We start from the raw sequence: 288,358 nt of genomic DNA, 5'->3' as shown, positions 1-288,358 counted from the left end.
AGTTCGTGACTCCTTACCTTGATGAAGGGATCAGGCCCAAAATGTCGATTATATATCTTTGCTTCTTATGGACGCTGCATGACCTGCTGAGTTTCTCCAACATTTGTGTGCATTAAACAGGAGTTCCTTAACCTTCTTCTGCCATTTATTTTCTGTGATGATACCCACTTTCCCCATATGTCTCCTGATATCTTCCATTAATCAAAAATCATTTAACCTTATACTGAAGTTGAATATATCTCCATTTATAGCAGAGTCTTCCAAACTTTTATAATCCTTTTTACACTTAGAAATATTTCTTAATTTGTGTATTTTAATGTAGTATTCTAATTTTTATTAACTTATTTTTTATTATTTCTTTAAATGTAATTTTTATTTTATTCATGTCATAAAATTTTAAATAAAGTTAAAAAAAAATTTCTTAATGTCTGACAGTCCTGACACCAGATTTTAGATAACATTATATTATTACTTCAACCTAAATTCAATGCTTGGGCTTAGGCCTCCAGACTATTCCTGACTTTTGCACTACATAACTCAGATATGAGTGTGCTAATGTATTAGAGCTAGCCAGCAGTTGTGTTCTTACCACCATCAAGAGGCAAGAACACTTCAGTCCAATGATCTCAGTCAATTTGTAACTCCACTTTTTGTTGGCAGAATCACAAATGACAATGAGGAAGTGTACAGGAGGGAGATAGATCAACTCGTTGAGTGGTGTAATGATAACAACTTTGCACTCAACATCAGCAAAACCAAGGAGACTTCAGGAGGAAGTCAGAGGAACATGACCCAGTCCTCAGTGAGAGCTCAGTAGTGGAGAACTTCAAATTCCTGAGTGTCAACATCTCCAAGGATTTGTCCTAGAGTCTCCACATTGATACAGTCACAAAGGAGATTTGTGTGTGGCTATTCTTTGTGAGGAGTCTAAGGAATATCACCAAAGACTCTCGTAAACTTCTACAGGTGTACCATGGAAAGCATTCTAGCTGGTTGCATCACTACCTGATATGGAGGTATCAACTCTCACGACAAGAATAAAGTCCGGAGGGTTTTTAACTCTGTGACATCACAGGCACCAGACTTCACTCCATTGTGGACATCTACATAAGGCAATGTCTTAAATCCTGATTTTGATTCTGATTCTAACCTCATAATTTAGAAATTTGGGGGAAAATATTGTAATCAAAAAGAACAAGTTTACCAGTCAGGTCAGGCAGATACAAGGTAAATTGAAAGGAAAGACTGATCATTTAAATTACATCTATTTAAATGCAAGAGGCATAACAGGAACAGCAGATGAACTCAGATCATTAATTAGCTTTAGGGACTGGGACATTGTAGCCAGAATAGAGACATGACTGAGGAAAGAGGAAAACTTGGAGTTCATTGTTCCAGGGTACAAATGGTGTGATGGAGGTGCAGGTAAAAGAGGAAGGGGTTGCCTTTATGATGAGGGAAGACATTTCACCGTGCTTGGAGAAATATTGTTTTGGGAATTGCCCAGTGAAGCTATACGTAAAACCTAGAAACAAGAAAGGAGTGCTCACTTTGATGAGGATATATCATAGGGCCCCAATAGTGAACAGTGTTTGGAGGAGCAGCTGTGCAGGGAAATTGAAGAGAGCTGAATGAAGAATAGGGTAGTATTGCTGGGAGATTTTAACTTCCCTAAAATTGACTGGGGCACCCATAATGCAAAGAGATAAAATGCAGTGGAATTTGCTAAGTTTGTCCAACAAAGCTTCCTCAATTAATATATTGTGAGAACCATGAGAGAAGGGACAACATTTCCTCGGGAACAAAATTGGGCAAGTGACTCAGTTGTGGTGGAGCACTTTCGGACCAGTGACCTTGTTAGTTTTCAAACAGTTATGGAAAAGGATAAGACTGATCTACAAGTTAAAGTATTGAATTGGAGTAAGACTAATTTTAGAGGCATTGTGTGGGAACTTGCAGAGGTTGATTGGGAGAGGTTGTTTGCATATTAGGGGTTGGCTTGCCAATGGAAAGCTTTTAAAAGTGAGATAACATGAGTTCAGGGACAGCATGTTCATGTTATTATGACCGGCAAGTTCAGGGAATCCTGGTTGATGAGGGATATTGAGGTTCTGGTCCAGAAAACAAAACAGACATCCATCAGGTTTCAGCAGCCTGAATCAAATAAATCTTTCAGTGAGTATAAGAGATGTAGAAGTATACTTTAGAGGGAAATCAGAAAGGCAAAAACAGATGTGAGATGCTTCTAGTAGGCAGGATAAAAGAAAATCTCAATTTTATTGGTATATTAAAAGGGTGGATTGAGAACAAACTATCTCATCAAAGATCAACATGGCTAAATTTGTGCAGCCAGAGGTGATGAGTGAGATTTTAAGTGAATAATTTTTACAGTCAAGATCATGGAAGCTTTGGAATTGAAGCAAAAGCTAAACAATAACCAGTTTACTGTCATGTATTGTACATTGTACAATGTATCTATGCACCAAAATTCTAACGCTGCAGCTGAACGTGTACTTCATTTAAAAAACAAGTCTATGAAAATGACGGTCAGGTCTCTGGCACAGAGTCTAGCCTTGTGGCTCAGAAGAGAAGGAAGGAGAAGAGGTGAGCTGTAGGATAAGGTATTCCATTATTATTTGGGATAGGATTTATGAGCATTTAGAGAAGAGTCTTCCCAGGGATAGTCAACATGGCTTTGTGAGGGGTAGATCATGTTTCATGAGCCTAAATTAGTTTTTGAGGAAGTGATAAAGCATTGGTAGGGTGGTCAATGTGTATATGAATTTTAGTAAGGCATTTGACAAAGTTCCCCATGGAAGACTCTTTCAGAAAATATTGAGTTATGGGAACCATGGAGCCTTGGCTATGTGGATTCAGTATTGGCTTGTCTACAGAAAGCAGAGGGTATTAGTAGTTGGACTGTATTCTGCCTGGAGGCCAGTGAATTGCGGAGTTCCACAGGGATCCTTCCACTTTGTAATTTTTATAAATTATCTGGACAAAGAAGCAAAAGAATGGGTTTACCAGTTCACAGATGATACAAGTTGGAGACATTGTAGATAATGTAGAAGGTTGTCACAGTTACAACAGGATGCATACCGGATACAGATTTGGGTAGAAAAGTGGCAGATGGTGTTCAATCCAGATCAGTGTAAGGTTATGCATTTTGGAAGGTCACATTTGAAGGCAGAATACATGGTTAATGGCAGGACTCTTAACAGTGTGGGAGAACAGAGGGTCATTGTAGTTCTAATCCATAGTTCTCCGAAGGTTGCTGCATGGGTTGAAAAGGTAGTTAAGGCTTATGCTATGCAGACCTTCATTAGTAAGAGGATTGATTTCAAGAACCATGAGGTAATGTGGCAGCTCTATAAAACTCTGGTTAGACCAAACTTGGAATATTGTGTTCAGCTCTGGTTGCCTCATTACAGGAAGAATGTGGAAGCTATGGAGAAGGTGCAGAGGAGATGTACTATGATGATGCCTGGATTGGAGAATGTGTATTATGAAATAAAGCTAATAGAACTAGGGCTTTTCTCTTTGGTGTGAAGAAGGATGAGAGGTGACTTAATGAAGGTCCACAAGGTGGACAGCAAACATCTTTTTCTGTGGTGATATTGGCAAATACCAGAGGACATCTGTGCAAGGTGAGGGAAGGAAAGTTTAGGGGAGACATCAAGGGATAGGTTTTTCACACAGACAGTCGTGAGCAGTTGAAATTCTTTGCCAGGGTAGTGATAGAGACTGGTACAATGGGGACCTTTAAAAGACACTTATTCAGGCACATGGAATCAATAAAAATAGAGGGTTATGGGTGTATGGCAAGGAACATTTCGTTTGTTGAGTACAACATCTTGGGCTTGTACTGTGGTGTAATGTTACATGTTCTTTGTTCTAGTATATATAAATTGAATTAAAAATATGGTCTACGAGTTTATTTGATTTCTATTTTGACAAACAATTAAGACTACTGGACTACAGTTCTTGTGCATTTTTATATTCATCATACTAATTGTTAATTAAAAGGGGAATACTGTACATTTGATGGAACTACAGGCATCCTTATAAAGTTAAGCTGAGGAGTGTGGTCTATAAATAATAGTACATCTAAATGAGCAAGGGACCTTACTAAAAATTTCAGTAGTGCCAAGAGTTTCAGGTGCTACTGAATGGACATTGTGTATTTTTATAATTTAAAATATATATCTCAGGGTGAAAGCTGTATTTAGAATGAAGGGAGTGGTGTAAAAAGACCTCTAAATTTCTGTTACCACATTTGGCTCAAGGAAAACTTGATTTTAATTCACATTGATGAGATATATTTGAAATTCTAGCCCAGTATATTTCATCTGGGTTTTTTTTTTCTCAGATATTTCTGTGAATAGAGTAAGTATACCCACACTCTGAATAAGCTGCAGCCTTATAGACATTCTGAGTTTTACCTATTCATCCTGTTAAATGTGTTATTGAATCATAGAAGACAAGAGGGAATAATGATATTGACTATAATGGATACATATAGAACTGCTTTAATCTGAGCTGCAAATCTATTCATACATTTGAACTCTTCTCAAACTGTTGAAAGATGGCTCTTTATGCCAAGATACTTTTATATGACAGTAATCTTCTTTTAATTTTAATCCTGCAATAAAGAAATTAATATTTTGGCCATGTGTCTTGATTAACAAGGAATCAGTTCATTGGTTCAATTAAATATGACCATCCTTAAATTACGTCACCTTAACCATGTGTTTCATGTTTAGATTTTACTGCAAGCAGAAACAATGATGGCATCAAGTGCTGGGTACACAGCTGAAAGGGGATACTGGATCCTGGTTGCTATTTCAAGTTCTCATTTCTTTATTCAGTGGCAGATCTCAGTCCATTCTTTTTAGATTATTTTTTTTGACGCCAGCTTCATACTTACTGTATCATAACAGAATTAGAAAATTATCACGGCATGGAAATCTTCAGCCCATCAAATTGGCACTGGCTCTTTTTATGACATAGTCTGGTCAAACCCACTCTCATGGTGAAACACAAAAGCTTGCAGACATTGTGATTGTAGTAAAAACACAGAAATGCTGGAGGAACCCAGCAGGTCTCGCAGTGTCCATAGAAGGTAAAGATACATTACCGATATTTCAGGCCTGAGCCCTTCTTCAAGGTATAAGCAAAAAATAGAAAGGATCTGAATCATGACTGAAGAATGGTAGGGGAGGAGTCCAGACCAACAACCAAAAGGTTAATTGGATATGATAAGACAAAAAGTGAGAATTGATTTTTGTTCGGTGAAAGGAGACAGAGGGAAAAAGGAACTCTCATCTTCTTTTACCGTAGCTCTGCAATCTTTTTTTTAAACCTTTAAATATGTTTCCAATTCCATTTGGCATCAATTGAATCGCATCCAACACATTTTCAGGAAATGCATTCTTGATCATAAATAATTAATTGCTGTGTTAAGAAAGGGCAGGTTTTCATGTGTTCTTTTGCCAGTCACTTTAAATCTAGGTCCACTGGGTTCTTGATTCACTCTACAATTGGGGACAATTTATTTTTATTTACTCAACAAAATTTAGCGGTATTTTCTACACCTCAATAAATTACCTCTTAACTTTCCCTGTTCCAAGGCAAATAACCCCCATACTTTTCAGTTAGTATCTGCAATCAATCTTCCCTTGAATCATCCAGCAAACCATCCCTATGCCCACTCTTTGGTGCATATGTCCTTTCTAAAGCGGGGAGATTAGATTTGTACCCTATGCTCAAATTGAGCGCTAACCAGATTAAAGCTAACATCATATCTTTTTTCTATTCTCTGACTCTATTTCTGAAGCCCAGAATCCCATATACTTTTGTGGTGAATCTCTGTATAACTGTGTATTTCTGCTAATAAAAAGCCATGATTATTGTTTGACCACATTGTCTTTGTCTACTTCATCAACTGGCTCTTCAATTTTATTAGCAGAAACTTATGGTACAATAATGAAAGACAATGGGTGCAAACACAGTTCAACCCAAGGGGAGTGTCTTTAACGGGAGAGATAATGCAGAGCCAATGTTAGTACAGCAACGCTCGCCAGAGGGGAGACAGGCAGCTTAGCAGACATTCACCACAACTTTACCATCCACTTTCTCAACTCGCACATACACATTCAGATCTCAATGTTTCTAAATCCATTTTAGAATTGCCCTGGTTGGTCTATTTTATCTCTCCTTACTCCCTCTGCCAACATGATGAACTTTGCTTTACTAAATTACTGGCCATATTTCTGGCATTTCACCAACCTCCAAGTCTTGAAACCCTTTTCACCATGAACCATGCTTTCAAGTTTAATATCATCTGCAGATTTTTCAATTTCACCCTGCTCAGCAATGTCAATGGCCCCTATTTGGTTAAATGTTGCCTGTTGCCCACACTTGCCATAGAAATGCTTTGAGATTTTGCACTTGTCTGAGTTATCCTAGAGTCCAGTGGTTCACATGGGTGTGTTGGAAGTGAGACCTACCAACGAAACTCCTCTCAGAAACTTTGGCAAATTGAAAAGTTGTGTTCACTAGTTTTTCACCCTTTCAAAAGTGTACAGGCTTTTCATACTTCTGAATAGCTTTGGTATAAAGAGGAGTTCATAAAAGATTTAAAAATGAAATTATTATAGATTTATCATGATTGAAACCAAATTTAAAAACAACTAAAATGTTTAAAAACTTCTAAGTGATTAAAGTTTACTGCAAACACAACTAATGAAATAACATATTTCTTGCCTTTCTTTCTTTATTGTTATAAATTCTCTATGAAAATGAATGGGCTTGTGAACTTGCACCAAGTGTAACCAAGCCTCCTAGTGTAAATGCTGGGGAATTTGAGCAAGTTCCTGTCCCACCACTTAATTTGCAAGGAATTTTATGTGCTTTTGTGTACTGCCCTTGAACTTGACAGCACTTCTGATGAAATATGTTTGCTGTTCAATATTGGTCTGAACAATGCAAAATATCAAGCCTGTCAATAGAAATTTTAAAAAAAGCAAGCAATGTTCTCACCAATAATCCTTGAGAAACATCACAACTCACCACCTTCCAGTCTCAAAAAAGTTGTTTCATGATTTTGCTTTTTGTTTCTAAGCCAATTTCTAATTCATGCTATCATCGACTATTTTATTCCATGGACATTGAGTTTGTTACTTATCATTTCTTGTGCAACTTTATGGCAGGTTTCCTGTAAATCAGCATTTTCACCAACCTTTACTGCTACCTTAATTTAAAAGCTTAATCATAATTTCTCTTTAATAAATTTGTTCTACTGATTTCTATTAACTCAAATCCTAATATATGGCTATTAATGTTATCCTGGGTGATAATTTCCTAAATCTTTCCCATAACTGATCTTAAACCATCTTGCATAGAATTTCAATATTTATCCTTGCATCCCTAGTTTAGAACAAAGACACCTGCTCTTGTGGAATTTCCACCTGTGTTTTTCTCAGCAAACAAGGATGTTTCCCATCTGGGTGTGGAAGCTCCATTTAACACACAGGTAGCTCTTCTAATACCTCATCCTTTTCACCTCATGCATAATCTCTTCTATCATTCCTAACACTGAAACATTTGCAACATTCCCTTCCTTGCAAAATAACAATAAAAGCATTCATCGAGTATTTCAGCTATGCCCATTGTCACCATGCATAGAGCATATTTTTTCATCCTGAAGTGTCATCATGCTTTCTCTTATTATCTATTTACAATTTAGATGTATAAAGAATTAATTTATTTTCCTTTATTAGTTCACACTTTTGTTCTTTTTATCCCCATTTTCTCATTTCCTTTACATTTCAGCAAGTTTACTCTTGCTGCTTAGAGATTAACCCATTTGAATTTTCAACTACCTGCTGTTGAATGGATTCTAAGTAGCTGCATATGGTTCAGAGGTCCAACAGAAAATATATGCATGTAATGTTTAAAAGTTAGTGTGGAAACAACCTGAATCTTAATAACAGTGATCTTGAGGGAAAGGGGATTATTAAGTATTGAATAGACTCTTTGAAGGAGAGGGCAATTATGAATTGCAAACCATTGAAGATTACAAACTTGAGTTTCAGCCACTTTGTAGCAGGGTGATTCTTTTCATGGACCATAATGAAACAGGGTTCTGAATTGTCCTGTATGTTGAGAACTACAATTGTGAGAAGATTTCACAAGCACACTAGAAGCAGCAAAGGAAAATTACATGAAGGAGGTGATGCTTTGGTAGGGTTGAGAGGAGGAGTATGTTTGAGAAAAGCCATTAACTAAACATGTGACGGTACTGCAATTGAAGAGTGCCAGTTTGGACTGCTATTGTTTTGTCTTTCTGAAAAAGATAGGTTTAGTTTCCTGAAAATGAGATGTCATTGGGGTATTGATCAACATTGTATAATTTACAAGGTGAAGTCGATAAGCCTCAGTAATGCAAGTATGTTATGAAGAATTAATGATCTCGGTCCAGTAAGGATAAAAATAAGTTCTCTAAACACCACTATGAGTAATGCTGAACAGCTAATAGACTGCAGGGGTCAGAAAATATGCATTTATGTCATATTTGAATCATATAATGAAGCATTTTTATCATGTGGTAGAAACTGAATGGGTCTCAATTACTCAGTACTTGTCGGATGACTGACATTTAAGTTTTCTTATGTTATTGAGAGAACATTTGACAGAGTAAACTATTTCTGAATTTTAATGGGATTATTTGGAGAGCTCAAACACTTGATGATTTATTTTCCTTTAGGAAGTTGAGGTGGGCTGCTGTCTTGAACCCCTGTTATCCACTCTGTAGTGTTGTTAGGTCTCAAATTCCCATTAATCCCCAGTCAATGTTATGTAGAAGTCAACCTAAATTTGTCCAGGCTTTTTAAGATAATACACCATAATACAGATAACATCTTGATGAATCTCTTCTACACCTTCTCCAAAACCTCCACGCCTCCCTTGATATGCTGGCTGGAAGATTTGCTCATGCTATTCAAAAGGGTTTAAACTAGTCTGGCAGTGGGATGAGACCTAAAGCAGAGGGATGGCAGATGAGAAAATTGCAGCAGATATAGAAATTAAAATGAATAATTTCAGTAGACAGGAGCAGCACTGAGAGCAAGGAAGATCTGATTGACTAAACTGCATTTATTTTAATCCAAGAAGTCTGATATATTCAGGGTATGGATAAGTACATGGGTCTTTGATATTATTCCTATTACAGAAATGTGGTTGAGAGCTAAATGTTCCGGGCAACACATGCTACAGGTGATATAGAGACGTAAGTAAGAGAGGAGGGGGAATTGCATTTCTTTTTAAAATTTTTTTTATTTAATACGTCACAAAATACCAAATCAGTAAAGATATATACATAGACTTGGTACTTATATGTACACAGTGATATTTTGCATTTTCTCCCCAGCCCCCCTCCCTCTCCATCCCCCAATTAACTATAGAAAAAGGAAACAGAACAGAAAGAAAAAGAAAAAGCGTGTCATTTAAATATTGCATGTTTCATTATTTCCATATGTATAACATGTCTCATTAAGAGTTGAAGGTTTGAAATTGGCGGTTACTAATAAACTTTATATATGGGTCCCAAACTTATTCAAGTTGAGCGTAATCGTCCCTTAAGTTATAGGTAATTTTTTTCTAATTCACCTATTTTCAAAGGTGTTTCCATTTTCCAAGTTATTATACATTTTTTTTTTGCTGCCACTATTGCAATCATAATAAATCATTTTTGAGATCTATCTAATTTTAATTGTAACTCTTTATCCTTTATACTGCTTAACAGAAAGATTTTTGGGTCTCTCAGTATTTTATTTACAAATTACAAATAATTTGATTTAATATTGAATTTAAATCCTCCCAAAAGGGTTTTTACATTTTGCATATGTTCAAATTGTACCAATTTCTTGTTTCCAGTGGAAACATTTATCAGATAATGTAGGATTCCATTCTTTTAATTTTTGAGGTGTAACATATAGAAAAATTTGAAGTACCATTGAATTCTTTGTTTGCATATTTTCAAGTATGTGCTTTGGTAGTGAAAATTTTTGGGTGGGAATTGAAGATGCCTAAGTTAACTAAATTTGAAAATTTAATTGTAATTGGGGCAAAAAAGGGATTTATTTTAGAAATGTATTCTTTGTTGCAAGAGAAAATGGCTAAACCAGATTTAGATGAATCAAAGATTAAATGGGAGTAAGATTTATCTTTAGAATTAATCCAAGAAGAATGTGTGAAGATAGTGTGACTAAATTGATTAATGTGACATACAATCTGGTGAATTATAATTTTCTACATCAGTTGTATTTAACACCGGAAAAGTTAAAAAGATATGGATTTAGTTATTCAAATTTGTGTTTTCATGGTGGGACTCAAATTGGTACTTTTTTTCATTCTGTCTGGTTGTGTGATAAAGTTAAGCCTTTTTGGATAAAAATTAAAGAGTTTCTGGAGGATTTATTTGAAACTACTTTAATATTAGATCCACTGCTTTTTTTAATGGGTTATATTACAACTTTTGGTCCAACTGCGCTGGGTAGGTCACGTCTCCAGAATGGAGGACCATCGCCTTCCCAAGATCGTGTTATATGGCGAGCTCTCCACTGGCCACTGAGACAGAGGTGCACCAAAGAAGAGGTACAAGGACTGCCTAAAGAAATCTCTTGGTGCCTGCCACATTGACCACCCCCAGTGGGCTGATCTCGCCTCAAACCGTGCATCTTGGCGCCTCACAGTTCGGCGGGCAGCAACCTCCTTTGAAGAAGATCGCAGAGCCCACCTCACTGACAAAAGACAAAGCAGGAAAAACCCAACACCCAACCCCAACCAACCAATTTTCCCCTGCAACCGCTGCACCCATGTCTGCCTGTCCCGCATCGGAGTTGTCAGCCACAAACGAGCCTGCAGCTGACGTGGACATTACCCCTCCATAAATCTTCGTCTGCGAAGCCAAGCCAAAGAAGAACAATGGGTTTAAGAATGGATTAATCTCAAATTGAGTTTATTCGGTTAACATTAGCAGTGGCCAGGAAATGTATTGCGATTACGTGGAAAAATGATGTGGATTTAAATATGAATAATTGGCAAAATGAATTGAAAGCTTGTACTTGTTTGGAAAAGATAACATATAATCTACATAATAATTATTCTTTTTATATGAAGATGTGGCCTCCTTATCTGAAATACATGGGTTTGGAAGTATAATAGTTATTCATTTTAGTGTTTTGTGGGTTTTTTTTAATGTAAAAGTTTGGCACCCTCTGCAGCAATGAATAAATAATTGATATATGGTTTTTTTTCTCTCTCCCTCAGTAGAGGGAGTTTTTTGGGATGGGAGTAGGGGTATATAGTTCTTTTTTTTATTTTGGGGGGTTGGTTTGTTTTCTATGTATTTTATCTATATTCATAAATAAAGTTTTAAAAAAATAGGATACATCAATCCCTGCAGAACACACAGGTCATGGGCCTCCAGCCAGGGTAACATTCTTCCTATGTTGTCCAAAGACCTCTTTTCTCGCCTGGTAAAAAAAATTGTTTGACAGTTTCCTACAAAATTAATAAATACAAATTTTTGTTCTCGATTACAAACTTGTAAACATGACTGTGATTGATAAATATCATCACGGGCAGGATTTTCAAGAACGACAAGTTGGAATACAGAGAGAGAGAGAGACAGAGGGACTTGTAGTTCAATGCCAGAACAACAACCTTTCCCTCAATATCAGCAAAGTTAAAGAGCTAGTGAGAGGGGCTGAACACATCCAGAGGAGGGGCAGAGCTCATTCCCTTGTGTTGATGTAGGGATAGTAAATTTCTTGGGGTAAACATTTCCAGTGACTTGTTCTGGTCCACTCATTGATTCACACTCACTCAAGAAAGTGTACCAGAGCCTCTTTTTTCTTGGCAGTCTGAGGACATTTGGCAAGCCACCAAGATTCCTTAACACATTCTGCAGCTGCACCATTGAAAGTGCCCTGTCAGGGGGCATCACTGCTGATATGGGAACTGCTCCACCTGAGATCACAAGCAACTACAGAGGGTTGTGAACATGGTTCAAGCCATCACATATACACCCCTCTCCTACATCAACCCAATTAAATACCTCCCTTGGCCTTGGAAAGGCAGCTAATATGTTTAAACACTCATCTCACCTTGGCCACACTCTCTTCAAGCCCCTTCAGTCAGGAAAAAAATTGCCAATACGAGTTTACGCACCACCAGATTCAAGGACAAGTTCTTTCCTGCTTTATCAAACTCCTGAATTCACCACAAAGGAGTGAAATTATGTGGCCTTTGCTGCATAACAACTGATCTCTCTCTCTATAATTCTGCACATTTGTACTGTGTGGCAAAACCACCTCTATCACAGCATCTTGGTATACGTGGCAGTAAATTTGAACTCAAATACATTTATTTTTGGTATGGAGAAATAAGATAAAATACCTCATTTCTTATTTTGCTTCTATTATTTAAAATTTTAATGTAAAAGATTAAGAAATGTGAATGTTTTTGGTAATTCTTCTCACTTTCCAAATGATGAGCTTCTACAGCTGATGTTACATGCAGCTCAGAGAATGGCTCCTCCCCTCTTTGAGCCATGATTATCTCTATGTTTCACCTTACAGGGTAGATTATAAGAGGAGGAAGGATTGTCTCTTTGAAAGCATTTCATGACCCTGGCTCTCTAATCTGTCAAGATGTTGGCAGCAGGAAGTGGATCATCGAGAAACAAACTTGATGAAATTTCAAAGTTGAGAAAATATTCTGTTAATTCTTTGAATAAGGAGAAGTGCAAAATTTCCCAGAATATTCAAAATACTGCAACATTTCAAATACAACAGAGAGTACAAAGATTAGCAATTGTACGTGAATTGGAATTGAACCTGTACATGAGAGAATATGATATATCGCACAAAGATACTGTAGCCTATCAAACTAGGATGCCATACAGGTGAGAATGATTTTCATTAGTTAGATAATTACTGACAACAGCATATAATAAGAATGCTTTATTTGAAATTTGAAATCTCAATGCATGTTCTCTGTAATGAATGTAACAATGTTTGGAAGAGAGTGTGAGTCAGATTAAGTGTGTGTGTGTGTGTGTGTGTGTGTGTGTGTGTGTGTGTGTGTGTGTGTGTGTGTGTGTGTGTGTGTGTGTGTGTGTGTGTGTGTGTGTGTAAAAGCTCTTGTAGAGAAACTAAAGTCTTCTAGTTTACATTTTTAATTGCAAATGAAATGATTGTAACAAATTCTTGCATGAAGACATGATCAGCCAAATGCACAACCACTTTTCCTTCCTTTGGTGTGATTGCTGTTGGCCTATTATTACATTTCCTGGCCCCATCTATCATTAACTGTGCTGTTGATTGGCTGCCTACATCAGCAGTGAAAGATTGGTGGGAGAACAAATGAATATGTTCCTGCTTCATTTAGATCAAGTCAGAGGTAGTTCAAGCTAATGAGAGGTACTCTTGACTGGAATTGATATTGGCCGTCCTTTGCAAATTGCAACAGCCCAAGGAGGCAGAGAAGGAGGAAGAAAACACTTTTCTGATGATGCACCTGGAGGTGAAGAGGAGAGACTGCTGTAACCACAGAGGCCAGGAGGACATCCAGATAATGAGAAAAGATACTGCCAATGTCAGAAAAGCAACAGTGCTGCTTGCAGTGGTATGAGTAGGTTGTAAGTGGTAGACAAGGGCCCCAAAAGTAAATGGGATTACATTAAAAAAAATCCATTGGACATTCTTGAGAGAAAGAATTACAGGAATTCCAAATGAAACTTTTTCTACTGCACACAGTGACTGGAAATATATTGATTAACAGACGCCTCCACTCTTACTTGATTGTGTACACTATATTTATATTCAATAGAATTTGAAATATTTCATGTTAGAGGTAGAACTAGCTGATAACACTTATTTTTAGCTAGAGATCGAAGAGTAAGACAAGAAAAATACCGCAATATATTTCTCTCATTACTATTTTACTTGAATTTTGCAAGAGATTTAGCTGAGGGTGATATAAAATCATTGTTAATGTCATTGATTTTGGTTTTTGGCCTCATATATTAGATAAAGAAACACAGAGCCCAGAATATACGTTGTTAGAATGGTTAAAAAAGGCCCCCACAGGGTGCCTGTGGCATAGATAAACCAGTTAAACATAACAAAGTGGCAGATAGTATTTCAGCACAAATTTTTGCTGAGAAATTCAAATTGCAGGGACACCGATTTTGGATTTCAGAGTTATGTGCTGGAACAGATATATTTGCATTGAGTAACTTGCAGTTATATCCAAAATCTTTAATCTCTCCTACAAAGAAACAATCAAATCAAAACTGTACCTAAATCCCACCAGCCCACTTCTTGATGGGCCATTTGCCAGTGTAAAACCCAGGAAATGAAAACCTTGAACTTCAACTGCATGCAAAATCAATGCAAAATACAGACAAAGATGTTTTACAGGTACATTCTTGGGTTAAATCCATTATAACAAACAATTTGGTCTAAACTGGACATTGTATCGCAGTTTTGTGAATTTATTAAATATTTTGTATGTAACCTGTCCCGCATCGGACTTGTCAGCCACAAACGAGCCTGCAGCTGACGTGGACTTTTTACCCCCTCCATAAATCTTCGTCCGCGAAGCCAAGCCAAAGAAAAAAATTCAGCACTATTTTTATCTCACAGATTAAATGATAAATGCATAAGGATTAAAAGTTTTAAGAATAAAATTGATAGCTTATTTGTAGATATGTCAACTACTCAGTGCTTTTTTATGCATAATTATTGACCCATTCTTTAAAATACCAATTTTTACTCCCAATTTGATTTTACAATGTGTGCTTTGAGTAGAATTTGTCATTAGATTTATCTGATAATTGTTCAATCTGATCATAAACAAATGAAATTTCTCTTTTGGTAGAGATTATTTTCTAGTTCTGCCTTTGATTCCAAGCAATGCCGCTTTATTTGGTAATTTCCAGCATTTTTTGCCGAATATCAAAGGTCCCAATGACCTGGAGGTAATGCTCAAAACTGTCATATCCATTTATCCTGGAAAAATTCAATTTCATGGCTGAGGTGAGGAAAACACTGTCAAAATGAATTGGTCTAAAACTGCATTTTTTGTATTAAGGCCCTTTCTTATCAGTATAATGGATCCACTTCACTGAATAGCTCAATTCCCAACACAACTTTAGAAGTCCGTGCATTTGCATTAATTTTGCTGAGATGCAGATTTTTCTTTAGGTGTAAATGTTTGCAAAGACCTATCCTGGTCCAACCACATCAAAGCAATGGTCACGAAAGCATGCCAAGACTTCTACTTCTTCAGAAGCCTGAAGAAATTTGGCATGTGCCCTGCATCCATCAATAACTTTTACCTATATTCTTTCGAAAGTATCCTGTGCATCACTGCATGGTACAGGAACAGCTCTGCCCAAGACTAAAAGAAACAGACATCACACAAACTTCCCTTTCCTCTATTGACTTCATCTATGCTTCCCACTGTCTTGGAAAAGCAACTCACACATTAAAGGATTTATCCCACCCCAGTCACTCTTCTGCCTCCTCCTGTTGAAGATTCACAAGTGTGGAATCATGTACCACCAAATTCAAGAGCAATTTCCTACCCATTGTACTCAGACCTGAATGAGCCACACCTTGGTAAAATAATGCTGCCCTTGTTCTGTTCTAACTGATCTCCCTCTGTAACTCTGCAACCTGAGCTGTTTTATTTGTTGTAATAATGTGTAGATTGACTTGCTTAATAGTATTCAAGCAAGAATTTCACTGTACCTGGGTACACGAACAATAAATTTGAACTTGATTTCTACCACTCTTCAAAAATCAGTTCAATGTAGATCATTTCCATTATGCTTCAAATAGAGTCCATTACACATAATTTTACCAGCATGAAGTTAATTTATATTGATTAATTTGAACTGACTCCAAATGAGTTTGAACTTACCGACTGATTATATGTTTAATTTTAGTTTTTACAGTAATACATAATTTAAATAGATTAATCAATGGTGAAAAATGATTGTGGTCATTTCCAGATCACATCGTGTCGTTCTGGTATTTAATTTTGTACCCTTATTGAAATTTGCTCTTGTGCATTTAATATTTTTGAACACGTATCTGAGGATTGCAATCCTTGTGATAAATTTTTTTGAAGTGTTGTCTTGTAGATGATCTTGGTCAAATTGGTCTCCAGAAAGCTGATTTCCTAACAACAATTTCATTTGATTGTCTGAAATTTTGGAGATGCTGCAGTATTCTCTAGAAGCCGTTCACAGATTGTTGGATAATCCAAGCGCTACAAACTCTATATGACCTCAACTGACATATTGGCATTTGGAAACTGCTTATTAAAGATGTTTCTATAGTGTTTCCACTGATTTCACTTGCGTTTATTGGGTCAGAAGTCACCGCCACATAGACAAGGATATGGACTTAGAGGAAATAAAATTGTCAAAATGGAATAACCTATTTCCACTATTTACGAGGCTATACCTGCCTATCAAACCTTCTCTAAAGACAAATAGCTTGTATGTAATTAGTATTGATGTGCTCGGCAAAGAAGTGACTCCTGCTTCTTCTCATTCAGTGATGAGATATATCTTGAGAGAAGCATGTGGATTTGCCACCATTGCTAATTTCCTCATTTTAGCTGTGAAAGGTTGCAATCTTTATGCTTTGGGGTCTCCCTCTGGATCTCTCCATGAATTGATGGGACTTCAAATCACTCACTGCAAAAGTTGACCATTGATCATGTTCTCATGGCCTAAGACAAGTATCCAAGAATCTCATGTGATTCATTAATTCCATGTGAGTCTACTTTGGAGACTTTTTTTGCAGACATCATTGCCCTGAAGATGGGATCTTGCACACTAAGGCCTTCAAGGCTTCTGACACTGCTAGGTGAAACGATCTCTTGTTGAGGACCACAATGATGAAAGACAGAGTAGCTCCAGTACTTCAGAGGAGAACATTGGCCTTCTCAAGATGAAATCCTGTTGATGGATGCAGGGCACATGCCAAATTTCCTGTCTCTTTTTTTGGCAGTTAGTACATATGTTGCTACTGATGAGGAATGTCCCTTTAAGAGCTGAAGCCCATCTGTGATTGATATGCAGGTAATTTCCAGCAGCATCTTGAATTTCATGGAGCAAACATGTGGCTGTTGTTGCCTTCCATTAATAGAAGCATTGCTTCAAAAAAGAGTACTTGTACATTTGCAATTCAAGCAAGACTGTGATTATTTCAATCTGTGTGAAGGCATTACTTGGTTACTCTACAGTGTAATGCTCCAAAGTGAGCTATTGAATTTCCAGTTACAGTAATTATGTCTTTATTTGTAAAGGTAAGTTTCTAAAAGCAGTGGGTACAATTCAAGTGCAAACCAAATATTTGATGAATATATTTTAAAAACTGAGACAAATACTTATATTTGTTTAATACTTATATTTATTTAATTTTTCATAAAGTGGAATATTAAAACAACTCTAGAATTGTGTAGACAAGGAGACTATAATATTTTACAAAGTAATGTCTTTCAGTGTACTTATCTAAAATTAATTACTGCTATAAAATAACATTTGTGTTTGATGCTTTTACGAATTCAGTGTGGAAATCAAATTAATTTTTCATGAAGGTTGGTTCATTAAATACTCATAAAATGTCTTGCATAATGAGGTACTGTAATTAATCTACTTTCTCTGTGTGATACCCTTGTTCCACACTTTGTTTCAATACAAGGTGTTCCACTTTGACAAATAATTGCTTTTATAATGTACACAGTTACACAACTAAAATCTGATTTGCTCAAGTTATTCATAATTAGTTGTAATAATACCATTTGAATATCATTTTAGATAATTTCACTTTGGTCATCTTTTAAACAAGCCTAGATGATCTTTTATACAAAGAGCAAAGAAAAGACTTAAAATCCTTATTTTTGTTAGAAATATGATCAGAACTTGGGAAATATATCAACTGAATGTCTTTCAATTGAGATATACATGGTACTTGATCTTAAATTTTATTGGGGAACGTTGTTTTTGCCTGGGAAGGAATGCTGCAAACTGGCATCAGTTCCTCAGTCTATTGATCTTTTAATTTCATTCATATCAAAGTGGGACTTTACCAAAAATAGGATGTATTTGAAAGTTATAGCATATGTTGATTGAATAGAAGAGTGGGGTGTGGGCTGAATGGCCTCTTTCATTGCTCAATGCATTTAAAATACACACACACACCCTCTTGCTGGTATATGGTATCTATGGGGATTGGTAGATGCCGGATAAGTGAATTTTCTGGTTGCTTGAGACTGCATGTTGCGTGACTGCTGAACTAAAAGCAAGGTGTGCCATTTCTAAACCTGTATTTTTTACCTATTTATTTTCTGCAATTTTTTTTGCCACTTGCTTGAGGCTGCTGGTTGCTTGAATTCCAGATAACAGGGTTTTTTTTTTAACTGTAATCCTATTGGAGAATATTTAGGTAAAGTTAGATTATGGTGAAGGAAACACATTTACCCAAGATAACGTTTATATTTTAAAAAAAATATTTTGCATCATATCCTTGTACCACATCAGAAAAGCTCTTTCTATTGGAAATTTCCTCTTTTCTGTTTATGTGCATGATTCATTCACCAGAGGATCAAATTCATCAAAGTACATGTATACAATTCACAGTGTGGATTTTTCAATAAAACATTTCCTTCAAGATATTCATGACTTGATAAACTTTGCTTGTTTGCACCGAAGTGCAAATTGGGTTCTACACCCTCTGCTCCACCCTGCCATTCAAATAAGGTGGCACCCCTGCTGCTCATTGTACCTGTGGCCTTCCTGGAATGAAGTTCATTCATGCCTGAAATCTGTTCCAGTGAGGTCGCAGGTTCGTGAGTAGCAAGGCTGACTAAGTCCCATCTCTGCCCTCATCTAACTTCCAGTTGATTTTCAAAACCAGTTAGTTCTGTGCATCCAAATCACTTTTGCATCCCGCATCCCCACTCCAGCTGTATTTAAGACATGACGAATGTTGAATGAATGAATCCTGCTGTTTTGGAGTGCCCTTCATATATATGTTTTTGAATATTTTATTTTTGTCTTTCAAAGACCCATATGAATTCAGACAACAGTACACTTTCTTTGAAGAGTTACGTATAACATTCAGAGTCTGATTTTCCCCACCATGCCCAAATATAGCCAATAAAGTTATGTAAATCATACAAGTACCAAAGCAAAAACACAAATCCCAGTGAGGTCAATGACCCTTGTGAAAAACTAAAGGGAAAAAAAACAGAAATAAAACCCCAGCATAACAAAAAAGGGGGATAAGGGACAAAAAAACCAAGAGTGTGTCATCTATGCCATGTCCCACTTCTTTGATCCCAATTGTTTCCCTGGTGGGACGGGTTCCTTCATTTCCTTTTTTCTGAAAGGGTGTACCTATGTGTTTCAGATAAGGCTGCCATACCTTAACAAATGTGTCATATTTCCTCCTTAAATGCAACTCTGTATTTCCATGTTCCATTGTGTAATATTTAGTTGGGAGTCAGACTTCCACGTGACCGCCATATATTTACTGGCTACTGCCAAGGTGTCCTTCACAAACTGAATTTGGGACTTGGACAGTTTAAAACTCACATCCATAATGTTCCCCAGACTGTACAATTCCAAATCTTGTGGAAAATCCACCTTTGTAACTTTTTTCAGAATGTTCCCCAGGTCCTCCCAGAAAGATCTCACCTTGGTACATAGCCAAGTTGAATTATCACAAATCTCCCAGCCTGCACTTTTCCCCCAGTCCCCAGACCACCACCAAAACATTCTTCCCTATCAGGATTGCCACTACCCTGGCTCTGGAACTAAAAGAGGATGATATCACCTGGCCCACCCACCTCCTCTTCAACTTTATATGTTCTTGATTTGTAAGGTGGGTTTCCTGTAAAAAATACTATATCTGCCTGCATTTTTTAAGCTGTGCCAAAACTCTTTCTCTTTATCATTCTATTCATCCCATTCACGTTGAAACTTACAAAAGTAATTGTCTTATCCATTATCCCAAAACCCCTCCATCATTTTCCACCCTTCCTTCTTTTCCCTGATACTTATCTCCATCCTTCTTATCTGCCGCAGATCTCTGGCGCAGATAGCCATGCTCCAAACAAAATCTAAACAAGCTTAAAAAAACTAAAACCTACAATTCATAAAAAGCCAAAATATCCCCAAATAACTCCTGCCCAGCACCAACCCACAGAACCTTGTTGCCATCTCCCTTCATATCCTGGAGCTTGCTCATTGCACCCATCTACCACTTCATAGCCTCCCTAAGTGGCCCAGAACTTCCAACAAATTCTTGTTTCATTTCTACTTTAATAACAAACAAAGTACAATTATCATTTTTTTTGTTATATCTACAGTATTTACAGATAGATCATTCTTTATCCTTAATTTTCTCCCTGGTGGCTTTCTTCAGGGATTGACCTGGGCAGCAATTAAGGTATTTATATACTTCAGTGGCTCCTCTGCCTCTATATAAAAAAAACTTCTCCCTCACCCCCAGGGAAACATCACTTTCAGGGTTGCTGGATGGATCAGTGTAAAATTAATTTTCTTTTGCTTCAGGAGCTTCTTGACTGGGTTAAATACTTTGTACCTTTTTAGTAGCGCTGTACTGATATCAGGTTAAAAAAGGACTATAGCCCCTTTAAACTCCACTGGACCTCCTCTTTCCCTCACGCACATGAAGCTGGTGCACGAAGAATCTGCTCCGTATCCTCATAACCTCAGGAGTCTAATCAGGACTGAGTGAGGTCTCTGATCCCGACCCGACGATGGGAAGAAGGATCAGTGGGCCCTTTCTATTTGGAGATCCACCCCTTACTCTTTCCTGCCCCAACATCTGAGGGATCCATTCCCTGAAGAAAGCCACTGGGTCCCTCCCCTCAACTCAACCCCTACAATCTATATTATTTCTCCAGATTAAATTTTACAGCATGTCCAACTTTTTCCACATCTTTTCTCTCTCTTTTACCCAGGCATCTCTATCATTTTCTATTCTCCCTACCTAATCTTCCACCTCCTTGACCTTCTCCTCCACCTCTGCCATTCTCCCAATAGCCCTCTTAATCTCTCCTATCCTCATTGACAGTTCTTTTAATATTTTTTTAGGCCTCCACCACATCCTCCATCAAGTCTCTTGTGGAGGGCTCTGAGCCCTCCCTCACCCCTTGATGTATCTTCTTTCTCCTCTCTCCCCAAAACATTGGGCCGCCATGCCTGTTGACCTCCTCCTTGTTGTCTGTGCTGCTCCCTGATGCCTCCGACACAGGACTGACTCACCCACACTGCCTACACTTTGCTCCCTTCACCCATGGGGCTCACCCCGCTCTGCAGGTGGTGGCGCTCCCGTGGCTCTGTCCACACCACTCCCCCAAATCCTCCGACACGCGACTAGACTCACCCGTAACGCCAGTGCACCATCCCTGCGGCTCGTGGGTCTCCCTCTGTGATGCAGGCAGCGTTGCCCTCATGGCACTTTTCCCCCAGTCCCCAGACTTGGGGTCGGGATTGCCCGTGCCTCTTTTAATGTCAGAGTTTCTGCCAGCACCCTGCTCCCACCACTCATGGGGCTGTCCTTGCACTGCAGGTAGTGTTGCTCCTGTGGGCCTATCTACATTCTTCTCTGGACCCGCCAACGAGCGGGCCCTGCCACCACCACCATCACAGCCATCCCTCACTGATCTTGGTGAGTTGTCTACCCTTGAGCAGGGCCCACCATCTTTTTCACCACGAGACCACCTCTCCTGGTCTTTGTGGGACTTTAGGGTCATCAAGGTGGATTTTTTCTTTCCTCCCCATTTTTTTCTTGCCTATTACCCTTTCTGTTACTGTTTGTTTTTGCTTTTATTACTTTCTTAGCTTTCCCGGCTGTATTTATCTGCTTTTACTGTTACCTTTCCTGCATCTCTAGTTTCTGCGCCTACTCTCTCCTTCGCATCACATGACCACTTGAGTGTCCTTCATGCTTCAAACAAATCCACTTTGGAAGCATTTCTTGTTCAGGCATTAACTCATATTAATTAGTTGAAAGGCTTTATCCAAAGGGCAGAATTTGGCATCAAAGCTTTTCTGGCTTTGACAAACGTAGCATGGAAAAAATATTCTTATTAGTTTTAAATTGCATAAGTTGTAATGTCCTGGTTGTACCAAGTTTTGGTAATAAATTGGATAATAGATATTGGGCAGTGAGTTACAAGGCTGTAATGCAACAAATAGATTGAGAGACCTGTTAAAGTTATCTGAACTCTTACATTCAATTACAACTTTCATTTTTGTGGGAGTAATGTTTGCCAACACAGTTCAGCATTGCTTAGTGCCCAGAACCTTCCCAGGGATTACTTTTAAAAATGTACCATCCATCTAATAACATTTAAAGATCAGAAATTTACACCATAGAAGAGTTAAATATGATGCATGTTTAAGTGTAATTTAATATTCTGTGTGGTATTGAGAATATTTGCAATGATGGAACCAATGAAGTTAATCCTAAAACAGTCACAGAGAAATAACAAAAAGGCTTAAAAGAATGTCAAGACAAAAATCAGCTTGATTTGAAATGAGTTAACATTTTCCATTCTACCCAGTCCAAAATTTGAAAGAGTATTTTTGATATAAATTACTGCTTGGTTTTAACCTATTTTGAAATATTTCTTTTTGCAGTAGATCTGAACATTCTGGCAAATCAAAGCAGTTCTGTGTGAGTTAGGCAAATGCAATGTTATTTTACTGGAGAAATTCATTTTGTTGGACATTCTAAACAAAGGGTAACTTGAGAAAACACTTTAAACTTTTAAAGATTGCTCAAATAGACTCTTGAGTTTGGAATGAAACTGCAGTAATTTATAAGTAATTTTTTTTTTACAAAGTATTCCATAAAATATCAAATTGTAATTCCTCTATGTTTTCACTTTCCATTACATTATTTCAAACTGATATTCTGTATTGTGGAATGAGGTTAGTGCAGCCTCCTTCAAATCAACGTTTGTGCCATGCGAAATTGCACTTACTGCTTTTTACTAAATTATGAATGGCCATTACCATTGACAGGTTATCCCTTGCAGCATAGGTTTTAATGGTGATATTCAGGGAAAGAAAACCATAGACTAGTTGATAAAATTCAATTTAAAAAAATTGGATACATTACGGTATCATGCACCCAGCATAGACACTCATTTTAATAGGATTATAGGCTGGAGAATATATTGCGAAAGCTATCAATTTTCCAATAATTAATTTTAAGGTCAAAATCATTGTTTTGCATATCCTTTGCTAATTAATACTTTGCACATCAGAATTCTGAAGCTTTTCAAGATCTGCCTTGAACCACGTCAGGAAAGTGAGAGCCTTGACTCATTAAATTAAATTTCCTTTTGTAAAATTTCTAATCAATTTGTTTAATTTCATGTAAGCTATCCACAATATTCATTCCCTTTAATTCTTCCATATATTATGTAATGTGTGTCTGCTTGTAACTTGAAATGGAGAATGAGCCTGAATATGGTAAAAGTAATTTTAAGTTCAACGTTTCATCTATTTTTGAATTCTCTTAAATATTTACAAAATATCTTGATTTTTTTCACTCAGCAATTACGACATTAACTTTCCCAAAAGAGCAAATTTTGATTCTCCTGAATTCTAAAATTCTTTTGACAACACACGCTTTTAATTGAGAACATACAATGTTTCAATACGTCATAAATTTTCAATGTCTTGCTTGAACTGGTTTTAATTAATGTAATGTTAACAGAGAGAAATCCAGGAGCTACCAGAGGAGATCTGTAGGAGGAGCCATTCATCAACAATACAACCCCAAAACAGAAAATGTTACAATCAAATTCAATGGAACTTGTAAAAATCTAGTTATCTAGTACTTGGGTAACCAGATTTAGGATTTCTCTAATAATTCACTGACACAAGCAAAAATAACCATTTGTGTGGTGCACTCTGAGAATCCTGGATTATTTTTTTAACCATAAAGGGCTTTTGAAGCTATGATGCTAATTATTTGTTGTGGGGAGAGAGTAGGGGGAGAGAGTAGGAAAAATAGTTGTGATAAAACATTAGCCATGACCATATAAAATTACATAGGAGACTTGAAGATTTACTCCTGTTTCTATTTTTCTGTGCATTGCATTGCCTCTTCTTGCCGAACATAGGAAAGGAGCAGAAGGAGGTCACCTGAGCTTCCAGCCGGCCCAGCCATTCAATATGGTAATGACTAATCCAACTCAGACCTTGGCTCCTCCTCTGAGCCCTCAAATAAAGGTATTTATATACCTCCACTTTAAATACAATGAAACCTCGTTAGAACGTGATTCGTTAATCCGCGGAATCGCTTATAGCGCAGGTGTCTGTGGACCCCAAACATTGATTTTAGGATGCCAGGCGAACAGTGGCTAAAAGCCATAAACTCAAAAATGAACTCCTATGATGGGTGAGGGGGTGGGGGGGAGACCGGCGGCACGAGTCGGGCGGGCGAGGGGGGTGGGGGGGAGACCGGCAGGGTGAGTCAGGCGGGCGAGAGACCGGCAGTGTGAGTCAGGCAGGGGAAGAGGGGGAGATGGCAGCGCATCTGGAAGGGGGTGGGGGTGGATATGGCAGCACAATTTGGATGGGCTTAAATCTGGATTTTTGAAATCTGGAAAAATCTAAAATTTGGAACACACTGTCTCCCAAGGGTTCCGGATAAAGGATTGTGTACCTGTATGTGGAGTTTAAAGGTCTTATTATAGGGTTTGAGTCACAGTATTCTGTTTCCTGCTTCCTGAATCTCATGACATATATGAATCTGTTGCTCGACTCAGCTGTAACGCGGTATGAAATCTTGGACCCCAACTACCGCGTTCTAATGAGGTTTTACTGTATTTTATATGATCTAGCCTCCATAATTATCTGGGGTGAAGAATTTGAGATTGAAAAAACAATTCTATGTGCCTTGGTTTTAAATGACAAACTCTTTATTTTTAAATCATGTCCCCCCTCATTCAGAAATCTCCCATGAGTGAAATCATTTCTCCAGTCATTCCCCTGCATTTTTTTTATGCTCGAATTAAATCACCCCTCATTCTCTGAAGTTGTGAAGAATATGGACACAATTTGTTTCATTTTTCCTGATATGAGACAAGCTCTCTCATTACAAGAGTGATTGACTTACTTCTGAGATTCAGATAAAAGTAACCCCACAATACTGTTTGGAGGTGAGCTTTTGGATTTAGACCTACCTGCTCGGGTACTGAAGGACTGCAGACTAACTGATGGAGGTCCATATGAACATCTTTAACACTTCCTGGCAGCAGTCCATTGTCCTCATGGGTTTCAAGGCAGCCACCAGTATCCCTGTACCAAAGAGAGTGGCAATAACAGGTCTCAATGATTACTGCCCACTGGCACCTACCTCCAACTATATGAAATGCTTTGAATGTTTGATGATAGTACGCATTATAGCACACCTCCCAGAGACACTGGATCCATTTCAATTTGTCTACAGACAGAACCATTCCACTGATAATGCTATAACTTGGTTTTCCACCTGCAGAATGACTTCTCAAACACCAGGCTACTGTTCATTGACTTCAGCTCAGAGTTTAATACAATCACACCCCAGAGGCTGGTGGAGAAGTTGTCATCACTGGGACTCAACACCCTCTCTGTAACTGGATTCTGGACTTCCTAAGAGAAAGCCCATAGGCTGTCTGATTGGCAGCAGAACGTCGAGTACCATCACGCTAAGCGTTGAGGCACCTCAGGGCTGTGTGCTCAGCACATTTTCATTCATGCTACTGACCCATGACTGCAACACCAGATCCAGCTCCAACAGAGTCATCAAGTTTGCAGATGACATGAATGTTGTTGGCCTCATTAACAACATTGATAAGTTGCAATGCAGTAAAGAGGTAGAAAATCTCATGATATGGTGCAAGAATAACAACCTAAGTTTCAACGTAAACAAGTTGAAGGAGATGATTGTGGACTTCATGAGGACCAGGGACAACCACCCTCCATGATACATTAATAGCTGAGTAGTGGAGAGAGTAGAGAGCACAAGCCCCTCAGAATTCAATAAGAAGTGACCTATCCTTTTCACACACATCTCCTCACTTGCTGGGAGGGCACAACAGTGACTACACTTCCTGAAATGGCTGAGGCAGGCAAGGCTAACAGCCACCATCTTGGCAACTTTGTATAAGAACTCTATTGAGAGTGCCCTCGCTGGCTGCATCACTGTGGTACAGTTGCTGTAGAGCAGTGGTTTTCAAACTGCCCCCCTAAACTCACATTCCACCTTAAGCAATCCCTATGTCATAAGTGTTCTGTGATTAGTAAGGGATTGCTTAAGATGGTATGGGAGTGGAAAGAAAATGTTTGAAAACCACTGTTTTAATCATACCTAATTGACTTGTTATGTATATGGTTTCATAACTCAAAAGGAAATGGGCCAATGACAATTTTTCTCAAGCAAAATATTTCTGTAACAATTGGGTCTAGAAAGGTGATTCTCAATCTTCCCTTCCCACTCACTTACCACCTTAAGCAGAATCCCTTACTAATCACAGAGCACTGATGGCATAGGGAATACTTAAAGTGAAATGTGAATTTAGGGGGAAGTTTGAAAACCACTGCTGAGGAGCACCAGATCATAGGTCAATCCACAGACCATATGAGCAGCTAAGAAGATCACTGGGGTCTCCTTTATCCTTCATTGACGCGATTTACCAGGATCATTGTCTGAAGACAATTGCAAAATTGTTGAGAACTCCTTCCACCTCGCACACAGCATTTTCCAGCTACTCCTGTCGGGAAAGAGATGCAGGGGTATCAGAGCCTGAACCACCACAGGCTGGGAACAGCTTCTTCCCATGGGCAGTGAGAATGCTGAATGACTGCCAGTGGGGAAAGGAATTAATTTTATATGCAACACTTAGGAGATTGTGCTTCAGTTATGCAGGGTATTGGTCAGAATACTTCTGATGTACTGTACAATATCAATCTTATTTAAGAAAGGATATTAAAACATTGATCATTTCAAGAATATTTACAAGAAAAGAGCTTTTAATGGATGTATTGTCTTATGCAAAAAGGTTGGACAGGCAAGACTTTTGTTGGTGTTTAGAAGAGCAAGATGGATTTTGATTGAAACGTACTAGATCCTGAAGAGATTTGATAGCGTCAAGAAGATATTTCCATCTTTAGGAGAATGTAAAATTCAGTGACTTTTTAAATAAGAGGCTCAATACATTTTCTCAATATATTGTGAGTCTTTGATGCAATTTTCTCTGTGAAATTGGTCTTTGAACATTTTAAAGGTTGATGGATGCTTGATAAGCCATGGGTGATAAGCTTTGGTGGACAAAAATATAGTCAGATCACCAATTATTTGAATAAAGTGAAGGGTGGGTCAGGGGCCAAGTGGAAAGTTCTTACTTCTGATGTGCATGTTTGTAAATATAGGGCAGGGATGGCCAAACTGCGGCATGTGGGACACGTATGGTTCTTTGACGCCTGATGTGCGGCTTGCGGAAATATGCGGGCTGAGACAGGAAGTATACAAGCCAGACATTGTATGCCAAAGAGCTACATGTGACCACGGACTCTCGCCGTGATGGGCTGCCTACCCATCAGAACTCCTGACGCCTTGACTGCAGACTCAGGCCTAGTCCCTGACTTAGGCCATCCAAGCTCCTGAAGCATCGAACTCAGACTTGCCACCCAATCCCAGCTGCCCATCCTAGCTCCCAATACCCTTACCGCAGACTTCCGCCTAGGCCCAGTAGCCTGCCCGTCAAGCTCCCGATGTCCCAAACACAAATTTTCCTCCTGGACCTGGCCACCCACCTGCCTATAAGGACTCCCAACACCCCAAATGACGCAGGTACTTAGTGTGCATGTTTCAATCAACACCCTAAATTTTACCTTCAAAATTGGTCCACTAAATTCTACTATAACATGCTTAGATATGGTATTTGTACTTTTTGATTACTAAAACTAATATCAAGTTGCAGTTTAAAAACTACATACATGAATAAATATTATTATCTACATGTATTTCTTAATATTTGAACTTAATTTTTTGTAACAAAATGTGCATGTAAGAGTAAAAATATGTATGTAATATCTTTTCATATCTTGCAGCTCTAAAACATCTGAACTTTATTGTATTGTGGCTTTTATTGAAGTTTGGTCACCCCTGATAAAGGGTGATGGATGGTGTGCCAATCAAGTGAAGTGCTTTGACTTGGACATGTTGAGAATTACAGACAATGTAATTATCCAGGCAAATGGGAAGTAATGGAGTGCTCTCCTGATATGGGACTTGCAAATGGTCAAATAGCTTTGGGGTTTTAGGAAGGGAGTCATTAACCATTGATGGAGTTGACTGTTGAAGATATGGGAAGCAGGGTTGGAATATAAGGAACTTAATCTCGTTTGCTTTTGAACACTTGCAAGATTGTAGCAGAAGAGCAAAGAAGACATATTTTTCTGGAATGAAATAAATATTGTGTCATTTATTAAGCATTGCAAGTCTAACGTTTTTGAATCCTGCACCACCAGCAAGCAAAACTCCGTTATATTTTATGAAAAAAATCTTTAGACATATAGCACGGTAAGAGGCCCTTTCAGCTCATGAGCCCATGCTGCCCAATTACACCCACTTAACTTACAATCCCCAGTATGTTGTGATAGTGGGAGGGAACCAGAGGCCCTGGGTAAAACTCATGAAGACACGGGGAGAACACACAAAGTCCTTACATACCATGCGGGATTCGAACCCCGGTCCCAATCACTGGTGCTTCAACAGCGTTGAGCTAACTTCTACGATAACCATGCCATCTGGTACTTTATTATTTTAATTGGCATTGCAATGACAGGTCATGTGTTGTGTTCACTAACTTTAGATGAAGTGCAACTCTTGTGAGCTCCAGTCCCATTGAAGTTGATTTTCAGTAGCACTTTGCTCGGTTTTAAACTCGTAAATGCAAAATTTTCATTTTTTTCCATCTGTACTGACATTTTTGGCAGTGATTGTTTATGTTCCAAGCACTTTAAATATATTTCCCCTTGTGTATATCTCATTCTTTGCTAAAACCTTCAGTTCCTGAGGCAGCACCTTCATATGAATCAGTAATGCAGTTTTCAGTTCACAAATCTGAAGGGTAATGATCATTTTAGTTATGTCATAGAGTTGCCTGATTTGGACTGAAAAGAATAATTTCACAAGGAAATTAAATCTTTTAGTTCCATAACACCTCAAGCAATATGTTGAATAAAGGATCCTTCTACTCTAGACTGTCTCCTGGGCATATCTGAGAAGATTACAAGTAAATGAATGATGAGAGGAGGTGTCATGGAAAGAGATTTTCATGAGGTTTAGAAGTTTCTGAGAGATCAGAACTATTAGGGAAAAGTTATTTGGAATGCAGCAGACAATGTGAGTTAACTTGTATGAGATACCTTGCTTGGCTTTCTATTGTAGCTCAGTTATTTCTAAACAAATTCAAGAACAATTTTACAGCATGGATCAGAACTCAACAATCTTTTGCTTTGGTAGTATTCTTATCTTTGCACTGGAAGGTTGTTGGTTCAAGATGTACTCCATCGAATGGATACCTCAAAATGGTGCTGAAAATTGTACTGCCAGACTGAGATCACCCACAAATTGGAGGAATAGCACCTCATCTTCTGTCTGGGCACCCTCCAACCGGATGGCATTAACAGTGACTTTTCTGGCTTTGGTTAACCCCCACCTTTTTCTTTCTTTTCCCCCTCAACCCGGTAACAATTCACACCTTTTTTTGGTCTCGACTCCTTCCCCAGCTAGTGTTATCTTTATTCTGAGCCTTCTTGTTCTCTACTTATTCTTTGCTTATTCCTTGAAGAAGACCTTAGGCCCGAAACATTGATAATATATCTTTACCTCCTATGGATGCTGCAAGACTGACTGTGTTCTTCCAGCATTTCTATGTGTTTTTACTGAAGAAATGCTACCCTGTCAATGATCCCATCTTTCAGGTGAGAGGTTATAGTTCACACTCATGTGTAAGTGGCCCTTAAACATATTCAGTTACTATTTCAAAGAAAATGGCAGTTTTTTCAGTGTCCTGGAGTAATAATTATCCATACAGCTGATAGGCAGTTAAATTAGTTTTTGGTACCATGTGTTGATTTTCTTCTGGTTTTAACTTGTGAATTTTGAATGGATATATCCAGCGTTCTTTGCCAATTGTATGGCATGATAGTTTGTGTATTGTAGAATACACAAGATGAGTAGATAGTTGATTACTCGCTAACCTTGGGCATGAGGTACGGAACAGCCAAATAAACTCAATATATCAACACAGTGTGAAATCATTTAAAATGGGCTTAAAAGCAGCAGTAATATTCTAACTTCTTCCACAGTGGCAATGATGAAATCTCACTGGAAATTTGCTTGGACTAGTGGCATAATAACTGACTGTGTCAGGACACACCTGATGCTGGGTTTTCTATGAGAAATGGCTCTACACCAACTCTGCAAAACTTTCCAATATCTGCCAGCCCCATATCTGGAGTGTGATGAGTTCAGCTCAAAGAGCTTTAAAACAGCTCAAAATCATCAGAATTGCCTGATTGATTGACGTTCTGTCCACCCTTTGAAATGTTTACTGCCTTTAATATCTACCCATGCTTGCAACATGCAAAATTTCTTCAATGGTACCTGGTAAACTTGTAAGCTCATGTGGGAAGAACAAGTGTAGCAATTACAAGTGACAGCATGATTGAAAGTTGTCCATATACACTTTGTAGGTTCCTGGGGGCTTTGCAGCTTAATTTAACCCCAAGATTTGAACTGTGACACATTACACTCACTGAAGGCTTTAGTATCAAATGCAAATAAACAAAATCCCAGTATTCATTCCTGTGGCATCCATCTAATAGAATCAGAATTGATTGTTGTGAACACTTCACAATATTCATTGTTTTGTGGCTGCACTACAAATCCAAATATTGCTATAAATTACATTAAAAAAATTAATTGGTGTAAAACAAGAGAATGAGGTCAGGTTCTGTTGTTCATTGTCTATTCAGAAATCTGGCAAAGGGGAAGAAGCTGTTATTTATATCATTGGACAATAATTTTCAAACTCCTATACCTCCTTCATGATGTTGGAAGTTGTGAAGAAGGCTTGGCCTGTGTGGTGAGGATCTTTGAGGATAGAGACTGCTTTCTTGAGATATTGCCTCTTGTAGATGTCCTCAATGGAGTGAAGACTGCTACCCATGATGGCACTGGCTGAGTTCACAATTTTGTAGTCTTTTTCTATCCTACACATTGGCACCTCCATACCAAACAGTGATGCAACCAACAGTGTGCTAACCTCAAAATGAATGTTCATTTCCGCTTTCTGTTTTGGTCCACTAAATTTTTATTTCCCTGATGATGTATCACATTATCCAGGGAGCTGAGTTTTGTGTAATAAATGTGTGCAGTACCAGATCAAATAGGAAATTTGTATATTTACTGATTTCCCCATAATACTCTTTTATGGCTATTTTTCTAAAAAAAAATGCATATCTTTCTCTTTCCTTAAATTATGCATTACATTTACTATTTTTCAGTTTACTGGTTAGTTTCATAATTTAGACAATAAAAATATATAGCAAAAAACAAACTACTGAAGGAAATCAGCAGGTCATGCAGCATCTGTAGAGACAGAGCATTGATTGACATTTTGACTTGAGATTGCATCAGTTCTGCTGCAAGGTCCTGACCCAAAATGCCAACTACCCCTTGTGCCTCTATAAAACATATCTAGTTGTGTCAGTAATTTTTTAAATATTTCAGTGGTTCCATTTTTTTCCCCCTTTATTCTTGAAGAAAGGTGGACACAAGTTTCTGCTTGGTTTTGTTTTTTTTTCTCCAAACCATCATTATTTGGTTCCTGATCTGCAGACAATTACGTTTTCTACTCTACCTCGGCCTTGTTAATTTTACCTCCCATACAGTTAATCTGAATTCTCTGTTAAATTCATTCAATTATAAATTTGGTGGAGCACAACTTGTATCTGCCCAATGGCTGCTTCATATATTCTAGGATACACCTTAACTAATATTCCCACTGAGGTACATAAATTGCACTGTATATACAAAAGGAAAATGGAGATGCTAGGCCAACTGATTTGGTGTTAATACTTCCTAGCCACTTCTCCTAACCCTTCCAACACTTTGTGTTTTCGTTTGCTCTTGTGTGTTCCACCAGTTTACCAGAGGTCTAGATTCACGTTTACTGCAATCACTCTGCACATTAAGATGTTCCACAGTTTAATAACTTTCTGGGTGAAGAAGTTTCTCCCCAATTTCCTAATGTATTTATTAGTAACTATCTTAAACCAATGGTAGAAAAAAAATCCTCTCATTTGGAAACTCAGTACTTTTGTTTCAGGTACTAACATGCAGCTGCAGAATTCAAATGACTAACAGCAAGATTGTTAAACTTTGCTACAGTAAGTGGATGAGTAGCAACAGAAATGAACAGGCAGTGTGTATTTGGGTTATTGTTTTGTAAGTTATTTCTGTAATAATAACTTGTGTGGGTTATTACTGCTGTGACTTATTGTCATCTGTTTCTGTATGTTTGTTGCCCACTTTCTACAGCTGATTCCAATCGACCTCTACTATTTTGGTACATTAAATCAGTTTAATTGGAGACAAGAGTGTCAGGGAGATCTTTATGTGAAGCTGGGAGCTCGGATGAAGCGGGGTCTTGCAGGGAGAAGGAGGTTAATAGCTCTGCTTCAGATGCCTACTCAAAGGAGAATCTGTTATTCTTTATTTTTTTTGTGTAGGATCAATATTTTTGGCAGCTTTTCAAGGAGGCCACTTGCTAATGTTGCCTCAAACTGCTCTTGGCCATCAGATCACTCTGACCTGCAGCATTTACCATATTATTTCTTTGGAATGTTTATTTTTTTTCTGGGTGTGGTGCACTGTTAGCCAGAATCAGACACACACAAAAATAAAGACTGTACAATAGGCTTTAATCCACAAAGACTTCCACAGAGCCGGGCTGGCAGTGGCTGCAACAACTCTGAGTGAGTCCTCGGGAGGCCTGCGCAGGCTTATATCCCGGAGGATAATTGACACCCATCTGGGTGGGGCTTGATCCATTCAGGCCAACTGATTGACAGCCGGCCAGGTGTTGTCCTGTCCCCTTACACTCCTGCAGTAGGCCGGTGGTGTACCACCTCACTGGGATGGAACAATGGTGTTGATACTGTCAGCACTAGAAAGAAAAAATGTCAAGGCTTGAGGGTAGAGAGGGTCAGTGGCTATGGAAAGCAAAGTGCTGTTATCTTGCAGCATCTGAACTTCTGTTTTTCGATAAATGAGTGTAGTAAATAGTCTGGTTAAACAGTCAATAAGTTGTATGGTTGGTATCAGCTGTTTGTCTGATTCATCACTATTGTTAAGCAAGGAATTCTAGACTCATAAAAATCAATACAAAATACTTATAAACCAATGGTTGGGCTTGAGTTGAAAGTTGTCCCCAAATAGCAGACTCTACATTTTAAGAAGAATATCAAGGACAGATTTACTGGGGTAGCAAGAGCAGTAAAGGTTTCAGTAATGTGGGGGAAAAAAGAATCTGGTTTGTCACTTTGAGAATATAGAGTTAAAGCAGGAATTAAAAGAAATATTCAAAAATGTATTATTGTTTTGAAATGAGTGAATAGAAAAACATGTAGGTATCAGAAGATAGAAATATCAAATAATAGGCATAACAAACCAGAGGGAGGATTTTCTGCAATGATCTAGGAGGTACTGTTTTAAAGAATGATGTAACCTTTTCAAGTAGGATGCAACTATTCATCTCCGAAGACCACCTATCCATGAGTAGATGGGAGTCAGGCTTCCGTGTTACTGCTATGGGCACAAATAAGGTAATTTCCTGTGAATTTAATTTGAGGATTAGTGAGTAAACTACCAACTGTGGTAAACTTCTTTCCTCTTTAACAAAAATTATTTTCAATGCTATGTATCAACTTTTTTTGATAAGGATGCCAACAGATTCTGAATTAGTTCTCTATCATATGACAAGGTCTTTATGTTTGATTAATTAAATGGAAAATAACTTTTATTTTAAACTCCCTTCTTATTTTACTTTGAAAAATTAACTACCTTACAGGACAAACAAGTCAAAAAGTCTAAACTGAAAATTAGAGTTTGCTCATTGGGCCAGCAGATTTCAGATAGAGCAGGATTGATTTCATTACAGAAATGGGGTCACAGTGCAGTTTTATATTTAGAATACATTTTTGTGTTGGCAAAAAGGTCTTGTGATTTTTTTTGGCATTATAGTTTTTTCTAATACAGCATTCTATTCAAAAATAGACGGCATTGATAAATTATGCTGCTATTGTTTTTCAAATGAAATCATTTGGGGACTGAGCAGAAAGGAATGACGAAAAAATAATACTTGAAATTTAAAATAAAAGTGGAAATGTTAGAAATACTCAGAAGGTCAGGCTGCATCAGTGGGAAGAGAAACAGATTTAATGTTTCAGGCTGAAGACCCTTTGTCAGAACTATATGGAAAGAATAACAGTGCTATTATATCAGAGTTTAGAATTGAATTCAACCTCGTGTGACTCACTGGTTGAAGCATAGTTCTCATTATTTGTTTCAGGTTGCATATTGTTAGCTTGTAGTTTTGGCCATGACTTGCAGTGGTGATCATTTAAAATTAAAATTTCTGTCCACATTTGTGTATAGTCTTGGTTCCCCTAACTCCATCGTTAGGGGAACGGACAGAAGATTCTGCGAACCTGACAAGTGTTCCCGTATGGTGTGTTGCCTCCCAGGAGCCAGGGTACGTGACGTCTCGGATAGGGTTCAGAGTATCCTGGAGGGGGAAGGAGACCGGCCAGAGGTCCTGATACACGTGGGCACAAATGACGTAGATAGATTGAAGGAGGAGATCCTGAAGAGAGACTACCATGAGCTCGGAAGGAGGTTGAGAAGCAGGACCTCCAAGATTGTAATCTTGGGGCTGCTTCCTGTACTGTGCGAGGGTGGGGGCAAGAATAATAAAATCAAGAGGTTAAACGTGTGGTTGAGGGAATGGTGCAGAGTGCAGGGATTCAGGTTCATTGACCATTGGGATCTCTTCTGGGGAAGACGGGACCTATACAGGAGGGATGGTTTACACCTGAATGCGAAGGGGGCCAATATACTGGCAGTCAGGTTTAATAAAGCTGTCGGAGCTGATTTAAACTAATTTGGCAGGGGGAAGGGAACAGGACTGATAGGGAAGTAGATAGGAGAGAGAATATAGGGGTGGTTCCGATAGACGGTGAAACAATAAGGAATAAGGGAGCTAAAAGTGATAGGAGAATAAGAACGAATGCACCAAGAACCAAGGTGGAGGGAGAAAGGACGTATGGCATCAAGGTATTGTGTATGAATGCAAGGAGTGTAAGGAATAAAATGGATGAGCTTGAGGCGCAAATGGCGATGGGAGGTTATGACATTGTCGGAATAACGGAGACATGGCTGCGGGAAGGGCAGGATTGGGAAATAAATGTTCCAGGGTACACGTCCTTTAGAAAGGACAGAAAGTTAAGAAGAGGAGGTGGGGTAGCTCTGTTGGTAAGAAATGAGATTCAGGCGTTTGAAAGGAAGGACATTGAAACAGGTGAGGAAGAGTCTGTTTGGATTGAATTAAGAAATTGCAAGGGCAAGAGGAATATAATGGGGGTCATTTACAGGCCTCCAAAAAGTAGCTCAGATATTGGTAGTAGTATAAATCAGGAATTAAGAGTGGCATGTCAAAGTGGTAGCAATACGGTAGTTATGGGGGACTTCAACATGAAGGTGGACTGGGATAATCAGACGGGGGCAGGAACACAAGAGAGCGAGTTTATAGAATGTCTACGAGATACTTTCTTGGAACAGCTAGTGGAGGAACCTACCAGGGGGAAGTCAATTCTGGACTGGGTGCTGTGCAGCGACGCAGACTTAATAAGTGACCTTGATGTAGGGGAGACATTAGGGAATAGTGACCATGGTATGGTTACTTTTAAGCTGCAATTAGAAAGGGAAATGGAAAGGAAGTCGGAAGCATCTGTACTTCAGTTAAATAAAGGGAATTTTGCAGCTATGAGGGAGGAGCTATCCAAAATAAAATGGGAAGATACACTAGCTGGGAGGAGAACTGGGGAAAAATGGCAGGTTTTTATGGACATTTTTCACAGGATTTAGGACAAATTTATTCCAAAGTGGAGGAAAGGCTCTAGGAGATGCAAATGCCAGCCCTGGCTAACTAAGGAAATCAAGTGCATTATCAAGTCCAAAGGGAGTAATTATAAGATAGCGAAGCGGAGTGGGAAATTAGAGGATTGGGAAACCTTCAAAGAACATCAGAGGGTAACTAAGAAAGCCATAAGAGACGGGAAAATGAAGTACGAGAGGAAATTAGCAGATAATATTGCGGAGGATAGCAAAAGCTTTTTTAAGTATGTGAAGAGGAAGAAATTGGTTCGGTCTAAAATTGGCCCTTTGAAAATGGGCAAGGGTGAAATTATTACCGGAAACAAGGAGATGGCAGAGGAATTTAACAAATACTTTGCAACTGTCTTCACCAAGGAGGATATAGGTTATAGTCAGTTAGGGGGTAGTGGTCATGCGGTACCAAGAGACTTGGGGAACTTTACTGGGGAGGTAGGGGATCTAATGGATATCCGGATCCAGAAGCAGGAGGTTATGAGTAAATTGTTGGGACTGAGGGCTGATAAATCCCCAGGGCCTGATGGGCTGCATCCTAGGGTGCTTAAAGAGGTGGCAATGGAAATTGTGGAGGCACTGGTCGACATTTTCCAAAGTTCCATAGATTCCAGGGAGGTCCCTGAGGATTGGAGAGTGGCTGATGTGGTGCCGCTTTTTAAGAAAGGAGGGAGGGAGAAAACGGGAAATTATAGACCGGTTAGCCTGACATCAGTGGTGGGGAAGATATTGGAGTCCATCATAAAAGGAGAAATAGCAGAACACTTAGTCAGTAATAATAGTATAAGGGCTAGTCAGCACGGATTCCTTAAAGGTAAGTCATGCTTGACTAACCTTCTGGAATTTTTTGAGGATGTGACAAAGAGGGTGGACTTGGGAGAGCCAGTGGATGTGGTGTATTTGGACTTCCAGAAGGCCTTTGATAAGGTACCGCACGGGAGTCTAGTGGGCAAGATCAGGGAGCATGGTATTGGAGGTAAGGTGCTGACATGGAGAGGAAATTGGTTAAGAGATAGGAAACAAAGGGTTGGAGTAAATGGGTCTTTTTCAGAATGGCAGGATGTGACAAGTGGAGTGCCTCAGGGATCGGTGTTGGGTCCTCAGTTGTTTGTAATTTATGTTAATGATTTGGATGAGGGGATTATAAATAACATGAGCAAATTTGCAGATGACACTAAACTGGGTGGCGGTGTGGGGTGTGAGGAGGATGTAAGGAAAATGGAGAGGGACTTGGACAGGCTGGAGGAGTGGGCTGCTAAATGGAAGATGAATTTCAATGTGAACAAATGTGAGGTTATTCACTTTGGGGAAAGTAATAGGAAAGCTGAGTATTATTTAAATGGAGACAAGCTAGGGAGTGGGGAAGTGCAAATGGATCTGGGTGTACTTGTTCACCGGTCACTGAAGGCTAGCATGCAGGTTCAGAAAGCTGTGAAGAAGGCAAATGGAATGTTGGCTTTCATAAAGAGGGGATTGGAGTATAGGAACAGAGACGCCCTTCTGCAGTTATACAGGGCCCTGGTGAGACCCCACCTGGAGTATTGCGTCCAGTTCTGGTCTCCAAACTTGAGGAAGGACATACTAGCTATAGAGGGTGTGCAGCGCAGATTTACAAGGTTAGTTCCAGGGATGGCAGGGTTGTCATATGCAGCAAGGCTAGAAAAACTGGACTTGTATCCATTGGAGTTTAGAAGGATGAGGGGGGACATGATTGAGATATACAAAATCATCAGGGGGATAGACAAGGTGAAGTCTGATTACTTGTTCCCAATGATGGGGGAGACGAGGACTAGAGGGCATAGTTTAAGAATACAGGGTAGGTCCTTTAGGACGGAGATGAGAAAGCATTTTTTTACCCAGAGAAGTGTGAATCTGTGGAATGCTCTGCCACAGAGGGTGGTAGAGGCAGATTCGCTGACTATGTTCAAAAGAGAGTTAGATATGACTCTTGTGGGTAACGGAGTTAAGGGTTATGGGGATAAGGCTGGAAAGGGGTACTGATGGTAATGATCAGCCATGATCTAAAATGGCGGTGCTGGCCCAACGGGCCAAATGGCCTACTCCAGCTCCTATTGTCTATTGTCTATTGTCTATTGTTAAAGATTAGTGCTTATAGATTCTAAGTAATCAAAAAGTTAAAAGGCATTTATTTGATAATTTTTCCATTGTCCATTAATTCCCTGAAATTCAAGGAGACATCAATGCTTTCCTATTGATGTCAATGTTACTGTTGCCTAGCAAAGACTGAAGAGGCTGCAGGCAAAGGGCTAACATTGACTGGAACCCACCTCCTTGTTATTGTGCTTTAGACAATGTTCCAATGTTAGTAGGACTGAATACAGAAGTTGACCAATTATATCTGTGAGGAGGAAAGAGTGCATTGTTGCAAGAGGTGGCCAGAATACCCCAATATAAAGCCGCCTAAAATACCTGAATGCGGCTGTTGGGAGGCCACCTGAAAGCGGAGAACCCTGACCTGAGGAATACTTACCCAACCCTCCTTGGGTAGGTGTATTCTCTGCTTCCGAGCTCTCCCCCTAAGCGGGAGGGACTACGGCCACAGTCAACAGGAGCCGGCGTTTGCTCCATGGCAGAACAGCGCCTTCAGCACTGCCACCTGAATGTCGCTTCGCATACAACCACAGCTGGCTCTGGAGCCACATTCTCCCAGCTATTCCACCTGAAAGTGGCTAATGATTCTGATTCTCTCCCTCAAGATTATTCTTACTATAAAAAGTGTGTCAAAGACCATCTCAGCTACATTGTATGCTTTGGATTCCAGAGTCTGTCCTCAACATGATGCTATCTGAAAATCTGAGATTGTCTTTAAAGGTGTCTCTGGTATATGTTAAATAACAATAGCTCCACAGCTTGGAAAATTGATTGGCAAAAATATCACTTTGTTTTGCCAGAACATGAATGCCAAATTTTCCATTTCATATCTATGAACTATTATCAATTGATATAATGAAATACATTTCTCAGTTATTTTATCCATTAAATCTGAAATCAAAATAGCACCAGAATGCCCATTATTTATGTAGCTGGTCCTTATCTCTATGTATTTCTTTTTAGCAATGACTGGTTTTGCAATCAGTCACCACAAATTTATCAATAATATTCAAAGTGTACACCTGTAGGATGGTGTCTGCTATAATTAAGGAGCTGAGATGAGACCAGGGACATTAAAAATGGCCTTTTCTTTCCTTGCTTCTATCTTTTCTGGATAAATGGTGAAATAATGAGCATATTTGTTTTGCTGTGCATTATGATGAACTGACGTTAAATGCTTGTCAATAAAGCTTACACTTGACCTGATGAAATTTAGAATTATTTTCATAGGCTAGGGTATGCAATTGTCTGAGTGTGGAACCAAAAAAAAAAATCAGTCCTCTCTAAAAGCTTGGGTATTGCTTAGAATTATACAGCTACAGCCCACTGGTCGGGTTCAGATGGCTCAACCTTAACTCAGATCGACTTCATCTTTGTGTCGAAGGCTGTCACAGTCAGAACCACCGACGCCATGCTGGTGTTCTTCTCTGACCACTGCCTCCTATCTATAAAGACTTTGTATGTTCTCCCGATGTCTGTGTGGATTTTCATTTGGGTGCTCCGGTTTGCTCCCACCCTTCAAAATGTACATGGGTTGTAGTTCAATTGAATGTAATTGGGTGGCATGGGCTCATGGGCCAGAAGGGCCTGTTACCATACTGTCTATCTAAATTTAAATCTGCAAAAGGACTAGAGGCAGGCAGGGAATCATAGAAGCTGAATGTGGATTCTGAACCCAGAGATCATATAGGAACCAAAGAAGGAGTACGTTGATCTGAGAACCATGAAGCCCTTCTTTGACTCTCCAGTGACAAGGTGGGAAGCATCAAGGAGAACATGAAGGGGTTCTTGGTCCTCAAAGGTGTTCTGAGAGCAAGGCAGAGCCAGCGGGAACTGAGTCAACTCCAGAATGATGCAGTAACTTCTCCTTTTGCAGTCAAGATGTGAGAGAAGAACTCCGAGAAGTGATGAGCCGGCAAGCCATGTTATTCACCTCTGAGATCATGTTCCAATCCAGAGTCGGCACAGTGGAGTGGGATGAAATGTGCTCATGCTTTTTCTTCTGAAAGATTCACAGAGTGAGCTCTATGATCCACAGCCTTAAGGAAGAGGATGGCTCAGTCACATCCTCACAGATGGGCATACAGAGAATTTGCAGATCCTTCTATGCCAAACTGTGAGACAAAGCCGACAATCAGAATGGCCTCATAAAACTTCCTGCCCTGTATTACTAAGGTCTTAGATGACAGCAAATGGGAGAGTTGGGACCATCCAATTACCCAGGGGAAGCTGATGGATTCCATCCATTTCCTTTGGGTGAGAAAGACTCCCGGAAGTGACTGCTTAATACCTGAGTTGTACATGGCACTGTGGATTTGGGTATGCCTAGACCTGAAGAACGTATTCACCGCTATGCTCCGGGCATGTTAAAATCCACGTGGACGGGAATCCTCACACTAATTTTTAAACAGAAGAGGGAGAAGGAGGATATCAAGAATCCGAGATGTATATCATTGTTGAACATTGACTACAAAATCCTGTTCTGAGGCCATCACAAACTGAATCAGATCTGCACTAAGGCAGGTTATCCATCCAGACCAAATGCTTCCAGGCAGGAAACTCTGACAGCCTCATGCTGCTCAGAGTTATTTTATCCATTTGGTTCAGAGTTATCATCGCCTGTGTATAGGACTGGAGGGTGTATAGGACTGCATGCCAGCTTAGACAAGGAGAAGGCTTTCAACCGGATATTGCACACGTACATCAAAAATAAATTGATCAGATACTATTTATTGTCGAGTAATAAAACAGATATAAAATTTTATACAAAATTGCCTTTAGTCTTCCAGAAGGTAGACAAAGATTTGCTATTGGCATTGCCTAGCACTCCCTACCATTAGAGAAACAAAGGAAGCCCATTCAGAATCACTGAGTGCCTGTGGATTTTCCTCCAGTGCTTTTGCAGCCGCACAAGACTCCAGTTCAGTTCAAACCATTGGCAACCCTGGCCCAAATCCAAAACTCTGACATAATGAGAAAGCCGTCTGTACCCAGTGTCCTTTGGGAGCCTTTCTTGCTCTCAGCACTGTCTTGAATCCTGGTTCCAATACCTGGTTCTCATGAGCCAGTCTCCAGCAGCCCACAGCCTGGTGTGAGTCCTTTGACCTCAAGTCACTAGCAGCCCACCACGTGTGTGTCCTTCAGCAACAGATCCCCTTGCTGGTCTGCTGCCATGGTCACTGAGGTAGTCTCCTCAGCTTCACAATGGTGGGTGTTCTCACCTGCACCAGTCTGCTGCTCTCCCAGAGTCTGCAATCCCTTGTGGCTGCTGCCAAATCACAGGTGGTGCCATCTTGGGACCAGACCCCACGCCCGCACGATTTTAAATAAAACACTGTCGGCTCCTTTAATAATCCATTTAAAGCCTGTACAGAGCCGACAGCAGTGAGACTAGGCAGTAGGACTACGCCAGAGAGTGCTGAGTCTCCACTCCTTGATCTCCCTGGGTCCATAGAAACACTGCTATTACAGTAACTCCAGCAGCGCTGCCACTTGATGAATGTGCTCTGCAAAATGGGCTTTGGGGAAAGAATCTGAAATTGGATTAAACTGGTCTGCATGGACATCTGTAGTGCAGTCCAAACTGATGGATGGGAAACAGACAGCTTCCCCATCAAGGTTGGAGTCAGGCAGGGTTGACCACTCTCTCCATCTTGTGTATATGCTGTACAGAGCTATTTGCTGAATCCATCCATCAAGAAGAGGGCATTGGAGTGATGTTGTCAGGTGGTGGAGGCAATTATACAGGGAGGCCTTGAACTGTGAATGATGTCATCCTCTTCTGTTTGGATAGATTGATCAGGGTAAACCAGAAGAAGAGCGAAGCTATGCTCTTCAGTAGCTGGCTGACCATCTGACTACCTGAAGGTGATGGGGATCTAGTTTGAAGGGGCCAAGGCATGCAACTAAAATCGGTAGGAGTGAATCATAAAAGTCCACCAGAAATTGTGTCTGTTGGCATGGTGCTCCCTATCAATAATCAGGTAGAATCTGGTCAACGTGGTACTGCTCTACATAACACAGCTATGGTCCATCCCCACATCCCTGCCCTGGTGGTCATCAGAGTAGTTCCTGTTCATATGGTGGTCTAAGATGGAAAGGGTCTGTATTGCCATGTACAAGTCACCAGACAATGGGGGCAAGGGCCTCATCCTGATGACCGCCTTTATGTGTGGCTGTATCAGGCTGTATGTGGAACCAAACACTTGTCAAAGATGGTGTGAATGATGGACCTGGCTCATTGTTGCACAATGTCCCTTCCATCTGGACTTTGCAATCCCACCAATCCTTCATGGAAATATTTTTGCAGTCCAACACTTTGGACCACAAGGCCAGCAGGCAGTGGTGAGCATGGAATATCCTGCAGTCACTGGAAGATGAGGACTGGATGGACATGGTGGAGTGGTTTCCTGAGCAGACTCTTCAAGCCATCTGGTGGAATCCCTCAACACCAGTGCTCACAAACAAGCACCAGAACTTGCCTGGCAGCAGTAAGAGGAGCCATCTCAGCCAGATCCTTTCTGTACAACTAGAACATCACCCACGATGCAGGTTGTCCCTGAGGTTACTGCAGTGGAGAGAAGCTGGATGCCCATCTCTGCAGAATACAGATGAAAAGGATGCAGGCACTCTTGTCACGGTTCATCCCCAGCTGCAATGTGACAAAACAAGGATTGATTCTGGGAATGCACACAGAATCAAACATCCAGAACTGCTGGAAGACCATCCATTTGGGGAAAGATGCACTTTGGTCTGCCCGAAACCTGTTGGTCTTGCAGGACACAGAAATAGAGGTGCAGGAAAGCTGTTGACTGGCACATTCCAGACTGTAGGAGTACATGCTGAGGGACACAGAGGCTTGACGCTGTGGGGAAGAATCACACTCTGGAATCCTTCTGTTACTAGCCATTGAGGGTTTGACCAGACCGAAGGAAAGCCCTTCAAATAACGAAGTGGAAGTAACGACAAGGTGCCACAGTGTTGGTAATGAGGTAAATATAAATGAATATAACAATGTAACAGTGATGAGAATGTATGGATATGAAACAAAGGGAGGGAAGAGAAGTTGAAAGGTGTGTTTTTTTGTAAATTGTGATAAAATCTCTTTTTGGTTAAACACATCTGGACATATAAAGAATAAGTAGCTTTGTTTTAAAATGCAAGTAAGGCTACACGAAAGTACAATTTAGAATGTAAAATATCTGTTGAGGTTGGAGTGCTATAAAATATGCCCTATTTATACCAATCTATAAATGGTTTGATTCTAAGTGTGGCTTGTACAACTGTGCTCTGAAAAAATGGGCACAAATGCTCATTGAGCAGGACAATTGTTTGCCAATGGTTGATACAGCCCCTCTGCTCTTGCTGTCCAATCTATTCCAGAAGATGCACATTTTGCAATACAGAGATCCTTTGATTCATCATTAACAGAGTGTTTTTGTACTGATGTCATTCTGTCTCTTCCAGATGACAGAAACTAGAGATTCATATCAAAACTTAATGCTTCAAGAATTCTTTCAGTCTGTTTAATATCACAATATGTCATGTGCTGCAGAAGTCAAGCCTATGTTCATGACTGAGCAGGGAAACAGGAGAACAACCAAGCTGTTACTCATCCCAGGTTGCTGACGCCTAGACCCCACCTGATGCTCTGTCTTTAAAATATGCTGGTTGCTTCTCATTCAATTTTTAAGTGCAAATTTAAAAAAAAAACTTGATTTCCTTTACAAATTTAAGTAATGCAAATTAAACATAGAAAACCATAGAAAACCATCACAACATTAGTTTGGTGACTCTAAACAATGGAATGACCCTGATGTGAAGATCAGGATCCAAGTATGAAGTGCTTAGGCCTTTCAGCTTGGCACATTTGTCTGCATGCAGTATACAAGGTGTACCACCACTTTATCTCTGAATTCCAAGCTGAAATGTGCAGATGTGGGAGTGAGAGGAGAACTGATCTACCAAATGTGCCTTGCTGATGGCTCTCCAGGGAAACCACTGATCACAGTGAAGTACATTTCGGACCAGGAAAGCACAAATGAGACTTGCTTTAATCAGTTTCAGGAAATGCTCTGTGAACTGACCATGAACAGATCAGAAAACTGGTCTTTGCAAGTAATATTTATGCAGCCTAACAAATTGAATTTGCATTTAGAGGGCAACGAGGGAGGCCCCTTTAAAGAAATCCAAACCAGCCATGTCCATAGGAGACTATTGAATACGTAATATTGAAGGAAAAAGGCCAGATCAGGAGAAGGATGAGACACTATAAATTTATAGTTAAATTTATATCTTTCCTTTAAGAAGAGCACATTGCACATCATGGGGAAAATGGTTTTTAAGAGAGCAGGAAGATGAAGTTGGAGCTTTTCCAAGTTTGGAATGAGTAACAGCTTGGTCATGTTTTCCTACTCAGTCACTAACACGCAGGCATGCACTTGTCTTCAGCAACACATGACATATTGTGATGTGTGACAGACTGAAAGTACCCTTCAAGTGACAGCTTTGACGAGCGATTCTCTTCAGTTTTTGTCAGCTAGTAGTGACAGAATGGCATCATAGAAGAAAACTACCTGGGATGAATATTAATTATGAATCATTTAATGTTTCTTTCAGACATTGCACATACAGGGTTTAAAATTAGGTTCACTAATACATTATAGCTGGACTGGAACACAAAACCTTAGCATATTACTAGCGATAAACCTACAATAAAAAAACCAGGTATCATAAATGATGCAGTGGAAGTCAAAACCAAAGAGGTAATTCTGAACCAATGTGCATCACTAGTTAGGCTATACTTGGAATGTGGGTGAGAATTTTTCAAATATCTACTGACAGCAAAATGCCATGCCTGCTTTGTGAAATCTACACTTATCTGCACCGACTGGAAGCTGAATCCAGATTCCTCAGAAGTGTCCAGAATTCGAACAGAGGACACAAGTGACCTGGGACACCAGATGAATCAGTTATGCAGCAGGTTTGTCCTCTTTATTTCCCATTTATGATTTGAGATTCACCTTCACATTTGTCAGACCTAGAGATGGAAAATATCTGTACGTGTACTGTTCACATCCTGCTCGTTTCTTTTCAATTTTTCAGAAAGTGGAGAGGTACTGGTAAAGTGCCAACCACATCCCCAGAGGCTCCTGAGATTTAGTGCACACATTGAATTGCCTATAACATGGAAGTCAACCAGCTTTTTGAATCATTGGGCTTCCTTCTTAGTGGTGGATATGTAAATATTGGGAGCTGTTTCAATGTAGCCTGGGGAAGTAACTGGAAACCTATGCATCCTTCCACATAAAAGTCCCCAAATGACTCGGTCACATTTAACAAGCAAATTGCAATGACTACCACATCTAAGACTTCATGGCACCTTGGTTTAAATCCCGATGTTAGCAGGCTCACTTTGTACTTCAGACCTGTTGACTGTGGAGGTAAATTTCATCCTCCAGTCCAATTGCAATGAGGATTGTGGTGGACTGAGGTAGCAGCAAGCAATCACAAACTCAGAAAAGACCGGCTTTATTCCAGTAAATGTCTGAACATCAGTTCATGCCTTGGACGTTCCCCGTGTGACTGGCTCAGGAGGGGCTGGCTCAGGTTTATATTCAGGTCAGCTCATTGACAGCCGGCCAGGTGGAGTCAGCCCCTTAGGTGGTCTTCCTGCAGGTACAGAGATTGCCCCCTGTAGTAGGCTGGTGGTCGTAGCACCCCAAGAATAATCACTCACGTTGTTCATTATAGCCATTTACAAAACAGCTAGCAGCATAGCCATGTCACTCAACCATCACCTCTCATTTCTTCATCCTAATGCTGTTAGACATGGGGAAAATGAAGCAATTTGCAACATATTATCAATGCAGAACCTCAGACAATTCAAGATCTATGATGGCGTACAATGTTCTTCTGAATACACGATTCTCAAGCTATAAATAAGAAGCCACAGCTTCTTATTGATTTTTCTTTTTAGACTTGGACCCTGCAAGTACAGGGAGCCAAAAATCACCAAGGCATTCCATACTCAGGTAAACCAGCTTTTATGAACCCTAATTGTGCATGCCTAGTGTATTTGCCCAAGTGGAATTTCAGGGTATGCATTTTTTTCAATTCTGAAATTATTTTTCCTTTTTTGTGAAAGGAAGTGGATTGAGTTACTGTTGGACATCAATGCTCAAATTTTGAGGTTAAATGTGCCTCAATATTTTTTTTTGAATTATGAACCAGAAAAAGAAATGTAATTGAGTTAAATCCTGTTGGCCTTTAACAAATTCATGGAAGCATAGAAAACACAAGTGGGCCATTTAGCCCTTTGAGTCTGCTCTATCATTCCATACTATCATGGCTGATCATACGACTTCAGTATCCTATTCCTAAAACAAAGAGATTTGGAGGTATGGGCACATAGTTCTGTGAAAGTGGTGACACAGGAAGACACGGTAGGAAAGATTATGTTTGGCATGCTAGAATTGATCCATAACCATATAACCATATAACCATTTACGGAGTGGAAACAGGCCATGTCCGCACCGGTTCACTGATTTTGTGCGCCCTCTTCAGGCATTGGTCCCGGTAGATCTTCATTCAATAACGATGGGCGAATTACCTTTAACTCCAGGGGCCACATTCAACATCCTTTGGAATGTATCAACTGAACTGGCATCAGCTTCATGTGGTATAGAGTTCCACACATTCATAACTCCTCATCTCAGTCCTAAATGATTTACTCTTAACCTTCGGCTGTGCCAAGTTCTGCACTTCCCCAACATCAGGAACATTTTTTCCTTCATCTAACCTGTCTAGCCCTGTCAGAATGTTTTGTGTCTCAATGAAATTCCCTCTCATTCTTCTATATTCCAATGACTATAACCCTATTCTATCCAGTCTTGCCCAGGAATCAGTCTGGTGACTGAGGCAATAGCGTCTCTCATTACTTAATATATGGTCAATGTTGTTTATAAAATATTTTAGTAAAATCTTCCACAATATTCAACAGACGTTGGTTGCCTAATTTCTTAGACCTTCGCCCTCTTTTTTAAAAAGAGTGGCAGTTATTATTTTTAATTGTGCTCTAGAGGGTGTTTTTAAAAATCTGTATAATAATATTCTGAAACCTTCCTCTTGAGTCTTATCCTGTTTCTACACTGATGCTCAAAATGGCTTATTTAAATTTTTTTTTATCATGGTCTTGCCCATCTTTAACTCTATTTTTTCCTTTATTCTTCTGTTTTTTTCTTCATGAGCTTGCTATTTTTTCATTCTTGTTACTGTGTTTCTTTCTTTGCCTTCCTATATTGCTTTTTATAGCTCTTCCAGTCTGCTGCATTTTCACTTTTCATCATACGACAGAAAACCTTTTTTTAGAATATAGTCCTCGGTGATTTTTGATTTGTCTAGAAAACCTTATAAAATTGTTTGTTACCCTATGTTTACTTATTAAGCATGTTTTAAAAGGCTGACTTATTTCTTATTCCTCAGAGCTTGTCATATTTAAATTTTAAAACCTAGTTTTTGGATCTCTTTATGCTTGAAATTGATGTCAAATTCAGTTATGTTACGGTCCCTCTTTGCATGGTGTCATCACTGTTGTCTAATCCAACTTTGTTATTGTGAATAGAGTGCATTCTGTCAATTTCAAGACTTTTGTATTTCTCTGGAAAATTGCCCGAAACATGTTCTGGAAATTGACTGACTTCAAAAAATTAGTAGCTCTGCTTTTAATGGTCCTGTTGAAAATTAAAATCTCCCATTCTATGGAGTCATCAAGTTTAACAGCCCAGAAACATGGTTAATGGCAGGTTTCGTAATGGTGTGGAAGAACAGAGGGAAACCAAATCCATAGCTCTCAAGGTGGCCACACAGGGATTGAAAGGGTAGTTAAGAAGGCTTATGGTATGTTGGCCTTCATTAGCTGGGAGGCTTGAGTTCAAGAATAGAGAGATATGCAGAATAGAGATGCTGCAACTCTATAAAACTCTGGTTAGACCACACTTGGAGTATTGTGTTAATTTCTGTTCACCTCATTAAAGAAAGAGACTAACAGGATGTAAATTGGAGAACATGTCTTATGAGGTAAGGTCAACAGAGCTAGGGGCTTTTTCTTTGGAGTAAGAAGGCTGAGAGGTGACATAATAGAGAGGCATAAATAAGGTGGATAGCCAGCACCTTTCTCCCAGGGCAATGGTAAGAAACACCATCTGTACAAAATGAGAAGGGAGATGTCAGTGGCAAGTTTTATACACAGAGTACTGGGTGCCTAGAATATGTTGCCAGGAGTGATGGTGGAAGCTGGTACAATAGGGATATTTAAAAGATTCTTGGACACACACATGAATAAAAGGAAAATAGAGTATTATGAGGTAGGGAAAGTTTAGTTTTTCTGAGTAGGTTTATCCAGGTTGGCACAACATCATGGGCTGAAGGGCCTGTACTATGCTATAATGTTCTACGTTCTAAATGGGCCCATCAGCCCAAGCTGACCAAATGAGTCCCATTTGACTGTATTCAGTTATGTTACGGTCCCTCTTTGCATGGTGTCATCACTGTTGTCTAATCCAACTTTGTTATTGTGAATAGAGTGCATTCTGTCAATTTCAAGACTTTTGTATTTCTCTGGAAAATTGCCCGAAACATGTTCTGGAAATTGACTGACTTCAAAAAATTAGTAGCTCTGCTTTTAATGGTCCTGTTGAAAATTAAAATCTCCCATTCTATGGAGTCATCAAGTTTAACAGCCCAGAAACATGGTTAATGGCAGGTTTCTAAACCTTTCCTATCTAAGTATCTGTCTAAATACCTATGAACATTATGGTTGTCCCTGCTTCTACCACCTCTGCCAATTTGTTCCATAAACCCACCATCCTCTGAAGATGTCCTTCTGATTCCTTTTACATCTTTCCCTTCTCTCCTCAATGCCCTCTATATTTAGGTTCAACTATCCTGGGAAAAAGACTATGACTATTTACCCTGCAACATCCTTATGAATCCTTTCTGCACCCCTTCCAGCTTAACAATATCTTTCCTGCAGCTGGGTGTCTGAAATTGCACACAATACTCCAAGTGTGGTCTTGCCAACTGTACAGTTGTAACATGACATCCCTGCTCTTGTACTCAATGTCCTGGTTGAATTCAAGCATGCCAAACATAATCTTTCCTACCGTGTCTACCTGTGTCACCACTTTCACAGAACTAAGTGCCCATACCTCCAAATTTCTTTGTTTTACTACAGTCCCCAGGGCCCATGCAAATCCTGGTCTTCATTTTGTACTTGTAATGTTTTGATCTGATCTCCCATATTTATACCCACTCTCTCAAAATCTCCACTATATTAATGTCATCAGGGCACATTGACTTGTATAATTGTATGTAGACTTGTAATTAAAGGCAACTAAAATGAGACAACTAAAATGAGACTTGCATGGTTTGTTTTGTCTAACACACTGTATTCTACAATGAATTGTAAGGAGTTTGTATGTCGTCCCGTGTTTGCATGGGTTTCCTCTGGGTGTTATGGTTAATTAGGGTAAATTTGGATTATTTTTCAATTTAAATAAAAATTTTATATTAAATTTAGACAAACAGCAAGATAACATACCCTCAGTCCCATGAGCCTGGGCTGCCCAAATACACCAATTAACCTACAACCACTGTACATTTTGAAGGATGGGAGGAGACCAAAGCACCAAGAGGAAGCCCATGCAGGGAGAACGTACAAACCTCTTACAGACAGTGCTGGATTTGAACCCTGGTTACTGGCACTTTAATAATACTGTGCTAAGTGCGATGCCAGCCATACTGCCCCGGGTATTTAGGTGGCATGGGCTCGTGGATTGGAAGGGTCTGTTATTGCACTGTATGTCTAAATTTAAATAAAAATGTGAAAAAAAAATGAACTGGTGCTGTTCAAATTGAAATAAAGGTCTTCTAATCTAACTGATTGTGAACATAGAGAACAAAGCTTTCTGGACTTATTCAATCCTAGCGTGCATATTTATTAGTAGATTTACTTTTACCTCAATGGTGCCACTTCAATTGACAACTGGAGTTAATTCCCCTGAAGATGTCATGCACTGACACCATAAAAGCCAGAATACACGAATGGTAGATTTTTCCTAAAGCCTTGTTACCATGGAAACCACCAACATTCAAGATGCTGCACACAGGAAACCTAGTTTAAATTAAAATTAGAATGCAGAAGTAACTAAATTGATACCAGATATAGAGTTAAACATGAAAATCTGCAGACGCTGTGATTGTGGCGGAATATACAGAGATGCTGGAGAACCTCAGCAGGTCTATAGGAAGCAAAAAAAAAGACCATTGTTTTGGGCCTGAGCCCTTCATCAAATTATGAGCAGAAAGCAGGCAGTTGCCTGAATAAAAATGTGAATGGAGGAGGGAATGGGTGGGTGGGGGTGGGGGTTGGGGGGTGGGGAAGCACAGGCCAACAGGAAAGAAGTCATGGGTGAATGTGAGGGAGGGCCGAAGGAAAAAAAAAGCTGAGAAGTAATGGGGGGGCAGGGTAGCTTTCTGAATGGAGAAGAAAGGGAGTGGGGATCTGAAGGAAAGGAGACAGAAGGATAGGGCGGGAGAGATGCGGGGGAGGGATGTAACAGAATCTAGAGAAGTCGACGTTAATGGCATCTGCTTGGAGAGTGCCCAGATGGATTATTAGGTGTTGTTTGTTTCCTTGATTTGGCAGTGTACAAAGCCACACTGACTCTTCCTAATCACTCTTTGCCTTTCCAAATTCATATACATCCTGTGTCTCAGAATCCCTCCCAGGAGCTTACTGATAACAGACTCACCAGCCTGTATCTCCTTGGCTTGTCCCTACAACCTTTCTTAGATAAAGGCACAGTGGTACTATACCTATGGCTAACAATGATGGAAATTTCTCTTCCAGGGTCAGATCAATTTCTTCCTTAGCTTCCCACAATATCCTTGGAATATTTAGGTTCTGGGGATTTATCTATTATATGCTTCAAGAATGCCCCCTCATCATGCCACTGTGTATATTCAAGAGGGAAATGTTTGTGGGTATTTTGATTGATATGGTTCATAGTGGGAAAAATTTAAAAAAAGATTGCCCCCTCATCTGTAATGTGAATGTTTCAATAAACCACTGTTCACATGAGACAAACAGTAGATTGCAAATGCTGGAATCTGAAGTCAAACACAATCTGCTGGAGGAAGTAAGTGGGAGAAAAGAATGGGCGAAGTTTTGAGCCAAAAATATTTGTCAGGACTGGGGGAAGCCAGTGCAGGGTGGAAGGGGTGAGGAAGGGCCTTGACATGGCATTGGTGAATGAGACAGAAGTGAAACATGATGAGCAGAAGTAGAGAAGTAGCAGATGCCAGACAAACGGAGAGGAGAGAAAAAAACATTTGTCAGGTGGAGGAAGATGAATTCATCAGACAGGGTGGAGTGGGTGATTGGAGAGCAAAGGCAGTGCTGGAATCTGATAAGTAGAGAAAATGAGAATGGAGGTTTGAAGAGAGACCAAAACCAAAGTGACGTTGGGAAAGAGGAGAAAGCAGAAGAATCCAGTGGGAGATGGGTTTGGAGGATGGAAGCAAAGAGAAGGGGTGATGAAAATGGGTGGAGGGCTGGTGGGGATATTTGGGGAGAGGAACAAAAGAGGGGGAAGCGGAGAGCAGAAAGGGTACATTAGAAGTGAGAGAATCACTTCTCCTCCCAAAATTCCCTGGCTTCCCTGTTCTGCTTGATGTGTCTCCATGTTTCGATCCAAACCATGTTGAGGAAAGCCTTTGTCCAAATTCCATTTAATTAGGCTGACTGGAGGTCTTGTTTGATTTCTAACAGGCTGCAAGGTCTCTGCAACTCAGAACAAATTTCATTCCCAAGGGGAATCCGGAAGCGATTGAGTCAGTGGTCTGGCAGATTTTAGCTGCTGAATCTCAATTAAATTCCAATAATCAGCTGCCTGCTCATTCCTGGCAGAATAATTCAGTTGGCAGATGGGAAAGCTGAAAATTAGACCATTTACAAGGCAACCACCAATAATCTCTCATGTTATCTCAGTTGTGACTGTGAGCATCAGAATCACTCCAATTAGAACTTTGTCCCTCCCAAATTACTCAAATCATATTTTTCTCTGTCAACATGATATCATCAAACATTTTTAATCCAGATTAAACATACCCCCTCCTTTAAAATCACTTCCCCTTTCTTTCTTAGTCATAGAATCTACAATTGGAAGAACATAGGTTTTGTTCTAGGTGGTCAGGCGAGAGAGAATGATAGAAATTGGAAGGGATAAGGCATAGGAAGAATGTGAAGACAAAAATATGAATTTTTAGATTCTTGAACATCCCTGGATGAAAAAATTCCATCTTTAGCAGTCATGTTTTCATTGCTTAACCTCTGGAATTGTCTCTCATGCTTTTAGACCATCTACATTTCTTACAATATGTCTTTTCACCCATTCCTCTTTGACTAAGCTTACATTTGCCTTCATTTTGACTTTTGTGATTTGGAGTCAAATTGTGTTTGCTAGCATTCTGTGAAACACTTCATAAACTTATAACTACTTTAAAAGTGCTTTGTTTTTGAGACCTGACTTTTTAATTAAGAGATAACGTATTCATTAGATATCCTGTTTGGAGAGATAAGAATGAATTCTTGAAGGACTATGAAGGGAAGGGAAATTATTGGCTGCTAGCAATAAAGCAAGATTAGAATGGGTTGGGGAGTACTGTAGGGTCTCCTGGCTGATGAAAATGGAGGCTTTTGACTTTTCCTGCGTGGTCTAGAGAAACAATCCTGCCTCTCTAGGTTCCAAAATAGTATTATTTTTAACAAAGTCAGTGTGACGGGAATGCCATAGAGTGGCTGTTAAGACTGAATTATTTTTCCAGTTGATGGGTATGGTTGGCGTAACGGTTAGCACAATGCCTCTGAAGCGCCAGTGATCGACTGGGGTTTGAATCCCGCACTGTCTGTAAGGAGTTGGTATGTTCTCCCCATATCTGCGTGGGATTCCCCTGGGGGCTCCAGTTTCCTCCCATCATTCAAAACGTACCGGAGGTGTAGGTTAATTGGGTGTAAATTGGGCCACATGGATTCATGGGGTGAAATAGCCTGAGATTCTTTTTCCTGTGGGCGAGGCAGATTTACCACAAAAAAACTGTACTCAATGTAAACAAATAAAGAAATGTAAACAAACTGCAATATAGAGAGAAAAAAAATAATAAACTGCAAAAATAAGAGCCCTTAAATGAGTCCCTGATTGAGTTTGTTGAGGAATCTGATGGTAGCAGATGGTCTTGTGGCATCTCTACCTCTTTCCTGATGGTAGTAGCAAGAACAGAGCGTGTGCTGCGTGCTGTGGATCCTTGATGATCGCTGCTGCTTGCTGATGGCAGCTTTCCCTGTAGATGTTCTCAATGGTGGGGAGGATTTTGCCTCTGATGTTCTGGTCTGGGTCCACCACATTTTGCAAGGCTTTATGCTCAGACCATGATGCACCGACCAGCATACATTTGTAGAAATTTTCCAGGGTTTCCATTGTCATACCAAACCTCCACAAACTCCCGAGGAAGTCGAGATGCTGAAGTGCATTCTTTACGATGCCTTTACTTTGTTGGGTCCAGGAAAGATCCTCTGAGATAGTGACTCCCAAGAACTTAAATTTGCTCATCCTCTGATCTCCCAATGATCACTGGATCGTACACTTCTGGTTTTCCCTTCCTGAAGTCAACAATCAGCTCCTTGGTTTTGGTAACATTGAGTGTGAGGTTGTTATTGGTGCACCATTCTGCTAAGTTTTCAATCTCCCTCCTGTATGCTGACTCATCACCCATTTTTATGGACAATACTGTGGAATTGTCAGCGAATTTGTAAATGGTGTTGCCACACAATCATAGGTGTAAAGTGAGTGGAGCAGGGGACTAAGAACACAGCCCTATAGTGCTCCAGAGCAGGGGGTGAAGAATACATCCCTCTGGTGCTCTGGTGCTAATTGAGAAAATGGAGGAGATGCTCTTGCCAATCCTCACTGATTGTGGTCTGGAGGTGAGGAAATCCAGGATCCCATTACATAGTGGGATGCGGAGTCACAGATCTTGGAGTTTGCCAATCAATTTTGAGGGGATAATGGTGTTAATTGCTGAACTGTAGTTGGTAAATAGCATCCTGATATATGCATTTTTGCTATCCAGCTGTTTCAGGGCTTTCTGTAGAGCTAGTGAGATGCCATCCACTGGAGACCTGTTGCTATGTTAGGCAAATTGGAAAATATCCATGTCACTGCTCAGACAGGAGCTGATATGCTTCAACACTGGGGATTTCAAAACACATTTCTAACTGTGGATGTGAGTGGCACCACTATGATGCCACATCTTGCCAGAGTGAGATATTGAAGATGTCCATGAATACATTGGCAAGATGGTCAGCACAGGCTTTTATTTAGGATTGTTAGAATCATATAGGTAACTTCTGATTCTCAGGGTTTGATTCAACTAGTAAGAGGTCTTCTATCCAATGGAGGAACTGCACATTTATAACTTTGATACACATTCTGTTCCTGCACCATTCAGCCAAGTTTTCAATCCTATATCCTGACTCATCCCCTTCCTTTATTAAACCCACTATCATGGCATCATTGGCAAATTTGTAAATGGTTTTATTGTCATATGGAGCCACACAGACATAGGTGTAAAGTGAGTAGAGCAGGGGGCTAAGAACACAGCCCTATGGTGCTCTGGTACTAATGGAGATTGTGGAGGAGAAGTTCTTACCAATCTTCACTGATTATGGTCTGTTTAAAAATCTGTCAGGATTTTTTTTAACCATCATCCATTTCTGGACTACATCCAAGTTTTGACCTGAATCCTCTTAAGATTGAATCTATTTTGTGGAATATTATCAAGTACCTTTTGGAAGGTGATCTGCAGCATGCTGTAGATTTTGGGAATGTAGCCATTTTATTTTAGACACCTGGCTTTAGGGCACTGAGACTGAAAACTTCTACAGGTGTACCATGGAGACCATTCTGGCAGGTTGCATCACTGGTATGGAGGTGCCAACGCTTAGGACAAGAAAAAAGTTCAGAGGGTTGTTAACTTGGCCTGAAACATCATGGGTACCAGTCTTTACTCCATCGAGGATATCTACAAAAGGCGGTGATTTAAGATAGCAACCTCTATCCTCAAGGATCATCTATCCTCCACTACCCAGTCCATGCCCACTTCACTCTGCTACCCAAAGGAAAATTATACATCAGGCTGAAGACGAGCACTCAGTGGCACAAGGAAAGATTCTTCCCTGCCACCATCAGATTCCTGAATGAACAATGAACCGCAAACATTACCTTTTCTTATTGCACTATTTTTATTTAATTTGTAGGGTGGTTTATATAGATGTTTGCACTGTGATGTTGCCACAAAACAACAAACTTCATGACTTGTTCATGACAATAAATCCTGATTCTGATTGTTCTGTTTCTGTGGTCCATTTGTTACTTGTCACTATTCAACGAACAGTGCATTTGTTTGAATATTAATGCTGCACATTGTAATTAGAAATGTTCCAAACTGATCCATGATTCCATCACCAAATAAGATAGCTTCCATTTTTATTCCTACTCACAGAAGAGCAGCATATACATATCCAAACCAGTGAACCAGCTCCCCTGCGTTTATCACCATTACGAATGGTAACATTAACCTTGTAGAACTAAGGGCATTGAGGAATCACAGCTTAGATTTTGGCTGAGGGTCAGAAAGCTTAAAGCAGCAAGAAATTGTTTTTTTTTCAAACTAGATGGAAATGTAGTGATGTCTCCCCAAGGATTTGTAAATGGATAGATGCTTTTTCACAAATGTTAATGACCTAGAATTGAGACACAGGATGCAATTTTTTAAATTTGCTGAGGACACAAAACTTGACGCAGTAAGCAAAAACAAGAATATTAATAAACTTCCAGAGAATACACATAGGGTGATGATGAAATGCTAAGAGAGACAACTGAAATTTACACACAGCTGATTTTGGCAGGAGGAAAATGTAAATAGATGCTTACAATTTTAACATGGTGAATTTCCTCACATAGAAGTAGGAACCAAGGTGTGTGCATAGACACAAGTCTTTGAGATGGAAAGTTGAGTAGCCTATTAAAAAAAATGTTGGCCCTGCTGGAGCTGCTGCAGTGGTAGCGCTGCCACTGGTGTGGACCCATGGAGAATAGGGAGCGGAAACACAGTGCTCCTCCGCAGGGTTCTACCGGCCAGACTGGCTCTGCCTTGGCTTTAAATGGCCTTATGAAGGAGCCAACAGTGATTTATTTTAAAGTCCTGTGACCGCGGGGTCTGGGCCCAAGATGGGGGCACCTACAATCGGAAGCAGCCTTGAGGGGTTGCAGTCTCTGGGGAAGCAGAGGACTGGTACAGGCCACCTTAAAATGGGGAGAATGCCTCTTGTTTCAGAAGTAGAGGAAAATAACCATGGTGGCGGACCAGTGAGGGCCTTTGTGGCTGAAGAACACACAGGCATTTGGTGACCGGAGGTGAGGAACCCATGCAGGCTGCTGGTGACTGTGGTCAAAGGACTCCCACTGGGCTGCGGACAGCTGGTGACTAGCTTGAGATTGCCTGAAGGAGTACCAGGTGCAAGAGGGTGCCAAGAGCGGAGGGCTTCCTGATCACGTTGGAGGTTTAGGTCATGAGCTCGGTTTGCTGATAGTATGGACTGGAGTCTGTGTGGCTGCGGAAGCTGCGGGAGTGCTGGAGGTGAATCCGTGGACACTCAGTAACTCTGGCAGGCTCTCTTTTGTTTCTCTTACTCTGACTGTAAGGGGCGCTGGGCATTTTCTGATTTTGGTGAATCCTTGCCTTACAGTAGACTAAAGTCAATTTCCTGTAATATTACACCAATATTTATTACATGACAACATGAGATTTTCCTGAAAGTTGGAAAGATTGAGATTTGATAGAATGATAGGAATTTTACTTGCTGCAGCCAAACAAGTACTTTGAAAAAGAAAAACTCCAAAAGTATACATTAAATTACCATATGGAAAGAGGTAATAAATATAAAAGGTAGATGGATGATATTCAGTTACACTTGGACAGTGGTTCTCAACCTTTTTTTCCCCCACTCACATACCACCTTAAGTAATCCCTTACTAACCAATGAGCACTTATGGTTCTTGAATGTCCCCTTTTGACCCTAATCGTAAAATACTCTGGCACCACAAAAAGACCTGTCTGCACCTCTGAAATGGCTCATTTTTTTCTTTGCATCACTTCAACCTTTTTTCCACTCATATCCTTGGTCCAGGTGATGTTGAGAGCAAGCTGGTTGTTCTGTCACCACCAAACCAGATTTTTATGGATTGCAGAGTCTTTTATAGATTGGTTACAGAGTCCCAAGTGCGGAGGGAACAGAAATGTTCAAAATGATGAAAAAGTTCTCAGTATAAAAATGCAGAGGCAGTTGTCACTCCTAGATCAAGGTGACTGGAAAAACAAACCCTGGGGAACTGACAAAACTTTTTTTTTTTATCAACAGCGCGACTGCAATTTTCAAAAGTGAATTGGATATTTGGAGTTGGTTATTTGGAGGAGATTGTGCTGGGTCTAGCAGAGGACAACTAAACAGTCCTTCCTGACCTGTCTATCTCACCCTGCCCAGATTTTCTGGGCGATGCCTCTTTTGGATGTGCACAGAGCAAGTGTGCAGTCAAGCACCAACAAGGTCCAAGGCCAACGCTGCCATTCTTCATTTTGCCCCATTATTGCACTCTGTCAAGGAATCTTGCTGCACAGCTGTTTTAAAACAATAGTTGGCCAATATGGGAGGCCCAGTGGAAGTGAAGGCAAATAGGGTATCTGCTCATTCCTCCATTCCCAAAGGGCTTCGGGGTGACCTGCATGGGGGCTTGCCATGTTTTAGGAAACGTGTCAGCTCAGCAGAGTTGAGAGAACGGCAAAAACTCGTGCAATCCCCCGGTGCAGCGAAAGCAAAATGTGAAGGAGAGGGGGTGGGAGCTGTTGGCGTAGATGGAGGAGGGACTCACTGAGACGGTGTAAAAACTGCTGCCAATCGGGGCAGGTCGCTGGGAAATTTTACACTGCAGAGCATCAAAGTGCTGAGTTTTTCTTCCCCAAAGAGTTAAATCACTGCAGTGGAGTGGGAGATCTTAATTGCGGGAAGTCGAGGTTCACGCTGAAATAAAGACAAGAGCCTTCATGGTCACTCGTTGACCCGCATCATTCCCTCGCCTTTCACCCGACCGGAGAGCATCGAAGTACTTGCGATGCAGTTTCGTTGATATCTCCCCGGATTAAGCCAACAGCTCTGTTTCCTGCCCCGCAAGCCTTGCTCGGTAGCCGCTTTATTGATCGGAGGTTGATTCGGGCTCCATTAACCAAGCCATGCAAGTCTCAATTGCCTGCACCGACCACAATTTAAAGGCACGGACAAATGAGGAGAGGCATAAGCAGAACTCCAGCAGCCCGAAATTAGGTAATGGGGCCCGGGCGAAATTTCGGACGGTTGCTATCATTGCACGAAGTCTGGGACACTTCATCCCCCAACACCACATGTCTTTGAAGGAATCAACAGCAAAACAGACGGGGATGAAATATAGGTATGAGAAATGTTCGCGTTTAATTCCGAGGCTCCACTGCCTGAACGAGATGCACTCACGAAGTAGCAATGTAACAGTCAAATAGAATCATAATGGCTCCAGTGAGGGAAGGCGTGTAGGTCTCGGAAATGAGTTACCTGCTTTGTTGCAAGTTTCAAAGTGTTTTGGCAGGGAGGAGGTGAAATGTAAGGTCTTTTAATGTAATGTTCCACAGATTTAATATCATGGCGAGTTAAATGACTGTGACCATGTTTGCACAGAGTGTTTGTAGACTTCAGAGAAAGTATTTCCAGCAGTTGCTAGTTTTAACTTTTTCTATGAAGCATTTCTTTTCATTGTTTCGAATTAAATTCTGGTCATTCATCCAAATAATTAAATACATTGACTTGGGGGCTCAAGCAATGTTCATTAAAATAAATTGTCAATAAGAATAGTTTAATGTTCATGTTGGGGGGGGGGGTTAATGTTCATGTTGGGGGGGGGGGGGAATCACGCTGTTCTCAATCTGAATCTCGCAGGGATTAAATATGCAATAATCTGGAGATGTATTTTTTCTTTCAAGTATTCTAAAAGTCACTTGCACAAATCTTTTCAGTGCCTATGTGGACAGTGCACCACTTTTATGTTGCTTGTTTCCTTAAAATGCCAAGGATCAAATCGTGATTTCCATTAAATAAACATCCATTTATCAACATTTCTCCTGATTTCCTTCACTGTAAAAATGAGAGCCATTATTTTAAATTTTATTTTCGATCTAGCGTAAATGTGTTTCCAAAGGTGGAAATTCTGAATGGCTGCATGCCATAGAGTTAAAAACTTGGATCTTGAGTCTAAATCATTTTTGCAGCATGAAGGCATCTTGCAGGAACTTCATTGATTGGACTTGCATCCTTAAATGAGTTGCTTCTGAAGTGTTTGAGGACGAGTGTGTTTTCGTCTCCGGAAAGTCAGTAAATGTGCAAAAAGCATACAAAGTAGCTTCAAAAGCGGGTTATCAAAAAATGGGCCAAGTACACATCACTAGTAGCTCTCACAGTAACCGCTGTCAGGAGACTTGTGTTGTGTTAAATATGTATAATCTCCTGAGGAGCTCTAACTTAATTGCACTGTATTTCATATCTTGGACGAGTGTCCGGGCATCCTCTATCTTTATTATTCTGCCACAGATATCAGTGACCTGAATAGCAGCAGCCTTTTAGTCATATTGAGCTTTCAATATAGTATTTTTTCTTGTCACTTCAAAGGAGAGCTATTTAAAGAAATGAAGCTGAGGCACATTTTGAGAGAAGCAGACTGTCTTGTCAACAGGGTAAGTTTCAAGGTGCAGTTGAAAGAAGAAGGAGATTTTGATTCGCAAATCCAGAGCCTGAGTCCTTGCCAGATAAAGTTGCATTCCTCCTGGTAAAGCAATTAACATTAGGAAGGTCAGAATTGGAGGGCAGCTTTTGAACCTGAAGAAATCCTAGAGGTGAAGCAGAACATGCTTTTGAAGACAATTCTTCAATTTTAAAGCTTGTAGCATGCTGCAGAATTTTGAATAACTTTATTACAGATAAAATGAAGGACCTTGGGCAGGAGTACATGAGGTAGTCAAGTCTAAAGACAACAATTGATTACTTTCCACTGATGACAGAAGTGTGAGAGAAATGCAAACAAGTGATAGTGGTGGTGGTGCAGAAAAATGATTGGACAAAGAAGACCTTATACTTGCAAATAATCTGGTTCAGACTCTGATCCAGGACGGCATGTCAACGGGATAGTTAGGAGATGGAGCTTCTGATGGGTTTTTGGACTTCTCAGTTTTTTAATTTTGATATTCCACATTTCTTTGACACAAGAGGAAGTCATTTGGCCCATTAAGCTTATGCTAACTTGCAGTGCAGTCCCATTCATTTGGACGACATGTCTGGTAATGAAGATTGTTGGGAAAGTAGAAAAGAAGGTGCCATCAAGGTATGTGAATAAATCAAGTTACAATATTTGGAATTTTTTTTGCTGGTGTGACAGCATGTCATTCTGTTGGTTACAGTCACTCATCATGAGGCATTTTTTTATGTAGTGAGTGAATTATTGTTGTTAATCATGTTATTCCCATTTGTCAACGCATGGCTCATAGGGTTCTATGTGTTGGTAATTCAAGTACTCTTCTGGATACTAGTTAAGTGCCTTGCAAGTATCTACATCAATCACCCCCTCAGGCAAGGCAATGTGTACCAGATTTGAACCACTTGAGTGATGGAATTGCTTCTTCTATTTCCTCTCAACCTCTTTTCTCCCTTACTCTAAACCTATGCTCTTTTTTTCAACAGTTCCGACACAGGGAAAAAAATTCCTACTGTTTATCATCTTTCCTTGTTTTAATTCTGCATGCCCATATCCAGTTTCCCCTTGGGCTTTTCTGCTCCAAGGAAAGTAACTTCAGCATATTTCATCTTTCATAAATGAAAAGCTCCATCCCAGGCAATATTATGATGAATCTAGAGACTCCCAAGACTATAGAAAGCAGAAGCAGGTCATAAGGCCTCTCAAGTCTGAATTCCCATTAAATATATTCAGGACAGATCTATACAGTTCTCAACTTCACCCTCTGCCAGTTCCCCATAACCCCAATTCCTTGATCTTTCAAAATATTTGCCCATCTCCACCTTAAGTGTATGTAATAATTTGTCCTCCACCTTTATCAGTGGCAGAGAATTCCAAATTCACATCCTATCAGTGTAACGCTTTTGACACCCCTCAGTTTTAAATGACTAGCCCTTATTTTGTAGTCATAATCCCCTTGTTTAGGACTCTCCCATGATCAAAATTAAACATTTGCCCTTCGGGATCTTGTATATTTTAATAAGATCATCTCTCATTCTTCTAAACTCCAAAGAAATGTAGACCCAAATTGTCTTGATAGATCAACCTTCTCATCTTGTGTACTTGTGTGGTAAATCTCCTTTGGACTGTCCCCAGTTTTATTGAATTCCCTTTTTTAGATTGGGGGAATGGGTGTGGGAACCAAACTGTGCACAGTGTTCCAGGTGTGGTGTCAGCAACATCCTGTATTTCTGTGCAATCCTCAATCTTAAATTTTAACCCTTTGCAATAAAGGCCACAATGTTGCGTGAACTACTTGTTGAACCTGCTTGCCAACATTTTGTGATTTCATGCACTTGAACATCCCTGAACTTCACGCAATGCTGTCTCTCACCATTTAGATGATCTACCATTGTCTCTATCTTTATCAATCCCATTTGCTCCCATTAGGTCTACAGATATCTTTGCCTTGCTGAGTCAAATGTCTCTCTAGATGCCTCTTAAATGCTGTGATTTGTATTTAACTCTACCACCCTCCTCTAGTTATGATTTCTAGACAACAGCCATGATAAAAGCTGATGTGGTTAAATTTCCAGGCCTTTCTCTGTCTACCATTTTGTTTTCCAAGGTAAGACACATGCTTATCTAAAAAAGCCACAGATATTTCCATTGGCAAACACTGATTTGATTATTAAATAATGATAATGTCTGAAAGACTTTCAGGCTTGTGACAAAGATGCTCTTCCTGTCTTTGAAGGTTATTAAAATTGTAAAGTTGATCAGTTTTTAAATAGCCCTTGACACGGATACCTTGGGGATTTTTCAGTGAAAATCAGAAACTGAAATTGTTGTTTATTACCTTTTTTTTTTGGAGCATCATTCAGCATATCCTTTGAATACTGCTGCAAGTACATCTATGTGTTATGCTCAGCTTTATCCTAAAAGGTCTAAGCCATTGTGTGTGACTGTTTAATAGTATTTGAGGTCGTGTAAGGAATGAAAATTCTTATTGTGGAAGCAATATCCTAAAATACATTTAGAATTTTATCTACATATGTTTCTGCATATATAGAAAACAATCAGCTTTGTTTGTAAAATTGATCACCCAATTCCGCTGAGGAATTGTATTTTCATTTCTCTTGTCATTTTCTGTCATTAATCATTTTGCCATTCAAAATAAATAACAGAATCATTGCATGACTGATTTGAGACAGTGAGAATCCAGCACTTATGTGCATCAAACTCTTCTAGCTACTGCCATCTTTAATTTAAATTGTTATCTGTTTTCCCCAATGCATTTTGAACTCTTCTCTCGGTAAAATTCAAGTAGGTAATGCAGATAAAAAACACATGCAAAGTGAGCTGTGAGAATTGGTGAATTGGAGTTTATTAAAAAGGAGAGATTAAGAGGATAAAGGTAAACTGTCAGCAAGTAGGTCAATGATTCACTGTGTTTAACTTTCCTGATCAGATAAGTCCCTTAGAATACTTGTAGCCCTGAATTCAAGAGCTTGGACCATGGACTTGCTGTTAACCTTGGCGAAGTATTCTTCGTCTACTGGCTGGCTTTTTTCCTCGGAGGGGATACATGGGCTGCCTGCAGAGATCCCAGCATGAGCTCCAGCTCCAGCTTTCTGCATCAACAGTCCATTTTATCTCTTCCTTTATTCCACAGCCAACAGTATTTGTGGTTGAATTGCAATTTCCAATATTGAGGCCAAGGCTGAGTTCTACACATTTACGATCATGACAGGTCAGCCTGATTGGCAGATATGGTAAAAATTTTAACACCATGGCTGGGTGAATGAGCCCTTTAAACAGGCATTGCAGAAAATTTTATCCAAAGACTGCTGGTGTGTAATTTTGCTTCTTTGTCTCTAGCACGCCAGGGTTGATCACCAGAAAACTCCATCCCTACACCCACTGAAAGATCAAAGATTAAATTTGTTTCTGAGAAATATCTTTGACTACTTGAGTATTGTTTCCCTTATTTTCTGATTATGATGGACCAGAGTTTACTGATTATATAGTATGGCCACATAGAAACCCACTTTACTGTTTGGTTGGGTGGCAATTTTATTTTGAAATAGATTGAGGCAGCCAGACTACATTTCTAATTTAATGCAGGATTTGGGGTGAAGGAGGGAGGGAGGGAGGGGGGTGAGAAAGGCAGGGTGTGAAAGGATGAATAACAAAACTGAGCAAATTCTATCATTTACATTTTCCTTGAAGTTACTTTGCTCAGGAGTACCCTGTGGAATGCAGCTTCTGATAATCGCAGAAGTCATTTTTATTCATTGAACAATGGATTAATGATTGTTTGTGTGTTTATGAATAATATGCTTTTCAGTTATACCAGCATTAACTCTATTTTTCTCCTATAAATTAAAGATTTTTTAACATGAATGATTGTGTTTTCTGGATATTTGGAGGAGATGTTGCAGAAAATAACACAAACTGCTTCCAAACTGATCATTTACAACAAGCTCTGATTTTATTTGTTAATGACTGCAACACATTATTTGTAGATTAATTTATGTATGTTGATGAAAATGCTGAGGCATCTTCAGAACATTTCATGCCATCATTTCCTTTCTGAAGGGTTCTTGTTGAATTCCATGGAAATGGGTACTGACCTTCAAACATTTACAATCTATTATTCAATTATAGAACGTAATATATCCATATTTGCTGCAAATGGGTGGAAATTGTGCTGTGAGAAGCAAAGAATTTGCCAAAAAGCATAGCTTGATGGTGGAAGATGTTGAGAAAAAAAGAACAAAAAATGAATACCTTTTAGTTTACAGAGTGATCTTAGTGGGCTGGTTCCTGAATCAAAGTTACCATGTACATCAATTAATTTGGAATGCAATGGAAAGATAGACTTGAATAGGAAGAAATACTGTGTAGCCTTTCTGTATTGATTCTTGTAATGAAGGGTGGTTTGAGTGAGCTGCTCTGTGAGGAGTGATTGAACAGGATTAGCTTTTGAAAAGTGATTTAACTGAAACACATGCCGGCAGAAGAGTTCAGAGGCCCTTTCCTCTGACTGGAGAAACTAAAACTTGTGGCATACTAGAGATAAAGGTGATCCATTTAAAAATTAGTTGAGGAAAACTTTTAACACGAGATAGTATGACTCCTTGGTTCTCTACAATTCTCTGTTCCTGGTTGTTACGTTGTTGAGGACATTCAACTCTGAGATCAAGAAATGTCTGAATTCAAAGAAAATGAATAAAGATGGGGATTAGAAGGCTGATCTACAATTCTCTGTTCCTGGTTACCCCAGTTGTTACATTGTTGAGGACATTCAACTCTGAGATCAAGAAATGTCTGAATTCAAAGAAAATGAATAAAGATAGGGATTAGAAGGCTGATCGACAATTCTCTGTTCCTGGTTACCCCAGTTGTTACATTGTTGAGGACATTCAACTCTGAGATCAAGAAATGTCTGAATTCAAAGAAAATGAATAAAGATGGGGATTAGAAGGCTGATCTACAATTCTCTGTTCCTGGTTACCCCAGTTGTTACATTGTTGAGGACATTCAACTCTGAGATCAAGAAATGTCTGAATTCAAAGAAAATGAATAAAGATAGGGATTAGAAGGCTGATCTACAATTCTCTGTTCCTGGTTACCGCAGTTGTTACATTGTTGAGGACATTCAACTCTGAGATCAAGAAATGCCTGAATTCAAAGAAAATGAATAAAGATAGGGATTAGAAGGCCAAGGCACAGGATCAGCCATGATGGCAGAACAGGCTTGAGTCAACAGAGACTTGTTTCTGTTTCTTGCCTTGTTTCTGAATTAATCTTCCATATTGGGCTTTTCTTTGGATCTGCTAATTCAGGATTCATATTAGCTTCCAATGGAGTGTATTTTTGAAAGAAACATGAGCTCAAATTCTGTTGCACTATATCCAGATCAAACCAATACTCAAAGCTGTTGCCACCTTAATTAAATATTAAAAGTTTTTTTTCACATGCACCCAGATGCGGAGATAGAGGTTAGTTTGCCATTTTGGTTTCATAAATAAGGTTGCATTTTTGATCCAAGTCTACCTTGTGTGTTAAGTATAATGTGAAGGAATTTATCGTGGTGCAAATTAGGAAGTGACTGGAGGAAATTGTGATGATACGCTAGGGTACATCACTCGGCCAACAGGTGGCCTAGAGACATGGTACCCGGCCTAATGGCATCTGACCACCAGGTGAGCCCAGAGGGTCCATGGTATAAAGCCAAGGTCCTGACTGTGTTCTCGCTCTCGCTCATCACTGCAAGCACAGCTAGCAGCCAACTAGATCTTTGTGAGTGGAATAAAGCTGTGTTGCCCCAAACAGTATTGTACCTGTGTTTTCTTTTGGTGCAGCCTGCCCCATTGATCAGCAGGCCCTCTTCAATAACGAGCACGAAATTATTTCAAGCAAATGAGTTAGCTGTATGAACCATGACATGGATCTGTTTCAATTTGCCTACTACAGCAACAGATCCGCAGCAGATGCCATCTCACTGGCTCTCCACAAAACCCTGGAAGACCTGGAGAGCAAAGACACATAGGTCAGGATGGATTTTATCATCTACATTTCGGCATTCAACACCATCAATCCCTCAAAACTAATGAGCAAACTCCAAGACCTGGTCTGCAATAAACCTCCAGACCTTAACCATTGTGGATTGGCAAGAGTATCTCCTTCACATTCTCCATTAGTACCAGAGCAGCACAGGGCTGTATAATTAGCCCCCTACTCTATTTGCTGACTGTGTGGCTCCTTCCGACAACAAAATTTCCTAATGTGCTAATTATACCACAGTGATGGGGACTGCATCAACAAAGAGACTATGTGTCAGCATGCAGGAGGGAGATTGAAAACTTGGCTGAATAATGCACTCAGTCACCAAAACCAAGGAGCTGATTGTAGACTTTAGGAAGGGAAAACCAGAGGTGTACAATCCAGTGATTATTGAGGGAATTAGCAGTGGAGAGGGTGAGCAAATTTAAATTCCTGGGAATCACTATCTTGGAGGATCTTTCCTCGACCCATCATACTAATGCCATCGTGAAGAAAACGTGTCAGCACCTCAGAGTTTTCAGAGAGTCAGCATGTCATCATAAACCTTGGCAAACTTCTGCAGATGTGTTGTGGAAAATGTGGTGGCCAGTGGCATCACAGCCTAGTATGGCGCACCATTATCTCTGAGCAGAATGGCCCACAAAAGGTAGTGGACACAGCCGAGTACATCACAGGCAAAACTCTCCCCAACATTGAGAAAATCTGCATGGAATGCTACTGTTGGAGAGCAGCAACAATAATCAAGGATCCACACTACCCAGGACATTTTCTGTTCTCACTGCTGCCATCAGGAAAGAGGTATAGGTGGCACAAGACTCATTCCACAAGGTTCAGGAACAGTTGCTACTCCTCCAACAGCAGACTCCTAAACAACAGACTCAAAGCAGAGACTCATTTAAGGACTCTTATGGACATTTACCCCCTCCATAAATCTTCGTCCGCGAAGCCAAGCCAAAGAAGAAAGAAAGAAAGATTTATTACTTAATATTTTTTCTGCATTGCACACTCAGTTTGTTTACATTTCTCTCTTTTGTATACATCTATTCTGGAGTACAGTTTATAGTGACCGATAAGTAGAAACTCTGCCTGGTCAATAGGAAAAGAATCTCCGGTTTGTATGTGATGTTATGTGGGTACTCTGACAATAAATTAAACTTTAGCACTAGAATTTACATTAACAATTAACTGACATTCAAGGAGATAAACTATTTCTGATTTGCAGTATTTATATTTTAATCCCACTTTACATTTTTTAGAAATTATTCTGAAGAGTTGTTATTTGATTGGCACTTATTCCCATCTGTTTGAAAAGTTGATGTTGAGATTTCTTCTGGTACATTTATACCCACTGAGCTTTTATGTAAAATTTTGCTGAATTCTGATCTTCTTCTTTGGCTTGGCTTCGTGGACGAAGATTTATGGAGGGGGTAAATGTCCACGTCAGCTGCAGGCTCGTTTGTGGCTGACAAGTCTGATGCGGGACAGGCAGACACGGTTGCAGTGGTTGCAGGGGAAAATTGGTTGGTTGGGGTTGGGTGTTGGGTTTTTCCTCCTTTGCCTTTTGTCAGTGAGGTGGGCTCTGCGGTCTTCTTCAAAGGAGGTTGCTGCCCGCCAAACTGTGAGGCGCCAAGATGCACGGTTTGAGGCGATATCAGCCCACTGGCGGTGGTCAATGTGGCAGGCACCAAGAGATTTCTTTAGGCAGTCCTTGTACCTTTTCTTTAATGCACCTCTGTCACGGTGGCCAGTGGAGAGCTCGCCATATAACACGATCTTGGGAAGGCGATGGTCCTCCATTGTGGAGACGTGACCCACCCAGTGCATCTGGATCTTCAGCAGCGTGGACTCGATGCTGTCGACCTCTGCCATCTCGAGTACTTCGACGTTAGGGATGAAAGCGCTCCAATGAATGTTGAGGTGGAGCGGAGACAATGCTGGTGGAAGCGTAGGTGATGCCAGTAAAGGACCCATGATTCGGAGCCGAACAGGAGTGTGGGTATGACAACGGCTCTGTATACGCTTATCTTTGTGAGGTTTTTCAGTTGGTTGTTTTTCCAGACTCTTTTGTGTAGTCTTCCAAAGGCGCTATTTGCCTTGGCGAGTCTGTTGTCTATCTCGTTGTCGATCCTTGCATCTGATGAAATGGTGCAGCCGAGATAGGTAAACTGGTTGACCGTTTTGAGTTTTGTGTGCCCGATGGAGATGTGGGGGGGCTGGTAGTCATGGTGGGGAGCTGGCTGATGGAGGACCTCAGTTTTCTTCAGGCTGACTTCCAGGCCAAACATTTTGGCAGTTTCCGCAAAACAGGACGTCAAGCGCTGAAGAGCTGGCTCTGAATGGGCAACTAAAGCAGCATCGTCTGCAAAGAGTAGTTCACGGACAAGTTTCTCTTGTGTCTTGGTGTGAGCTTGCAGGCGCCTCAGATTGAAGAGACTGCCATCCGTGCGGTACCGGATGTAAACAGCGTCTTCATTGTTGAGGTCTTTCATGGCTTGGTTCAGCATCATGCTGAAGAAGATTGAAAAGAGGGTTGGTGTGAGAACACAGCCTTGCTTCACGCCATTGTTAATGGAGAAGTGTTCAGAGAGCTCATTGTTGTATCTGACCCGACCTTGTTGGTTTTCGTGCAGTTCGATAATCATGTTGAGGAACTTTGGGGGGCATCCGATGCGCTCTAGTATTTGCCAAATAATACCTAGTGTCGCCGAGAATATTCTCCCAGAATCACAGTGCGGCTTTCGCGCAAAGGAACTACTGACATGGTCTTTGCCCTCAGACAGCTCCAAGAAAAGTGCAGAGAACAAAACAAACGACTCTACATCACCTTTGTTGACCTCACCAAAGCCTTCGACACCGTGAATTCTGATAGCAACAATGAAAAGGGCAAAGCCATAGTTGGGTTTGAGTGTGACTTAAAGGTGTTGTCTTTGTGTTTGGATGTTGTCATTTTCGGGTTTGGGGATATATGCCAATAAGTTTTTGATAATTTTCTATGGGCTATCATCTGGATAGTATGCTGTTTTGCCATGTATACTGTTGGTGGGGGTAGTGACTATTTAAGCTGGTGGAAAAGGTGCTTTTTATTGGACTGTACTATCTTTGGCTCCTGGAATATACTGCATAACAGAGGCACATGCTCCAGATTTTGGAATTGACCTGATAGTCTTGACCCAAAATTTTGATCAAGGCTTTGCTTCCACAGATACTGCTTGACCTGCTGTATCTTCCAGTAACAATCTTGTTTGTTTGAATATTTTTTTTAGCTATTATTTATTTACTCATTCATTTGCTGTTGTTTATCTGACCCAGGCAAGGGAAGAACATTTGATTACACTCTTGATTTTACTTGAATGAAGATTCAATGAAGATTTTACTTCCTGAATGCTTTTGGGTGTATTTCAAGATTTAAGTTTCTTTTATTGTCGTGTAGTAAAAACAGTGCAACATTGCACAGAATTTTCTCTTGTCTAAGCTAAGGCGGACAGATTCACCATCGGCAGAAAGTGCCTCTTACAGTGAGAGAAAGAAGAAAAAGAGACTGCCCTCAGAGTCATCGAGTCTGTGTAGATTTGCTTCCAGTGCTGTCTCAGACACACGAGAATCTTCACACAGCCCCTGTAGCCACACGGAGTCGAGTGCAAGTCAATCAGCAGCCCGAGCTCCAGATATCCTGTGACATGATCAGGAAACCTTCAGCACCCTCTCACATCCTGGATCCAAAACCCAGTACCCCTTCAGCCTGTCTCCAGTAGTCTGCCATCAAGTTTGAATCCCTCAATTGTAGTCGCCCACAGCCTGCATGGGTTCTTTGCCTCGAGTCACTAACAGCTCTCCATCTGTGCGTTCTTCAGCTGCGTAACCCCTCACTGGTCGGCCACCACAGAGGAATGACCTCATGGGTCATCTCCTCTGCTTCTCCTTCTCAAATGGGAGGTGTTCTTCCCATTTTCTGGTACCTGGCGCCAGTCCTCTGCTTCCTCAAATTCTGCAACCCCTCGTGGCTGCTGCCGATCATAGGTGCCACCATCTTGGGCCCAGACCCCGTGGTCGCAGAATTTTTCAATAAAACCACCATCAGTTCTATTAATGGGCTGTTTTAGAGCTTGTACAGAGCTGGTGGCAGTCTGACTGAATGGTTGGTCCCGGCAGGAATGCTGTGTCTCCACTCTCTGTGAGTCTGAACCATCGACAGCATTGCAGTTGCAGCAGGTCCAGCAGCGCTGCTATTTCGGATGAATTATTATGGATTTTGGGTTGATGATCATGAAAATCTCATTTAAAATTTTCCTATCCAGATCCATTTTTTTTAGATAAAACCTATTTTTATGATTTTAGAATCAGGATTTATTGTCATGAACAAGTCATGAAATTCAGTGTTTTGCAGAAATGTCATAGTGCAAACATACTTAGAACCATCTTATGACATTACTATAAAAATTAACAATAACAGTGCTTGGAAAGTAAGGCAGTGCCTTTGGTTCAGTAATTATTCAGGAATCTGATGGCAGTGGGGAAGAAGCTGTCTTTGTGCCACTGAGTGCTCATCTTTAGGCTCCTGTACCTTTTTCCTGATGGTAGCAGAGTGAAGAGGGCATGGCCTGGGTGGTGGGGGTCTTTGAGGATAGAGGCTGCTTTTTTTTTTTAAAGACACCACCACATGTAGATGTCCTAGATGGAGTCAAGTCTGGTGCCTGTGATGTTGCAGGCTGAGTTAACCTTCTGGAGTTTATTCCTGTCCTGAGAGTTGGTGCCTCCATACCAGGCAGTGATGCAACCAGCCAAAATGCTCTCCATGCTACACCTGTAGAAGTTCTCGAGAGTCTCCGGTGATCTATCGAACCACCTCCAACACCTCACAATATCTAGCCAGTGATTGCATCAACGTGGAGGCTCCAAGACAGATTCTCGGAGATGTTGACGTGCAGGAATTTGAAATTCTTAACCCTCTCCCCTACTAAGCCCTCATATTCCCCTAAGTTCTTCCTGAAGTCCACAATCATCTCCTTGATTTTGCTGATAATGAGCAAATATTTCCAGACATATTTTAAGCCAACTTCAAGCATACTTCAACCATGAAGTATTTTCTGCACTTGGATGTCCTCCCTGCTGATCTTGGTGCAGTCAGCGATGAACGTGGTGAAATATTTTACCAGGACATTGCAGGATGAGCGGTATCAGGGCAACTAGAATCCATCAATGCTGGCTGACTGTTCTATTCAACTTTCTGAAGGTAAAAGTACATAGCCAATACATAAGGAACTGCAGCCGAATATTGAAAAAATACTCACTTAGCATTTTGATAACCGTTTGTCATTAAAGGAAAAGAAATGTGAAAGATAATCTTGTTAAAGGGGTTTTGACTGCTTTAACCTATTCTGTAACCCATAATTTTAAAAACAATAACTTTCAGATTACGAATGATGGTAAATAGTATTATTACTACAAGATAATATTTGAGTTATTAGTTTTTGCTGACTGTACTAAAAAATTGTAGCATTCTATTATTTGTAATTCAGTTCCATTGATCCAAGCCTGCAGCCACAAATGTATTGCATTTTAACACCACTGAGCAAAATCAATTTCCAATTATCTGTTTTATGGACACAAATGTATTTGTGTATAAGAAAGAGATTTTTTTTTTTGCAATTAACATTGCAAGGCAAAATTGAAAACTGTTCATGAAAAAATGAAAATAGAAGCAGGTGTAGGGCATATGGTAAGTCAAGTCTGTTCCTTCATTCAATATGATTATGTCTAATCTGATTTTGGCGACAACCCCACTTTGCTGCCTGTTTCCATAGCCCTTGTTGTCCAAATAAAAATCCATTTTTGCTTTGAATAGGCCAAATGATTCAGCACCCATCATATTCTGGAACAATTTCCAAAGATGTACAATTCTCAGGTTTGAAGTTCTTCATCTTGAACTCTTATCCTGAGATTGCGCTCCCTCAGTTCTAGAAGCATTAAGGTCAGGGGCAGAATTCTAAGAAACCACGTTTTTGTGTTGGGTGTGGAAGAATGAAAATTGCCCATCTTTGTCCTGTAAAATAATAATTGACCTTTTAAAATCTCATTTCATTAGTTTTATTTTTCTTAATTTTTAATCCAGTGGTTGATTCAGGAAATATTTCTCACCAAAGCCATTCCACTGGACAATGAAGATTTTGCTTCATGAACACTTTTGGTGTATTTTATGGATTTTGGTTTGCTGATCACGAAAATCACCTTAAAATTTTCTTATCACATACTTTTTAAAAAAAAAAAAATATATAACCTATTTTTGTGATTTGCTGTCATATTTGAAGTCTACTAGTATATTGCCCACAAAGTGAGCTGTTTTGATCAGTCCAAGCATGCCTGAGCAGGTACTATGCAAATGTTGTCTTAGGCCTGGGCATGCTGAGTTAGGACAGATGCAGACAGGCTGTAAAAGTGGCTCACATATTCAGAGCATCAAACTGCATCCAGCTGATTGACATGTTTCAAGCAAACAAAAACATGGTGAAACATGTTATTGAAAATTAATTTTCTGCATTCTTACTTCGACTTTTTCCCTGCTTATTTTGGTGCAGTCACTAGGCCTTTTCACAACGTAATATAAAATGAAGATCCCTGTGAAATTTTCCTGGGAACCCTCCCGTGAACCTGTGGTGTGAAAATGTCAGCCCAGAATTTTAAATGACTACCCTCTCCCTGCGGCGTGAAAAGGCAAATAGCTGAACAGGGGAAGCCTTGTGATATCAGCGTTTGTGTGCTGCATTACATAGGTGATTTAAAATGAAAAGATACCTACCTCCTGAAGCAGTGAAACGAATGGCCATCCTCATTAACCATAATCTCTCATGCAGCTGAATTTCCCAGAGCAGTTCCAGCTGTTTGAGGGATTATGGGAAACAAAGTCGGCCATTCATCTGCCGATGCACAGGGGGTCGGGACGAGGGAGCTAGTGATTGGATTGGCAGGCGAGTAACCGATGGACGGATGGAGGGTGAGCTTAATCTTACTCCTGTGAGTGTGTAACGCGCCATCAGTTGGGGACGGGACCACCCCTAAATCGCTGAGGAGGGCAAACATTGGACCACAATGTGAAAGGTCTGGGAGGTCCTGAATTCCCAGGAATTTCACCAGGACAAAGTAGGGTCATTGCTCACCTGCAGTGTGAAAATGGCTACTGACGAACAAGGTTTCAACAGGACATTACGACTATGGAAAAGCAGTATCAAGGCAACTGGAATCCCTCATTGTCAGCTGACTATTGCTGGACAGTGACTTGAAAGACATGAGATGCTGAGTATAAACTAAAATCAGCGGCAAAACATTTTTAGGTCAGTCGAACTAACGCAATGTGTCAGCATCATTATGCGAAAACATGCTAAATTCATAAAAGTTAATTTAATGTTTTTCCAACTTCCCATGTGATAGACCAAATCTGAAATTATATTTGTGTTCAGCATAAAGTTGGCTATCATAATCCTCAATTTTTTTTTTCAGGAAACAAACCTTTTAGGGGGGAAAAAAATTGTTGTCCAGTGTTCATTTTTTAAAATAAATAGTTCATTTGGCGGTTAATTCAGCTGGTCACCAGTGTACTTTATATAGCAAAGAGAAATATACATAACCAACCTTTTGGGTTTGAGCCCTTCATCAAGGTGTGAAAAAATGTCGCCAGGTACCCAAACAAAATGATAGGGTGGAGAGGCAAGGGGAGGAACACAGTCCCTGACTAATCAAGAACCTATCGATTTCGACCTTTAAATACACCCAATGACTTGGCTTTCACAACCATCTGTGGCAACAAATTCTGCAGATTCACCACCCTCTGGCTGAAGAAATTCCTCCGTATCTCTAGTCTACGTGAACGCTCTTCAATCTTGAAGTTCGGCCCTCTTGTACCAGAGTGTCACACCAAGGGAAATCTGTAGTCTGTCCATGCCTTTCAACATTTGAAATGTTTAAATAACATTTCCCCCACCCCCCACATTCTCCTAAATTACAATGATTACAGACCAAGAGCAGGCAAATGTTCCTTATATGATAATGTTTTAATTCCCTGAATCATCCATGTGAACCTCCTCTGGACCCTCATTAATTTCAGCAAATCCTTTCATCAATGAGGAGCCCACAACTGCTCATAATAATCTGTGAGGTCTCACCAGAGCCTTAACATCACATCCCTGCCCTTGTATTGTATTTCTCTTGAAATGAATTCCAGCTTTGCATTTGACTTCTTCACCACTGACTCAACCTGCAAGATTACCTTCAGGCCATCCTGCAGAAAAACTCCCAGGCCCCTTTGCATCTGGAAATTTTCAATTTAATCTCCCTTTAGAAAATAGACAGCCTGTTTATTTCTTCTATCAAAGTGCATGACCATGTACTTTCCAACATCGTATTTCATTTGCTACTTCTCAGCTCACTCTCCTAATGTCTGTCACCCTTCCTACTTTGGTTTTTCACTCTCCATTTCTGAATAGGCAACTTGGGAATCTACCCAAAGGTGAAGGGAAATGGATTTACAGCACATAGAAAGAGGCCCTTTGTGGCATGTTGGATGCAGATCTCTCTCGAGCATCTGAAAGAGTACTTGAATCATCAGGGCATAGTTGATTTGGAATGGGATTTGTATGGATATGTCCTTGATGGTTAGTGTGGATCTGGTGGGCTGATAGGCTTGCATCCTGTCAGGTGTATTATAGGTATGTATTGTAAGCAAGTAAAATGTCTACATTGTGTGATCTTCATTGCCGTTTAGAAGGGTACAAAAGCTGAATCCCTCCTTTTAATATGTCTCTCAAATTATTAAAATTTTTCTAAATATCTATAATTTCTGTTTAGTCATCGGATTTAAATCTGTGAAATTGCATTTTGTATTCATACTGAGGTCAACATATGGAAGAATGGCTCCTTTGAACTGCAGCAGTTTAGATTTCTGCAGTGGCCTCTGAAGTGTATCTTCTACAGATTCTCACAGCACACATCTTGAGATTAAAAATAGGAAAAGCTGGCAATCCTCAGATGGTTGAATAACATCTGTGGAGAGAGAAACAGAGTTAACATTTTGGATTGATGATCTTCAGACTAAAACATTAAACTCTTTCTCACTCTACTGAAGATGCTACCAACTTGCTGAACTTGTCCAGCTTTGTTTAAAATTCAGAGTCTGCAGTTTCTTTTGCACATTGAAATGCAGCACTGAGATTCTCTGCCGAGGCAGTGTCGTGTGTGGGGGTGGGGGGGGGGTGGGGGGTGTGTGTGTGGTGTGTGTGTGTGGTGTGTGTGTACACCCACAAAGGTAAAGACTGTACAACGGGCTTTAATCCACAAAGGCTTCCACTGAGCCGGGCTGGCTGTGGCTGCAGCAACTCCGAGTGAGGCCTCGGGAGGCCAGTGCAGGCTTGTATCCCGGAGGGTGATTGACAACTGGCCAGGTGTTGTCCTGACCTCTTACACTCCTGCAGGTACAGAGGTTTCCCCCTGCAGTAGGACGGTGGTATACCACCACAGGTGGTATTTATTAATGTTGTGCTGAGAAAGTGAACTGCACAATAAGTTCTTGGTATATTCTGTTCAAATCTTCAGATTGCTTTATAACTTGATGCGTTGGATCTAGTGCTTACTAGATTAGAAAACTACAATAAGTGGAGTAAACAAGTATTTTAGTTAAAGCTGAGGTTAGATTTGCAGAAAACCTTTTTCAATAATTATGCTTTCCATTTGGTACTTAGGTTTGGGAAGGCTTTGGCATCACAAACATGGTTTAGCTCAACAGATATCATGTGGAGATATGAAGGCATTAACCAAAGCTTGTTGAGCTGTTATATTTGGATGAAGATTTCAAGAGACCAAGGAGAAAGATGTAAGGCAATGGAGCCTGTTAAATCAAAGTTGATATATTAATATTGTTTAATTGTACCTTGGGACAGAATTTAGACATGCAGGTAAAAACAGGATACTCAACACACTGCAGTTATTTATATCAATTAACATTTGTTGTAGTTCTTGTAAGATTTAACTTTGAACAGGTTGCAGAGCAATTGTGAAATACATTTGCTGCACAAATTTCAGGCAAAGGAGTTTGACTCTGATTTCATTTAACATTGGCATCTTTCCCACCTGACGCAGGTGATCTTTCTTGGTAAAACTCAAACGATTGCCTGAAGTGTGCATGCTTATTAAATGAGGGCCAGGGAGGGGGAAAAAGTGAAAGTAAATGCAGGTGCAAACAGTGCTGGATTAACATCGTAGAGAAAATAGCATATGCTACGGACCCCAGATTTTCAAGGGCCCCCATGCTTAGGTACTGTGATTTATGAGGAAAATTTTTGTTTTCCTCACTGTGCAGTGGTTGTGAGATACCACACTGATGGTCTGCGTTAATAACCCTGATTAAAGGTGATAATTGGCTAAAATTGCTAACCTTAGGAAATGCACCTTGGGGAAGAAAAAGATAATCCTCACCTCAGCCCCTCAGTCAGCTGGCTGGTTTCCTTTGTTTACATGTTGGGGGGGTGGGTAGCTGCATGCTGCAGACAGCAATGGAAAACGCAGACCATTGAGCCACCCGGCACCACCGTGAGTAAGTTCTGTAATTTTAAAAAATGTGCAAGTTTTAACAGGAGGGGGTGGTGGGGGGAGAGTGCAATTTCAGTGATTTCCACAGGTGCTATGTTCCCTAGGTATTCCACTGGACATCACTGAATATACAACGATCCGAGAAAGCTAACATCAATTAAGACTATTTCAAAATGGATATGCAAGGTCAGTGACAGAAACTCTCTTGTGGGGGAAGAGGGGCATTGCAGTCACACTGCCCCCTCATCGGGTATGCGCCAGCCGGCACAGTTTAGAGCCCCCTTAAAATAAATGCCACATGCCCCACAATACCTTAATCCAGCACTGGGTGCAAATAACTTTCTTCTCTTTGAAGAGTTTCTGAGACACAAAGTTCTGTTCTCAATTCAATATTAGGATTGTATAATCAGGTGAGCATTAACCATTGCTGTTTGTGGCCTCAGTGGTGTCTGATTTTTAAAAAAAAAAAAAATAAGTAGATAGTACTATCTGAAGCAGGTGGTTGTTCATGGAGGTCCCGCCGGCACCTTTTCATCATTCCATAGTTTGGGGAAGGTTCATGAAAGCCATGAGCAATTGTAGGCATTTTGACTTTCAATGTGGCTTGACACACTTCGTTGGTCAGTTAGAGAAGATAATCCAATGATTGTGGCTTTGCAAGAGCATGTGTTCCATCTATCATCACCTCTTTGAAGAGCCATGGTAGGAATTGCTCCTCTAGGAGGTGCTCAAGGGATCTTTATTCTGTACATACATTATGAGAATCAGCCTACCTCTTCTGCCAATTTGGCCTTTTCAAGGCATTTCCTCCTGCTCCTTCTCTTGGCTATCAAGCTGGAAGCCCCATGGAACAGGCCCACACTTATTCTTGGAAATATTTTCTCACCACACACTCTCACATTAGGGCCAATGTACTGAGGCCTATTAAACTACCAGCCTGTGTATTTATGAAATGAATCCCTGGAGGAAATCTCTTGGGTCATCGAGAATGTGCAAGCTTCATGCACAGTGCTGAAGGTCAGACTGAGCCCAGGACACTGATGCTATGAGGCGGCAGCTCTTTGAGTTGCACCACCGTGCCCTATGCTCAAATCTCAGCAGCGACATTTGCAACGTTCTCTTGCTTTGTGGTTTTTACACGGTGTAGTGTGTGTCGAAAGAATCAAAGACTTGTTGATCCAAACCAAGGCTTTTATTAACTGAAAGACGGGAGCATATCACAAGTAGGTCGACCAGTCCAGAATGACCTGGTCTGGGTAGGAGCAATCCTTTAAGACCTGCCAGTAGGTGTGGCTACACTCTCAGCTAATCACAGTCATCCTACACTATCATATGTACATATACACATTGGTGATAGGATCTGTACTATCACACATGGGGAGGCTTTTTGGCTTTCCAAGTAATCCATCAGTCCTGTTCTCCCACTGAGTGTTGGGTAATATACAGTGCCGTCCATAATGTTTGGGACAAAGACACTTTTTTCCTATATTTTCCCCTGTTCACCACAGTTTTAAATTTGTAATCCAACAATTTACATGTAATTAAAATGCACATCCCAGATTTTATTCAAGGTTACTTGTATACATGTTGGTTTGACCACGTAGAAATTACAGCACTTTTTATACATAGTCCCCGCATTTCAGGGCACCATACTGTTTGGGATATTTGGTTTTACAGGTATGTTCCATTGCTTAATTGGTGCAGGTATAAGAGAGCGAGGATTGCTTCTAAACCTTTGATCTCCTTTGGAGTCTGGAATTATCACTTTTCATCTTGAGGATCAGAGATGTGCCAATGAAAGGCAAAGAAGCCATTATGAGGCTGAAAAACAAGAATAAAATAGTAAGAAACATTGCCCAAACCTTATGATTACCAAAATCATCAGTTGGGGACATCATTAAGAAGAAAGAGCATACTGGTGAGCTCAGTAATTGCAAAGGGATTGATATTCCAGTAAGTCCTTCCCTGCTGATGACAGAAAAATTGTATAAAGAGGCATTGAATTCTCGTGTGGCCAAGAACTCCACCACCCACCTAAACGAGGAATAATTTATAGCAGACTGTTAAACTGCCAATCCGTGTTTCCATTGGGATGTGAGGGGAATATGAAGCACCTGGAGAATCCCATGCAGTCATAGTGAGAATGTGTAAACTCTTCCCAGGCAGTGACAGAGGTCAGGATTGAAACCAGGCTACTAACTCTGTGAGGCATCACAGTGCCGCCCTGCAAACTGAATCAGAGTTGTGAGTGCTGTTGATGAGTAATATGAATATCAAATGTCTTGGACTCTGTTATCTATCAGTGTTTCCAGTAAAAGGTCGAAGTGGCATGTGTTCTGCTGAAGGGCTTTGAAATTGTAAGGCAGTTTCGCATCCTGTGATTCATAATCAAGAGGGTGAGAGTGCCAAGAGCCAGGAGTAACATTTAAAAGTGGCTGCTGATGTGAGCCTTGTGGTTTGATTATAGGAAAGTAAGGGTAGGAAGGACTGATCTCTGGTACTATGCATGTCATTTCTCCTCCCCCCCCCCCCCCCCCGACCGAAATGGACCTAGTCCTTGACTTAATATTTACAGTAAAACTCCTAGTATCTGGCACATGTGAGGATTGGTAGATGCTGGATAAGTGAATTTTCCAGTGGCTTAAGACTTACTCTTTCAATTACTAACTAAATCTTATCTGCTGCCTCATGATCTGTTGAATTCTGCTCATAAGTCTAATATATGGATTTTTTTTGCTGGTTGCTTGAATTCTGGATACCAGGGATTTTGCTGTACTTGCCAATATTAAAGATGAAAATTATCCAGTGTTTTCTGCTTCTCAAAGCCATTGCTACATTCATGGTACCAACTGTAGATGACACTTGCCAATCTCTTGTATTTCCCAATTTCGAAACATGTCATCGTCACAGAAACGTAAGGGATGATATTCCGAATGACTCCAATAAACCAAACTTCATATTTTCAGCTTTATGTAGCCTTTAATTAATTGATATAACTAATTTGCATAACTTTACCTAAAGTGTTTCATAACAAGTAAATAAAGCATTTAGTTACAATAATAATGATATAAAACAATAACCTGAGATGATTAAGATGATGAAATAAAATGATGAGATAAGACTGATTCAAAGAAAAGTATTTTGATGTTTACACAACCTCCAAGGTTCTTCAAAGACTGAATGTAACCTCCCAGAACACCCATATATTATGACATATGACATCATAGTAACTATGGTAACACTACAAAAACAATTTATCCTTAAAGGGATAGTCAAAAAATTAACAAAAATTAAAAACACAAGGTTTTAACCTTTACACCACTCACTATTGAGAAATGTCAATCCTCTTTAAATGTTGCATGGATATATGTTGGGCTTAGTTTCAAAAACCACCTTTCAAACTGATTGGATCTTGTGGATCTGATATATGTTGAATCTTTGCAACACTGGAGCTGAATTCTAAACCAAAAGCATTGACTGTATGATGCCCCTGCTGTGAAGTGGATTATAATTTGTATTCTTTGGTGTTAGAACCAAGTACGCAACCAATGGCACCTGCCTCTCCTGGCTGAACTCTCAATCAACCACAATCAGACAGAGAATTGTGATTAATAGGCTGTAATCACCTTAAAGTGTCAGCACAGCTTTCATGTTGCTGGCCTGGTTCTAAGGCAGATGCTGAGGGAGGGGTTTGGGCTTAATAGCCTTTATGGGGATATGTGAGAGGGAGGAGTCACAAGTTCGGGGGCGGGCCAGCCCACACAGAACATACATGCATCTATATATACACAGAGTGATAACACCACATTCACCCCTCCCTTTTAAACAAAATCGGGTGGTGTGGTTTAGTCTCATTGCAGCTTCGCAATAATTCAAAGTCTGCAACAGATTCAGCCTGTCTGGTGGTCATGACTGTTGCACTGTCTGTTTCTGGATGGTGTTTTGTGCAACAGGCAGTGCCTCTGATGGCTGAGGAGGGGTTGATACTGTGGCGCTGTTCTGGACAGTTGGAGTTTGGGGTGTAGATTCGGGCTCCAATAGTGGGGGTGGTTGATCAGGGTTACTGGGGGAAGGGATTGGCTGGCCACTTCAGGCTAGGCAGCTCTTCTGGGGGTGCTTCCTGTGTCCGTGCTTGATGATGGCAGCAGTGATGTGGGATGCCCGGTTCCAACATGGAGACGCATGCATCCCCCCACACTGTCTCCAGCAATTTAGCTGTCCACTACTTCCTGCAGGTTCTGATCACCCTTTTTCCAGGAGCCTCTGATGTAGTCAGAGCTGAACCTGGCCATGCACATGTCCTGTATTAGACCTTCGAGGTGGGCAGCTGCAGAGACTTCTTGGCAGTTGCAGGCTCACCCTAGCACAGTGCCCACATATACTCATCAATCAGCTCATCTGGCACTTGTTTTTGGCTGTCTGGGAAGAATCGTGTGTATATGTTCGTTGGGCCCGGTACTACTTCTGCATGAACTCCATTGCTTCAGAGGAAGTAGTATAGTCTTTTATCACTTGGAAAACTTCATGGCTGACCTCAACGAAGATCACCGCCCTCTTAACTTTAGTCCGCATGTCATTGTGCCTCATGAATGTGTTGAGGCAGAGCATCCACTGGTCGAGTTTCGTAGAGGCATCCAGATCCTTAGTGTCAGTGTCTAATTTATCTGCCTGTATTACCTTGTCCATGGCCTAAAATTAAGGTGATTGAATTGTAATACACAATTGGATAGAGAATCATGATTAATAGGCTTTAATCATCTTAAAGTGTCAGCACAGCTTGCATGTTTCTGGCCCGGTTCCAAGTCAGGTACTGAGGGAGGGGTTTGGGCTAAACAGCCTTTACGGGGATATCTGGGAGGGATGAGTCACACGTTTGGTTGGAGGGGGGGTCAGGGCAGCGCATATACCTCATATTAGAACATTTTTGATCAAGGTACAGCTGATAAAGTGGGAAATATTCAAAATGTATTGATCAGTATTTGCAGACTAGTATACGAGAACAATTGCAGTTCCTATGAAGCTGACCGCCTGTATCTGTCCACTGGGAAATGAGAAATAAAGACTCCAACATTACTGTTGTTCAGGATTCTTTCGCCACTTTATGAAGAACAATAACACGTTCTGTCGAACGGCTCCCTCTATTTTCTTGGCCTGTTTCTCTCTAATTACTAAACATGCCTTGACTAAGTGGTCATGTTTTGATAAAATTGTTCCCTTAAAGATAAATTTGGATTGGGACCAATATTTTCTAACTGGATTCTTTGGCTTGGCTTCGCGGACGAAGATTTATGGAGGGGTAATGTCCACGTCAGCTGCAGGCTCGTTGATGGCTGACAAGTCCGATGCGGGACAGGCAGACACGGTTGCAGCGGAAAATTGGTGGGTTGGGGTTGGATGTTGGGTTTTTCCTCCTTTGTCTTTTGTCAGTGAGGTGGGCTCTGCGGTCTTCTTCAAAGGAGGTTGCTGCCCGCCGAACTGTGAGGCGCCAAGATCCACGGTTTGAGGCAATATCAGCCCACTGGCGGTGGTCAATGTGGCAGGCACCAAGAGATTTCTTTAGGCAGTCCTTGTACCTCTTCTTTGGTGCACCTCTGTCTCGGTGGCCAGTGGAGAGCTCGCCATATAACACAAACTTGGGAAGGCGATGGTCCTCCATTCTGGAGACATGACCTACCCAGCGCAGTTGGATCTTCAGCAGTGTGGATTCGATGCTGTCGGCCTCTACCATCTTGAGTACTTCGATGTTGGTGATGAAGTCGCTCCAATGAATGTTGAGGATGGAGCGGAGACAACGCTGGTGGAAGCGTTCTAGGAGCCGCAGGTGATGCCAGTAGAGGACCCATGATTCGGAGCCGAACAGGAGTGTGGGTATGACAACGGCTCTGTATACGCTAAACTTTGTGAGGTTTTTTCAGTTGGTTGTTTTTCCAGACTCTTTTATGTATTCTTCCAAAGGCGCTATTTGCCTTGGCAAGTCTGTTGTCTATCTCATTGTTGATCCTTGCATCCGATGAAATGGTGCAGCCGAGATAGGTAAACTGGTTGACCGTTTTGAGTTTTGTGTGCCTGATGGAGATGTGGGGGGGCTGTTAGTCAAGGTGGGGAGCTGGCTGATGGAGGACCTCAGTTTTCTTCAGGCTGACTTCCAGGCCAACATTTTGGCAGTTTCCACAAAACAGGACGTCAAGCGCTGAAGAGCTGGCTCTGAATGGGCAACTAAAGCGGCATCGTCTGCAAAGAGTAGTTCACGGACGAGTTGCTCTTGTGTCTTGGTGTGAACTTGCAGGCATCTCAGATTGAAGAGACTGCCATCCGTGTGGTACTGGATGTAAACAGCGTCTTCATTGTTGATGTCTTTCATGGCTTGTTTCAGCATAATCCTGAAGAAGATTGAAAAGAGGGTTGGTGCGAGAACGCAGCCTTGCTTCACGCCATTGTTAATGGAGAAGGGTTTAGAGAGCTCATTGCTGTATCTAATCTGACCTTGTTGGTTTTCGACAAGTTGGATAACCATGTTGAGGAACTTTGGGGGGCATCCGGGCGCTCTTGTATTTGCCAAAGCCCTTTCCTACTCACGGTGTTGAAGGCTTTGGTGAGGTCAGCAAAGATGATGTAGAGTCCTTTAGCCATCCTGGCCAGAGAAGAAATGAGCCTTCCGTCGCGCATGCAGCCATCTTCCGGGAGATCCAAAATGAGTGGTGGACTAGCCTCGCCAAACAAACCCAGCTCAGTGCGGACATTGGCGACTTCAGGTGTTTTTATGAGGCTCTAAAGGCTGTGTACGGCCCCTCACCCCAAGTCAAAAGCCCGGTTCCAAGTCAGGTACTGACTTTGCTCAGACGGCAAAGTCCTCCTCAGCGACAAGATCTCCATCCTCAACCAATGGTCAGAACACTTCCAATCTCTTTTCAGTGCCAACCGCTCAGTCCAAGAATACGCCCTGCACCAGCTCCCTCAACAACCCTTAAGGCTAGAGCTGGATGAGGTCCTCACCCAGGAAGAGACATATAAGGCAATTGAACAACTGAAAAGTGGCAAAGCAGCAGGTATGGATGGAATCCCCCCAGAGGTCTGGAAGGCTGGTGGCAAAATTCTGCATGCCAAACTGCATGAGTTTTTCAAGCTCTGCTGGGATCAAGGAAAGCTGCCTCAGGACCTTCGTGATGCCATCATCACCCTGTACAAAAAAAAGGCGAGAAATCAGACTGCTCAAACTACAGAGGAATCACGCTGTTCTCCATTGCAGGCAAAATCTTCGCTAGGATTCTCCTAAATAGAATAACACCTAGTGTCACCAAAAAGTTTCTCCCAGAATGACAGTGCGGCTTTCGTGCAAACAGAGGAACTACTGACATGTTCTTTGCCCTCAGACAGCTCCAAGAAAAGTGCAGAGAACTGGATTAAAGTTTTATATAATGGACCAGAGCAAAAGTTGTGGCAAATGTCCACATCTTTTCAATTAACTAGGTCTAGTAGACAAGGATGTTCATTATTCCCAGTTATATTTATGTAGCAGACTTCGAGTGATTTTATCTGAAGGCTGTACCTGACAATTGGAGTCAGGTGACTCTGGTAGTTGCATTTGGAAAGCTCAGATCAGTAGGAAAGCTGATTAGGCAATAGAGATCAAGTGACACGGTGGTATTAATTCACTTCAACTCAGTAGTCAGGGGAGGTGGTATTATTGATTGGAGTTCCACACAGTATATGAGTAGTGAGTTGGAAATTTACACCTAATTAGTTTCTTTTTCTGCATTTAATTTAGCAATAAAACCATAAGCAGAATTGGCTTGATGTGACCTTGAAATTAAAGGTTTTAGGGTTGGCACAAAGGTATATAAGATTAATTTGTTTGCAGGTAATGTAAATAATTTATTTGATGGAACCAGAACATTCATTATTTAAAAGATTATGGAATGGCATCTAGATACAAGGTAAATAAGGATAAAAGTGAGATTATGTCACTTAGTGGAGGTGATTGTACTCCAAGTAAAAGTGACTCTCAATTTAAATGGTTGTTGAATGAAATAAAATATTTAAGGATATGAGTGGATAGTCATTTAAATAAATGTATAAATTAAATTATACCTATTAAGAAAGTTAAAGATTTTAAAAAAAAAAATAGATGGAACTCCTAATAAGATTATTGGGAACAGTTAATTGTATAAAAATGAATATATTTCCAAGAGTGTAAAATCTTTTTCAAACATTACCTATATTTGTTCCACAGTTTTTTTTCAGGAACTGAATAAATATGCAAGTACATTTATTTGGAAGGGCAAGATGTCAAGAGTATTGTTAGAAAAATTAACATGGAAATATGAATTGGGAGGTCTGCAACTTCCAAATTTAAAAAATTGATTGTAGAGTCACACAGATGAGATTTCTCCCTTCCTTTTATGAAGGAGCAAAATCAGCATGGATCATAATAGAAATAGGTAGTTGCATACCTCTTGAGAAAGTTGCATATAATTTAAGGAACACTTTTTTTTTGAAAAATTTGGTGCCTATATTTACATGAAGTAGGTATGAATTTATGAAATTTCCCTGAACCTTATGAAATCTTCCTAATTCCTTGGATAAACAAAGGATGATATTGAAGGCAAAGCTGTATTTTGGTAACCAGGTTGGCTTTTTCATTTTTATTTTTCTATCTTTTCTTGTCTTTTTATTTTATGAATTATTTGTGGGAGTGGGTTGGTTGGGTTTATTGGGGTATAGTTTCTAGCATGTATAATTAATTTGAAAATATAATTGGCATTTTCTGTACTTGGATACTAATACACATTTGAAATTTTTAAATAAAATATTCAAAAAGAGATAGTTATTCCCTGCAATATTAATTTTACAGCGTCAGCAGATTAAATTTTGGTATGTTTTATTTCCTCTTTAATTTTAGGATAAATAGAAGCTAATTTGAGAATCTGAATTAATTTTGTCTTTCAACATACAACCACAATGAGAGTGCAATGAATAGAGCAGAAGATATACAAGTAGATACACTGTGCAGTGAGATTGTGAGAAATGGCAAAATTAAAGGTGCAAGGTTAAGGATTTAACTTGGGATACTTTAGAAACAAAATTGAAAAGATTGATTAATACAGCACTGAAGGTCCTGTTTAAATGCTCATAGTAAAATAAATAAAGTGGATGATCCAGTAGCGAAGTTGGTAGGTATAGCATTGTGGCCATCACTAAGTCATGTCTGAAAGAAGACAACAGGTTGTAAAAGACCTTGGTCAAGATGATGTCAGAATAGAACAAGCTTGTGTGGTGGACCATGTTAAGATTAGGAAAAAGGAAGTGCTCGAACATCTTTAAAATATTAAAATTGATGTGTCTTCTGGGCCAGACAAGAGATACTCCAGTTTGCTATGGGACGAGAGGAAAGAGATAGCTGGGATGTTGACGATGATCTTTGCATCCTCCTTGGCCACAGGGGAGGCGCTAGAGGATTGGAAAATGGCAAATGTGTTCCCCTTGTTTAAAAAAAAAGGTAATGGGAAGAATCTCAGGAATTATAGACCAGTGAGTCTTGTAACAGTGGTGTGTGAACTGTTGGAGGCTCTAAGGACAGGATTTATGAGTATTTGGAGAATAGTCTTCTCAAGGTTCGTCAGCATGGCTTTGTGAGGGGAAGGTTGTGCTTCATGAGTCTAATTTTTTTAAGGTAGCAAAGGAAATTGACGAAGGGCAGTAGATGCAGTGTATATGATTTATAGTCGGGCATTTGCCAAGATCACAGATGAGAAATTGTTTCAGAAAGTCTTGAGGCATGGAACCTTGGCTTTGTGGATTCAGAATTTGCTTGCCTGGAGAAAGCAAAGTAGTAGTGCACTGAAAGTATTCTGCCTGGAGGTCAGTGACTGGCGGAGTTCCACAGGAACCTGTTCTGGGATCCCTGCTCTTTGCATGATGTCATTACACTACTGACCTTGTATATAAGCCCAGGGGATCCCTTTCCCCTCATTCTGGCCTAGGCTTGTACAGAGGCAAGACCAAGGCCTCAAAGTCTAGCTGTATACCAGTCTATTAAAACTAGTGTTTTACCTGCCCTCTGCCTTGTGTGGTTTGATGCTAGTAGCCTACAGTGATTTTTATAAATGAAGTGGAAGGATGCGTCATAGGTTTGCAGATAATATGAAGAATGGAGGAGTTGTGGGTAGTGTTGAAGGTTATTGTAGGTTATGAAAGGATGGAGAGTTGGGTGGAAAAAGTGGCAGATGGAGTTAAATATGGTTAAATATGAGGTGATGCATTTTGGAAGATTAATCCAGAAGGAAAAGTGCAGGGTTACTAGTTGGATATATAACAGTGTGGAAGAAAAGAGGGACCTTAAGGTCCAAATCCATGCATCTCTCAAGATTGCCATGCCAGATTGATTGAATAGTTAAGAAGACCAATGGGATGCTAGGCTTCATTAGTCAGGGGATTCAAGGGTAAAGTTTGCAATTCTACAAATCTCTGGTACAACCACATTTAGAATATTGTGTTCAGTTCTAGTCACCTCATTATATGAAGCGTGTGGAAGCCATGGATAGAGTGTAGAGGTGACTGACCAGTATATTGCCTGGATTGAAAAATGTCTTGAAGCAAGATTAATAGAGCTAGGGCTTTTCTCTTTGGAGTGTAGAAGGATGAGAGGTGACTTAATAGATATCTACAAGTTTGAGAGGCATAGATAAGGTAGACAGCCAGCACGCTTTTCCTAGGGCAAGACATCAGAGAACTTCTATCCAAAGTGAAGGGAGGAAATTTTATGAGAGACATCAGGAGTAAGTTCTTTTTAACATAGAGAGTAGTAGGTGCCTGGAATGCCTTGCCAGGGGTGGTGGTGGAGACTGAAATATTAGGAACATTTAAGAGACTTTTAGACCGGCATATGGATGTAAGAAAAATAGAGGATTGCAAGGTAGGAAGGGCTTTGTTGTTTTGGTAGGAATATTTTGGTTGGTATAACATTGAGGGCCAAAGGACTTGTTCTGTTTTTACGAGACCCTCCGAGCTTACGAGACCCTCCGAGCTTACGAGACCCTCCGAGCTTACGAGACCCTCCGAGCTTACGAGACCCTCCGAGCTTACGAGACCCTCCGAGCTTACGAGACCCTCCGAGCTTACGAGACCCTCCGAGCTTACGAGACCCTCCGAGCTTACGAGACCCTCCGAGCTTACGAGACCCTCCGAGCTTACGAGACCCTCCGAGCTTACGAGACCCTCCGAGCTTACGAGACCCTCCGAGCTTACGAGACCCTCCGAGCTTACGAGACCCTCCGAGCTTACGAGACCCTCCGAGCTTACGAGACCCTCCGAGCTTACGAGACCCTCCGAGCTTACGAGACCCTCCGAGCTTACGAGACCCTCCGAGCTTACGAGACCCTCCGAGCTTACGAGACCCTCCGAGCTTACGAGACCCTCCGAGCTTACGAGACCCTCCGAGCTTACGAGACCCTCCGAGCTTACGAGACCCTCCGAGCTTACGAGACCCTCCGAGCTTACGAGACCCTCCGAGCTTACGAGACCCTCCGAGCTTACGAGACCCTCCGAGCTTACGAGACCCTCCGAGCTTACGAGACCCTCCGAGCTTACGAGACCCTCCGAGCTTACGAGACCCTCCGAGCTTACGAGACCCTCCGAGCTTACGAGACCCTCCGAGCTTACGAGACCCTCCGAGCTTACGAGACCCTCCGAGCTTACGAGACCCTCCGAGCTTACGAGACCCTCCGAGCTTACGAGACCCTCCGAGCTTACGAGACCCTCCGAGCTTACGAGACCCTCCGAGCTTACGAGACCCTCCGAGCTTACGAGACCCTCCGAGCTTACGAGACCCTCCGAGCTTACGAGACCCTCCGAGCTTACGAGACCCTCCGAGCTTACGAGACCCTCCGAGCTTACGAGACCCTCCGAGCTTACGAGACCCTCCGAGCTTACGAGACCCTCCGAGCTTACGAGACCCTCCGAGCTTACGAGACCCTCCGAGCTTACGAGACCCTCCGAGCTTACGAGACCCTCCGAGCTTACGAGACCCTCCGAGCTTACGAGACCCTCCGAGCATAGATCTCAACTGAAGCAAAGATCATAAACAAAATTCAGTTTGTTTGGTAAACTAAAGCCAAAAGATCTTTGTGTGTGTGAGAGAGGGAGGGAGCACAAAATTCAAAGTTGTCTTGTGTTGCTTGCAGAGAGAGGAACCACTGGCTTGGTCCAGATCCTTCTGGCTGCCTTTGGAATGTTCATCCTTTTTGAAATCCCAACATTCTAAACTGTCCTCAAGGCCATGACTCATGCTCTGGGCCATCCTCCACTCCACAGCACCCCCAGTGGTAGTTTATTGTCCAAGTCCAGAAATTTTTTTCATTTTCTGCTCACGCTCAGTCTGTCTCCCACTCTCTCAGCAGTCCACCTTCACCTTGGCTCTCTAAGGCAAACTGTCACTTTTTAACATAAAACCACACAGCACATAGGACAATACACAACACAGAACTCTGTAACAGTATGTGTCTTCAGGCTCCTGTAACTCCTTCCTCATGGTAGCAGTGAGAAAAGGGCAGGCCTTGTTGGTGAGGGTCCTTAATGGTAAAAGCTGCTTTCTTGAGGCACTGTCTCTTAAAGATGTCTTTAATGGAGTGAAGACTAATGCCCCGATGGAGCTGGCTGAGTTTACAATACGTCTGTTCCTGTCCTGCGTATTGGCACCTCCAGAACAGACAGTGATGTAACCAGTCAGAATGCTCTCCACGGCAAACCTGTAGAAATTTGCAAGAATCTTTGACATAGCAAATTTCCTTAAACTCCTAATGAAGTATAGCATCTGACAAGCTTCCTTTATGATTGAATTGACGATGGTCCCAGGATAGGTCTTCAGAGATCTTGCCCTCTCCACTGCTGACCCCGCAATGAGGACTGTTTGTGTTCTCCTGGCTTCCCCTGCGTGAAGCCCACAATTAATTCTTTAGTTTTACAGATGTAGAGTGCAAGGTGGTTGTGAAACCACTCAACTACCTCATCAATCTCGCTCCTGTAAGCTCCCTCATTGCCATCTGTCTGCCGACAATCATGGTGACATCAGCAAATTTGTAGCTGGCATTTTGAAATGTGCCCATTTATACAGTTGTGTGTAGAGATGGTAGAGTGGGGTGCTAAGCATGCATCCTTGAGGTGTGTTGGTGTTGATTGTGAGTGAGGAGGAGATCTGCACTGAGAGTAGTCTACAGATGAAGTCAAGGATGCAATTGCAGAGGAGCGTATAGATGCTCAGGTACTTAAATCTTGCCATGATCAACCTCTCAAAGCATTTCATTAGAATGGATGTGAGTGCTACTGGGCAAAATTCACTGAGGCAGCTCACCCTGCTCTTCTTGGACACTGCTATGATTGATGCCCTTTTAAAGCAGGTAGGAACCTCCGCCTGAAGCAGTGAAAGATTGAAAATGTCCATGAACACTCCAGCTAGTTGATTGGCAGGTTTTCAGTACCCTGCAGGTACACCATTGGGGACTGACTCTTTGCGAGGGTTCACCCTCTTGAAAGATGTGGTGATGTTTTTCTCTGAAATTGCAGAATTGCCAGCCCTCTCAGGGATTCTCACTGGTACAGTTGAATTCTTCTTTTCACATTACAGTCATTTATGATGATAGGTTTAGCCTTGTAGGATGTAATCAAGTCCTGAGGATAGAAGGACAGGAAGGTTGGCAGAGGGGATGTTGTGGTTTTGCTGCTTAAGAATCAAATGAAATCTTTGGAGAGGGGAGACATGATTCAGAAGATATAGAATCCCTGAGAACAGAATGAAGAAACCATAAGGGAAAAAAAAGACCCTGATGAGAGTTGTATACAGGCCTCCAAACAGTAGCCAGGACGTGGCATGCAAACTTTAGGGGGAGATAGAGAAGCCATGAAAAAGTCATGGGGGATTGTAGTTTGCAGGTGGATTTGGAAAATCAGGTTGGTGCTGGATCCCAAGAGAAGGAATTTATTGAATGACTTCAGGATGGCTTCTTAGAACAGTTGTGGCTGTGTTGACCAGGGAAATGGCAATTGTGGATTGGGTATTGTGCCATGAAGCAGAGATGATGGGGGATCTGAGGGTAAGAGAACCTTTCAGAGGCAGTGATCATAATATGGTAGAATTAGCCCTGCAGGTTGGGGGAGTGAAACTAAAATCAGAGATGTCTGTCTACCAGTGGAATAAGGGAGACTACAGAGGTATGAAAAAGGAACTGCTAAAGTTGATGGGAAAAGCACACGAGTAGGGAGAGCAGCAATGGCTGGAATTTCAGCGAGAAATAAGGAAGCTGCAGGACAGGTGCTGTATATTCCAAAAAAAGAAATATTTGAATGGAAAAATGACACAAGTGTGGCTGACAAGAGAAATAAAAGAAAAGGCAATTAAGGAAGCAAAACTTAGTGGGAAGAAAGAGGACCGGGAAGCTTTTAAAAGCGTACATAAGGAAACTAAAAAGGTCATTAGGAAGGAAAAGATGAACTTTGAAAGGACTTTAGCAAATAATAGCAAAAATAATACCAAAAGCATTTTTCTTTTTAATCCTTTATTGCATTTAATTAGATATACACACTTATTAATCCAATACATTCTTTGAAATATAAGAAAAGACAGACAATTTGTACTTCTCAAATAATACGATACTTCTCTCAATCAAACCCCTTTTACAAAAGTGCTGTCTATATGGTTAGAGCCTGTAGAGCGCGTGGAAAGAATCAAAGGCTTGTTGATTCAAACCAAGGCTTTTATTAACTAGAAGATTAGAGCCTATCACATGTAGGTCGACCTTTAAGGCCTGCCAGTAGGCGTGGCTCTAATCTTCTAGTTAATAAAAGCCTTGGTTTGGATCAACAAGCCTTTGATTCTTTCCACGTGCTCTACAGGCTCTAAACATATAGACATTTATAAGTAAACAAGTAGCACTTTTGGGGACTTATTGCAGCTGCGATTCCCTGGGAGATTGTTACCATGTCCGTGATGATGTTATTACATCATCACCCAGTGTCACATCATGAGTTGGCACAACCGATGAAAGTGTGAACCTGAAGCTCTGTGTTCATTCTGGTATTTTGTATGGCTGATGGTTTGTCTTCCAAAAATTGACAGTTTTTCTTCTACAAAATGACGACTAGGGAATACAAACATAAAAGTGAAGCACAAAAAAAGGAAAGAAGTGGAGAGAATGAGAGTCTACAAAAGAATACATGCAAGCCTGACACATTCTTTTCAGCCAGCAAAAGAAGAACCAGGACTTGAGGATGTGGACGATGAAAAAGTAGGTGAAGAGTCACAATGTGATGGTTCATTCGGACATGACGATGGAGAAATCACAATCAGTCATTGTCGTCAAAGTCGATGGAGAGAGATTAGTGCATGGTGCCTGACAAAATTACAGAAGACATGCATGTATACTGGTTAAAGGCAGGGAATGAGGCCTGTTTGAACAAGAATGTCAGTATAGTGAAATCTATAAAATATCATAAACAGAAATGTTACTTTAGTAAGTCCATGTTTTGCTGTTCCCTTACAAATGGTGAGAAAATCAGGGGAAGTCGGCTGTGTTATTCTCCAAGTATAGGTAGGATATTCAGTTTTAACTGCAAAAGGTTTTCAAGTGAAGACCAGGTTCTTCACTGACTGGAAAAATGTAAGTCAAAGATTATAAAGCCATGAGAACAGCCTAAGTAAGCCAAGGGATGTGACCATTACCTTCATTACAAGGTCTTGAGGTATTGGATGTGTAAACAGCTTGATTACTTGACAATACCAGTCAGAACATGATTGCATGAAAGCACTTCTGGAAAGGTTTATTGCGACAAATAAATTTCTTGCTGAGCAGGGACTAGCCTTTCAACATACAGCACAGTAACAGGCCATTTCAGCCCATGAGTCCATGCTACCCAATTTACATCCTATTAACCTGCACCCCCGGTATGTTTTGAATGTTGGGAGGAAACCAGAGCCCCCCAGAGAAGACCCACACAGGGAGAACGTACAAAATCCTTACAGATAGGACAGGACAGGATTTGAATCCTGCGCTGATCGCTGGTGCTGTAAAGGCATTGTGCTGCCCGATACACAACAAGTGTATTGGATTACCAAACAATAGCAATTTTCTAGGGACATTTTTTTTGGAAGGTATCTTTCATCCGTAGTATGCGATGAAATACTTGGAGAAAAAGTGTTAGAGAAATTTATTTTGGAAATTAAAGAAGCCAAATATTTTTCAGTATCTGTGGATTCAACCCCTGATATTTCACAAGTGGATCAGATGTCTTGCCTACAGTATTCGATATATGCCTGAGAGTGGTTCTTTTGAAAGATTCGTCAAATTTCTCTATTGCAGAGGTCACAGTGATGAACAACTTGCCGAGAGTATTCTGTTTTTTTTTTAGGAAAAATAAAAATAGACTTGGAGAACTGCAGAGGTCAATGTTATGATGCCTCCAACATGAGTGACGAGCATAAACGTCTTCAAGCTAAAATAATTGAGATAAGTCCAGTAGCTGACTATATTTCTTTCTTGCTCACTCATTGAACCTTGTTGGTTATTCAGCAGTAGATTGTGTTTTGAAAGCTACCGCTTTTTTAAAAATAAAAAAAAATTGTTGAACAGTTGTATAATTTCTACAGTGCTTCAACCCACCAATGGGAAATACTTGTGGGCGAGCTTGGAAAGTCTTGCAGTTGTGAAGAGACTTGGTGATACTCAGTGGTCTGCTCATCAGCTGCTCTAGATGAGGGATACAAGAAAGTGAAATCAGCATTGGAAAGCATTGCTGACAATCCAGATTGAAAAGCCAAACGCGTGACAAGAAGCCAGAGGTCTTGTGAGCAAAATGGAATCACTGGAGTATGGAATACTTCTCAGCTTTAGAGCAACAATTTTGGAGCAATTCCACAAAACCAGCTTGAATTTACAAACTCCAGAAATAGATTTTAATGAAGGGTTGAGACTTTTGCAGTCCGATATCTCAGAAGTTAGGACCAAAATGATTCATTTGAGGACTTTGATCAACAAGGCATCGCAAAGACTGGGACATCGGTTTACAAAGAAGAAATGCAAAGGAAGCAAAGTTAGTACCAGGATAACAAGATGCGTCTGTGACACACAGGTAACAGATTTTTCACCTCGCCAGAGAAGTATCAGAATTAATGTGTACTTGCCAATCTTGGACAAATTATCAGCGGAGCTTTAAAAAAAAAGCACTGTGTATAGATCTGTGTCCAACCAATTTGGATTTATTTCTTGTCTTTGCAATATTGATGTCAACGCACTTAAAAAGGCAGTGAATAACCTCATACAAGTGTTATGTATTTGCTTTAGAATTTACCTGTCCTTAATTATCATGAACTGTTCAGGTGAGTGTTCATTTTCGTTACTGAAGAAGATCAAAACTTATTTGCAGTCAACAATGAGTGATGAGAAATTTAGTCATCTGGCACAAATGCACATTGAATCAGATAGGCTTCAATCTGTTGATTTGCATGCTGTTATTGACACTTTGTAAACAAAAAAACAGACATTTTAAAAACTACAAATGTATGAAAATGAATAAAATGGCTGGAATTGATTCATAACTATGATGTTAAGCACATAATACATTATATACAATGAGAAGTTATTTAACATACCTTAATGTCACTTTATTTTAATCCACAAAGGGTGAAGGCGGGGGGGGGGGGGGTGGGGGGGCAAGGTCAGGGGGTGGCCTCGGGTGGTAGTTAATCTGCCATTGGCTGGCATTGGAGAGAGTTCACAGAAGGCTCCCAGAATGTTTCCTGGAACGAAGGGATTAGCACATGAAGAACATATGATGGCTCTTGGATTGTACTCCTTGGAATTCAGAAGAGTGAGGGGGACCTCACAGAAGCTTTCTGTGTTTTGAAAGACCTGGTCAGAGTAGATATGGCAAAGTTGGTTCCCATGGTAGGGGAGTTGATGACAAGAGGACAAAATTTCGGGATTTAAATTTACCCATTTAAAACAAGAATTTTATTTAGTCAGAGAGTGGTGATTCTCTGGTTGCTTTGGAGGCCAAATCATTGGGAATATTTCTGGCAGAGGTATTTGAATAGTCAGAGTATCAAAGGTTATGGGGAGAAGGCAGGGGAGTGGGGCTGAGTGGGAGAATGAATCACCTGATCATGGAATGGCAGAGCAGACTTGATGGGTCGAATGCTCCTATGTATTCTGACTTAATTGAGACCTTAATGGTTTAGTTTAATGATTTGTGAAGTATTGTCTCCAGGAAGCTGTATATGAAACCGTGAGCTGCTGTTCAGTGTCAGAGTTGAGAGAATTGTAATGTATTTATCAAAAAAAAACCCCATGATTTTCGGGAAGATCAGTTGCTTGTCTTCACCGTAGAACAGGAAATGAAAGAGTTACTAAAAGTAAAATTTTGAAACTGTTTCAATCATTTTAAGCAGATTCAGTTTGTTCCTCTATTGGCAACAAATCATTCTCGGATACACCAGATTGAAGTCTATGAAAGACCTTTTGGGTTGGACAGGGTAACTTTACCAGTTTTAATTCCCAGTGCTGAACAAACCTGCTCCATCCATTTACTTTACCTACACCTTACTACTGTGCTTTTAAATAATTTCCTCTTTGTAATTAAGTCAGAAAATTAATTAGGGGACAGTGAACTGAAATATTTTGTGGAGTAATGATGTGCAAGAAATAGTGTGATGTTATGAAGCACAAATCACTCAAAAATAAAGTGAAGAAACATGTCACCGAACAATACAGTAACTCCAGAAAAATAAGCAAAGGTTGCTTTTCTTTCATGCTCTATTATTAACTTTGCAGAAGCAGGCACCTTTCTTTGCTGCTTGAAATGTATTGACTGATAGGAAGTTGCTGCAGTTGCAAAACACTTACTCATGAGTCTTGCCTGTGAACATTTTTATGTCAAGACCTGATGAATTAGTTGCACCCAATCAATTTGTTATGATTTTAAGATTAAGTTATGGTTTTCATTCTTTCAGGTTTAAATTTAAATTTTAAATTGAAATTTAGCCATACAGCATGGTAGCAGGCCATTCTGGGCCATGACCTTGTGCTGCCCAATTACACCCAATTGATCTACAAGCCCCCAGTAAGTTTTGCAATGGACTGAGATTCACTGGTGGTGTGTTGTACTGGTGGCTGGCTCTGCCCCCATTTACCCATAATAGGACCCTCGTTTCCCGCCTGAGCCCTTCTGAAGACCACTGCAAGACCCTACCCTCGATTGTAAGCTCATTAAAGTGTATGTTCCCCTTCCAGACATGAGAGCTTTTGTTTATGTGACACATTTTGAGTGGTGTTAGGAAACCAGAGCCCCCAGAGGAAACCCATGCAGGCACAGGAAGAACATACAAACTCCTTACACAGCATGGGATTCAAACCTGGGTCCCTAATGCGGGCGCTGTCACTAACCGCGATGCTAATTGTGTTGCTGGTTGATTGAGTTTACAAGAATTTTTTACTTAATAGTTTATTTTACAATCTACTGGTAAGGAGTTGTGACATAAAAAGTCGATAATTCTTTATCTTCTCTGATGACGCTCAACCAGTTGAGTTCTTCAAAAGATTGCTTATTGCTCCAGATTTTGGCATTGATCATCTCTTGTGTGTCTCCAAAAATATATATTTTTACTCTTTTTGCCATTTTTCTCTCTATCTAATCAATGTTTGCTTCACTGTTTTGTATCTAACTTGATTCACTCTTGGGCTGTCATGATTTTTTTTTTTAAACAATAACTAGCATAATCTGATTTGGTTTAAAAAGTGATGGAGCATGCCTTGTTCACTCAGTTTAGAATGCCCGTGCAGTTATCAGCTGGCATTTTAAATTTGTTATGCAAAGAAGTATAAATATCTAAATGGACAGGGGCAAGTCTGTCCATCCCAGGCCATTGGAGAAACACCAAAACTGCTCTATCCCCTTGACTGTGTGACTAAGCACAATTCAAATGCCATCTTCAAATTGGCAGATGATGCCGCAGTCGTTGGCAGAATGAGGAAGCGAACAGGACTGAGATAGATCAGCTAGCTGAGATGTGTTACAGCAAAACTAAGGGGCTGATTGTGGACTTGCGGAGGGGGAAATTGGGAGAACACCAGCCTGCTCTCATTCGAGGGGTCAGCAGTGGAAATGATTAAGAACTTAATTCCTGTGTGTCAACATCCCTGAGGATCTGCCCTGGCGCCTCCATGTCGAAGCAATCGTGAAGGTGTCCCAACGGCTATACTTTGTGAGGAGTTGGAGGAGATTTTGTTTTGAATATTTTATTTTCATAGACTCATAAAATTCAAACAAACAATATAATTTTTAACATTCATGTAACATAGTCTGTATTTATCCCCCACCTCCTCACCGTATGACTGAAAGTACAGTCAATTAAATTACATTGATAAAATTACATTAAATTAAAGAGGAAGTAAAAGAAAAGCTCAAAATGAAAGAAACCCATCACCTACATATCCCACTTTGATCACATTCATTTCTCTTCTGGAACTGATTGCTGCAGTAACCCTATTTTGAAGGGGGGGGGGGGCTAATCAATCTGAGTGTCAATATATTTCCAGTAAGGTTGCCACACTCTTAACGAATGTGTTGTGTTACTTCCTAAGATTGTACATGATTTTTCTCCTCGGGGCTGCATCTCTGCATTTCCATATTCCATTGTGTGGTATTTAGTTGGGAGTCGGATTTCCACGAAACTGCTATACACTTCCTGGCTACCACCAAGGTGACCTTCACAGATGAAATTTGGTATTTGGACAGTCAAAAACTCACGTTCCCAATGTCTCCCAGAAGGTACACTTCTAGATCCTGTGGAAAATCCACTTTTCCAACTTTTTTTTTAGAATGTCTCCCACTTCTTCCCAGAAAGATCTTACCTTTGTACATAGTCATGTGGAGTGAACAAAAGTTCCAACCTCCACACCATACCTAAAGCACATTTCTGGCTTTGATTTATGTAAGTTTTGTGGTACAACTGGTGCAAGAAATTGTTGCACCATCCTGTATCTAGCATTGATGACTCCAGCCATGCTGTCCAGATACAGGTCTTGCCACCACTCTTCATTGATTGTTGTGCCAAAGTCCAAATCCCATCTCTCTCTTGACTTGTCCAAGCCCGACTTTGGGCCCTCACTTTGAAATATGTAATACATCGAGATAAATTTACACACATTCACCAGTCAAATTAGAATCTCCATGTAACTACATCTAGGTAGGGTCATAGATGGTCCCAATTTTTCTCTTAAAAAAAGATCTTATTTGCAGATAGCAGAAGAATGTTCTATTAAACAAATTGTATTTGTTCCTCAATTGCTTGAATGATGTGAGCTCCCTTTGCCTGTAACAATCCTTGATACACCTGATCCCCTTCTGGCACCTGGTGTCCAGGATTTTATTCCCCAGAGTCAAGGGTATTAAGTTGTCCTGGGTCAAAGGTGTTTTAGGAGATAACCTTACTTTCAATCCAATACATTGATTTATTCTTTGACACATCTGAAGTACATGCTTTCATATGGGGTTATCCACTTTCTTTGAAATTAATTTAGTGGTCCATTTGTATATAAAATAATAAAAATGTTTCTCCCATGTTTCCTTTAAGCAGGTCCAATAGGCACAAATCATTAAACTAAACCATTAGGGTCTCAGCGCTGTTCATACTGGCAGTTGAGCCTCTGGTGGAAGCAATTCTCAAGGTGGGCCAGGTGCAACATAAAATCAACCTTTTCACTGATCATGTATTAGTATAAGTATAAGAAAACTGAGGTCCTCCATCAGCCAGCTCCCCACCATGACTACCAGCCCCCCCACATCTCCATCGGGCACACAAAACTCAAAACGGTCAACCAGTTTACCTATCTCGGCTGCACCATTTCATCAGATGCAAGGATCGACAATGAGATAGACAACAGACTCGCCAAGGCAAATAGCGCCTTTGGAAGACTACACAAAAGAGTCTGGAAAAACAACCAACTGAAAAACCTCACAAAGATAAGCGTATACAGAGCCGTTGTCATACCCACACTCCTGTTCGGCTCCGAATCATGGGTCCTCTACCGGCACCACCTACGGCTCCTAGAACGCTTCCACCAGCGTTGTCTCCGCTCCATCCTCAACATCCATTGGAGCGCTCACACCCCTAACGTCGAGGTACTCGAGATGGCAGAGGTCGACAGCATCGAGTCCACGCTGCTGAAGATCCAGCTGCGCTGGATGGGTCACGTCTCCAGAATGGAGGACCATCGCCTTCCCAAGATCGTATTATATGGCGAGCTCTCAACTGGCCACCGTGACAGAGGTGCACCAAAGAAAAGGTACAAGGACTGCCTAAAGAAATCTCTTGGTGCCTGCCACATTGACCACCGCCAGTGGGCTGATAACGCCTCAAACCGTGCATCTTGGCGCCTCACAGTTTGGCGGGCAGCAGCCTCCTTTGAAGAAGACCGCAGAGCCCACCTCACTGACAAAAGGCAAAGGAGGAAAAACCCAACACCCAACCCCAACCAACCAATTTTCCCTTGCAACCGCTGCAATCGTGTCTGCCTGTCCCGCATCGGACTGGTCAGCCACAAACGAGCCTGCAGCTGACGTGGACTTTTTACCCCCTCCATAAATCTTCGTCCGCGAAGCCAAGCCAAAGAAGATATTTGACAAACCCTGGGAGTCACTGGCTGAGGACCATACTGGAAGGTCTCTGGGTATATGAAGTAAATCTGGACAAAAGTGAGATTATGTCTTTGATGAATGGGTATTGTAAATAATATTAACAGAGAAGTCAATTTAAATGGCTGCAAGATGGCATTAAAAATTTGGACTCGATTTGGATGGAGCACAAAAAAGATTTACTATGATAGCCTTAGCTGTAGCAAAAAAATGTATTATGTCAACCTGGAAATTAGAAGATAGCCTGAGAATACAGCAATGGTACATAGAAATGAATAAATGTGTTTCATTGGAAAAAATAACATATAATTTAAGAAATAACATCACAGCATTCGAACAAATTTGGGAACCGTACATGGAACATTCATCATAAGCAAAGATATATAACCAATGTTTTGGGCCTGAATCCTTCAGTAAGGTATGAGTAAACATCACACCAGATGCCTGAATAAAACGGTGCGGGCGGGGGTTGGGGGGGGGTGTTGGGAGGAGGGAAGCCGGGGAGGAGTACAGCCAAGAGACCATAAAACCATAAGATGTAGTAGCAGAGGTAGTCATTCGGCCCATTGAGTCTGCTCTGCCATTCCATCATGAGCTGATCCTTTTTCCCACTAAGCCCCACTCCCCACCTTCTCATTGATTCCCTGTCTTTTCTGCTTTAAATACACCTAACAACTTGGCCTCCAAGTTCCAGGGGTACACCACTCTCTGGCTAAAGAAATTCTGCCATATCTTGGTTTTAAATGGACACCCTTCAGTCCTAAAGTTGTGGCTTCTTGTCCTAAACTCTCATACCATGGGAAACAACTTTGCCACATCTCCTCTTACCAGACCTTTCACATTCAATAGGTTTCTGAGGTCTCTGCTCATTCTTCTGAACTCCAAGGAGTACAGTCGAAGAGCTGTCGAGCATTCCTCAAATGCTAATCCCTTCATTTTTGTGAATTTTCTCTGAACTCTCTCCAATACCAGTGTCTCATCTTGTATTTGTATGTGAGTTCTTAGACAACACATGGATGAAGGAAAAGGTTATTTACTTTAAAGCTGTTGTAAACAGCGCCATGAGGCAGGTCATGAGGTTGCAAACCTCCATTACAGGTCTAACCTACTGTGTCTTGCTCTGTGTCAGCCCCCTGCTGGCAGCCAAGTTTCATCAAACAGGAGCTATAATCAACGCCTTGGTAGTGGCCATGCAAACATGATCATTATCATTACAACCAGCACATCCCTTCTTAAATAAGGAGACCAAAACTGTACCCCACACTCCAAGTGAGGCCTCACCAGTGCTTTATAAAGCTTCAACATTTCATCCCTGCTCTTTGACCCCCATTCCTCTATATATATGGATGCCAAACATTCCATTTACATTGTTGATCACTGACTGAAACTGGAGATTAACCTTTGGGGTATCCTGTACCCCTGAATTTTGAATTTCCTCCACATCTAAATAATAGTCTGCCTTTTTATTCCTTCTGTCAAAGTGCATGAACATACACTTTCCAACATAGTATTTCATTTGCCGCTTCTATGCCCATTCAAATAATCTATTCAAGGCTCTGTTTCCTCATCACTCCTGCCTCTCCGCCGATCTTTGTATCAACAGTAAACTTACCCACAAAGCTATTAAATCTGTAATCTAAATAATGAACATGCTGTACAACATTTAAAAAGTGGCCCTAACACTGACCCCCCCCCCCCCCCCCCCGCAGAACCACACTGGTAACTGGTAGCCAAACGAGCCTAGGATCCCCTTATTCCCACTCTCTGTTTCCTGCCAATCAGCAATGCTCTACTCATGCTAGTATCTTTCTTGTAATTCCATGATCTCTCATCTTGTTAAGCAGTCTCTTATACGGCATCTTGTCAAAGGCTTTTTAAAAATCTAAATATACAACATCCACTGTATCTCCTTTTTCTGGCCTGCTTTGTGGTTTCCTCAAAGAATTGCAGTAGTTTTGTCGGGTAAGGTTTTCCCTTTAGAAAATCAAGTTGACTTTGCTCTATCTTGTCGTGCACCTCCAGGTACTCTGTAATCTCATTATCCATAATAATGGACTCCAAGTTCACAACCACTGATGATAAGTATATGTCTATAATTTCCTTTCTGCTTCCTCTCTCCCTTTTTAAGTAGTGGAGTGACTTTTGCAAATTTCCAGTCCTCTGGAAGGTGCATTCCATTTTGTCCAGGAGATTTATTTACCCTTGGACCACTCTGGTGATTGTGACTGCACTTGCCGCTCTTCCATTATGCCTTTGAAAGATCAATGTATTGCTAATGTATTCTGCAGTGAAGATTGATGCAAAATACCCATTTAGTACCTCTGCCATCTCCTTGTCCCCATTACTATTTCTCTAGCATTGCTGATGAGGCATTCTGCCAGATGACCTGGATGGTCTACTCAGCACCAGCCCATCATGTCCATTGAGTCCTTGTGTCTGTGTCCTCAGAATGTTCCATGTTAACCTCTGTCTGATACCTTTGTGGTCAAAGGTGTTTGTCTGGCCAAACCTTTCTGTGAAAGATGGATAACGTGGTAAACTCCAGGTGACTGGAGCATACATAGCAATGGGGCCATACCAATTCTTCACAACACCTGGGACAGGAGAACCTTGGCCTGATTCAGCCATACACAAAGGTGCCCAGCAGGATGAGGGTCAAGTTGGGTATACCCCTGCTTCCATTGTCTTGTGACTTGTACATGGTGACCCTTTGGACCATTTCCATCTTGGATCATCATATGAAACTTAAGGTTGCTCTGGTGACTGCCAGGGTGGAGATGGTGGGGATGGGCCATAATACCAGGAGCACCTTGCACCTGATGATCGGGTTCTTCACTGTATTTTATAAGGAGTGCCACACCCACGGAACCAATTTCTGGTGTACCTTTGCTATCTGTTGTGACCAATTCTTGTTGCACATCTCTGCCCCTCCAAAACCAATCCCCAAAACATTCAGGAAATCTGATATGACTGTGAAGGGAATGGTGAACCTTACTCTTTGTTTTATCTGGCAGCCGATGCTGACTCAAAATGGCCACAGATCCTGATCAGTCTGTGAACCAATCATGTGTCTGAACAGAAGATAGTGATGTCATCTATGTACAGGGAGGCTTTGACATGAGTGCCTCCATTGCCTGGTAATGTCACTCCTCTTATCCCCCTCATTCTTCTTGATGGATTCAATGAAGGGCTCCATGCAGCAAATTTTCATGTACAAATAAAACTTGAGAGAATGGACAACCTTGCCTGACCCAGGCATGACTGGGAAGCAATCTGTTTCCAACCCATTGATTTGCTCTGTGCTATGTCTATCCGTATAGAGCAGTTTAATCCAATTTCTGATTCCCTCACCAAAGCCTATTTTGGAAAGCCCATCCATAATTTATATATGCAATATCCAGTTGAAAGTTTTCTCCTGGTCTAAGCCAGTGTCCACTTCCCTGTCCTGCACAAAGGCAATGGTACCTCTGAGCTGCAAGAGGCACTGACTCCAAAGGAATGAATGGAGTCGGTCAGCTCCCCCCCTCTTGTGCTCACTGTTGTCTTCCTCTTCCTTCTTGATGCTATAGCTTCTCATGGATCCAGTTGATTAACTCACCATACTTAATCTTCACTTAATATTTGCCAAATTTGTCAGAATATTGCAATTGTAGCGGACCGAGCGGGTGCACAGCACGGAAATGCGAACTGTGGCTGGTGCGGTTCTGTGGGCATGCAGAACCATAATACAGGCACTGCATATGATGTAGCGGGCCGAGCGGGTGCACAGCACGGCAATGCGAACTGTCACCTGCACGGTTCTGCGGGCATGCAGAACCCTAATACAGATGTCTGCCTACTCACCTAATGGGCGACATGAGAGGGATACTGAGAGGAACGGCACGTTGAGCTGTTGAGTCTCCTGCTACAAGGCGAAATTTAAACCTGCTGGTCCCATAGATTGGCAGCAAACTCATAGTGATGTCCCACCTTGTCCCATGGAGCCCAGGACACACAGTATATAAAAGAAGCCTGTAATCCTTGAATAAATCAGTCTTGAGTTGAGTACTCTGGCGTGTGTTTGTATTTCTTTAGTAGCTCTACCGTAGTAGCTGCTACAATTGGTGACCTCGATTGCAAGATTTGACTGAAGTCTGAGTCTACAGTTATGATGGATGCAGCTATAGCAGCGGCAGCTGCTGACACAGCGGCAGTTAACGTAGTTGGGTTTCACTTGCCTCCTTTCTGGATCCATCAACCTCAGGTTTGGCTTATTCAGGCTGAAAGTTTCGTCTTTGGGGCATAACGGCGGAGGACACGAAGTTCTGGCATATCGTAGATGGAAGTCCAATTGATCTTGAACAATTTTTTAAAAACTATGATTAGTACTTATAAATATCTTAAATTTATCATTGAACTGTTTGCATTACTGTTGGTTGTCATAATATATGCAAATAGGATATTTTCATGGGTATTTATAATGAGCAGATGAGTTCTTTGTAATGAAATCCACAATCTTTCAACTTCGCCTTCTGAAGTATAACAAAGCAAGTCTTTTGATTGGCCTTCTGTGAATGTGTGTAGTCATGAAAGACAATAAGAACATGCTGATAATCTTTATTGCATCTAAGATGCCCTTCCAATTTTTGGGACATTTCTAAACTTGTGTCAGATTATTTTAATTCTTGTGCATTGAAACATGAATGTAATGAGTTTGTTTAACCTAAGAATTTTAATCTCTATCCTTTTGGTAATGTGCCCATAAAAATGAACAGCAATTGTCTGTTAATTGCTTTCAGCTTTAAGAATTAAGCTTCTGGAATTTTGTTCTTTCTTTTAAAAAGGTGGATCATTATAATGTATTCTAAATTTAAGGTAATAAGCAAGTTCAGTGAGCAGCAGATGAACAATTAGATGAGTAACTGTTTAATGATGTACTTCCTTAGATGCCTTTTTCAGTAGGCAAAATAATGAAGGGGCCTGACTCCAAGATTTAAATTTGCTCTTTCATAAATTCATTTTAAACCAGTGTTTTATCTTGAAAATGTGTGAAGAAGATGAACATGCACAGTTTCTCATGAGAATGCAAAAGGTCCTTTCATGAGATTACCAATATCCCAAATTAAGCCATCATTTAGAATGAAATTGTCAGGAAATTTTCCTTCAACTACACATGGCCTCAATGAGATGTTCAGACTGTTCTTTGTTCAGGCTATAAGAAGTTAACATAATAGAAATGTTCAGTGAATACCCACTTTCAACATAAGTGCAATTAGAATTCTCAAGGTTGCAATGATCTGGATGATAATGTGGTAAATTGGATCAGCAAACTTGCAGACGACACAAAGATTGGAGGCATTGCGGACAGCAAGAAAGGCTTTCAAAAGCTTGCAGAGGGATCTGGACTGAAAAATAGCTGATGGAATTTATGGTAGGCAAGTGTGAGGTGTTGCATTTTGGAAGGATATGCATGGTAAATGGTAGGGCCCTGAGGAGTGCAGTAGAAGTGGAAATACAGAAACATAATTCCCTGAAAGTGGTGTCACGTGTAGATAGGGTCGTAAAGAGAACTTTTGACATATCAGCCTTCATAAATCAAAGTATTGAGCATAGGAGTTGGGATGTTATGGTAAAGACCAGACTTGAAGTATTGTGTGCACTTTCGGTCACCTAACTACAGGAAAGCTATCAATAAGATTGAAAGAATGAAGAGAAGATTTACTAGGCACTTTGCCAGCACTTCAGGAACTGAGCTACAGGGAAAGGTTAAACATAGTTAGGACTTTATTCCTTGGAGTATAAAAGAAAGAGAGGAGATTTGATAGAGGTATACAAAATTATGAGGGGTATCGATAGAATAAATGCAAGTAAGCTTCCCCCCTCCCCCACTGAGGTTAACTGAGATCAAACTAGAGGACATGGGATATGGGAGAAAGGGGAAATGTTTAGGGGGAACTTTCTCAGACAGATTAGTGTGAGTATGGAACAAGCTGATGTGCTGAATGTGGCTAAATTTTCACATTTAAGAAAAATTTGGACAGGTACATGGATTGCACTAACCATTACATATTTAAGTGCCAGTGTTGAATTATGTACGAGGGGCACTTTGGGAAAATGTGTATACCCAGGATTTGAAATGAGTAATGGATAAATCATAACTGATTGTGCATTCCAAATATTAATTAAAATTTCTTCTCCATTTATCCAGTCTTCTAAAGACTGTACACTTGCTGAAGCTCCTTGGGTCACCAGCACAGCTTCACCAGCCTTTCCTTAGTGATTACAAAATTATGGAATTCTTTACCCGCACAAGTAGCCCAAAAACATTTTCTCCCTGTGAGGAGGTCATGCAAAACACTGCATGCTTGATATCAGCATGACATCAATCATCTTGCCTTCCTGTTTGGAGCCACTTTTAGTGGCAATCCTTTTATCCTTTCACTACCACCCTTGGCAGAGGGAACCTGGATCGAGTTGGACCAACCAATTCATCTTTTGGACCTTTTATGCAGGTAAACGGAGCATCTTAAATGCAGAGGAAACCTGTCTTTTCAAATAACTAATTTTCACTGTTAATGGGGCATCTGAGTGAAGTTCTCCCTAATGTTCCCCCTAAACCTTTCCCCTTTCACCTGAAAGCCTTGTCCTCGTATGTTCTCTCCTAATCTAAATGGAAAGAGCCTACTCACATTTATTCTGTCTATACCCCTCATCATTTTGTTAAACCTCTATCAAATCTCCCTCATTCTTCTTTGCTCCAGTTTTGTTCAATCTTTCCCTGTAACTCATCTCCAGGAATTGCTGAATTCTACTTTCTGCTGGCTTCCCCTCTACGTTATTCCTTTCTTTGCCGATCCAATGATAGCTGGTAAAAGTGGCAGAAAAAATTGTGAAGGGCTTGTTAATGTCTCATTAATGGGCGTTCGTTGTTAAGAATAAGCATTCCAACCAGTGATGGAGCAGTTAAAATGTTGGAGGAAATGTATGCTCAAATGGATTTTGCTGCACTGATCACATTAGTTGCCTCATGATTGACCAGAGAGTAGGTTTTATTACAGAGGCAGCACTCACCAAATTGGTCTTTCTCACTATCTTGTATGGTTGTAAAGTGCTCGGCTCAAGATAAAATGTTGTTGGTGAACCATGGAATTGTACCATGGAATTGTAGTTTATTTATTCTTTCCTTGAGTATGATTTTACCCAAAGAAACAATGAATCATAAAATTACTTTATAAATGGCTTTGGTAGTAATACACAAATTGAATGGTCTTCTTAATTTCATTTAATTTCCCACTACTCTTCCTTGGACTAATTCCCTTGCTTTTGAATTGACAAGGTGGGTGATTCACCAGCTGAAAGGCAAAATGCAATCTCACTGCTGGGTTATTTTTCCACCGGTAGTAGCATTAATCAACTTTGCTGACTAGAAATATGAAGCACCTATATGCATTGCAAACAAACAACAAAAAAAATTATAATCCTGATAGTAATTGCTTAGAAATTGATATCTGCATAAATGTACTTGCTAAAATGATAGTAGAATGGAAAACCACATCTCCTGAGGATAGTGAATTTAATTCATATGTAGCAGCCGAGACATTTTCAGCAGAATCTTTTGTGTTGTGGCATTTAAAAAAAAAACTCAGATTTCTTTATTGTTTGTTCGGGTTAGAGTCCAATGCATTTCTTCATCCATCTCTTTTATTCAGCACATCGCAAAACTTACCAATCATTTCTTTAAAATGCTCTTGACTTGGTCTTAATGCAAGTGATTCAAATAATTGTGAAGAGAACCTTGTTGATGAGTGGGAGTCTGCATCCATGAACTGTGTGAAGTACTAATATATCCATGGCAAGATATTGCAAGGATAGGACTCCTGAAACAGCTGTTCTTACAAAGAACTTCTGCTGGAGAAAATGAACGCATTCATGTTGCCTTCTACTGAGGGTGACAGGGTGGGCAGGGGAGCAGCTGTCCAGCTTTTCTGCTTGATGAGACATGGTGGTGATGAATGACCAAGGGGATGAAAAATCAAGTTGTCCCTTTTCATTCCAAGAGAGAACCTCTCTATAAAGTAGTGCAAAATTCCCTGAAGATTCCCTGTCAGATGCATGTAAGGGCCATCTGTTCAGGGAAAGCTTAAGGCATGCCTCCCACTCTTTGTTGAGGCTTGCTTTCATGGTTGAGGGCACTCTGCTATTTGTAGTCACTCTTTATGTGATCTGCTGTTGCACCATTAGATGTTTTTCTTTAATGGAGGGCCTTGGCTTTGAGGCTGGCTCCATCCGCAGAGAAAAATCTGAACTTGCCTTTTTATAGAGCAGCCCTAAAATGCTCCTGTGTCACTTTTATGCGGAGCGGCGCCTTGTGTCCTCTGGAGCCACAATAGGCGGAGTGACTGTTGCTGTGGTGCCACCCGTCAACTTGACGGTATAAATACGCGGAGAGCAATGGCTGTCTTTGTTGCCCATAATCCCCCATGCAGCTGGAGCCGCTCTGTGAAAAGCAGAGCAGATCCAGCTGTGTGTGAGATTATGGGTAATGAAGTTGGCCATTAATCATTCTTCTTTCTGACCAAATCTCTGGCAGGGAATAGGGGTAGGGGGAATCATTGGAGACTGGGACTGCAGGATCATCAAACTTGTGCATCCTTTCACTGACCCCCGACTGCTGAGCTCTCTCTTGGGGATAGGGTGACTGGTGGGGGAGGAGGGAGGCACTCACAACAGGATTTAGGCTGGTTGAATGGAGGGGGGAAGCAGATTCATACATGAGCTGTTTACCGCACCTCACTTCCCTCCAACCACACCCCAGCCGACAGGTGAAATGTTGCTGATGTGGGTGATGAATCCTGACCACATGATTTTAGATTGGTAGGAGAGAGGGGGAAGCATGTTCATAGTTCAACTACCACCAGCCAGAGCAGGAGAGCAAAGTATCTGCGCTCCCGAGGGATGCACGCCAGCTCTTCCCTCACCCACCACCTCTCCAGCATGTGAAGCTGTCAGCATGATCCTCCTCCGACCCCTAACTTTAGAGTTCTCTCTTGGAGTGACTGGTGGGGGAGGGAAAGAATAGGGGGAGGGGGATCATTGGAGACTAGGACCGTGGCACCAAACAGCCCAAAACTGGAGTACAACCGTGCCTCCCTGAGAAGAGGTGAATTCCCCCATGCACACGGGGAGAACTAGCACAGGCAGCCATGGGAGCAATGACCTCAGGTAATTCCTGCAGGAATTACCCAGGGTTCTGCTTGACACACTGTTTAGGGCAGATTAGGTCCTGGGTTGCGGGGTGATGGTGTTGTCACGACATCATCAGCCCATCCCTAGCCAGCTGCTTGCAGCGGCTGTACATTTATGAAGTGAGGTGAAAAGCTGCACTCCACTGCTGGGACAAGCCTTTGGAAGGATTGGAGTCAGCACCTTGAAGTCGGTTCTGGAGCATTTATGAAGGTTGGGTCAGCGACGTGTGGGCAGAGAATATCCGTCCTTAGTGGCATATTTTTACTCTATGAAAAGGGCCTATTGAATTTGTAGATTAAAGCATGTTGTTTGAAAAAGGGGTTTTGAGATTGAAATTCGATGCTATATCTAGTGGTATACATTGGGGGCTATTTTGGCCAACCGAGTTCCTGCAGGTTTACAGAGCAAACTCATTTTGGCACTAACCTTTGTTGTAAATGTATTTTCTCCATACCCCAATGAATTTTTACCCCCTTCTGCACCCGCCCTCTCCACTTCATTCTTCTGCTTGGCTTCAGGCTAGGGCCAATTACCCAACAACCTGTGCGTCGTTGGGATGTGGAAGGATGTGTGTGTGCATTGAAAATTAATTCTTGCCAAAGATCTTGGAAGTCAATTGGAGATTTGTGATGAAATGCATCTTATTTAATTTCCTCGTTTACTCTTAGTTAAACTGATACTAACTTTAAAAATCAAAATTCTGCTACCTGAGTTAGGTAGGAGGCCTCAAATAACATGCAAATTCGGTCTTGTGTTAAAGGCTTTAGATTGTGATTTTTGAGGCAAAGACACAATGTCCTGAAAATGAGACTTAGGCCTGAAAGTTTTGGCGCTGACAGGAAAGGAATGGAATCTTGTATACCCTGTGTCCCTTACAGCTGGAATAAAATCATCCCTTTAGTTCCAAAACTAATTCCTTTGTTTACAAACCTGGTGTTCTTCTATTCCTGCAGGAATAAATTACCACAAGAACAAGATTTTTCTTGTGGGTAATTTGAGAAGGTGCTCTCCTTCCACTGTTTATGCAACTGCATAATAGTTCTTAGTACTATCTCAATGAATGGCAAAGGTTCACAAAAATTATTTGCAGATGGGCTCAACCTTGAATATTTTTCTTTGCTCAGTAACTCCTACTGAAATAGAGCGCAATATTCAGCGTCTGTTACACCGTGTCTAATGTTAGGCATGAAAACAACATGGCCTGCAAAATAGGGACCATGGACCATGATGGTTTTGATGCTGGAGATATTGGCATGGGAGAGGATGCTGATATTAATTTGCTTAACAGACACAACTTTGAGAGAGCATATTGTCAGGGAACTGTTCAATCAATTCTTGCATCCTTTTCAGATTCATGCATTAATCTTTGCCTTGGAATCTTACTTTGCATTAGTGATAAGATTGAAGGACATTTTTGATTGTTTTGCATTTGTTGTTTGAATTGTTTCTTTGCTTCATGATGCCATCGATCTTAAAGATTCACATTGAAATATAATTCTTCATCAGCTGGACTCTCTGCTTCTCTTGGAGTGAACATTGATTCTTTTGTTCCTGATACTTCTTCAGACTGGACAGGGGAAAATCCAGGCTTTGACTCCAGAATGATTTGTTGCCTTGCTAATCATGTTATGTAAATACTGTGCTGTAAACTCACAAATGCATGACAAAATAATTTGTTTTCTGTTTCATTTGATTAAAAAACTTTGAAAAACCAATGGTTTGCAATAACTAAGGAAGACTTTGTAGGTATATAAACCAAAGTTAACCTTGTAACTTCTGTGAATTTAACTCCATTAAACTAGTGAAATCATACATGATTTTTACTGATGATATTAGTCATAGTTGAATCTTGAGGTGTTTGCTGGCAAAAAAAATGCTTTTGAGTAATCACCCATTAGACCACCTGACAAATCTGGTAAACAATTGTGAAGTAAAGTACGTAAGTTCAATTTGTCAGTTTGAGGCTTCTTTGACAATAGTCCACACAAATACACTTAATCAATTCACATGTCATTTATAGAAGGAGGTTGTGTTGAAAACAGACAGCATAAATTCACCCTGGAGATGCACATTTCATGCACTACTTATTGCAATTAAATATACCAATTCCATTTAGAGATTTTGTATAAACTTTGAATTATACTTAGTGTTGGGATGTTGGATGAGAGTGACAGAATGTTTCATCATTTAATGTATAATTTAATAATGTTAATCACATTTATTAGCAATCAGTGAAGGTTTTATCTAATTGAATTACATGAACTGGCAAGAAAAATGTTACATTTTCCACTCTGCCAGTTAGAATTGGGAAGTCAGGCATGTTTAATCCCAGACAGTCTGATGCAGTTATGTCCCCAACAATATTATACATTAACTCTGCAGAGATCATGTACCATTGATTCTACTTCATTTTTGAATGTTGGTATATTGAACCTAATTATATAGAATATACAAATTAAATTTAAATTGGAATATAATCTATTTTTATTACTGTGCACATAGAACCTTATGATTCGTTGATATTGTGACTGAGTATTTAGAGGTGGTTTGGGAGGAATTGCTAGAGCAGCTTGCACGCACACATTTTAAAACAGAATTTTTGCAAGACTTTTGCAGAATGCTTTTTATAGAAAGAGCAACAAAGTTGCAGAATACAGCTTGCCTGGGAGAGCATGTGATTTTTGCTCTCCGAGAGGGAGGGAGTGAAATAGAGAGGAGAGACATGAAATCAGTTCCAGAAGGACAAAGCTGGAAAACATTTGGAAGGCTGCCTGGTCAATGGAGAAGACTGGCTGTCTGAGGTGACCTGAAAGAAAGGATCATCTGGAGAACCCTGAAGGGGGCAAGTTTTCTCAACAAAACTGATTGGGAAGGAATCAGGTGCAGATGTCCTGGAACAAAAGTAATCTCTCTCTGAACACCAGCAAGAACCCTCCTGAGTGGTAACCATTTGCCTGTTAATGCTAACTTCTGTGCACAGAACAAGAATTGCCTGCAACCAGTGAGACTGGACTGTGATCCAAAGAACTTTTCTAATCTTAAATATACATTACACACACCTGTGCTTAGTATTAGAGGGGGGATTAAGTAGGTTAGGTAGGATAAGTAATAAGTTAAAGTTTAATTCTGTTTTTGTGTTCAAATAGAATTAAAAACTACTTTTGTTTAAGTAGCCCTGTGTTGTGGTGCATATCCATTGCTGCTGGTTTTTGGGGTCCTCTGGACTCCGTAAAATTTTATAGGTCTCCTTTGACCAGGCAGCCTTCCAAAGTTTGCCAGCTTTGTCCTTCTGGAACTGATTTCTGTGTCTGAGCAAAACTGTTCTGTCCCTGCCTGCAAAAATCACATGCTCTCCCAGGAAAGCTGTATTCTGCAAAAGTCCTGCAGAAATTCTGTGTTTTGAAATGTGTATGTGCAAGCTGCTCTAGCAATTTCTCCCAAACCACCTCTAAATTCTCTGTCACAATATCTTGAAAGTCTCAGGCCCAAAATATTGGTTATTTATCATCCCCTCCTATGGATGCTGCATGACCTGCTGAGTTCCTCCAGCATTTTTGTGTTTTTGTTAAAATTAAAAGATAATGAGAAATGTTTCTTGGCAGTTGACCCTGTTTTGAGGAGAAATGGGCTGTTGTGAGAAATGATTGAGGTACAAGTATTTGGGTGGATGAGGTGGTCTTTGAAGGTCCAAACAAATTATAGGGGCCATTTAATTGACTTTTTTTTTAAGTAAACCAAGAACTGATGAAGGCAGCTTCATTGCATTGATAAATGCACAAAATGGATATATTGCTACATCTGTTTAACACAAACATTTAAACTGGCAAGCTCCAAAATGTATTAATTCTTACACCAATGCTGGCATTGAGGATTCCTCTTTTCATTTGAATAGAATTGCCAATGCACTTCCAAAAAGAACAGAAATGGAAAGTAAAATTAAAAAATTACCAATGATCTGCAGAAATAAGGATAGCAAGGGTGAATTTATTAGTTTAGCATTGGTTGTTTTTCTAGTATATTTCTGGCATTGCTAAATTCTGCTTGATTGAGTTTTGCCAATGGAAGCCATTGTGCTTTAATTTTATGGTGCAAGTGCCTCTGTCATTGATACCTTTCTAGGTGTCTTCATTTAGCAAATGGAATAACTTAAAACTGTTCTTACTGTTACTGCTCTGGTGATTATTTCCTGGTGCTATTTGATAGAAGCTATCTATGATCACATGGTATGGGGGAAAAGAATACTTCACACAATATTGACATGGTAGCACGCTATTCTAAGGAAGACACACAGACGTAGTGTAGTCAGGTTAAGCTCTGAGTTTTATTAGGGCTCAGGCCCAACTTTTATACTTGTACTGTTCCTGCCGTGGCCCCCCTTGGCTGATGTCACAACCTGTATAACAAAAGCAGGTTTCCCATGCACGGGTACTTTCCAGGTTGCCGATTCTTTCCCTTAGCCTGCTGAGGAATGCTGCAGAGTCGTCCTGCTGTCCACCTGGGGATGGTACAAATTCTCCCAGGGCCACCAGCGGAGCTACGTAGACGAGTTTGGCCAAAGCTTGGCCCAACAGCACCCATGGTAGTTTGTCTACCCAGTTGGGTCCTTGGAGTCTGGTCATGAGTGCAGTTTTGAGGTGCCTGTGGAAGCACTCCATTAACTGACTGGACTGTGGGTGGTAAGCTGTTGTGTGATGCAGCTGGGCACCCCACAGGCTGGCAAGGTCAGACCACAAACTGGAGATGAATTGGGCCCCTCTGTTGGATGTGATGTGGGATGGTAATCTGAACTGGGCCACCCAGGACAAGATGAGGGCCCTGGCACACGAGGTTGTGGACATGTCTGCCAGCAGGACTGAATCTGGCCACCTGGTGAAGCAGTTGACCATCATAAACAGATCGCAGAAACTCTGGGATACTGGCAAAGGTCCTACTATGTCCATGTGGATGTGGTTGAACCTTCGTTCTGTGGGCTCGAAGAGTTGATGTGGGGTCTTGGTGTGCTGCTGTACCTTGGTTGTTTGGCACAGCGTGCACGCCTTTGCCTACCCACTGATCTGATGAGTCAGTCTGTGGATGGAGTCGAAAACCTGATTGTCTCCAAGCCGCCAGGACGACGGGTCTGACCTGACTGGTGGCCACATCACACAGGAGGGTGCTGTTACCTGTGCTGATTGGGATGTCCTGGAGCTGCAGTTCCAATATGGCTGTCCTGTATTGGGGCATCTCCTCGTCTTTCTGCTGTGCCTCCGCCAGTGCCACGGTCCACTCCCCTTGATAGTGCATGCATACTTTGCCTCTGCAGTGCATCAGCCACCACGTTGTCCTTGCCGGGGATGTGCCTTACATCTATGGTGTACTTTGAGATGTAAGACAAGTGTCATTGCTGGTGGGCCGACCAGGGATCCGAGATCTTAGCCAAGGTGAAAATCAAGGGCTTGTGATCTGTGAAAACTGTGGAGGACCTGCCCTCTAGGAAGTACCTGAAATGTGGACGGCTAAGACCAGTGCCAGTAGCTCTCTGTCAAAAGCGCTGTACTTCAGTTCTGGAGGCCACAGATGCTTGCTGAAGAAAGCCAGCGGCTGCCAACTTCCTTCAATCTGCTGCTCCAGAACTCTGCAGATAGCCATCAGGGTCGTTGGAGCATCTGACCTGGGTTGTGCTAGGAGTGCGGCCTCCTTGGCCCTCATGAAGGCTTCCGCTGACTCCTCGTCCTAGGTGATGTCCTTTGCCTTACCTGCTATTTGGGTAAACAAGGGCTGCATGATCCGGGCAGCTGAGGGGATGAAACTGTAATAGAAATTGGTCATCCCCACGAACTCCTGGTAGTCCCTTGGTCGTGATAGATCTGGGGAATTTCCAGATGGCCTCCACTTACTCAGCCGTGGTGTGGCTCCTTTCCTGGTTATCCTGTGGCCCAGGAAGTTGATGCCCTCCAATCCAAATTGGCATTTGGCTGGGTTGATCATCAGGCCAAACTTTCTTTCTGGTGTAGAGGTTACGGAAGTGCACCATATGCTCCTGTTGGTTCTTGCTCACCACCAGGTACACAAAGGTGCCATCCAGGTCTCAGCCCACTGCGTCCATGAGTCGCTGGAAGGTCTGTGCAGTGAACTTTAGCTCCAATAGCATTCAGAGGAATTTGAAGAGGCTGAATGGAGTGATGATAGCAGTCTTGGGGATATCATCGGGGTGTACTGGGATCTGATGATATCCCCGCACCAGGTCCACCTTGGAGTAGATCCTTGCCCCGTGCAGGTTAGCCACGAAGTCCTGGATGCATGTCACAGGGTACCGATCCAGTGTTGTGGCCTCAGTGAGCCGGCAGTAGTCTCTGCATGGTCTCCAGCCCCCAGTTGCCTTGGGTACCATGTGCAGGGGAGAAGCCCATGGGCTGCCTGACCACCGTACGATGCCTAGCTCCTCCAGCTTCCTGAATTCCTCCTTCACCAGCTGGAGCTTCTCCGGAGGAAGGCATCTTGCCCTTGCATGGAGTGGCGGGCCCTGGGTCAGGATATGGTGCTGTACTCTGTCAAGGCATCACCATGGTGAATTGGGGGTGAGCACTGTAGGGAACTTGGCCAGGACCCTGGTGTTCTCATTATCCGGTCTCTGTACGGAGTCCAGGTGGAGTGCTGGGAGCCTGGTGTCTTTGAAGGAGAAGGTTTGAAAAGTCTTGGCATGCACCAAACCCCTTCCCTTGAGGTCCACTAGCAGACTGTGGGGGCACAGGCAGTCTGCCCTGAGGAGCAGCTGTTCCACTGTGGCCAGTGTGAACACCCACGAGAAGAGGCTGCCTCCCAACTGCAGTTGGACCTTGCGGGTACTGTAAGTCTGAATCATGCTGTTGTTGGCAGCTCTCAGCATGAGGATGCCGATGATTCTCTCCCATTTCCACAGAACGTCCACTCATGCTGCGACTTTCTGGGGGTCGCTGAAATCCGCGACTTTGGGCAGTTGCTCCAGGAATGTCTGCTGAAACAAGATGTAGGCCTCATGTTTGCCCAGGAGGGACGTGCCCCTCTCTCATGCCGTAGGAGACTGAAGGTCTCGATCAGCAAGACCTTGAAGGCGTTGTACGCGTCTTCTGATTTGGGTGGGGGCACCAGGATGAGGTTGGCCATCTGGCCTGCTGTGTCCTGGTCCAGGGTGCTCACCACATGGTAGTATCAGGTGGATTCTGCTGTGATCTACCAGATCTGGAACTGTGCCTCAGCCTGGTTAAACCACATGTGTGGTTGATTTATCTAGAAGGTCGGTATCTTGAGAGCGACCGCGTTGACTGCTGCCTGTTCGCTCATCGCTGGGTCATCGATTGTAGCTATGCACACACACACACACACACACACACACACACACACACACACACACACACACACACACACACACACACACACACACACACAGGTTAAGCTCTGAGTTATTAGGGCTCAGGGCTGACTTTTATACTTGCACTGTTCCCGCCGTGGCCCCCCTTGGCTGATGTCACAACATGCATAACAAAAGCAGGTTTCCTGCGCGTGGGTACTTTCCTGCATAACAATGCCCTTCTTCCCCATTCGTCGTCCCTGTCTGTCAGCTGCACAGCAAGGCCAGCCCTATTTTGCGGTTGCTGGCCTTTGAGCTGCACATACTGTTCATCCCCTGGTTCACTTGTTGGGGCCAGTGATGCTGCATGGGCTGCTGGCCTTTGGTTGCACTTGCCGCCTGGAGCGTCGGCGGACTGCCACAAATGATGCATTTAATTAAAATGTGCACAATAACTGTTGAAATCTTTATATTTAACTTGAAGCTATTCAGGGAGAAATTTTTGCTAAAATGTGTTTAAATTTAATTCCCCTCCCCCATTGATTTGTACAGAACTTGTAAGATTTGAATTGTACTTTAAAGGCACATTTCATGCTTTTTTTAAATCATTCTTATCATATAGAAAGATAGAATTTATTCAACTGCTGGTCAACTCTGAGGAATATGTATTGAACCACTGTGTTTATGTAAAATATATGCAGCTTTGCTTTGAAAGCAGTAGCATCTGTTCTCTCAACGGACACTTCCACATGAAAGAGTTCTACTCTCCAGGAAATATTCTGATACTCACGAAGTAGATATATTTGCTAAATATTTTGGAAGTATGAATATTGTGTGAGATTTGTTGATCTAAAACAAATCAGTTCTGTTCTTAAGGCAATAAATTTTGTCCAACTGACAACAGAAAATGCTGGCAATGCTTCATAGGTCAGAGAGCCTTTATTTAGATTTCAAGAGACTGCACTACTGTATTTTTGTCACGTTGAATTTTACTGCAGGAGTCAGCATGAAGAGAAAAATGACCAAATTTCTTTTTTTTTGCGGCAAGGAAGCCTCTGCTTTGGAATAAAATTGGATAAATGTGAATCGAAAAGGTCTGCTATTAAAATTACAGCTGTGTTTGTTTTCTCCCAATTATGCCCTGTAGAAAAGATGGGTAGACAGGTTTCACTTTTCAATGTGACTGGATCTCCTAGTCAACAGAAATCCTACCTCTAATTTATTTAACAATTCAACCTACTTGAAAGCGTCTTTACAATTTCAGTTGTGCCTTTGAAAATGAGTAAAACTGTCAAGAATTTATTTATTTGTTTATTTTTTATTCTTTGAGAAAGGATTTGGAGTGCAGTTGCAAGTGAAATGGCTGTCAGGACTAAGGCAATGCTTTGTGGCTCATTGTTCTTTGTTAAAATTTTGTGAACTTTTGAATTCATTACTCATTTTATTCAGGAAATGCGAAAGGTACCAGTGTTCAATTGTCACAAAAAAAACAGCAGAATAAATTTGTGAGAAATCCAAAGCTTTGAAAAGGAGGACCATGTAGTGTAATTATGAGAGAAATGGATAGTGAGATCAATTTTAGATTCCTTAGAAGGGAGGCAGTGCAGATGCAATGGGAAATGAGAAAATTCTCATGTTGAATAGACCAGCAGTTTGGGTCTGGGTATGGTAGCTAATTTCAGGGTGTTGAATATAGGAAGTGTATTTTGATTGTACAGTAGGAGAACAGTTGATTTATGAGAACAGGCTCCTTTTTGGAAATAATGTCTTCGGATATTTATTGATTGAATAGAGGGAATATTTTTCCCGAGTTGAAATACATTGACCCAGCACTGCAAGTGGCTTAGCTCCCCACTCAGTCATGAACTCAAATTAGCTGGGAATGCTGCTTCTGAGGTCCAAACATAGTTGGAAGTCACACAGCATGGTTGGCTTTCATCGAAGTGGCTGGCTTGCCCTCTTCTCACTGTCAACCCCACTCATTTTAAGTTGTGCCCTTTTTTCTACTGCGCCAAATACAAATAGAAAAATGAAACACAAGAAAATAAGAACCAGGACATGAAATTTCAAACTAGAGGATCGGATTGATGAATTACTGAGTAGGTTTAACTTGTTGAAGCAAGAGAGCCAGGCTGCAGTAAACTGGAGCGGATCGCTGGAAGTGTTATACGAGGCAAAGTGTGGAAAGTGGGCTAGCATCAGGGTTAGATTGAGAGTTAACCACTCAGACCCACACTCCTAATGATCTTGCTCAGAAATGTAAAATGGATTACTTGAGACTGCATATGAGCCAGAGAGAACCCGATGACTCTAGGACTCCATTCCAGACTCGGCAATCCAGCGAGAAGACCTTATTTAATATGAGCAAACCCCAGAGGCTGGTGGAGAAGCTGTCCTCATTGGGATTTAACCCCTTTCTCTCTCTACCTGAATTCTGGACTTCCTAATGGAAGGACCACATTTTGTCTGGGTTGGCAGCAAAATATCAAGCACTGTCACGCTGAAGACTGTGTGCTCAGCCCACTCCTGTTAATGCTACTGAATCACCACTGCAATGTCAGACAGAGTCATCAAGTTTGCTGATGACATGACAGTAGTTGGCCTCCTCAGCAATTATGAATCACACAACAAAAGAGGTGAAAAATCTTGTAATATGGTGTGAGAATAGCAACCTGAATCTCAATGTGGACAAGACAAAGGAGATGATTGTGGACTTCAGGATGACCACCCTCCATTACATATTAATAGCTCAGTAGTGGAGAAATTAGAGAGCACCAAGTTTCTCGGTCCACTAAAGAAGTGACCTATCCTGGACACATAACGTCTCCTCACTTGTTGGAAGACACAACAGCGACTGCACTTTCTTAGAAGGCTGAGGTGGGCAACGCTACCAGCGACCATTCTGTCAACTTTCTACTGAAGCTCTTTTGAGATCATCCTGGTCAACTGCATCACAGTGTGGTATGGTTTCTGTGGAGCATCGGATCAGAGATCATGCCACAAGATCATAAAAGCAGCAAAGAGGATCACTTTGATCTCCCTCTCCTTCAACACCCCTGCCACCCCCCCCCCCAACAATCGATGTGCTTTACTAGGATTGTTTAAGAGGGCTTGCAAAATCTGTGAGGACCCCTACCACCTTGCACACTGCATCTTTCAGTTACTCCCTTCGGGGAAGAGATGCAGGATTATTTGAGCCAGAACCATCAGGCTGAGGAAGAACTTCTTCCCATGGGTAGTAAGACTACTGAATGACTGTTGAAAGGCTAAAAGAACTCTCCATCCCTCTACTATTAATTAATAATATTGATTTATTTTAATCTGTGTATTTTCATCTGTGTATAGGAAAGTTTTGTCTGTGTTGTGTTATGTCTACATATGTGTTTGCACTGTTTTACACCATGGACCGGAGAACAATGTTTCATCAGGTTGTACTGGTACAATCGAATGATGAACTTGAACCTGAAATTAGTCGTCACAAATACCTTGGAGTGGCTGAAGCCTTTTTGTTCCAAATCTGTTGTAATCATGAAGGGTGTGTTTGATCTTGCAAAAAATGCTGATTCTAAAATGACAGAGGATCAGAGATCATTTTATGTAGGAGGAAACCAAATCTACACAGAGTTGGTGTTCAAAATGATGGATGATTTATGAAAACTGCACATCAGGAGACCAGTCAAAGCTAATCTCCGGAGCCTGATTTTTGGCTCAACTTTTATAATCTTAATGGACGTAATTACAAAAAATTGTTTTGATTACACAAAGGGAGTTACAAAGACCTTATTACTGGCAAGTTAAAGTTTGGATAATTAAGCATCCCCTTCTGTAATCACAAGTTTAACTTGGTTAACAAGCTTGGGTTGCAATTTCAACAATGGGTGCATGCTGTTACATAATTAATTAAATTCATGAAACTTGGCTGTCATCACTCCTGTATTCCATGGCCCTACTCTTAGGCCTGTCTCTGGTTCCCTGTTATCAATTTTCATGATCCACACCCCTATTTACTGGCTATAACCCTTACTGTTCTTTCCCCTACAACATTATGTATAAGCTAGAAATGAAGGAAAGCTCCAAGCCTCATGATTACGGGTATTTGTTCTGGGAGATTCTTCTTCATCCATTGACAGCAGCAGAATGGAATGAGGTTGATTTAAAAAGATTTGCAGATTGATACGGATTCTTAGCCAACTCAGGGATTTGGAAAAAGGACAATTATTAAATCTGTGGGTGGAGCAGATCAAAGAACAACTAGATTTTTCAGTCAATTTAAATCTGTGCACTGATAATGGTAGATGCTTCATCATTTACCAAGCGTCAAATTGATGTGCCAGACTGAAATTTGGACAGGTTCTTTTCGGATATCCTATTCATGCTGCCTTGGAGAATATTGACTCTGGACAAACAAAGTACGAGATTGAGAAAATGCATGGTTTTATTCCTTTGAACTTGCCTCCCATGCAGATGTTGAAAACTGAGGAAAAGTATAATTAATGCACAGATTTGTAACCTTTTCAATATTTAATATTTCTGTACTACATCTTGGAGAATAATAACTTTCTATGGCCTTTTTTAACAAAATCTAAGATGAGCAGGGAGTGAAGAAATCAAGACATATCGTTGACCTCAAAAAATTTAAATGTTATGGGGTGGGGGGGGGGGGGGGGGAGAGAAATTGAAGTAAGCATACCTTCCATGTACCAGAATATACAGTGCTGCTCTGCAATGTACAATCAATAATAGTTTTGACTAATTCTGACATTTGCTAACAGCATAAGAAAAATAAATTGAGTCACCGATTGGAATCTGTCACAGTGCTCTTTGGTGGATATCTGGGCAGATGGGGCTTGCTAATAAGTACAGGCAGAATTTTTTTTAAAGTCCTTTGAGAACCCACCTTAAGGACCACGATTAATATAATTTGCTTCAATATAAAGGTTTGCTAAGTACTGGAGTGCCTTCCATTCCAGGTGAGAAACAAATAGGCACTAGGTTGATGCAGAGTTTTAAAAAATATTTTATTTATATTTTCACACAAGCTTGTTGATGCATAGTTAATTTATTCAACAGGCAGAAACAATGTTAACATTTAGGTTGGAGAGGAGAAAGCGTTGCATTAACCATTCTAGCAACTTTTTACATTTCCTGAGAATTAAAAAAAAACACCTTGAAACACTTTTTTTTCCCCCCTCCCAATAAGCATGGACCATTTTCTTGGAAATGTGTAATTTCCAAAGTGGTGGTTGGAAATTTAAAGTGCAACAAGTTATTCAGCACAGATTTAATAATCAATTGTCTAAAAGTACAAATGTTACCAATTGTTTGTTTCCCAAAGTTAGGTGACATGATGCTTCTGCAGTCACTATTAAATGATTAAGATAGGCTAACCACAACTCCTAACACTATTTACAGGTTTTTCACCTGCACCTGCTGACATTAGAATACTAACATGAATTATCTGCAGTTGTATCACCTAAAACACATTTTGCACTTCATCAATTCAAGGCAGTTCAATCAATCCTTGTCATGTACTAACACCTTTTGTGTCTTCAAGTGCCATATGCTGCTTTTACCACTTTTCCAACCAACCTTGCCACTAACTACCATCTCGTAATGTCATCTTGAAATAACTATGCACGTGAAACCTCTCATCTGGATACACTGTACAACTGCCTATCTGGATACACTGTACAACTGCCATTAAACCTCAATGATCTCTTCCCATCCCTTCGGTCAAAATTTAAATCCTGTTGTTTTGGAGAAAGTTGTGATAGCCAGGTAAACAACTTGTAAATTTATAATAAAGGCAACAGCAAACTTTAGGCCAAAATTATTAGATGCATTTGAAAAATATATGGTAATCTTTTTATGACATCAGTCTGGGAAGGCGTGAAATAAGACTTGCTTGTGTCACGACATGTTTATGTCACTTAAGCAGCTTGCACCTGAGCCCAGGCAGATTTTCTTAGCAATTTTTATGTTTTTAATTATTCCCAGTACCTTCCAAAGGTGAAAAAATTGCTATATAGAATAAACATTGCTTCTGATTCAAAAGAAAAATAAAGATGAGTTTAAGAGCATTTGTATTGCCAAATTACATCTACTAGGTTTCAGAGCTTGGATGAGGTGATCAGATCTAAATAACAACCAATAAATAATCAACTATCTCTGAATCCACAGGACTGGAGTGGAAGTAAATTATTCTTAGTCCCTGGAGCTGCTGGAAAAAGCAGTTCGAGAATTGTATTCACTGCATTAAAAAAACTGGAATTGAAGAGTTGATGCAAATCTATCTGGAAAATACCTTTTAAGTCTACTTGTGCTGAAACATCAGATTAGCTGAAGTAGCTCTTGTAGTCTTAAGACAAGCATACAAGCTTTGTTCTTGATCCACAAGGTAAATTTTCTCTGTTATAAATACAAATATTAATATGTTAAGCAATGAGGGTTAAATAGATCTAATAGATGTGTGAGCTCCTGGACGTATTGCTTCTGGACAGTTTTATTGAGCTAGCATTAAGACTATACTAACCAAATGGTGTTTTTAAAGTTGCCTCAATGCTCACTGAGTACTCACTGAATGCTCACTGTTTACTGAATGTCATTTTTATTTACATTTGGTGAAAATAAATGATCAGACCTAATTGTGGAAATATTTTAAAGGCAAGGACTCGATGTATTCTCAGTAATTGACGAGGATGTCTGGATCTTTACTAAAGCACTCGCTCAAGTGGCATTGATAAATTAATTTGAAGGTGGTGCAGGGAGAGAGAAGGTGCATATTGGAGAATATTTAATATATGTACAAATTTACAAATATTAATAGCAAATACTGCACTTTTTGGCTTTTGGGAGCATGAGGCAGTTGGTGTTAATATTTTGTCACTTGTACATTGTATTGCTGAGCTTTTCATTGAAATTAATAGCAACTGCATTCACTGAAGAATGAAGGAACCATTGATGGCGGGGGAGCGTGAATGTAAATTGCAGAGATCCAGGGAGAGAAGAGAGGATTGTCACAGGAAGTATGTAAATAGGGAGAGGATTAGGTGTTCAAAAAGGAAAGGAATAATGACGCAAGACCCAATTTTAGTCTCTATCTTTGTGCGCATTGCACAGTTATTTGCAATTTCACATGGACCTTCAGTGTCAATGTAAATGTTTGTAATGCATCTCAAGCTGTCATGCAAACTAACCATCTCTCCATTGATTCTGTCTATACTTCCAGCTATCCCAGGAAAGCTGCCAACATATTAAAGGATCCATCCCACCCTGGTCATGCTGCTCTCTTCCCTCCCCCCCCCCCCACCCCCAACTCCAACCATCAGGCAGAAGATGCATATGCTTGAAAACATGAACCTTTAGATTCATGCAAACGTTAAGGTTTGTTTTGTGCTTTGGTCTCCAAATGGAATTGCTTTTAATTAGTCTTTTGATTATTTTCCTATTTTTTTAATCTGATTTTTTGCTTTGCAGTTTTCTTTAGTGTTTCTTGAGGTGAATAGCTGTTTTATTGCCATTTCTTTGATTTCAATTCCATTTCTAAGCAAGCAATGAAAATGAAAAATTCAAACTAGTATCTGCCTTTGACTCGATCTAATAGAAGAGTCAAGTTGGGAATTCACATTTTAAGTTAATTGACTGCCCATTTCTTCATTGGCTCAGACTTCAGATCCATTACAGCATTGAACCATTCGGTGATTTTTTTTTCCTTCAAAATGCAGTCAGAAAAAAAATCACAAATGCAATCATATTATTGTATGCCGTGTTGCCTTGTTTTGTGTAACAAGGTCTAATTTCATTGGAAAATGACTGCTGCCTTTAAACTCTCTCTGCTGCAAGGCCTGAAATGAAACAGACTCTATTAGCCCAAATGACTGAAGGTTTTAATTAAAAAAAAAATTTAAACATACAGCATGGTAACAGGCCATTTCAGCCCATGAGTCTGTGACACCCAATTAATTGACAATTAATTGATCTAAACCCTGTACGTTTTGAACCATGGGAGGAAACCAAAGCCCCCACGTAAAACCTACGCAGATGTAGGAAGAACATGCAAACTCCTTACAGCATAGGATTCAAACCTTGGTCCCGATCACTGGCGCTGTAAAACTACAAAGTATATTTGCATTACACAGATTACTGCTGGTGCACCCCCCTCCTGGCAGCACCAACACCCCTCTCCTCCCATTCTCAAGTCTCAGCAAAGCTGATTCTTTCATGACCGGTCATTCTACTTCGTAGTCCTACAGTAAGTTATACAGCACCAAATACAAAATGGTGACCACCAAGGCCAGGTCTTGTGAGACCTCCTTGTCATTGTTAGATGAGCTCTGTCACCTAAAAAATTTACCACTGCACCTCTGGAGTGGATCATTATTGGAAACCAAATCAATTGGTAATTTAAATCTACTTTGTAATTTTTCAGTTTTCTGGTCTGTTGTTTTTCTGGTGTGTGATACCACTGGCCATTTAGAATGTCCATCTACAACAATGAGGAAGTTTTCTCCCTCAAAAGACCAGCAAAATCAATGTGAATCCTGAGCCATAGTCGTGATAGCCATTTCCATGGGTTAGCTTCAGCTTGAGGGGCTCGGGTTGCATATCTTGACAAATACCACATCTTTTTACTATCTGTTCAATATCACTGTCGATTGAGGGCTACTAGACATGCATACATGCCAATGCCTTCATCCAAACTATCCCTGGGTGGTTGTAGTGGAGCTCTCATAACATGGCTGTCTGCCATTTTGTATGAATGATGGTCTTGGTTCCCCACAATAAATCTTCTTCAACTGATATCTCATGGCGTCTTCTATGATAAAGTTTTAATTCTTCAGAGATAGTTTTGGCCTTGGGCCACCATTTACTGTTAAATATAGGACCTTTGATAGCTTTTTGTTCTTCTTTACTGATCATTTTGCCATTATGGGTAAGTGGTGGTTGTTCTTGATTAAAGCTGTAACCTCCGCCGTCCATTTAATTATCTTGTCTTTCTGTTCGGTTTCTGGTACATGTAAACGAGATCAAGCATCAACATGATTATTTTGTGTTGCTGGTTTATGTTTCAAATCGTAATTGTATGTGGCTAGCAGCATGGCCCACCTTTTGAATTCTTGTTGCAGCTAGCACTGGTATCCCTTTTTGGGACCTCAAATTAAACTCTGGTTTGTTGTTTGTTATTAAGGTAAACTTACTACCATATAAGTATTAGTGGAATTGTTTGACACCAAATATTATGGCAAGCCCTTCTTTTTCCAGTTGTGCTTAATTACGTTCAAGTTGTCCAAGACCGAGAGGCATAGCCAGCACCTGTTCCCCTTTTTCCATTATCTGTGACAACAATGCTCCCAATTCTACTGGTGAAGTATCCATCACTCGGGTCACTTTGTTTGGGTCATAGTGGATGAGAACATTGTTGCTTGATGTCAGTAGGTCTTTCAAGCAATCTACCACATTACTAATCTCTTCATTCCAGCACCATTTTTTCTTAATAACTGGTTGAGCGGGCTGCACAGCATTGACGTATTTGGAATGTGCTTTTGATAATGGGTAACTAAACCCAGGAACGACTGCAATTCGGCTCTGTTTGTTGGGTAGATTAACCCTTCACTGTTAATTGTAAAGTCTAAATATGTTACAGAAGGTACTATAAATACAAACTTGTCCTGGTGCAGTCAGATTTTTTGCTTGTTGCAATCGGATTAGGACTATTTCTAGGTAGGACAAATGTTCAGAATCATCTTGACCTGTGTTTGTGTCATCGAGGTAACACCCTATATTAATTCCATGTAATAATATGTCCATGGGTGCTTGAAATATTGCCGGGACTGCTGTATTCCATATGGCATTCGGGTATAGGTGAATATCCTTATGTGAGGATTGATTGCCACATATTTCTTTGAGTCTTCATCCAATTCCATTTTTGTTGGTATGCTTGTGATAAATCCAGCTTCATGAATTTCTTTTCCCCTGTTCGGGGCCTGGAATAATTCTTTCACTCTGGGCATAGGATGTTCCGGTTTCTGCAAAGCTTTGTTAATGGTGACTTTGTAATCAGCACAAATTCAGATTTCTCTGTTGGCTTTTCAAGTTCAAGTAAAAGTTTGCTTTTATTTGTCACTTTAAAAATGCAGTTAAATAACAAGGCAACGTTCCTTCATGGTGCTACTTTTAAATGACATGAGACTACACAAAACAGCATTAGACCTCACAAGATAATGCTATTTCTATGCAAGACAAAGCTATGCAAAAAAAATTTAAAAAAAAAGTGAAACAATACAGCAAATGACAAAAACTAGTTCACAGTCACAGTTGAAACAATATAATAGACTCTGGATATTAAAAGACTGATAGCTTGAGTTAAAAAAAAAACCCACAACTAATGAGGCCACTGCGGGATGCTCCGCACCGCCATCTTGGACCAGGCTTGCAGGAATTTGACTAGACTCTAGATTTTAAGTCTGATAGCTGAATGAAGAAACCACACAGTTCACAATCCATAGGAGCCCGAAAGCCTCAATATCATCCGTCATGAGAGGAGTCACGTGATGGAGTAGTGGCTGGTAGGGTAAGACCGGCCCTCTCCATAAAAAAAGAAAAAAAAGTAAAGGCAAAGCTCAACAAATATAAAATATAACAAATAGAAGATAAAGTTGCAGAGAAGAGAAAGAAGATGGCACCCAAGAAGGAAAAAGTAAAAACAATGGGGAAAAAAAGAAAAGTCACTGGAAAAGAAAGAAGGCCTTACCTGCACCAAGGAACAGGGAGCCGTGGTGGTGAAGAACGTCCATTCTCCGAGGTTGGTGCCTGCCCTGCGGTGTCACGACCCCCCGACAACTGAACTGCAAAAATGGCTCTCTGATCCAAACAAAAGTGCGCAACTGCGCATGCGCAAGGAGTCGCACATGAGCAGTGCGGAATCAAAGGTAAAAGAAAAAACCGACGGGAGGAGGGCTCAGCCGAGGAGTGGGCAACCACGGCACAACTAGCTGAGGGCTCTCAGCTGGAAGATGAGGAAGGCGGCAGGAGAGGGAGTGAGGTACCAGGCGAGAAAGAAACTCAATGGGGTGATGGCAAGAGGAGCAGCAGCAGGAGGCCAGATAGATGAGCAGCCCAGAAGGGGAGGACCAACAGCAAGAGGCCCAGCAAGAAAAGGCCCGACAAAGTGATACAAGCAACTTATCAGGAAAATCAGAAAGACACTGAAACAGAGAAGAAGAAGCCACAAACACAGGTACAGACATAGAAGACCAAGATTTTCACAGAGAAATAGAAGGTAAAACAGATGGACAGAATATAGATAAAGCTTTTTTTGAAGAACAAATGAGAGCATTAAAAAATGGTTGTCATTAGAACTTAGTGTAATTAAAAGAAAAATGAAAAGAACAGAAGATAAAATGCAAAGATTAGAACTAGTCATGACAGAAATAGGGAAAAGATTAGAAAATGCGGAAGAATGAGAAATGGTAGTAAACGACTTAAGAGGAAAATTGGAAAAAAGTGACCAAAAAAATTAAAGAGACAAGAGTTGTTGTCTCAGAAAATTGATATGTTGGAAAATTATAGTAGGTGAAACAACATAAAAATAATGGGCCTGAAGGAGGGTGAAGAAGGCACAGACATGAAGGAATTTATAAAAGGATGGATCCCGAAGGTCCTGGGAATGACAGAAATGCAGGAAGAAATAGAAATAGAAAGGGCACACAGAGCACTAGCTCTGAAACTGCAGATGCATCAAATAAACAAGATCCATCTTAGTAAAAGTTTTGAGATATACGACAAGAGAAAATATACTGGAGCGGGCAAGGAATAAAATTAGAGAAGATAAAAAACCATTGGAATACAAGGATCAAAAAATATTTTTTTACCCAGACATAAGTTTTGAACTCTTAAAGAAGAGGAAGGAGTTTAATACAGCAAAATCGATTCTATGGAAAAAGGTTATAAATTTATGTTAAGATATCTAGCTGTGTTTAAAATATTTATACCCAGGGAGCAAAACAGACTGTTCTCGGATCCGGAGAAAGCACAAGAATTTGCAGAGTGTTTGCAGGACAGAAGGAGAGATGAAGACATGTAATAAGAATGAAGAACGGCGATAAAGTAAATATAAAGATGTAAAAACAATGTATATGTAAAGAACTAAAGAGGGAAAAGAAAAGGGAAGGAAGGAAGGAAGATATTTAAAAATTATTTTCAATTATTTTCAATAGATTTATAAAGATGGACAAAGACCAAAATATATGTCAATGTAGCAATATCTGATTTGCATCTATCAGATGTAGCATTAATATTAAAAAAGATACAAGCCATCTTATCTTTAGAAATGTGAACACAATACACTACTTTGTATTGGATTAATGAATATCGGGCACATATTAAAGATGTAATCAACAGTTTAAGAATCTTGTCCCATAGATCCTCCGATAAGGGTCTTGCAAGTTCCAATTTCCAAGCCTTTTTAATCTTAGCATGAAGTACTGGACATCATTTCATTAATATATCATATATAATTCCAATTGATCCTTTCTGGGAAGGATTCAATTGAAAAATATTATCAACTAAATCAGGTAGATATACAAATGGAAAGATTGGTCATGTGGTATTTAAGAAATTTCTAATCTGTAAATATCTAAAAATAAAATGAATTTGGTAAATCCTATTTACTTGCCAGCTATTCAAAAGGCATTAAACAACCTTACTTAAATAAATTTGCCAATGAAGTAATATCTTTGATTTTTAATTAAGAGAAAGAATGATCAATTATTGATAGTCAAAAAAATTTGAGAGAGCACAAGATAAAACAAAGTTTTTTTTAATTAAAAAACATCCTAAATTAGAACCAGATTCGCAATATATGTTTGCATTTTGGATTAGAAACATCCTTATTGATCTTGGAAAAAACTAAATGTAAGAGAGGTACCCAATAAAGAGGCAATTGAATATTGCTCTATAGATGTCAATTCTAAATCCCAATTTATCAGAATAAAAAAAATCCAAAAATTTAGATAATGAATAATAACAGCCCAGTAAATAAAATTTAAAATTAGGTTGGGCATACCTCCATCTTTTTTCAATTTTTGTATATGAAATTTACTAATTCTAGAGTTTTTGTTCTTCCAAATAAAGGAAGATTTTTTTTAGTCAGTATTATCAAAAGGTTTTGGAATGAAAACTGGAATCATTTGAAACAGGTAATATCATTTTAACTATATTAATACTACCTATTAAAGATAATGATAAAGGAGACCATCTCGAAAAAGACCATCACATCTTGAATAGAGGAGAAAAATTGAGTTATATAAATCTTTAAATCATTTAGTAATTTTAACCCCTAAATATGTGAAATTATCTGACAGTCTTTAATGGAACTTGAGTGTTGATAGGGAACTGCATATTAGTTGGAAAAAGTTCACTTTTATTGAGGGTTAATTCATATCCAGAGAGAGAGCTGAATTAAGAAAACACAGATAACATAGCTGGGATAGATCTTTCGGGATCTGAAATATAAACTAATAGGCCATTTGCACGCAAAGAAACTGAGTTACTCTGTTTCTGACAATCCCTTGAACCTCATGAGTTTCTCTAAGGGCTACTGCCAGAGGTTCTAAGGCTAGAACAAATAGCAAGGGGTTAAGGGGTCATTCCTGTCTAGTTCCCCAAAACAGCCTAAATAAGGAGGATTTGTTTTTATTAGTAAGGGGTTACTATAAATCAATTTAATCCATGATATAAGCGCCATACCAAAATGAAATCTCCTTAATGTTTCAAATAAATGGTTCCATTCCACTCTGTACAAAGTCTTTTCAACATCTGGAGAAACTACACATTCTGGAATTGTATCCGAAAGGGAGTAAATAATATTCAATAATCTACAGATGTTAAAATATGAATACTGACCTTTAATATATATAACAGAGGGAAGGATATTTTCCAACACACCAGCCAAAATCTTAGAACCTTAAAATTTGCATTCAGCAAAGAAATTGGCCTTTAGGAAGGAAATTGAGTCTGATCTTTATCCTTTTTAGGAATCAATGAAATTGATGCTTCATAAAAAGTTGCTGGTAAGGTCCCAGAAAAAAGTTTTAAAATACTTTACGTAGTTGAGGGCAAGTAAATTAGTAAATGATTTAATTTTTAAAAAAATTCCACCATAAAGCCATCCTGACCTGGGGCCTTGCCAGATTGAAGAGAAAAAATAGCTTGGGTAACTTCCAACTCTGAAATTGGATCTTCCAACAAGTTTTGATCTTCTAGTGATATTTTGGGAATATTCAATCATTGCAAGAATCTATCAATTGAAATAGAATTATCAGGAAGTTCAGATTTGAATAGAATTCTTGAAACACTTTATTAATTTCAGCATGATCAAAAGTAGTTTCCATCCTTGTATATCTTTGTAATTTGTTTTTTAGATGCCACTGCCTTCAGTTGACTAGCTAACAGCTTACCTGATTTCTTTCCAAGTACATAAAATTGAAATTCAAGTTTAAGTAGTTGATTCTTGATAGGGTAAGTTGATAATAAACCATGCTGAGTTTGAAATTTTATTCTTATAAAGGCCCATACTAGGTTCATAGAATATAATTTGCTGGTCTCTTTAATTCTGTTAGCGAGTACAGTCAATTTACTTTTAGTATGCTTACTAAATCCAGTAGAATAGGAAATTATTTGTCCTTGTAAAAATGCTTTAAGTGCATCCCAAATTACCATATTGGACATAATTCAGTTGTCTGAAAAAAGAAAGAGATCTGACCTTTAATAAAGCTAATGAATTTCTCATCCTGAAGCAGAGTGGGTCTGGTAGCTCAAAGCCAGGCCCCAATGAGGGACTGGGAAGCATCTGCAGCAGAAGAAGAATTCTGAACCCAGGCTGCAACCTTCTGCCCTGTCCTATCTCTCACTTTCCAACTTGCCAAACCTGACTTGAATGCAGCAAGTAATGATGAACATTAGCTAATGGAAGGAAAAGGCTCTACAGATGTTTCCATCATACACAATGGCAGAGTAGCATGCGAGTAATAATTACATTTTTCAGACATACAACACAGTACCAGGCCCTTTCGGTCCACAAGTCCATGCCACTCAATTACACCCAATCGAACTACAACCCCTAGTACATTTTGAGCAGAGGGAGGAAACTGGAGCACCCAGAGGAAACCCACACAGGCATGGGGAGAATGCACAAACTCCTTGCAGACAGCACAGGAGTCAAACCCCATTCCTCATCACTGGCATTGTAACAACTTGCGCTAGCCGCTATGCTAACTACGCTGTGTAAAAGCAGAAATGTCTTGTGGATGATCTAGTTCAGCTTACTCCTGAGATCCCCACCATCACGGAGCTCAGTCTTCAGAATATTTCCATTACTATAAATAAGAGACTGTGAAAGCACTGGATATAGCAAATGCTTTGAGATTTGTGAAGACTTGTGCATCTCGCAAGCAGTTCCAGTACAACTATAAAATTTGCACCTTCCTGACATTGTGAAGGATAAAATCAACCAGCTAAATATTGCATCAACAATCTTCACAATGATGGAAGATGTTTAGATCAATGCTGCCCAGCAGTGCTTAGCAATAATTTGTTCACTGCAGCTCAGTTTTCCACACATCAAAGATTTATGGCAGAAATATTTAAAATGTCCTTAGCCACGGGTATGGTGTTAGAGGATTGGAGGGTAGCTCACCTTGTTCTGTTGTTTTAAAAAAAAAGTTCCAAAATAAACCCTGGAAATTATAGGCCGGTGAACCTGATGTCCGTAGTAGGTCAATTACTGGAAGGCATTCTAAGAGATTGGATATACAATTACAGTATTTGGATAGCCAGAAGATGATTAGAAGTAGTCACATGGCTTTGTGCATGGTAGGTTGTATTTAACCAATCTTGTAGAATTTTTTGAGGACATTACCAGGAATGTTGATGAAGGAAAGGGTGTGGATGTTGTCTACATGGACTTTAGTAAAGCCTTTGATAAGGCCCCACATTGGATGTTTGTCAGGAAGGTTCATACGGTAGATATTTATGGTGAAGTAGTGAAGTAGATTTGACAATGGCTGGATGGGAGAAGCCAGAAAGTAGTGGTGGATGATTGCTTCTGAGACTGGAGGCCTGTGACTAGTGGTGTGCCTAAGGAATTGGGGCTGGGACCATTGTTGTTTGTCATCTATACCAATGATCTGGATGATAATGGGATAAATTGGATCAGCAAGTTTGCAGATGACACTAAGATTGGAGGCGTTGTGGACAGCAAAGAAGGTTTTTAAGGCTTCCAAGGGATCTGGACCAGCTGTAAAAATAGGCTGAAAATAGCAAATGGAATTTAATGCAGACAAGGGTAAAGTGCTACATTTTTGGAAGGACAAACCAAGAAAGGATATACATAGTGAATGGTAAGGCACTGAGGATAGAACAGAGGGACCTGGTAATTCAGATACATAATTCCTTGAAAGTAGAGACTCAGGCGGATAGGGTTGTAAAGAGAGCATTTGGTATATTGGTCTTTGTAACTCAATGTATTAAGTATAGGAGCTGGGATTTTATGGTAGAGTTGGTGATGCCAAATTTGGAGTATTGTGTGCAGTTTTGGTCACCTAATGACAGGAAACATATAAAATAGAAGGCCAAGAAGATTTATTAGGATCTTGCCCAGACTTCAGGAACTGAGTTACAGGGAAAGGTTAAACAGGTTAGGACTTATTTCCCTGGACCGTAGAAGAATGAAGGGAGATTTGATAGAAGGATTTAAAATTGAAGGGGGTAGACAGAGTAAATGTAGATAGGCTTTTTCCATGGAGGGTAAGTGAGATACAAACCAGAGGACATGGGTTAAGAATGAAAGGGGAAAGGTTTAGGGAGAATGTGAGGGAGAATGTCTTGACACAAAGAGTGGTGTGAGTGTGGAATGAGCTGCCAGCGGGCTCATTTTTAACATTTAAGGAGAATTTTGTCAGGTACATGGATGGGAGAGGTATGGAGGACTATGGACTGGGTGCAGGTCAATGAGTCTAGGCAAAAAAAAAAATGGTTCGGCACAGACTAGAAGAACTGAAAGAGGCTGTTTCTGTGCTGCAGTGTTCTAAGGTTTTATATTTCTTAAAACTTGGTCCAAGCAAGGACTCTGGAGCCAAACCCCAGAGTATAATTGAGATTGATAACAAGGCTGCATTTGACCTTGTGATCAAGGAGTCATGAGGCAACAATTCTGCTAGTTATGCCATTGTGCCCCTGTTTCAAGGAGAAATAGTTTGGAACTAAATAATTCCATCACCATGATATTATTGTCGGAATTCATTGGGACAGTATCCAGCCAATCTAAGCTCTTCCATCATCTAGTCAAAAAGGGGGATGATCAGCATGGTTGTGTAATTTGCCCCTCAAATGATGTAGTCCATGCTTGTGTGCAAATGATGTAGTCCATGCTTGTGTGCAAATGATGTAGTCCATGCTTGTGTGCAAATGATGTAGTCCATGCTTGTGTGCAAATGATGTAGTCCATGCTTGTGTGCAAATGATGTAGTCCATGCTTGTGTGCAAATGATGTAGTCCATGCTTGTGTGCAAATGATGTAGTCCATGCTTGTGTGCAAATGATGCCCATAAATCTTTGGTCACTAGGCATTGAAGGATTAATGATATGTAACCTTTGACCTGTCTTTTCATATTTCATAACAACGTGCAAGGGAACCATCGAGTCTGTATCCACTCCTCCATCATCCTTGCTCATCAATAAACGGGTCTCACCACCATGTGTCTCTGAACATCATGAGCTGGATGTGGTTGTTGGAAATATAGAGACTGGTCAGGTACATTGCATTTGGAATATTTTGCACACTGCAGTTTGACTCCCTAATTTTGGTAAGTAGATCATAGAAGGTGTGCCTTCATTCTTGGCCACTTGCTCCAAATGCTTGCTTGTAGCTCTACTCTGCTTTTGAAGTTCACTGCAGGGAAACTAAATTTTGGAAATCAATGTGCTTTGTTACTATATAACATTTCATTAAGAGTGAATAAGGATTTTTTTTAAAAACTCCTCTATTTTTAAAACTTTAATGATGTTTGATTTTTAATGACCATTTGATTTTAATTGAACCTTGCCATTCATTAATGGGCATTCTTTGCTTTTATATTTGTCAGTAATATTTTAAGTTTCAAATGTTAGCACTTCACATTGTTATTCAAATTTCTCCAATATTGGTAGAGGTTCAGCCAGCACTATGAAACTGAGCTATCTTCTGCTGATGTGTTAACTTTTTACAATACTTTTGTTTCACAGAAACTGGCTTCTGCTTAGCTCCATGGTATGGAAGAGAGTGACATTTTCTTCATTAAAATTGTAACACTTCTAACCTGCCAATTTTATTTCCTGTTAATCAGAAAAAGCTATTACCTGTTTCATCTTATATTCGTATGTGTGAGTTCTTAGACAACACATAGATGAAGGAAAAGGTTCTTTACTTTAAAGTTGATGTAAACAGCACCATAAGGCTGCAAGCCTCCATTATAGATCTTGCATACTGTCTCTTGTTCTGTGTCAGCCCCTGCTGGTAGCCAAGTATAATCAAACAGGAGCTTTAATCCTTAAGGCATTGCTAGTTGCATTGCAACCATGAACACTATCATTACATTACCTTTATTTGTTTTTTTTTGGATTGCTTTGCTTTTCATTACTTCTGGAATCATACCAAGATTCACCTCTCAGATAGTAGAATTTATGTCTTAACCTTTGCCAGTTTTCTCTGAATTTGCAGCATGCCTTGTACCCTCAATTCAATGGGGGAGGATGTGTAATAGATAAAACTATTCACTCTATGTCAACCGCATTTTTTTCTGCCATGACAATTCGCTGTCATTAGCACAAAAGACAATGAACGTCAATCATTCTGATGTTGAGTCTTTAACCTGAATTGTTTGCTATTTTTCTTTCTATGATTCTATCTGATCTGCTGATGGTTCTCAGCATTTTCTGCTTTACTCTAGATATTGCTGCTTTTGCCTTTTGTGGAAGGAAACTATCTAATATTGTTTCAGTTCCAAAATCTTGTATTGATCGGCATTCATTCATCACGTACATGTATCATAAAGTACAGTGCCTGAGCTTTTAAAATTCGTCAATGTGTTATTTTAAATATCGATGGCTTTGTTCAAGTCAATATCAGCTGTTGAAAAAGAGTACAGAGTTCAGATTTATTGTCAGAGTACATACACGACATCACATACACCCCTGAGATTCCATTTTCCTGTGGGCGCAGAATTACGACTTATTGGTAGTGCAAAAAATAAACTGTACACAGCATAAAACATATAAACAAACAAAACTGTAAACAGATAATGAATGTAAACAAACTGTACAATATAGAGGGAACAAATAAAATTGATTAATAAAGTACACAAGTAAGAGTCCTTAAATGAGTCTCTGATTGAGTTGTCTGATGGTGGAGGGGTAGCAGCTGTTCCTGAACCTTATGGAGTTAGTCTTGTGGCACCTTTACCTCTTTCCTGATGGCAGCAGTGAGAACAGTGCATGTGCTGGATGGTGAGAGCCTTTGATCATTGATTCTGCTCTCTGACTGCAGTGTTCCTGTAGATGTACTCAGTAGTGGGGAGGGTTTGCCTGCAATGTCCCGGGCTGTGTTCATTACCTTTTGGAGGGCTTTACACTCAGGGGTATTGGTGTTTCCAAACCAGACCATGATACAGCTGGTCAGCACACTTTCCACCAAACCTAGAAATTTGCCAGGGTTTCTAATGTCATACCAAACCTCTGCAAATTCCTCCACAAATGTATATTAAAATTTGAATATGGTTTTAAATGACATATGATTTATGGTCATAATTTACCACTTTTCAACTTTTAAGTCAATGCAAAAAAAATAGTTGATGATTAACCTCTGAAACTGCCATTTGTTGATAAATAAGTTTGATAGTATATTGAATGATTTCTATATCTGAGTACTAGTTTTATCAGAATTGTTGAAGCAGTAAATCTCAGGCCAGTCGAGGAAAAAGCTTTGAAGTGGGCTTTTTTTTTAAAGTGGGCTTTTTTTTATATAATATTGTTCATTTTATTAACTCTTCACTCTTTCACTCTTTATCTTGCGGGGGGGGGGGGGTTAGACTAATTTTAAGCTAGGCCATTAATGTTGTGTACTAATTATTGGGGGGGGTTTAGTTTATTTAGTCTGCCGATGTAGTACTGTAATTTTTATTATCTTACGTTTAATCTTTTTACTGTAACTTTCTATTTTATTCATGTTATAAAATTTTAAATAAAGTTTATATAAAAAAAAGGAAAAAGCTTTGGAGAGACAACAAAACTAATAAAGTACAGGGAATGTTTTATTTTCACTGAGATAAATAAGATGTGTTTTATGCGATTTAATCTAAAATATCTGAAATATTTATGTGTTGTTATTTGTGAGGCTTTGTTTAGTCAAAAAATGATTATGACTGTGGAAGATCAAGAAAGGCTGAGATATGGGAATACTTATCTTTTAGATTGTCATACTTAAAAATTAACCTTTTCTTTAAACTGGAATCTTTTATTAGGATGTATAATCTGCAATTACATTTTAACCTGTGTAATATTTAATTTCATTTTGAATGATGTTCTGCATCCCTTGAATTATTTTTGCAGTTGCAGAAGGTGAAATCACAGTGAAATCTAATTATAATCGATGAATTCCTGGGTACCAATATTTTGAGTCTTCCTATCGTGCTGTAGTTTCATAATTGAGATTTGGTCAATAATGTTGAAGTGCCTTGTCACAATTCAGATGAACATCTGTCCTCAATGTCTACTTCCAGCAAACTTTCCTGAGCCAAGTACAAAGTATTTGGATGCAGATCATTTTGCAAATTAATCCCAATGCCCCATTTGCATCATTTATAAAACGCTTGATTTACCATTTGGGGATCCTGCCATTTCTCTAAAGATGCTGAATAATGGGTAAATTAGTTCTGCGAATGCAGCCCACTTTCAATTAGATTAGAGAGATCCAAATTAAAAACATCTGGGATTTCCCTGGGAATTTAAAATGGTGGTTTATCACTTGCCCCATTGCCTACTATCCAGTGTACAATTTATCACAAATCTCATATAAATTAATATCAAAACAATCATACCATACACAAGCACGCATTGACAAGAACAGGAGCAGAAATAGACCATCTCGCCCCCTCAATATGATCGTCGAATCTCTCTGAAGCCTCAACACCTTCTTAGTGCCAGATCCCCACGGCCCTCTAAATCCTGATCTTTGAGAAATTTATCTACATTTACTTTAAATTGTTCTAATGATCTAATCTGTATCATTCTCTGCAGTGGAGAATTTCAGCGAGTCACTACTCTTTACAAGAAGATATTTTCATACACCTCAGTTTTTAATAACGGCCTTGTTATTTTGGCGCTATGCCCTCTCATTTAAAAGTAAGTTAATAATGAAAATATCTACCTTGCAATATCCTAAAGGAGTTGGACATGTTTCAATAATCACCCTTCATTCATCAAAACTCTGAAGGTTACAGACTCAACCAGTTTCCTCTCCCTTGAAAGGGTAGTCCTCCCATCCCAGGCATTAGTCTGGTCAATCTTTGGACTGTCGGCAAAACAACATTATCCCCTTATAAATAAAGGGAGCAAAGCTGTGCAGTGCTCCTTGTGTGCACTTATCAAGGCACTGTACAATTGGAAGACAATTCCCCTATTTCTAAGCCCCAATCCCTTTACAATAAAGACTAATGTGTCTTTGGCCTTTCTTATCTACCTGCCTAATAACCTTTATGATTAAATTATAAGAACGGCTGTCTAAATCCCAGTTTACCACTCCTTTTGATCGTCTGCCTTTTGATTCCTCTTACATGACCCCACACTTTCTCACATATTTTGCAAGCTTTCATCCATTTAGTTGATCTGTCTCTGTTCTATTGCAGAGTTGCAATATCCTGTAAATTTGGATTCTTCTGTTGTACGTCTTCCTCCAGATCATTAACTTAAATAGTAAATAACTATTTACTATGATGCACTTTTTATTTATAATAATAATAGTTATCAATTACCCTGGTGCCTAAGAAGAGTAGAGTGAGCTGCTTCAATGACTGTCGCCCAGTAGCACTAACATCTAGTAATGAAATGCTTTGAAAAGTTGTTCATGACAAGAATGAATACATACCAAAGTAAAGGTCTGCAATTCACCCATCTTCACAATCATTTCACAGCAGATGCAATATCACTGGCTCTCCACTCAGCTCTAAATCACCTGGGAAAACAGCAACTCGTGCATATGGCTGCTCTTCACCAACTACAGCTCAACCTTCGACACCATTATTCCCTCAGTGCTGGTCAACAAGCCCCAAACCCAGGGCCTCTGCAACTGGATCCTTGACTTCCTCTGCAGAAGACCACAGTCAGTATGAATTGGAAACAACATCTCCTCCTCACTGACAATCAACAGAAGCGCACCTCAAGGATGTATGCTTAGCCCACTGCTCTACTTGCTCCACACCCATAACTGGCTGGGCACAATTCAAATGCTATCTACAAATTTGACGATGACACCACAGTTGTAGGCAGAATTACAGATGGCAATGAGGAAGATAGATCAGCTAGTTGAGTGGTGTCTCAACAACCTCCTTGCACTCAACATTAGCAAAAACAAGGAGATGATTGTGGACTTCAGCAGGAAATCAGAAGACCACAAACCAGTCCTCATCGAGGGGTCAGCAGTGGAGAGGGTCAAGAACTTCAGATTCCTGGGTGTTAATGTCCCATGATCTGTCCTGGAGCCTCCACGAAGAAGGCTCTCCAGCCGCTATACTTTGTGAGGTTTGTGGAGATTTGTCGTGTCACCAAGGACTCTTGCAAATTTATACAGGTGTACCCATGGAGAGCATTCTGACTAGTTGCATAACTGACAAGTGGGGAAGTGCCAATGCACAGGATAGGAAAAGACTACAGAGAGTTGTGAACTTGACCAGTGCTATCATGGACATCTGTCTTCATTCCATCGAGGATATCTACAAGAGGCGGTGTCGAAAGAAAACAGCCCCTATCGTCCAGGACCCTCACCACCCTTTTCACTCTGCTATCATCGAGGAGGTGGTACAAGAGCCTAAATACAAACACCCAGCGGCACAAAAACAGCTTCTTCCCCTCTGCCATCAGATTTCTGAATGGATAATGAACCACAGACACTACCTCACTTTCTCTTCTATTGATCTAATTTATTTATTTTTGTATGTAATTTATAGCAATATTTGTACCTGTGATTGCTGCCACGAAACAACAAATTTTGTAATGAGTTCATGACAATAAATTCTGATTCAAGGGGGAAATTTGCTATTTCCCCAATCCTTAGTGACTTTTGGAATACTGCAAACAACAAGCCCACTGTCTCTGCAGCCTCTTTTAAAGCCCTGACGTGCAGTTGTGATAATTTGTTTCCCTTTTGTCCGGTGAGTTTTTCTAATGCCTTTACCTTCATAAATTTCCTATGTTCATCTCAGTTTGTGATGTGCCAGGGCACTTGTCCCAACTGTGAAGATTGATAAACATCAAATATCTGGCTTTCAAAATAACAGAAAAATGTAACTATTGATTCATAAAATTAAATTAAAGCAGAGTGATCATTTCACAGAAAGCCAGTCAATAATATCACTGGTTCTCCTCTTGTAAAAGTGAAAAGTCAGGATTTAATTTTGTGAACTTAAAATATTTCAGAATCATCCTCGCTCAGAAATGTAATGCTAGAATTCTTTAAATTGCAGGTTGCTCTTTCACTTGTATTTGCATCTCAATAAATATTTGAGGCGGAGAGAGGGTGAGGATGATGTAAAGTGGATTGGGCCAGGAGTTGAGATATCAGGAGTTGGACTTGGGGAAAAAAGTAGAGGTAGCAAACAAGATGACAGGTGCAATTAACAGCTGGCCTGATTACAATTTATTTTGTCTACCTTTGTCAGCTTTTTACAAATTATTAAAAAAAATTCTGATCAGTTATTGTTCATGGTAAATCTGGTACATAATGAAGTAATTAGTTCTAGAATTGTTTCGTTGAATTTGACTGGAGATGCGTAATAAACTTTTGCTAGTGACACACTCATCCATTAATAAACAAAAGATCTAAACATGCCCCTGCAAGCAATTTGAGGATCACATTAGGCTTTGAGGACCTGGAATGAGCTGTTCCTTCCTGAAATGATTTGAATGCTGTTTCCATTTTTACATGTATGAAAGAAACTAAATTGTGTTGATTAAAGGTTTGGGAATTGGGCAATTAACAATAATGCCTTCAAGGCTTGATATACCAGTGTGCTTGATTGGCCAGGAATGATGAAATAAATTCAGAACAGGAGCATTTGATGGGATTAATTTTACTTTTTTTCCTGTAAAACAGAAAAGAGCAAGTACCCACAATCCAATGTTGGGAAAATTCTACAAATATATCATTGCCAGGCCTGAAATAAGATGAAAAATAATCACCAACACAGAGCACCTATGGCGTAAAATGCTCTTAATGTTATATGGTTATATGTCAGCAAAATAGCTTTGAACTTTTTTTTAACGTGCTGCTTTGAATAACTCATTCCTGATGCAAAAAAAAATTGTTGAACAATTGGTAAATGTTTGAAAAGCAAGCTGCCAAATGAGAAATTATGGACTTTTGCTAATTACACCAACTTGATTGTGCCAAAACCCATCAGAATTTCTGCTGAGATATAAATTATGCAGCTGCCAACACTTTCCCTAAAGCTTCTCATTTCATGGAGATTATAAAGACTTGAATGTACATTTCTTATTTTAGACATGTCAGTGAATATTTTACAAAGTAAACATTTAATTCTGATTTATGCTGGTTCAGTTTCTACATGGTTTCCATTCTTTAAGATGACTAAATTCTGCTTTGAAAATCCTCTTGGTATTTTTGGTACTGGACTCATTTTTTTTCTTGCTGCATTTGGTACTTGTGACTCTCTTTGACTTTCATTATCTGTTTAATAAATTGATAAAGTTATTGTATTTTTCTTAAAGTTGTCTATTCTCTTTCATCCAATGTTGTCTAGTACATTGCATTGAAATTTTGAGTAATGCAGCCCTCCCACTTTTTCAAACCAATACTGTACCCATAGACGATCAGTGCATTATCAATTGACTGTATTTCATTGAAGTTGATCTTTTCATGTTTATCCTGATATTTTTGGCAAGTTGTTTTTTACTTCCTTCCATGTAGTTTAGATTATAATGGCGAGATGGCAAAATAATCTGTTTCCTTTATCAATTAGCATACATTCTGCCTCTATAGCTTTCCTGCTCACTGTTGGCCAATATTTATAGCCCCAATTCTTCACATCCCTAGGAATCAACCTTCTCTCTGAACCATTTTCAGGAAGTTTATTCTTCCTGAAATATGGAGATCAGAACTGCACTTGGTTCTTCATTGCTTTGTACTTCATTCCATTTGAGATAAAGGCCAATGTTGCATTAGATTTCTCTGTAAGGCAACAATTTTTCTCCATTCTGAACATGCTTCTTTACTATTCATCGCATGTTATACTCCGCCTGCCAAGTACTCCTAATTTGCAGCACACACGCACACATAAAATGTTCTTTTTCCAAATTTGTTTCCACCTTTGCAGAGTTACTAAATCTGGTTGACTGTTCTGGGTTTAACTTTTTGTCTTGTGTTAGTAGAATGATCTGAAAATGGAATGTGAACAGTTGTGGTTCCAACAATAACCTCTGATTCACTCCACTAGTTTAAGCTTATCTTGAAAAAACTGTGAGAGTATACGGACAACTGGCTGATTATTACCCCCAATATCGGGGCCTTCTCTGCAGTAACCTTTAGGTGGCACATTCTGAAAATACAAAAAAAACCCACTGCATCTACTGGTTCCCCTTTATTGATCCCTTAGTTACACCCTCACAGATCTTGGGTAAAGTTCTTCAGTATCATTTCCCAATCATCAAATGATAGTATAAAGAGTTTATCAATCTCATGATTTAGTGTAATAATTTTTAATTCACTACATATGGTAAGCCAAAGCAATATAAAATGGATTCCCACAGCTGCATTCTGGAATTGCCTTTTTGAGTAATAATTATTTTCTAATTATGTAAAGCACTCTAGGATAACTTTTTATGATATCTGTAATACAGAATTTTGAGTTAATTTGACTCTTCACAATTTAGGATTCCCATAATAATTAATTGAACACAGTTGTTTTAAGGAATGAAAGCAGGTGTAAAGTGGCATTTGTCTTACTGATATTTTCTCAAAGCAGGAAGGGATGGTCACTAAATGCTGGAGTCTGTTGATTGAAGCTGCTGCTCTTTGTATCCATTGACAGGATGTGGGCATTGTAGACATTGTCAATTGCAGCATTGGAGTTGATACAATTGAGTACAATATATGATCAAGTGGTTTGCTTGGTCATTTTTGTTGCAAGTCACTTTGCTGTTGTCCTCTTGTCTCACATAGACTAGATGGAGGTAGCCTTCATCCAGGCTTTAGGGAACTGGATGGATTTTTGCAAAAATCTGGTAGTTGTATGGTCTTGCTGGTGTTTTGTCCAGATTTATGTAGTTGTTGTGTAGTGAATAGCTGTCATTATCAGTAAATGTTGAAGTACTTGTATTTTTTAATGTTCAGCATGGGAGCACATGAAATTACATTTGTATTTGTGCAGACTATCAACAGATTGATATTTATATTTGTACACAGAGAAATTGAAATTCAAGAGCACATTCAAAGGTTATGGAAGATAGTCATCCAAAAGACTTAAATGCACAATTTCAAGTTTTACACCACTCTATATTTTCCTCATTGACCTTTTATTTGCAAATGTTGCACCTGTTTTGCACTTCTTCATGATGAGAAAATGGGCAGTTGTTGCCATCACTGCTTGATAAGTCAACTGTCAGAACAGATTACCTGTTGTCCGACATAGAACTTGATTGATTCAGGGGCATTCCAGCATCCAATTTGTTTTGATGGGTTCCTCTTCAAAGAACTTGGATGAAAACTGTACCAACTCTTTCATGTTAATTTTGTTGATTAAGTTAAATGTTAAGACAACACTGCTTATTTTAACCATAATTTAAAAATTTTCCAGTGCCCTCCAGGCTGTGTGTGAATCTTCCACAAATGTTTAAATGCCAGCTACTGTATATTTTGGGCAAATGCCAGACAGGACTGGTCTACCACACCTGCTACTAGAAAACCTTAGCCATTATGAATTTCTGGGTGCAGTCAGAGAACTGAAGGATTGAAACAAATGGTTCTGAGATTTTTCCTGATTGGGGAATTCACATAGCTGGCCTGCACTTTCCTGAATATGCTTTGAGGCCTGACACACAGGGAGGTCCCAGGGCTGTTGAAAATGACCAGCTCCAGGCTTGAGTTTCATTGTGGATCCACAGAAATAAAAATTGGAATCTAGCTATTCCTGCCAAATTCCAGGGAACCATTCTGTTGGCTTCTGGTCGGTTCAAAGATAGATGTACATAGCAGGCACATTGTATCAGCAATGATTTGTGACTGAAAACTGCATTGTGATCTTCCACATGTTACAGACTCTCCAAATTAATGGACTAATTTTTGTTCAAGGGAAATGGGTATAACTAGATATTTGTTGACCTAGCCCGTTCCCTTTAATGATCAGGAATGTATGTAGAAACTACTTTGAGATAGAATTTGTGAACATTTGAAAGTGCAAAGTTAGATTAGGGATGACCACCATGGCTTTGTGTAGGGAAAGTTCAGGTTTTACAAATTTGATTGAGGAGGTGATTAAGGTGGTTGATGAGGATCAAGCAGTGGATTGAAATATAGAAGTCTGCAGATCCTGTGATTGTAGTAAAAGCACAGAAATTCTGCAGGGGCTTAGCAGGTCTCGCAGTTCCCAGAGGAGGTAAAGATATAAAACAGACATTTGGGACCAGAGTTGTTCTTCAAGGTATGAGTAAATAGCAGGCAGGCACCTGAGTAAAAGGTTAGTAAAGGAAGCATGGGCAGAGGGAGGAGTACAGACCAATAGATAAAAGGTGCCAATTGGATATGGATGGGACACAGGAAAGAGGAAAGGTGAGAATTGTCTAGGGGAGGGTGTTTGTTTGGGGCTCTGTGGAAGCAGAGTTGGGGGTAAGAAGATAGGGGAGAGAGAGAGAGGAAAGGAAAGATGGGGGGCGCAGTGTTGGGGCTAACAGAAAGTGGAGAAGTTAATGTCCTCCAGTTGGAAGGTGCTCAGCCCCAGATTAAATGAGCTGTGCTGTTGTATACATTAATAAGCTTCTATCGGTACTCTGATCCAGAAGGTAAAAATTCAAGACTTCTTTATTGTCATGTAATGGTACAGAACATGTTAATATGACACGAAATTACCTCTGCCTGTCATAAGGCAGACAAAGAGCTGCCATGAGTGTCACCTGGTGCCCCATTAAGAGAGAATGAGAAAGAAAAGAGTGTCCCTTCAGAGTCACTGGGAGTCCGTGGATCCACCCCCAGCACTCCTGCAGCTTTTGCAGTCACACTGACTCTTCAATCCATCAGCAACATGAGCTCCAGGTCCAAGCCTTTGACATGATCAGGAAGCCTTCAACGCCCAAGGCCCCTCTTGCCCTCAGCACCCCCCCAATCGCGGCTCTGATACTGTGTTCCCATGAGTCAGTCTCTAGCAGCCTGCAGCCGATGCAGGTCCCTCAGCCACTGAAACCCTCACTGTGGTGATCACATTCTGCAGGGTCTTTCAGCCGCTGAGCCCTCACTGATTTGTGGCTATGGTCACCTTCCCTGTAGGGTCGTCTCCTCTGCATCTTCTCAATGGGGGTGGGGTATTCTACTTGTTTCTGGTGCTCTGCGCCGATCCGCTGCTCAGATTCAGATTCAAGTTTATTGTCAGAGACTATATGTGGCATCACATACAACCCTGCGATTCCTTTTTCCTGCGGGCGAGGCAGAATTACCTCTAATTGGTAGTGCAAAAAAATAGTGTACACAGCATAAAACATGAAAACAAAGAACTGTAAATAGATGAATGTAAACAATGTGCAGAACAGAGAGAGCAAAAAGAAAATCAAAAAAGTGCATAAGTAAGAGTCCTTAAATGAGTCTCTGATTAAATTTGTTTTTGAGGAGTCTGATTGTGGAGTGGGAGCAGCAGAGCATGTGCTGGATGGTGAGGGTCTTTGATGATGCTGCTCTCTCTCAGTAGTGTTCCCTGCAGATGTACTCAATAGTGGGGAGGGTTTTGTTCTGGGCTGTGTCCACTACCTTCTGGAGGGCTTTATACTCAGGATTATGGATGTTTCCATACTAGACCGTGATGCACATTTCCACCACACCTCTAGAAATTTACTAGGGTTTCTGATGTCATATCAAACCTCTGTAAACTCCACAAAGGCGGAAAGAGTGCGAGGCCATTGCTGAGCACAGGTGACACCATCTTGGGCACAGACCTTCATGATTGCAGAATTTTACTTACAAACACCAGCCTTTAACAGGCTATTACAAGCCCGAACGGAGCCACCAGAATTAAAACTGGGTGGTTGAACCCTTTGGAGCAGTGCTGTTTCTCCACTCTCTGCTCTCCCGGGGAACTTTTTAGCTGGAATTTTCTAATGAAATACAATATTTTAGGATCAGCATGAATTATGGTGGGTATTTAGCATCAAAAAGATGCATGCAATTTTATTTTTTTTCAACCAAGAATTAATAACAAATTAGCTATCGATCAATGTAAATGCAGATATACTTGATATCTTTACGATGTATATCTCGTCCTGAATAAATAGCACTTTTCATTTGATCTCCTGTTCCATTCAGAAAGCTTCCTGACAAATAACAAAATTCCACTTCAGTGTTTGTTGACAGTTTTGTTTACAAGTGGGTCTGCTCATTCCATGCTGTCTGAATTCCTTGGCCAATGTTCACAGGGACAGAATTGGTAAATTGGCAGTTAGGAAATCTAGAATGTCAAGAATGTCAATGTCTGATTAGATTTAGTAGCTGGGTTTTGAAAATTATTTCATTGGTGATTTTTTTTACTGCAATGCAGGTTGAAGCCAGCCTGCCATGAAAACCATGCCCTTTGACTATGGCCCAGAGCATTGTGTTTATTAAATAATGAATCCACTAACATGATCTTAGAACCATGGAGTTCGAGGGCACTTAAATGGATCCTTTGCCAAACATGCCCATGCAGATCAAGTTGGCCCCATTTTCCTGCATTCTGCTCATTTCCCACTGGAACATTCTGATCTACATACCTGTCTTTAATGACCTTTGAATGTCACACGCAGTACTGAAAGTGGATAATAACATATCCCTTTCTCAAAATAAGATTGTAGATAGTACTAGTCAATAGTTCATTTTGAAATGTTTAGAAGATGAACAAGATATGTATTTATCTTTGTATTCATAGAAATTTACTATCTTTAATTTAAAGGAATCTGGGAAAATCAGGACTTCGAGTATCTTGTCTGGGACTTGGTAAGTAAAATATGTTAACATGGCATGATTTTGGGTTTAAAATATTGAACATTGTTGGGATATTTAAAATTTAAATTTAGAGATACAACATGGTAACAGGCCATTTCAGCTCATGAGTCCATGCTGCTCAATTTACGCCCAATTAACTTCCACCCCCGGCACATTTCAAATAGTGGGAGGAAACCGGAGCTCCCAGGGAAAACCCACACAGACCCGGGGAGAACATACCAACTCCTTACAGACAGCGGGGGATTTGAACCCCAGTCCTGAACGCTGGCACTGTAAAGGCATGGCGCTAACCAGTATGCCAATCTCTTGTCAGGAGAGATTGAGTCGGAGAACCTGCAGTTGATGCTGTCTTATTCTCTGGTCACTCTCAAAACATTTTTTGAGAATGGGGGGGATAAAAATCATTCTCAAAATCACAAAACCACTCTCTAGTCTGGCAAACTGAACATTAACAGCAGGGTCCCATAGAAATGCTCATAGTATGATTTTGTAAAATGGTTACATACATGTCTTGGTTCCAATTATATTTTCATCCTGAAAATGATTCAATGTCATTTCTGAGTTGCCATTAAGTTGAATATCAGGTTTGGAGTCTAGGTATAGATCCAAGAGACTGAAAGCCAAGCAGTGTGAAAGACTACTGTCTGGGATGCATTATGTACTGGCTTTAAATATATACTAGCTAAAGAACAATTTGAACAGCAACTAGTTATTTGGGAAGTGGTTATGGCTGAGTTATTTGTGATCATTAAGTAAATGTTGAATCATACTCTGTTGTCAGACTTTTTGACGGAGGTGCTCTTTTTTAAAATGAATTGGCATTCTATGTTCTCCCTCTGAATTGTAATATCTCATACAATGAACATTCTCTGTTGGCAGACTGGCTTAATTATTTAAAGTAATAAGTATTTATTTTGGGTACTATTGAAATAAGTTTGTTTTGTGCTATCATTTTATCTATTTATGTAATGCTTGATAATATCTGTGACCGGTTGAAGGTTTCTATTTGAATGATTTGTCACAGGTATTGGAATACAGTAAGAAGCTTTGTTTGGTGTGCTATCCGGGAACTCCAATTTGCACCGCAGATACTGCAATAATTAAAATAGACAAACAAGTGTAGAGAGTAATGTAATGGTAGTCAAAGAGTGCAGAATATGGAGAAAGTACTGAAATATAGTTCAGGGAGTTGAGAAAGCATAAAGAGCCATTAATGGGTCTCATCTTTTGCCATGAGACTGGTGTGATTGTGTTTATTCTGCACAGGGAAAAGCAGATTTTTTGGTTACCAAAAATGGACTATATTCACAATAAATTATTTACAAAAGGAAAACCATTCAGTTTCTTCCCACCCTTATTTTCGTTCCATACATTTCCATCACTGTACATTGACGCTTTTATTTCTATTTACAACAATACCATGACTATGTCATCTTATTTTCCTTCCTCTGCTGTTTGAGGGACTTCCCCTCAGTCTCAGCTCCTCAATGCCCAGTAATGGAAAGACTCTAGACTGTGGTCCTTCCCCACAACACCCTCATGTTGAGCGTACCAAGCCTTAGTGTGATCCTGCAGTCTGGCACATGCGTTCCTGTACCCCTGCAGTCTGGCACGTGCGTTCCTGTACTGTTCAGCTGCCTAAATGTCACTGGACCCTGTTTTGTGCACCACTTATGCATAAAGCCAATGCTCATCTTGGCATAACGTATAATTTTTTTTACCGTTCCTGCTCGTTGATAAAACAGTAAGACGAGAAGTAAAAGGTTTTGATTTGTTTTGAAATTCAGTTGCATGCAAGTTCTCACAATTATGAAAATCAAGACTAAGTAATCAATTAACAAACTAATAAATTAACATCTTTTGTATCTGCCTATTGACTAAATGAGATGTTAGAGATGAAAGGATTTGTGTTGTACCTAGCGTTGTGTGTGTGATGCCAAATATGAACGCTGACACTAAATTTGAACTTTGTATATCAGGGTGAAATTATCATATGCATCACTTCTGGCTGGTGTGGGAATAGAATTTCATCTTTGGGCTTAATCAAGAATACATGCAATTTGAATCTAAAACCATGCCGCCTTTGAAATTTTGATTTTGAATCTGCTCTCAAATCTACTTATGTTTTGCTAAAAGGACAGTCTTTGATGGATCAGCACATTAACTTAATCTTTTAAATGTAATTTTAAAAGCTTTACAAAACTCAGTGGTATATTTGAAAGTGGCAATTATGTGCAGTTTGATTAAAACCATTTCTAATAAGATTTTCTGGTTACATTGGGATACACTTGTCAGGTTTTAAATAAATACCCATTGAATCTTTTCACTTTTTCCACAATCTGTCAGCAATTTGGCTAAGGTGACCAAATGTATTTCCAAGTTTACTAATGACAAAAGGCAAAGGAGGAAAAACCCAACGCCCAACCCCAACCTACCAATTTTCCCTTGCAACCGCTGCAATCGTGTCTGCCTGTCCCGCATCGGACTGGTCAGCCACAAACGAGCCTGCAGCTGACGTGGACTTTTTACCCCCTCCATAAATCTTCGTCCGCGAAGCCAAGCCAAAGAAAGAAGAAGAAAGAATGATAAATGGGATGAACATGTTAGAAGGAAATATATTTTTAAAAATTGTATACTTTGTGTTACACAACAAAAGAGTGGCAGATGTATTGATGGTGAGAGATTGGATAACCATATTCGACAGGACCCAAACGCACTTGTCCACAAATTGCTGAAAGTCAACATGCAGGTGAAGCAAGTGATTAGGACGACAAATGGTGTAGTGTGTTAGTGTGTTTGACTGTATGAATAAGGAAGTCTTGTTCCAAATGTGTGAGCTTTTGTGAAACTGTACCAGAAGTATTGTACATATTGGGTTATATAGATTTTTGCATAGAAGGGGAATTGAGAGTTTTGGGGAAAATGGAGCTAATGAGCCATGATCTTTTAAAATGGTGGAGCAGGCTCAATGGGCCAGAGGGCCTACCTCTTGTTTTTCAGTTTGGGACTCCTTACCAAAGAAAATATATATGTTCAATCAAGATCTATTGTGCTAAACCTCGGTATGGTATGTTTGAGCAGACTAAGATTGCATTCTCTGGAGTTTAGCAGAAAAAGTGGGGAATTCATTGCAAATGCAGAATTCTAAATGGGCTTTTCAGATTTAATGTAGAGACGATAGTTCTCATATCTGAGGAGTCTTGGATAAAGGGCACAATTTCCAAATAAGGGATGGGCTCTTTATGCTGGAGATGAGAAATTTCTTCAGTCAGATGGTGGTGAAATATTGAGTTCTCGATACATGAGGGCTTTGGGACCTCAGTTGTTGGGTTCATTCCAAGCACACATAGGTAGATTCTTGGACATTGGATGAATCTAGCAAATGGGAATGATGTTGGAAGGTGGTGCTGAGGAACATTAGTCACAATTTTAATGAATATCAAAGTGAGTTTAATGGGACCAGGTGTCCTACTGTTTTATGAAGCTTCCTCAAAACCCTACAATGAGTGCAAAAGTCTGCAGTAATTTATTTGACCTGATAACTCAGTTTATTTCTCCAAATTCAAATTTTTAAAGAGCAAAAGACTGGGGTGGGGGGGGGGGGGGGTTTGGATTTATACTCTGATTTGCATTTAGTATTTCATATTTACTCTGGTTATATGTAAGTTATCAAATCTGCTGAAGAGCTCAAACCTACCTCGATATTGGCATTTTTACCATAATTGTTGGTATTCTTCATCCAATTATACTTGTTCCAAAGTACAAATTATATTTTCCCTTCAGTTTGGCCAAGAACAAAATGGTGCAATATTATTGTAAACATTAAGATTTAATACACCGGGGTTGGGTTAAACAGGGAGAGTTAAGTTTTTTAGTGTTGGACCATGCAATTTGAGGAGATGCAAGGTGAAGAGCCAGCAGACCATGGAAGGGGCATGCAGAATGGATTGACAAGAACCTGAAAGGAACATGATAACGGGAAGCTCAAGTGCATCAAGTAGCATGAAACAAGAACAGGGATAGACAGAGGAAATGAACCGAAGAATGCACAACTATGACCTAGGGCAAAGTCAAGCAGGGGGAATAGGATGTTTGGAAGTGAACCAGCCAAAGTGAGGACGTCAGGAGAGGGGCCAGTGCACCAGGTAGAGGGAGGCAAGAAGAAATTGACAAAGACCTGAAAGGAATAAGGAAGATTGATCCTTAAGTGACCAGAAAGGGAGAGCAACACCAGGACTGAGCAATGCAGAGCATGATTATGGGTTATGAACCAGGTATGGACAAGTGGGAATGAGTTGAAAGGGAGATAACGGATTAAGACTCAACAGGAGTTAAACACAAAAATCTGCAGGCACTGTGATTGTAGTCAAAGCACTGAAATGCTGGAGGAACTAAGCCGATCTTGCAGCATTCATAGGAGGTAAAGATCTATTACTGATATTTCGGGCCAGAGCCCTTCTTCAAGGTACACATGAGTGTAGTGGAAAGTGAGTTGAAAGGAATACGGTAGCTTGGTGCTCAAGTGGACCAGAAAGGGAGAGGGGTGTGTGAAGCGAAATTGGACCATGTAGGGTGAAAGCCCTGCAGATCATGTAGTGTGAACTTGGAATAGAGATGGATGGAGCATGGAGGAAATTAATCAAAGAATGTACAACCTTAAACAGCAGCAGGGTCAAGCAGAGGATATAAGATGTTTGGAAGTGGACCAGTCAATGTGAAGAATAAATCAATGTTGGGTAAAAACCAGTGCATGAGGAAAGGTGGAAAAGGAATTGGTTGCTAAGGGCCTGAAAGGGAGTTATCTCGTGCAGAGGGTGGTCCTCAAAGTGTGAAGAGTTTGTGTACTTTCCACACTATAGAATATGCCATGATTTGTCACATCTCTGCAGACCTCTTAGAAAGTAGATACTTCTGTTGAGTATTAACCCATTGCCTCCCTTTTAGTCTTGGTCAACTCATTTCTACTTGTCCATACCTGGTTCATAACCCTTTATCATGCTTACATTGCTTTCAAAGTTGCTGGCGCCAGGAGAGGTCCTCTGATGGTGAACTCCCAGGAATCCTCTCCATTTCAATTCCTTAATTGAAGACTTGCTTGGTCCCTCATCCTCCCCTTCTATAAAATCTACAATAAGCTCTTTGGTCTTGCTGACATTAAGAGCAAGATTGTTGTTCTTCTACCTTGCATCCAGCTTTTTGATCTCTCAGGTATTCATTATTTGACCGACAACAGTGGTGTGGTCAGCAAATTTATAGATTGCATTGGAGTCTAACTTGGCAACTCAGACTGCATATCCTTTCTGCTAATCCCTGTTTACTGACCGCTGGTAAAACCAGTCAAACCAGTTCACAGGGAGAACAGAAACTGGCCTGAGGAAGCCATGGCAGGACTGCATCAAAACCACGAACTGGAGTGGATTCAAGGAGGCGACCATCTACAATCACCACATCAACGTGGATGAGTATACGAGCTCAGTGACTAGCTACATCGGCAAGTGTATTGAAGTTGTTACTGCGATCAAAGCTACATAGCATGGCTGAGCTCTTCCAGTCAGAAATCATAGCTAGACGCGGAGGTTCATGCACTGCTCAGAGATCAAGACACTGCCTTCAGGTCGAGTGACAAAGTGAAATTTAGATCAGCAAGGGCTGAAATCTCCCATGCAATGCACAGAGAATTCACAGACACCTGTGCAACACCAAGGTGTATGTGGCAGGATACACAAACCATAACTATAAGTAAACCCCATCGGTCAGTGGCAATGATGTCCCCCTTCCTGACGGGTTGAATACCTTCCATGCATGGCTTGATGAGAACAACAATGCAGCACCAAAGAAATACCTCTCTACCCTTGAAGAACAGGTGCCCTGCATAGCTGCAGCTGAGGTGAGCAGGATCTTATCCAGGGTGAACCCATGCAACGCAGCAGGACTAGACAACATACCTGATCAGGTGCTGAAGGACTGTGCGCCCAGCTTCAACATCTCACTGCAGCAGTTCAGTGTTTCCACAGGATTCAAGATGGCCACTAGCATCCCAGTGGCCAAGAGCGCGAAGGTAACTAGACTAAATGACTACTGGCAGTGGCACTGACTTCTATGGTCATGAAGTGCTTTGAGTGACTGATAATGGACGCCATAAATCGTACCATACAGCGGCATTTGGCCCTAGAGCAATTTACCTACCATTCAAACTGGACTACAGATGATGCTATAGCCCTGACCCTCCACTCTGTCCTGACCCACCAAAAGAACAATGCCTCATTCACCAGGCTGTTGTTCATTGACTTCAGCTCAGCATTCAATATGATCACACCTCAGAAGCTGGTGGATAAACTGTCCTCGCTGGGACTCAGCACTCCTCTCTGCAACTGGGTTATTGACTGAAAGACCACAGACTGTCTGGATTGGTAGCAAAATCTCCCATTTCATCATGCTGAGCACTGGGGGACCTCAGGGCTGTGTGCTCAGCTGACTCATGACTCCACTGCTAAAATCATCATTTTTGCAAATGATGGAATGGTAGTTAACCTAATCGACATCAATGATTCCTCTATTTACAGAGAGGAGGTTGAAAGGCTTATAAAATAGTGCAAGAACAACAACCTGAGTGTCACTGGACCAGACAAAGGAGATGTTGTGGACTCCAGGAAGATGAAAGTTGACCATTCTCCTCTATACGTCAATGGTTCTGCTGTGGAGAGCACAAAGTTCTTTTGTGTGCATATAATTGATGAGACATATAAGGCAATCGAACAACTGAAAAGTGGCAAAGCAGCAGGTATGGATGGAATCCCCCCAGAAGTCTGGAAGGCTGGCGGCAAAACTCTGCATGCCAAACTGCATGAGTTTTTCAAGCTTTGTTGGGACCAAGGTAAACTGCCTCAGGATCTTCGTGATGCCACCATCATCACCCTGTACAAAAACAAAGGCGAGAAATCAGACTGCTCAAACTACAGGGGAATCACGTTGCTCTCCATTGCAGGCAAAATCTTCGCTAGGATTCTACTAAATAGAATAATACCTAGTGTCGCCGAGAATATTCTCCCAGAATCACAGTGCGGCTTTCGCGCAAACAGAGGAACTACTGACATGGTCTTTGCCCTCAGACAGCTCCAAGAAAAGTGCAGAGAACAAAACAAAGGACTCTACATCACCTTTGTTGACCTCACCAAAGCCTTCGACACCGTGAGCAGGAAAGGGCTTTGGCAAATACTAGAGCGCATCGGATGTCCCCCAAAGTTCCTCAACATGATTATCCAACTGCACGAAAACCAACAAGGTCGGGTCAGATACAGCAATGAGCTCTCTGAACCCTTCTCCATTAACAATGGCATGAAACAAGGCTGTGTTCTCGCACCAACCCTCTTTTCAATCTTCTTTAGCATGATGCTGAACCAAGCCATGAAAGACCCCAACAATGAAGACGCTGTTTACATCCGGTACCGCACGGATGGCAGTCTCTTCAATCTGAGGCGCCTGCAAGCTCACACCAAGACACAAGAGAAACTTGTCCGTGAACTACTCTTTGCAGACGATGCCGCTTTAGTTGCCTATTCAGAGCCAGCTCTTCAGCGCTTGACGTCCTGCTTTGCGGAAACTGCCAAAATGTTTGGCCTGGAAGTCAGCCTGAAGAAAACTGAGGTCCTCCATCAGCCAGCTCCCCACCATGATTACCAGCCCCCCCCACATCTCCATCGGGCACACAAAACTCAAAACGGTCAACCAGTTTACCTATCTCGGCTGCACCATTTCATCAGATGCAAGGATCGACAATGAGATAGACAACAGACTCGCCAAGGCAAATAGCGCCTTTGGAAGACTACACAAAAGAGTCTGGAAAAACAACCAACTGAAAAACCTCACAAAGATAAGCGTATACAGAGCCGTTGTCATACCCACACTCCTGTTCGGCTCCGAATCATGGGTCCTCTACCGGCACCACCTACGGCTCCTAGAACGCTTCCACCAGCGTTGTCTCCGCTCCATCCTCAACATCCATTGGAGCGCTTACATCCCTAATGTCGAAGTACTCAAGATGGCAGAGGTCGACAGCATCGAGTCCACGCTGCTGAAGATCCAGCTGCGCTGGATGGGTCACGTCTCCAGAATGGAGGACCATCGCCTTCCCAAGATCGTGTTATATGGCGAGCTCTCCACTGGCCACCGTGACAGAGGTGCACCAAAGAAAAGGTACAAGGACTGCTTAAAGAAATCTCTTGGTGCCTGCCACATTGACCACCGCCAGTGGGCTGATAACGCCTCAAACCGTGCATCTTGGCGCCTCACAGTTTGGCGGGCAGCAACCTCCTTTGAAGAAGACCGCAGAGCCCACCTCACTGACAAAAGGCAAAGGAGGAAAAACCCAACACCCAACCCCAACCCACCAATTTTCCCCTGCAACCGCTGCAACCGTGTCTGCCTGTCCCGCATTGGACTTGTCAGCCACAAACGAGCCTGCAGCTGACGTGGACTTTTTACCCCCTCCATAAATCTTCGTCCGCGAAGCCAAGCCAAAGAAAAAAAAAATTGATGACCTATCTTGGACCCACAACACCCTATAAGGAAGGTGAAACAGCGTCTAGGAGGTTGAGGAGGGCAAGGCTGCCTTCTTGACAACTTAAAGGAACACAATTGAGAGTGTCCTGTCTTGCTGCATCCTTGTGTGATAAGTCAGTTGCAAAGCATCGAACCAAAGGTCAATACAGGGATCATCAAAATGGCTTAGAAGGTCACTGGGGTCTCCCTTTCCTCTATTGATAACATTTACGAGGAATGTTGCTTATATAGGGCTCAAAGAATTATTGAAGATCTTTTCCATCCAGCTCATTGATTCTTTGACCCACTACCATCAAGAAGGTGGTATGGGAGCATCAAAATCACATCTGCCAAGTTGGGATTGATAAATAGTATGCTGTAACCAGGCAAATCATGCCAAAATATTTTTACATTTATTTAAATTGTATCTTTATGTGTGATTGCATGTGCACCATGGTCCAGAAAACTCTTTCGTTGGGTTATAAATGTACAGTCAAATGATAATATTAACTTAAATGTACAGGGAAGAAAGAAGGGGACTAAGGACGTAGCTTTTGTCGACGGTCAGTGAAATAAAAGTGATGTTGCCAATCTGCACTGATTGGGGTCTGCCAATGAGGAAATCAAGGATACAATAACAAAGAGTAAAAAGAGTCCCAGGTTCCTGTTTTGCTGGTATAATGGTATTGAATGGCAAGCTACAGTCATTCAATGAGGTGATGTAGGTGTTTGTGGTCCAGGTGATCTAATTCAGAGTGGAGGGCCAGCAAGATGGCATCCACTTTTGACATGTTGCGATGTTCAGTGAAATGAAGCGGGTCCATGTCCTTACTGAGACAGTAAAAACACAGAAATGTTGGAGGAACTCAACAAGTCTTGCAGTGTCCATAGGAGGTAAAGAAATAGAGCCTATGTTTTGGTTCTGGGCCCTCTGTCAAGGCAGGCTCCTGAATTAAAAGACCGAGGAGAAGGAAAAAAAAAGAACAGGGGAAGGAGTATACACACATGGTTTGGAGGACTGAGAGGAAAGGAGAGAATTGATCAGGGGAGGAGATGGCTCTGTGAATGCACAGCTGGAGGAGAGGAGATAGAGCAAAAAGGAAAGAGAGTGAGAGACAGCTAGAGGAAAGGATAAATTTGGATAGATGTTGGATGTAGATGTTAACGCTATCCGGTTGGAGGGTGCCCATACGGAATACAAGGTGTTATTCCTTAAATTCACAGGTGTTCTCAGTCTGGCAGTGCATGAGACCATGGACAGACATGTCAGCAAGGGAATGGAGTGGGGAATTGGGTTGGCACTGGTCAGTCCCCGCTATTGCGGTAGATAGTGAAGGTGCTCAAAGAAGTGATCCCCCAGTCTGCATCCAGTCTCTCCAATGTAGAAGAGACCACATCAGAGGCACTGGATGTAGTAGATGACCCCTGCAGATTTGTAAGTGAAGTGTTGCTTTGAAGGACCATTTGGGACCCCAAATAGCAGTCAGGGAGGAGATTTGAGCTCAAGTGTAGCACTTCCAACTGTCACAGAGGTAGGTGCCAAGAGGGCAGTTGGTGGGAAGGGAGGAAGAGTCACAGAGGAAGCAATCCCTGCAGAAGATGGAGAGGGGGAGATGGGTCAGATGGTGGAAATGGTGGAGGATGATGTGTTGGATGTGAAGGGTGGTGGGGTGGTAGGTGAGAAAAGGGGAATGCTATCCTTGTTGCACTTGGGTGTGGAGGGGGCCAGGGTAGATCTATGAGTAATGGAGTATAGGTTGGTGAGGGATGAGTTGATGATAGAAAGGGGAAAGCCACGTTCTTTGAAGTAGGGGGACATCTCTGTCATGCTGCTGCTGGGGAGGAACTGTGACAAAGCCCCTTACATCTCTCTTGACATGCTCTTTGTGAATCTACATTCAGCAAAGAGATGGGTGACCGTCTTCACTCCACCGAATCTGTCCCGAGGACAATGTGTGTGGAGGGTGATGTTTCAGTTGTGCAAGAAGAATCTTGTTGGGAGGGCATGGACAGTCTGCTCAGGGAACTATCCTACCAGATCCATCGAGTTGTCCTCCTCTGTTTCTACAAGATGTGCTGTGCTGACCACTGTCTGATGGCCTTGTGGTTGAAGGTGTTGTCCTCGAAACACTTTCAGCTCTTGCTCATTCCCACATGCAGTGAACCCAGTTAGTTTTGGTATTGGTAAAGATATTAATAGGAGCCATAATGGACGTTTCAATTGCTATCTCAAGATAAAATTATTTGTGAGTCCATCATTTTTATATTTAGCATAGACCTGCTAGGCTTTACCATCAATGAGGATAGTTAGTTGTCTTAACTGTCCAGACCTTTTATAATTGTGGCAGAACTGCAGAGATGTAATTGTGTTTTAGATGGTAGGATTACTGAGCTCAACCGATAGCATTCTACTCCTTAGTCTTAGTTCTTGGCTGCGTCAGTGTGACCAATCCGTTGTGGGGGTTGGCTGGGGGTCCTCCTCCCATACTCAGAAACACTTTCTCTTGAGGCATCAAGTCAAACATGGGCAAGGAAACCTACTGATCACCACTTAATGTGATTTCCTTGCCGATGGGGGAAAAAAAAGAGTTACTCCATTCTGAACTACGTTGGGAAGAAACAGTGAAATATTTTGCAAATGTTTTATGTGATGGTTCATGTAAAAACTGGAGATCCCTTTTTTGATTTCACTTTTGGATGGTTCACTTTTGAACAATAGGCTTCTCAGGAGTGATGTTAGAAAACATCTCAACATGGAGAAAGCAGAAATTTGAAACCACCTCCTGTCAATGGAAATTGACTCTAGGACAATGGTTAATTTTTCCCTGGAGACTGATAGATTTTCCAATAATTAGTGGTGGAAAGATGTTCAGGTTAACGTTAGCTGTGTGGAATCAAGGTGCTGTAAACCTTCTGCTCATCTTGTGTTCCAACGCTAATCAATAACTCGAGTAAAAGCATAGCTTTTGAATTGTGGCATGTGGCATTTGTCAAAGGCAATTTTAATATTGACAAGGACAGTGTGAAACAGTGAGTTGATTTGTCTGCAGTAAAACACCTGGCTTTACTTGTGTATTTCTCTGTTTCTTTTTAGGAACTTGGGTGACATTTGGAGGTCAGATATCTGATGAGGTAGGAAATGTTTTATATATTTAAACAAATTGGTTGCTTAGATTTTAAAGAATTAATAATATATAGAAAATCACATTTTTGTCATTTTGGCCATATTCTTACAATGGGATATACAATTGCAAGTTGAGGTGTTTCCACAAATCTGATGTATTTCTTTCCTCACCTAATGACAAGCTACAGACATGGAATAGATGTGTATGGCTGTAGACATGTCATAGAGAACAGACACTTTTAAGAAACCTCACATTTACATTTAAAAGAGTTAAAAGCATATTTACGCAAGTTTCTCTATAATTATACATTTATTAGCTCCTGCAAGAAATATGGCAAGTCAGAACAGCTATGGTGAACATGATGATGGGTGAGTGGGGGATTCTCTGTGCCTGTTACAACTGGGCACAGCTTCTGCAGGAATTAATAAAAGTATAATTTGCTGAAATCCTGGGATATTTCTGAGCACAACCAGTTGCATATTGGATGAACATCACCTAAGATTCTCACTCTTTATTTTGGGGGGGGGGGGGGAGGGTTGGACTAATTTTAAGTTAGACTATTAATATTGTGTTACAATTAACGGGGGGAGGGGTTATTTTGTGTAGTTTTCTGATGTAATATTCTAATCATACTATTTTAATTTTTCCTTAAATGTAATTCTCTATTGTATTCATGTTATAAAATTTTAAATAAAGTCTTCAAAAAAAAAAGAACATCACCTAAGATTCCATCCAGGCACTCTCCAACCAGTCAGCATTCACATCAATCTCTCCAGTTTCTGCTTGGCCCCTTCTTCTCAAGACTCCTTACCTCTCCCTCTTCTCCAGTTCCCCATTCCCTTCCCTCCATTCAGAGAGCTACCTCCTCATCTTATCACGTCTCAGCTTTATTTTTCTCCTCTATTTTTCCACTCATCTACCTATGACCTCTTACTAGTCTGCATTCCTCCCTCCTGCTCTTTCTCCCTCATCCTTTCTCTCCTCCCACCACCTTTTTTTTTTCAGGCACGTGCATGTTCTTTTTGCTCATACCTTGATAAAGGGCTCAGGCCCGAAATATTGGTTCCACTTTACTACTTATAGATACTGCATGACCAGCTATCTCTTATCCAAATGCCCCTACTTGCACCTGATTTAAAACTGAGTTAATGTTCCTGTAGCAAAGTAATACCACCGTGCTGCACATTTCACCAGATTTGTTTTGATCAATTAATCTACTAACCCCATAGTGAAACATTAGAAGCTAAATGCAAATGGTTTTGTCTAATTCTTTCTGATGATGCCAGCAAGATAGAGTCTTAAATGTTGTCACTTGGTCCAAGCACCAGGAAGATGGTTAACTTGAGCCAATTGGTTTTGACATTCTTGAATTTTGTTTTCTTGCCATTCAACAATCTGAGGTAGTGTTCTAAATATACACTGAACCTATATGAATTAAAGATCAAAACTAGTTTTTGTTTACCTTCAATTTAAGATGGTTGTTGCACCATTTGGACAAATGAATTGAACTCGTCTGATATCTTGTATTGCTTTGAAGTCGATAGTTCTCAAGTGTTAATTATGTATTTCTCCAGTATTTGATGCTGAAGGCATTTTCATAGAAAGTCTGTTTACAAACTTGAATATCTTTAAAATGACTGTATCTGGCAATATGTCTTTACCCAAGGATTTAAAAGAAATATTTGATCTTTTATTAGCTTATTGAATTAATATGAATGCCCCAGTGCTTTTAATATTCACAAAGTAGAATATTAAGCTCATTAGACATGTGGTTTCTACTATAAGCTATAAAGCTCACTTGTTAAAAATAAAGTTCAAACACTGCAGCGATCAATGCAGCAAATTTTGCTTAATCATGGATTTACTAATGATATCTTGCTGAATGGAATTATTATTAAAAATTGCAGCAGCAAATGCTTAATCATGTAAATTCTGGATTAGCATTTGTGATGTTACTTATCCTTCATTTTCTTATGGATCAAGATCAATCTGGAAGGTCAGATCACATGATATCCAGGGTGAGCAGGACAATTGGTGCCAAATTGGCTTGTTGATGGGAACCAGAAGGTGGGAGATGATTAGTATTATTAAAATCAGAGTCCTGTGACAGTGGTGTGCCACAGGGATCGATGCTGGGTCCACTAATAGACTTTTTATTGACCTAACGTGCTCTGCCATCACACCACCCCAAATGGCACAATTCAGTTTCTAACACCGTTTCTTTTTATTTCTGCCCATTATCTGACCTTGCTGTAAAAACACAATGCTGGAGAAACTCAGCTGGTCAAACAGTGTACTTTATGTAGCAAAGATAAAGATATCTAGCCAATGTTTTGGGCTTCAGCTCTTCATCTTCATTAAATATTGACAGGTGCCCAAAGAGAATGGTGGGGGGCAGGGGGAGGATCATGGTCCCAAAGGCAGGAGGTTATAGGCAGAGGAGGGAGGGAGGGCACACCTGCAACCAAGGGGAAGGAGGAATGGCTCTGTGAATGAGAAAGGCAAGGGAAGGAGAATGTAGAATGGGCAAGCAGAAATGGGAGGTCGATGTTAATGCCATCCATTTGGAGGGATCCCAGATGGAAAATAAAGTGCTGTTCCTCCAATTTATGGGTGGTCTTAATGAGGCCATGGATAGACATGTGAGCATGGGGAGTGGGGTGTAGAATTAAACTGAGATTCTTGTCACTGATGTGGACAGAGCGAAGGTGGTTAGCGAAACTATCTGCCAATCTGTGCCCAGAGTCTCTGATGTAGAGCAGGTTACAAAGGGAGTACTGGATGCAATAGATAACTCCTGCAGATGCACAAGTGTTGTTTCACTTGAAAGGACTGTTTGGGTCCCTGAATGATGGTGAGGGAGGAGGCGTGGCAATTCCTGGGGCAACAGGGGAAGGTGCCGGGGCAGGGAGGGGGAATTGGTGGGGAAGGATGAGTGGACAAGGGAGTCATGGAGGGAATGGACCTTATGGTAGGCAGAGAGGGGAAGAGAGTGGAAATTACAGAGGATAATGTGTTGGATGCAGAGGCTAATGGGGTGGTAGGTAAGGACAAGGGAATCCTGTGCTTGTTATATCTGGGGGCAGAGCAGATGAGTGGGAAGTGCATGGTGTTTTCCCAATCAAAGACTATAATTTGCCTGTACTCTGAACTTTGTACTTTAGTTATGGGTCACTTGTGAGGAGCTTTGCTGTGTGTAATATGGAATTAAGGCACAGAAATGTGCAAGATAGCCCTTTGAGACTGGACCGGGTTTGGGGGTGGGGTGGGGGGGGGGGTGTGAGTGTGCAATGGTGTGGGGAAGAAGGAGTAGGTGAGGGCACAGCAATGTTTTAGTTCCATTTGCCAAGCTCTTTCCCTGTATTCCTCCAAATTACTCCCTCTGAAGCATCTAGCAAAATTCCCCTTGTGATTCTGCTCTCCCCACTCTTGAAGGCAGCATGTTACAGAATATAACTGTGCTTTGTGTATATTTAAGAAAAATGGAATATTTTTAAGTTTGGATCAAGGTTTTAAATCCTGCTTCTTGGTCCATGAACCATTCATGTGAGGATACCCCCCAGCACCCCGCCCCCAGCCTCCCCATTTACTCTATCTAACCTAGTTGTAATCTTGTACATCTCTATCAAATTTCCTTTCAACCTCCTTTGCTCCAACGATAGAAACCTGAGCATCTGCTATAGCTGAAATCCTTCAACCCTGAACCATTCTTGGTTTAAAAGATTACAAGTTGTCTGGTGATTATTATTTTGATCAATCTTGCTCCCAAAGCTGTCCTTCGAACTTGAAAGGATCCTTATCACTAAGGCAGACTCTTCAACTCGGAATCAACACATGGGTTTAAACAGTTTGGGTTTAGGATTGAATCCTGCTGTGGATGACGTCCTATGCTGTAACAAATTATGACAAATATTTTCCAAAGCACATAAATGCATGTAGATCAAAGACAATGCAGGGAGTAGGACTGCCTTTGAAGAAACCTGCAGATGCACAACATTAATCTGTTTATTGATTCAAGTGGGTCTGATTATTTGCAGACATCGACACAATAGTCTGAGAGTAAGTTGGCAGGATGGCTCCTGAGGGGGAAAAATATAGTTTGAACAAACATATTCGTGTTGGTGCACAGTTTTAATGGCTATTGGCTGGTGTTGCCAAAGCTTTCAAAGATCTGCGATGTGCAGTTTATTGGTTCATAAATAAAACAAGCTAATTAAAGAATTACGTTCTTGTACTTAACGAATTGTCCAATTCCATTTTCAAAGGTAATTTGCATGAATCAGAGAATTTTATAACATTAAAGGAGGCCATTCAACCCATCATATTTTTGTGTGTCAAAAAAGTCACCAAGCCAAATCCAACCTTTGATTCATGGCCTCACAGATCACGGCTTTTCAAATACATGTCCACATATTTCATCTTTTATGTACTGTGGTGTGCTGAGTGAGGTAGCAGCAAGCAAGAACACCTGTTCAAACCTTGGTGGCTCCCCGTGTCACTGGCTCAGGAGGGGCCAGTTCAGGTTCATATTCGAGTCAGCTGATTGACAGCCGGTCAGGTGGAGTCAGCCCCTTAGGTGGTCCAGAGATCACCTCCCGAAGTAGGCTGGTGTGTTCATTCACTGCTGGACTGTATTGAACATTTCTGATTGATCCTGAATTTAGCAAGCACCGCCAGTGGGCCGATCTCGCCTCAAACCGTGCATCTTGGCGCCTCACAGTTTGGTGGGCAGCAACCTCCTTTGAAGAAGACCGCAGAGCCCACCTCACTGACAAAAGGCAAAGGAGGAAAAACCCAACACCCAACCCCAACCCACCAATTTTCCGCTGCAACCGTGTCTGCCTGTCCCGCATCGGACTTGTCAGCCACAGACGAGCCTGCAGCTGACGTGGACATTTACCCCCTCCGTAAATCTTCGTCCGCGAAGCCAAGCCAAAAAGAAATGTCATCCACACTGAGTCTCATACACACAGGCCAGACCGATAAGGATGGTAGCTCTCCTTCCAGAGCACGAGTGAACCAGATGAGTTTCTGTGTCCAACTTGTAGTTTCATGTTTACTGTTACAATCAACTTTTTGAACAACTTATAGCTTTAATTAAATTCCTGAGCATTTATGGTGGAATTTCCGAGCAGTTATGTTCCTGGATCAATGATCCAGAATAATGGTTGCTAATCCAAATACTTAACTACATTCTCCTTCACCCTATTAAGTAGTGAATTCCAGTTAGCATCCACCTTCTGGGCGAAAGCAGTTCTCCTCATCTTTGAAATCCTTCTATCTTTAAATTTAAATAAATGTATATGAGGTTTTGACTTGGTTAAATAAAATAGCCCTTCATCATCTTAAATCTCTCCATGAATAACTGTCAGCCTCCTGACTCAAAGGAAAACAGCCCAACCATAGCCAATCATCATCTTTAAGATTGACAATGTTTTTGTAAATCTTTCCTGCTCCCTCTTTAATTAAATCATGTCTTCCCTACATTATGGTGACCAGAACTCCATGAAGTGATTAACCTGAATACCAAGTGTTTGCAAGTATTGCATATTTAGTGTCAAATGTGAAGGGAGATATGTAAATGTAATAGGAAAGCTGAGAAAATAAAATGGTAATGTATACTCTCTGCATGGATGAGGACTTTCATCCCAGATCAGAGATGATCTCCTTCAAACAACATGGCTTTCCCTCTACCACCATCAACTCGGCCCTCACCCGCATATCCTCCATTACCCGCACATCTGCCCTGGCCGCCCCCATGCGCAAAAAGAACAGGATTCCTCTTGTCCTCACCTATGACCCCACCAACCTCGGCATCCAACTCATCCTCCTCTGCCATTTCTGCCACCTACTACTAGACACCCATTCCCTTCTCCTCCCCTCTTTGCCTTCCACAGGGACCACTCCCTCTGTGACTCCCTTGTCCATTCCTCCCTCCCCATCAATCGTCCCCTTGGGACCTACCCTTGTAACTGCAGGAGATGCACCAAGTGCCCACAGCTCCTCTCTCACCACCATTCAGGGCCCCAAACAGTCCTTCAAAGTGAAGCAAGAATTCACTTGTGAATCTGCAGGGTTCATCTACTGCATCTGGTGCTCCCATTGTCGTCTCCTCAGAGACTGGACAGATTGGGAGATTGCTTTGTTGAGCACCTTGGCTCTGTCCATTACAATAGCGTGGATCTCCCAGTGGCCACCCATTTCATTTTCCCATCCCATTCCCTTGCTGACACATCTGTCTATGGTCTCAGGCTCTGCCAGACTGAAACAACCCGCATCTTCCAACTGGGCACCCTCCAACTAGATGGCGTTAATATCAATTTCTCTGGCTTTCATTAATTCCACCCCCCCCCCACTTCTTCCCCCATTGCCTTCCCCTAGCTTTGTCTCTCCCTTCCTTGTCTCCTTTCACACAAGCATGACAAATTCTTACCTTGTTCCTTATCATATCCAGCCAACATTATCTCAATTCTGAGATTTTTCGCTTCTGGCTCATTGTTTGTTCCTTGAAGAAGGACTCAGACCTGAAACGTGGCAATTTGCTTTGTATGGATGCTGAAAAGACTGGCTGAATTCCTTCAGCGTTTTGGTGGGTTTTTACTACAATCTCAATGTCTGCAGACTTTCATATTTTACAAAAGAGATGATCATCAGGATGAGCTTCCTTGTTGCATTGTCTGGACTTATCTACCAGGGCCATTTGGACATGGGGAATGGTATTTGCATGCTCCTGTAATATGTTGACTGGAGAAGAATGGAATCTTACAATTTACTCTATGTAACTCTACATTTTTAATAATATTTTTCATTTTTAGGTAGCTGAAGAACTAATGACTATTGCTTATGAGCATGGAGTAAATCTTTTTGATACAGCAGAGGTATATGCAGCTGGCAAGTAAGTGAATGAACTTATTCTCTCTTTCAATTTTTTTATAGAACAAACACATTGTATAGAGAACACACGATTACCAAAAATGAAGAATATAAGTACATTTCCAAATTTAAAACAATAGCAATATACCCCTCCCCCATACAATGTGGTCAGAATGACAAAAAAAATGAAGAACTCTAAACACCCAACTAGAAAAACTTTTGACATAAAATTAAAGGTAGTATAGTTTTGCTGAATCTATAAAACATTACTAGCTGATGGAAAAACCATGTATATAAATACTTGCATTCAATGATCAAGACGAAACAGATTTAATGAGCATGAAAATAGTCCATAAAAGGACGCCAAATTTTATGAAAATTAGTGTAAGCGTTCCTGATCTTTTCTAATGGACTTAATCTCTGAATATGCTTTAAGTAGAAGAAATGAAGACTAGGTATTTTGATAGCACCACCTTTTAAATCCTATTTGAGATTGTATTTTTAAAGAGATACTTAAAAACATAGAACAGAATTCTTAAAATTGACATTGTACAAAAGCCTTTTAAGTGAGTTTCTGGAGCAGGCAAAGATTTTTATGCTTATTTTATGCACATATATAAACATTTTAGACTGTCTATGAATAATTATTTTCAAAAGACAAAATATACTGCAATCTACATTTTCTGATAATATCAAGCTAGGTGTAAAAAAAAAGTAAGCTGCGAGGAATACCTAGAGCACACATGTCAAACACTGGCCCGTGGGCCAAATTTGGCCCACGATATAATTATATTTGGCCCGCAAGATCATTTCAAAAATGCAGCGAGAGCCGATGCTGTTTTTTGGTAATGTCACCCCCACCATCCTCCCCCTTCATTGCACATCCGTCCCCATTGTAACACGAGAAGTCTGTCGATGTCATCAGCCGGCAAGCCAGTTGGAAGGCTCCCCGCACAACCAGTCACTTCTCCCACCTGTCGAGCGGTGCGGCGGATGGGCGAGCGCCTGTGATTTCCTGTCGGCGCGACGGGCATGGCAGGCTGCGCACGGCCCCCGGGCAGCGCGAGCCCCGCGCGACTGGCACCGGACGGCCCTTCCACAGCGCGAGCGCACTTCTCCCGGTCGCCACGGCCTTCAGCGCTTGCACCCGCGCGGACCCCAGGGACGGCTGGTTCGGCCCTGCACGTGAAGAGAGAGATGGTGGCTGTCCGCAAAGGCTGATCGGCAGCGCGCTGGGCCTGAGTGGGTGAGTAAGCAGGGGTGGGCCGAGGGTGTAGGTGAGGAGTAATGGGCAGGGGAAGTTATGGTGGTGCGAGGGGCATTTAGAGGGAGGGATGAGTAGAAGGAGGGGTGGATAGGAAAGAGGTAAAAGGGGAGGGGCAGGGCGAGTAGGGGAGGGGTGATTAGAGGGTGAGAGACGGATAGAGGGAGGAACAGGTTGAGAGGAGAGGCAGTAGAGGGGCGTGTATAGGATGGGGTGGGTAGAGGCAGAGCGAGTGGAGTGAGAGGTGAGTAGAGGTTGGGTAAAGGACTGGTCAGGTAGAGGGATGGTGGGTCGAGGGTGAATCGAGGCCTAGAGCCTGAGGAGTGAGCAGGAAATGCTGAGTCCTGATGCAGGCCAAAATGGACACAGCCTGTGAATACTGACTACATCTCCACAGGGACCAAATAGGTTTCCCTCAGGTCAAGCAAAGGGTGAACTTGAGCTACCTACTCCTGACCTGTAACATTATCCTCCTAAAGTTATATCCTAAAGTTTAACATTACCTATGTTGAAAGAAGAGAAAACATGCAGATGTTGTTGAAAATTTTCAATAAATATTTAGTTCGGCCCTCGACTTAGTCCGTTTTTAATTTTGGCCCTCCGTGAATTTGAGTTTGACACCCCTGACCTAGAGTCTGGCAAGTGGTATAGCAGAGAGTGTGAGGACATAAGGTTGACAGGTGAAATACAGTGCAGGAACATGTAGGTTAATTTTCTTTAGTTAGGAAGAATGTAAAGAGTTATTTATTAGGTTGAATGTTTTAGTTCAAGATTTGTATCTATTAACACATGAAAGACAAAGTTAATTTACAAGAATACCAGGGAATTATGAAGACCATTGATACATTAGTCTTTCTTGGAAGGACATTTCAGTGTACATTCAGTGAATACTTTGGACAAAGAAAATAATGAGGTATTGTAAAAGGCCATACCATCCTTTCAGCCTTCACAATTTAAAGATTATGCTCTTTACTCTAGTGGGGGAATTAAAGGATATGGGGAACAAGGAAGTAAGTGAAGATAAGCCTATCATCAGATCAGCTATAATCTCACTGACTAGCAGAGCAGACGATGGGCCAAATGGCCTGTCCTTGCTCCTATTTCTTATGTACTTAATTACAGAAATATAAATGAGTAATATTTGCCTATTTAAAAGCTCCTGCAGAAAATTTCCCATTTGCTCACAGCAGAATTGACTACACCCTGATTAATTCTCTCTGACTAATGCAAGGAAAGATTACTGTGTGTGGAGTAGGTGCTAAGATCAGGTTTTATTGTTTTCACATGGGCAATAGGGGTGTTCAATTAAATTTTAATTTTTAAAACAATTTAGACATAGAGCAGAATAACAGGCCCTTTCTGCCACCTAAATACACCCAATTGACATACCCCCCAGTACACTTTTTTGAACAGTGGGAGAAAACCAGAGCACCCAGAGGAAACCCACACGGTCACAGGGAGAATGTACAAATTCCTTAGTGGTCGCTTGCCCTGTAACAGCATTGAACTAACCGCGCTGTGGAATCTGAAGAGGCCTATCAGGTAGATATCCCTTGCAATGCTGATGTATTATCCATTCCTAATTACTTCTGAACTGAGAAAGTAGAGTCACTGAGTCAAATGTCACAGTTGTTAAATATCAACACACATTGGAGTACTCCTGGTCATACAATGCAAATTTCTTTTTGACTTTTCTGGTGCTGATCCTGTTCTGTTGAGGCTTGGCCTTGTGAGAGCATGAAGTCGGAATTAAAATTGCATTTAGGCCTTGACAACATCAATGCAAGCCTTTGAGCAAATGCTTCTTGCTGAGCTTTATCCTTGCTTACTCAGATGAGATCATTGGAATTTTGGGGGTAATGCTATCTTCATCCGGATCACTGGGAGATTTTTTTATCGGATCTCCACTGTGAAGTGGACCAAAATCATTCTCTGTGGACATTGCCAGTTGTGTGAGTGAACAGCAGGAGTTGTGATGTGGCGTGCTAGGTTGTGTGAGGTTCTGTCATGCAGATGTAGCAATATGTCATGAAGGATTAGATCATTAGACTCTCGAAGACCATATTTTTATTATATTGTGTACATTAGGACAAATAATATAAAGCAATTCTGGTAATCATCTGATAGTGACTGATGATGTGTACAGTCAGATGATGATAAACTTGAACTTAATCTGTAGTGCAGGGAGTGCACATAGAATAATGGTATGTTACTGAACAACCTTTTACACAATGGAGAGTATCTTTTTTGGCTGCATTATTGTGGGGTATGATAGCTGCAAAACATCAGACCAGAAATCCATTCAGAGGATCATTAAAACAGCTGAGAGGATCACTGGTGTCTCCCTTTCCTCTATAGACAATGTTTATTGGGAATGTTATCTAAATAGGGATCAAGAAATTACAGAGGACACTTACCATCCAGAGAACACTTTAACCCACCACCATCAAAAAGAAGGTACAGGAACAACAAAATGAGGACTGCCAGATGAGAATGGCAGCTTCCCGCAGGCTGCGAGATCGATGAACGGTATCTAGTAACCATGAACAGCATCCCACATAGTTATGTATATTTATTTTGATTATTTCTGTAATGGTTATATAGAGTGTATTGTGTGTTTTTTTTAATGCACTGTGGTCTGGAGAGACATTTAATTGTATGTGTACAGTCAGATGATGATAAACTTGAACTTAATCCAGAATACTGGGCTAACAATATCAAATTCAGATTCTGTTGCCACTTCCCTCCACGACTTCTGCAACAGTTTTAAAAATTTGTATTTCTTAAAAATTGTGAACCAAATTCATTTAGTGAAATCAGATATTGCTGTTAACTTTGGAAATGTTTCATCTTACCATACATTTTTTTGCCTTCGTGTTATAATTTCAGTGGCATACAATCATAACAGTTACAGAGTATCATAAAATGCCATTTTGAAGAATGATATTTACTGATTTTACCTGGTCTTGGAAATTAATGGCTTTTGTCCCATACCTAGTTTATCAGTCTCTTTACCCAATAGAGCTGTGGGAGTATTTTTATGATATTAGTAACAGTAGCTGAAGAAGGCCTACAACCACTGGATTATTGAAAATATATAATGCAGAAGAGGCCGGACAATGCATCTGGAAAAATGAGCTGCTCAACCTAATCCCACCACCTAGCATTGGCTCTACAACCCTACAGTCGCAGCACTTCCAGTACATATTCAAGTATTGTTTAAATGTGATGAGGCAGAGATTTGCAGACTACTTTCATCCTCTTGGAGTTCCACTGGTTATGCAGTGAGATACATCATTATCAATTTCCAGTGAACTAAATAGAGAATGGAACTCCGAGAACATGGAACAGACCAGGGAATCAGTTTTTCACCCAGAGGATGAAAAACTGTAAATGTAAATATCCTGTATTTTTGCAAGTTTAGCAAAAGGCAATGGAACCTTCCATTTTATTCTGTTTAGGTTCTTCATAATTTCATGCATTTCCTCAATTAAATCTTCCCTTGGCTTCAAAAGCATAAAAGAAACTGAGTATTCGATCTTTCTTTGGAACTAGCATTTCCAATCGAGGCAATGTCCTTGAAACACTTTAAAAATCAGTCAAATCCATCTTCCTGTATATTCACCAGAATGTTTGCAGTACCTCACCTTCGACTTGTTCTACATTTCTCGCACAACCTCCCTCTTGCTGCATTCTGTACCAAATAAAGCAATACATCCCCAGGAGTCTTTTTGATCATTTTATTGATTTGACTTGCTACCTTGAAGGATCTGTTGACATGCACTCCAAGGTCCTGTCGTTCCTCCACAACACTCAATCTCTTTTCATTTATTCAATATTCCTTTTTGCTGGGACTGAAATGAGTAATAAATGACAACCTTGCCTGAGGTGCATACTTCCTGAGATTGCTTTTATTAAGATTCTTCTACCTAATAGGATTATATTTGGTGACTGAATATTGTGCATTGAAAGTTCATCCTCAAAAGTGACATTCCTCTTGAAGTGTTATGAACAGAAATAATTGGTGTTAAAAGGTTAGATTGCAAACAGGTAGTGTGGTCTTCATTAAAATGAAAAGTATCTGTGACTGTGCAGTCTATGAATCATTGAATACAAGAATAAGAGAAATTCTTTTTCTCCTTTATGCCATAGTTGCATCTAAATTTCTATTTAATATAAGTGCACAGAACTTGATTGACTGAACTAAAATTTTGCAACAGGAATGCTATTCTCTGGAGAATACTGAACAACAAAAAAGTGTGAATTATAGAAGTTTTCCAGTATGGTACTGATATAGGAAAATATAATAATGCATGGTTGGCATAGCAGTTAATACAATGGCTTTACAGTGCCAGTGATTGGGACTGGGGTTCGAGTCCCATGCTGTCTGTAAGGAGTTTGTACATTCTCCCCATGTCTGTATGTGTTTTCTCTAGGGCCTCTTGTATTCTCCCACCGTTCAAAAATGTACTGGGGTGTAGATTAATGGGGCATAAATTGGGTGGCATGAAGTCATGGGCTAAAATGGCCTGTTACCATGCTGTATGTCTAAATTAAAATTGAAACATTACCTAAATAGCAGAGCCAGCAAGTTTATTTGTCCTGTGCCCACTTTCTGCATTGAGACACATCATAGCAATTTCCAGTAAACTAAATAGGCAGTAGAACTTGGAGAACATAGTACACCATAGGAACTGGCTCCTTGGTCCACAATGTTTGCCCCAAACAGGATGCTAAGTTACCTTAACTTGCACATGATTTATATCCCTCCATTTTCAGCATAAGCATGTGTCTATCTAAAGTTTCTTAAACACTACTAGCATGCCTCCTTCTGTTTCATCTTGTATTCATATCTGTGACTTCTTAGACAACAAATGGATAAAGGAAAAGGTTCTTCACTTTAAAGCTGTTGTAAGCAGCACCATGAGGCAGGCCTTGAGCCTGCAAGCCTCCATTACAGATCTTGCATACTGTCTCTTGCTCTGTGTCAGCCCCCTGCTGGCAACCAAGTCTAATTAAACAGGAACTATAATCAAGGCCTTACTAGTGACCATGCAAACACCTTCTGCCACTGCCCTTGCTTCCCAGTTGTACCATCTACCACTCAGTGTGGTTGAAAAAAATTGGCCCACATATCTTCTTTAAACATTACACCCCACCACCTCCCCCTCCCCCACAAACCTTAAATAGGCATCTTCCAATATTTAACATTTTTACTCTGGAAAATAGATTCTGACTGTTCTATCTCATTATTTTACAAACTTTTATCAGATCTTCCCTCAGCCAGAAAACAAAAACCAAGTTTGTCCAATCTTATAAGCTCACACCTTCTAATCCAGACAGTGCCTTGTTAAATCTACTGTAAACTCTTTGCAAAACTTACATATCCTACCTGTAATGCGGTGAAAAGAATTCAAAATGCAACCTATTTTAGTTTTATATCACTACAACCTGAGTTCCTTACTCTTGTATGAATGCAAACATTCCATATGCTTTCTTTATCACCTGATAACCTTCACACGGCCACTTTCTAGGAGCTAAGGATTGGAAGTGCCAAGTTGGTCTGTTCATCAATGCTGTTGAGGGTCCTGCTATTAACTCGATGCTTTCCCTTTGTATTTGACCTCCCAAAGTGAAATATCTTGCACTTGCTCGGTTTAAACATAACAATTACAGCACGGAAACAGGCCATTAGGCCCTTCTAGTCCGCACCGAACCAAACACCCCTTTCTAGTCCCACCTCCCTGCACAATGCCCATAACCCTCCATCTTCTTCTCATCCATATATCTGTCCAACCTTTTCTTAAATAATACAATTGACTCCGCCGCCACTATTTCTCCCGGAAGATGATTCCACACAGCTACCACTCTCTGAGTAAAGAAGTTCCCCCTCATGTTACCTCTAAACCTCTGCCCCTTAATTCTTAACTCATGTCCTCTTGTTTTAATCTTTCCTCCTCTTAACGGAAATAGTCTATCCACATCCATTCTGTCTATCCCTTTCATAATCTTAAATACTTCTATCAAATCCCCTCTCAACCTTCTACGCTCCAAAGAATAAAGACCCAATCTGTCCAATCTCTCCCCATACTCCAGATGCTTAAACCCAGGCAACATTCTGGTAAACCTTCTCTGCACTCTCTCCACTCTGTATATATCCTTCCTATAATTAGGCGACCAGAACTGCACACAGAACTCCAAATTAGGCTGCACCAACATCTTATACAATCTCAACATCACCTCCCAACTCCTATATTCCATGCAATGATTGATAAAGGCCAGCATACTAAAAGCCTTCTTCACCACCCTATTCACGTGAGTTTCTACCTTCAGGGAACGATGTACCGTTACTCCTAAATCTTTCTGCTCTTCTGTATTCCTCAATGCTCTCCCATTTACCACATATGTCCTATTCTGATTCTTCTTACCAAAATGAAACACCTCACACTTATCAGCATTAAATTCCATCTGCCATTTTTCAGCCCACTTTTCTAAGCAGCCCAAATCCCTCTGCAATCCTTGAAAACCTTCTTCATTATCCACTATTCCACCTATCTTAGTATCGTCTGCATATTTACTAATCCAATTCACCACCCCATCATCTAGATCATTAATGTATATAACGAACAACAATGGGCCCAATACAGATCCTTGAGGCACACCACTGGTCACCGGCCTCCAACCTGACAGACAATTATCCACTACCACTCTCTGGCCTCTCCCATTCAGCCAATGTTCAATCCATTTGACTATCTTAAACTCCATCTGATATTTCTATACATCTACATTTCTCTGATCTATATCCTGCTCTATCCTTAGATAGCCCTCTACACTGCCCATAACCCACCAATCCTTGTGTCATCTGGAAACTTACTCACCCATCTGTGTTTTCATCAAGTAATTGAAATCTGACATCAGGAGTCCCAGCACGGATCCTCATAGAACACCACTGGTGATAGACCTCCAGCCAGAATAAAAACCTTTCACTACCACCCTCTGACTTCTCTCAGCAACCCCATTGCTTATTCATTTATTTTTAGTTTTATTTCTTTTGTACAGCTATGCCACTCTCTACAAGCTCTGGTAACTTCTTAAAATATTGATAAGAATTATATTTTCCAAATTCATTAGATTTCTGATTCTGTCTACAGTATGAATGTTTTTACTCATGAGAGTTTCATTTAAAAACATAAAATTAGCTGATCATTTTCTTCTTTAGAGACTAGCCTTTTGTGGTTTCTAATGCTTTAAATGAGGTAATTCTCTGAAATTGATTTTACATAAATAGCTCATTTACAGCACTTTGGATACTGCAAAATTGTAACATGCACAGTCGGGATATGAGTGGTTGAAGTCTACCCAACAAGATCACATTCTAATGCAATATGTACATATTTTCTTTTGAAGGTCCATGAAATGAAATGAAATATTTATCACATTGTATAATGCATCAAATAGCAGTCACATTAACATTTGTCGCACATGTCTGTAGTATTGTTAGCTGGTAAAACTTGTGACATTAATCAATTCAATATTTTTCTAGGGCAGAGATTGTACTTGGAAACATCATCAAGAAAAAAGGCTGGAGGTAATAATTTTATTGCTAGATTTGAGAATTTGCATGGTTTGGATTTTCCTGTTTATTTTTCCTGTCTTTAATTCTGCCTAGATAAATCCTTCTCAAACATATTTCAATCTCCATACATTCTGCCTTCACCAAAAGGTAAGGCAGGTATTAATTGAAGCCAGAACCTGTTCAGAAATGAATAGAGTTGTACAGCATGGAAACAGGCCTTTAGGCCCTATTTGTCCACACCAACCAAGATGTTCCACCCTCACTAGTCCCACCTGTCTGTTCTATCCATTGTATCCCTCCATATTTTCTTTAAAGTTAGCAATAGTACCTGCCTTACCATCTCCTCTGGCTGCACTTCTCACCACCCTCTCAGTTTTATATATATATATATATATATATATATATATACAAAGTTGCCTTTGTGTGACAAACCAAGAAATGTTGATTGATAATAGTAAGAGGTCACATTCACAGCTTTCATAACTTCCTTTCATAATTTTTTCTTCTGTTTGCTCCTTTGTGTAGAAAATGGTTGGTGGACGTAAAGCTGGAAATAAAGAGCATCAGGAAAGGAGCAGTGGTAGGCCAAATGGCCCATCGAGCATGCTCTTCTATTCAATAAGACCATGGTTCACCTGGCTGTGGATTCAGCTCCACTTGTCTGTCCATTCTCTATCACCGTTAATTTTCCTACTATTCAAAGATCTATCTGACAGAGTCTTAAATACTTTTAATGACACAGCGCTTCCTTGCCAAAGAATTCCACAGATTCACTACTCTCTAAGAGAAGCAATTCCTTCTCATATTGCTTGTCTTAAATCTACCACCCCAAATTTGTCGATGCTCCCTTGTTGTAGTTCTGCCACCAAATGGAAACAACATCCCTGGATCTCTCTTATCCTGTTCCCTTCTTAACTTTGTATGGTAGAAATGGGTGGCACAGTTAGTGCAATGCTGTTACAGTTGCAGCGATTGGGACTGGGGTTCAAATTCCATGCTGTTTGTAAGGAGTTTGCACGTTCTCCCTGTGTCAGCGTGGGTTTTCCCCAGGGTCTCCGGTTTCTTCCCTCCATTCAAAAAGTACAGGGGGTTGTAGGTTAATTGGGTGTAATTGAGTGGCACAAGCTTGTGGGCTGAAAGGGCCTGTTACCATGCTCTATGTCAGGTGGGAACTAAAAGTAAAATTTTGGATAACTCTCCTCCAACCTGTCCATATTTGCTTTTAATGCAGTCTGGTTGATAAAGGAAGACAGATGCTTCAAAGTGGGTCTGTTCATAAAATGCAAACAGATTCACCCCAGAAAAATATTTTAAAGCCATATTTATTATTTAGACTGCAGAGAATGTTTTTAGACTTAGGAAGCACAACAGATACAAGGGAGCTGTGAATAACCATCTCTGTGAGGTAGATGCCTGTGGCACAGGAGAATCAGGTGATCTGCCTGACTCCTACAAATATCACACAGTGACCCATCTCCACCCATTGGCCCCTGACAGGATCTTTTTTTCCTCTAATGCCTGAGTTAGGATGAAAATGCCAATCCAGCCAATGTTCGGCCAGCTTTCTAACTGAAACTGTGAACCAAATTCATTTAGTGAAATCAGATATTGCTGTTAACTTTGGAAATATTTCATCTTACCATACATTTTTTTGCCTTCGTGTTATAATTGGGATCAGTGTCCCATTACTTGCTTTCAATATATGGATTTCAATAGTAATGGAACACCAGGAACTGGTATTCTATCAGAATCTTGCACACTGAATCTTCCGTTTTAGAACATAGAACTTTTCAGCACAGTAGAGAGCCTTTGGCTTGCTATGATGTGATTTTTATAAAGGCCAATAGTTTTAAAACTTTTTCTTTCCACTCACACACCACTTTAAGTAATCCTTATGATATAGGTGCTCTGTGATTAGTAAGTGATTACTTAAGATGGTATGTGAGTGGGAGGAGGGGGGGGGAAGGTTGAGAACCACTGCTCTCGACCCAATTGTTAATGAAATATTTTGCTTGAGAAAAATTGTCATTGGCCCATTTCCTTTAGAGCTATGAAATCGTGCACATAATAAGTCAATTAAGTACAATTAATACAGTGGGTTTTTTTTCCACTTACATACCACCTTAGGTAATCCCTTACTAATCACAAAGCATCTATGGCACAGGATTACAGTACTTAAGATGGTATGTGAGTGGAATGAAAAAGTTTTAAAACCATTGCACCTACTATACAACTATTCATCCCTCCTTACCTCACACCCATAGGTCCTATTGTTTCTACATCTATGTACTTATCTAAGAATATTTTAAATATCTCTATTCTACCACCCTCCACCACCACCCCCAGCAATGCATTCTAAGTACTTGCCACTCTGTTTTTTTTTTAAAAAAACTTGCCTCAGATATCTCCCCTAAACTTTCCTCCACTCACTTAAACGGATGTTCTCTAGTATTTGCGATTATCACCTCAGGATAAAGGTACTCACTGTCATCTCTCATCCTTCATTCCAAACTGAGAAGCGAACCTTATTTTCTCTATTAAACCTAGTGTCCTTGAAACTTCAAAGTTACCAGAAATCCAACAATATTTGAATTTGAGGAATAAATTGAATTCTCTCCACGCTTGTTTACTCCTGCGGCTATTTACCATTTACCCTAAGTGACAGCTGGGTTTGTCATACAGCATCAACTGTCAGTTAGCATTGAAAGAAACGAGCAGTCACCCTTGAGGTCCTGTCATTTTAACAATGTCTCTACTGGCATATTTGTTTTACCCCTCTAATCCTGTATATGTCCATTATCTCCCATCACCCTCCTTGTTGTGTTCTCTGAACTTCCATTCTGCTTCCTTCCTTGCTGTTGCACTCTCATCCCTGTTCTAGAATCTTCACTCCCTACACCCTCATCACCATTGGTCTTTGCTAAAGCCATCTCCTCTCTCTGACCATGTCTTCTTCAATGCCACTTCAAAATTTTCTCTGTAACTACAGTCTTCTCTCCTGTCATCTCTCCAACTCGGCTTTTCCTCCAATATCCTTCCCCTAATTTTCTTTAGAAACACTAAAATGTGCTTCTATTTTCAAATCAATAAATACATTTCCTGTTCGACTGAAGGGAAGTGTGGTATCATAGCTTTATTTGATGAATTTATTCCTTCCTATTGTAATGAAATGAATGCTGTCCAGTGCATTTCAGGGATACTCAGTGACCAAACTCTTAAAGGGGTATCACAGCATACTTCCATCATTTTTTGTAGTAGATGATTTGACGTGTTGAGAGGAAAAAGCTGGGCACCATTTGCTTTTCCTTTCTCTGAAATTTGAGCATTTTCTTTAAAGTTAAGGTTAAATTGATTAATCCAAATAAAAAGAGAAACACTAAAAAGTGTAATATGCATTTAAACCTGGAAATAAATTGTAAATTAAAAAAAAAAGCCTTACCAATTGGTTTGATTTCCAGAAACCAAGTAAGTAATGTTTAAAGTTAATAGATGAACCCAAGAAATCTGCTGATTCTTGCTGGTGCAGTAAAATCCCTGTTATCTGGAATTCAAGCAGCCTCAGTGACTAGGAAAAAAATTGCAGAAAATAAATAGGTAAAAAAATACAAAAGTTTAATATTGGTACTCCAAGTTGTCAGTTCACCAACCCATGCAACACGCAATCTCAAGCAACCAGAAAATTTACTGATCCTGCATCTACCAATCCAAATTGGTGCCAGATACCAGGGGTTTTACTGTATTTCTATTAACAATGCATCTGTGTAGACTATAGTCTGAATTGGAAACAGTCAAAGCTGGGTGAGAGCTTCAAAAATGGGAAACAGAAGATGTTTTTGAAGTTGAATTTGTTACTTTTCTTAATGGAAAAAGCATTGTGAGACTTCTCGAAAGTTAGCTCCCTTCCCCTGTTTCTCACAGTGGTATCTCCCCTTCCCTGTCTTAAAATGCTGCCATAATCCCAGTGTCCAGACATGCCCAAGTGATAAGAAGTGAACTTTGTCTGATTTTTTTTTTTCTTTCTGACAATTGTTAATAACTATTTGGGGCAGCTCAGTTAACATTAGTGGTTAGTACAATGCTGTAACAGCACCAGTGATAAGGACCAGGGTTTGAATCCTGCACTGTCTGTAAGAAGTTTGTACGTTCTTCCCGTGTTTGCGTGGGTTTTTCCCAGGGGTTCCGGTTTCCTTCCACCATTTGAAACATACCGGAAGTTGAAGGTAAATCGGGTGTAATTGGGCGGTATGGGCTTGTGGGTGTGTTATACTTTACGTCTAAATTTTTTTAAAAACTCCTTACCATTCAAATGAAGAGTCTGCTTGAGACAGGTGAATCACAACAGCCAATAAAAATGTTGAGGCATCCATCCTCCTATAGATGGATGGGAAGTAATTGACTCCTTTCCCCCTGGGAGCTGAAATCAACCTCATCATCCACAGTTTAAATTAATTTAATTTAGACATACTGTACAGCACAATAATAGCCCCTTCCAGCCCAAAAACCCATGATGCCCAATTACACCCAAATGACCTACAACCTCACTTTTGAAGGGTGGGAGGAAACTGGAGCACCAGGAGGAAAGCCACACAGACTCATGGAGAATGTACAAACTCCTTACAGACAACTTAGTTGCTGGTGCTGTGACAGTGTTGCCCTAACTGCTATGCTAACAGTGCCCTCCACATGTTATGGTTTGAGTTTTGTTACTTGATTTAATAGTTTTTGTAACCTAATTACTCATTGCAATTAGTTTTTAATGAGGCATTGGCAATGGAGGTTCATTCATCATTGATAAGGTGTAAAAGTGCAAATGTTGCCAAAGAACATTTTCACAGTAAGCAGATGGCCTGAGTAGGTGGCACATCACTCAATATTCCAGTACATGGCCCTGTGGAGAGGTTGGATTCCTGCTCATAGCCTTCTTCACAAGAACCTTTCATTTGCCAGGGCTTCCAGGAAATAACACAGAATATAGATTCTACACAAGGTTTTCAGAATTTTTTAAATCTGTATTTTCAACTTAAATAGAAAGATAACAATTAAATAAAAAGAACTAGAATAGCAAATGAACAAACTAGAGAAGTATTGACTGAGCTGTACAAGGGAGGACATCAGGCCAAATGAATACAAGCCAGCTTCCAGGGGAACAATCCCATCAGTTCTATTTACCTTTCCTTATTCCCCAGTTGCTTTGCTATGCATTCGCTCTCAAATTTCTATCAAACGCCCTTGGATTATTTTGCCACTTGTTTACTAAATGGAGCAGCTAGTCACAAATTTATACTTGACAGCAAACCATGAGGATGTGCAAGGCAACCTGGGCAGGATCGAACCCAGGTGATTACAACTGATTACAATTACTCACTGCTACAATTGAGCTACATTTTCATTGACACATGGATTTTCCTAAATACCTGGGTTCAGGCTCTTGTCAGATGAAATGTTGTGGAGCCCACTATAAGTGTCCCTGAAATGTTCAAACATTTTAATATAACCACCACGGGACAATTTGTATAATTTCATGTTCATAAATTGTTTCAGGCTAGCTTTGGGCATTAACTTAGATTGAGGAGTCTCTTCACCTCAGCTTCTCGGGTCAGATTAGAATTTTGCACTTCAGAAATGTATGGCTCAAGAAGTTGTGAGGCGATTGAATCAAATGCTCAGAAGGTCAGACAGCATCTGTGAAAAGAGAAACAGTTAACATTTTCATTAGACTGATTGCTAAGTTTTCTCAGCATTTTCTATAAGCCTTTCATATTTCCAGCAAGGACATTTTAATTTTTTTATTTAAACAGAATATGTTTGGCCTGCCTTCAAAGTTTGCAAAGGACATAAATATCCAGTTGAAGTCAGATAGGTGGGATATTGTTGCACCCCTAGGTTCTACTCTCATAATTGTCGATATAGGACAATATGAGTTAAAATTTGGGAAAGTATAATTTGGACTGACTACAAATGTGATGGATACCAGTTGAATCTGATTCAATGTCAATGGCAGAGAAATATCACAGCAAACCTAATGTCAATAAATGTAAGTAGGCAAAAGAACATCAACTCGATTTTGGGATTGATGATGGTGATCCATGTTTTCTCTTTCAGACGATCAAGCCTGGTGATAACAACAAAACTCTACTGGGGAGGAAAGTGAGTGCTCTTTATTTCTGCCATACTCTTGCTTTTTATTCCTTGTATTTATTTTTTTTATCATCAGAAGCTAAATATAATTAATTTTGTCCGATTGAATTATTTTTATGAAAGCAAAGAGGGATTATTAGCTGAACACAATCTGCTGGTGGAATTCAGCAGGTCAAAGCAGCATCAGTGGAAGTAAAATTGTCAAGATTTTGAGCTGAAACTTCATTAAGATGAGAAAAGTTAATACAAACAGCGTAAAGAGCATTGGGAGGGAAGGATGAGTTAGGGGCCCCATGTGGGACTGGCTAACTAGGCAGCAATGGAAGATGATGGACAGAGGCCAAGGATTGGCATCTGCCACTTTTGAAAATTAACTATGCTGATGTTGAGAGTGAAAAGGACAGTAATGGGCAGATTGGATTGTGTGGATTTTGTTGGAAACTTTCCATATCAGGTAGTGCTAGTGTTGTAATTACACTTGGGCTAGAGATGGAATTCTGGAATATAATTCTTCAATAGCACAGTTGGGATGTTGTCTGGTCTTAGCCATCCCTTGCTTTCATGTGGCTGAAAACTACTTTTCTGATGGTGGATGCACGTTCAGCCCTTCCGGATGATCTTTGGATTGTAAAAATCTGGAGTGATGCACTGAAGATTTTGCTTCTTGAACACTTATGGGTGTATTTTATGGCTTTTGGGCTGCTGATCATGAAAATCACCTGAAAGATTTAATATTTCATACTTGTTTTTAATATTTTTATACATTTTTGTGATTTCCTGTCATATTTTGGTGTACTTCAAGCATTCAAAACCATGAAGTGCAATATGTCATTGAAAATTCATTTTCTACATTCACACTTGGACTTCTTCCCTGTTGGGTCATGGTGCAGTCAGTGATGAACAAGGTGAAAGGTTTCACCAGGACATTGTGACCAATGGTATGAGTGCAACTGGAATCCATCAATGCTAACTGACTATTGTTGGATACTGACATGAGAGGCATCGGATGCTTTACTACAACCAAAAATCAGCAGAAAAATATTTTTAGGTCAGTTGAACTTGCATAATGTGTCACCATCATTATGTGATAAAAGATACTAAATTCAATAAAAGTTAATTTTTCTCCTATGTGATAGAGCAAATTTGAAATACCTTTGGTGTTCAGCTTGAAGTTGTGTATCATAATTCCCATTTTTTTCAGGAAGTAAACCTTTTGGGGGAAAAAAATTGTTGTCCAGTGTAATGGGATTAGAGGTAGAGATCACACAATGGAGATAAACTAAGAACTGGGTGTCTTATGAAAGCTGTCAGAAAATCTACAAACTGGACCAGCTCCACCTCCTTCAAGATCTATAAGAATTATTTTTTTCCACTGTCTTGTGACTAGTCACTTACAATATCTCATCCAAGAATCGTTAGTCATAGTTTGGCAGAGTAATCCCAGTATGAAGCATCTCCTTTCCATTTCACACAACTTCAAGATGATTTTTACCTTTGCTGAGGCATTTGTAAAATCCTTATCACTTCTTCACTGGTGTCATTTCACATCAAGGATCCCACCTGATCACCATGCCCTGAGTGGGCCAGAGAATTAGGCTCTGGTGTATTTTGGGGAGTATTATTACACACTTGTACCTTTGTGATGGTTCTTCACCAGTTCTGTAAATTTCATGACATGTTGAGGGTCAAGGGATGACTTGCCCAATGGGAAGGGGTGTCTCCATGCTGTGCATTTATACCTAAGCATGAATAAGGAGAACCTAGTTTAACCAGTGGAGACCAGTACACTGAGGCAGGAGGTTACTCCAGTCTCCTTCATCCTTAAAATTGGCTTTAAAAATAAGAAAATTGGATTCCTTGAATAGTGAAGAAAGCTGCTTCTGATGAGACTTGACTAAGCCAGCAACTAAGGCTTCCACTCAACCCTACACTTAGTTTGGGAGTCAAAGAGAATAATGGATCAGACAAGGGAAACCTCCAGATTGTGGATCATGTTGATCGTTTCCAGCCTGGTGGCTTTAGCTAGATGTGTTAGAAGTTGCACGAGTGTCCACATGCTGTACATTTAAACAGTCCCAAAAACTGCTCAAAATTAATGTGGGTCCTTGAAGATACAAATAGGTGCATTACTTATTTTTTTAAAATTGGAATCTGTTACCAAGGATTTGTTTCTAATCTCACCAGTCTAGTATTTCAATATGCTTGATCTTGAAACTTGTTTTTCTATTTTTTAACCAATTAATATAACTGCTTCTAATGTTCCCTCATGGTGACACATACTGTTCATTCAAAATATGCATTAATATAATGTAGCGGATTGGAAAGAAAGCTAGTATGGAAAAATGAAAGTAATTTTAAAAATGTTAATGTCATAGTGAATGTTGCTTCTAATTTTTTCACAGAAATATAGTCTGGTTTGGGATGTCAGACTGACTAATGGGAGGTCTGGCCTGAATATTAGAGCTGATCTATATACTTTCCCAATTGTGCTGGGTTCTGACTGAATGCTAGCTGACCACTGTTGGTTGAGGGAGATAAATGTTCACAATAACAACTCCTTGCATTTCAAACCTTGTGTTTGAGAGTCAGATGTCACACTATTATGTCTTTTAAGTTCAGGATTTGTTAATGGGTACTGACTTGAGAAACATGTTGGTGTTGTGTTTTGATTTGAAATGAAAATGAAATCGAATTTGAAATGGTATTTAATTGGGCAAAAGCAGCCATGTTCATCTTACCTCCATGAGCCCATATTTACATTCCTGATGAAGGGGTTTAGCCTGAGCTATTGACTATATTTTGTCTTCCTTGAATGCAGCTTGACCTGCTAAATTTTACCAATAATTTGTGTGTGGCTCATATTCATGTTCATTGGATCTCTTCTCAGATCCAATAATAAGTAAGTAAAACTTGTGCAATCAAAAAGTCATGAGAACATTTCTTTGAAAATAAATCTTTGGACATGAAGAATTGGTGAGCAAGATAAACATTGCCATTGCCAGCCACTGAAAATGTTAGATTTTTAAAAAATTATCTTTAACTTATTAACATATCTTAAATCTTGTCCACAGGGCTGAAACTGAAAGAGGTCTTTCTCGAAAACATATTATTGAAGGTATATGTTGTAGCGCATTAATCAATCTCTCCACATCTCTGAACAATTTGGTTGATTCTGAAAGTTATTCATTGAATGGTATTATATCCAAATGTCAGAAATTCTACCTAGCTGTCTCGTTGGAAACACACTGCCTATTGAAAGAGTGGGTGTAAATATTGTAACAGGGACTTTCAGAGATAATGATCCATTCCGGCTCTGTGATGGCCTTGTATATGTATCAGTGATCCTCCCACTCATGTACTGATAGATGAAACGTGGTCGTGACAGTTATTTTCTGTAGTGTGGGTTGATAGATTCAGACTTTGCATAATACTTGTGAAGAGGATGAATATCGAAGCTTAGATGTTTAACTTTTTCATTGCCTTGCATCTTGCTTCAGTGATATTTTGAAATTTAGATGGTGGGATCATATTTACAGATGGCTATGCCAATGGTCCTGGTTTCATTCCTGGCCCCTCTGAAAAGGAGTATCCTGATGGAATGAGATGGACAACGGTTTTCAGAAATTGTCAGAGGAGATCTGTCATTTTCTGCAAGTTTAAGTGACAGGCTTTTAGCTTTGACACCATTATAAACACAGGTCCTGAACTTACCTGGTTAGCTCGGATCATAAATGGTATGTGATTTCAAACTATTTTGTGTGAAGTAGCAATTTAGTAGCTGCAGAGAAATCTCTGTATAAAATAAACAGAGTAAATTCACTCTTAGATGCAATCCCCCCCCCCCCCACTTTGTCTCATTAAATAATTTATTACCTTTTTAAAATTCCTCTCCTTTTTTTCTCCCACCACAAATCCAACATAATCTCTAAGTTTTATGGGGCATCTGAAATAGAAAAATTCAAGAAAAATACACATGGACCATGATGAATGTTGACAACAGCAAACTTTTGCCATCGATTGAACAGTTGACCATTAGAGTTGGCTGCAGTTATCAGTTGATTACTTGTTCTTACTAACGGAATGCACACATTTATATTTTGGACCTCTTTTAGGTTTAAAGGCTTCTCTGCAGAGAATGCAACTCGAGTATGTTGATGTTGTATTTGCTAATCGACCAGACACCAACACTCCAATGGAAGGTCAGTGAAACTTCATTTTGAAGCTCAATGAGCTTTGTTGACCTGTGTATATGTTCTGAGAATCAGGATTAAAATAAACATCTAAATAAAAATCACTTTACCAAAAACAATTTGTTCCCCTGAGACAATTTATACATTAAAAAAATCTATGAGTATTAATTGCATTATTCAAATATATATGCAGACATGGGGAGAACATACAAACTCCTTACTGACAACGTGTGATTCGAACCTTGGTCCTGGATGTTGGTGCTGTAACAGCATTGTGCTAACTGCTATGTAACGGTGCTGCCCCAAATATAAATTATTATTGCCATGTGTTATAAGCACGAGAGACAACTAGAAATATAACAGCCAGATGGCTACTTAAATCTATTCAGCATAGGAGTCCTATTTAGCATCCTAACTGGTGATAAAACAAGTGGTGATTGTACAGGGAAAGGGAGGGCTGTCTAATGGTGAGGAATCTTTAGTGCTTTAAAGTTGTTCAATTAATCTTCTTGAGCGCTTTCTTTACATTATTCTCCATCACTTTTTCTTGCAGATTTCAAAACTTTCTTCAGAAACCCTCTACCAACTAGGCCCATTTCCCATCCTTCACACCTCCATGAGATCAACTTCAGCATCCTATGCTCTAGGGAATAAAGACCCAATCACTTGCTATAACTTAAGCCATCCAGTCTCACCAATATCCTGGTGAACAACTTATTCATCTTTTCCAACTTAATGATGTCCTTCCCACTGCAAACAAAACTGCATCTAATACTTCATGTGTGGACTCTCTAATGATGCTTAACTGTTTCAATACCCTGCCCAATGAAGGAAAACATTGCCAAACAATTTCTTCACCAACCTGGCCACATGAGTAGCCATTTTGAAACTATTCAATATTATTGTGAGATGTGTATTTTCATTATTTTTTTTATTACTAATCTTGTTTAGAGCATTTTAAAGAAATTAAGGAAAAAAAATGAAAGTGAAAAGATATTCTGAATTAATTTTTGAATGTTTAGTTCAGTTCATTTTTTACCCTCTTGCTATTGATTTAGTCCCCACTTGCTTTCTCAACTTTTTCCATAATTGACTGAATCGTTACCTTTCCAATTTTGATATTTCACTGTGCTACTTGAACTATTCTGGTGGGTTGCCGTGTTCGAAAGAGAGGGGTGAGGTAAAGGAAGTGCACACTTCCATTAGGTTTAGGGCTTCAAAGCATCAGGTGCAATGGATTCCTTAAATGTATGCGCTTTAGTCACAAGTGATAAGGCACTACATTCATATTCTAAAATGTTAATGAAGTTATGTAACTCTTTTTATACTCCACACAGAGTCGATTTAACAAAATAATTACAAAAACCGGGCTTTGTGGGATATGCTGTAGAGATATGTTGCATTATTTAAACGTTAAGTCGCTGGGTATCTGGGGTGTGAAAATTATAGACAGTTAAATATAATTCAATACACAAGAGTGCTGAAGGAACTCAGCAGGTCCTACTGTGTCCATAACCAACGTTTTAGGCCTGAACTCTACTTCAAAGTACAATTTGTTCATTTACAATGTGCGGACAGACAGTAACCCAGAATATCATGTATCAAACTGGTGTTACTGCATTTATATCAGTTGATAGAATTGAATGAACAGTAGTGACGTGAGAAAGTTAATCAAATCCATAATCAGCTCTGGGGCTTCCAGGCATTAGGTCACATCTATTGTACTTAAAATCCCTCAAACATTGAACCAAGCACTTATCAGAAAAGTCTCTCCTCTGAAAAATGCATTCTATTTCTCAAGGGTGTCCATTACTTAAACTGAAATCACAAAAGGAACTTGGACAATGCAGCACAAACTAGAAACAGTACCACTTTGCTAAATCCTGTTTTGTGTAGATCATTTACATCTTAGAGCTGAGCTTTCATTTTACATAAAAAAATATTTTGGATTGTTTCCCCCTACCCCACCTCTGTATTTAGAGATTGTTCGGGCAATGACGTATGTGATAAACCAAGGAATGGCCATGTACTGGGGTACATCCCGTTGGAGTGCCATGGAGATTATGGTATTCATCTTTTTAAATACTTCCAGAAGTACTTCAAGTGTACAATGCATGTCTAAAGATGTATACAGTACAGTAATTTATAATTTTAAATTGTATTTAATCTTGCTTGCATAAGCAATATTCATAGAAACAAAATACTGTTATAAAAGATTTTAAAGTTATAATCTAAGTGTTGGAAAATTATTTTGGAATTGTAATGCCATTTGAATAATTTTGACAGAAATTCTCCTTGTACCGAAAATAATTTTTTGGATGCAAATTAAATATTTGTTATCTGTTCCAACTGACGCTATTTCAAAACCTTAACCTTCTCGACATAAACAGATCGTATGTAAGGAATGAGAATACTTCAATGAGCTCATTTGCTTATCCAGATAACATCATTAACCTAAAAATGATCAGAAAGCTCTGTCCACTTCATTTAGTTGCCTATCTTGATGTGACAAAATCCTGAAGCAAGTGTTGGCCAAATGATCTTTACTGATTAACCGTGTTCTCTTGAGCAACACTTTCCAAATGAAATTCTGAACACCAGAGGAAAAAAAATTGTAATCCTGCAATCATGTGAAAGAGACATATGACTGGTAATTTGTCTATTGTGGATCCAACAACAGTGTACCTTGTTCCTTTTACTGATGAATGATGGATATTTTCAATATCTTCTGCTTTCTCTGGGCATTTGATATTAAATATAGTTTAGTAAATGAGGACAAAGATGAAACAAGTTTATAAATAGTTACAGATAATTATTCACCAAGTTATTTAGCTACAATTGAACAATGACAATGTTTTGTCCTCCTGTTCTAATTTTTGAAATGCTGTTTTTGAAGGCCATGCACTAACAAGGAAAGTTATTTTTCCATTACTTCCTACTATTTGTTAGAGGCCATTTTGGATTTTTATGAAAGTTGTCTTTTACTGTGTTTTTTCTTCAGGAAGCCTATTCAGTGGCAAGACAGTTTAATTTAATCCCTCCTGTCTGTGAGCAAGCAGAATATCATATTTTTCAGAGAGAAAAGATTGAGGTCCAACTCCCTGAGCTTTATCACAAAATTGGTGAGTGTTTGCAATGGATACTGTGCTGTGGTTTAGCCAACATTCTGTTTACTGATTTTTGGAGATATACAGTAAAACCCCTTGTATTCAGCACTTATGGGGATTGGTAGATGCCGGATACATATATTTTCTGCTTGCTTGAGACATGCTTTTACTTACAATGACCAATTCATCTGCACTAAGAATGAATGGTTTAAAAGAAAAAAATACTGTACTGTACTTTGATCAAACTTCACTTGCAAGAACATAAACCTTAAAGCATTTTACTTTATTTTCAGTCGCGTTGTTTGAAAACATTTAACTGCCGCTGCATCTGCAGGCTCCTCCCCCTCCATAGAGCTGCCCGAAAAATAAACAATAACATTGTAGATAATTAACCCACCCCCCAGTTTCCAGATAAAGCCTCTTGCTAATCAGGGATAAGGAGACACTATAAGAGAGTCACCACAATGGCAAGTAGCTTCGTCCTGGGCGATGCCATTGCTGTTACACTCAACTTTATTCAAACAGCTGCTACAAGTAAAGCACTTTGCTGGCTGAATATTTGTTCCCATCTTCACCAAAGGTTTGTTACTTCACAGAGTATTTACATTTACAATTTTAAACGTATATATTTTTTTTCCCTTTTTTTAATCTATTTTCATCTTTTTCTTTTGCCAGTTGCTTGATGCTGCCAGTTGCTTAAATTCCGGATAACAGGGGTTTTACTTTACCTGAATTGTCAAAATAAAGATATATTTGCATTGAATTTTAGCACTCATCAGAAGCTTCACATGAATACAATACATTGTCCTTTCAAGTGTATTGTTGCTTTGATGCAAGATCACACAAATGGAAATGGGATGATTGATCAGTTAATCTGTTTTTAGTGATGGTGCAGTAATATACAAATGTTAGCTTGCACATTACACCTTTAATATCCACATGGAATGCTGGAAACGACAGGTAAAATTAGAACCATAGAGCAGAAAACAGGCCATTTTGCCCCTCTAGTCTGTGCTGACCATCATCTCCCTAGTCTCACTGACCTGCTCCCATTCCATAACTCTCCAGACCTCTCCCATCCAATTTATTCTTAAAACATACGATCCACCCTGCATTCATCACATCAGATGGCAGCTCATTCTACACACCCACCACTCTCTGAGTGGAAAAATTTTCCTCTAATGTTCCCCCTAAACCTTTCCTTTCCCCCTTCAATTTAAAACTATGACCTCTCATATTTATCGCACCCAATTTGTGTGGAAAAAACCTTTCCATATTCAATCTTTATACCTTTCAAAATCTTGTAAACATCTATCAAATCTCCCCTCATTCTTTTTCGCTCCAAGGAATAGTCCTAGCTTGTTTAATCTTTCCCTGTAACTCAACACCTGAAGACCCAGCAACATCCTAGTAAATCTTCCCTGAATTCTTTCAATCTTATTGATATCCTTCCTGTAGTTAGGTGCCCAGAACTGCACACAACATTCCAAATTTGGCCTTACCAATTTCTTAAACAACTTCAACATAACATCCCAACTCCTATACTCAATACTTTGATTTATAAAGGCTAAGATACCAAAAGCTTTCTTTACAACCCTGTCCACATGTGACGCCACCTTCAGGGAATAACATATTTGTATTCCCAGGTCTCTGCTCCTCCGCACTCCTCCGTGCCCTATCATGAATTATATCTCCAACCTTGATTTGCCCTTCCAAAATGCATCACCTCACACTTGACTGCATTAAACACCATCTGCCATTTTTTTTGTCCCATTTTCTTAGCTGGTCCAAATCCTTCAGCAAGCTTTGAAAATCTTCCTCACTGTCCACAACACCTCCTACCTTTGTGTCATCAGCAAACTTGCTGATCCAATTCACCACATTATCATCCAGACCATTGATATGTACAACAAACAACAATGATCCCAAAATGGATCCCTGAGGCAGACCACTAGTTGCAGGCCTCCAATCTGAGAAGCAACCATCCACTACCACACTCTTATCTTCTCCCACACAGCCAATTTTGAATCCAGTTTACAACCTCTTCTTGAATACTCAGTGTCTGAACCTTCTGAACTAACCTCCCAAGTGGGATCTTGTCAAAGGCTTTACTACAGTCCATGTAGACAACATCCACAGCCCTTCTCTCATCTACCTTCCTGGTAACATCCTTGAAAAACACTACAAGATTTGTTAAACACAAACGACCATGCACAAAACCGTGCTGACTATCCTTAATTACCCCATGACTGTCACTCAGAACTCCCTCCAACATTTTACCCAACACTGATGTCAGGCTCACCGGCTTATAATTATCTGGTTTATATTTGGAGCCCTTTTTAAACAACAGGGCAACATGAGCTACCTTCCAATCCTCTGGCACCTCACCGTAGCCAAGGACATTTTAAATATATCAGCCAGGCCCCCTGAAATTTCTACACTAGTCTTCCTCAAGATCCAAGAGAATATCATATCCAGCCCAAGTGATTTAGCTACCTTTATTTTCTGCAAGGTAGCAAGTACCTCTTCCTCTTTAATCTTCATCTGTTCCATGACTCTTCTCTTTGTTTCCCTTCCTTCCCGATGCACTCTGCCAGTTTTCTGAGTAAATACTGATGCAAAAAAAAAACCAGTTTAATATCTCCCCAATTGCGTGAGGCTCCACACATAATTGACCACTCCAATCCTCTCGGGGACTAATTTTGTCCCTTACTATCCTTTTACTCGTAATGTACTTATAGAAATCCTTTGGGTTTACCTTCATTTCTTCTTTTTCCTTCCTGATTTCTTTCTTTAGTGTTTTCTACATCTCACAATTTTTCTTTACTAGATTGCCAATATCCTTTGAAAACCAGGATTCCCTGGTAACTTCACCTTTAATCCTAATAGGAAGGTGCTCTTGATATTTCTCCCTTAAAGGCCATCCACTTACCCAGGGGCTCCCAACCTGGGGTACATGTACCTCCAGTGGTACATTTGCACTTTTCAGGGGGTATACTGGGTCTGAGAGAATAACCACTACTGTACAATACATGGGGTTGTAATCTGCAGTCAGATTGCACAATGTCGTGTTTTTTTTAATCCTTAATTTTTAGGGGTACATGGGAACCTATAAAAATGTCCAAGGGATACAGAGGAACAAAAAGGTTGGGAACCCCTGCACTTACCTATCACACCCTTGCCATAAAACATCATATCCCAATCCATTCTTCCTAGATTCTTTTAATAAAAATTATTGTTTTAAGATCTCATTATCTTAATTGCTGCTGGTCTGTGATGTAACAATATATTGACTGCACAATAGTAAAATCTAAAATTAGGGTTAGGGTTAGAGCTATTCCATTATCTTTCTCTGTAAAAAAAAAACTTTAATTTATTAAGGCAAGAATGTTTACCCTTCCATTTGAAGGACTATATGGCAGAGTCAAGTCAGTCAAAAAATGATTTAGTAACATATCAGAACAGATTGAAAAAGATATTAAAAAATTTGGCTAAATATTCATTTTAATAGAATTTATATGGCCAACTAAAGTTGTCGATAAAGATGATCATTGGGTTACTTGTTGGAGCATAGCAAGATAAATCTCCTTCAAAAGATGTTTGATTCTTTGTAATTGTAATACCAAGATAGGTAAACTGATTTTTAATCTCCTTAAAAGGAGAACCACTACACGCTGCTGCAGAACATTTCAATAGAAGTTCATTCGTATGCACATTCAATTTGTATCCTGAGCATTGACTAAATTATGAAAGCAATGACATCATATGGGGGAGGGAGGTGTCTGGATCTGAAAAATAAATTAAGAGATTGTCTGCGTAAAGAGAGACATTATGTTCAATCCCTTTCCTTCATATCCCCAAGATGTCATTGCACTCATGAAATGCAACTGCCAATGGTTCAATTGACAGATCAAATAATAAAGGGCTTAATAGGTATTCTTGATGAGTACCACATTGCAGATTAAAGGGCTGAGATTGTTCTAAATTAGTAAGAATTGTGGCAGATGACCACAAATACAATAATTTAACCCATGTAATAAAATCAGGACCAAAATTAAAAATTTCAAGGGTTGTAAACAGATATGTCCATTCTATCTATCAAATGCTCTTTCAGCATCGAATGAAAGAATACACTCAGGAGTTTTCCCGGAAGGCAAATGTATAATAGTAATCAATTGGTGTATATTAAAATGGGAATATTGTTTTTTTAATAAACTCCATTTGATCTTTAGAAATAATTGATGATAAAATGTTTTCCATTCTTTGGCCAAAATTTTAGGGAGATCGGTCTATAAGCGGAACATTTAGTTGTGTCTTTACCTTACTTTGCAATTAAAGATATACAAGCCTCATTAAATGAATCTGGCAGTTTACCCAATTTAAATGAATTAGCAAACACCATCTTTAGGTAAGGTGTTTGAAAAATTCCTCAGGGAACCCATGGGGTTCAGGTGCTTTCTCAGATTGTAATGAGGAAATAGCAACCACTATTCAGTCTGATTTGACTATCTGAAGAAATCTTGGGGATATTCAATTGGTCTAAGAAATTACTGTCATTTGTACATTCAGAAGAGTATATTTTGGAATAGTGTTTTTTAAATGCATAGTTTATCTCCAAATGATCTGGTCATAATACCATTATCTTTAAAAACCTTTATGATGTGACATGAAGCACCAAATCCTCCCATTTGATTGGCCAAAAGCTTACATTCATTACCAGAGTTATCACCATGAATGTAAAATTGACTTTTAGATTTCAAAAGTTGGCATTCGGCTGGATATGTTGAGAGAAAATCAAATTTAATTTTAAGTTCAATCCATTTTTGTATACATCTGATTTTTTAGTTTGAGCATGTTGTTGATCCAACTTTTTAATTTGTTTAATTAACTCAGATCTTTCTTTATTTGTCTTCATTTTTTTATAACAGTACACAAAATAATTTGCTCCATAAGAAAAGCCTTCAAGGTATCAAGTATAACTAAGAGGTCTCTGAAGAGACATTAGTATCAAAAAAGAAAACTCTGTTCTTCCATAAATTTAATGAAGTCCTTATCTGATAATAAGACTGAATTAAAATGACAGTGTCTTTTATCTTGAGGAAAATTCCATGAGGTTGTAACAAGGACATGGTCAGATATTACAATACTCTTGTATTAACAGGAATGTGTTAATGAAATTAGATGATTATCAATAAAAGAAATCATCAGTACACAAGTGCGATGAACTGGGAGGAAAAAAAATACTCTTTTTTGGTAGTATAAAAGAAATGCCAAACATCTGAAATGCCATAATCTGACAAAAAAAGAATGCATTAATCAGGCAGATTTGTTTAATGTAGCTGGGTTAGAAGATGAATGATCTAGGATAGGGTCCAACCAGCAGTTGAAATCCCTGCCTAGATAAGCAAGTATAAACTTAAATACAGCAAGGAAGTAAAAAAAAGTTTTCACAAAAACCCCAGATCATCAACTTTGGGAGAATAAACATTTGCAAAAACCACCATTTTATCATGTAATTTCCCTGAAACAAGAACAAAATAACCATTAGAATGTAAAACAACATTATGTATACTAAAAGGAATATTCTGATTAATAAGGATCGATATCCCTTTAGATTTAGCTTGAAAAGAAGAATGATATTGCTGCCCTTTCCACCCATGACATCAGGTAAAAAAAAACGCAGCTTTGTTTATTTTTCAGTGAAGCTACTTTCCTTCATTTTACTGGATGATTTAAACCTCTCACATTCAAACTCAAGAACTTAATAAGATTAGTCATGATCACTCTTAAGTATACAATTAACGTAAAACTAATTTCTAAAAATCCCAGTGTGCATGTGCAAAGCAGAGTTTGTGCAGCAATGACCTCTGGCCTGCAGATGGCCTCATATTGAGTACAACTCGATAAGATGGAACCAGAATGATCTAAACAATGAAGCACCGCAGTAATCCAAAACATCCATGATCTCACCCTTGTTCTTCTCCAGTCCCACCCTTCTAAGGCTAATGGAAAGGCCAACAGTGCACTAATTAATTCTAAAAACCCACCATCTCCAAATTTATATTAAATGTCCTTGCTCAAAAGCAAAATAATAACATTCCCCTGCAGCTGTTCATAACAAGTCAAAATACGCCATGTTTAGATTGAGTACAGTAAGCATTGAGAAGGTATTAAACATTTTTTTAATGTGTTACTGGATATATAAAATGATTTTTTAATCCCATTTTTATAAAGTAGACTTAAGTAGAATCAAAAGGTGTCAAATTCTTTTCCTAACCACTTCAGATTAATTAAACTCACAATAGCCATGCTTTTTTTTCTGTAAAAACTCTAAAAATAAATGAATGAACCATAACCTGTTAAAATTCAATCATCGGTTCAAAGCAGTCATTCAACAGAAACAAAAGAGAGAATGTCATTCAGTAGTTAGAACAGAAAGATTGCTAAATGAATCCTGATCGTCTATCACTGAACCAAACCATTTTTTGTTCCCATATAAAAGATTTGTGGATGAGCTGGGATCAGCAGAGAAGGCTTCCAACATAACTTCCCTGCAGACGGCCCTTTGCTTCATAGCTTCAGTAGAATAACCTTCCACAATTCTGGATTTTTTGCCTTGGTATTGCAGGGTACCTTTACAACAGGCTTATTGAATTAGCAGCTTCTTGGTTTGATAATGAACCTGGTTTTTGCCCTGATTGGGGCTTAGACAATCATGAGCGGTGTGCTCTGTTAAGTTCCGGTGGTATCAGAAATAACTGATCTTCAAACACCGTTGCCAACAAATTAGTAGGCATACCAGTCTCAATATCTTCAGCCAGCCCACTTTGACTTTCCAAATCAATCATTCTAATCATTAGTCACTCATTATCTTCCAGGTGGTGGACCCAGTCACTCATTTCCTTTAAAGTAGATTCTGCAGAGGTCAAACGTTCACCTTGTTGATTTATTGAAGGACAAATCTGTGAAAATCAATTTTCCAGTGCCAAAAGTCTTTCATCGAGACATTTAAATCCTGCATCAATAGATTCTTTAATTTGTTCAAGAACATTGGAGGAGCCCTCAGCAGCGGGGTTTGCCAGTAGAATGGGTGGAGTTTCTTGCTTCTTCCATTTTTTCCACTTTTAGTGATCTTTCCAGCTCTTGTATCCATTTTAAATATAAAATGTGCAATTCAACATCACTTCAAAAGTTTTTAGAAAAGTAAACAGGAGAAACAGTATTCTGAAGGTACAGAGCTATGACTAAGACGCACACTTCATGTCGCAGCCCAACTGGAAGTTGCACTTTTTAAAAATGGAATAACACAATTCTCATTTAACAAACTATCAATAGATGTCGGCTTTGGGCTTTGACCATTTGTGTCTTCCAGTACACAATATTACCTTGTGAAAGCATTCTGGTTTCAGTTAGTTTTTTGGTTGCAAAATTATAACTCTTTACAATATTAGTGTATCTGAGAGAACACCATAAAATATCCATTATCTTGTTTCTCATTATTGCCTTTGGACTGTGTTGTTGAATGTCAATTAATTTTCATATGTTATCTTTCGGCAGGAGTTGGGGCAATGACTTGGTCTCCACTTGCTTGTGGAATCATAAGTGGAAAGTATGATATTGGCGTACCTGATAGCTCACGGGCTTCTTTAAAGGTAAAACAAATAAGCCACTTGGATTAAATGATCTCTTTCGTGCAACAGAAGGTCATAGCTTTGTCTTGTTATGGAAGAATTGTCTGGATATGGCATGCCTTTCAGATCAGAATGAGCTTTGCAAGAGAAATGAAGCTGGTCTGCTTCCCCATTGCCTTGCAATATTTTTCTTGAACTATATCCATAGAACATTACACCACAGAAACAGGCCCTTCTAGTCTGTGCTGAACCATTTTTTTTGCCTAGTCCCACTGACTGGCACCTGGTCCTTGGCCCTCCATACCTCTCCCATCCATGTACCTGTCCAAATTCTTCTTAAATGTTAAAATTGATCCCACGTTCACTTCAACTGACAGTTCATTCCACACTCCCATCACTCTCTGGGTAAAGATGTTCCCCCTTGTGTTCCCCTTAAACTTTTCCCCTTTCCCCTTTAACCCATATCCTCTGGTTTGTATCTCATCTATCCTCTGGAAAAAGCCTATCTACATTTACTTTCTATCCTCCTAATAATAGAATTAACTCAATAAACTTAACATCTGAACACCAGCCTGAATGGCAACTCTCTATCAATAACAGACTATTATGCAGCATATGTGCAGGGGAAAAAAACCAGACCATTACAGTCCAGGCTGAAATGCCCCAAAATTTACCAAAATCCCCCAAAACAAAAAGAAACAAAAGCCCCCACTTCAGCCATGTCAAGTCTGTCAGGGGAAAACAAGATTGCCTTGGGGTTCGAATGGGGCTATCACCGCCATTCACTTCCTTTATCTAGGAATTTCCACAATAACCTCCTGGTCACTATATGAGGTAAATGCCTCCGAAGACCACTTTAGAGTTCGCAAGTGCCCTTCTGGCACATGAGTCCTCTTCTTCGGACACCTTGTCTTGAATGGTCTGGTGACCATCCAAAGCCCTCCTTAGGGTTCACAAGTGCCCTCCTGGTACACAAATCCTCTTCTTTGGTCAATCCTCCATACTCCATCCACTAACCTCTCTCAAAACAAATGCGCCGGGCTTTTTAAACTGCCCAGTGCTGTCTCCAGTTCTCTCCATTGGTGGAGATGTTGGCTGCTGCAGGCTCGCTCTCCTGTGAGCCCACGGACTTCTAGCGCGTGGTTCCCATGCTTTGACAGCTGTCAAAATTTGCCAGTGGTTGCTTAGGGCTACTACAGCTGTCAAATTCCCAGCAGTAAATTCAGTCCGGTCCTCAGTCAAAAAACAGAATAGTCAAGGTCCATAACACAGGAAATAAATTCTTAAACATGTTTAGCCTCACCCTGTAACTCAGTTCCTGGTGTCCGGGCAACATCCTAGTAAATCTTCTCTGCAGTCTTCTATCTTATTGATGTCTTTAGGTGACCAAAACTGCACACAAAACTCTAAATTTGGCCTCACGAATGCCTTATACAACTTTACCATAACATCCCAACTTTGATTTATGAAGGCCAATATACCAAAAGCTCTCTTTACAACCCTATCCACCTGTGACACCACTTTCATGGAATTATATATCTGTATTCCCAGGACTCTGTTCTACCCCATTCCTCAGTGCCCCACCATTTACAGTGTACGTCCTTTCTTAGTTTGTCCTTCCAAAATGCAACACTGCATACTTGTCTGCATTAAATTCCATTTGCCATTTTTCAACCTGGCCCTGATCCCTCTACAAGCATTGAAAACCTTCTTCGCTGTCCACAGCCCCTCCAATTTTAATGTCATCTGCAAACTTGCTGATCCAATTTACCACGTTATCATCCAGATCATACAAGCAACAATGGTCCCACCACTAGGTACACCGCTAGTCACAGAATATTTTAAGTAAGGACGTGAATCGTTCCCATTGGTGGAAGGATCAAAAATCAGTGGGCAGAAAGAAAAATATCATTATATGGAAAATGTACAGCCAGACTGGGTACTGGAGATGGATTCAATCATTTCCTTTAAAAGTAAATTGGAATAGTACTCAGTCTGCAGTGGATTTTCCACATTGTGATTTTTTTAAAATATATAATTTCTTTCTGCCTTCTGATTCTTGATCTTTCCACCAATAGGAACAATTCACTTCATTACTTAAAATATCTCCATCAGATTCCTTCACCATAATTTATTTTCCAAGGAGAACAATCCCATTTCTCGAGTCTAGCTACATAAAGACACTCATCACTGGAATCACTTTCATAAATTTCTCTGCAGCATCACAAAAGCAGTAGTTTCAAAGGTTCCTTTTATTGTAATGTAATAATACATTAAAATATTTTTTGATATACTTTTGTCTGCTGTAAGTCAAACAAAGAAACACCATGAGTATTGCCTAAATGAAGCAAAAGAGAGTCCCTTCTGAGACAGTGTCTGTGGATTCACCTCCAACACTATGATAGCTTCTACAGCCACACAGACTCCATTTCCAACCATCAGCAACTGAGCTCCAGCTCCAAACCTCTGATACAATCAGGAAGCCTTCAGTGCTTCTTGCCCTCAGTACCCTCTTCAACACTGGTTCCAATTCCTGGTTCACATGAGCCATCTCCAGCTGCCTACAGCCTGTGTGGGTCCTTTGACTGTGTCGCTGACCATCCGTAGCCAGATCCTTGCTTGTCTGCTGCCATGGTCACTGTCCTATAGGGTCGTCTCCTACACTGCCTCCTCAGTGGGTGGTAGGGAAGGGATGTGTTTGTACCATTTCTGGTGTCCTGCACCCCCTCGTGGTTCACAGCCCAGCGGTTGCAGGATTTAAAAAAAAAATACCATTGGCTCCATTAACAGGCCATTAAAAGCGTGTATGGAGGTATCGACATTAGGACCGGGCAGTAGACCTCTGCAGAGCAGCACTATCCCTCCAATCCACGCTCTCCAAAGCCCGCACCAGCAACAGTGCTGCCATTATTTTTCTGTGTTATTTCATGAACCACACACTCTTATTGATTAGTTACTTTTTAACTGGATGTCAATCTCTGCGGACATTTCACTTACATATTTTAGTCTCAATATGTTACCACCTTAAAAAGAGGTCACGTTATAGCTTGCATTTGTTCTTATGGCAAAGTGATGGTACTTGTTGCTATTGTTGAAGAAATCTGCCAGCATCGATCCAGTGATGTCTGTGGTGTGGACTTTCTCCTTGCCCATAAACAGCATTTGCTCTGGGGGATCTGTGGGTTCAAGTAAGTAATATTGTCATAGTACACAGCTAAACCAATCATGCAGAAAAATTCTCAGGCTAGAAATTAGGAAATAAAACCTTAAAGATTTGGAACAAAGTAAAATGAAGTATGTTTTAGATTAGAATTAATAATGCAATATGGATTTTTGAAAAGTGAGAAAAAGCTGCACCAATGAATTTAAAACAAAAAGAAAATGAGCAATCACTTGAACAACCTCTGGTCATTTAACTAATTTTAAACAGTAATTTTGGTTTAGTATTATTGAAGACTCAGTTACGCTTTATGTATCAAAGTGCCTCTTTTCCTGGATCATTATCAACACGGAGAATAGTGTAGTTCATGAGTACCTGATGCTCGTGTTAGCTTGTTGATTTCTGTGGAGAAAGCTGGGGATGTTTTCATATCCATGGAGGAGCAGGGGATCATTGACAACAGAATCTGGATTTCCGTGCGTGCGCACGTGCGCTAGAGAAGCCGCTGCAAGATTTTCTGTGTGGAATGGAATGTCGCTGGAAATTTCTGTGCAACTATGTGCAAAATTTTTAGGCAATTGAAATGATGCTCTGGATTTCAGTAAGCTGCAGTAGAGATGTGTTTGCACATGTTGATGAATGCAAAAAGACACATCTATCAAATGAAATTTCTCAACTCAATTGAGATGATTCAACCTGGGTCTAATGCACTGTACAACTGCATATAATAATGACTGCATCGTGTACAATAAAATTCCAGCAATCTGATTGTTTAGAAATCCCAAAGGTTTAACATCTGACTCTCCAGGCCCCCAGTTCACAATGTGTGCAAGGCCCCACTTCTCACTGTCCCTTTAAACACAAACAAGTTTTCTGGAAAATTATGTTTTTTTAAAAAAAAATAACTATGTAATTAAAAGTGTTTTGGAGTATTAATTAGCATAACATCCCATAGATGGAAAATCTGCTTATTTGTCACGTTAAATTAAGTTTTACTGTCAAAAATTGTTAACATTAAAGTCAATGGAAGTGAATTTTTGGAGTGGGATTTATGAAGTTGTTAGGAGAATGTCTGTATATTTATTAAGTTATAAGGATGATTTTTCAAATTGCCCTTACTGTCTGAATTCTTATGAAATGCAATTACCTTGAAAGAATACTAAATCATTTATTAATACTTTTGAGTTTTTCTCCATTCTTTCCACCTGTTCTTTTTGTGCAGCATGCATTACCTCTGCTGACCTTCAGCCCCCAAAGCTGCCAATTGTTCTCTAATATTTATTACATTGGCTTGGCCTTCAGAGATTTTAGGTTGCATTACCTCTCCCAATGTAACTGATATTTTAGATTCTGTGCTTATGTCCATAGTTATAAAGACATTGTTAAACAGTTTCTTTCAACTGTTGAACTCATGCTATTGCAAATTGTGGTTAAGTACATTTGCCACCAAATACCAGCAGCAATGCATGTCCTCCCTTGAAAAGTCCAATGTGTACTTGAACTACAGCCTTCCTCCTTTTCATCTGATTACTGGCTAAACTCTTATTGACTGAGCAATGCAACATCAGTTTAGTAAAATTGTTCCTTTAATTTTAGTCATATTTGTTCAAACTTTTATTTTTCTTTCTTTCCCTGCCAACCACTAGTACTCATCTTTTGAAACTTCCTGGATGGTCTCCAGAGCTATTCTACGAATAACAGACAATGACAGTCAACTTCTGTCTCTTCAGTCTGAGGACTCCGATATTGTCAATATTTTTTTTCCTGCAAGTCCAAGCCACTGGCATTTCCCAATAGAAATAAAGACTGTTGCAACTATCTGGACACTCCAGCCCTACCTCCTTTTGTAATCACCCTGAAATATTTTCCAGACTATAATCATTCAAGAACACTCCTTGTGTCACTTTTGGTTATTTTGACTAATGGAAGCATTTCTAAATCTTCTCTCTTTATGATTTTAAGTACCTTTATCACATCAACTTGAAGCTTCTTTTCCAAGCAGAATAATCCAGTCTATCCCCAGTCCTTTATCACAAGAATCATTTTGGTAAATCTCTTTAGAAATCTCTCAATGCTTTTGCATCTTTTCCCAAATGTGCTACCCAGAAATGGATGCAATGCTCCCAGTATTGATAAATCATTACTTTATGAAGGTTCATCATGACTTTTGTTGATATTACCCTCTAGCTCTTTATAAACCCTTGGTGTTTTTGTACCCATTTTAGAATTGTCTTTTCATTTATTTTGCCTACTCTTCCTCCCAGCATGAAAATGAATCTTTTAAGTCTATTCCTTTCCTATTTGCATTGCATTATGTCTCTGATTTTTTTTAATGTCAACTACAAATCTGGAAATTGTGCCCTGTACATCCAATTCTAAATCATTAATAATATTAAGAAAACCAGTGGTCCCATTACTGAACTCAGGAATTCTATTTTACACTCCCTCCAGTTCAAAAAATACTTCTAGTTTTCTGTTATGCAGATAATTTTGTATCTCTGTAATTGCATCTGCTTTTAATCCCCGGGTTTCTATCGTGGTGACAAGCCTAGACTGCAAGAATCCACAAAATTTTTAAAAATGCTATTTCCTGCTTTTGGCAGGTATTTTGTAGACACATCCGTTTATAAAATCAGGAATTGTTTTGAAAACAATTGCTGACTACAATGTTCACTATGAGAAACTCTCGCATCCATGTTTCACCAGGTTGATGTAACATATTAAATGCACAAATATATCACAATTAAACATGAGTGATGTCTTGTTGCTTTGATATGAGAAAATGTTGGAAAGTAAAATGTAATAGAATGCATTATTCAATATTAGGTAAGAATGAAAAATCTAGAAAGCTTAAAAATTATTTCCTGCAGTTCCAAGTTCTGTATTGTATAGGATATTGCCATCCAAAACATCTGACTTTAAACTATAATCTAAAATATTGATACTTAAAGACACTTACTAGTGTCTTTAAATGTGTTGATTTTATTGTTTCAATAAGAACTTGGATTTATGTTTGTAACATTCTAAGGAAATGGTTGCAAACAATTTTAAGAATATTGAACGTAATAACAGTTGTGCTCAGATTTTCCTATTTTTAGTGTTACCAGTGGTTGAAGGACAAAATTATCAGTGAGGAAGGAAGAAGACAGCAAGCAAAACTGAAGAACCTCACTCCAATTGTTGAGCGACTAGGCTGCACACTGCCCCAGTTAGCAATAGGTGAGAACAGTCTTAACAGATCCAGAAATAACATGCTTCTGGATATTTTTTTAAACATTCTCCATACCACTCTCAATAAAAAGAGTAAATTCTAACCAACAGACTTAAGTGATCTCTCTGTGACGTTTGATTCCAAAAGCAGAGTTTGTAGAAATGAATCCTCGAATTGTTGTATCCATTATTATTCATACTGGCAAGTTCTGTCAGTCAAAATCTGTTCATTCCTGATCATTTTGGGGAGTGGGTGCCAGATTTCATTTAAAAAAAATGTGTAGATTATCACTATTCTTCCAAAGCCTCTTCAAACCAAATCTGGTGGCTAACTTGCCAGTTTGGATAACTCCTTTCACTTAGTGCTGAGACTAGGACTGGCATTGATTGGCCTCTCTATCTTTTTGTGGAAAGCTGGTGAGTAGATTTCGTATTTAGGAAACAAAATTTCTACCTCAGAACCAGCAGAAATATAGAGCAGAGTGGTGCCTGAAGCTGGTCTTGGATATGATCTCACGTGAAGAGAAAACAAATTGATGGCAATAAAAGGGTGATGTGAATTATATTGAATGACAGTAGGTAGTAAATGGATGTGAACAATGAAGCACAAAAGAGGGCAGATACTTTGGGAAATAGAATAGCCCAAAAATAGGCTTTTAGGTAGTGGAGAATATTTCCAGTGTTGAGAAGGAAATGGTCACAAAATGTCAGATGAAGAAGAAACAAAGCCAGTTTAAATTGGTTTGGGCATTGGAGTGTGAAAATTACAGGAAACTATTTCTGTGAAAGTAAGGACAGTCTGTGTAATCTAAGTGGTATAGATTGAATGTGGGATAATCCAAATTTCAGTGATATTTCCTTCTGCACATTCTGTTTCAGAATACATCATTTAATAGACCAAACAAAAACAGGGTGTCTTAAAAATTGGGTATTGTTATTTTAAATGCCCCAAAGTAAGTGTTATTCTTGCGCCTACCCTCTTCTCCATGAACAGTGCAAGTAGAATGCTGTGTTTATATAGTAATTAAGCAAGTATAACTATTGATTATTCACAGGGCCTAAACTATCAGATTTTTGTTTTTCAGACAGTGTCAACTTTTTATTTTGAGGATGTTCCTACGCCTTGTACAACTTTTTAAAGTTGGTGTTTAAGCAACCTATCAAAAAGTGTAGCATGCTAATCTGCCTCCAGGAATTGGACAGATATCAGAGGGCCTAACCAAACTTCAATATTCTTTAAATAAAATACCTATAGTCAGTATGGAAAACAGAAACTCCCGGAACTCACAGAAGGTCAGACATTATCTGTGGAAAATTAAAAATTCAAATTTCAGTTGGTTTTCCTAACAAATCTATTCATTGAAATATACACCAATTTTAAAAAATTGATGTCCCTTTGTTAGAACTGCTTCTGCTTCTCACAAAAATATCCATTCTATTCTTAACTCATTGCAGTTCTCTTCTACTTTCAGCTTGGTGTTTGCGCACAGAGGGTGTCAGCTCTGTCCTCCTGGGAGCCTCCAATGCCGAACAGCTTACTGAAAACCTAGGTGCCATACAGGCAAGTAGTAATTGAAAACGTAAACCAATTGAATCATTGTTAATCAGGTTTGCATTAATGTCATTATCAAAATCACATAATTGCAGAAGAAAAAAATGTGTAGGATACAATTTCTTCAAAATGACTGGATGTTTTTCCTTACAGAAATACAATTTTCCCCACTGACTACAGGAGAAATAAATTGTGTAATTAATAGCCTTGTATATTTCACCACCTTAGTAGAACCACAGGACACTAGAGCCCATTTAGTCTGAGCTGAACTACTTTTCTGCCCTTCCAACCCCTACCATCCATGTACCTATCTAAATTTCTCTTAAACTTTGAAATCAAATCTGCATCGACCACTTCCACTTGAAATTTGTTCCAAACTCTCACCACCCCTGATGTTCCCCATAAACATTTCATCTTTCACCCTTCATCCATGTCATCTTGTTCTCATCTTACTCAACCTCAGTAGAAAAGGCCTGGTTGCATTTACCCCTCATAATTTTGTGTACCTCTAACAAATCTCCCCTCATTCTCTGACACTCCAGGGAATAAAGCTATAACCTATTTAACCTTTCCCTGTAACTCAGCTCTAGCAATATTCTTTTAAATTTTCTCTACACTCTTTCAATCTTATTGATACATTTACTGTAGGTTTGTGACCAAAACTGCACGCTATGCTCCAAATCTGACCTAATATCTTGTACAACTTCACAACATCCCAACTCCTGTACTCAATATTTGATTTGTGCCAAAAGCTCTTTCTGACCTGATCTACCTGTGATGCCACTTTTAAGGAATTATGTATCTGTATTCCGAGATCCCTCTATTCTTCTACACACTGCAGTCCCCTACTGTTAACCGTGCAAGAACTACCCCGGTTTGTCCTCCCAAAGTGCCAAACCTCCCACTTGTCCATCTGCCATTTTCCAGCTGCAGCAAACTGTGATAGCCTACCTTGTGGTCCACAAGCCCAAATGTACTGATCTTCCAAAGGATCAGTTTTGTCTCTTGTTATCTTTTTGCTCTAAATTAATCTGTAGAAGCTGTTGGGATTTTTTTCCCACCTTGTCTGCCAGAGCAATGTCGTGCCTTCATTTAGCCCTTTTGGTTTCCCTCAGAAGAGCTTTGTTGCATTTATTATACTCTTCAAGTACCTCATTTGTTCCTTGCTGCCTGTCTGCTATGTACTGCATTCTTCTTAACCAGGGCCTCACTATCTCACGAAAGACATGGTTCCCTATACCTATTAGTCTTGCCTTTAGTTCTGAAAAGAACATATAAACTTGGTACTCCAATAATTTCGCTTTTGGATATCTCCTAGATACTAACCACACCTTTGTCAGAAGACTACTTGTCCCAACCCACTTGCTAGATCCTTTTTAATACCATCAAAATAGTCATTTCTTCAATTTTCCATCTCAACCTAAGGGCCAAACCTATCCTTTTTCATAATTATCTTGAAATTAATGGCATTATAACCACTAGATTCACACACATTTCTGTCACCTGCTCTGCCTTATTCTCTAATAGATCCAGTAGTGCACTCTCTGTAGTTGCATCTTCTATACACTGATCAAGGAAATTTTCCTGAACACATTGGACAAATTCTAACTCATCCAGTCCTTTTACATAATGGGAGTTCCAGTCAATATATGGGAAGTTAAAAATCACCTCCTATCAACAATCTTATATTTCTTGCAATGGTATTCTTTCTCTCTACAAGTTTGCTCCTCCAATTCCCACCGACTATTGGGTGGTGTAAAATATCCCATTAATCTGGTCATCCCTTTGTCATTCTTCAGTTCCACATGTTTAGCCTCAGTAAATGAGCTCACTAGTCTGTTCTGCGCGGCATTTTCCTTGACTAGCAATGCCACTCTACCCCCTTTCATCACTCCCTCTCTATCACATCCAAAACAGTACCCTGGAACATTGAGCTGCTAATCCTGCCCCTTGTGCCACCGATGGCCAAAATGTCATAATTCCATGCCTTTCCTGGCATTGAAATAGATTTAACTCGACGTTATTTCCACCGTACAAAGTATTTTTTATCTTTGTATGCAGATTTAACATCCTATTGCGGTCACTCCATGCGATGATTCAAGCCTCTAGTGGTTCTAGATGCACGATATTTTTCCCTACTGCAAACCATTACTCCTTTTCATTTCAAAAGCTTCTGCTCTTTCCCATTGAACAATTTGCTGTAGGCCCCTTGAGATTATTGCCTCATCCCAATGAGTTTATGAATCTCAGCCACAGGATTTCACCATCTGAATTGGCGGGTAAAAAAGAAATGTCATGCCCTGCATTCCATTATCCCTGCTTTGAGGCATCGTTTAATGTAAATGTTCATATCAAATGTGGTGTATATTACACAAAATTAACTGCATCAATTCAGTGTAATCAAAACTAGTATACAACCAATAATAAATATGTACGATCAATACACCAATTCTGTGAAACTCGTGTCTTGGTAGCTAGATTCATCTAGTTTTATATAAAAACTATTTGATGCTTCCTTGGCAAATCAAGTTGAAATTCACATGTGTTTTATCCAGGACCTTGCCTAAGTTACATCAGGCATGCCACTCAATTGAGACAGCAGCAAGGCCTTGTCAGACCAGTGAAGTGTCCATGGCATTACCTTTGTGTTCTTGTCGATTCCTGGCTGACGTTTTAACCAACCATCAACATTTTTCTCTACCTCACAGTTTGGCACTTTGGAGTGTTTTTGCACTGTGAAAGGGCTTTAATAAATTCCAAGATTTTTTTCTTGACCGTAGTGTTTCTCAAAGTAAAATTATTTACTTTCCATGGGTTTTTTCCTCAGTATTTTATTGTAATGTTTGGAAAATGTTTCACCTCAGGTGCTCTCAAAGATGACAGCGCAGACTGTGACTGAGATTGATCATATACTTGGCAACAAGCCTTATAGCAAGAAGGATTACAGATCTTAACTTAAAGAAGCATGATACTGACTGGGTTGCATGATGAAAGTGGTACTCTTTACTTGCTGAACCACTGTCTGGTTAACGTGAATCTAAAGTTGTTTGTGCTGAATTCCCACAGGTGCATGCCCATGCAATGAGAGTGTGTGCTCTTATCCAGAAGCACATTTCTAGGTTATAAAGGTGGTACCTGAAAAAGTTTTTTATTCAGCAAAACTGAAATCTACTTATCTCTTTGCATTATGAAAAAAATTACATCGTGCAAAATTCATGGCTTGTGAATTATTAATTTAGTAGAGAATTCAAGTTTTTTTTTATCCTCCCATCTAAACCTTATCCGCATATTGCCAATCATTTACATTTGATGGCTTGCTTTTAGCTGAAATTTTTATGATTTTCTTCGAAGACACCTGGTGTGCTTACATCAATTGACACTCAGTGATGGATTTGCATACCTTATTTCACACTGTAAAATATGCTGAAAACAAATGCTTGTTTTAACTTGTTCTCGATTAGATACCATCTGCAATAGTCATAGTTTAATTTGGACTGTAACTATATTGTACTCACTCACGATAAACAGAATGGAATTTCTCAAAAGAACTGATGGATATCTTGTTCAGAATGAAAATGTATTTAAGGAAGCTCCACAAATCCTGTTACACAAATCTGTTTCACAAATGTATTTTTTGATATTTTCATTCAAATGGGGGGAGAGAGTGAGAAGGAAAAGAACAGATGTATATTGACTGACGATGACACTGAACTGGGGTCTTGAGCTTTATCATGTGTCACATTTGAACAAAGGAAGATTATTACTATATTTGCCAGAGGAACTGTTAGGAAACACAATATAACTGCAAAGTTGTGAGCCAGAAAGTTAATGTTACTTAAATGGTGCAAGTACCAAGTTACATACAATGGATCCAAGAAAGGCAAATGTGAGGAACATGTATACTAGTCATTAAAAAAAAATTGCGAAGTAAGGAGATAGAGAATGTACTTGAAGTCCTTTGAGGTGAGAGGAAGTACAAAAAAGGTGAAGCAGTTGTAAATGGTCTAACACAGACCAAGCTGGGTTCAGTTTTGGCACTGCATCTCGGGAAGTATATTTGACCCTGAGCAGGTACAATGCTACAAAAGTTCTTTAAAATTAGAGCTAAGCATTCAGTCTTGATTCTGTCTCTATACAGTCTTTAGAGACGCGAGGCACTTTTATCTGCAGTCAACTTGAAAATGTCTAGTCAAAGTATAATGTCATCTATATCTGAAGATGTAAATCAGCCATGATAGAACTGAATGGTTGGACAGGATCAAGAGCAAATAACACCCCTCATTCACATACTTAAACGAATCTGTGAAACTTGCAATGAAGTCCATGTTATATTCACCAACACAGAATACGCAAGACACATGACTAAAAACCTGGAAAAGTGGCAATTCTAATTAAATGTGAAACAAATTGGTTTAATTTGGGGATGAAGATCAGTGTGTTGAAACAAATATCTGAGTACTGTGGATTCTGGCGAATCAACAGATGTCTTTTAAAGTTTATTATCTGTATTTTGATGATGACGAAATGACTTGTAACTGATTATTTCTTGTGCATACAAATTTTAAAGCTTGATTAGGTACAGATGTACTATCAGCTAATTGTGATTGTCATATAATGCTTTCATGTTTCTTTTATAATTTATTGGAGTATAATTGGGAAATCCAGGATTAATTAGTAGAGATTATAATTGCAATCTATTTGGATTGCTGAGAGTTGTTAGATATTACATATTCTTGGGCTTTAATTTATGTTACACTATGCGCCTGTAGCTACTGCCTGTATTCTTAAGGGTGCATCAACTCAGGAATAAATGCTCCATTTTTATTTTGTTCAATGGTTTACAGACATTGTGGAAGTAAATTTTGTTGGAATGTGTTATTATTTGTGCATGACCTGCATCCAGTTCAGACAAATAAAACAATATTGAACTATTTTTGTCACTCATTGAAGTAATTGTGTTCCACAAGTGACTTTATTACATATTGGGTTCAAGAAAGAACTTTTTTAATGGTCCTTTGGAAAACTTTGTTTCATAACTTTTAATTGTATACTGTACAAACTTGGGGACAAGCCCAGTGTAACTTTTCTTCATCTCCATAATCCCGTCCACTTTCATATGTGGTTACGTTGGTTGCAAGGCTCAGACAACACGAGACAAGTAGCAACACAAAGATATTGGAACATGTTCATGTATGTATACAGCTGTTGCCAATAACATTAACTAAAGAGCAGTTCTAGAAAAATACTGTACATTGCACTTTCCACTGTTCAATGTACCTCTCCCCTCCCCCCACCACTTGAGTCACTACTGAATAAATACTATACTAAATTTCAAAATATATGACGCTAATGTGTTTCAATCCATTTCAACAGTTTTTAAATGTTTACAAAAATCATCAGATTTGACTTTGCCGATTAATGTTTAGTTGCCATTTGTGGCCTGTTCGGATCAATGGTAAGGCCAAGAGAAGTATCCAGGATGATCCTTAAAGCATGTTATTTGCAACTGTGCAGGCTGATTACCTTAAGTACAATCTACCCTTCTGTACAAGTAGAAAACTACCAAGATTTTTTTTTCTTTGTGGTGGGGGGAGGGGTATGTGTGAATGAAAAGTGAATGTTTCTGGAGCCCCCCAATGATAGTTATATTCAATAGAATGTTCTTCACATTTCCTTGCTGAGCTCCAAAGGAAGCACCCCCCACAAGGAATGAAATCAAGACAAAGTCACCAGAATGAGCTGTGATCAGTCACATTTTCCAAGAGAGGCAATACAATTCAGAACTGGTCATACTATGCTTCACTCCAGGGAGGGGGAAAGAAATCACAAATTCTCAGCAAATATTTTAATTAGATTGTTATTTGTAGAAACTTAGTCAAAATACCTTCAATAATGACAGACTGTACCTACCTAAAGCCGTTTGATTCAGTTCATCCATGTTGGTATACACTCTCTCAATAAGTAATAGTCCTAATCTCATGTATCCACTATGTTCTTGTATACCTTTTCTTCATTTGGCTTTTATTATCTGTACATTTCAATACAATAATTAATGTTTCTTGCTTGGTCTTAAAACTTTTAATTTCTTTCCCATCAATTTAGAGGTTATTTACTTCAACCTTTTAGATACAGCAAAATAATGGCTTCTTTCAGCTTGACATTTACATATCCCTGTAATAATTATAGTACCAAGTCTGTCATTAATTTCTGTAAATATTCACAACTTTTTTTCTGACCACTAGATTCCTCAAGTATCCATTTTGCAAGAATGGTAATTTTCCTGCTTTCATAAATATAGAATTGCAAAGCATCAAGGCAGTGGTTCTCAACCTTCTTCTTTCCACTCCCAAACCACTTTAAGTAATCCCTACGCCATCGGTGCTCTGTGATTAGTAAGGGATTGCTTAAGGTGGTGAGTGGGAAGGGAAGGTTGAGAATCACTGCTCTAGACCCAATTTTTACTGAAATATTTTGCTTGAGAAAAATTGCCATTGGCCCATTTCCTTTGGAGTTATGAAACTGTGCACATAATGAGTCAATTAGGTTGAATTAAAACTTTTTTTCAAACTTTTCTTTCCACCCACATACCACCTTAAGCAATCCCTTACTAATCACAGAGCACCTATGGCATAGGGAATACTTAAAGTGGTATGTAAGTGGAAAAAGGTTGAGAACCATTGCATCAAGGCATCATAAAAGGTGCATTGAAGTGCAGTACTCATTCAGAAATCCCTCCGACAATTTTGATCCCATGAAATTATGCCTACATTATAAACTATAATAGAACAAAGGGATGTCAGGATCAAGTAATGGCAATTTTGTCATATCTACAGATTTTCAGTAGTTTGACTATTCTTGGCATGAATTGAAACCTGTAAAAGGAATGAGTCTAGCTATTTGTGGATAAAGAGTATGCCTGGTTCCACTCCAGTCCTTGGACTTGACATAATAAGTTCATCAGATTCACTTTTGCATATCTACTAAAATGCTAATAAATCCAAACTGTGTTTGTTTGAGAAAACAAAAATACGTGCTATAAAACTCGGTAGTAATAAGCCTGCAACTAACAACTACAGTATATGCCGTTGTATAGGACAACCCCGAAACAAAAATTTCACCAAAAAAAATTGGGTTGTCCTATACCCCGGGTCTAAAATTCCTACCTTGATGGCCATCTTCCTGCTGGGCTCCGATCAATTTCACGTATGCCCTGTTAGTCATCAGCGAAGTCTCGGTGCTCCACCACAGGATCCATATGTCTGGTCCAATTGCCAATGACTCTGAATAGGCTTTAAACAGCCTGTTACAGCTGACTGATTTATTTTAAAATATCCAAATAACATTTAAACCTTTAAATGATGATTTGCTTTTAACAGCATCTACTGGTCAGCAGTAAGTGCCAGATTTAATTTGTCTTGTACAAATTCCAGGGTCGAACTTTACAGAGTCGTCCTACATGACAGCATATACGGAAGTTGCAAAATGGAGCTTTATTACAGTACATCCACATATGATCGCATGAAATTTTAAAAATGCAGGTTCATAGAACTTTAATTATCTCAACGGTGTTGAATCTCAATTTTGCAGACTGAAAATCTAAATGATCTCCTCTTTCAGAATGCAAGACCATTCAAATCTGAACATCAGCTCACTCAGCCAATGTAAATTACTTTGAGCCTGTGGAAAGTAAAGCAATCATCCCTGATGAAGCACAGATGGATAGGATGTAGTTCCTATGATTATAGTTAAGGAAAATAAACACGACACAAAAACATATAATTCAAATCTTGCAGACCTGATTGGCTCCTTGCCTGAATCACCACCTTTTTTGGTGAAAAACCAAATTATTGGCCCTCTACATACATCTTCTGTCTCAGTGGCATGAATTAAGCAAATGCTGGACTTCAGGTGGAAAACATAGAAAAAAATTCTCTTCAAGGTTCATAGCACAAAAAAGATTGCCATCGTCATCAGTAAAGATGGCAGTAAGGAAGGATGTTTAACAGGTGATGCAGTAAAAGCAGGGGGCAGGCTTTGCTAGCTGTAAAAGCTATAACTGAGTTTGGAGAAGAATCAGTGTATATAATGTGACTTCTGAGCTGAAGTTATTTTGTTCATGCAGTAAGGATAGTAACTTGATTTTACGAGCTATTTGGGAAGTAAGATTAGAGATGGGATTAAAAAAAATGGAAAGGATCAAGGAATAATGATGGCACACTGGAAAATAAGGAGCAACAAAGAAATAATTGCTAACAGTGAACAATGAATTAGGAAAGGAAATTTAGTGGTCAGCAGTTTGGGTGACAAAGGGAGACAATGATTGGTATCATGGACAAATTGAGTTCTATCATTCATGGTACCTTAGAATGGGTATCAAGTGACAACATTCCCTAAAGGTCAAAGTCCTGTTTGATACCAAATTATTGGACAATTATTCATTTTGCACAATTTTATCCAGGATATGTTTGCCACAACTCGATTACTTGATAACAATTTATTTCAATCTTATCTCTTGATCTAAGCCTTAGTTTATTGATGATTCAAAAATGCAAATTGTTAAATCACTATTAAAAAGGATACACTGTTGGATTGAAATTCTTCAGTATAAAGAATGAAGCAATGATCACCATAACCAGAAACAAAGTATTATTGTAAAAGATTGAAAAGGTTGTAGCTTCATAGTCAGCCACTTCATTCTTCTTCCACAGAATTCTATTGTGTGGGAAGAAAGAAGAAAAAGAGAAATAAGCATTTACCAAGTTTATTGTCATCTAACTGCACAATTACAACCCAATGAAACAGTGTACTCGATCCTCAATGCAAACCTGACATAACCCATGTACAGACAAATAAAACACATGCAAGACAAGGATTCATACATACAAATAAATAGTTTCGTGAATACGAGAGTCTCAGATGGTTAATGTGAGTAGTTCCTCCATGTCTTTCTGGAGTAAAAGCAACTTAAAAACATTAGTGTGCATGCTTACTTTGAGAGGAAAGGTTTCTTTGTTTTAAAAGGTATTAAGAATAATTCTAACATTGTAATGGGAAGACCCATTACAGCCCATTTTTGGATTTCAAGTTTGTTGAATTGGTGAATTTCAACTTTTAAGCTTAACTTTTACTTTTCCACTCTGATATTTTCAGCCAGAGTGAAAAGTAAAAACTGAGCTATTTCTGAAAATGCTTAATGGAGAACATAAGATGAGTGGCTTGGCTTTAGGCAAAGGTAGTGGTTGTATTAGTTCCTGTTCTTCCTGGTTCCACGTTCATTTTCCGCATTCCATTAGACTCTCAATGACTGTTAGTATCCACCTGTTTGTAAGTGAAGTTTCATTTACTAAAGCTCAGTAAGTGGAAATGTCAAGCTTTTCAACTTTTCCAACATTTTTATAGATAACTAGGGGATTTTGCTATTTTAGAAAATGCAATAATATACTCTCGAAATCAAGATAAAAATACAAACTTCATTTATCATCATTCTGCAAAATTAGATTGGATTCAAAATTAGGAAAGCCAAAGAAAACTTTCAACAATCCACATAAAACAGCTAATTAAAATGGACTCCATCAAAACTATTACTTAATGCTATATTTTCTATGACAGCAGGAGCTATAAAGAACTGATGTAACCAGATGAGGCAAAAGAAGAAAAATTACTGTTGTTCTTTAATGTTTTCAGATTGTTGGCCATTTGCAGAATCATGTACTGCTAAAATGGTAACTTCATCACTGAATCCTATTTAGAATCAAAATGGTGATGCTTAGGATATTATCTTTGAAAAAAATACAAAGCACCACATGCAATTTAGGGAAAAATCTGATTATTTATTTTAAAATTTTGCTAAGAAAGTTAATAAAATACGAGAATTATATCAATAATGAGATTCATCCACTTCCAAGAACAAACACAGCATGCAGCTCCCGAGTTGCAGTTTGCTTCAAAAGTAAATAAAAAAATAATATGTGATGTTATAATCAAAAGCTAATACACTTATACAAAGCTCCTGTTATCTGGAATTCAAGCAACCGGGAGCCTCACGCAACTGGCAAAAAAAAATGCAGAAATATGTAAAAATACAGGTTTAAAATTGGCAATCTCGCCATTAGTTTGACAATCCATACAACATGCAATCTCAAGCAACTGGAAAATTCATTTATCCAGCAACTATCATTCCCCATAGGTACGGGATACCAAGGGTTTTACTGTATTCAATCTACATATTAACCTATGCAACTTTACATTTGATCATTCATATTTTCACTCATATAACACAAGCACACAAATAATGTAAATAAAATCATAAATTATGTAAAAATATTTTTGTACAACATGCACACACATATTCCCCGCAGGTGTAGTATTCTAAATTCTGACTGACAAAATACATTTGCATTTATTTGGGACATGAGACATACCAGTATCTGCCACAATTAATCTCCTGCAATTAATACACAATCAATTTCCCCCAGAGGAGTCAATTGCCTATTATATAGATGATATTCTGCTACAACACATTAACAAGCTTTGGAGAGGAATCAATTAAACAGATTAAAGATAGACTTCAGAGTTAAGCAGTATTTTAAATCTAATGTTGTCTCAAATCAGAGTCACTTGATATGTTGATCTCTTCCCTCAGGGAACAGGTCTGGGCAATTAACATTGATAAGTTGCAGTGCCCAAGCCAAAATGTCCTGTTTATGGGAATACATGGCATTCAGTACAAAGAGATATTTCCAAAATCAAAATTTCCCATACCCACTGTAAATTGTGCGCGTTCTTTCATTGCTGCGATTACATTATCATGCTCACTATAACATTCCCATGCTCACTATAAATTGCCGGTTGAACTTTCCCATGCCAGCTACAAATTGTACACTTTCTTTCAAAATGTAAAAATATTCTCATATAGTGTGCACATGCATATAATGCGTGGGAGGGGGGTGCCTGGTTTGTAAAATATGCATATACTATTAAAAAATGCACAATTTAAAATACCTTTCATCCTTTTCTTTGCGAGACATCTTCCTGTTGTCAGCCTCTGAGAGTTTCCGTGTGACCTCCTTGGAAACTGCATCTTCTCTCTTCTGCGCCACCCTAGACACACAAACCTCAGCTAATAATGTTGAACATATCCTGGATAAAATTGTGTAAATAATAGCTCTCTGGAATTTACTTACTTGTGTTTCAGGACAAACTTTACATTTTTGTAGGCAAATGCCACAAGATAGGTGCTAACAAGAGTCATTACACAGTACAGAACTGCAGATTGGATGAGATCCATGTGCCAGATTCTCCAATAGAGCCCTAAAAGAACAAGTTCAGAAAAGATTAATTTTACAATTAAGAATGCACATCAGCAGACATTGACTTATAGCAGTGACATCAAAACACTAGATTTAAAAAATCAACTCTCCTTCATTAAAATATATAGAAATTTTAAAATATGAATTTTGCCTCAGTTTATTTTCATGGAAAATACTCCAAAAATATGGACATTTTCAATTTTTCATGATCTTGGAATAAATATTCAAAATATTTTGGTATCAGAAGTATGAAACCTGAGAACTTTATCTTAATTTCTTTGCTCCAAGGGTACAAGAAAGAGTAAAATTTATAGAGGTATTTATTGACAATGACATTTTGATCATTTCTTCATCCAAATACCAAAATAAAAACTTCACTGATCTCCATTCACTCACACCCACAATATGAAGGAAAGGGAAATAGCACATTTACTTATATTCTTCAGAAAATTGTTTAAATTATGAATTTCTATGAATTACTCCTAATGAAATTCTTTGAAAAAAAATCTGTGATATTGTTTTCTCCAAGTGGCTTCTGCGAGAACAATGAAAAGGGAAGTTGATTTTTTTTTGTACTGGTAATCTGTAAGAACTCCAGGTTCAATCTCTCTAGTCTGGCACCTTTGGGACCAGACCAGTACTGGGCCACAGAAATTATCTTTAATAACCCCCCTTTGATTAAGGGAACTTTTTTAAAACACTGTTCTCTTGGACACCGTTGGGTCATGAAAGGGTTCTTCGAACTATCTGCAACCCAAAGTTTCTAAGACAGTTGTATTACAGGTTAATTTGCCTCAGATTAGTATAGATGTTGGTTAACAAGAAATCTGCAAATGCTGGAAAACTGGAGCAACGCACAAAGTTCTGGAGGAACAAAGTGAATCAGACAGGATCTGTGGAAAGCAAGAAATAGTTGAGGTTTGGACCAAAACCCCTTCAGTATAGATATTAGTTAATTTTAGACTTTAATTAGATTATAGTAAGAATTAGCTAAAAATTACAGATTAGTTTCTTGATAACCAAATATTCTTTTAAAATCCAATGTGCTCTAGCTGTAATTTCAAACTGAAATGTCAGATTAAAGCACAACACATATTGTTCTAAAAATGAACATTGACATAATTAAATATTGAAAATCAGAAACCAGCACAAGCAAATACCAAATATTTTTGCTCTGAGAACCTTTAAAAAGAGTCCATTGAGCAGCTAAACCAGTGCTTTAAGAAGCTGAATTGTGATTGGCTCTTTGGAGGTACATTAGCTAATAAAAGGGGAGTAGGAAGAACAGAGCAGTAATTTTGGGAGTGGCAGTGATTGAGGGGAAATGCTGAGACTTAATTACATGCCAGTGTTGGCGAGGCAGGTTCAGGTAAGTTCTTTCAGACAGTGTATCTTAAATTAGTGCAGTGGGGATGCCAGACAGGGCAGAAATATGCTGCTCCTGCAGGATGTGGGGCAATAGGGTGATTTCTGGTGTCCCTAGAAGTGCATTCAACTGCAGCTCCTCAATAAATGACAAGGAATTACAGCTGGAGTTGAATAAACTCTGGATCATCTGAAGCAGAGAAGGCTATAGAAAACTCAATAAAGATGTGATGACACCCAAGGTACAGGCATTTGGGGGAACCACTGGGAGAAGGCAGAAAGTAGAGTTTCCATGTGGCTAGTCCCTTCAGTAACAAGTATAATGCTTTTGGATACAGGTGTGTGGTGGGGTAGGGAGGGAAATGATCTATCAGAGAGTACCAGCTGTGGCCAGATCAATATCACCACAACTGGCTCTGAGACTCCACAGGGAAAAGTAAGGTAGAATGATGGTGGTAGGATACTCCATGGTCAGGGACACAGATGGATGTTTTTGTAACTGCAAGAGAGACTCCAAAAGAGTGTGTTGTCTCCCTGGTGGCAGGGGCCAAGATGTCTGAGTGGGTGCAGAATGTTCTGAAAGGGGAGGGAGAGCAATCACTGGTTAAGATCCATATTAGTATCAATAACACAAGGAGGAAGGGAAATGGAGTCCTGAAGAATGAGTTCAGGTAGTTGGGTATTAAGTTTAAAAAAAAAAGCCAAGTTTGTAATCTTGGGATTACCATCCATGCCTCATGGTAGTTAAGAAATAAACAAGATAGTGCAGATTAATTTGTGGCTAAGGAGCTGGTGCAGGTGGGAGGTATTTGAATGTTTGCATCATTAGGCTCTCTTGCAAGGTAAGTGGGACCTGTACAAGAGGGATGGGTTATACCTGACTGGAGGGAGACCAACATCCTCACAGGAAGGTTCACTAGTGCTGTTGGAAAGGTTTTAAACTAGAGTTATAGGGGTTGGGAACCTGAACAGCAGGGCAGTAAGTGGAGGAATTGAGGAGATGACAGATGCTAGAGCAAGCAAGCAAGCCTGAAAGGAAGGATGGGAATAAATGGTTACAGCAAAACTGAGGGGCTGATGTGTGTTTATTTTAATGCAAGGCACACTGTGGATAAAATGAATTTAGAGCCTGGATTGGGTCTTGAAGTTATGATATTATGACTGTTACAAAGACATGGCTGCAAGAGGGATGGGTTTGGTGAGGCATTCCTAATCTGGGAGGGTGTCAAATGGAGGACATGATGGTGGGCTCCACGACTGAGGCAGTGTGGGTGGAGATCAGAAACAGGAAAGAAGCAATTACTCTGAGCTATATCACAGGTTTCTCAATTGCCATCAGGTGGTCAAAAAATAGTAATGTAGACAAATTATGGAAAGTAGCAAAAGCTACAGGGTTGTTGTAGTGGGGAACTTTAATTTCCCCACTGTTGACTGGACATTCTTGGTGTCAAAGGCTTTGATGGGGCAGAATTTGTTAGGTGCATCCAGGAGAGTTTTTTTTTGAAGTAGCATGGATATGGCCTGACCAGGAAGGAGGTCATATTGGTATTACATAATTAACCCAGCCAGGTGATCGGAGTTTCAGTTGGAGAATATTTTGGGAATAGTTATCATTCTTCCTTAACTTTCAAGATCCTTATGGACAAGGATAAACATGGTCTACGGTGAGTTGATAGTTTGAATATGGAACTGGTTGACCCATAGAAGGCCAAGGGTAGTGGTAGAAGGCGGTTATTTGGGCTGCAGGTCAGTGACCAGTGATGACCGGCAGTGAATGGTATTGGATCCTTGTTTGTGAAATATATAAATGATTTGGATGAAAAAAGTAGGTGGAGTTAATTGATGGAGTTGTGGACCGTGTAGAGGGTTATTAAAGACAATGGGATTTGGATCAATTACAGATATGGGCAGAGAAACAGCAGCTAGTTTAATCTGGAAAAATGTGAGCTGTGGCACTTTGGGAGGACAAATGAAAGAGAAACATCTACAGTTAATCTTGGGTATTGATTTTCAGTTGGATCTAAGGATTTAGGATCATAATTATTGAAAGTGGCAATGCAAGGAGATAGGGTGGGGCATTGAGTATAAAAGGAGGTCATTTTGCAAATATATAAAACTGGTTCATCTGTATTTGGAATACTGCATGTGATTCTAGTAACCCCATTGCAGAAAGGATGTTGACGCAATGGAAAGGGTATGAAGAGATTTACCAAGATGTTACCTGGTTTAGAGTATGGGGAGAGATTGATCAAACTTGCATTGCTTTCTCTGGAGGCTGAGGGGTGACCTGGTAGAGGTGTATAAAATTGAGAAGCATTGACATGGTGGACATGACAGAATTTTGCTGCAAGGCAGGACCACACTAAAGCCCTGGGGAAAAATTCTGACATGTCCACTACAATGATGGGAGGAAGTTTAAGGGCAATATTTGGGCTAAGTATTTTACATAGGCTGATAGGTGCCTGGAATAGGCTGCCAGGGTTAGTAGCATTTAAAAGGCTTCTGGATAAACATGAACTTGACAGAGATATCAAGCAGCAAACTTTTAGTTTGATTTGGACATCAGGTTTGACAGAATGTGGTATGTACTGTTCTATGGTTTATTTATCTTGTACATTTAAAATCTTAGCAAGAAATGCAATTTTTTGCTAAAATTCACATGACAGAACTGATCTCTTCTAACCCTCTGCAATGTTTGACTTCCTGTGCTTCCACTCAGCCCTTTCTTGTGATTTCATTCCTATTAACAAGAATAGGCCCTTCTGTGCCCGTGTATGCTATAAGACCAGTTGTTTGTTCTCCCCAATACTATTTATCTATATTGTTCAATATCTTGACAAATAGCCAGACTGACAACGTCACAAAGATACCTGACAGTCTAAATCGAAATGGTATGTAATAAACGTAAAATTTACTGTCAAGAAGGCCAAGGTATTTTTTAAACAAAGTAATGGAAAACAAGAAATTGAGTGAATGAGCTAAAACTTGGCAAATGGAGTTTAATGTGTGAGAGAACATTGTACTTGGAGGAAATTAAAAGTTGACTAAACGAAGAAAGATTGCAGAAGTGCAAATACAGGGGGATCTAGGTCGGGCCATATCCATGCTACTTCAAAAAAAACTCTCCTGGATGCACGTAATAATGCAGCACATGGTTACAATTGCAAATGGCATATTCACATCTTTTGTAAAAGGTTTGGAATTGATCATTTTTTTCTACAATTGTACTAGGCCACAGCTGCATAAAGTGCACAGTATTGATCCCCTTAAATATGAAAGGATAGATTGGCACTGGAAACAGTGCAAATAAGATTTGCTGGTCTTGAAATGAAATGATTGCCAATCATGACTGGCAGAGTAAGTTAGATCTATATTTTCTGGAGTTCAGAAAAATGAGGGGTGATCGTATTCAATGTCAGATGTGATGTTTCCACCAGTGGGTGAATCTCAGATGAGGGTATATGTTACAGAATTGGGGAGTGATCATTTAAAACGGATGTACATCGGAACTTTTGAGGGGGGTGGGGGGGGGGAAAGAATCTCTGGAATTCTTTGCCCCAGAGGGTGGTGCAGGAGAGATGATCGGAAATTTAAATACCGCTAAGTAGATCGATCAGTGAATTGTGCGGAACTGGCGCAGAAGAGAGGAGGCCTGATGCAGATTAACCGAGATTATGTTGGATGTTTGAGGGCTAAATGGCCTACTCCTGCTCTTGTTCTTAATTTGATGTCCCGGCAGCCACATCACCCATGCCAGAGAAGCGGCGTCCCCGGGAGACGTGCAGCCCGCGCCCTCCCCTCGGGGTACTCACAGATGGGGATGGCCGACACAATGAACGCATTCCCGTAGAAGAGCGCCGATGATTTGGCCGAGACATTTCTGCTGAAGTCCTGCAGCAGCAAATCCTCTTCCGACTGCTGCTTGCTACTGCCTTTGGGCGCCATTGGCTCCACGTCGTCAGGCGGAGTCCTCCGAAGTCGCGTCAGCGCTCAGAGCCGTCCCACAATCCAGCGCGCCGCAGACCCGCCAATCGGCGACAGTGAGAGGAATTGAGTAAGATCATTATCAGGAACCTCGGCGTCAAACGATGCACGTGCACATCATTCTTACGCATTCCGGTCGTCAGCACGGTGGCCGCGGGAAGCTGAATAGGTCGCCGACATCTTTGATATTGGCACAACCGAGCTCGCGTTGAATTTGCTGGGCTTGGATGTTCAGATGTGGAAAGTTGTCCAGGATGCAAACCAGGTGCAGCTGATACACCTCTCCTTTACAGTAGGTCAAATGGAAAAGAGAACCGTAAAGGCTCTGAGGACTGCCATGGGTCCAAGGAGCTGAAGAGGACAGGCTTGGCGATGATATTGGGGCTTTTAATCGAATTCACTGGGGCTTTGATTGAAGTAGAAACAGTCAAGGACGGCTTGATTGCTGGCATGACCAGCCAGTTGGAAATTGGAGGCATCCACCATGTATGTCTTCTGCTTCTGGCACATGATTCTCAAAATCACCTTGAACGGTTCTCAAATTCCGAGCAGTCATGGAACACTTATCCGGTGGAGCCGGTTGAGGATGCTGCACTTTTCTGAAGTGGCATTGAGAACATCCTTGAAAATGCTTCCTCTGGCAACCTCTTCCCTGAACAGAACCTGGAACAGAGTATCTGTTTCAGGAGTCTGGTGCCAAGCATATAAATGCGTAATCTAGCCTGTTTTATGAAGTCAAGTTAGTGTAATTTGGGTATCATTGTTAGGTTTGTTGGCCTGGGAGAGAACACTAACTGTGGTGCACTGTTAGCCACACAAAGGTAAAGACTGTACAACAGGCTTTAATCCACAAAGACTTACACAGATCTAGGCTGGCTGCAGCAACTCTGAGTGAGGCCTCGGGAAGCTGGTGCAGGCTTGTATCCCGGAGGGCGATTGACACCTGACCGGGTGGGGATTGACAGCCGGCTAGGTGTTGTCCTGTCCCCTTACATTCCTGCAGGTACAGAGGTTGCCCTCTGCAGTAGGCCAGTCGGTGGTGTACCACCAGACTCTCATTTAGTTTGCTTATCGTGCCAGTGGTTTTGGAAGATTTTGTGGCGGCAACTTGATTGTATCTCTTCAGTGGTGTGAGGAGTCTGCTGTATGAAGACCAAAGACTGAGAAGCAAATTGGACAGTGCAGGCCTTGCTCCTCAAACTTCTTTTCCACAATTCAACAAAAGCTGTGCTCATGTTCTAAAGATTTAACTTTTTAAATTTAATTTAGCAATACAGCACAGTTACTGGCCCATGAGCCCACACTGCACAAATGTGACCACCAGTACTGATGTTTTACCTTTGAAAGGATGGCTCCTAATCTCTCGGAAATGGTTTAGGATCTGATCATGGAGCTTTCGTGACTGAGAATGAAGCTGCACAGAAGGAGTGAGTTATTAGAGAACTGTTGTTTTGTTGAAGTTCAGTGTATGGCCCTGTCATGTACAGCTTTGAATGAGTTGATGATGACTTAGAGATTTAATTTTAATTTGGAGACACAGCACAACATCAGAAACTTCTGGTCCAAATTCGCTACCTAAATACACCAATATGACCAATTAACCTCCTATCTACATATGCCTTTGGAACGTGTGTGAAACCAGAGCATTCAGAGGAAACTCATGCGCACACAGGGAGAGCATGCAAACTCCTTACAGACCAAGGTACTTTAAAATGTGGGTCCCTGATGCTGTAATTTGCAACCTGCAATACTAATTGTACTGCCAAAATTATCCTCCATTTCTTCACATGTGCAAGTGCTGTAGCTTGATTGAGGTTAGGATGGTCTCAGTTCTGGAGAATAGGCACTGAAGATTGAACAGTTTCTGATCAATCTTACAAATCAGTTGCACTCAAAGGAAGATAGTTCAAGGGGAGGTAATGCATTGTGGTGTGAAAAATTGTGGAGCAAAAGTGTTAGGTCTTTGACACAGCATTGCTGGTACCAGCCTGTACTAAAATTGGATTCTGTTGTGGAACTATTAATTAGAATTGTGGCTTGCTTTCTATCGTTGAAGAATAATTTTTGTGGACTGATAAATTTGTGGAGCTCATGGCCAGAGCAGCATGGTTGGCGTAGCAGTTAGCACAACACCTTTACAGTGCCAGTGATCGGGACCAGACCGAGATCTGTAAGGAGTTTGCACCTTTTTCCCATGTCTGCGTGGGATTTCTCCGAGGGCTCCGGTTTCCTCTCACCATTCAAATTGTACTGGGGGTGTAGGTTAATTGGGGATAAATTGGGTGGGATGGACGTGGGCCAAAATGGTCAGTTACTGTGCTGTATGTCTAATTTTTTTTTTAAAAAAGGTTGAATGAATCTGCACTCATTTCAGGGTTGAGTTCTTGTCCCATTTGGAACAGCAAGAAAGTCTACAGATGCTTGAGTCAAGTGTAATATTGTACACAAGTGCTGGAGAAGCTCAGCAGGTCCCGCAGCATCTAAAGGAATAAAGGGTAATGAACGGTCCTGAACTGTTTGTTAGCTTGACAAAGGGCCCAGGTCCAAAATGTTGGTTACCCTTTACTTCCGATGGATGTTGTGTGACCTGCTGAATTTCTCCAGAATATTTGACTTTTGTGGAAAAGATTGTGGACAAATTACTTTGGCAATGCCTGTCCCTGAAGTAGATGGCAGGGAAGTCACTGTGCAGTTACCACAATCAGATTTGCCTTATTTCTTGAAGAAAGTCACAATTATCTTTCAATATTTGTTATATCCTCATTCCAGAGGTGGAAATGCCTCTGAGCGAAAAGCCCTGCAAAAAGTAGTGGACAAAAGCCAGTACATCTAAGGCAAAACTCTCCCCACTATCAAGAACATCTACATGGAGTGTTGCTGTCAGAGAGCAGAAACAATCATCAAGGATCCACACCACCTAACACATGTTCTGTTCTCACTGCTGCCGTCAGGAAAGATGTACAGATGTCACAGGGCTTGTACCTCCAGGTTCAGGAAAAGTTGCTACCCCATCAGACTTCTGAACCACAAGCTTGTTCAGAATCTCTTAAGTTCTTGTACTTGCTCATTATTATTGAATATTTATATATCTGCATTTGTTTACATTTCTTTCTTTCATATATATATTTCTTGAGTACAGTTTACAATTACTGGAAATTAGAAATTCTGCCTGACTTGCAGGAAAAAGAATCTCAGGGTTGTTTGTGATGTCATGTATGTATTCTGATAATAAATTTGAACTTTGAAATTGAATCATAGATTTGTGATTGAATTTCCTCAGTATTAGAACTTCAGCAGGAATACCACATGAGGCCTTGTTATTTTAGTCAGCACATGGTATTCAGGAATTGCTGCAAGTTTGGACTGGATAAATTGCTAATGGAATGAACTAGAGGGTATTGATGTCAAAGATAGAATTATGATTGACGAGTCTTGGAAGCTTCCTTCCAATGCATGTTCACAGCCACTATCCTCAGTGAGCTTATTGCCATTCCTGGCTCTCAACAGAGTGGGGCTTTTGATAGATGTTCTTGAGAAAGCATATTGCATCTGCTGGTAAGCTGCTGAACCTCCTGCTCTTTTTCCACCCACCATCTGTTCTTTAGGTCATATGCATTCTATTGGACTTTGGCCTTGGGGGTGCCATGTGTTGATTAATGTTCTTTGAGAAATGTAGTTTATTACCAAGGAATGTTTTGCATTTGCAGTTAATTAACCTCTGGATCTTCTGGTATTTTACATCATAATGTTATGGGCCCAGAGGACCTCAAAACCCAGCAGCGATAGAAATTCACCAAGACAAATGGTTACTTAAACAAAAGTGATTTTTAATTTTCTTTAAACATAAAAACAGGATCAAACTTTAACTTACTTCTATTAACTTCTCTTAAACCCCCCCCCCCCTTCTAATTCTAAGCACACGTGTATGTAATGTGTACAAGTTCAGAAAAGTTCTTTCATTCACAGTCCAATCTTACTTCTCACTCCTCCAAGTTCATCGGTATCCGGAAATTCTTATACTGTGCACAGAATTGAACATTTATTAATTTTCACCAAGCTCTGGTGCTTAAATGGCAACCGCTCATTAGGTTCATGTCAGTTTCAGAGAGATATTTGTTGCTCATTGGACACACACAAAACTGATTCCCTCCGATCAGCCACTTCAGTGTCTTGCTGAAGAAACTTTCCCAATCAGGGTTTTCCAAATGATGACCTCTTCTTCTGCAGTTCACCACAGAGATTCTTTTGTTTCCCTTATTTCAGGTGAAACACTCTAGCCAGCCATTCCTCTTGTATGGACCACAAGGGTTTTCAACAGGCTGAACTCAGAACTCACAACCCATCTTCAAAATGCCCCAAGCTGTAGAAACCCCTCTCTCTCTCTCTCTTTCCCTCCTTGCAAAATCACATGACCTTCATAGGACAGCAAATTGCAACCAGGCAGATTGTGGAACCAGGCCCAAACTTTTGAGTCTGTTCATCTGTTGCTTTCAAAACAATAATCCATTACTCCACAGCATGTCCAATTAACACCTACTTGTGAAGTCTCTATAGGCATTCTTCAAAGTTTTTGCAAGGGCTCTGGGTCCAGAGTGTTTTGTTTGAGCAAAGCTCTTGCATTTTAAATGAGATCTGTTTTGTGAGGTGTTTGTGTGTGACCTACACTACCACCACAATCTATCTCCTCCAAAAACATATCATATTTTATATTGTATATAGATATAATCCATCACAATATCAGTCCTGGTTCTTTCTGACAGAGGAGACTCCTCATGGATGTCAATTGTGAAGAACTATCATTGCAAACCATTTCCGTTGCATACTGCATTCTTGTTCAGATGACCCCTAAGAGTTACAATACAGTGTCCAACTTGGCCAATTTGGGCTTGGCATGATTTGTAGCCATGGAAGGACTAAATTGTCTTGTTGATTAGACAACAACCTTTTAACTTGTTAAATTTCTTTGATTTTTTTCTGAAAAGTTGAAATTTATTGCTTGCATCCTCTTAAAATAGAAATGGTCCTTGTTAATTTATCACATTGACAGACATCCTTGTAATTAATGGGAATATTAATTTCCTGAAGTGATGTGTGAATAATTAGAGTTGTATTAGCAACAGACTGTCATCTATTTAAACACAGCTATTGCATATACATTGCATAAATCTACAAATGAAATTGTGGGATCATGGATACATTATAAGCAGACCTTATCCAGGCCTTTCAAATTGGAATAGTTAGTGTACTGCTGTCAGACAATGGGTTAAAATGAAAGCCTGGCTTAATTGTGTGGAGTCCAGGCTACATGGCAGATATTAACTAAGCAGAGACTAGATAATTGTGGGAAGGAATGGAAGCTGGATATTTAGTCAGTGCTGAAGGTAGGAGACCTGAAGAGTAAATCTGTTTCAATAAGACTTTCTCAATCAACTCTTTAATTGAGTGATTTGTATTTAGAAAAATAAATATAAATGCATGCTAGAAAATAAAGTGGTGGAAAAAAAAATGGAGCTGGTGCAGCTGATATTATAGCAGCAGTGCTGCTGGTGTGGACCTTGGAGAGTGGGGAGCAGGGACACAGTGTCCTCTGTAGGGTCTTACTGCTTGGAAGGTGCGACAACCCTGTACAGGCTTTAAACATCCCACAGAAGAGACTAGCAATATTTTTTTTAACATTGGCGAAATCAAAGAGGTCTGTGCCCAAGATGACAGCAGACTTGCTTGGTGCGAGCTCTGGGGGATCAGTGGACCAATACAGAGCACCAGAGCAGTAGAATACACTTCCCTTCATCTCCCTCTTCCCCCCCCCCCCCCGCACCAAACAGGCATTCAGTGGTCTGAAGGGACACTCCTTTGTTTCTATTTCACTTGTGGGTGAGCTAAAGTTGATAAATTTCTGTACTTGGGTACATGACCATAAAGGAATCTGAATCTTGGTTTTGAGTACTGTTTGAAAGAAATGGACAGATGTTTGAATAAAAAAAGATTTTCCAGTTGGCAGAATATAAGATTAGAATATAATGGTTGTTCAGAAACTGAGCAAGAACAGGACAACTTAAGCAATTTATTTTAATGATCCTACTGGAAACATTATAACTAGAAGCACATGATGTAGCTCATCACAATAATGTACAATCTAGGCAATGAAAATAAATAAAATCTTCATGTGGAAACATCTGGCAATCCAGCCCTCCATAAATGCTCATCATTTTCTTCCAATGGTTTGTGGTTGTAGCAGGATGGTGATGTGAGCCTGAATTGAGTGAAGCACAAAAGTTTGCAGATGCTGTGATCATAGTCAAAACATAGAAATGCTGGAGGAACTTAGCAGGTCTCACAGTGTCCATAGGAGGTAAAGTTATATTACTGACATTTCAGGCCTGAACCCTTCCTCAGGGTATGAGTGAAAAAACACAGGCATCTGAATTAAAAGCTGGGGAAAGAAACGGGGGGGGGGGGGGGGGGGGGGGGAGAGAATGGGAGGGAAATTAGTACAGACCAACTAGCAAAAGGTGCTAATTGGATTTGATGAGGGAAAGGTGAGAATTGATGTTGGCTCTGAAAGGAGACTGAGGAGAAAAGGGAAGAGAGAGAGGCTGATGCTGAATACTGCTTTACCAAACTTTCACTGGTTTTGTTGATATTCCTTCTTGACAAATAATAAATATACAGATGGGAACAAAGATGCTGATGAAAAGATATCAGTGCGATTAAGGTGGATTTGGGGGCAGTGATTCTACTTCATTCAAATTTTAAATCTATCCCACGAGAGGCAAACTTTTGGAAACTTGAAGCTTGTCAATTAGAAGTTGCCTCAGCATCACATTCATGCTTGTTTTCTTCTGTGGTGTCATCCTAACTTGCTTTCCTGTAGCTTTTGATGGTCATATCTGTTTTACTTGGTACACCCAGATGATGAAAACACTACAACAATATATGTAAACAATAAAATTGTGCACTATTTTCCCAAAGAGAAAATTAATCAAATAATTTATTGGAACTCTTCATTTGCCTTGCTAGTTTTTGCATGTCATTTCCAGGTGAAAAGGCAGAAAAGATTTGCAATTGTATTTGAAACGAGCCAGCAGGTGGTGCAGGGGAGCTTGCTTGAATGACATTTGCTTTTCTGTAATTTTGTTGGAAGAAATGTGAATAGCTGAATTCAGAAGCATGCTTTGCTGGAAGGGCAGGCAAAAAAAATACAATCTGTTTGAAATATTACAAATGAAAAATGCTGCAAATACTTGGAAATCTAAAATAATAGAAAATGCTGGAAATGCTTGGCATAGGAAAAATATCCATGGAATCAGGTTCAGCATTTTGGGTCATAAACCATAATGATCATCACTGAAACATTAACTCTTTTCCTCTCTACAGGTTTCCACATTATCTGAGTATTTTTGTCCATTTCTCTCTTGGCTGATTAATACTTATCAGTAGATGTTTTGGAAATACAGGATAGTTAAGTGGGTCAAAATTTAATTAATTTTAAAATTTCGCTATTCTGTGTGATAGGCATGTGCACAAGCCACAGATGTGCATGCAGCTGAATACTCTTTCAAAAGTTTAAAATCTTTACTCTAGTGTGGAAATTAGAACCTCCCAGGATAGTTGTTCAGTGCTTGGAGCATCCCTTGCTTAATCGTTTTTCTAAAGGTACTGGACACTTGTGTCTGTGGTTTTGTAACTTTGCAGCAACCACAGGAAAGTGTTCCTTTGATGTTCATTGTTCTACCTATTGGTATAAATTATTGCCTTCCATGGCCAAGATGTATGGGATTGATTTGTAGCTTACAATGTGCTATTTAACTCAGCACCATATTTTGACTTGTATGGAAGGTGAATGTAAAAAATAAACCTGATTATTTTTACCTGGATGAATGAACTGCAATTCCAATTTTAGATTATCAGACCATAACACATAGGAGCAGAAATAGGCTACTCAGCCCATCAAGTCTGCCCTTTCATTTAATCATGAGATACATTTTTCCACTCAACTCCACTGCCTTGCCTTCTCTCATAATCTTCAATGCCCTGGCTAATCAAGAACCTATTAATCTCTGCCTTAAGTACTCCCAATGACCTGGCCTCCTCAACTGCCTGTGGCAACAAATTCCACGGATTTACCACCCTCTAGCTGAAGAAATGACTACACATCCCTGTTCTAAGCAGACACCCTTCAACCTTGAAGTTGTGCCCTAGATTTTCCCACCATAGGAAACAATCCTTCTGCATCTACTTTATCCATGCTTTTCAACATTTGAAATGTTTTGATGAGATTCCCCCCCCCCTCCCCTCCCCTCCCTCCCCCCTAAATTTCAACTAATACAAGCCAAGAGCTAGCAAATGCTCCTCATATGATAACCCTTTCATTTCTGGAATCATCCTAGTGAACCGTCTTTGAACCCTCTCCAACTTCAGCATGTCTTTTCTGACATGAGGAATACTCCAAGTGAGATCTCTCCTGTGCCTTAAAAAGCCTCAACATCACATTCCCTGCTCTTGTATTCTATTCCTCTTGAAATGAATGGCAGTATTGCATTTGCCTTCTTCACCACCGTCTCAACATGCAAGTTTATATTCAGGCTATCCTACATGAGGACTCGCAGGTCCCTTTGCATCAGGGTATTTTCAATTTTCTACTCATTTAAAAAGTAGCCTGCCCTTTTATTTTTCTACCAAAGTGCATGACTGTACACTTTCCAACATTGTACATGTATTTCATTTGCCACTTTTCTGATCCATTCTCCAAATTTGTCTAAATCCTTCTGCAGCCTTTGTTTCCTCTACACTACTTGCTCCTCCCACTTGCCTCTGTATTATCCTTAAACTTACCCACAGCCTTCATTCCATAATCTAGATCATTAACATATAAACATTTTGTATACTTTGAGAATTTTTTGGATTTCACATTTTTACTTGCCAGCCCTATATTACTTAATCATTTTTCCCCACCTTCTGTGCAAAATTCTGCTTTTCATGAATGGCTTAAGTTGGGTATCCATTCTGTTCAAGATTTATTTATTAATAATAATTTAGCCTGTTTTGAACAACTATTTCTAAAATTTAAACTACCCAAACATTTTTTATATACCTACAAATTGGGAGTTTTTTTAAACTCTGTAGTATTGAGACTTCCTCAGGACTTTGTTATAAATACAATAAGGATGATCTATAATATTAAACTGAACTTTAAAAAAAAAAAAGAGCTATATATAGTTTATTATTAATGTCTAAGGATAATTCCCTAGATAAGATTTAAAAAATTATAAGAGCAAGATCTTCAACTTTCATTTTCAGATACTACATGGGATTCTATCTTAAAATTGGTAAATTAATCTTCTTTGTGTGCCCGACATTTGCTTTTACAATTTTAGGTAGTACATCAAACATACTTTTTTAAAGTTCAATTGGCTAAATTTTATTCTAACATTTCCTCAACATATGATTGAAGAAGGCACCTTGTTACACATATAACAAAACATTTTTCGGTAACACTGCACATGCTCTTTAAGTCACTTCTGAGTTGCAACTGCGCTCTCGGCTCCTTCAGCGGAGATAAAGTGCATTCTTGCCATGGGGTTTATGGGTATTTCTGGCGGTCATGAAGTTGGCTGCTGTGCTGTTTGGTGTTCTGTGATGTTCGCCCCAGTCACTTTACAAAAGACCAAGTGTCCCAGGTTTCCTGAATCTGGTTTAGCATTTTGGAGCCTTGACTGACGGGCAGACACAGGACTAACATAAGCCAATATTTACAAGTGGTGTACTGGTGGTTGTGACAGGCCCCTTACCTTTAGGGCCCCTAGGTTTCAGCCTACTCGTTGTAATGGTTAATGCACCATGCTATGCAGAGCAACTCCAGTCATTATATTGTCAAAATAAAGGAATTTTATTTAGAAATGTTATTATAAAGAAATTTTATTACGAAGGAAAGTGCACTAATAAGGTTTTCATTAATACTTGTTATGTTTATCATCAAACATTATTCATGTTAACATTTGCCTTCGATTGATCATTCACTCCAAATTTTACAGAGACTGGCAGAATTTGTGATTATCTTGCTGAATTACAGGGTATTAGAGAAAGAGGGCCAAGGCCATGAATTTCAAAAAAAGTGAGAACTTTAACACTGAGACATTGTTTAACCAGAAACCCAGCAAATAAAGGAATGCAAGATGAATGAGACTTGATCTGATTGATGTTTAGTTGGAGGCAGGGGTACTGGGGAGTGGGACTTGATCTGATTGATGTTTAGTTGGAGGCAGGGGTACTGGTGAGTGGGACTTGATCTGATTGAGATATAGCTGGGGACTGGAGTGTCAGATGAAATGGATTTTGGGTGCATTCGAGATGGGTGCTAGGTGAATTGATGAAATGGGATGTGAGTGGACATAGTTGATTTGGTGAGATTGAGATGCATGTAGGGGTGTGCTGAGAAATGAGATGGTGCAATTGAGATATCTTTGTGGAACAAGCAAGTTGGATGAAATAAGTGCAATGAGAGTGCACCTGGGGTGTTAGCTAAATGGGAGTTGATGCATTTGGAGTGCCAGAGGTGTATGTGAATGGGCCTTGATGAAATACAAGTTGTGTTTTCGGAACGGGGTGTTGGATGAATAGGTGAAATGGGTACAGTGGTGCAACGGAATGGGCAATGATCAAGTATTTTGGATGAATAGCAATATAGGTGGATCAGAGATGCTAGTAAAGAGGATTTGGTGAGATCAGAGTGCATTTGGGGACAGGCGTCCTACTCCATCCAATTTGGTCCAAATCAGGTGCCTTTTAGGAACAGGGTGTTTGGTGAGAATGATTGTACTATTCACTGATCTTTGTGATGTTAAGAATTAATATATTCTGCACTGAGGATCTTCATTGATTACATTATATAAACAGGAATTTACTTTCCATTTCAGTAGTACTTGTTGCTTTTATGCTCAGATATGTAAGAGGCAGGCAGCAGAATTACAGACATTTTACAAAGTAGAAAAAAGGGGGTTGGGTTATATGGTTATGGTTATATGGTTAGATATTCATTGGAAAATAAATTTTCAGAGGTAATAATTTCTGGAGGAGAGTTTTGACAGCGCAAGATCAAGAGTAGTGTACGGACTGGAGTAACCGAGTTACAGGCTTAGAGAGGGCAGAGATATGGAAAGTTCATTATGCAAATAGTTACCATGGTTATCCAATATTTCAGTCTCCTTAACACTATAAGATCATCCCCATGTGTGTGAATATTTCTGATCTTCTTGCCTACATTCCAACTCCAAAGAAAAGTAAATTTTCTGATCCCTAATCAGCCTTGGTATTTTTTGTGAATACAAAAGATTTTGGATGTAAGCAGGAGAGACTATGGGTGCTGGAAAATTGGAGCAATACACAAAATGCTGGAGGAACCTGATGGATCAGGCAACATCCATGGAAGGCAATAGATGGTATTATTTATTGCCTTCTGTGAATGCTGCCTGATCCATTTGTTCCTCCAGCATTTTGTATTGATGGGAGTTTTATTTGATTTTAATTTCCTCAATATCCACTTTAGCCTGTTCCTTTTGGAGTAGAGGCTCAGAAATAAATTGAGAAGAATTTTTTTTCATTACATGCTGGAAAGATAGAACATCGTTGTATTTTATTCAGATGTCAGATCATTGAATATGCAGGGTGGCACATAAAGTAATTTAATGCAAATATCTTGAAGGAATCTAGAGGTTAACAAGTATCCATGTTGAAGGATTTGTCCCCTGCAAACATTTTTTTGAGCCATGCTCCAGTACTACTGTGTCTGAGCTTGGAGATTCTTCTAATAAAATACTTTGACACTAATTAAATTGTCCCATGGAGTGACCTGATGATATATGATCAAGCAAGCTGCTTTATGTAATTCTCGCAAAACTTGCTGATGAGAATAAACTCGTAGTTTTGGACGGTTGCTTTATTTTCTGTAAGTCTTTACCAGATCTTTTCATTTTAATTAGCTTTTATTGCATGCATATCTTTATGGTGCTTTACTTTCCTGGGCCTTGGAACAAAATGAGAAATTCAAAGATAATGTGTAGAGCTGACCTTGAATGGAGGAGAATGCAGGAACAATAATTTTTCAAAAAACCACAGCCTGCATTGTTATACCATTCATTTTGCTGACAGATGTCCACAATCTTCAAACTTTTGAGAAGAGATTTGCTTTAGTGTGGCCTTTGATACAATATATTTCATTTCTGAACATCTACTATATGTGTGGAGCTAAATACTATGTGGCTCCATCCAATAAGGCTCATTAATCTTCACTGAAAAACCTTGGGCTCCAATTCAGTTATTTTAAAACAAGTCATGAAATCCTAGATTTAAATTGTGAGCAAAATATCCAAAAAGAATGAGGTTAAGAGAAAAACAAGGAAAAGTAGTGTTTTTCCCTGGGGCAAGGGAATCTAAAACTAGAGGGCATAAATTTAAGATGAGAGGGGAAAGCTTTAAAAGGGACCTGACAGGGCAGAAACTTCAGAGGATGGCAGGCTAGAGGAAGTGGTGGAAGCAAGGACAATTGTAACATTCAAAAGGCATTTAGATCAGTACATGGATAAGAAGCTTAGAGGGATAAGGGCCAATCGTTGGATATAGTTTGGTCAGCATAGACAAGCTGGACAGAAGGGCCTCCTTCTGTGCTGCAGAATTCTCTGACTTTCTACTGGAGTGTGAGATTATATTTGTCATGTTAATGTCCTGATATTATAGTGTTTCACTATTCATTCTTTAACTGGTATGTATGCTGCTTTTTATTGCTGGAGACTATCGTGCATGCTCCTACTGCTATTGTGCAAATGATTTAATCTTGCCGTAGTACACAGTTTGTTACTGATACAGCTCCGTGATTAAATTTGTAATACACAGTGCTTAATCTTGCTAGAGCAGATGGTATACCCTTGGTGAGGTACACAGTGCTTACGCTAGTGCAAGTATGAGGTGATCGCACTCTTGGTTACACAGTGCTTTCACATTCACTGGGATAACCAGTGCTTGAGCTAATGAAAGTCCATGGTGCTTAGTGTAACTGCAGTATGCTGTGCTTACTTGTATGGGTATATCCTGGTACATGCTGCAATAATGGGAACTTGTCTGGGGCACAACAGATTGTACTGACTTTTATTATGAGACGGCTTACACTCTGTTGGGAATATTGAAGTTAGATTTGTTGTGTTTCTAATACTTTTGCAGGGGTACACAAAGCTTCCCTTCATGCCAATTAAGCTTGCTCTCATTGGAGAACATAGTGCTTACTGTTGTATATGACACTCTCAATTATGCAATTGGTGTTTACTTTCACTAGTTTATTAAGGTACATGGTCCTTTTTCTTGCTGGCATACATGGTGTTTATTCTCCCTGGGATAAACAGGGCTGAGCTTTCACTTGTTTAAGAACAAGCACTTTTTCTCACTGGATTATAAGCACACGTTCTTTTGGGTGTAAATATGCTGGGATATTCCATTGTTACACTCATATGGTATATACTGTGCTAACATTCACGTACGTGCTCAGTACTTACATTTGCTGGTTTAACAATAGTCCCTGTAAATATTTTAATAATGCGTAAGTAATTATTAAATTTTAAAAAAAATCTGTAAAGATTGTAACACTGTGGTAGGTTTTACTGTATGCACTGACAATGGGATAATTTTTTTCTTCCTCTGTTTAGTAGGACATATAGAGGGAAAGGGGTGGAGAGAGGAGTTTTCTTGATGTTTTTCATTTGGTATGATTGTTCAATATATTAAAATGATAATTAAAATATTACAAAAAAATAATATTCCCTTTTAGCTGGAGCAAATAGTACTTTTACTTATCTGGGCTTACACATGCTGTGGAATATTGGTACATACAACCTTGGGGTACATGACCTATTCATTGTGTTACCTTCTGCATATTCTCACTAAGGTCACTGCACTTGTTGGGATAGACAGTACACTGTTTATTCCCACTGAGGAACACGATACTTATCCTCACAGGATAAAGTGGTGGTTATTTTCACTGAGGAATACTCACAAGTTACACAGTGTTTATTGGTACATGGTTCATATACTTCAGGTATAAATTGTGCCTCCTCCTGCTGAGATGCATGGTTCTTTCAACAGCAGATGCAAAAGATGCTTGTCCTCATTGATGTGCTTACAAGGGTATTGTTTTACACATGCTTTTACCAAGACTCATTTCTTCTTGTGAGCCTGGAATTTGAGTACTTGCTGATGGCTTAACTGATGATAGAATCACAATTTGATCAATTCCTAATTGTGTTCAGAAAAAAATAATTGGCCAAATGTGCAAGTATTACTAAATAAGTCAGTAACATTGTTCAGAGGCATGAATCCTGGCTGATCATAATTCTGGCCCATTGCTGCTTGTATAGCATTCCAACCACTGTACTAATCTGATCATCTAAAAAAATTATAAATTAAAATTTGTTCCTTCTTGTTCCTATGATGCCATCAGCTTTCCCTCTTTTTAAAAAAAAAAGTTCCAATGTATAGCAGTTAGCCAAAAACCTGAGGAATTTAAAGTAGGCCACATGACAGATGTATGGTGGCGAACATTAATAATATTTATATAATGATTCTTGCACCTGAATATGCCTAATATACAGGCATTTAGAGTTGAGAAAGGTTGGTCAAGGATAAATCTCAGATCTTTTCAATCTTTACTAATGCACTATAGAAGGAATTGCCACCACTTTATTGATAAAATTCTCAACAAAGTCAAGGAGATCTGACAGGCAGGTTTTCATTTATAAATCTGTTGGCTGTTTTGTTTGAATATTGGAACAATCCAGATTAACCATCTGAAAATCAGAGAAAGACCTATTAATTTTCTTGGGTGCTTAAAGACTAGATCTAGGATTTTAAAATTGAGAGTACAAGATGCTGCAAATCACTTAAGTTGATTAATATTTCTACAAGAAGCTGCTTTGGCAAAGATAAGAGAGGGTGTTCTGTAGATTGAATTTAAAGTTTGATTGTCTGGAATACCATGAATGCCTTTTATTATTGTTCATCCATAAATTCTTGATCTCAATCACAGATGGTGACCAGACAGTAGTTAAACAGATGTTATAAAATAAATCAAATAACTTTATTTTGCTTTTAAAAAAAAATTAAAGTAAATGTTCAAGGAGAGTATGTACTGTTATTGTACATTTTAATAGAATTTAAACATTTTGAAAACTGTTATTTTGCTAATAAATTTTGGATACACAGCGTGAAACATATATTACAACTCTAGTAATCCAGAGAATAAGAGTTCAAAATGTTACCATAGAAAAATCTGGAAATAATAAATAAAAAGCTGGTTTCAGCCAAACTTATTGTAAAGATGTTGGTTTATTTTAAATATTCAACTGGTAGTCATTTTTATGCATTTTAATCTTTTTGTGGTTTGAACCCAACACCAGTGCGGTTAACTCTGATGTGGTCTATTTAATTGAATCAAACTCAGGATAAATCAAGCTAAGCAATAAATTTCCACCTTTCCACATCCTGAGAATGAATTTCTAAGAACTGCAAAGTAAATCTTTATTGATTAGGATTGATACTGCAAATAATGTAGTACAAGTATGGTATGACTAGATTTTTTTTGGATATTTCTCAAAACTAAATGCCATACAAAATGTTTCCAGCATATCCACCCTATAAATATGAAAACCATATTTTGGAACATGAGAATAGAGGTTGGTTTTTTTCGTCCGTCAAAGCTTTTCTGCCATTCACTGCACAAATGTTAGAAATAGTTTCTAACATCAGTCTGCATGGAGAAATAGTTCCTAACTTCAGTCTTGACAGGACTGGTGTGTAATTTTAGTTTGTTCCTATCCTTGTTCACATCCTTCTACCATATCATTTTTCCTTTTGATTTTGAAATCCTTGAATGCCATTGAATGCAATTTAATTTGTTCAATACTTGATGTCAAAGTAGGTGACCTCATAATTGCCTACACTAAAATCTATTTGCCAGTTTTTTCTGTTCAATTAATCAATTAATATTTTTGTAACTTAATGCTTTTATCTTGAACAATGTAAGGTTTGTAGGTATCCACAAAAAGGGGCCTGGCAAACAACTGAAAGTTTTGGTCCTTTCATACCTTTACCGTGCATGAACGTGTATATAACAGTAGCTGGAAACTGAGAAAAGAAATCCATGCAAAAAATAATAGACAGAAATGCATAACAAAATATAGAGCAACACAGCTGAACAACTTTCATTTCTTTTGAAAGTTTAAAGGGAATGTTTATACATGCAGTCTTCGCATAATTGCCAAGTAGTTTCACATCACACAGACACTGCAATTACTGTGCAATTTTAGCCTTGTGATGAGCTGAGTGCAGAACCTTGGCCTGTTCTGATTCCAAATAGAATTGGATCAGATGATTACACAGATGCAGATAATACAAATCTTTAATAGAAACTTCAAAAGAACTTGTGTAACAACTAACCTTGTATTTCTGAAGATGCAATCAAAATCTAGAAAGTTTTTGGATGATAGGTCCATTATTGTGAAACTCTATCCACTTGTACGTTCATGACAAGACATTCAAAGAAGTTTCTTCTTTCGGTTTCCCTGAAGCAACAACATGTAACTTTCTCTTTATACCAGGGACTTTGACATAGAAACTGTAATGAGTGCAAAAAGCTATTGTGCTTGAAGTTTTTAATGGTACTCCATTGATAATGTCCTAACTTTGTTTTTTATGCAGTAAATTTAATATAAATTAGAACACTGACCATGAAACATTTCTGATACTTCCATACAACATTGGAAATTTATATTGTTTTAGTTTTGCAAGTTTATCATATTGTTTTCTAAGCTTGTACAGTTACTGATGTCATTTGTGTCTCAGCAGGCAACATTGTTCTGTACAAACAGCAGAGGATCAGGGCTGAACAGAGCTTCAAGATCTTGCATGACTTCAGACAAGGTAGAGAAAGATATGGAATCGGTTTGAGGGAGCAATGTAAGCAGAGCTGGCCTGGTTTGACCCTTCCCAATAGTGGGAGGGTTAAAGTCATCCGTATGGTTCCTCAGTGAGTGTATCTGGTCTCTGAGTTTTAGATGATTGCAGATTAAAGAAGACATGAAAAAGTGTATGGAAGTAAAGCACCAAAATCTGCAGACACTGTGGTTGAAGTAAAAACAAAATGCTCGAGAAACTCAGCAGGTCAAACAGTGTCCTCTGGCAGCAAAGATAAAGACACATAACTTTTCTTACTTCTCACAGCCAATGAGAATGCTGAATGACCAAAGGAATTGCTCACGCTAACTATTTGAGACTGTTGTATTCACAAAACTATTTATTTGTATAGATAAATTCTTGTCCTGCATATGTATTTATTGTTTGTCTGTATGTATGTTCGTCTTGTGCGTCTGCATGTTTCCGAAGACTGAAGAATACTTGTACAGTCAGATGGCAATAAACTTGACTTCGTGCTGTTTGACCTGAGTTTCTCCAACATTGTAATTTTACTTTGGAAAAAGTGTATGTTAGTGTTGGCAGTATCCATGCTTATAGATGACCAAAAAAAAGAAAGCAATATATCTATCATGGAAAGAAGGGAGTACAGAATAAATGTTTGGATTTCTTCTTCACTGATGAAACCGGAAAAGGAAGAAATTAATTCCCCTGTATTGTGTCAGCTACATTTGGACAGTTAGTAGTGGACTTGTGGTGTGCAGTATTAGTCATAATATTACCAAAAAAATGAGGAAAACTAAACATAATATAAACTTCAGGTGCCATCAGACCTCTCCATTTTGGTGATATTATTTGATAAGGGAAGATTACAGATTTACTTTATAGAACATACATGTAGTGAATTGGGATTCACTAGAAGTGTACTGTACTAACGACTGGTCCCACCTCCTGGCTCCCCCCTGGGGGCCCGTATTTCGCCCTGGTTTCCTGCCTAAACCCAGAACCCCTCTGAAGCTTGATCATCAACCCTACCTGTGTTGAAAGCTAATAAAAGCATGAGTTCTCCCTACAGTCGAGTGTGGGCTTTTATCTACAATTTTATGAGATTACAAACAAGGATGGAGGCGTTGCTCAAGCCCAGTGTGCTGTTACTGGACACCCAGTCCCCCGAACAGCTGAGAAGTTCGCATATTGGTTAGACTACTTCCAGGCCTACCTGAACACGACCAGGGACATCTTCCACACAAACGAGCTTCGGAGGTTGGCACTCATCTCAAGGGTAGGGATAAAGGGGTACGCAGTCGTCCAAGACTGCCTGATGTACGAGGCTGCCATCCAGGCACTGCAGGCCTGCTACATGAAGGCCCAGAATGAGTTCCTAGTAAGGCACTGGGTTGCCCTATGCCGCCAATGGCCAGGAGAGCCGATTGACAACTACCTGCTGGATCTGTGGACACTAGCTAAGAAGTTCAGGTATGAGACTGCTTCGGGCCGCATCCGGGAAGATGAACAGATCCGGGGTCCTTTCAAGGTATGTGAGGCAGCGACTGCTAGAGTTAGGAAGGAAGGACGTTGCTAGCCATGTCGAGCTGGCCAAATCACTGGAACGGGCAAGTCTTGAGACCCATGACCTGGAGGCCAGCGAACCCGCAGTCTTGGGTGAGCACCTCCAAGGATCGGCCCCCCCATCCTAAAAGCTGCCACTTCCTGAACCCGAGTCCTTTTCTGCAGCAAGCGTCAGCACTCTCGTGCCCACTGTCAAGCTAAAGATTTGGCGTGGTCCAGCTATGGGAAGAACGGACATTGGGCTAGGGTCTGTCGTGCGAAGGGAGGTCTGGGGAAGTCCACAGCCTGTGCCACTCCAACTGAAATGGTGCATAAAGGCTTGGCGGCCAGCTTGCAGTGGCCTGATTTTTTTAATTCAGCGCCATCATTGTCAGAAGAGGAAGGAGTGGCCATCTTGCTGCGCCACGAGGTCAGCACCATCTTACATGCACAGGTCAACTCAGGACAGAGGAGGCCACTTGAGGAAAGAACGCGACATCTCCGGCCACCTGGCATCACTGGTCCTCGACCAGAATAGACCTCACCAGCTCAGCAACTCAATGATGACGGTGAAGGTAAACAGACATTTGACCAAGTGCCCGATTGACACAGGCGCCATGGAAAGTTTCATAGACTCACGAACTGTGCAAAAATATAACTTAAAAATGTACCCCTCTAATTACCGAATCTTCCTAGCGTCCCAGTCCCATTTGGCGCATGTATAGAAATATTGTATGGTTCATCTGTCGTTTGAAGGGGGGGGGATTTTTTAAATTTCACATGTACATTTTAGATGAATTGTGTGCTCCAATATTGTTGGGTCTAGACTTCCTGTGTCACCTTAAAAGTGTGACCTTGGAGTTTTCTGGTCCCCTTCCCCCAGTAACAGTTTGGAACAGAGGGCCCTCAAAACCAGAACCCACTTGCAACCTCCCTGCTCTGTTCCCAAACCTGTCTGATGACTGTAAGCCCATCACCACCAAGAGCAGGAGGCAGCGTGGCAAATGGGGAGTTTATAAAGACAGAGACCCAGCGCCTGCTGGAAGAGGAGATCATCAAATCCAGCGCCAGCCCGTGGAGAGCGCAAGTAGTGGTAGTAAAGGGGGAAAACAAGTCCAGGATAGCGGTTGACTATAGCAAAAAAAAGCTGTCTATCACCAGCTGCCAATCCGTTCTGAGGATCATCCGTACATAGCATTTGAGGCTAACGGTCAACTCTGTCAGTTCCGGAGGGTCCCTTTTGGAATTACCAATGGGGTGTCTATTTTCCAGTGGTAGATGGACAGGATGGTGGATGAGTATGGGTTGAAGGCTACCTTCTCCTACCTTGACAATGTCACCACCTGTGGCCACACCATGGAAGACTATGATGCCAATCTCCAGCGCTTTCTCCACATGGCAAGAGCCCTGAACCTCACCTTCAATTCTGACCAATGTGTATTCAGGACTACATGACTGGCTATCCTTGGCTACGTGGTGGAGAATGGCGTCATTGGATCAACCCTGATAGGATGCGCCCCTTGCTAGAGCTTCCCCTCCCCGGAATCACAAAGGCTGTGAGAGAGGCCTGGGCTTTTTCTCCTATTGCGCCCAGTGGGTCCCTCAATATGCAACAAGGTTCGTCCCACCTCAAAGGTCAACACTTTCACCCTTTCAGCCGAAGCCTAGACAGCTTTTAATTACCTTTGAAGTTATATTACGAAAACCGCCATGCATGTGGTAGACAAGAATGTACCTTTTCAAGTGGAAAGTAATGCTTTGGACCTAGCCCTGGCTGCTACTCTCAATCAGGTGGGCAGGCTGGTTGCCTTTTTCTCACGGATGCTTCAAGACCACGAGCTCCAGAACCTGACTGTGGGAAAAGGAGGCCCAGGCCACTGTAGAAGCTGTAGAAACTGGAGGTACTACCTAGCTGGTAGAAGATTTATGCTCCTCACGGACCAGCGCTCTGTCACATTCATGTTCAGCAACACCAAGAAGGGCAAAATCAAGAATGACAAAATTGTTGGGTGGAGGATTGAACTCTCCACCGACAATTCTGACATTGCCTACCGGCTGGGGGCTGTTGATGACCTTACAAATGCCTTGTCCAGGGATTGCTGTGCCTCCGCACACCTGGTCAACTGCAGACCATACACAATGAGCTCTGCCATCCAGGGGTCACCCGCATGGCTCATTTTGTTGAGGCCCGCAATTTTCTCTACTTAATAGGAGATGTCAGGGAAATGACCAGGTCATACTAGGTCTGCACTGATTGCAAGCCACACTTTTTTCGCCCCACAAAAGCACACCTGATTATATCATCCGGGCCCTTTGAATGGCTCAGCATTGATTTAAAGGGACCTCTCCCCTCCATGAATGGGAATACCTATTTTCTCTGTCATCGATGAGTACTCCCACTTCCCATTCGCCATCCCATGCCCAGACACATCCGCCTCATCCATTATGAAGATATCCCAGCTATATTCATAGCGAGTGGGGCTCAGCTTTCATGAGCGATGAGCTGCATTAGTACCTGCTGGTGAGGTGCATCACATCCAGCAGGACAACCAATTGTAACCCCCAGGGGAATGAACAGGTTGAAAAGGAGAAAGCCACGATCTGGAAGGCTGTCAAACTTGCCCTGAAGCAAAAAGGTCTTCCAGACTCGCACTGGCAGGATGTCCTCCCCATTGCACTCCACTCAATTTGGTTGCTACTCTGAATTACGAACAATGCTACTCCTTATGAGCTCGTGTTTACATTCAACAGGAGGTCGGCTTCAGAGACTACACACCCAGTCTGGCTCACTAGTCCTGGTCTGGTCCTTCTCAAGAAGCACGTGAGGAGAAACAAGACTGACTCCTCCTCCTCACCCCCCCCCCACCCCCACAGGTGGAAAGGTTGAAATTGCTCCATGCCAACCCCACATACACCTACGTGGAGTACCCGGATGGCAGGAAGGACACTGTTTCCATCAGGGATCTGGCACCTGCTGGTACTGAGGATCCGTGGCCTCAATTGCCCCATGAGCTACCGTACTCTTTTCCCCCACCCCCACCCAGGGCCTCTGGGGACCTGTTCAGGAGGAGAGTGAACCCCCTCCCTCTCCCCCCCCCCCCCCACTATCGTTGAACCGGAGCCCCAGGCCACTACCCTTCCATCACAGACAGCCTGGTGCTAAAGTGCTCTACCAGAATCTCCAGACCCACAAACTACCTGAATCTGTAACTCGTATTGTAAATATTTCTCTTCTGTGTCTATTACCGGCTTCTGATCCTTGTTCTCTTCATCCACAAACCCTTAATTCTGAAGGAAGGGGTGAATGTAGTGAACTGGGATTCACTAGAAGTGTGCTGTACTAACGACTGGTCCTGCCTCCTGGCTCCTCTCTCAGGGGCCTGTATATAAACTCTGGTTTCCCACCTCAACCCATAACCCCTCTGAAGTTTACCTGCGTTGTAAGCTAAGAAAAGCATTAGTTCTCTCTCCAGTTCGAGTGTGGGCTTTTATCTATGCTACAATACATTGAATGGAACAGCACAGTTTGGGCCCTTCAGCCCACAATGACGTGACCTACTGCACATCAATTAATCATTCTCTCCCACACAGCCCATAAACCTTCATTTTTCGTACATCCATGTGCCTATCTAAGAGACTTTTAAATTATCCTATTATACCAGCATCTACCAGCAATGTATTTCTCTGGGTAGAAAAAAACCTGCAACTGATATCTCCCTTAAACTTTCCTTCACTCACCTTAAATGGATGTCCTGTGGTATTAGCATTTACTACTCTGGGAGAAAAGTGCTGGCTGGGTACCTATGTTCTCATCCATAGAAGAATGGAGTAGTTACAATTCAAGACTTCAGAAACAGCACGACATTCATTGCCTACTGGCATCAGAGATTCTTTCCTTCCTACATGCTTCTGAGCTTGGACTACCTACCAAAAGCACCTTGAAGCACTGGAAAGACTTGATCAACACTGTCTCTAGAAAATTCTCCAAATTCAAGGGAAGGATCAATGTTCTCTCTTAATCCTACATCTCCAATATTGAAATCTTGATTACATTACATGATATCAGACTTCTGAAATAGATACTTTCCAAGCTCTGTCACAGGAAGAAATTGTCAAGGAAAGATTTGCAGGTGTGGTCAAAAGCTTCTTAAAGTGCAACCTTCCCAGTGTTTCTTGAGAATTCCTGGCCTATGACCTTCCAAAGAAGAGAAGAAGCATTCAAGATGGTCTTCTTTGGCTTGGCTTCGCGGACGAAGATTTATGGAGGGGGTAAAAAGTCCACGTCAGCTGCAGGCTCATTTGTGGCTGACAAGTCCGATGCGGGACAGGCAGACACGGTTGCAGCGGTTGCAAGGGAAAATTGGTTGGTTGGGGTTGGGTGTTGGGTTTTTCCTCCTTTGCCTTTTGTCAGTGAGGTGGGCTCCGCGGTCTTCTTCAAAGGAGGTTGCTGCCCGCCAAACTGTGAGGCGCCAAGATGCACGGTTTGAGGCGTTATCAGCCCACTGGCGGTGGTCAATGTGGCAGGCACCAAGAGATTTCTTTAGGCAGTCCTTGTACCTTTTCTTTGGTGCACCTCTGTCACGGTGGCCAGTGGAGAGCTCGCCATATAATACGATCTTGGGAAGGCGATGGTCCTCCATTCTGGAGACGTGACCCATCCAGCGCAGCTGGATCTTCAGCAGCGTGGACTCGATGCTGTCGACCTCTGCCATCTCGAGTACTTCGACGTTAGGGGTGTAAGCGCTCCAATGGATGTTGAGGATGGAGCGGAGACAACGCTGGTGGAAGCGTTCTAGGAGCCGTAGGTGGTGCCGGTAGAGGACCCATGATTCGGAGCCGAACAGGAGTGTGGGTATGACAACGGCTCTGTATACGCTTATCTTTGTGAGGTTTTTCAGTTGGTTGTTTTTCCAGACTCTTTTGTGTAGTCTTCCAAAGGCGCTATTTGCCTTGGCGAGTCTGTTGTCTATCTCATTGTCGATCCTTGCATCTGATGAAATGGTGCAGCCGAGATAGGTAAACTGGTTGACCGTTTTGAGTTTTGTGTGCCCGATGGACGAAAACCAACAAGGTCGGGTCAGATACAGCAATGAGCTCTCTGAACCCTTCTCCATTAACAATGGCGTGAAGCAAGGCTGTGTTCTGGCACCAACCCTCTTTTCAATCTTCTTCAGCATGATGCTGAACCAAGCCATGAAAGACCCCAACAATGAAGACGCTGTTTACATCCGGTACCGCACGGATGGCAGTCTCTTCAATCTGAGGCGCCTGCAAGCTCACACCAAGACACAAGAGAAACTTGTCCGTGAACTACTCTTTGCAGACGATGCCGCTTTAGTTGCCCATTCAGAGCCAGCTCTTCAGCGCTTGACGTCCTGCTTTGCGGAAACTGCCAAAATGTTTGGCCTGGAAGTCAGCCTGAAGAAAACTGAGGTCCTCCATCAGCCAGCTCCCCACCATGACTACCAGCCCCCCCCACATCTCCATCGAGCACACAAAACTCAAAACGGTCAACCAGTTTACCTATCTCGGCTGCACCATTTCATCAGATGCAAGGATCGACAATGAGATAGACAACAGACTCGCCAAGGCAAATAGTGCCTTTGGAAGACTACACAAAAGAGTCTGGAAAAACAACCAACTGAAAAACCTCACAAAGATTACCGTATACAGAGCCGTTGTCATACCCACACTCCTGTTCGGCTCCGAATCATGGGTCCTCTACCGGCACCACCTACGGCTCCTAGAACGCTTCCACCAGCGTTGTCTCCGCTCCATCCTCAACATCCATTGGAGCGCTTACATCCCTAACGTCGAAGTACTCGAGATGGCAGAGGTCGACAGCATCGAGTCCACGCTGCTGAAGATCCAGCTGCGCTGCATGGGTCACGTCTCCAGAATGGAGGACCATCGCCTTCCCAAGATCGTGTTATATGGCGAGCTCTCCACTGGCCACCGTGACAGAGGTGCACCAAAGAAAAGGTACAAGGACTGCCTAAAGAAATCTCTTGGTGCCTGCCACATTGACCACCGCCAGTGGGCTGATATCGCCTCAAACCGTGCATCTTGGCGCCTCACAGTTTGGCGGGCAGCAACCTCCTTTGAAGAAGACCGCAGAGCCTACCTCACTGACAAAAGGCAAAGGAGGAAAAACCCAACACCCATCCCCAACCAACCAATTTTCCCCTGCAACCGCTGCAATCGTGTCTGCCTGTCCCGCATCGGACTTGTCAGCCACAAACGAGTCTGCAGCTGACGTGGACTTTTTACCCCCTCCATAAATCTTCGTCCGCGAAGCCACGATGGTAATATGAACATAGACCACATACATAAGGAGCACACAGAGGCTCTACATAATTGCAGAAGGAGTACACTACTTCACACCTATCTCCTATCTAATCTCTGGAGGAGTCCTTCATTCTCGTATTGGTTTATTCATCATGTCAGAACCCACAAGTGAAGTGGAGGCACATCTTCCTCCATCCCATAAGCTCTTTAAGAAACAATTTAGTGGAAATATTACCTACTTGGGAATATGGAATTTTTCTTCAGTTTAGCAAAAAAAATGATTGGCTATTCATAGATAAATCAGAATGACTCTATAATATTTTGTCTCTTTACCAATTCTCACTGATCTCTGCCTCACAAGATGAAGTAAATGTTGTCATGATAATGAATATGTATGAGATGTACCGGAAATCACGTGGTATGAGAGAGAGAGATAAGAGCACAAGCAAGAGAACAAAGGAAACGGGAGAATAAAAGCCACAGAGAAGTTTACCTGATAAACTTGTGTTTAATGTTTTATTAACTTCACATTTCGGGCCACAAATGTGACATTGGCGACGAGGATGGAAGAAGCTTGAAGAAAATTAAAGACTAAACAAGATTACAGAGGTTTACAGACAACTTCAAGGTGATAAGAATTTTCTCTTTGTCTCAGTACTTTTGGGGCTTGAATATTTCCTCATGGCTGGTGCAGACAGTGACTTTCTAACACATTCTGGAATTGCTCATTTTGACCCAACTGGTGATGCAAGTACTGTAAGTGTGAAGTGGAAGGCATGGCTGGAAGAATTTGAATCCTACGCTGACAGTCATGGCCTATTTCTAGATACCGGTACAGTTGAACAAAAAGCGCAGAGAAGGGCGTTACTTCTTTTCACGGCTGGACCTACAGTTCGGGAAACATTTAAGACACTTTTGAATACTGGAAGAAAGGATGAGTACCGGAAAGCGGTAGATGCATTAAATGCACACTATGTAGTGACACGGAATGATACATTTCAACGCCATTTGTTTTGGAGAACGAGACAAGAAGATGGCCAGACAATTGCTCAGTACGTGACGAGACTACGCCAGCTAGCTGTTGGATGCAATTACATACATGCCAGCTGATTTGGACAACCAATTATTGGATCAAGTCGTACAACACTGCAGATCAGATAAACTCAGAAGACGTCTACTGGAAAGAGGGAGTGAGTTGGAACTCACCGATGCTTTAACCATTGCTGCTGCGTTAGAGGCTGTTGAAGGGCAATTTCATACCATGACCCTGAAAGACAACTCAAGCCAGCAAATTAAGAGGCTCTCACATTGCCACAACCAGCCAAGATATGCGTCGACACAGGACGTGGAGTGTTATCGATGTGAAAACCGAGATCACTTTGGAAAAGACCCATATTGCCTGGCCAAAGGCAAAGTTTCCAGAAAGTGTGGAGGTAAGGACCACTTTGCAAAGAAGTGCAAAAGCAAGTCCAATGCAGACCAGAAGAGGAAGAGTACAACTTCCAAAGGCAAAGTCTGGGGGAAAGGAAAGTATCCTGGAAAGAAAGATACCATTCGCCAGATAGACGGTGACGATGATGATACCCAGGAGGAACAGAGTTGTTACCAATTTACGTTGAATGAAGTACATCATGAGAAGGTCCCAGTGATCATTGGTGGAGTGACAGTGCAGGTCATTGTAGACTCAGGCAGTGACAGTAATGTGATTGATCGACATTTATGGGAGAAGTTGAAAAGGAAAAAGATCATCTGTACCTCAAAGAAGTGTTCCAAGAAACTGTATCCATACACAGCAACCAAGCCATTGCAGACCATTGGATGTTTTACTGCAACTGTTGAAGCTGGAGATAAGTACACCGAAGCAGAGTTTATGGTCATAGAAGAGAGGGGAGAACCATTGCTGAGTAGAAGCACAGCGCAAGACCTGGCAATACTTCATATTGGAGCTTGTGTCAATTCAATCATACGAGGATATGAAGCAAGAATTCCCCGCAGTCTTCCAAGGAGTAGGAAAGCTGAAAGGTCGACAATTGAAGCTAGCGGTAGACGAAACGGTCAAACCCAAGGCACAACCAATGCGCCGAACTCCGTTTGGACTTCGTGGGAAAGTCGAAGCCAAAATTAAAGAATTGATCGAACAAGACATTATTGAACCGGTGGAACATTCGACACAATGGGTCAGTCCCGTAGTGATTGTGCCCAAACATAAGACTATGTGTTGACATGAGAATGGCCAATGAAGCTATAATTAGAGAACGACACCCTATACCAACAGTGGAGGAAATACTTCAAGAACTAACTACCAGCAAGGTATTCTCAAAAATTGATCTGAAATGGGGCTATCATCAATTAGAGCTGGATCCAGGTTCCCGAGATGTAACTACATTTGTGACTCACTGTGGATTGTATCGTTACAAGAGACTATCATTTGGAATTAATGCAGCTTCGGAGATCTACCAGTATGAAATCCATCGAGTGATTCAAGGCATTCCTGGAGTTGCCAACATTTCTGACGACATCATAGTCCATGCACCAACGAAGGAAGAGCATGACAAACGGTTGAGGCGTGTACTATCTAGACTACAGGAGGCAGGCCTTACCGTGAATGGAAACAAGTGCCAGTTTGGTGTGTCAGAAATGGACTTCATGGGACACAGACTTACAAGGAAAGGACTAAACCCTGCAGAGGCCAAGGTGAAAGCTATTGAAGAGGCACGTGCACCTCAGAACGCAACAGAGGTGAGGAGTTTCCTGGGATTGGTCAATTTTTGTGCAAAGTTCATTCCTAATTTCGCTACAGTGGCAGAACCACTAAGGAAACTAACCAGGAAAGGTGTACCATTTCATTTTGGATCTGAGCAGAAGAAAGCGTTCACAACGCTGAAGCAGAGCCTGACAGATGCAAAAACTCTTGGATATTACGATCCGGCGGCATCAACCAAAGTCATAGCGGATGCCAGCCAAGTTGGTTTAGGAGCCGTGTTGGTCCAGATGCATGATGGAGGACCAAGAATCATTGCCTATGCCAGCAGATCGTTATCAGATGTGGAAAGAAGATACTCTCAGACAGAGAAAGAAGCACTCGGACTTGTATGGGCCTGTGAGAGGTTCCATGCATATTTATACGGCATTGAATTTGAACTCATCACAGATCATAAGCCATTAGAGGTGATCTATGCACCTAGATCCAAACGATACGAAGACTTTGTGCCATAGTTTTAATAAGAACTTTGGGACAGTATTTTAATCTTATATCATAAAGTGCATGTATGAGTGCTGTAGGAAGTAAATTTTATGTAGTTGAGTTATAGTATTACCATTAGTTACGATGTTTGTAAGTTTCCGAGGGATATTGGTAAGTGAAGGTAAAGTTTATTTCTGATTAAAGGAGGGATGTCATGATAATGAATATGTATGAGATGTACCGGAAGTCACGTGGTATGAGAGAGAGAGATAAGAGCACAAGCAAGAGAACAAAGGAAACGGGAGAATAAAAGCCGCAGAGAAGTTTACCTGATAAACTTGTGTTTAATGTTTTATTAACTTCACATTTCGGGCCACAAATGTGACAAGTGTGTTCCTAATACCACTTTACTTGATAAAGAGTTCAAATAGAAATGAACAGAGGACCCATTACCTGAGTTATTTTGGTAAGCAATAGCCTGGGAAAATGGGATTTGAAAATTTCAGAAGTATGCCTTATTGGTGCTGGACCCATCATGTTTTATTGTCTATTTCAAGTGTTTGTAAAGTACTAGTAATCAGTCCTCTTTCTCACAACAATCGATATTTATTCTATGGAAAAGTATCTCTGGCCATTCTCAATTCTGTAAAGGCATCCTTAATAATTTGGTTCTGCAACCTGACAAATGTTTCACTTTTATACTAGGCTTTCCACATCTTGAACTAATTCTAGTTAATAAACAAGACTTTATCTTGTGTTAATCCTTGAACCTTTTAATTATAATTTTTTGGAAGCTATTCTGCTTTCAGACATTTGTCCTGGGACATAAGTACTATCTAAGCCCAAACATCTATTGTTTACATTTACCTCAGTGATGTATTGATGAGCTGTTCTGTGACCTTTTTGTATGAAAACTTCTTTCTGAGGAAAAATAATTACAGCTTCAGGTTCAAATCTAGCATTGACTGTTTGGAGTTTAGACATTCTCCCCATGACCTGTGTGGGTTTTCTCCAGATTCTCAGGTTTCCTCTTGCAATCCAAAATGTTGGTAGGTTAATTGAGTGTAATTGGGTGGTGTTGGTTATGTGGGCTGGGAGAGCCTTCTACCGTGGTGTATTGTAAAATTAACAATTTAAAACATTTGGAAAAATGTAACCACTAGAATGGCTCCCTGGATTTTGGCTTACTTTCCATGGATATGTGCCCAATTCATTGGCAGGAAATGTATTTTTGATGTGCAATAAATCAAAAGGATTGATGAGAAGGGGTAGTAGACATTAACTGCTTGGACCTTAGCAGGACTAGTGTTGAGGGTCTACATGGTAGGCTGATCTTGAAGATAAAATCACATTGGGTACAGAATGAGCTAACTAATGATTGGCTTGGGGGAAGGAGTCAGAGGGTGATAATGGAGAGTTGGTTTTCAAATTAGAGGGTAGTGACCAGTGGTATGCTGCAGTAAATGGTGCTGTCATATATGTTTGTCATATATGTTAATCATTTGGATGAAAATATAATTGGTATAATGAATAAGTGTATAGGATGTTGGTAAGACCACACCTGGAATATTGTAATTCTGCCATACTATAGGAAGGTTGTGATTAAGGTAGAGTCTGTGCAGAAAAGATTCAAACTATGGATGCCTTTTTTTTTTTGCTTTGTTCACAATAATTGATGCATATCTCGTCTGTGTGCTTCAGATTCTGCTAAGGATCTCTAGCCTACGCTACTGCTCTATGAATTTAAATTCCCACCTTGTTTGTACTTTGCCGTGGACCAGATTCTCAGCATTCCTCTGTAGATGTCGCAATGTTCTCTCCAAGATCAAATGTGAGATCTTGTGCACGTAATAACTTCAAATGAATTTACTCAAACTTGACACACAGTATGCTGTCTAAAAAGATGCAAAATTTGCAGGGTTGGGGGAAGGTCCTTCAATGGGACAACATATGGACTGACAGTTGCACTATAATATCTGATTTCCCATTCCAAATTTGTTGCTCATCACAATCTCTGACTACAGTGAAATTGATCCTTCTAGTTTTGAGATACTTCGCTGAATGAAACTTTTTATTTTGGTGTCTCTGGTGTTAAAAGATTTCTCTGCCTTGACCTTCCATTGAAATTGAAGACCCGCATAGTTTTGAGACTGTTTCAAGACAATAAACATCTGAATATCCTGCAGATCTTGGTAGTCACACCCAAGGTTGACTACATAAATATGCGTGAACTATTACTTAGAGATTCATAATGTCCATCACCAGCAGCCTGATAGCAGATATTTGTTGAAACAACTTGTACATTTTTGACACAGGTAATCTTTGCTTTGAAGACGAAACTATATTACAAGAAGATAATGAAAGCTAATATTAACAATTGTTTAATTCAGCCATTGAAACATATTCAAAAGCGTGGGAATGGTTTGACTAGTTTTTGTGCTGTAACAATCACACTGGTGGAACAACATCTTTCACAGGTTTGGCAATCTCTTCTGCCCCACCCTAGCAATTGTGCTTGTGGTCAATCTATCGTTGGTAACTATATTCAGACTGTATGCCTGAAGTCAGACACAACTACATGATGAGATACAGTATTGCAATGCAAATTGGGTGTAACTCTGTACTGATGACTACTGTTGAAAAGAGATAATAAATAAATAAATGTAAAATATTTGAAAGGAGATTGTACAAACCTCACTTGTGTTTGCATGAATTTTTAAAAAATGCTCTGATCTAATGATTGAACTAAAATACAACTTTCATGTCATCAGAACAACTTTTTAATGCTGCATTAACACTAGTTATTTTCAGTTTTAAAAAAAACACAATAAAGAATATTCCAATGGGTCATAACACTTTGAAAGTGCAGTAAATCCCCTGGTATCCGATGGCGGATAAGATTCTGGTTGGTTGAGACTTGCTCCTTCAATGCCTAACTAATTCACCTACAATAAGAATAAACAGTTTAAAAGAGAAAAGGCAAAAATACTGTACTGTACTTGGACTGAACAAACTTGACTTGCATGAATAGATAAACCGTAAAGTATTTAACTTTATTTTCAATCATATTCTTTGAAAACATTTGATCTTCACTGTCAGTGTAGGTTCCTTACCCCTTCACAGAGCCTGCTGAAAGTTCCATGAAGGGTGGCATTATTAAGTTTCATCTTGTCTTGTAAGCTGGCATATACGATATGTATTACTTCAGAGAACCTTTACTTTTACAATTTTAAATTTGTGTATTTTTTACCTATTGTTTTATCTCTTTTTTAAAAAAATTTTCCTCAATTTTTTTTGCATTTTGCTTGAGGCTGCCGGTTGCTTGATTTCCAAATACCCAGGGTTTTTGCTGTATTTGAGTCTCGTGTGTGGCTGTATAAAGCAATGCATTGATCCAAGGTGCACAGATACCAAGTGTCACTATTTGCTGAGGTTTTATCTGTTTCTGGTGTTGCAAATGATGTTCCTGCCTTGTTGCCACACAGTGTTCAGTTATTCAGTTGAACTACTTGTCCTTCATGGAAAGTGTCTTACGGAAAAAACATAGATGCCTTTCACCACATCCATCAGATAGTGGTCAGCATCAAACATCATGCAGGCATTGTAGGATGGTTTCCTAAATAGATTGCCAAAATCATTCGGCAGAATGCTTCATCACCAGAAGCTGCCACCAAGCACCAAGACCTTGATTGACTGCCAGTAAGAGGGGCCTTCCCCATTAGATCCTTCCTGCACAACTGGAGTCTCTGTCCCAATATACTCTGCCCTTGGGCTTGGCTGAAATAAGTATGAGGCAATTGCCCATCTATTTGTATATGGTGTGTTTGCTAAGGTTTGGAAAAGAACACAAGGGTCCTTGTTGAGGTTCATCTCGAGCAGTTGCACACAGAGGACTCTGATTTATGCGCTGTTTCAAAGATGTAGCCTGAGACAAATGTCAAGTGCAGCTGGAATACCATCAGTTTGGTTAAGGATGCACTTTGGTCTGTCTGAAACTTGTTGGTCTTCCAGTATAACAATTTGAGAATACTGCCTAACACAGTAAGGAACACAATGAAGCTTGGTGTAACCAACACAGTCTATGTGGGGAAGGACTATGATCTAAGATCCTGCCCTCACTTGGTATCGAGGGGCTTGATCTTTGGTTACAGATCCACAACTGCTTGAGGCAGATGTATGGCATTGTTTCTTTGCAGGCAAAATGGATTAACTTGATGGCTGTACACACATGTAGACCTGACGATATTATCAAAGTATAAACTGGACAGCAACTAAACATTCAAAGAAAACAACATACATTTTAATATTTTTGGTTTTTTTAAAATCTTTGAAATAAAAGAAAAAAAGTTTTAATTAAATTACAGAGACTGAAGGTGAGAAATCGCAATTGAATGCCACCATCATCCTCAGAGCTTTAAAATGGGTCCAGAAGCCCGCATACGCATTGGATGCCAAATTGATGAGAATGTCATTGTAGGTTGTGGATTCTTTTTGATTTGGAGCATAATGGTACAGATTCCTTTTACATGACGCTGAAATTTATTTAGTTTTTTGATCTGTTTTTTTAAAAAAACTTATCAATGGCACTTAGTTTCCAGAAAAGGTCAGCATGAGTAAGGGTGACCTTGACTTTCTATAGGGCACTGCTTCAATCTAATTTTGGTGTGATTTCTTTCCCAAATGTGCCTGGTGATTACTTTATACCTTGCAGAATATTTGTCTGATTATTCAGTTAACGTCAAGTTTCTATTCAATTGTTTGAGGCTGAACATGTGCGTCTCCTACTCTGCCCACTTCATAAGATTGTTGTCGATTTGATGGTAACCTTAACTCTGAATTCCATTCTATTACAATAATTTTTCACCCTCCTGCTTATCAAGAATCCATCTACTTCCACCTCAAAAACATTTAAAGGTTCTGCTTTAAGGACATTTAAAAAGATCCTTATGTAAAGAAAAGTTCCAAGAAATCACCATTGTCTGAGAAAAGAAAAAAATGCACCTAATTTCTGTCTTAATGGCTGACTTCTTATTTTTAATCAATGAGCCTTGGTTCTCAATTTCCTTTCACAGGAACCATCTCTCCAAGTCCACCCCTACAAAATCTCTCTGGATATTCTGTATCCTTCAAGTCTTCCCCCACTCTTCTAAACTCATGGATACAAGCCAAGCAGGTCCAATCTTTCCTCTTAAGACAAGCCATCCACAGTTCTCCAGTGTTGTCTCAAAGTTGCCTGATAAAACTGAAGCACAACTTAGTATCCATCCCTTAGTAATAAACTGTAACATTCTGTTAGCTCTCCTAGCCACTTGCATACTAACATTTTGCAAATTATGAACTAGGACACTGAGAATCCTCTGCATCTCGAAGTTTTTCCACATTCAAATAATATGTTTTTTAATGGTCTAGCCAAAATGCTCAATTGCACATTTCCTCTACTGTTCTTAATATCTCATGTATTTGCTCAATGAGTTAACCTAGCAATATCTCAATGCAGCCCACTTATACCATCTTGTTTGTTTATCAATTTATTTATCTTCAGAGCACATGGAATTGGAATAATATATTGGTGTGGATTTGTTTTTAAAAAGTAGAAAGCAAAAAGTAAGAATGAAGTAATTCCTTCTCAGTTTGGCAGGCTATAAACCAGTGAGATAGTGCTGGGGTAGCAACGAATCACAACCCACATCAATGGTTTGAATGTGATGCCGGATTGTAATATTCCCAAGTTTGTTGATGAAAATAAAAATAATTCTGAGTGTGAAATGCATCAAGGCTTCACGGGGAAACAAACTAAATGAGTGGTCAGTAACATGGCAAGTAGATTGTAATGTGGAAAAACGTGTTCTCCATTTCACTACAAATAAAGCATGAAAGATTTAGTATTTCTAATTGGTGAGAATTTGGGAAATGTTGACTCAAATTAACTTGGGAGTTATTGAACACAAGCAATCAAAAGCTAACATGTACGTGCAGCAGATGGCTAGGAGGTCAAATGATATGTTGGAGTTCATCATAAAACAATTGTAAAGCAAAATATAAAATGTCTTGCTCGAATTATGAGTCTTAGCTAGGCCACAACTGGGACGTTTACCTAAAATAAACAAAGGGTGTGCAGTAAAGAGTCATCAGACTGACCCTGTGATGGCTGGTTTATCATGCAGGGAGAAATTGATCAGATTGGATAAGGGGAGTCAGAGAGGCACCTTATGGGAACACAAAATTTGTGGAGGGTTTGACAGGGTAGTTGAGAAGAGAATGTTTCCCTTTGCTCTGGACCCAAGAACTGCAGGCCACACTCTGCAAATTTAGATGTCGAGCAGTTGTTATCAACATCCACCCCCCCCACCCGCCCAACTCACATTCCACCTTAAACAATCCCTATGCCATATGCAGAGTGATTAATAAGGGATTGCTTAAGATGGTATATGGATGGAAAGTTTCAAAACCACTGTTTTAATCATGCCTAATTGACTCGTTATGTGCATGGTTTAATAATTCCAAAGGAAATAGACTAATGACAATTTTTCTCAAGCAAAATATTTCAGTAACAATTAGGTCTAGAGGAGTGGTTCTCAACCTTTCCTTCCCACTCACATTCCACCTTAAGCGATCCCTTAAGAATCACAGAGCACATGGCAAAGGATTGCTTAAAGTGGAATGTAAGTTTAGGGCAGCAGTTTGAAAACCACTGATATAGAGGTTGGTGAATTGGCTTTGGAGGCTCAGTCATTGGTTATGTTCTTTTCAGAGACTTATTAGTCTGGCTATAAGCATAAATGATTATAAGGATTGGGTAGGAAAATAATATTGGGCACCTTGCTATCTTTTTAATTTTTTTATTTTTCACACCATAAATCACATTAGCCATGATACACACTTTTTCTTTTTCACACATATACAGTGACTTTTTCTCCCCCCCCTCCTCCCAAGCCACCCCCCACCCCCCCCTCCCATCCATTTTAGGTATACAATCTAGGTTACATTAAACCAGTCAGACAATGTTGTCATTCAACAAAAATACACCAGAAATTCTACTGAGTCCATTCTTTTCTTTCCTTCTCCTTCCATCAACTTAGGTAATGCTTGTCCCCGGTAGGTTTTCGCTATTGTATTTAATGTAAGGCTCCCATATTTGTTTGAATATTTCAATATTATTTCTTAAACTATATGTTATTTTTTCTAATGGAATACATTTATTCATTTCTATATACCATTGTTGTATTTTCAAATTATCTTCCAATTTCCAGGTTGACATAATACATTTTTTTGCTACGGCTAGAGCTATCTTAACAAATCTTTTTTGTGCATCCTCCAAATCAATTCCAAATTCTTTGTTTTTTATGTTACTTAGGAGAAAGATCTCTGGATTCTTTGGTATATTGTTTTCTGTTATTTTATTTAATATCTGATTGAGATCTTCCCAAAATTTTTCTACTCTCTCACATGTCCAGATTGCATGAATTGTTGTTCCCATTTCTTTTTTACATCGAAAACATCTATCAGATACTGTTGGGTCCCATTTATTTAACTTTTGAGGTGTAATGTATAGTCTGTGTAACCAGTTATATTGTATCATATGTAGCCTTGTATTTATTGTATTTCTCATCGTTCCAGAACATAATTTCTCCCATGTTTCCTTTTTTATCTTTATATTTAAATCTTGGGCACCTTGCTATCTTGAGTGTATCTATCAATAGGGTTGCTGCTGGTTGCTTAGTTAATTTATCCAATCAAAGCAGCAAAAGCTGAAACCTGAGTGGGAATGTTTGTTTAAACAAAGTGCTGGCTTTGTTTCCACTGGGTACATTCAGTTAAAAGCAATCTCAAAACAGAATCTACTTTGTTCACAGAGGAAAGCGTATTGGATGATGTACATTTGAGATAAACAAAAACACAAAATGCTGAAAACACCAGCAGGTCAGGAAGCATCTGGGAAGTGAGAAACAAAGCTAATCTTTGAGGTAAATGTCTTGCTTTTGTGTGGAAAAGTATGTGTATTTTCAGCAAGGCAGAAAAACAAGTGAAACAAAGTCTGCAGATGCTATGATTGTAGTTAAGGCACAAATGTACTTGAGAAACTCAACATGTCCTGCAGCATCCATTGGAGAACAAAGATATATACTGTATCTATAACCAATGTTTCAGGTCTGAGCCCTTTAACAAGTATCTGTCATTCCTCCAGCTCTACATTCACAGAGTTAACCCCACTTATGATCAATTCTCAGCTTTTCTCTCCTTCCTTCCTTCCGGTTGGTCGGTCTATGTTCACCTATTATGGCTGTTGGCATGAGTTCCTCCCCTTGTTCTTCCTTCCCTCCTCCCCAGCCTTTTTATTTAGATGCCTGCTTGCTTTTTGCACCTATCTTGACAAAGGACTCAGGCCCAAAATGTGTGCTATATATCTTTGCTTCTTATGGTCACTATGGGATCTGCTGAATTTCTCCACCACTTATGTCTATTGAGGAAAATGAGAAACTTGTGGTAGAAACAGATAAAGTATGATTATATGACAAAAAAAAATGAGAGGAAAGTCAAAGAAGTCAATAGAAAAGCCAAAACAAAAACTAAAAATGGCTTTAGGGGAGGTGTAAATGGCCGAGGTTGCCCATGGAGAGAAGCTTGGAAAGTATGGAAATGGAACAGATATTTCCTTGGACAAAGAATGTGATGAAGAAATATAGGTAAATCCTGGAGTTATAGATCATCACAGTCGTCAATAAAGATTCCCAACCATAAGCACCACCCAAACCTCTCCACTTACAGTTTATATATTATAATCAACACTTTTGTACTCTCAGGAAAAATGGAAACCAGGGTCAATTTTATCCTGCTGCATTTATTGTCACTAACAGCAAAAGTAAATGTTAAAAGCATATTCAGGAGTGATTGTAAATGGTTAATGAATCATGGAATTATCTTTCATGTAAGCATGAACGAGGAAAGCAATACATAACCATATCTTTTCTGTGATCTGGGGCAGGTTGCTCATAATAACCATGTTCTCAGCTTATGATAATGATGGTATCAATGTAGCACCACATACCCTGCTTAGTGCCTTGGCAATTTACAACTAGGTCCAATTGTGCAAGTATCTGGCTGAGTGCTCCAAGAGACTGAAAAATAAGATCGATCATTCAACCAGATATTCTATTGACCAACTCGTATTCTATGTACTTTATGTAATGTACAGGGTAGTCTAGATACATAATCTGCACAGACTGAGGCCCTTGAAACAAGTAGCCTTTAGTTTTGGCATCAAGTTTATTGTCACCTGATTGCACAAGTATGTGAGTGTATATGTGTGTGTGTATATGTGTATGTGTGTATATGTGTGTATGTATGTGTGTATATGTATGTGTACGCACAATATATATACACCTATATATTATATACACCTATATATACACGCACACGCACGCACACACGCACACGCACACACACACACACACACACACACACACACACACACACACGTACACACACACATATATATACACATGCATATACATATGTACACACATGCACACACACATATGCACACATCTGTATACAAACCTGTACTCACACATCTGTACACACACTATATATATATACACACACACACACATATATATATACACACATTTATATATATATGTTTATACACACACACATATACACACACATACACACATACACACACACACATATACACACACACACATACACACACACACATATACACACACACACATATACACACACACACATACACACACACACATATACACACACACACATATACACACACACACATATACACACACACACATATACACACACACAAAATTCATATATTCAAATAAATAGATATTGCTTCATGAATATGAGAGTCTCGGATAATTAGTGCGAGTAGTTCCTTTGGACTTTCAGCAGCCTGGTGGTGCTTGCTCTGATACTCCTGTATTCACTGATGGGTGCAGATGAAAGATGCTGTATGTGGGTGGAAGGGGTCCTCAATTATTTTGTGTGCCCTCTTCAAACAATGATCCAGATAGATCATGTCGACAGTGTGGGGAGGGAGACTCCAGTGATTGTGATGTAACAAAAGTTTTGGCATCAACACGTAAAGAACTATTTGAAATCGCTTTCCTACTTCACTATTTATTCTTTCCATCTGTCTTTGTACTTTTCTTAGACAGTGTTCATAATTATGGTTCACGTTTCTTTGTTCTGTATCTTCTTGTTCTGTGACTGCCTCCCCTTTTGTTCTTTCCTGAGACTGATTTAGTTCTGTTCAAGCAGTTTTTCAAGTTCTCCTTGTTCTGCTTCAGTACAAACTCGATGCATGAACCATTAGTCCAGCACACTTATTTAGCATGTATATTTTCTCACCCCATTAATAATTTAACTTGGCAATACTCTTGCAACGTGGTTTAACATCTAATGTGCAGTTTATTGCTTACTGCTTTAATTGTTTCTTTCTTACCATCTTATTGGCTCATGAAGCATACATAGGAATATAAAGGTGCTGGGGGGATGCTGGCACAGCAAGTAGTTCTACTGTTCCAAGCACCATGAGTTTGATCCTGACCTAATGTTGTTTGTGCAGAGTTTGTACGTTCTTCCTGTGACCATGTGGATTTCTCCAGGGTGCCTTGTTTTTTTTTCCCCACGTTCTAAAAAATGTGCTGTTCATAAGTTATTTGCAACTGAAATATGCCTGAGTGTTGGTGGGTGGACTTTAATGGGTAAATTAGGGAATAGTTTACAGGGAAATGGGCGAGGGAATGGGATTGATGGATAGTTCTAATGATCAACATAAATTGATGTGTCAAATAGTCACTCCCTTGGAGGAAGGGAAGGACTGTTCATTAGATATCCTTCATCTATGTTTGCATTGGTGGTCAGAGGTGTGAACCAAAAGTTGTAAATTGGGGATCATTAGGGAGAAGATATTTGTTGTTAAATCAGAGCCACTTACGATAAACTTAAGATGTTTGAAAGCTGCAAGACATGAAGACATCTTACATGCACATTTTGTTTCAAAGGTTTTATATAAATATTAAGAAATACATGTTCATAATATTTATTCATGTCATTTTTAATCTGCTAATTTGTATTAGTTTCAATATTCAAAAAGTACACATACATACCAAGTATGTTCAAAATCCTGACTGATTTTCTGTGGATATCTCTGTCCAAGGAAGCAGTAGAGGCTGCCTTATTAAATATGTTTAAAATACAGTAAGAAATTTTGCTTCTCATGGGAATTGAGGGTTCTGGGGAAAGAGGCAGAGCTGGGTCCATGGCCAGATGAGCTGTGATCTAACTAAATGTGGGGAGCAGGCTCGACAGGTCAGATGGATATCCTACTGCTGTTTCTAATGTGTCCTCTTCGGAAGTGCTGCTGCCACTGGTCTCTCCAGATAGCCGCACCATGGCATCATCCAAAACTGAGTGCACCATGCGGGAAGCAACCTGATGCAACCTCCTGCGGTAGGGCAAGGTTAGCGGCCCCACAGCTCTGCTCCTCCCTGTCCCACCCACCTCTCTCCTCTTCCCAGTTGCTGGTGGGATGGAGAGAATGGCTGCTGGGAGCGAAGGCTGGAGTATGGAGCAGTCTAGTCTCTATGGTACCTGGTGCTGACTGTCCATCCAGTGGGGCCAATGCTTGCTAGTGACCTTCCTAGCTGCTGCCAACTCCAGCTCTGCCCTGGCTTGGCACCTGGATGAGGTCCTCATTGGGGACCCCTCCTATGTCTCCTCCCCATTTCCATCACCTTGCTTCCCCCTGCCAGAGGGCCTGCCTTGGACATGCTGTAAATACCCTACCTCTAGGGCAGGCCATGCTTCATCGGAACTCTCCTGTCCCAGCCCCGGCTTCCTGACATCTATGGCCACTGCCTGCAGAGGTCCCTCAGTGTTGCCAAACTTCCCTACAGCATACCCAATTTTGGTGGCTTTCTGTGGCTTGGCCCGAGTGAGGAGAACCCAACTCGGGCGTGCACTGTTCGCTCCCCTCCTCTGCAGGGGCTGTTCCTCCAGTGCGCATTTCCTCTTCCCTCTCCTCATTCCGGGACCCCTGGTCTGGCTGCAGGGATTAGGAGTGGCCCAATTTGGATAGCAAAGTAGTTAACTTGATCAGTAAATTTGCAGTTGACACCAAAATTGATGGTGCAATGGGCAGTGAAAAAGATATCCAAGATTACAACAGGATCTGAATTATTTGGGAAGGTCGGTTAAGGATTGGCAAATGGAATTTAACCCTGAAAATTTAAAGATGTTACACTTTGGTATACAAACAGGGCAGGACTTGCAGATTGAATGGGAGAGCCCTGGAGAATGTTGTAGACAGAGAGATGTAGAGGTACATGTGCATAGTTCCTTGCAAGTGGCAAGTCAGGGGCATAAGGTGGTGAAGAGGCATTTGATATGGTGGCCTTCATTGGGTGTGGTATAGAGCAGTGGTTCCCAACCTCATTCTTTCCACTCACATATCACCTTAAGTAATCTCTATGATATAGGTGCTCTGTGATTAGTAAGGGATTACTTGGTGGTATGTGAATGGGGGAAAAAAGGTTGAAACCAAATTGTTACTGAAATATTTTGCTTGAGAAAAATTGTCATTGGTCCATTTCCTTTGAAACTGTGCACATAATGAGTCAATTAGGTATGATTAAAACAGTGGCTTTCAAACTTTTTCTTTCCACCCACATACCACCTTAAGCAATCCATAACTAATCAGAGCACTTAAGGCATAGGGAATGCTTGAAGTAGTATCTAAGTGGAAAGAAAAAGGTTGAGAACCACTGATATAGAGTAAAATAGCTGGGAACTCATGATTCAAATGTACAAGAGATTGATAAGACAAGAAAGAGTAATGTGTGCAGTTCACCCAGCTGTAGAAAAGACATAAATTAGAAGGGGTGCAGACAAGATTGCTGGAACTCAAGGTGTTGAGTTATAGGGGAGGTTGGATAGGCTAGGTCTTTATTCTTTCAAGCAAAGAAGGCTGAGGATGATCTTGTAGAATCATGAGAGATATGGATAGTAATAGCTTACAGTCTTTTCCCAGGGTAGATGATTCTAGAACAGGAGATCAAAAGAGGGGAGACGTCATGTGATGGGGTAGAGTCAGGAAGTGGAAATCTGACTCTTCTGGGAATTAGTTAAAAAAGTGCCAAATAAGCAAAGTACTCTAAACCAAATCAGTAGAAAACTGAGCTATTTTATAATGATCTGAGAAGGTCATCTAAGAAAGGAAAGAATGTCATTGGTCCATCGGGAAGGCAATGAGAACATCGAAAAGATCAAGAAAGGAGGCCTACCACTTTGATGGATCCGGGTGAGAGCTCTTCCCTGGGCGACCATTAGATGCTCTACAATGCCATCACAGCCGCTCTTGCGAAGATGAAAACTTTGAAATGTGCATGCACAGATCAGAATAATTTCAAGATGTTGCTGGAGCAGGCAGCAATTTTTCTGGCTCCAACAAGTTTCAATTGTTACAAGAAGAAGAAACTTATTTATCTGAATCCCAGGCCAGTGATGAAGATGAGGAAGAATATTAAGAAGAGGAAGAAATAATGCAAAAGTTTCCTAAGATAAAGGTAGGTAACTTAAATTGCAAGAAGAGGAATGCTGAACTATTGAGAGAGCTGAGAGCAGAAATGAGAAATTCAAATAAACAGATGAAGAAAAATTTTGATATTGTAAATAAAATGCAAAATAAATTGGAGAGTGTGGATAATAGAGTTAAAACTGCGGAGACTGGTATGAAGGATGTACAGGACAAAATGGGGAAAATGGAAAATGCTTGGGTTATCGAAAAGAAGCAACTTTGGGGAAAAATAGACATATTAGAAAATTTTGGTAGAAGAAATAACATTAAAATTGTTGGCCTTAAAGAAAGTGATGGTCCAATAAGATTTTTTTTCAACATTAGATCCCAGAGGTCTTGGGAACAGATATATTTGAAGAGGTTATTGAAATTGAAAAGGCTCATAGAGCTTTGAGGCTTTGGCCACTACCAGATCAAAAACCACAATCTATATTGATAAAATGTCTTTGTTATCAAGATAGAGAATATTAGCAGCAGCAGCACAAGGAACTAGAGTGAGAAAAGGTGCACTGGAACTACAGAGAAACAAAAAAAAATTCTATCCTGACATAAGTTTAGAATTGTTGAAAAGAATTTTATATGATGAAGCATGCCTTGTGGCAAAAAGGTTACAGATTTGTCCTGCGTCAACCTGCCATTTTGAAGATTTTCTTGCAAGGAGAGCACAGCAAATTCTTCACAGATTATGCTCGTGCAGAAGAATTTGTGGACACACTATCAGTTAATCAACAGGCGGGAATATGAAAATGTTTTGATTAAAGATTGGGTTTTCTTTTTCTTTAAATGAAAGATGGACTTGTATAATGGGATTGGAAGTGATATAGACCGACTGCTATCAAGTGATGTGTGTAATTGTGGCAGACTCCAGAACCCGTAAAATGGAGGGGGGTAATGTTGCGTACTGTTTAAGAAACATTAATGGGGGGGGGGTGTTACTTTTTAAAATCTTTTTGAATTCAATAAAGGTTATAGTTGTAAAATTGACTTTATGTGATTTCTTTTTATGGATAGCCAAGGAAGACCTGCCTTAACACAGTAGACAACAAATGTTTGAATTGTCAAGGAGGTATGAGGAAAGAGGTGAAGGAAAAGTATCAGTTGACATGGATTAAATTTTACACCAATAAATAATATAGTGAACTTTTAAATTTTAATGTTAATGGGCTAAATGGAACAATGAGTAGATATAGCTTATTTTGCAAGAGACTCATCTAATTGAAAAAGAGCATCAGAATTTTTTTTTTAAATGGGTGGAGTATGTAACAGCTTCTTCATTTAATTCAGAAGCAAGGGGAGTGGCAATTTTGATTAAGAAGACTCTTCCAGTTAAGATGTAGAATGTGTTATTGTGTTATTGTGCATTGTCAATATTTTTTGCTTATAGAATCTTGAGTCTTATGGAATATATGCGCTGAATGTGGATGATGAAAAATTTAGACAGGAAACATTTCTTAATTTTGCAGAAGCACATGAAAATATATTAATAGATTAATAGATTTCTGTTTAGATCCAGTTTTAGATAGATCAAGTAGAGTGGTAACAAGGGTAAAGATAGTGAAAGCTACTTTGGCATTAATGAAAGACTTGAATTTAATAGACGCATGGAGAAGAATCCACCCGAGATCGAGAGAGAGATTACTCTTTTTATTCAAATAGACACGATTCTTATTGGAGGATAGATTTATTTTTAATATCAGCACATCTCCAAGGTTGAATTAGTCAAGTTGATTATAAAGCAATAATTTTATTGGATTATTCACTTTTGTTAATGATAGTTACAGTGCAGAATAATCAGTTTATAGATGGAGATTTAATTCAATGTTATTAAAAAGACCAGATTTTTGTGATTTGAAGGCAAATTCAATTTTTTTAGAGACCAATTTTAATTCAGTTAATAATAAATTTATTTTATAGAATGCAATGAAAGCATATTTAAGAGGACAAATTATGTTATATTTCTAAAATTAAGAAGGATTATATGAAAGAGGTAGGACAATTGGAGAAAGATAATATATTTAGAAAAAAAGATCTGCAAAGGTGGACTTCTGAGGATAAATGTAGATGATTTATCAATAAGAAACTTCAATATAGTATATTACAAACATACAGAACAGAGAAAGCAATAATGAAAACTAAACAGAAATATTATGAGAAGGTGAGAGGGCCCACAAGGTCCTTTCTTGGCAGTTGAAAGCAGAACAAGTCTCAAGAACAATTAATGCAATTAAGATGGATTTGAATGTAACTACTTACAAACCTCAAGAAATTAATGAAGCTTTTATGCAATTTTATTTTAAGTTGTATCAATCAGTCACAAAGAAATGATATTAAAATAGATTTTTTTTGTTACAAATAAGGTTACCAAGGTTATGTTTGGAAGAGCAAGAAGAGCCGAGTCTTCCCCTTCAACCCAAATAGAGCTCAATACAAAGCAATAAATCTCTGGGAGAAGATGGTTTCCCACCTGAGTTTTAAAAAGAATTTAAAGATTTGTTGATTCTTCATTTTATGGAGGTATTGAGTCAGGCAGCAGAAATGCATGCATTCCCAGAATCTTTTTATACAGTGATAATAACAGTTATAGCAAAAAATGGATAGGGATCTTTTAAACCATTGTCAAATATGCCTATTATATTGCTAAATGCAGATTATAAGATAATTGCAAAAATTTTAGCGAAAAGGCTGATTACATTTTTACTGAAGCTGATAAATATGGATCGGACAGGGTTTGTAAAAAAAAAAAAAGAGACAGTCTGCAGATAATGTAACTCATTATAATACATTTGGCACAAAAGAGAGGAGATTTAAGTGTGGCAGCGGCCTTGGATGCAGAAAATGCATGTGATAGATTAGAATTAGACTTTTTGTTTAAGGCGTTGGAAAGATTTGGGTTGGGACAAATATTTGCAAGTTGGATCAAAGCTTTATACAATGGATATAAAGCTTAAGTTGTTGCAAATGAGCAGGCTTCTGCACCATTTCAATTAACTAGATCTAACAGACAAGGATGTCCTTTATCACCAGCTTTATTTATCCTAGTGATTAGAACCACTTGCAGAACTGATTCAATCTGATCCTGATATTAAGGGATTTAAAGTTAATCGAGAGGAATGCAAGAATAATTTGTTTGCTGATGATATTTTGATTTATTTGACAGAACCATTAAGTTCATTACATAAATTATATGGAAAAGTGTTGGGCTATAAAATGGGACAAAAGTCAATTTATGCCCTTCATTAGAGGGGATTATACTCAGTGCCAAAGAAATTCCCAATATAAATGCCTGGCAAATAGAATAAAATATTTAGGGATATGGGTAAATAATAATTTAAATAATTTATATATATATTGAATTACTTTTCTTTACTTAAGGAAATTGGAGAAGATTTGAATAAATGGATGGAGTTGCCAATAACATTATTGGCCAGAGATAATTGTGTTATAGTGAATGTATTTTCTAGAGTTGAGTATCTTTTTTAAACTTTGCCTATATCGTTACCACAGAAGTTTTTTTTCAAGAATTAAATAACTATGTAAGAAAGTTTCTTTGAAAGGGTAAGATGTCAAGGAATTTTTTAAAAGATAAATTAACATGGAAATTTGATTTAGGAAGTCCACAGCTTCCAAATTTTAAAGATTATTATAAGGCTGCTTAAATGAGATTTCTTGCTTCATTTTTTGAAGGAGAAAAGTCTGCATGGATTAATATAGATATTGATAAAATAGGAGAGATTACCAGAAGATTTTATACATGCATGTATGTATAGATATATATATATATATATATATCTAGATATCTAGATATATAGATAGATATAGATATATAGATAGATATAGATATATAGATAGATATAGATATATAGATAGATATAGATATATATATATACATATATAGATAGAGAGAGACAGAGAGAGAGAGAGAGATATAAATGGGAACTGAAATTAATATCTGGTGAGAGGGAAACTTTTTATTGAATATTTTATTTAAATTTGATACATGTATTAATATCTAAATACAGGATTGTCTTTCATTCCAAACTAAATAATAATACATACTATTTTATAACCCCCAATCCCCCCCCAAAAAATAATAAGCCCTGATAAATAAGAAGAAAGAAAAAGATACAAAATAGAAAAAGAAAAAAAAGAAAAATACATCTGGTTACTAAAATTACAATCAATTTAATCAAATTTTGCCTCAACAGTATTAAACCTATAAACACCAAGGAGTTGATAAGAGTTTGAGGTTAAGGAGACAATTTTGTAATGTGATACCTACAGTATGTAGATATGGGCACCAATTTTTAAAGAAATTATCATATTTATTCCTTAAATTATGTGATTTTTGTTTCAAGGGGTATACAACTATGCATTTCATCATGCCATCTATCCATTCCCAATTTGAATCTGATTTCCATGATATTGCTATGCATTTTCTTGCAACTGCCAGTGCAATTTTCACAAATTCCTTATGAAATATATTAAATTTTAGTTTTGGCCTGATCCCAGATATATTAATTAATAGGAAAAGCATTGGATCTTGAGGAAATTTAACTTTAGTAACCTGTTCTAAAAATACTACCAAATCCATTCAAAAAGATCTCAATTTTGAACACTCCCAAGTAGAACGTAAAAATTTACCTCTTTCTTGATTATGCCTAAAACATTTATCTGATAAATTTGATTTCAACCTATTTAATTTCTGTAGAATAAGATATAATTGAAACAAAAAATTATATTGAACCAATCTACACCTAAGATTTAGAGAGGAAAACCCCTTTGTTGCAACATTGGATTAATATTTGGAATAGGATAAACACTGAAATTAGAATGAGGGGAATTGTGTTATCTAAAATACCTCTGACTCAAAATAGACTTATTCCATTTACAATGGATAATACATTTTTAAATATAGAGTCTCATAAATAAATTAGATTGTGACAGATTATATTTTATTTTGTATTAAGTATAGATATGTTTTTGGAAGATAGATTGTGAGGTTTTTAGTTAGGTCACACAAAAATACAAGCACTTCAAAACAGGTCTTATTTAAAATTCCTGATCTTGGCTTAAGCCAGACAGTCCAGGCTCCAAGTGCCTTTGGAAAAACTTTGAAGAATGCCTATAGAGACTTCACAAGTAGGTGTTAATTTGACATGCTGTGGAGTAATGGATTATTGTTTTGGAAAGCAACAGATGAAGGGACTCGGAAGATTGGGTCCAGTTCTGCAGTCTGTTTGAATGCAGTTTGATGTTCTAAGAGGGTCATGTGGTTTTTCTCAGAGAGAGAAAGAGAGAATTCAGTTCTGCAGTTTAGCAGCAGCAGCTGGGACTGGAACATGACAAGCTGGCAAGCTTGTGGAAAAACTCCATTTTGAAGATCCATACAAGAGGAGATGGCTGGCTGTATAATGTTTCACTTGGAATAAGGGAAACAAAAATAAACTCTGTGGTGACCTGAAAGAAAGAGGTTATCATCTGGAACACCCTGATGGGGCAAGTTTCTTCGGCAAGATACTGAAGTGGCTGATCATGAGGAATCAGTTTGTGTCTACTGAGCAAGAAATCTCTCTCTGAAAACCTTCCTGAGTGTTAACAATTTTCCCTTCAAGCCCCAAAGCCTGGTGAAGATCCATAAATGTTAAATTCTGTGCACAGTATAAGAATTGCCTAATATTAGTGAACTTGGAGGAGAGAGAAGTGAGATTGGACTGTGAATCAAAGAACTTTTCTGAGCTCATGCATACATGTGCGCTTAGAATTGGAAGAGGGTTGTTAACAGCAATAAATTAAAGTTTGATCCTGTTTTTATGTTTAAATAAAATTAAAAGTAACTTTTGTTTAAGTAACCATTTGTTTTTGTGAATTTCTATTACTGCTGAGTTTTGGGGTCCTTTGGGCCCATAACAAGATGCATAGAAGATTGCTATGGACGAGGTAATTTAATGCCATTTGAGCAATTTAAAAAAAAATAATAAGTACAGGATGCAAAATAATACACTTTTTTTGTGATTACCAGCTAAGAGCATATTTAAGAGATAAATTGGGTCCATTAATGCTACCACCAAAATGTAGTGATGTGGAGATGTTGATTCATATTAGAAATATAAATAAATTTACTTCACCCTTGTACACTTTATTGCATAAGGGAACACCTAAGCAGAGGATTCGTAAGTCTAGACAGAGAGAGGAGGTAGATTTAAATACTAATATTGATTTACAAAATAGAATAAATGTGAGGTATAGATTCGTTTAAAATAATTTTCTACACCAATTATATTTAATGCTGCAGAAATTAAATAGATTAAAGTCAGATTTATTAGATCAATGTTTCAGATGTGGCCAGGAGATAAGTACTTGGTCTTGTCCATAAGTGAGATATTTTTGGATAAGTTTGGGAATTAAATTTCCACAAAATCCAATGTTGTTTTTATTAGATAACATAAGTATAAGACCAAAATTTAAATTAACTATATATCAAAAAGAATTAGTAAAGATTGCATTTGCAAGAAAATGTATAGCAGTAACTTGGAAATCAAACTCTCATCTGGGTATTGACCAATAGAACACATAAATGCATAGTAGTGTTCCCCTTGAGAAGATTACTTACAATATAAGAAATAAATATGTATTTTTGAAAATATGACACCCATATTTACAAACCGGGTATACATTTATAGATATTTTCCCTAAACTTCGAGAACCTAGATAACCTTCTTGGAAAAAATTAAAAAGTAAATGGTTAGAACTATGTGGTGGGCAGTGTTTTCTTGGCAATTAGGTCTTTTTCTTTATCTCTTTCTTCCTTTATTTCTTTTTTACTTTATTGGGGATTTACTGTAAAGGGAGAGGGGGAGTTTATGTCAATATTTGATTATTGTATTTTTTTTTTAAAGAGGGCATTAAAGAGGTCTGAGAGGCAGTTTTTTTCATTCAGGGTGGTCCATGTCTCAAATGAGCTGCCAGAGGAAACTGTAGAAGATAGGACAGTAATAATGTTCAAAAGATATTATGTCCCTTCAGGGACTTAAAATATCCTTTGAAAGAAATATAAAATTCCCTTTAACGGAAGACCACATTCTCTCCAAGTCAATAGCAGAATGTCAAGCACCATCATGCAGAATACTGGTGCACCTTAGGGCTGTGTATTCAGCCTGCTCCTGTTCATACTACTGACCCAAAACTGCATTGCCAAATCTAGCTCAAATAGTGTTAATGCATTAGCAGATAACTCTACAGTAGTTGGCCTCACCAGCAATAACGATGAACCACACTACAAAGAAAAGGTGGAAAATCTCATGAAATGTTGCAAGAATAACAACCTGACTCTCAATATGGACAAGATGAAGGAGATGATCATCAACAACTGTAGTAGAGAGAGTGGAGAGCACAAGGTTCCTTGGAGTTCACTTAAGTAGTGACCTATCATGGACACTCAACATCTCCTCACTTGTCAGAAAGGTGTGATTGTGCTTCCTGAGAAGACTGAAGTGGGCAAGGCTACTGGCCACCATTATGTCAACGTTCTATCAAGAGTATCCTGGCTGGCTGCATCACAGTATGGTACAGTTGCTGCAGAGAAATGGATCAGAGGTCAATCCAGAGGACCATCATAGTGGCAGAGAGGGTCATTAGAGTCCCTGCCCTGCCCCCAACCTATGGATTTAATTAATCGGGATCATTGTCAGAAGAGGGTGTGCAAAATCATTGAGGGGCCCCTTCCACCCTGCACACAGCATCTTTTAGCCACACCCATTGGGGAAAAGATACAGGAGTAGTCAGAGCCAGCACCACCAGTCTGAAGATCAGCTTCTTTCCATGGGCAGTGAGAATGCAGAAAAATGACCAAACAAACTGCTCATTCTAACCACCTGAGACTCTCGTATTCATGAAATAATATTTATTTGTATACATGAAATACTAGTCTTACATATTTATTGTGTGTGTGTGTGTGTGTGTGTGTGTTGAATGTCTGCTTTTTTCCTCCGAGGACTGGAGAACAATATTTTGTTAGGTTGTACTTGTACAATCAGATGACAATAAACTTGACGAGTTGATATGGCCAGTAGATGATTGGTGGATTAAGGAGGGGTGAAAGACGAAGGACAGAAGAAGTCATATGGGAGATGGAATGGGATGGAGATGCAGGTGAGTGAATGTTGATAGACAATAGAGAAAAATGGGGAGAGAGAAAAGGGGGCAGATGAGGGGAGGGTGGATAAAGAAGCAAGTGAAAAGCAGTAACACAAAAACATGGAATCTGATAAGACAGCACAGTTGCATTGAGGATAGCACAACAGTATTACATCATCAACAATCTGGGTTCAAATCTGCTACTGTATTTAAGGAGTTTGTAAGTTCTCCTTATGACTGCATGAGTTTCCTCTGGATGCTCTGGTTTCTTCTCACATTCCAAAGACATGGAGTTAAGAGGTTATTTGGTCATATGGGTGCAACTGAGCAGCACAGGTTTGTGAGCCAGAGGGGCCTGTTACTGTGGTGTACCTATAAGCTGTAAATTGTAAGCAAGCAAGGTAATATTTGGAACCATTAGAGAGGAGGTGAAGGACTGATGGAACCAGATAAGGGAATGGGTAGTAGCTAGATGGACCCAGAAGAGGGATGAAAATACTTGGTGGTGGATGGAAAATGGAGGATATCTATGGCAAAAGGGACATAAATGAGACAATGGGAGATGAATAGAAAAGATGGAGATACAGGATGTAAAGGTTATCTGAAATTATAAATTCAATGTTCAGACACTGGGTTCTGGAATACGCAGGCAGAATATGGAGTGTGTACCTTGAGATTGCATTGGGCCTCACCCTGCCAGTGGTATTTCACCACATTAGTTATCATAGACAAAGCAGTATTCAGAAGTTGGTTCAAGTTTTCTAATGACTACTGTGAAATGTTATGAGAGAAAGTTCCCGTGAGAATTTTAAAAAGATCAGGTCAAATAAATGTCACCTGATGAACTTTGTTAAAGGCAATAGGCTAGATTTTTTAAAGAATTCAGAGGTAATGTACTGAGTTGGATTTGGATTTGTATTGGCCAATGCTGTGATTTGCAGCTTGAATGTTAGGTCACGTTCCCTGTGAATAAATGTGTCACATCTGTGAGGAAAGCAATGTGAGCATCCCAACAAAATAGAGCATCTCTGCAATCTCTTCTATAGGGATCTGAAAGCCCATGCAACTTTGTGCCAAGTAGGTGGAAGAACAGGGAAAACAAGTGAGGCATGTATCGGAGCAAGGTGATGAAATGATTGAGAGAATTTTATTTCCAAATGGCCTGGAGCAGGTGTTAGGGAGTAATGCCTGTTTTGTTTTGGAAGCCCATGCAAATTATTTCAACTGCTAAGGAGTTGACAGTGGTTTCTCCTCAATTAGTTATTTTTTTCCCAAGCCATTGTATAATGCAATTAGGAGGAGCACATGTCCATGCCCATTAAATATCCTGATTTTAAAAAAAATATCTCAACCATCATGAGTATTTTTTGAACTACTGAATTAAGTAAAGGCTGTGTAAGAGAACATTTGTCAAGGACTCAATTTAATCTGAATACACCCTTTTCATCAGTGACAATCAAATATTAATAGCAGGCCTGAGGGCCATAGGTATGTAAATGCATGTAAAACTTTGGTTGTTTGGCAATTTGGGCATGAGCTAATGCATTATGTTGCGTTCTCCTTCTCTTGTGTTTATTAAAATCTCAGCTTCCTAAAATCATCCCACATCTTTGTAACTCCTGCTTCTAGTCAGTGGGGAAATGAGAAATTCATCTCAAGAGATGATTTATTCAAATTATTTTCAGAGAAAATGGACACTGAAGGTCTTTTTCATCTTCAACAATGGCATTATACAATTTTCTTTTCCACTAAAGTTGATAGATAAATTAGTGGTGAGTAAAAGATGGCTAATCCACCTTTTTCAGAATTGCAATTCTATTGAAAGGAAAAATGACATTCAATGTTCTCTCCCACCATCTATCAAAAATAACCATTGTTTTTCCTTTTATTCCTCAGTTGATGTATCAATAGTGACAGTGAATATGTTAAGCAGTTCAAAAATGTAAAATGGGAGCAACAGATTGATATTATGAAGGCAATAATGCTTTTCATATTGCCCAAGCCCACCCATTCTGAATTGCAATTATTAGATGATTTAATTTAAAAATGTGCAAATTCTGTAAAATCTATTTTTATAAGGCTGGAGCCATAGGCCAACATTGCTAAGAACTTTACCCAGTATTTAATGCTCCTTTTCCACATGTGACCTACTGCATACCTCCAGATTTTCAGGGTTTTTTTTTGCCCTTGGGAAATGTCATTCTGGGAGAAAGGTAATGGGACTGTGGATTTATAGGTAAGGATTTAGCCTCAAAGCCCTGTAATATAGTTTTACCAATGTTTTCTTAGTATCAGATGAAGAAGAAGAAAATTTACATCTATGTATTTTGTTTTGCACCTTATGACACTTCCAATTTACCTGCAACATTGTAGAATGTGGTAGGTTAAAGAAAAGTAAAAGAAATATATCAGCCTTTCATCTGTACTTTATCTTAAAAGTATTGAGTCGATTCTGGTTACTTATTTATTGGTGAAGTTCAATAGTACAGAATGTCCCATAATTGTTTCTTCCTTTTTTTGTATATAGATTGTTTATGTTGTTACAGCCCAATGCCTTAATTTACCTGGGGGCTTGTCAAAGAACATGATGATCGAAGAGAAACGTACTTGTCCTGACTTGTCATAGAAGAAATCACTTTGCTTTTTTATGAGAGAGACTTTTGCTAAGGAGAAGTTTTCCTTTGGCAATATCTTATCTATCATTTTCATTGTCTCTTTAGAGTCAATGCACAAATTGATGGTTGTCCATGTTGCATATTATTCTTATCTACCTTATTCTACTTTTGTTTCATAAATCCATTGAACTGTGGTATTTTTCTTGATCCATCATTTAAGTATCTTTCTTTCTCTTTGTAGTAACTTTAAAAAAGTCAAATTCACTTTTGAGGATCATAATAGAATTATCAAATCAGATCACCTCCCCTCTCCTACTTTTCATTTGATTATATCTAGGAACTATTCCATTTGTAGGCACTAAGCATAGGAAAAGAGTTGAAAGAGAAAAGACTATTGAGTCTTCATCCTTTTTGTGCTGCCACAAAATTTCCTGCAGATTCACCGAGGGGACAAATGACGCGCTCTGCTTCATTTTGATGTATGTCATAAGAGAAAAAAAATCTGGAAGAAATTGCCAATATACTATGAGGCTGACTGTCAATTTAAGTCAAAGCAGATGCAGAGAACAGGAAATAATTCCAGAGTAGCATAAAAGGTCAGGTAACTATTTTTCATCAAAATCCTTGAAATTGTTGGATAATATCTGTAAGACTGAAGGTGTGGGTAATCCCATTGCCCAAAAGAATTTTGACTGAATTTCCACTTCTCTATTTGGTCTTTGCTGGTTTTTTTTGCACAAAAATTTAACACCTCTTAATATTTTCTCAGTTTTTCTCATCTCTTGAAGGCACTGAGAATAACACCACAGGAACTAGTAAATCAAAATGAAAACTGCTGGAAATCTGAAGTAAAATGAGAAAATGCTGGAAAATCTCAGGATCTGGCAGTATTTAGGGACAGAGAAACAAAATTCACTGTATCAAGTCAATGATGCATTACATACCTTTTCTAAATATGTTTGAAACATTAGACAAACGTGACTATGGAAGAATGTTGGTTATGTTATGAAACTGCGCTGGGTAGGTCACGTCTCCAGAATGGAGGACCATCGCCTTCCCAAGATCGTGTTATATGGCGAGCTCTCCACTGGCCACCGTGACAGAGGTGCACCAAAGAAGAGGTACAAGGACTGCCTAAAGAAATCTCTTGGTGCCTGCCACATTGACCACCGCCAGTGGGCTGATATCGCCTCAAACTGTGCATCTTGGCGGCTCAGTTCGGCGGGCAGCAACCTCCTTTGAAGAAGACCACAGAGCCCACCTCACTGACAAAAGACAAAGGAGGAAAAACCCAACACCCAACCCCAACCCACCAATTTTCCCCTTCAACCGTGTCTGCCTGTCCCGCATCGGACTTGTCAGCCACAAACGAGCCTGCAGCTGACGTGGACATTACCCCTCCATAAATCTTCGTCCGCGAAGCCAAGCCAAAGAAAGAAGATAAAGTACACGGTTGACTTGCTGAGTGCCCCCAGCTTTGTGTTTTTACTTGTATGAAAAACATGACATCTAATTTGTTAACTGACTGTTAGAGCATCTGGGGCAGTCTCACTTAAGTTTTCTGATAAGAGAAAGAAATAACGTGATTTTTCTACAAATGCTACCTGATTTTCCTTGTATTCTCTTATTTTTACTTTTGATTTCTAGATTGCAGTTTTTTAAAAATTCATCAAACAATATTTGAGATTCAGATGGAAACAATGTGAAAATAATGAAGCGAAATAGTTTAGATTTAAGAAATATTTAAAGCCAATAAGGTCAATCAGTTTGTTAGTTCATAAGATGTAGGAGACCATAAGACAACTGAGACTGGTGAACCATCATGAACAGCTAGCCTCCAGCTTTAGTGGAGGCTAGCAGTGCATTTTGGCAGGGCAAGAAAGGAGTTTAATTTATAGAGTCAACAGGCCTGGATCATTGAAACAGAGAATCCAATCATGGGGGCCTCTGAATTTAACTTCACGTAAATGGACAGGTACATAAACAGGGAATGTTTAAATGGATATAGGCCAAATTCAGAAAAAATGGGACTAGGTCATATAGGCAACTTGGCATGGATGAATTGGAAAAAAGGCTTGTTTCCATAGCATGGAATTATTGGAGTGTTGTCAAAACTTAACTAAGTGTGACACCAGAACTAATAATATAGTTGGCTTTTATTTGCCTTCTTGAATCAGGAACAATGAAGGATCGACAAGAAATGCTGAATTGCCACATTTGTGAATGAATGATTAAATAGATAAATGAGATACATGTGTAATCCAGACTGCAATAACCTGAATAACCAATGGAAAGTAACTCATTCAGTGTTTTCAAGCAAATCATACTCTATGCTGATCATTTGGGCCTCTCTTCAGAATTCTATGTGCATAGAACAATTGTGTTTTGTTTTTTTTTTAAAATTTTTTATTTTTCACACCATAAATCACATTAGCCATGATATACACTATTTCTTTTTCACACATATACAGTGACTTTTTCTCCCCCCCCCCCCCTCCTCCCAAGCCACCCCCCACCCCCCCCTCTCATCCATTTTAGGTATACAATCTAGGTTGCGTTAAGCCAGTCAGACAATGTTGTCATTCAACAAAAATACACCAGAAATTCTACTGAGTCCATTCTTTTCTTTCCTTCTCCTTCCATCAACTTAGGTAATGTTTGTCCCCGGTAGGTTTTCGCTATTGTATTTAGTGTAAGGCTCCTATACTTGTTCGAATATTTCAATATTATTTCTTAACCTATATGTTATTTTTTCTAATGGAATACATTTATTCATTTAAATTTAGTAGTTTCTTCCTTTTAATTTGGTTATGTATTCCATTAATATTTAAAGTCATATAGTTCAGCGTAGCCCTTTTATATTTTGTTTATCTTCTCTTTCCGTTTTTCCATCATTACCTTTCCTCCTTTTCCATTTCTGTTTTCTTATTTTCAACTCTTTACCAGACAACATTCCTACAACATCCAACATTTTCCTTATTCTCCTATTTCTATCTTATTTATCCCCAATCTCCCCTTCCCCTCCTGAGTTGTCCTTTATCCCTTGTCGGACAACCACATCTCCCCTCTCCATTTGGATTTGCAAATCCACTCGCAAGCGTCAACTGATTTTGCAGTGACCGCTATTTCCCCTCACCCCGCCCCCCCCAGAAAAGATTTCACTTTTCATATGTCACAAAGGTCACTCTTTTAATTCGCTCCTTATTCTCTCTATTCCATTACCTTCCCTTATTAATTCTTGTCTCTACTATCTATATTTTCCTCTAAGTACAGATACATTCACGTATGCACATTGTCTCTATTCACTCTTATACCTCTTTACCCGCATACATATCAATCGTGATCATTTTTACTCTCATTACCCGTCTTCATCCCTCAGTCTATTTTTGTCTTTACCCACATACATATCAATCGTGATCATTTTAACTCTCATTACCCGTCTTCCTCCCTCAGTCTATTTTTGTAATTGTTCTGCAAATTTTCGTGCTTCTTCTGGATCCGAGAATAGTCTGTTTTGTTGTCCTGGAATAAATATTTTCAATACCGCTGGATGCTTTAGTATAAATTTATACCCTTTCTTCCATAAAATCGCCTTTGCTGTATTGAACTCTTTTCTCTTCTTTAGGAGTTCAAAACTTATATCTGGATAAATGAAGATTTTTTGCCCTTTATACTCCAGTGGTTTGTTGCCCTCTCTTACTTTTTCCATTGTCTTCTCCAGTACCTTTTCTCTTGTAGTATATCTTAGGAATTTTACTACAATAGATCTTGGTTTTTGTTGTGGTTGTGGTTTAGAGGCCAATACTCTATGTGCCCTTTCTATTTCCATTTCTTGCTGTAGTTCTGGACATCCTAGGGTCTTAGGGATCCACTCTTTTATAAACTCCCTCATATTCTTGCCTTCTTCATCTTCCTTAAGGCCCACTATCTTTATGTTATTTCTTCTGTTATAATTTTCCATTGTATCTATTTTTTGAGCTAGTAGTTCTTGCGTCTCTTTAGTTTTTTTATTAGATTCCTCCAATTTCTTTTTTAAGTCTTCTACCTCCATTTCTGCTGCTACTGCCCGCTCTTCCATCTTGTCCATTTTCTTTCCCATTTCTGTTAAGGTCATCTCTATTTTATTCATTTTCTCTTCTGTGTTTATTCTTTTTCTTAAATCCTTAAATTCCTGTGTTTGCCATTCTTTAAATGACTCCATGTATCCTTTAATAAGAGAAAGTATATCCTTTATCTTGCCTTTCTTTTCTTCTTCTATTTCACTGTACTCTTCCTCTTCCTCTTCTTCTTCCTCTGGGTTGGCCATCTGTTGTTTCTTTGGTGCCCTTTCCTTCTCTTCTTTCTTGTTTCTATTGTCTTCTGTGGTCTCTTCTTGCTGCAGGTGTTCTGCAGCTGTCGTTGCCGGCTGTGGAGATCGACTCCCCAGCTGGTCCCCCCTCCCGTCGGTGTGTTTTTTTTCATTCGCATCGCGCATGCGCGATTCCTCGCACATGCGCGGTTGCGCACTTTTAATCGGCTCAGCGAGCCATTTTTGTAGTCCATTATTTACCGACCTGAGGGAGCGGGTTTCTCTCTCCGCAGCGGGCCTCTTCGGACAGGTAAGGCCTTCACCTTTTTCCTCCTTTGTCTTCTCTTCCTCTCTTCTTACCGTTGCTTTTGATTTTTCTTTTTTTGTCGCCATCTTCTTTCCACCTTTATACTCACTTTTCTGTAACTTTTATTTCTGTGCCTTTGTGTTTTCCTTTGTTTTTCCCGACTTTTCTGGAGAGGGCTGGAGTTCACCGTCCGGCCACTACTCCATCACGTGACTCCTCGGTGCATAGAACAATTGTTGAGCACAGTTTATTCTTTGATTTTAAACTCTTCTGTTTGCATTGTTCTTATTATTTTTTTATTTTTCACACTGTGAACCATATCAATCAAAATGCATACAAACATTTCCCTCTTAAATATACACAGTGGCATTTTCTCCCGTTTTTTTTTTCCCCCTACCTTCCCTCCCCCCTCCAAACCCATTAAACATTCAACATATACAATACAATAAAACCCTTAAACAATGTCATCACACAATGAAAATAAACAAGAAAAATGTGTCATCTACTTTTACACACTGGGTCAAGTCATTTTGTCTTCTTATCATTTTCGGGGGTGGAGGTCCGAGGCAAGCCCTCTCTGTTATGTTCCATGTACGGTTCCCAAATTTGTTCAAATAATGTGACTTTATTTTTTTAATTATATGTTATTGTTTTCCAATGGAATACATTTATCCATTTCCATGTACAATTGCTATATTCTCAAGCTCTCTTCTGATTTCCAAGTTGACATTATACATTTTTTTTGCTACAGCTAAGGCTATCATAATAAATCTTTTTTATGCTTCATCCAGTTTGGGGCCTAATTCTTTATTTGTTATATTACTTAGAAGAAAGATCTCTGGATTTTTTGGTATGTTGTTGTAATAGTACAGACCTATCATCAATGTATATAGTTACCGTATCTAGAGTGTAATGACTGTGCTTACAGCGATTGGCTGAGAGCTTAGCCACGCCTACTGTCTGGGCCTTAAAGGGTTGTGTCCCTAGCCAGGTCGGATCATTCCGGACTGGTCGGCCACCTGTGAAGAGCTCCTGTCTTTTGCTAATAAAAGCCTTGGTTTGGATCAACAAGTCTTTGGTTCTTTCGACAAGCTCTACAGTTGTTTTTTGTGATTTTATTTAATACCTGATTTAGATCTTCCCAAAACTTTTTAACTTTCTCATATGCCCAAATTGCACGTACTGTTGTTCCCGTTTCCTTCTTCCAGCGAAAACATCTGTCTGATAATGTTTCTGTTTGCATTGTTCAATATGACCCTATAAAAAGAGGTAGAGAATCATTGCAATGAAATCTTCTCTCTTGCTCTCTCTCTTCACCCCCCCCTCCCCCATTGTTAGAGGAAAGGACAATATGAGAAAGCATGTTTTATGACTGGCATACCATATATTTTGATGTATAAGCCAACACCCCCCCCCCTACTTTCAGCCTTATTTTAATGGTTTAATGATATATCTGGTGAATAAGTCTACCCTCCAGTTTAGGGCTGTCTGGGTCTCCCAGCAACAACCCAAATTTGTTACAACACCCCAATTGCCAAGTAACAAAGCTGTAAATTAATCGAGCAAGTAAAAAAACAAGTTTAAAGAAAACCTTTGCTTCTGGCCAGGAAGATGACAAATGGAGCTGGGTCAAATCTTCAGCATCGGTGATGGCAACTCCATTCTCCAAATCGGGTATGGTGCTGTCTGGATTAAAGAAGCTACTTCGCTGCCCAAATGTGTTTGGTGCAGGAACCATGGTTATGTGTCAGCTTCCAGGCAGGAGAGGCGACCTTGTTCTCCCTGCAGGAATGGCAACCAGCCAGGACTGGTAGCTTTAGCTTTCTGGGCAAGAGTGGAGACCTCAGGCTCCCAGGTAAGAGCAGGGACTTCAGGCTTTACAATTGTAGAATATCTTGGTGGATTATGACGGTGCCCGATGGTGGGGAGAGTCAACCTCTATATCAAATCACTTTGTAGGAGCTTTTGCACACAAAATGAACTACTATCCCTGCCACTGTTTTGCTTCTAATTTCTCTTTTAGAGTCATTTGTGCTCAGGTGAACTCAAGGGATAAAGCAGTATCTATAAAGGATGCCATAGTGCTCCATGGTAAGTAAGGGATTTCTTTAGGTGGTATGTGAATGTAAAGAAAAAGAGTGAGAATCACTGATCTAAGGAGAGAGGAAAACACAGAGGTAACATCTCAGAACAATGATTTGACAAAGGTTTTGATGTAAAATCATCAATCTCTCGCCACAGGGGTTCCCTGATCAGTAGGCTATTCCCATAACTTTGCCAATAACTTCCATATCTCCCATAAAACAATGTGGAAAATGGCACTGGAGATACAGTGAGTCCAGCAGCAAGGGAACTATGACAAGATAATGGAGCATCAGTATGTGGAGCTGTCAGGAGACATGGTGTGAAGCAGCAACAACAATGACATGTAAAGGTAAAGGATCCATTATTGTCACATAATATTACATTTAGAATGTAACATGAAATTATTTAACTTTGTCTACCATAAGCAAGGCAGAGAGTCACCACATTGTCCAGCACCCCTAGTGCTCTGTATTCAATTATGATTGTAATACAGCAGGAAATTATAGCTTAGTGGTGGTGAAAAATTTTGGATTCTAATAAAAATACTGTAATAGGATTCAACAGCATCAAATTGGATGTATAAATGGAAAATTATGATTGATAAATCATTTGGAGATTGTTGTGATTATAATGAACAGAATAGACAAGACTGAATCAGTTAATAAACTTGGGTTATTTCTTGTATAACCTCTGTAAAACCCCATAATATGTAGGCATTAATATTATAAATTTATTTGAAGAAATTAAATGGTTATGTGTACATTTCTATCACCTATTTCCTTTGTGCTAAGTATTTATATTTATTGATACAATATCCCAATTTCAAATGCCAGATTTTATTTGGTGGCATTAGCACATGAAGTTCATTATATAGATTGAATTGTCCCTCTCCATGGCAAGTTATCATTCAATTTCTGACGACTGCTTCTCAAGGGAAACAAAAACTCCAGATGCTGCAATCTTGGGTGAATGGAGAGAAATGGTCGGTCAGTGTTTCAGAACAGGATCCTTTGTTGAGATTAAAATGAGGAGCTAGCAAAATAAAAAGAGTGGAAAGGGGCTGAGAGGTGAAAAGATAGGGGGTTATCTAAATTTAACCAACCCAATATTCATTTTGACGGGTTCTATCATATTCCAGGAAGAATATAAAACGTTGCGCCTAAAGTTTATGTTTGGCCTCATCTCGACCATGGATTAGGCCAATAACAAATGTATCTGTGGAAATAGTGAAGGGAATTGAAGTGGCTGGCAACTGGGAATTCCAGCTGGCACCCAAGGATAAAGAGCCAGTGCTTGAAGAAATGTTTGCCTAATCCTACATTTGGACTTACTAGTGTATAGGAAGCCACTTCAAGTACTCCAAATGCAGTTGACTACATTGGGCATGGTGCATGTGAAACTGCCTAACCTGGAAGGTTTGTTTATGGCCCTGGGCAGAGGTGAGTGAGGGGATGTAGGGACTTGTAGTGTCTCTTCTTTGGTTTCAGTGGGTGGTGCCTTAAGGCATAGAAGGGTGGGTGGGGAGGGATGAGGGAGTATTCCCTGGTTCACTCCTCCCTCCCCACCCTTCCTTCCTCATAATCACACACTGGATAAAATGATGTTCTTAAAAGTATCTTGTTTCATAAAATGTTCATATAGAAATAGACATTGCTGAGAGCAATTAACAAACATTTGTTCTTTAGAAATGAAAAAAAATGGATCTTAGTCATTCAGTCATATGTCATCTTGCAGTACAGAACCTACCATGTTTCACCTCAATCCATTTCACAAGGCCATCCATGTGTTCTAAGGAGTTATTAGTCTCATTATCACAAAAATTAAATGTATTATTTGCAAGGTTGGAAACTGACTTTGTAAATGGGTCCTTGCTGAACCCTTGACAGATGGTACACTTATTGACTCACCATTTAAGATCTTTTCCACTCCAGCAACAATTCATAATACTCCCTTCTTAGCCTGGGCATACTTTTTCTCATTATTGTAAATCCATTTGGTTTTTGCCAGATTAAATTTTCATGTATCATAAAAAAACTTTAAAAAAAAACACTCCCTTCCCAGATTTTTCATAGGTAAGTTATTTGCTTTTTGCTCAGCACCCCACTCTGTCATTGGATCCTGGATTTCCTCACCTCCAGACCCCAATCAGTAAGGATTGGTAAGAACATCTCCTCCACAATCTTCATCAGTACCAGCTGTGTTCTTAGACCCCTGCTCAACTCACTTTAGACCTACAACTGTGTGACTCGGTATGACTACAACACCATCAAAACATTTTCTGATGATACCATAGTAGACCCTTTCATGCCAACCTCTGCCTGGAGGCCAACTATAAGTGAGGAGGAAAAAATATAAACTTTCATGGAGCAGTCCTAAAAGGCTGCTCTTGTGTTGGATTCACGTTGAGCGGCACCTCATAGCTCTCTCCAGAGCTAATGGAGGTGGGGGCGACTGATGCTGTGGAGCTGCCCATCATAAATACGCAATAGAGCAATGGCTGTCTTCCCTACCCATAATCCCCCATGCTCTGTTTCCCAGAATGGTTCCAGCTGACTAGGTGATTATGGGTAGGGAAGATGGCCATTGCTCTGCCACGTTTTGAGCTGCTGACAAGTGGTCCAAAGGCCAAAGCGGCCCAGCGAGGTGCCGGAGTGGCTGGTGGGGATGTCACAGCCCCCGCCAGTCACCCCTGCCCTGACATCTCCCTTCAGACCCCCTGCCCTGAGGGGGTCATGGAGAGAAATGGGTGAGTGAGTGGGTGGGAGAGAGAGGGGAGATGTGTCGCGGGCTGATGGTGTCATCATGATGTCATCTGTCCACCCCTAGGCCATTTATGTGAGGTAGCAGAGCATTGTGCTCCACCAATTATCCTTCCTTGGAGCTGGTCACGGCTCATTCATTTGAGGTAAGTCCCCAACAAAAGGACAGACAATCTTTGCCTTTACTGTCGGACTTTTTCACTGCATGAAAGGACCTAGTGATGGGTTGTATATATAAAAAAAAACAATGAGTCAGCATACAGGAGGGAAATTGAAAACTTGGCTGAATGATGTACTAACAACTGTGACAAATTGTTATCTTTTATTGTATATAGAAATGTTTTAAGAGGAGATAAATTGTGGCAGGTATTTTTTTCGTGAAGGTCACATACAAATACTTCAAAACAGATCTCATTTAAAATGCCAGAGCTCTGCTCAAAGCCAGCTACAGGTGCTTTTGCAAAAACTTTGAAGAATGCCTATAAGGACTTTACAAGTCGGTGTTAATTGGACATGCTGTGGAGTAATGGATTATTGTTTTGAAAAACGACAGTTGAACAAACTCAGAAGATTGGGTCCGGTGCCGCAGTCTGAGTTTGCTGCTCTAAGAGGGTCATGTGGTTTTCTCTGAGAGAATTCAGTTCCACAGTTCAGCAGCAACAGCTGGGACCGGAATATGGCAGGCTTGTGGAAAAACCCCATTTTGAAGACTGGTTGTGAGTTCATAGTTCAACCTGTTCAAAGCCCTTGTAGTCCATACAAGAGGAGATGGCTGGCTGTATAATGTTTCACTTGAAATAAGGGAAACAAAAAGGAACTCTGGTGACCTGAAAGAAAGAGGTTTTCACCTGGAAGCAAGTTTCTTCAGCAAGACACTGAAGTGGCTGATCAGACGGAATCAGTTGTGGGTGCCCATCGAGCAATAAATCTGTCTTTGAAAACCAACAAGAACCTTCCTGAATGGTAACCATTTACCTTTCAAGCATCAAACCCTGGTGAAGATTCATAAATGTTAAATTCTGTGTACAGCATAAGGATTACCTGATATCGGTGAACTTGGAGGAGTGAGAAGTGAGATAGGACTGTGAATCAAATAACTTTTCTGAACTTGTATACATATTACATACACGTGTGCTTAGAATTAGAAGGGGGTTAAGTTAGCTTAAGTTAATAGTAATAAATAAAAGTTTGATCCTGTTTACATATTTAAAGATAATTAAAAGCAACTTTTAAGTAACCATTTGTTTTGGTGAATTTCTATTGTTGCTGGGTTTTGGAGTCCTCTGAGTGCATAACACAACCTAGCACTCAGTCACCAAAACCAAGGACCCGATTGTTGACTTCAGGAAGGGGAAACCAGAGGTATAGAATCCAGTGAACATTGGGGGAGAAGGTGAGCAAGCATAAGTTCTTGGGAGTCACTTTTCTGGACCCAACACACTCATGGCATCATGAAGAAAGCATGCCCATGCTTTTACTTCCTCAAGAGTTTGCAGAAGTTTGGTAGAACATCAGAAACTCTGGCAAATTTCTGCAGATGTGTGGTAGAAAGTGTGCTGACCAGCAGCATCACGGTCAAATGTAGGGACACCAATACCCCTGAGCATAAAGCCCTCCAAAAGGTAGTGAACATAGCCCAGGACATTACAGGCAAAACCCTCTCTACTATCGAGAACATCTACAGGGAGCACTGCCGTTGGAGAGCAGCAGCAATCATCAAGGATCCATACCACCCAGCAGACGCTCTGTTCCCATTGCTGCCATCAGGAAAGAGGTAAAGTTGCCACAAGACTCACACCACCAGGTTTTGGAACAGCTACTACCCCTCAACCATCAGATTCCTCAACAGAAACTCAATCAGGGACTCATTTAAGGACTCTTACTTTTGCACTTTTTAAAATTTTTGTCTGTATTGCACAATGATTTGTTTACATTGTGTACAGTTTTTTTTTGTACTACCAATAAATGGCAATTCTGCCTCACCCACAGGAAATAGAATCAAGATTGTATGTGATGTCACATACAAAGCTATCTACCACAATTCAATTTTTACATAATTTCTCAGCATCAACAATATTGCAGGATCTGGCAAAAATCTGGCATACTACTTGATTCAGTTGCTTAAGACTGAAATAAATTCTGCAATGTTTTCAGGTTTTCCCATTTACACAATTACTTATGTTATTTCTTTCGCGGGTTGCAATCCACTTTGTGTCTATTACAAATCAATACAAATTAAACTATTTCAGAGATGGACATCACAGGCAGCTAAATAGTTGGAAGAACTATTTGCTGATTGTTTCATGGACCAAGTTGATTGATCAGGTTCTGACTACAAAAACAGGCAAATGTGAACAGCTGGCAGGTTAGACAATTCTGTTCACTGCAATCTTTATCAGCAGGGCTCTATTGAATTACCTGAGGTGGCTATCTATGCCCACAAGTGCCACATTAATGCAGTGACCCCTTTATTCCTATATCATTCTGCTTACTTCCATTGCTGTGGTGGTGTATTTGCTATTTAAACCAATTCTCAATATTCTCATTGGCTTCATTTATTTGTGAAAACCTCTTCTTGAATAAATCACTCAATTGAAATTGCTTTTATTCATTACCTTGATGCATCTTTCTATTTGTTTAACAACCCTGAGGAAAATTCTGTTTCCTTTACATTACAAACTTTTCATTCAGCAGATTCTAAGTCCCAAACTTGCAGTTCTGAGACCGGTGTTTCAGTTATATGATTTACTCAGCTGCCTTCTGATTTCTTGTTCTGTATTTGTGACTCTATAGCTCCTGTCTCCTTAGGTTTGAAATGAATGTGTAATTTTGTACAGGTATTGCATTATGACTCAAAGCAGATTTTGTTTTTTTCTATATGAACATAGTCATAAGTGTTTTATAAATTTTGGAATTAATTTTATTTAGGTGATTTGAGTCATTGGGATGCCATATAACATCAGTTAATGCAGGCAAATTTGCACCATCACGATTCATCTCCATGTTGCCTTTTGCTTTTTGTATATTAAAAAAAAATTCTCTGTGAATTGAATGGTTTATGTACCCTATCATATGCACCAAACCCTCCAATGTAACCATCTTGAGTTGGAGCAATCACGTTGACATGTTCCCTCTCTGAAGATGATGCAGTTTTTTCCAAATCTGGTTCCATGAGTTCTTCACGGAAAGGGGTTTTCACAGCAAGACAAACAAAGGCCAATGAGACTTGTATAATATAAACAAGCAATAACAGAAACAGAACAATTATTTACTGTGTCATTACTTTCTTGCCCTTTTCATTCAATCATAATTTCCTCAACTCTGTTAAATTAATCCTTGTGCTTTGTCAATGAATAAATCAGTGGCTGCACACTTCCAGACTCACCCCATAAACTTTTTTTTACTCAAACTCATTGTAAGACTTTGCATACTTGTTGGCCTTCTTCACTCACTAGTAATGAAAAATGTATGTGTATGTTCCTGACTTCAAAGCTGAACAATGCAGAGTATGTAGAAAAACACAAAGGACACGGAAGGTGGCTGAAATATATGGCTTAGTCAACTCTCTGACTGCACTGTGCTTGTGCACATGCTTCATGTGTAGAAACAAATAAATAGATACAGTGGTAGGCCATTTTCCCCTTCAAACCTGCTCCTCAATACATTATGATCATGGCTTAAAACCATATTCCTGCTCTCTCTCCTTATATTCATTGATGCCTTTTGGCTCTCAAAACACATTTACCTTCTTAAATATGTTGAGCAAATTGAATTCCAAAGCTCTCTGGGGTAGAGATTCCAAAATTTCTCCAGCCTCACAGTAAAGATATTCCTCTTCATCTCAATGTCTTACCGTCTATGATCCCTGAAATCAGCAACCAGTCATGACAGTATATTTCAATGAGATCATCCCCTACATCCTAATTAATGCAATCTAACCAATCCAATTTAATTTTAAATTAAAAAAATTGAATTTAGACATAAAGCATGGTTACAAGCCATTTCTGCCCATGAGTCCATGCCGCCCAATTTACACCCAATTAACCTACAACCCAATATGTTTCGAACAGTAGGAGGAAACCGGTGCCCCCAGGGAAAACCCACGCGGTCACTGGGAGAACAGAGAAACAGGCAACATGGAATTTTAACCCCGATCACTGGCACTGTAAAGCCGTTGTATAATAGTCCTCCCAGTGAGGAATCAGAGTGATTATTGTTGCATTCCCTCTATAAATAAAGAGGAAAAAATTAAATGAATTTTTATTGAATTTAGCATGTTTAATCACATAATGATGGTGACCTAAAAATGTTTAGCTATTGATTTTAGTTTGTACTCAGCATCTGATGCCTCTCATGTCAGATGTAGAGTTCATTTGCTTTCTTAATAAGTGCAGTCATGTTGTGTCTTTGAGCCATAAGTGCACAGTTGCCACAAAAATAACAGAATGCTTCTCAGCCGCTGCGACATTGACAAGACATTTCAGCTGTTTTGAATCTTCCAGAAGACAATAACTGCTGTTGTTAAGTACACTCACTCTGCTATTGTCTGAAGAACATGTGCATCAATAAGTGTTCAATCAATATAATACATATTATCTGTACATGGAGCTGTTTTTATTGCCTGCCTGCATCTATCCTGATAGCATGCCCAGGCCTAAGAACATTTGTATAGCACTTGCAACTTTGTGCACACCCAGGCATGCTTGAACTGAACAAAACAACTTGCTTTGTGGATAGTATTCTAGTAGACTTAAAATGTGACAGGAAATCACAAAAAGTAGGATATATCTAAGAAACAGTATGTGATGGGAAGATTTTGGGTGATTTTTCTTGATCAGAAACCCAAAATTCATAAAATACACCAAAAAGTGTTCAGGAAGAAAATTCTTTGTTGTTCAGTATATTTTCTGTTATTGTATCTTTTATATAGACCAACCTAACCGAAAGATCAGTCTGTGCAGGTTGGCAGCAGAACGTCGAGCACTGATGCTCGTCAGGACTATGTGCTCAACCCTGCTCCTGTTCACACTACTAACCCAGTTAGGAGAAGGCAAAAGAACAGGCAGGCAGTTCAGGGCACAACCTACTAGGGACAAACCATGACAATCAGGTCTCTGGCATGGAGTCTGGTTCTGTGGCTAAAAAGGGAAGGGAGGAGGAGGAGGCAAGCTGTAATGATAGGGGGACAGATAGGAGGTTCTGTGGAAGGGATTGAGAAACCCATATAGTATTTGGCCTCCTTAGTACCAGGGTCTGAGATATCTCATTGACTTTACTGCATTTCTCAGGAGGGAGGTTGAGCAGCCAGAAGTTGTGGTCCATACAGGGACCAATGACATAGGTAGGAAGGGTGAGGAGGTCCTGCAAGGAGAGTTCAGGGAGTTAGTTGCTAGGTTCAAGGACAGGACTTCCATGTTGTGATCCCATGATTGCTTCCCATGCCACGTGTCAGTGAGGTTAGAAATAAGAAGCTTAACGTGGTGAAAGACAGGAGAGAGGACTTCAGGGTTTGGATCATTGGGCTCTCTTCCAGGGAAGATGGGACCTGTTCTGACGGGGCAGTTTGCATCTGAACTGGAGGGGGCTAATGTCCTTGTGGGAAGGTTTACTAGTGCTATTCCAGGGTGGGGGGGGGGGGGGGAATGTTAAACTAGATTTGCAGGGTGATGGAACCAGAGTACCAGAGCAGATAGAGGAGGGAAAAGATTGTGAAAATTGTATGTAATGTTAGGAGTCAACGGCTGTACGTGGTGAAAATGTTCTAAGGTGCATCTATTTCAGTACAGGGAGTATTCTATGGAAGGCAGATGAGCTTAGAACATGGATTGGCACGTGGAATTATGAAATTGTGGCCATTAATGAAACTTGGTTGCAGGAGGACCAGAACTGGCAGCTCAATGTCCTGGGCTTCCATTGCTTCAGACCCCATAGAATGGGGGGTGGAGGGGAAGAATTAAAAGGGAAGGAGTGGCATTGCTCATCAGGGAAAATATCACAGCTGTGCTTAGGCAGAGACCTATTTACTGAGACTATGGGTGAAGCTGAGGAATGGGAAAGGTATGGCCACACTTACACGGTTGCATTATAGTCTGCCTAATAGCGAGAATTGGAGGAGCAAATCTGTAGAGAGTTAGTGGACAGCTGCAGGAAACATAAGTTTGTGATGGTGAGTGATTTTAACTTTCTACATATTGACTGGGACTCCCACACTGTAAAAATGCTAGATGACTTGGAGTTTGTCAAATGTGTTTAGGAAAGTTTTGTAAATCTGTATATGGATGTACTGTCTGGAGAGAGTGTAATACTGGATCTTGTATTAGGGAATGAGACAGGACAGGTGACAGAAGTATGTGTAGGGGAACATTTTGGGTCCAGTGATCATATTGCCATTAGTTTCAAGTTAATTATGGAGAAAGATACATCTGGGCCTCGGGTTGAGATACTTAGTTGAAGAAAGGCCATTTTTGAGGAAATGAGAAAGGATCTAGAATGTGTGAATTGGAATAAATTGTTTTCGGGCAAGGATGTGTAAGGTAAGTGGAGAATCAATCTTCTTCAGCATGATGCTGAACCAAGCCATGAAAGACCTCAACAATGAAGACGCTGTTTACATCCGGTACCACACGGATGGCAGTCTCTTCAATCTGAGGCGCCTGCAAGCTCACACCAAGACACAAGAGAAACTTGTCCGTGAACTACTCTTTGCAGACGATGCCGCTTTAGTTGCCCATTCAGAGCCAGCTCTTCAGCGCTTGACGTCCTGTTTTGCGGAAACTGCCAAAAAATTTGGCCTGGAAGTCAGCCTGAAGAAAACTGAGGTCCTCCATCAGC

The 288,358-nt window shown here is 39.9% G+C and overlaps 2 protein-coding genes across 2 annotated transcripts; one reads left to right on the top strand and one right to left on the bottom strand.

Annotated features, from left to right (window-relative positions):
• Positions 1–58,568: 58,568 nt before the first annotated feature.
• On the top strand, positions 58,569–208,030 carry kcnab1a (potassium voltage-gated channel subfamily A regulatory beta subunit 1a). Its single transcript, XM_069896888.1, has 14 exons — positions 58,569–59,089; positions 146,690–146,733; positions 158,375–158,412; positions 165,221–165,300; positions 174,086–174,130; positions 180,221–180,265; positions 183,328–183,371; positions 184,369–184,455; positions 186,427–186,512; positions 187,448–187,568; positions 195,111–195,205; positions 201,443–201,563; positions 203,027–203,115; positions 205,971–208,030. The coding sequence occupies exons 1-14, from the start codon at positions 58,875–58,877 to the stop codon at positions 206,058–206,060; spliced, it is 1,200 nt and encodes a 399-aa protein (XP_069752989.1). The 5' UTR covers positions 58,569–58,874; the 3' UTR covers positions 206,061–208,030.
• Positions 208,031–210,486: 2,456 nt separating this feature from the next.
• ssr3 (signal sequence receptor, gamma) lies at positions 210,487–219,779 on the bottom strand. The gene is made up of 5 exons (XM_069896889.1): positions 219,593–219,779; positions 214,290–214,416; positions 214,108–214,206; positions 211,687–211,818; positions 210,487–210,839 (listed from the first exon to the last, which is right to left on the bottom strand). The coding sequence occupies exons 1-5, from the start codon at positions 219,723–219,725 to the stop codon at positions 210,773–210,775; spliced, it is 558 nt and encodes a 185-aa protein (XP_069752990.1). The 5' UTR covers positions 219,726–219,779; the 3' UTR covers positions 210,487–210,772.
• Between the last annotated feature and the right edge of the window lie 68,579 nt (positions 219,780–288,358).

This window comes from Narcine bancroftii, chromosome 9 (assembly GCF_036971445.1).
Source record: "Narcine bancroftii isolate sNarBan1 chromosome 9, sNarBan1.hap1, whole genome shotgun sequence".
Classification (NCBI taxonomy): domain Eukaryota; kingdom Metazoa; phylum Chordata; class Chondrichthyes; order Torpediniformes; family Narcinidae; genus Narcine; species Narcine bancroftii.
The sequence above is the reverse complement of the archived record's forward strand: the minus strand, read 5'-3'. Positions and strand labels throughout refer to the sequence as shown.

Bases quoted from the DNA above. Each gene is read 5' to 3' on its own strand.
- kcnab1a (XM_069896888.1), top strand. From the start codon at position 58,875: ATGCAAGTCTCAATTGCCTGCACCGACCACAATTTAAAGGCACGGACA. The intron at 59,090-146,689 runs GTATGAGAAATG...TTTAATTTAAAG, and splicing joins CAGACGGGGATGAAATATAG to GAATCTGGGAAAATCAGGAC. The intron at 186,513-187,447 runs GTATTCATCTTT...TTTTTTCTTCAG, and splicing joins GGAGTGCCATGGAGATTATG to GAAGCCTATTCAGTGGCAAG.
- ssr3 (XM_069896889.1), bottom strand. From the start codon at position 219,725: ATGGCGCCCAAAGGCAGTAGCAAGCAGCAGTCGGAAGAGGATTTGCTG. The intron at 214,207-214,289 runs GTAAGTAAATTC...TTGTGTGTCTAG, and splicing joins AAGTTTGTCCTGAAACACAA to GGTGGCGCAGAAGAGAGAAG. The intron at 211,819-214,107 runs GTATTTTAAATT...CCCACACAATAG, and splicing joins CGCAAAGAAAAGGATGAAAG to AATTCTGTGGAAGAAGAATG.